The 288,358-nt window shown below is 41.9% G+C and overlaps 2 protein-coding genes across 3 annotated transcripts; one reads left to right on the top strand and one right to left on the bottom strand.

Annotated features, from left to right (window-relative positions):
- Window positions 1-69,093: 69,093 nt before the first annotated feature.
- Window positions 69,094-163,129, top strand: LOC126336860 (uncharacterized). Its single transcript, XM_050000955.1, has 3 exons — window positions 69,094-69,222; window positions 148,000-148,291; window positions 161,433-163,129. Exons 2-3 carry the CDS (start codon window positions 148,001-148,003, stop codon window positions 161,817-161,819), a joined length of 678 nt encoding a protein of 225 aa, XP_049856912.1. The 5' UTR covers window positions 69,094-69,222; window position 148,000; the 3' UTR covers window positions 161,820-163,129.
- Window positions 163,130-165,677: 2,548 nt separating this feature from the next.
- LOC126336861 (PCI domain-containing protein 2) lies at window positions 165,678-241,514 on the bottom strand. 2 transcript variants are annotated; one of them, XM_050000956.1, is made up of 9 exons: window positions 240,716-240,907; window positions 216,297-216,520; window positions 209,763-209,804; window positions 194,957-195,078; window positions 181,849-182,115; window positions 180,002-180,219; window positions 177,867-177,967; window positions 168,105-168,304; window positions 165,678-165,934 (listed from the first exon to the last, which is right to left on the bottom strand). In XM_050000956.1, the coding sequence occupies exons 2-9, from the start codon at window positions 216,330-216,332 to the stop codon at window positions 165,721-165,723; spliced, it is 1,200 nt and encodes a 399-aa protein (XP_049856913.1). In that variant the 5' UTR covers window positions 216,333-216,520; window positions 240,716-240,907; the 3' UTR covers window positions 165,678-165,720. The 2 variants fall into 2 exon arrangements, with proteins under 2 accessions (XP_049856913.1, XP_049856914.1); XM_050000957.1 differs by lacking the exon at window positions 216,297-216,520 and having other exon boundaries at window positions 240,716-241,514.
- Between the last annotated feature and the right edge of the window lie 46,844 nt (window positions 241,515-288,358).

The raw sequence follows: 288,358 nt of genomic DNA on the forward strand, positions 1-288,358 counted from the left end.
CCGGGCAAAAAATTAGTCAAGCCAGTGCGCATGTATCTAGGAATAGTTTAGCCTTTACAGATGGCGCAGCGATCGAGTCACGTGCTCAGAAGTACGTGCGCTGCCTCTAAGTGAGCACAAAGAAGTATCGACCAGTGAGACAGGTTATGTTCCAAGCGAATATTGTACGTAAACACGGGTAGTTGTAAAGACCTTACAGAGTCAAAAAAAAAAAAAAAAAAAAAAAACGGGAAATCGTGGTAGGCCGTGCCCGTGGCCATACGATGTGTGAAGTTACTGGTTTTGTTGATGTTTCGAGACAGACTGTTCAGCTTGTGTACAAGTATTGCTGTAACACATGTGGCCACGAAACATGACATTACAGTAGTGGTTGAAAATCGGTCCTGACTGGGAGGAACCGGAGACGCGTTTCACGGCTTGTGAATCAAAATCAGTTCCAAACCCGACTGGAATTGCTGCCAGCATTAAATGAAGGTCCATCCCAACCTGTTAGCAAGAGACTATTGCATGCACTGAATATAGTCATTCACCTCGCAAGAGGCCATTGTTCACACAGGCATATAGAGCTACGCGTCTTCAATGGACTAGAAATCATCGAAAGTGAACAGTAGCTGACTGGTGGTACATAATGCGGTCTGATGAATCACGTTTTTGCCGATATTCAAATTACGCATGTCGTCGAGTGCACCAAAGATCAAATTAAGCATTTCATCCTGAATGTGGACAAGGTCAGGTTCCAGGTACATGCGGTGTCTACGATGTTTTGGGAATGTTTTTGCCATCTTGAATTGGACCCGCTCAATGAGGTGCCCGCTAGCATTAATCTGGATGTTTATTTTGAATGGTCAGACGTTGCCGTTCAGTTAACATCTGCACATGAGTATGCTATTGATACCCCTATTTTTCAAGACAAGAGCAGAGTTCAACGAGATGGAAGAATATGTGACTAGTTTTCTTAACACTCCCTACCTCTATTACATCTCGACTGCCCTACAAAACCACCTGACTTGAATACATATTGGAATAGCAGGTAGAACCGCGACACCAGCATCCCCATAATTTGATAGAATTGCGCGACAAAATCCTCAGCGTGTGGCTTAACCTAGATTTGATGTATCTGCACAACCTTGTGTACTCACTTCCAAGCCAAATTAAGCCGATTATCAAGCCCAGTGGCGGAATTACGCGGTATTATATAATGCTTGTAACGATTTCTCAAGGGGTGTCTAATTTTTTTCGGGTAAGCATAATTCCAGCCCTCAATTATCGACTCTCCGGGTGATTCGGAACTTTTTTACAGTAACTGTACACTATTTGACGCACCGAAAGTAATAGTGGCAACAATGGACATTGACAATCGTTAAATTTAGATTCACCGACCTGCATACGTTGATCCAGGCATGGTACCAGTTAAAGTTAATAACGAATTGTATACTGCCTCCGTTCCTTGCGAGTGTAAAATGACATTTAAGAGAAAGAAGGTCGTAGTGTCCAGAGACACACAAAGTTAAGATCCGGAGTGACCAAATTTGCCGGCCGGGAACAGTCAGCCAGTGACCGGACGACAACGGACAGAAGCCTTCTCGGAAGGCAGAAGAGCAGTTATCGTCTACTTGTTTATAGATCATCGTCTACTTAGATAGGAAACATCGTTTAGTGAACTCTCAGAAGTGAACAGACAGTTGTAATTGCATTTGCTATGTACTGTGAAGTTCACATACCATTATTTGCACTTAGCCATTGGGGGCCTTTTTTGTGTTATATTACATGCAGTTTTGCAGACTTAATCATTCAACTAGTCACAAAGATAAGTATACCTTTTAATTCATTAGAATTATATATTAATACCTTCAGCTGGTGACGGGCGTTGATATAGGTATATCAACGGGGACAGGTGAAAATATGTGCCCGCTCGGAACTCGAACCCGTGATCTCCTCCTTACATTGCAGACGCTCTATCCATCTGAGCCACTGAGAGCACAGACGATAGTGCGACTGCAGGGACTACCTCGCGCACGCCTCCCGCGAGACCCACATTCTCACCTTGTATGTCCACACAGTACATTCGTAGTGCCCCATCCCAACAAACTGATTACTCGAGGAAGACATTCTTACCAAGTCCCGTAAGAGCTCGGGTAATATGTGTGCATCCGCACCGAAGAGGAAGGTCATGGCCGGTACTGCCAGAACTATACATCTTATGTTAATGGTGTCTGTTCTTTCGGACATGTCCGACATATCCATATAAGTATATTTTAATTCACTTGTGTGACTTTGTTACTAATTCGTTGGAGTGTTGTTAGAACCTTCGCTCTCCTATCCTGTTACCTGACCTGAGGCACAGCTGTGTAATAGTGGCAGGGAGAAGTCTTAGCGGTGTACTGCTCCAGAAGCCGTTTCACGAACTCACAAACTCGGCCTACCGTAACAACAGTGGCAACTCGGCCTCCACAGCAGTAGAGACGAGGCCTTCACAAAACTGGCGATGAGGGTTTGCAAAAAAATGCAATGCCATTTTTGCTGTGTCTTTGAATCCATTTCAATACATCAACTTTCAGCTTTGGCCATTTTGCATTCAGTCCTCTAATAGCACGTTTAGTCTTCCTCATTTTTTTTCAATTCTTCTTTATTAGCCCGCGAGTCGCGAATGGTCGATTTGGTGGAGGGCCGATTTGATACTACGCTGGTCTGTTTCCATGTTCTTCTGCATAAGCTATTACTTTCAATTTATAGCGCACATCATATGAATACCTATTTTTCATTACAGTACTAACTAGTAACAAAAATATTGTACTCTTACCGATAACACAAATCATTTTCAATTCAAGTTCACTGGCGCCGTGGTCTGCAAAGACGCGTCATAGGCCAGACAGTGTTCGGGGTTTGCTATGGCGGGCTTGAAGGAGATAGTGTTAGCAAACTTGTGAATCCGCGCAACTCATCTTCGTCGCATCCCAGCACTCCTGCGGCATCGAATATATGGCCATTCTTAAAAACTGGTGGGAATTTTAAATCAAACACTGGACATTTTATATTTATTTCGAGTACAAGACGCACCTGAATTTTGGAGGCAATTTTTCGAATAAAAATGTACTTTGTAACAGTCGGTAAAATACGAAAGCATAGGATGAGCCGAATAGCTTGCAACGCAGAACACTCAGTGTACAAGTAGTTAGTAGAAGGCCTCCCGGCACAGAGCATACGGCGCCGGACAATGCAAGGTCGCCCGGGGTAGCGAGGGCACCGTTTATGAATGTGTCCGCCGGTGGGAGAGGAGGAGGGAGAGGTGCGAGGGACCGTTTTCGCGGGGGTGGGGGAACTCATGTGGGGCGACGCCAGCGTCGGCCGTGGCGCGCGCGCGATGATTGCAGCGATAGCTGTATAACAATTGATACTTGTGTCCACAGCCCACCCGCCGACAATGGGATGGGGCCGACAATGGCCGCGTATTAGCCAATCAAAACAAAAGGAACGACGTCACAAAAGCGAAAACTAATGAGCTCGCGGCGAGTGGCCCGTGGCGCGCGCGTGCCGGCATTAAAACTGCACCACGGCTTGTTTGCCCAGCGCCGTCATCGGCCGCTGTTTGATTTTAAAATTGGGCTCCCGGGTGAAATTACGCAAGCAGAAGCGACCGCGAACGTCCATCGGCAAAAAGGGAAAAGGAGAAAAAAAAGAAAAAAACGTTTCCAGTCGTGATTAACAATGGCACAGGTACGGAAAGCTTGCACAATAAAATGGACAGACGTCATTCACTAACCGCGCATTCGGACAACCGTGTTCGAAAAGTTATATGTATCTCGCTGACACGTATGGCTCGTTGCGTATAAAACTGTTGATTCAATCGCCAAAGCGTGCTTAAGTGGAATCAATGGCGATCCCGTTTTTATTGCGTATCTCGAATGAACAGTCGCAGTCAATAGCGAACATACAGCATTGCGAGATTCATCACGGCAACGAGCTATAGTAACTTCAAATATGAACGTTTTGATGCTACTGCTTTGCGAACGTAAACAGCGAGAAACAATTACCGGGCATGACATTAATGAGAACTGTCGTGGCGCATTGTGTCCATACGAACATACAACTCCCGCGAGGATGACACACGCATAGCGCACAGTTGCTTTTTATTTCAATTTATGCAAGTAGCAAAAAGTACAGCAGTTACATGTGCCTCTCTCTCAGACATATAAATTTCTTTTCATTGCTGCAGTATTTACTTAATGATCCACACAAATAATTATTGATGATCACAACATATAAGCTTTCATGGCCGGCGTCTGCATTAATTAAAACTTCCGGTCTGGATTGCCGTGGTCCATATATAAAACTTCTCCTTCCTGACGTTTCGTTGCCTGCTGCGGGCAACATCTTCTGAGGTGAGTCGGCGACTGGCGAGCGCTTAGATGGCACCACCACTCGTCACGTGCTTTCGACATTAAAACTATCTCTGTCTAGTGCCATCTCTCTCGATTACAGGTAATCGATTGTCACTTCGTTGGTGCAAAGTAGGCCGCCATATCTTGTCTAGTTTTAATCCTTCTTCTTTTCTATTAAAATTATTTCCGTGCTTGTAGGTCTCTATAGCTTCTCTATACATGCGAGTATAATAATGTGAAGTCCTAGCTATCACGTTTGTCTCACTAAATTTTATTTCGTGATCACCGTCTTTGAAAACGTGTTCCGCTACAGCTGATTTGTCAATCTGTCCCAATTTAAAGTTCCTTTTAGTTGTTCCAATATAAAACATGCCGATCTGAAAATCGGCGAAAGCCGCGCGACACCCCTTAGCTACCCCAGGTGTGTATAAAATTCCGTGTAGCTGTGGCATGATTTATATAGGAACAACTAAAAGGAGTGTTGATACCCTCCTAACGGAACCCAAAAGGAACTGTAGATTGGGACAGATGGACAAATCAGCTGTAGCGGAACACGTTTTCAAAGACGGTGATCACGAAATAAAATTTAGTGAGACAAACTCGATAGCTAGGACCTCACATTATTATACTCGCATGTATAGAGAAGCTATAGAGAACTACAAGCACGGAAATAATTTTAATAGAAAAGAAGAAGGATTAAAACTAGAGAAGATATGGCGGTCGACTTTGTACCAACTAAGTGACAATCGATTACCCGTAATCGAGAGAGAAGGCAATAGCCAGAGATAGTTTTAAAGTCGGAAACACGTGACGAGTGGTGGCGCCGTCTAAGCGCTCTATTACGCGGCACCACCAGCGCCTAGCAGCCAGTCGCCGACTCACCTAGGAAGATGTTGCCCGCAGCAGGCAACGAAACGTCAGGAAGGAGAAGTTTTATCTATGGAGCAAGGCAATTCAGCCCGAAAGTTTTAATTAATGAATTACTGCTGACTTTTATAAACTTCCATATCTTATAAAATCTGAACAAACCTCCGATAGGTGCTCTTGCACTAAACAGCCAAAGAAACTGGTAAACCCGCCTAATATCGTATAGGGCCCCCGCCGTAACCAACGAAGTGACTGCGGACCTTTGGTGCAGAGCCGGGTGGAGGGTCTGAATCAGAGACTCAGACGCTTTTGCGACCATATTGGCTGCAGATTCCTTGACTTGCGCCAAAGGGTGGTGGGGTTTAGGGTTCCGCTGAATAGGTCAGGAGTTCACTACACTCAGCTGGCGGCTACACGGGTAGCGGAGGCTGTGTGGCGTGGACTGGGCGGTTTTTTAGGTTAGAAGGCCTCGGGAAAGTGCGGGATGGGCTGCAATGTCAAAGGGTGCTTGGCAATTACAGGACGTACTTGGATCAAGGAACAGTCGGAATTATAGTTGTAAATTGTTGTAGTTGCACAGAAGCTGATATCGTTATAGGTACAGAAAGCTGGCTAAAGCCTGAAATAAGTTCTGCAGAAATTTTTACGAAGTCTCAGACGGTGTTCAGGAAAGATAGATTAGGCAGAACTGGTGGTGGAGTGTTGGTGTCTGTCAGTAGTGGTTTATCTTGTAGTGAAGTCGAAGTAGATACTCCGTGCGAATTGGTAAGGGGGGAGGTTATACTTAACAGCCGAATTAAGTTAATAATTGGCTCCTTCTACCGACCCCCAGACTCTGATGATACAGTTGCGGAACAGTTCAGAGAAAGTTTGAGTCTCGTAACAAATAAATACCCCAGGGGGACTTCAACCTACCCTCGATATGTTGGCAAAAATACTTGTTCAAAACCGGTGGTAGGCGGAGAACATCTTCCGAGATTGTCCTAAATGCTTTCTCCGAAAATTATTTCGAGCAGTTAGTCCACGAACCCACGCGAATCATAAATAGTTGCGAAAACACACTTGACCTCTTAGCCACTAACAATCCAGAGCTGATAGAGAGCATCATGACTGATACAGGGATTAGTGATCACAAGGTCATTGTAGCTAGGCTCAATACCATTTCTTCCAAATCCATCAGAAACAAACGCAAAATAATTTTATTTAAAAAAGCGGATAAAGTGTCACTAGAAGCCTTCCTAAAAGACAATTTCCATCCCTTCCGAACTGACTACGCGAATGTAGACGAGATGTGCCTCAAATTCAAAGATATAGTAGCAACAGCAATTGAGATATTCATACCTCATAAATTGGTAAGAGATGGAACGGATCCCCCGTGGTACACAAAAAGGTCCGAACGCTGTTGCAGAGGCAACGGAAAAAGCATGCGAAGTTCAGAAGAACGCGAAATCCCGAAGATGGGCTAAAATTTACCGACGCGCGAAATTTGGCACGTACTTCTATGCGAGATGTCTTTAATAGGTTCCACAACGAAACATTGTCTCGAAATTTGGTAGAAAATCCGAAGAAATTCTGGTCGTATGTCAAATACACAAGCGACAAGACGCAGTCAATACCTTCGCTGCGCAGTGCCGATTGTACTGTTATCGACGACTGTGCCGCTAAAGCGGAGTTATTGAACGCAGTTTTCCGAAATTCCTTCACCAGGGAAGACGAATGGAATATTCCAGAATTTGAAACACGAACATCTGCTAGCATGAGTTTCTTAGAAGTGGATACCTTAGGGGTTGCGAAGCAACTCAAATCGCTTGACACGGGCAAGTCTTCAGGTCCAGATTGTATACCGATTAGGTTCCTTTCAGATTACGCTGATACTATAGCTCCCTACTTAGCACTCATATACAACCGCTCGCTCACCGATAGATCTGTACCTACAGATTGGAAAATTGCGCAGGTCGCACCAGTGTTCAAGAAGGGTAGTAGGAGTAATCCATTTAACTACAGACCTATATCATTGACGTCGGTTTGCAGTAGGGTTTTGGAGCATATACTGTATTCAAACATTATGAATCACCTCGAAGGGAACGATCTATTGACACGTAATCAGCATGGCTTCAGAAAACATCGCTCTTGTGCAACGCAGCTAGCTCTTTATTCGCACGAAGTAATGGCCGCTATCGACAGGGGATCTCAAGTTGATTCGGTATTTCTAGATTTCCGGAAAGCTTTTGACATCGTTCCTCACAAGCGACTTCTAATCAAGCTGCGGAGCTATGGGGTATCGTCTCAGTTGTGCGACTGGATTCGTGATTTCCTGTCAGGAAGGTCGCAGTTCGTAGTAATAGACGGCAAATCATCGAGTAAAACTGAAGAGATATCAGGTGTTCCCCAGGGAAGCGTCCTGGGACCTCTGCTGTTCCTGATCTATATAAATGACCTAGGTGACAATTTGAGCAGTTCTCTTAGATTGTTCGCAGATGATGCTGTAATTTACCGTCTAGTAAGGTCATTCGAAGACCAGTATCAGTTGCAAAGCGATTTAGAAAAGATTTCTGTATGGTGTGTCAGGTGGCAGTTGACGCTAAATAACGAAAAGTGTGAGATGATCCACATGAGTTCCAAAAGAAATCCGTTGGAATTCGATTACTCGATAAATAGTACAATTCTCAAGGCTGTCAATTCAACTAAGTACCTGGGTGTTAAAATTACGAACAACTTCAGTTGGAAGGACCACATAGATAATATTGTCGGGAAGGCGAGCCAAAGGTTGCGTTTCATTGGCAGGACACTTAGAAGATGCAAAAAGTCCACTAAAGACACAGCTTACACTACACTCGTTCGTCCTCTGTTAGAATATTGCTGCGCGGTGTGGGATCCTTACCAGGTGGGATTGACGGAGGACATCGAAAGGGTGCAAAAAAGGGCAGCTCGTTTTGTATTATCACGTTATAGGGGAGAGAGTGTGGCAGATATGATACACGAGTTGGGATGGAAGTCATTACAGCATAGACGTTTTTCGTCGCGGCGAGGCCTTTTTACGAAATTTCAGTCACCAACTTTCTCTTCCGAATGCGAAAATATTTTGTTGAGCCCAACCTACATAGGTAGGAATGATCATCAAAATAAAATAAGAGAAATCAGAGCTCGAACAGAAAGGTTTAGGTGTTCGTTTTTCCCGCTCGCTGTTCGGGAGTGGAATATTAGAGAGATAGTATGATTGTGGTTCGATGAACCCTCTGCCAAGCACTTAAATGTGAATTGCAGAGTAGTCATGTAGACATGTAGATGTAGACTTGGCATGGACTGAACTAATGTCTGAGGTAGTGCTGCAGGGAACTGATATCATGAATCCTGTAGGGCTGTCCCTAAATCCGTAAGAGTACGAGAATGTGGAGACCTCTTCTGAACAGCACGGTGCAAGGCATCCGATATATTCTCAGTAATGCTTATGTCTGGGGAGTTTATGGCCAGCGGAAGTGTATAAACTCGGAAGAGTGTTCCTGATGCAACTCTGCAGCAATTTTGGATGTGTCGGGTGTCGCAGTGTCCTGTTGGAAAGAACAAGACCGTCTTAACGCACAATGAACGTGAATGGATGCAGGAAATCAGACAAGATGTTTGCGTACGTGTCACCTGTTAGAGTAGTAGAAGACGTTTTAGGAGTCCTGTATCACTCCAACTGCACACATGCCACATCCTTACAGAGCCTCCACTAGCTTGAACAGCCCTCTGCTGACATGCAGGGTCCATAGATTCATGAGGTTGTCTCTGTACCCATACACTTACATCCGCTCGTTACAATCTGAAATGAGACTCGTCCGAACAGGCAACACGTTTCCAATCATCAGCAGTCCAATGTCGGCATCGACGGGCCAAGGCGAAGCGTAAAGCTTTCTGTCGTGCAGTCATCAAGAGTACACGAGTGAGCCTTCGTCTCTGAAAGCCCATATCGATTATGTTTCATTAAATGGTTCGCACGCTGACACTTGTTGATGGCCCGGCACTGAAATCTACAGGAATATGCGGAAGGGCTGCACTTCTATCATGTTGAACGATTCTCTTCAGTCTTCGTTGGCCTCGTTCTTGCAGGGTTTTTTTCGGGCCGCAGCGACTTCGGGAATTTGATATTTTACTGGATTCCTGATATGAAATGGTAGTACAGGAAAATCCCTACTTCATCGCTACGTCGGAGATGCTGTGTCCCATTGCTCGTGCGCCGACTATAACACCACGTTCAGACTCACTTAAATCTTGATGACTTGCCATTGTAGCAGTAGTAACCGATCTAACAACTGCGCCAGACATTTGTTGTCTTATACAGGCGTCGTCGGCCGCAGCGTCGTATTCTACCTGTTTACATATCTCTGTATTTGAATACGTATGCCTATACCAGTTTTTTGGCGCTTCAATGTATCTGAGACTTAAGCAATGCAGCTAACTGAGAATTAGGAAGTTACGCGGCAAGTTGAGACTCAAGTCTTAACTCTACAACTACAGAACAACTTACTACGATTCAAAAGCAAAGAAATTAAGAGAAAGAAGTCTGTTATAGACTATGAAGTATTAGCAATTTTTTTCAGTTTACATGCGGCCAGTCTTGCAATATTTTATAAATGACAACGTTTTGCCCCTGGACTGTTATTAGATTTATTTATTCACCATCGCGGTTTCGGCTTATTGTGACCTAGGAAACGACCTACAGAGTGTCTCTGCGAACATGTGACTTTGGCTAAATGGTGGAGTGACACGATTAGAAGAACTCAGTAACAGAGCTCTCTTTGCCTCTCCCGTTCCTTTCCACATTTGGTGCCCCTGTTACGCCAAACAACCCAGTAGAAAGCTTTGGCATCCAACCCCAGCGGGAAACTGGGCCGCTGAGCGGAAAGGAATGAAGGGTCAGCGGAAGGCAACGGGAAGCCACCAGTATTATTTTCCGATGACAAGCTCATGGCTTTATTCAATCTTAAATTATTAGCTTGGTGCATATGTTCGTGGCGTTTTTGTTTTGCATGTTGGTATTCTGGTTGCTATGGGTTTATTTATCGATTGTCATTTTTTTATTTGTAGTTCACTGTTGCTATTTGAGTTTAATGTTGTCTTTTGTTATTTGGAGGTAGTGAGTAGGATTGTCGACGCTAGAAAGTGCAGTACCAAAAGGAGTAATGGGAAAATTTCTGTTTGAGTTCAGTGGGGGGTGGGGGGGACAGCCACCAGTGAAGGCAGCCCGAAACATATTTGAATCTTGTTGTAGGGGGATAATACCATTAACAGAACACGGCAAGACAATGTTTTTATCGCTTTAAGAAGGATCGTTTTGACATTAACGTCTCTTGACGTTCAGGAAGACATCCAGGGTTTGATGAAGATCGTTTAAATGCATTAATCCCAAAATCATCCACTTAATTGTTCTTGACAATTGGCAAATGTGATGAACTGTGATCATTCCACCTACATGGGACATTTGCATGGAATGGGTAACGTTCGAAAATCAGGAGTACATATACAGTATGCTCAAAGCCAAAATCACAAAAATCAGCAGGTGGCCATATATGCACCTCTGCTTGCTCATCAACAATTAGCTCCTGAACAAAACTGGCCATTCCTATCCTGTATCGTTACTGATGACAAAGAAAGTACCAACTCCCCGTACCAAGACCTGCGCGCATCCACAAAAGATTATGTTCTTCATCTGGTGGAACAGCGACGGTGTGGTGTACTAATAATTGCTTCCCCTATGTGTAACCATCGCTATTGACATTTATTGTCAACAGCTGAGACGTATTGCAGACGCAATCCAGGAAAAGCGACCAGGAAAGTTAAGCTACTCCACTATAAAGCCCGCCTATATTCTGCTAGACTGACAAAAAACACTGCGCAGGAGTTGGCTTGGGAAGTCATTTGGCATCCCCCCTTTTTCACCTGATTTGCACCCTCGGATTTTCATCTTTTCCGCTCTCTTTCGAACAACCTTCAAGAAACTTCCTTTCCGGGCGAAAATGCGCTTCGAACATGGCTCGACGAGCTCTTCGCCTCAAAATCACGTGATTCCTATAGTCGCAGAATCGAAACGTAATCCCACCGTTGGCAGAATGATGTGAAAATAGTGAAGGAGAGATGACTAACGTGTTGTATTTATTAAACTTATGGAAAGAGGATACGAACTTAGCATGAAACCAATAGATTTGGGAGTAAGTATCCCAGTCGGATCTCATAGGGGGCACAGGAAAGGACAAGTTGAGAGGAGTCTCGGAATGCGAATCCTTAAAGGGTTAGCAATCTAGAATACACGAGAACTCTTGCAGACAGGAAAGCTTGTTGTCGTGGAGAAAGAAATGGACATTCATGAACACACGTACTCAATTCAGCTTAATAGGTCATAGAAATCAATGAATTTTATGAGCTGATAGAACATAGCACCAGAAAGAATATAACAAGGAAATATTAGTCAGCTAGAGTGATTTTAATGCGAAGATAGGTGAGACAATCGACGATGGGCCCATGAGATTTGTGGTCTTAGACTTGAGGAATGATTTTGGGGACCAGTTACGGGAATTTTTGTGAATAACAGTACACATATCTGTAATATCCTGTCCTAACATCACCCAAGACGCCGCGACACATCGATTTCTTCTTGAGATAGGGTTAGAAATCAGACGGATTCCAATTCGATGAGGCAACGTAGGCGTACTTCAGTCCTCGACTGCAGAACCTATTCCGGCCCAAACTGTGGCAATGACTATACCATGATACCCATAAAATGATAAAACTAAAACTGATTAAGAATTTGATATTAAGATAGCTTCATATTACAGAAAAATATAGTCAAAAACAGTTTGGAGAGAGAATAAGACCCTAAATCCAGGAAGTAACGGAGACAGGAGTGGCACCTAAACCTCTAGCAGGCTGAAGGAAGTAATCAGTTCGTCTCTACCGGAACAGGTGAATAAGGGCCCTAGAGTGATTCGTAGCTAGCTTTCGATAACTATTCTACTACTGATCGAAGAGAGGAGCACACTGAAGAAAGTGCCATACAAATTTCTCAAGATGGAGATGCATACAAGGTACTTCGCCGCAAAATACAGTGCAGCTGCCAAACTGATAAGATACAGTACCACACCATTATTGGTAATGAAACGGACCAGCATAAAAAGAAATCACACACATGACTTTTTCAACATATAAACAGTATTATCCCAGAGCTCAAACGACGTACGTGGGTGATAGAAGACGTACGTGGTAGTCTTTTCTCTGACAAGAAAGACGAAGTTAGGTGGAAACAACACTGCGAATCGCGTATTGCAAAGAAAATAACATCGAAGCGGAGAACGTTTGCATGGAATCAAACAGGAAACTTGACACCTACTGGCTTAGACTAGGGATGCCATCAAGCATTTTAAAAACAACAAAATCACAAGTACAGACTATATTTACAGAAAAATACTGACTGTAATTGGAGAGGAAGACATCCATGCGTTACGTTGCTTTACGGAGTGGAAAACAAAGTGGCGAATGGTGTAAAGATTGGACTACATTTTTTCTAATTCCTCTTCACAGAAAAGGGTTAATAGGGACTGTTCCAGTTACAGGACTATAGCCTTAACATCTTACACTAGCAAAGTCCTCCTGTACATAATCAACCGATAAACAAATTCCTTCAAGCTCAGATTTCTGTTGTTGCAGGTTACGTGACAGGTGAAGGTACTCGAGAGGCAACCATGAATTTGAGACAGCTAACTGAATAATGTAAGGACGCGTGTTCTAGGGGTGGCAACTTTGACTAGTAATCACAAACGTCCTGGGTCCGAATCGAGCCACTGCTTAAATTTTGAAAAAAAAATCTCAACAATGGCGGCTGGAGACTCCCGGTATAAGAAGTCATCCATGTTCTACTAACGATTTCGTCAATAAAGGCGAGGGACGGGACAGTTTCCGGGCACTCTTGCCCTCGAAGTGGGAAACTGTCCGTAAAAGACGTAGGAATCAGCAATGATCAACGGTATGATGATTCAGAAGGCAATGGGAACCGCTGTCTTAAAGACACATAAGGTGGATACACAAGACATGTGGCCTGTAACTGAAAAGTGACATCATGATCTCTCCAATTGAAAAATATCTCGGATTAGTCCCCCATTCAGATCTCCGGGAGGGACTGCCAACGGTGAGGTGACCATGCGAAAAAGATGGAACCACCAAGGACGGGATAAGAGTCAGAGCATGGAATGTAGTAGGAAAGTTATAAAATCTGAAAAGGGAAATGCTTAAGCACAATCTAGATATGCTGGCGCTCAGTGAAGTGAAATGGCAAGAAGAGAAGAATGTGCGTAAGACGAATATCGAGTAATATCAATAACAACAGAAAATGGTATAACTGATGTAGGATTGGTTATATATAGGAAAGTAGTGCAAAGACTGAACTACTGTGGACACTGAGTGACAGGGTTGTTCTCAACAGATATGACACGAAACCAACGCCGATAACGACAGTTCAGGCATACATGCCAACGTCGCAAGCAAAAGATGAAGATATGAAGCTTATAAGGATACTGAACGGCTTGTTCTGTACGTACAGCGAGAATAAAATATAAGCGGTTGTAGAGGACGGAACGGAAGTAAGAGTTACGGGAGAATATTGGCTTAGCAGTAAGAATGAGAGAAAAGAAAGACTAATTGAGTTCTACATTAAATCTCGGATAGTAACAGCGAATACTCTGTTCAAGACTTACAGGATGATCAGGCACACTTGGAAAAGACCTGAAGACACGGGTACATGCCAGTTGGATTACATCGTGGTCAGAGATTCCGGAATCATATATTAGATTGTCAGGAGAGCCAAGTGCGTATATAGACTCAGATCACAATTTAGTAAAGATGAAGAGTAGAATGAAGTTTAAGACAATCGTCTAGAAGAATCAGTGTGAAAGGAAGTGGGATAATGAGATACCGAGAAATGATGTGACGCGTTTGAAGTCCACTAAGGATGCGCATACTGTGAGGAGGAATATTATAGTAGGCAGTTCAGTTGGAAGAGAAGTCGACATCTCTAAAAAGGACAATCACAGATGATGGATAGAAGGAAAGTAGCTGCAAAAAACCTTGGGTAAAAATACTTCCAACTGATCGACGAAAAAAGGAAGTATAAAAGTGTTCAGGGAAAGATAGGAAAACGGCAATACAAATCCATTAGGAACGGGATAAATAGGCGGTATGCGACAGCCGAAGTGAAACGGCTGCAGGGAAGATGTGAAGAAATCGAAAAAGAAATGATCGTCGGGAGGACTGACTGAATATACAGAAAAGCCAGAACAGCCTTCTGTGAACTTAAATGCAAGGGTGGTAACACTAAGGGTGCAATGGGAAATTCATTGCTAAAAGCAGAGGAGAGAGCGGATAGGCACAAAGAGTATATTAAAGGCCTCTGTGAGGGGGAAGACTTGTCTGATGACATGATAGAAGAAGGAATTGGAGTAAATAGGGAAGAGATAGAAGATCCTGTATTAGACACAGAATTTAAAAGGGCTTTGGAAGATGAGATTAAATAAGGCAGCAGGGATGGATAACATACCATCGGAATTTCTAAATTCATTGGGGGATGTAGCAATCAGCATAGAAAGGGATGGAAGACACTGACAAGAAGAATGGGCAGGGTGGTAGGATATGAGTTAGGACATTACTGAAAAACCTTCGTAGTACTAGAGAGAGTTGAAGGGTACACAAACTTTTGGGGGAGACGAGTTGGAATACATCTGACAAATAATTGTGGACTAAAGGTGCAACTGCCACTCGGCACAGCAGAATTCTTGGCGGGCTGTGTCAAACTAGTCAGAAGACTGATAACTTAAAAAACAATTAACAATGTCATGAGTTCTGGTCCCTGTCTTCATTTGTTTCCTATATTATAATAAAGCCTTTGAATGTTTCGTGTGGGACAAGTTTTAGCATGTGCTCAATGCCTTGTGGCATCTGCTCAGTGCCTTTGAGGTCCCAGATTATTCCTTAAAGCTGCAACCATGAAGGTGGACGGTGAACACACTGAGTTCGGTGTGGCGAATGGAGCCAGTCAAGGTTGTATACTGTCACCTCAGCTCTGTATCATCTATGTAGAGTACGTCGTCAGGGGAGTACTAGATGCCTGAGATGGTGGATTTCAATTGGCGATAGCAAAATCAGCAGGCTACACTTTGCTGAAAAATATTACCCTCATTGCAGGAAGTGTGCAATTGAGTGATCCCCAGAATGAAGACTATATGTTTATTAATCAACAAGATCAAATCCAACTTACAGATTACTTAAAGGATTTGGAGATAGTGAATGATTGTGTATATCTAGGATCTATGATCAATGATACAAGCAACTGCGATAAGAAGATAATAGGACTAGTTGTCCTTGGCCTAACTGCAATGGTTAAACTCACGAAGAACTGACAGACCCGTGCAATATCGAAAGCAACGAGATGAGCTCGGTGAAGTCAATGGTGTTCCCTGTGCTCTTGCACGGCTGCGAGACCTGGACCGTGAAATATAGCGACAATAGCCGAATTGATGCTTTTGAGATGTGGTGTTGGAGGAAGAAGTTATGTATACCATGGACGGAAAGAACAACCAATGCTTCCATTATAGAAGAACTTAGCATCGTAAGAAGTTTGTCTTCTCGTGTCAGCTAAAGCTACTTCCACTACCAAGGGGAAATTTTGACAAGGGGATAAGTTAGGAAATATCATCTTACAAGGTAGAAGACCATGAGAAAGAGTAGCAGGTAGATGAGTGGATCAAGCGAACAAGGTTATCGGCTACCTCTTCACATTATACAGGGTGGAGCAAATAAATGTGGCCTGGATGAGTGGATAATATTGGACGTGAATGTATACATACAATCACAGCCTGCGACGCGCACACCACGTGTACGCCCGCCATGTGATCTACACCACTTCAGGTCGTAATGCGGGCTGTGGCAGTGTGAGCGAATCCGTGTAAAGGGTGAAACGTCCCCTTGGAAAAATTAATGAATTACTGTGCCGATAAACCTGTACGTTATTTGATTTTCAAATAGCTCAACAAAACTGAACGTACTCAGACATTACTCTCTTTACTTATTACGATCAACACTAAATTGACACACAATATTTTTAGCGCAACGTAATCTGACAAAAGAATGACCCTGACTAACAATAACACATACCTTTCATGAATCACTTACCTCATAAAAATCTTCGTTACTCGAACTACTGCAATACAGCGAGCGCAACTACTGCCAGCTAAATAAAAGATTCAAACTACTGAAGGCACTAACTACTGACAGGCATAGTTAGCAAATGAAATATATTCTGCCATCTCTCTCCCCTCATCCACCACTGCTGGCCGCTCACCTCCAACTGCGCAACGCTATGCGTTGTTCACATCCAACTGCCCAACACTTTTTTTTTTTGTCATCAGTCTACTGACTGGTTTGATGCGGCCCGCCACGAATTCCTTTCCTGTGCTAACCTCTTCATCTCAGAGTAGCACTTGCAACCTACGTCCTCAATTATTTGCTTGACATATTCCAATCTCTGTCTTCCTCTACAGTTTTTGCCCTCTACAGCTCCCTCTAATACCATGGAAGTCATTCCCTCATGTCTCAGCAGATGTCCTATCATCCTGGCCCTTCTCCTTATCAGTGTTTTCCACATATTCCTTTCCTCTCGGATTCTGCGTAGAACCTCCTCATTCCTTACCTTATCAGTCCACCTAATTTTCAACATTCGTCTACAACCCAACATTACAATAGCGAATATTTCGACAATACCAACCAGCCACAGACTGCACACAGCACAGTCAGTGATTTTCATACAGAGCGCTACGTGGCGTTACCAACATAAAAAGCTAAACAGGCTACTTACATAGTTCCCATGCAATCCATACAAAATTTTACAAATTGTTTTAGGCAGTGGCCAATACAGATTAGAAGAAATTTTTTATAATTACAATAACAAAGAAATCAAATGCACACACTTATTGATACAATGGTTGTCGTAAAGACAGTCCTGATCATTTATCACAGTAGTACAGTAGTAATTGCAGGTTTTTTTTCAAAGTCTGATCACTAAAAGAAAATGCACACGGAAGTAGTGGATTTCCATGCAGTCATGAAGAAGTAGTGTTGTCCTTCCAACGGAAAGACAGTGCTAACTCTTGATATGCAGACAGGTAATGGGCCACAACAGAGCAAACCCACAGTAGAGTTAGTCGAAGTTGAAGAATATTGGTAGGTAGGTCATCACAGAGCAGACCCACTGTAGTCCTGGTAGAGACAGCCAGCACTCATCTGTTGCGACTGTACAGGTGGACAATCGCCATCGAAGAGTCTTGCGGACAATATAGCAAGTCCATAAACCACCACTTGTGCATTCACAAAGTTTTTGGAATTGTCCTTAGAACCTGTCCCTTGCTAAATTATCAACACACGAGCAAATGCTAACAGTCCCTTTTTTTCTCGCATATTCTAGAAGATCCAGGTTTGAATCCTGGCAGGGTCGCCATATGAAACGTCCCCTTGGAAAAATTAATGAATTACTGTGCTGATAAAACTCTACGTTATTTGATTTTCAAACAGCTGAGCAAAACTGAATGTACTCAGATATTACTCTCTTTACTTATTACGATCAACAATAAACTGACACACAATATTTTTAGCACAATGTAGTCTGACAAAAGAATGGCCCTGACTAACATTAACCTATATATTTCATGAATTACTTACCTCACACAAATCTTCGTTATTCGAACTACTGCAATACAGCGAGCGCCACTACTGCCAGCTAAATAAAAGATTCTAACTACTGAAGGCACCAGCTACTGATAGGCATAGTTAGCAAATGAAAGATTTTGATAGAGAACAAACAATGTATTTATTTTAATAGTGTTCAAAAGTCATTATATATATATATATATATATATATATATATATATATATATATATATATATATATATATATATCAGTTCATGATATCCATTATTACAAATTTACTCTCTGCACACAGCACCGTCAGTGATTTTCATACAGAGCGCTACGTGGCGTTACCAACATAAAAACCTAAACAGCCTACTTACAAGGGGACGATGGTACTCACAGTGGAACAGCGGGTGGTCTTTGTGGAAAGCTACGGGACAACAAGGTCGCGGAAACGTTGTGGTCAGTTGTATGCTGGGAAGCTAAATGTTGTCAATATGCCAGCAAAGAGTGCCATGCAACGCTTAGTCCTAAAAGGATCAGTTTTGATCAGTCAAAAAGCATTCCGAAACGGGCACGCACAAGAGACAATGTGGCTGCAGTTCACCAGGAAATGCTTCAGAGTCCTACCAAATCAACCCGACGTCTGTCGCAAGAGACCGGGATATCACGTCGATCATGCGGACGAATACTCCGCCTGGATCTGCACATGCATACCTACCAAGTGTCTGTTGTTCATGTATTAAAACCAGCAGGTGCCCCTCAGCGCCTTCAGTTTTGTGAGAAGCTGTTCACTGAGATAAGAATGACTGGCCTGGACATGGATTTGGATCTGCTCTTTATGTCTGATAAAGCCTGTTTTCATCTGAGTGGTTATGTCAACTCACAGAATCGAAAACTCTGGGCAGCGGAGAATCCTTTTAATTTCCATTGCTCGATCAGAAGGAAAGGGTTTGGTGTGCAGTGTCTACACGACGCATTATTGGTCCCATCGTATGTCATCAGAGGCTGACTTCGCCACGTTATGTTGCCAACATTTTGAAATCATTTGTGGCAGCGTTAACGGAGAAGGAAAAATACTTACAGTTACTTCCAACAGGATGGAGCAACTGCCCATACAGCCGATCAAACGTTGGAGTACATTTACACAATCTTCAACGCTTCACAGAGTTCTTAGTAGAGTTCAGTCTGGTCGCGGCTCTACCTGGCCATCCAGGTCACCTGATCTATCAATGTTCTATTACTTTGTGTGGGGAGCCCTCAGGCCTAAGGTACATCAAAACAACTCACATAGTATTTAAGAGCTGCAGCAGAACATTTCGGTCGAGACTGCACCAATTCCAGCAGTCCAGCTTCGATTCGGCTTCAGCAACTTGTTGATTAGGGTCCAAAAATGCCAAGATATGAATGGTGGTCACTTTGAACATCCGCTGTAGTCAGGTTAGTACTGTATTTCCTTCCCTTTGCCGTGTTTCTTTGTACCCTGGAACTCCTCCAGGCCACTTTTATTTGCGCCAAACTGTATTAAGAGGAGTTGGAGATTGCTGCGGATGGAGACCGGATGAAGACTCAGTCACTTAAAAAATGAATTTAAAAAAATAGGTCACGACGATCAACCATGAGTAAACCGATTATGATGATGATGTCATTATCAAGTGATTGGTCTATCTTTGGTAACAGCATCCAAAACGTTTATAGAACTCTAGTTGTCAAAAGAGACACTTGGGGGACGCACAACGAAATTAAGAATGCGGATGACTCTGAGTCGATAATAATTATCACGTGAAGTGCTATGAAAAGACGTGTTTTGTTATGCACATGAAATGTTTAAACATGGATGAGACCAGGAGAATAACTTCTTAAAATAAACAGTTATGCACTGACGCACTTCATAATGAGCTCTCATTTGATAATGGCGTAATGACCCGAAATTGCGATTTGAATGAGTACGTCTGATAACAGTCCGGAGGGAAAATGCTGTAATTTCTGAAATAAAAAAAATTTATTTATTGTTTTGTTAGGGGTGGGGTAGGGCAGTTGCCAGCACTCACCCTGGAAAAAAAACAACAACATCGGAAATAAAATTCGCACCCTCACCCTCGACACGATATTTGTGAAGTTGTGAAATGGGTTCGATGAGCCCTCTGCCAGACACTTAAATGTCGTTTTGCAGAGTATCCCTGTAGATGTAGATGTAGACGTAAATTTTATATCTCTCTCTTTTTCTCTCTCTCTCTCTCTCTCTCTCTCTCTCTCTATCACACACACACACACACACACACACACACACACACACTTTTAAACTCCCAGTCACAGCCCAGAATTTTACTGATTTGATTTTCTCTTATTGAGAAATTAGAGAGAACGGTCTATTTTGCTTGGTAACAAAGTTTCTATAGCCGAGATCTCGTAAATACTTCCTTATTTTCGACGGTCGGTTTCGACAGACGTTGCTGTCATCTTCTGCTCTTCAAAAGACCAGAAGATGACACCAAAGTCTGTCGAAACCGATTGCCGAAAATAAGGAAGTATTAACGAGATCTCGGCTACGGAATTATTTTTTAATAGTATTTTACCTACTATTAAAACGAAATAGACAGTGAAGTGCGTAAACTGGCGCCATGTTCAAAAGTATCTGAACGATCTGAATTCGAGACACAAAACAGCCACTCAGTAAGCAGTCCCATAGAAATCATCTCAGTAATTAGATTAGATTAGATGAGATTACGTTAGATTAGATTATTACTTGTTCCATAGATTATGAATACGACACTTTGCAGTGATGCGAAACGTGTCAGATTAATAAAAGGTGTCTATACAAGATATTACATTACACAAAATATTACATGACACTTAATTTCTTTTTGTGTGTGTCTTGGGGAAATTACCCATTCACTGTATCCAAAAATTCATATAATGAGTAGAAGGAGTTGCCATTAAGAAATTCTTTTAATTTCCTTTTAAATTCTATATGGCTATCTGTCAGACTTTTGATGCTATTAGGTAAGTGATCAAAGACTTTTGTGGCAGCAAAATTTAGCCCCTTCTGAGCCAAAGTTAGATTTAACCTTGAGTAGTGTTCAAAAGTGTCTGAAATATGAGAATTGCATAAATTGGCATCCTGTTCAATTATATCCAAATAACATGAATTTCATAAATTGGACCCCTGTTAATAAGTATGCAAACGACCTGAATTATTTATCAACAATACATCAAGATAGTGAAAGCAATGGAGTAACTTAGTGTTTCCAAATCTAAAATGTTTGTACCATTTATCAAAATACATCAGTTACTACTGATTTAACTTGGAGATTGAGCTGTAATTGGCAAAAAAACAACGTTTAATCTTTCTACCACAAGTGCAAGGCGCCATGGAGCCGAAAGTTAAATTCTTCTACGCCTAAATTCTTTTAGCCTGTTGCTTTTCTCAATATTGTGCATTGTAACAGACTAAAAGGAAAAGCAATAAAAAAACAAGATAACAACGATGAGCAGCTTAGACAAAGAAATTAGCAAAGATACAGATGATGATTTTAAGTGTGGAAGACAGGATGTCGCTTACTCCAAGATTAAACCGTTGCAACACAAACAGAGAACCAAGAGTAACTGGTGTTTGACATAGAAGATATAACTAGAAAGTCGAAAGAGTATAGTGAAGACCTGCACAGTGGTTCTGAGTCTATTGAAGATGAAAAACTAATTGATGAAAACAACAAGGAACCAACGATAGTAAAAGAAGAGTGCTTCCTAAATAGGTTAAAATCAAATAAAGCAATGGGTGTAGATGACATTCCTGCAGAAATCTTACAAAACAGTAGTAAGAACATCAAAAGTTATTTATCTGCTGTGGTATGCAAATGTTATGAAGAGTATATCATACCACGTGACTTTACAAAAGTAGAACTATTGCATTACCCAAGAAGGCAAATGCAAAGGACTACACAAACCATAGAACACTAGCCCTACTGTCACATGCATCAAATTTGTTACTGTCATTAGTTAAAGAGGGGATATAAAATACAGTGGATCTTAGCCAATGATCAATTTGGCATCAGAACAGGAAAGGAACGAGAGAAGCAATATCAACACTACGTCAAATGCTTGGAGCGTGAATAGAAAAACGCGTATGTTATTTAGTGATCTAGAAGAAGCATTTGATATGTTGATTGTAAGTTATTGTTTAAACAAATGAGCTAAGCAGGGCTGGACTGGAAGGACGGCCGATTAATTTTGAGTATATATAGAAAAGATGAAGTATTGAAGTGGATATTAATAGTAGAAAGAAAGAAGCAGAAATCAGAAGAGGAGTCACCTTATTTATTTGGTATGTTCATCGAAGAGGTAATAACAACAGTGAAAGAAAAGATGACTAGAAAATCAACTCAGTTGTACTCTTATTCACTGCATAAGATTTCCCGTTGACATTACAATAGTGGCAGGCTCAAGGAACCAAATGTTTCAAGTTTTACATCAAGATATACCAAAACTAAAACTAAAAATATATACCAAGAAGACAAAAGTCACGGACATAGACAAGAGAGGAAGCGGAAGCAAGACTGACATAAAAATAGATAGTGAGCATTGTGGAAGAAAACAATAGATGCATCAAGGAAATCAAGAGAAGAAAAACACTGGTCAAGAGTTACTTTCAAATTAAGAAGAATCTTCTATTTAACAGGCACATTAGCTTCCACACTAAGAAAAGATTTGCAAAGATCTTTGTTTGGGATATCCTGACATACCGATGTGAAATCTAGACTTTAGCCAAGCAGGAGAAAGCTCGCCTCCAAGCTGCGGAAATGTGGTTCTGGAGCAAAATTACAAGAACTAGGTGGACTGACAGAAAAATGAAAGACACGGCGTTACACAGGAAATAGGAGAGAAGAAAGAACCGCACAAAATTGAACGTTAACATAAAGAGAAACTTTATGGACACTGAAGCAGATATGATATTTTCTAAGGCAAGATCATAGGGGCAAAAAAAAAAAAAAAACGAGGGGACGACCGAGCACACCCTATTAAAAAAGTATGATCAGTAAGGTAGGATGTTCTTCATACATTGAGATGAAGAGGATTGCTGAGCAGAGGAAGCTGTGGCTTCAAGGACGAAACTCAGCCGTTTGAAAGAAGAAAAAGACGTTCGAATTATTTGTATTATTTTTATATATCTGTAAAAAACACGATAGGCAAAATTATATGCTAAGCAGGCAAGGTAGTGATAGTTGACACTTGCAAACAAAGAGGCAGTCTGTATTGTAAAAAAAAAAACACTTGTTTACTAAAATAATATGCTAAGCAGGAAACGTAGTGACAGTTGACAGTTCCTAACAAACAAGTAAGCATTCAGAACTAAAATAGTATTCTTACACCAGAAGGTGACAGTGCGCGAGTTTGTGTGTGTGTGTGTGTGTGTGTGTGTGTGTGTGTGTGTGTGTGTGTGTCATAACCTGAGAGTGGGTGCCAGCCGCTGAAAGAGTCCAGTTATTGTGTAACTTACAGGTTAAGATACACTTGAACCGTAAAGTGTAACTGTAGTGTTTGATTTCTCTGCCTCGTGATGACTGGGTGTTGTGTGATGTCCTTAGGTTAATTAGGTTTAAGTAGTTCTGAGTTCTAGGGGACTGATGACCATAGCTGTTAAGTCCCATAGTGCTCAGAGCCATTTGTAGAGTTTGAAATTAAGTGACACAACGCTATTCTACGTCTACGTCTACACATGTGACTAAAATGACATGCTAATCGGACAATACAATAATAGTCGACAGTTCCCCTTAGACTATATTACTGGTAGAGCAAAGACGAACTTTCATTATCTGACCTAGCTCTATTTTACGGGGAGAGGGAGAAGAAGAATGTGTCATGTCCTATGCTCTCTCCCTCCCTCCTCGCCACATGCGTGTGACACAGAGGAACTATACTGAAATGTGTACCTATCCTGATTGAGCAAGGGCTCTGACAATTTGAGCTTCGTTTTGTCAGCCCCTGGTGTTAGAATGCTATTTCAGATACAGTCGGTGACACATACTGTTACATTGCGCTCTCCCTCTCCTCTCCCCTCCCCCCCCCCCCGCACCCCCCCACCCATTCCACACACACACACACACACACACACACACACACACACACACACACACACACACACACACACACCACTCTGTCATCTTCTGGTGTTTACTTGAGATCCACTATCTGACATCCACTGTCGGGTTACGGTACAAACATTGTCAGCTTCTGTTGTTAGAATTTGGATTCAAAAATCGAATTTTCGTACGTCACACTTTCTTCTGTGTGGAACTTTGTTCATGATTGTTTTTGAGATAAGCAGACTGGGCAGCCATCAAGTTTATCCAATAGTTTATGAAGTTAATGAATCATATTTGGTGCTTTTCGAAGTTGTATCTGTGTATATAATGTTTTCACTTGATAAGTACTTTAGAAAATGCATTTTAACCATCAGCTGTTTTATTTAACTTACACCACATCTACCGTTTTTGGTCGTAGACCACGAGCACTGGGTGTAATGTAAAACATATCAGTTAAAAAGACATATCCCGTTTTCCTTTCAAGCTGACAACATCAAGGTTGTCACAATGAAACAACTGTCGTAAGCCTCCTTGAAATACTAACGAACATGTCTTACAGTGCTTCAAGTCAGATAGACAATGTATCGTAGAAGAACGAAACGAACATAACACTAGCAAAGTTCCAGATTTTTCCGTTTTCCAATGCTGTGCTGTAGGGCTCCTCTCATCAGCTGCGTTTCTGTTGAAAGCCACACATAGAAATGATTAGGTAATTCTGAACATTCCGGAGACCTGATTGGTCGTCTACCTCGATCAGACAGTGTTATCATACATGTTGGGGGAATCGAAATGGGTGACTTCAGAGGTCTTCTTCCCGTATCTGACAGACCGATGAAGAATGCCACCCTCCTCGCTGTGAGTTCCTTTATCCCGGGGATCGGCCCCTTATTACAGAGCGCGCCTTTTCACGTCCGCGGTCTGGCGGAGGCCGGCGTGTGCCGGGCTGGTCCCTCATTAGCTGCGCAAACACCGGCCCGCGCGCCTGTCAAAACACCCGCCGACGTCACCCCGTCCCAACCAGCGGCGTGGTGGGAAACACCCTCCACCCTGGCGATCGCCAGATACTTCCACAAAATTTCTCACGTTACCGAGTCCTAATTCGGAACACCTTGAATCCGAATTCTGCCGACATGGTATCGGAGGTGGGGAAGCGCAGAGAGCACAGCAAGTGCCATACCCGGATACTCCAAAAGCTTCGCTCAGTGGAAGAGGAGCCAAAATAAGCAAAGACGTATCTCGCATTATCCGTAGGGACTCGACCGTTACTGAGGAAATCATCGTCAAAGCCATCGCCGTAGTTTATACGCCTTTTAGCGCGAGAGCAGCGCTGGTGACTTAGTGACTAGTGTCGGAACCTCTCACTTCTGCGTCCCGTGTTTGAACACCCGATTATTATTTTTATTTATTTTATTTTTTTTCACTTATTTACGCGTGTCCGTAGAAGTTCACTGCAAGGATGTTTCTTATCAAGCCAGGGGATACAAGGGCGTTATATTAATGGTGAAATTACCACTCGGTTTCACAATAAGACTGATACATTTATTATGTAATATATGTGTACGACATTTTCCTGGTTCCAGTCTTTTTAAATTGTCGTATTCTTATATTTCATTCTTATAACAATTCTTAAGTCTAGTATTTTACTAAGCATAATATTTCTGGAAGATCTAGTGTATTCCCTTGGACGAATCGATCGTAGAAACATTCGAAACACAGAAATTCCGAACACCATGAGCATCGCGTGAACGCAGGTTTGCCACTGCGATATTTCTTCTTATGAATATGGCTCGGGAAAGAAACTTCGTCAACATTCCTGAAGATTTCACGCGTTGGCAATAATTTCAGGGCAAATCACGCATAACGGATCACTTTTCCAAACCTGGTGCTTGTAATTGATTATAAGTCAAGAATTTCATCGAAAATAATTTCAAATAATTTTGTCATTCATTTATTGTTTCCTTTCCTTTCTTTTTAATTCATTTACCAGACATACAATCAGCAGACGAATAAGGACAACTTTATTTCAGTACACACTGAAAGCCGGCCGCGGTGGTCTCGCGGTTCTAGGCGCGCAGTCCGGAACCGTGCGACTGCTACAGTCGCAGGTTCGAATCCTGCCTTGGGCATGGATGTGTGTGCTGTCCCTAGGTTAGTTAGGTTTAAGTAGTTCTAAGTTCTAGGGGACTAATGACCACAGCAGTTGAGTCCCATAGTGCTCAGAGCCATTTGAACCAACACACTGCAAAACATTCGTGAAGTTCTGCTCTATGGACATGAGTAGATAAATGAAAATCAAAAACAATTTTTTAAAAAAGATTAGTCCTGTTTCGAAGAGTAAAGTACATAAATTACTTCGAAAAGTTTGACCGCTGTCTTCTTAGAAACGGTCGAGCGGAGACGCCTGTTCGCTTATCGCTTATTTTGACCCATCTTCCATTGAGCGGAGATCCTGACAAAGCGGGTTGTGGCACTTGACGTCTTCTCTTACGGAGTGTTTTATGAAACTGTTGGTTTCCACTGATCATGCCTTTTTCATCGCTATGCTTGGTCGCTAACAACAACAGTTCCGTCGGTAAAAATTCTTGTCTGTTTACATGGTCATCAGAATGCCGTATAAAAGAACTTATAACATAGTTGTGTGTCACATGAAATCATTCTTAGTATAGGTGCTCAACTGAATGTTAAGATATAGTACCACACACTGCAACACCCAGAAGGAATGGTATCACTGTAAAATCCGGAGTAGTGTAGAACAGTGGAACCATAAAAAACGATTAAGATATCAGAGAGATGGCGTGCACTGAACCCCAGCTGCGAACTGCTCTGTGTGACAGGATAGGCCAGTGCTACTCCACGCTCAGTCCGGGCAGGCCTTAGTAGTAACGTGCAATAAAGTGTCGGTATGCCTCATTGACGTCATGGGAGCAATACCAGCATTTGTGTGAGTTCGAACGGAGCAGAATTATTGGTCTCTGGGAAATGGGTTTATCGTAGCGTTTGTCGTACAGGGATCGCTGCTACGACAGTAATGCGTAGGGTGTACGGAGATGTCCACACTCTGCTTTTAACCTGCCCATGCTTTCCTGTTAGGCAGGCAGGCAAGCTGCCGCACAGGGTGGGCAGGCTACTTTGCTCCCACCCAAGCCAAGCTACGACCAAACCAAGAAGGCTGAGGGAATCTTGATTGCCTACCCTTCTTCAGCTGTGTTACACTACTCAGCTGTTTATTCTCTACGTTTTCACTGTAATATTATGAGGGTTTCGAAGTTGATGAGCCGGACGGTGTGGCCTTGCGGTTCTAGGCGCTTCAGTCAGGAACCGCGTGACCGCTACGGTCGCAGGTTCGAATCCTGTCTCGGGCATGGATGTGTTTGATGTCCTTAGGTTAGTTACGTTTAAGTAGTTCTAAGTTTTAGATGACTGATGACCTCAGAAGTTAAGTCCCATAGTGCTCAGAGCCATTTTTGAAGTTGATCAAAACTCTTTTTTACCGAGTACCACGAGACGAGCCTCAATGAAATACATATTCCTTTTGGCCCATTGTAGGCCAGTAAGCGGTGGATTTTATTTGACCTTTTTTCCCTTTTCAGCGTATTTCGCACTTATTTTTTTTTATTTCGATATGAACTGTTTTCTCTACAACTTTACACTCTTTGAACTAATACTGGCTATTCTCATTTCGAATCGTCATCAGGTGACCTCTAATTCATGTTTTCTGTGATAATGAGAACCATCTCGGAAAGTCGAGAGTCTTTGCACCTGTTGTTGTTGTTGTCTTCAGTCCTGAGACTGGTTTGATGCAGCTCTCCATGCTACTCTATCCTGTGCAAGCTGCTTCATCTCCCAGTACCTACTGCAACCTACATCCTTCTGAATCTGCTTAGTGTACTCATCTCTCGGTCTCCCTCTACGATTTTTACCCTCCACGCTGCCCTCCAATGCTAAATTTGTGATCCCTTGATGCCTCAAAACATGTCCTACCAACCGATCCCTTCTTCTAGTCAAGTTGTGCCACAAACTTCTCTTCTCCCCAATCCTATTCAATACCTCCTCATTAGTTACGTGATCTATCCACCTTATCTTCAGTATTCTTCTGTAGCACCACATTTCGAAAGCTTCTATTCTCTTCTTGTCCAAACTAGTTATCGTCCATGTTTCACTTCCATACATGGCTACATTCCAAACAAATACTTTCAGAAACGACTTCCTGATACATAAATCTATATTCGATGTTAACAAATTTCTCTTCTTCAGAAACGCTTTCCTTGCCATTGCCAGTCTACATTTTATATCCTCTCTACTTCGACCATCATCAGTTATTTTACTTCCTAAATAGCAAAACTCCTTTACTACTTTAAGTGTCTCATTTCCTAATTTAATTCCCTCAGCATCACCCGATTTAATTTGACTACATTCCATTATCCTCGTTTTGCTTTTGTTAATGTTCATCTTATATCCTCCTTTCAAGACACTGTCCATTCCGTTCAACTGCTCTTCCAAGTCCTTTGCCGTCTCTGACAGAATTACAATGTCATCGGCGAACCTCAAAGTTTTTACTTCGTCTCCATGAATTTTAATACGTACTCCAAATTTTTCTTTTGTTTCCTTTACTGCTTGCTCAATATACAGATTGAATAACATCGGGGAGAGGCTACAACCCTGTCTCACTCCTTTCCCAACCACTGCTTCCCTTTCATGCCCCTCGACTCTTATTACTGCCATCTGGTTTCTGTACAAATTATAAATAGCCTTTCGCTCCCTGTATTTTACCCCTGCCACCTTTAGAATTTGAAAAAGAGTATTCCAGTCAACATTGTCAAAAGCTTTCTCTAAGTCTACAAATGCTAGAAACGTAGGTTTGCCTTTTCTTAATCTTTCTTCTAAGATAAGTCGTAAGGTCAGTATTGCCTCACGTGTTCCAACATTTCGACGGAATCCAAACTGATCCTCCCCGAGGTCTGCATCTACCAGTTTTTCCATTCGTCTGTAAATAATTCGCGTTAGTATTTTGCAGCCGTGGCTTATTAAACTGATAGTTCGGTAATTTTCACATCTGTCAGCACCTGCTTTCTTTGGGATTGGAATTATTATATTCTTCTTGAAGTCTGAGGGTATTTCGCCTGTCTCATACATCTTGCTCACCAGCTGGTAGAGTTTTGTCATGACTGGCTCTCCCAAGGCCGTCAGTAGTTCTAATGGAATGTTGTCTACTCCGGGGGCCTTGTTCGACTCAGGTCTTTCAGTGCTCTGTCAAACTCTTCACGCAGTATCGTATCTCCCATTTCGTCTTCATCTACATCCTCTTCTATTTCCATAATATTGTCCTCAAGTACATCGCCCTTGTATAAGCCTTCTATATACTCCTTCCACCTTTCTGCCTTCCCTTCTTTGCTTAGAACTGGGCTGCCATCTGAGTTCTTGATATTCATACACGTGGTTCTCTTCTCTCCAAAGGTCTCTCTAATTTTCCTGTAGGCAGTATCTATCTTACCCCTAGTGAGATAAGCTTCTACATCCTTACATTTGTCCTCTAGCCATCCCTGTTTAGCCATTTTGCACTTCCTGTCGATCTCATTTTTGAGACGTTTGTATTCCTTTTTGCCTGCTTCATTTACTGCATTTTTATATTTTCTCCTTTCATCAATTAAATTCAATATTTCTTCTGTTACCCAAGGATTTCTAGCAGCCCTCGTTTTTTTACCTACTTTATCCTCTGCTGCCTTCACTACTACATCCCTCAGAGCTACCCATTCTTCTTCTACTGTATTTCTTTCCCCTATTCCTGTCAATTGTTCCCTTATGCTCTCTCTGAAACTCTGTACAACCTCTGGTTCTTTCAGTTTATCCAGGTCCCATCTCCTTAATTTCTCACATTTTTGCAGTTTCTTCAGTTTTAATCTACAGGTCATAACCAATAGATTGTGGTCAGAGTCCACATCTGCCCCTGGAAATGTCTTACAACTTAAAACCTGGTTCCTAAATCTCTGTCTTACCATTATATAATCTATCTGATACCTTTTAGTATCTCCAGGGTTCTTCCACGTATACAACCTTCTTTCATGATTCTTAAACCAAGTGTTAGCTATGATCAAGTTGTGCTCTGTCCTTTGCACCTAAGCATTTTAAAATATATATTATACTGTAACGGCAACCAAAGTAACGTTTGGAAGCTTAGTGCTTGTAACCTTAGTGTGTTCCAACTCAATATGGCTCCAGTTATACCAATTTTAATTACTTTTGTAGCATGTGTATTTTGGGTTTGCTGAATTCATTCTAAGTAGCCGAAATAGTTAATTCTAAATTTCCAACGGCATTTCAGCAATCACGAAATTAATTTATCTTATTATCGTAATCTAAAACGTCTGAAAGAAGAAGCTTTTCTTCCACACTAAGCTTTCTTCGCATTACGTAGTTCACCACCAGACGGCAGCTTTTAATATCCATTGAGTCATATTTATTCACATTTCAACCAGTGTTGGATCTAAATTTAGAAAGCCTATATGCTGCTAAATTTCGGCCACGAAACCTGACAACGGCCGAGAAAGCACAGGTCCCTCCATATTTTCAAAATGGTTCAAATGGCCCTGAACACTATGGGACTTACCTGCTGAGGTCATCAGTCCCCTAGAACTTAGAACTACTTAAACCTAACTAACCTAAGGACATCACATACATCCATGCCCGAGGCACGATTCGATCCTGTGACCGTAGCGGGCGCGCGGTTCCAGACTGAAGCGCCTAGAACCGCTCGGCCACACAGGCCGGCCCATATTTGCACATCCGCATCCAGTGGCGTCTATCGACTGAGAATGACACGACGGTCGATGGGCGTCACTGGATGCGGATGTGCAAATATGGAGGGACCTGTGCTCAATCGGCCGTTGTCAGGTTTCGTGACCGGAACTGACCAATATATAGGCATTCTAAATTTAGGGCCAACATTGTTATGTACCGAGCGAGGTGGCGCAGTGGTAGTACACTGGACTCGCATTCGGGAGGACGACGGTTCAAAGCCTCGGCCGGCAATCCTGATATAGGTTTCCTGTGATTTCCCAAATCGCTTCAAGAAAATGCCGGGATGGTTCCTTTGAAAGGACACGGTCTATTTCCTTCCCCATCCTTTCCTAACCCGATGGGACCCAGGACCTTGCTGTTTGGTCCCCTCCCCCGAAACAACCAACCAACCATTGATATGTATTGCTACACACTTGGCAGCCACTAAGTCTGCCCTCTTTCAAAATATTTACGGTGTGAGGAAACTACTGATCACATTTACAACATGTCGTAACATACTCTAGGTTGTCGAATGAGTGTTTAGTAAATTTTTAAACAAGTTGCATAGCGAGACACCTTCCGACATATTTAAAGGTGTCTCGTAAACACACGAAAACTTTTCCCGTGCTAGTCTTGGTCTCTGTTTTCTGACTGGTATACATCCCCAATTATAATTCACCCTCAATCTCATATAAATTTGGTTTGTTAATCTTGTTGCTCCCACCGTTATGATAAGTGAGCAGCAGCGAATCTACCTACGCAGACATATAGCTGGCTAGTCACGTTGGACTGACAGCGCAACCTGTCGTCAGATGCAAATGGCTGAACGGATCCCGTGAAACTCACCACGCCTGCGGAAACCCAAGCTGATCTGCCTTAACCACTGTGCTTCGGTAACCATGTTCCCTTGTGTCCTCGTTGCGGCAGGTTGAGCTGCTGTAATGGCTGCGGCGGATATAGGGGCAGGCAGGAGAATCTGTACACCTCTGGTGTGGAACCAGTAGATAAGAGGTCGCACACAGCGACGACTGCGTACTGGCCACACAATCTGACCACAGTATCGGAGGAACAGCATCTTGCCCGCGTGGAAGTAACCGACACAACAGCTACGTCCACAGTGGTGGCGCGACGTTGGAGCAGTGCAGTGAGTGTGGACATTTCTGCGTCGACAGTTCGACGCCGTCTGCTGAGGGCCGGGCTGATGGCGCATATGCCATTGCCTTGGCTTCCATCGACCAGTGACCACTAAAGTTTAAGGCTGCATTGAGCACGCGAACGCCGTCACTGGCGTGCTCAGTAGCAAAATGTAGTGTTGTCGGAAAAAAAGCACTTCAGCTGCACGTACAGTGACGGCCGCGTGCGTGTTTCTGACTCTACCGTGGTGGACGCAGTCGGGCAGTCTGCATTTTTGGGCGGTGTAGCTACCAAATACCACGTGTGATGGTTTGCGCGCCATTCGTTATTACACGCGATCCCGCCTACTCCGTACTAAGCAACCTTTACATCAAGGGGATTTTAGGAAACGAGGAACTGACTGTTCTGCAGGCAGCTCCACATGTCGTATTTCAGCAGAACAGTTCCTGGTCGAGTGTGATGAGGAATAAGCAAGCCTTCAAAATTCAACAGGTACCATTGCTACCCTGGCCTGCGCGTTTGTCTTACCTGTCGCCCATCGAACACGTCTGGGACGTAGTTGGTCGGTAACTGGTTCTTCTACAACCACTGTGTAACCTTTGTGGACGCGCCTACAAACGGCATCACAGTGTGTGTCCCCTTCACTGATTATATCTCTCTATTTCTAGAGCCTCCGATTGAAGCACGTTGCAGCTTCACTCCGTGCTGAAACCTCAAAGGAAGACGAGAGTACAATAATGTAATTCTCGTCATTTGTGTATTTTCATGACCCTAAACTGTGTAACAAATTTCATTGTAAACACATGTCTCCTTCTTGGAGTTGCAATTTTCACAAACAGTAGTGTATGTATTAAGTTCTTTTTATATGATGGAACGACTAAAATTTTTAACAGATCACTATAGTTATTGGCTATCAAACAAAGAAACGAAAAAAAGACGTGTCCAGTATTCACATAATAGTCTCGGGGCTCCTGCGCGACTGTATGTCGCACTTTAAGCGTTAGTTTTTAAGCCCGCTCGGTTGGCCGTCTGTCCGGTGAACCGGCCAGTCTGTGGATGGTTTTTAGGCGGTTTTCCATCTGTCTCGGCGAACGCGGGCTGAACCCCTTATTTCACCTCAATTACACTATGTCGACGATTGATGTGCAAACAAGTTCTCCAAGTACGCGTACACCACCATTACTCTACGACGCAAACATAGGGGTTACACTCGTCTGGTGTGAGACGTTCCCTGGGGGGAGTGGGGGGGGGGGGGGGGGGGGGGTATACCGGGGGCCGAACCGTACAATAACCTTGGGTTCGGTGTAGGGCGGCGGAGGGGTGAAGTGGACAGCGGTAGTCGTCGTGGGGTTGTGGACCACTGCGGCTGCGGCGGGGACGGAGCCTCTCCGTCTTTTCTAGGTCCCGGTTAACATACAATACAATACATACAAGCGTTAGTTTCCAGACCTTCGTTATACTCGGTGTTTCGAAAAGATTCGTATCTTCCACGTGAACGAAGACAGAAGTTTTAAGTGAATTGTAACTAATGAATCGAAAGTAAAAGCTTACCTTGGCTACTTCATTGATCGTAACAATATATTTAGCAGTTCTTATTAAAGAAGCGAGGTCAGCTGCCCAAGATAAAGCACTAGCTTCAAACTAAATTTCTCCAATCCTTAGCATTATAAAAATATAAACAAAATGTGTGGAAATAATATACTTTGTTACGAGGATAAAGTAAAATTTTCGTGTTGCTATCATTTATTAACTCTGGCAGCGTAATACATTTCGCAGTCTATAATACGGCAGAGAACTTGAAAGCCTATTGTTGTCATAAGCAGCTTAAACTGATCATCTAGAATGCTCAACAGTAGAAGAAGTAACCGTTATTTGCTTGGAAAACATCGTTTTTACAAGGAAACATCTAAGCTGCAAGACATACACCAGAATTCTGAAGCTGTTCTTGTTAACGCAGTTTAAAAGAAATTAGCTAAAACTACTTACTAGTACAGAAACCATGCTTCTTTCGCTACATGCTCCACTTAAGAGATCAGATTTAAAAAATTCTCGTCTAAAGTTTCTTATTTTAGTGCTTGTGAAAGCTCTCATTTATACGGGGATTGAATCACAGGGATAATAACCATGCAATAAACAGTATCTTCTGCACAGATGTACACCCACGCATGAATCATTCACAGCATTCTTTCTTAATATTCATAAGTCATATACCTAGATTCTGAATTTTATGCAAAAACATACAACGAACATTGTTTGACGTACATATTGTACCCAGAATTTGCGTTTGAAATTGTTTAGTCTATCGTGGAAATTATTGTAAAATACCGATGATGAAGAAAATCAGCTGTAACATTCCCATTACATTTGTTTGTCTTTCTGCTGTATGTAGGCAGTTTAGGTTTTTATGTTGGTAACGCCACGTAGCGCTCTGAATGAAAATCGCTGACTGCGCTGTGTGCAGTCTGTGACTGGTTGGACTCATTGTGGAATATTCGCTTGTGTAGTGTTGGGCAGTTGGATGTGAACAGCGCGTAGCGTTGGGCAGGTAGAGGTGAGCCGTCAGCAGTGGTGGATGTGGGGAGAGAGATGCCAGAGATTTGAAAGCGGACGATCTGGACGTGTGTCCGTCAGAAAAAGGAAATTTTTAAGACTGGATGTCATGAACTGATATTATGACTTTTGAACACTATTAAGGTAAATACATTGTTTGTTCTCTATCAATATCTTTCATTTGCTAACTATGCTTATCAGTAGTTAGTGCCTTCAGTAGTTAGAATCTTTTATTTAGCTGGCAGTATTGGCGCTCTTTGTATTGCAGTAGTTCGAGTAACAAAGATTTTTGTGAGATAAGTGATACATGAAAGGTATAGGTTATTATTAGTCAGGGCCATTCTTTTGTATGTTTATAGAAATTCAGATTGCGTTGCGCTAAAAAAAATATTGTGTGTCAGTTTAGTGATGATCAGAATAAGTAAAGAGAGAACTGTCTGTGTACGTTCAGTTTTGCTCAGCTGTTTGAAAATCAAATAACGTAGAAGTTTACTAGCACAGTCAAAAGCTAATTTTTGAAGGGGAAGTTTCAATGCTCTCCTTCCATTTTATTTCTTTGTTTACTGTAACAGTACACTAAATGCAAGAAGACCAGTGAGAAAAAGCAGCAGACATCAAGCATTTAATATTAACTAAATGAAATGCCCCAGCTATTTGCATGTCCCCGTGGTATCACATATTGATACCACACTATGGGCGTTATACAGCTGACAATAGAACTGCAACTTTCGCTTGGGATCTGGTGGACACAATGGTGTGCGCCCACTAAGCAACGCCTCCAGCGACTCTGTACTACGAGCGCTCTTCTCCACCGCGATGTAGTTCGGCCGGCGGCAGCGCCACAGCCCTCTCGTACCTGGAGCCACTTTGCAGTGTGACGCTACGCAGACGCCGCCTATTCGGTGCTCTAACTCCATCGTTAGTGCTTTTGTTCAGTTGGAGAGTTATACTGAAAAGCCAAAGGAACTGGTACGACTGCCTAAAGTCATGTACGGCTCCCGCGAGCACGCACAAGTGCAACAACACGACGTGTCATGGAATCGACTAATGTCTGAAGTAGGCTCCATGAATCCTGCAGGTCTGTCCGCAAATCCGTAAGAGTACGAGGGGGTGGAGAACAGCACGTTGCAAGGAATCCCAGATAAGCTCAATAACGTTAATGTCTCTGGAGTCTGGTGGCCAGCGGAAGTGTTTAAATTCAGAGGATTGTCCCTGGAGCCGCTCTATAGCAATTCTGGAGGTGTGGGATGTCGCACTGTCCTGCTGGAATTGTCCAAGTCCGTCGGAATGCGCAATGGGCAAGACTGGATGCGGGTGATCAGAGAGGATGATTACGTACGTGTCACCTGTCAGAGTCGTATCAGAGGTCCCATGTCACTACAAATACACGCGACCCACACCATTACAGAACGTCCACCAACTTGAACGGTCCCCTGCTGACATGCAAGGTCACTGGAGTCATGAGCTTGTGTCCATACCCGTACACGTCCATCCATTCGATTCAATTTAAAACGAGACTCGTCCGTCTATACAACATGTTTCCAGTGAGCAACAGTCCAATATCAGTGTTGACGGACGCAGGCGTGGTGTAAAGCTTTGCGTCGTGCACTCATCAAGGGTACACGAGTGGGCCTTCGGTCCCAAAAGCCCATATCGATGACGTTTCGTTGAATGGTTCGCACTCTGGCACATGTTTATGGCCCAGCATTGAAATATGCAGCAATTTGCGGAAGGGTTGCACTTCTGTCACGTTAAACGATTCTCTTCAGTCGTCGTTAGTCCTGCAAGAATCTTTTTCCCGCCGCAGCGATGTCGGAGATTTGATGTTTTACCGGATTCCTGAGATTCACGGTACACTCGTAAAATGGTTGCACGGGAAAATCCCCACTTCATCGTTGTGTCGGAGATGCTGAGTCCTATGGCTCGTGCGCCGACTATAACACCATGTTCAAACTCACTTAAATCTTGATGACCTGTCATTGTAGCGGCAGTAAACGATCTAACAACAGCGAAAGACACTTGTTGCCGACTGCAGCGCCGTATTCTGCCTGTTAACAAATCTCTGCATTTGAATACGCATGCCTACACCAGTTTCTTTGGCACTTCAGTATATAATAAAGAAGTAAACATTCAGTCTGTGTTACCTGTTCACTGATCATTTCTGCTCCTACAGTTGCCACATCATTCTACAGCCCACCTTTCCTTACCATTGTGCACGAAGTAGTACGCAACAATTCCAAACATCTGTAGTCAAATAAAAAGAATCGACATAATTTATCTTCACATTATTACGCAGCATCTTCAATCATGAATTTGTTCATGTTACAACACTGCAGTTCTTTGTGGCATGTCATACACCCCGGCATCAGTTAAACCTTAAAATAATCCATGAAAATTCTTTATGTCGCATATCACCCTTTAGCAGGAGTTCTTTTTCTGGCACCAAAATGTGCAGTCCGGAGCGCAGCACTGTGGAATTATTTCAATGCAAACTTCTGAAAATACATAACACGTTCTATGCTTCAAGCGCAACAACAGTGCCCAATTTGGCCGGAATGCCGCACGACACGTCTTGAGTCAATCGCGAACTGCAGACGACGGCAAGCGAAGGGGACAAAGTATGGCCACTAAGTATTTAGCTGGCGTGTTTGCTCGCTCGTTCACTACACAGTTTGCGTCGAATTGCGAGGGCGATAATACGGGAATAAAAGGCGTTTTACCTTTTCTGCTTTAGTCAGGGCCGGTTTAAGGTCAAATGGTTCAAATGGCTCTGAGCACTATGGTACTTAACTTCTGAGGTCATCAGTCCCCTATAACTTAGAACTACTTAAACCTAACTAACGTAAGGACATCACACACATCCATGCCCGAGGTAGGAATCGAACCTGCGACCGTAGCGGTCGCGCGGTTCCAGACTATAGCGCCTAGAAACGCTCGGCCACCTCGGCCGGCGGCCGGTTTAAGGTCCAAGTGCCACAAAGCCCCGCTTGGGGCGCGAGAGGTGCCACAACTGTAAGACTTCTATACAGGGCTTATCATAGTTCGTAGCAGCCACCTGGGACACCAAGTTGAGAGTAACACCCAAGTACAATATTTGTATACTGTGCGTTTCACTGTATAGTAGCATATGTGCCACCAGCCGGGCCCTCGGCAGACGGCGTCGAACTGGCGACACAGAAATGTCCACACCCGTTGCACTGCTCCAACGTTGCGCCGCCACTGTGGAATGGGTAGGAGGTAAAAGGGAGGGGTGGGGGGGGGCAAGAGAGAGGGTGCCAAATGACAAGTCGTTTGTGCGCAAAAATATTCCCGAACCGGCTCTTGTTCCAGTAAGTACTATTGAGTTAAAACCATGTAGCTAGATTGTCGTCGAGAGTGCAGCTTTGCACCTCTTATTGTCTAAAAAGAGTACAGGTCTCGCGTTGTACCACTGGCCTCCAATATTTCCCGACATCGGTTTAGAATTTTTCGTGGGGATTAATAAAAAAACTGCGTCTATGCGCCTTCCCTTCCAGTAACATTGGCTGGAATGAGAAGGACTCTTACCTGGATACCAAATAGCATTGCCTTTGTTATTAAGTAGAACGATGCAATGTTGCTTCGGACATGCACGCATGTCCAAAGGAACACGCTCTGTACCGACTACGGCCGTCGAGAAGTACATGAGATGTATATGAACCACCTTCGGACGTTTATTGGAATGACGAAAAAAAAAAACCAATTGTGCAGGACTGGGACCTTAACCCGGATTTCCCGCTTTATGTAAGGCGTCGCCTTAACCGCTTCGGCCGTCCGAGCACGAATTACGTCCAGACCCAAACTTCCAATGTCGTCTTCCGTGTGTGTCACAACGTGCACATGTGTGTTCCGTACATTCCCGTCCAGGAAGCACATATTTATTGAGAGTCGAGAGCCTGGTACTGGCGAATAAATACGAAATAACATTGCCTGTCTCTGTATGTCCATATTTTTAGAGATGGTAGCGGAACTCGATTGTTCTATAGAGGATGTCAAATTAAACACCTTTCAGCCGTCAAATTTGCAGTTTTTTTTCTGGCAACCAGTATCATCGTTTTACTTAGGAAATAAAATGCAGTGTTCCTTTGGAGATGCGCGTGGGCGACGGCATATGGAAGTTTGTTTGTTTCTGACCGTGTTTCGCACTCGGATGGCCGAAGCGGTTAAGGCGACCGCTGGCGTAAGCGAGAAATCCAAGTTCGAGTCCCGATCCAGCACAAATCTTTATTGTTTTCCTTCCAATATACAGCTGAAGGTGGTTCATATTCGTTAGTGCGAATATATTTCCTGTACACCCTATATCGTTTCGATGTTTGTAATGCCTCCAACGGAGGGAACATTTAACCTTCATGAAAAGTAAATCGAAAGCTCGATGTTAAACGTAACTGTAAAAAATACCCTTTGGTTGTACGTGAATGTATGTAGAAGATACACCCTTGCAAAACAGAATGGTTCTATTCCAAATGAAGACTTTGTAGTCTTAGGCATAAGTTAAAATTCATCTCAAGTTTTCATTCGTGTTGAAGATACAGTCTTCGGTAATCGGATGAATCTTTTGGAAATATCTTGTAGAGAGTAGCTCGGTTTATCATCCCCATGCCCTTCATCACTACATAGAATAGGAAACCCTTATGGAGGTTGGCAGCCATTCTCAGCACTTACACACAAGATTTGTTTTCTAGAGTTACAGTAATGTATACGCTGAAAATATCTAGTGAAGCAAGATGTACACCTACTGGGAGTACAATATACTCAATATCTGACTCAAACTCATAACTGTTTTCTATGTCAAAGGGCCCTGCGTATACATAAACTTCCTTGCGCCGCCTACTGAACTCTCTATTAATGTTGTAGTTGGAAGAGGTTAGGTTGTTCACCATAGGTCCTAGAAGCTAGTCTGTCTTATGTAATTTAATATTTGATCTCAATTTTGGCAGTCATCTCATCCTCAAAGAAAAACTTACTCCCCGCAAACATTATTCTGAGATTCCGCCTGAAAGTGCTGGACATAGTTCTTTTTACTTCTGTTACATCCTTGTTTTCAAAAAAACTTTTCGGTTTGACATATACCAGCACTGTCATAAATTAATATAATGGAATACCTTTCGTACATCTCAGTAGCCGATGTACTGTTTTCCTGTAATTTATCATTGCCAAACTGCCAAACGACATTTAGGTTTGTGTAAGATGTGCATGCTTCGTGTTCTCGTCTGTGTAGGGATGTAGGCAGTACTGTCATTTCCACCTGTTGCAATGCTGACTGTTCAGAATAGTCGCAAGCACTTTTAACTTCAGCTATATTAAATTTAGGAAGGTTAATTTTTCCAGTTTAGACCCAAAGCAGTACCACGAGGTCAGAAAAGTTTTTTACCCTTGTTGGGATCCACTACATCTTTCTGTTGTTTCAACAAATAAAGAATTTCACGTCTCTGTCTATCCTCTCCAGTCCCGAATTATCGTATGAGATAACTACAGATTTTATTCATTTCTCGGGTGCGTAAGCAGCTGAACCATTTCTGAGCTGTGGTATCATGTACGATACGCATTTTGGTTGCCACAGGTCGCCCTTCTGTTGAGCGCCATGAGGTGGCAGCACTGCTTGCAAATATTGGATTCTGCAACTGCACAACATGGTCCGGCGAATTAAAGGTAAAGACAAATCTTTTTTCTAATTACAAGTGTTTTCATGTGCACAAATAAGTTATTAGCCCTGAATAGACAATCTGCAGTTAACAGCTAAACATAAATTAGTACTGTAACGGATTTATGAGCTTTAAAATTTTGGGTATCACATATGATACCAATGGACTCAATGCCGACTTTGTTTACATCAGTGGAACGGTGGCAGTGAAGTTATTTTTTTCGCTTAATCCCCAGGCTTGACTGCCATATTGAGATGAGCAGGACAAAATGTTGGACAGAAGGCTGCAGAGGCTTTACCTTTGAACAGTGTGAGCAGTGAAAAGTATTCCTTTGTTTCACTACTGTCAGATATTGTTTTAGTACATTCGACAAAAAATAAAATTAAATTAGGACAAATAATGCTAATTTAATGTTGGTCCATGTAGTAATATAAAAAAAAGCAACAGTATATTTAAAAAATTTGCTTTGATAATTTTATTTCAACATTTTGAATTGTTTACTTACAAGTGTTGGAATTGTGATTCCAAGCGTGTATTTTTTCCTACCTTGAAATTTACACCAAATATGAGGTCTATGTGCAATGTATATGACTCTTTGATTATGTAATAAAGCTACGTGAAACTACAACGTTGTGTTATAATTCTCTTGGCTAAGTCAAGGGATATGATACCAACTACAAAAAATTCAATGTGGTTTCAAAAAATTTTTCACGGTCTTTCATTGCTAACTAGCATTACCACAAAGCAGTTTACCCCACAATAACTAATTTGTACTTTCAATATGTGATCATGAGTGAAGAGGCTATTAAAAAATCTAGCAGCATTTCAATGTTTTGCATCACACAACGAAAATTGGAGCAGCATCAGCAAAGGGTTTAATTGCATTTGTCCACCTGTAAAATGGAATGTGCAACTAAGCAGCAATATAAACTGAAGTTAAGGGAGAAGAAATAAAAACTTCGAGGTTTTCCGATGACATTTTAATCCTGCAGAGTTGGCCGAACACGAGAAGGGAATCTACAGTGTCTAGAAGAGAAATTATAGGATGAAAATTTACAACAGCCACCAAATAATAATTTGTTAAGACGCAGAATTTGGCAGTTACTACATGATAATAAACTAGGTTATATAGAGACGCCACTGTACACGCCCATAATTTTATCCAGAAAGAGGAAGGTGTGAAGCTTTAGTGATACCCGGTGTAAGTAGGCTGTTTAGGTTCTGTCTCTATATGAAAATCACTGACTGAGCTGTGTGAAGTCTGTGGCTGGTTTGCATTGTTCGAATATTTGCTATTGTAGTGTTGGGCAGTTGGATGTGAACAGCGCGTAGCGTTGCGCAGTTGGAGGTGAGCCGCCAGCAGTGGTGGATGTGGGGAGAGAGATGGCGGAGTTTTGCGACCGGACGATCTGGACGTGTGTCAATCAGAGACAGTAAATTTATAAGACTGGATGTCATAAACTGATACATATATCATGACTTTTGAACACTATTAAAGTAAATACACTCCTGGAAATGGAAAAAAGAACACATTGACACCGGTGTGTCAGACCCACCATACTTCCTCCGGACACTGCGAGAGGGCTGTACAAGCAATGATCACACGCACGGCACAGCGGACACACCAGGAACCGCGGTGTTGGCCGTCGAATGGCGCTAGCTGCGCAGCATTTGTGCACCGCCGCCGTCAGTGTCAGCCAGTTTGCCGTGGCATACGGAGCTCCATCGCAGTCTTTAACACTGGTAGCATGCCGCGACAGCGTGGACGTGAACCGTATGTGCAGTTGACGGACTTTGAGCGAGGGCGTATAGTGGGCATGCGGGAGGCCGGGTGGACGTACCGCCGAATTGCTCAACACGTGGGGCGTGAGGTCTCCACAGTACATCGATGTTGTCGCCAGTGGTCGGCGGAAGGTGCACGTGCCCGTCGACCTGGGACCGGACCGCAGCGACGCACGGATGCACGCCAAGACCGTAGGACCTTACGCAGTGCCGTAGGGGACCGCACCGCCACTTCCCAGCAAATTAGGGACACTGTTGCTCCTGGGGTATCGGCGAGGACCATTCGCAACCGTCTCCATGAAGCTGGGCTACGGTCCCGCACACCGTTAGGCCGTCTTCCGCTCACGCCCCAACATCGTGCAGCCCGCCTCCAGTGGTGTCGCGACAGGCGTGAATGGAGGGACGAATGGAGACGTGTCGTCTTCAGCGATGAGAGTCGCTTCTGCCTTGGTGCCAATGATGGTCGTATGCGTGTTTGGCGCCGTGCAGGTGAGCGCCACAATCAGGACTGCATACGACCGAGGCACACAGGGCCAACACCCGGCATCATGGTGTGGGGTGCGATCTCCTACACTGGCCGTACACTTCTGGTGATCGTCGAGGGGACACTGAACAGTGCACGGTACATCCAAACCGTCATCGAACCCATCGTTCTACCATTCCTAGACCGGCAAGGGAATTTGCTGTTCCAACAGGACAATGCACGTCCGCATGTATCCCGTGCCACCCAACGTGCTCTAGAAGGTGTAAGTCAACTACCCTGGCCAGCAAGATCTCCGGATCTGTCCCCCACTGAGCATGTTTGGGACTGGATGAAGCGTCGTCTCACGCGGTCTGCACGTTCAGCACGAACGCTAGTCCAACTGAGGCGCCAGGTGGAAATGGCATGGCACGCCGTTCCACAGGACTACATCCAGCGTCTCTACGATCGTCTCCATGGGAGAATAGCAGCCTGCATTGCTGCGAAAGGTGGATATACACTGTACTAGGGCCGACATTGTGCATGCTCTGTTGCCTGTGTCTATGTGCCTGTGGTTCTGTCAGTGTGATCATGTGATGTATCTGACCCCAGGAATGTGTCAATAAAGTTTCCCCTTCCTGGGACAATGAACTCACGGTGTTCTTATTTCAATTTCCAGGAGTGTACATTGTTTGTTCTCTATCAAAATCTTTCATTTGCTAATTATGCCTATCATTCAGTGACTTCAATATTTAGAATCTTTTATTTAGCTGGCAGTATTGGCGCTCGCTGTATTACAGTAGTTCGAATAACTAAGATTTTTGTGAGGTAAGTGATTCATGAAAGGTATAGGTTATTGTTAGTCAGGGCCATTCTTTCGTACGGATTATTGAAAGTCAGATTGCGTTCCGCTAAAAATATTGTGTGTCACTTTAGCTATGATTAGAATAAGTAAAGAGAGAAATGTCTGAGTACGTTCAGTTTTGCTCAGCTGTCTTTGTATCAAATAACGTAGAAGTTTACTAGCACAGTCATTCATAATTTTTCAAGGGGATGTTTCACGGGTTCTTATTTATCAAGAGTAGGTGCACTATTAACTTCAGACAGTAGTGAGCCACTGTGTGAATCTGGCATACATTCGAGACACGATCCCTCCTGAAGATGTCCTCTTCAGACGAGAAACGTTGGGCTTCTCGAAAAGAATCCATAGGACCATCGCCTGGAGAATTTTGATTACTAAAATATTCTCATAATACGAGAGGCGTTCAATAAGTAATGCAACAATTTTTTCTTCTCAATTAGTAATGCAACTTTTTTTTGGCCAATTTCGATTGAAAAATGTGGAAGTTGTTGTGGGTCATGGTGGAATATTGCCGCTTCAGGCTCTATAGTTTCATGAAGTTCGGACAGGTGACGGAGCTATACGTAGCCTGCAAAATGGCGTCTTAACGGTGGTGTGTTCCAAGTAGAGAGCTGTCACTGAGTTTCTTTTGGCGGACGCTTCAAGAATATCTACGGACGCCTTCCGTTATATAACCGTTCTATTTTTTTTATTCCTTCCACATATCAGCTTTCTCTTCTTTGCTTAGAACTCACTTATCATCTGAGTTCTTAATATCCATAGAGGTGGTTCTCATTTCTCCAATCACAAACAAAGAAAAATTTTATGACGCCAGACTACTCAAATTACATGTTGGTTCCACAGATTCCTGAGTACTGTTCATTAATTTTCTACCCTTACCGGGTTGCATTAACAGAAAAGACAAAGAATATCCAATGAAAAATGGAGCGTTTCGTCATGGAATCGTTTGCTCGGCGCAAAAGCTTTACCGAGAGGATCGACAGTCTTAAGAGGCAGATACCACAAGGGAGGCGTTGTGCATCGCTGCGAAGCACATTTCGGGTGAATAGTTTCCAAGATATGTCAAGCAACATATTACTTTCACACATGTCTCGCGAAAATCAGAGAAATTAGACACAACACGGAGCTTTATCGCAGTCGTTCTTCCCATGCTGCGTATGTGATTGAAACAGGAAAAAGGGACAAGAACAGTGGTACTAGACGTACCTCCCACCAAATGCTGTACGGTGGGCATGCATAGTAGTATATGTAGACGTGGCTACTTCAAAAAGTGATAAAACTGGCATTTGACACTGATTGCACAGCTGGTACCGACATAACAAAAACAATGTGATGTTTCGAGATTTCCCGATGCGTATGTTGCAATTGCTCTTCTCGGGTTTGCCATCGTATCATATTGTGCAAATCCCACACAATATTTCATCGACACAACTGATCGACACCTTCAGTTGGTGCTAGTGGACACTGTCAGCGCTCAAGACACGACTGATAATCGCGCGGCCGAGCAGAAATTTATCAGGCCAGGGGCAGACAATATGCATGCGCGGGTAGATGCTCGTAGTCGAAGGAAAGCGGTATTCATAGTGTCCCCTTTCCCATGGCGCATAAAGGCCTTTCACGATTGCGCAGTGGGCAATGACGGTGCTGCCGTACGTTCCTGAATCTACATGTGCATCTACATGACACTCTGCAAATCACATTTAAGTGCCTGGCAGAGGGTTCATCGAACCACCTTCACAATTCGTGGCGATCGTTCCTCCCTCTGTAGGTCGATGTCAACAAAATATTTTCGCATTCGGAAGAGAAAGTTGGTGATTGGAATTTCGTGAGAGGATTCCGTCGCAACGAAAGACGCCTTTCATTTAATGACGTCCAGCCCAAATCTTGTATCATTTCTGTGACACTCTCTCCCATATTTCGTGATAACACAATACGTGCTGGCTTTCTTTGAACTTTTTCGATGTACTCCGTCAGTCCTATCTGGTAAGGATCCCACACCGCGCAGCAGTATTTTAAAAGCGGACGGACAAGCGTAGTGTAGGCAGCCTCTTTAGTAGGTCTGTTACATTTTCTAAGTGTCCTGCCAATAAAACGCAGCCTTTGGTTAGCCTTCCCCACAACATTGGCTATGTGGTCCTTCCAATTTAAGTTGTTCGTAGTTGTAATACCTAGGTATTTAGTTGAATTTAAGGCTTTTAGATTAGACTGATTTATCGTGTAACCGAAGTTTAACGAGTTCCTTTTAGCACTCCTGTGGATGACCTCACACTTTTCGTTATTTAGGGTCAACTGACACTTTTAGCACCATTCAGATATTTTTTATAAATCGTTTTGCAGTTTGTTTTGATTTTCTGATGATTTGATTAGTCGATAAACGACAGCGTCATCTGCAAACAACCGAAGACGGTTGCTCAGATTGTCTCCCAAATCGTTTATATACACAAGGAACAGCAAAGGGCCTATAACACTACATTGGGGAACGCCAGAAATCACTTCTGTTTTACTCGATGACTTCCCGTCAGTTACTATGAACTGTGACGTCTCTGACAGGAAATCACAAATCCAGTCGCATAACTGAGACGATATCCATAACCACGGAAATTCACTACGAGCCGCTTGTGTGGTACAGTGTCAAAGCCTTCTGAAAATCCAGAAATACGGAATAGCTCTGAAGTCCCTTGTCAATAGCACTCAACACTTCATGTGACTGCGCATGACAATCGTGTATAAAAGGAGCTGTAATAAGAGAGAGAATCAGATGCGCCAGGAGTCGCAGTATGTTGACGTTACCTGAAAAGGCGCTTTTACTGAAGCTGTATTATCACAATGGGGAATGTTCAGCGTTACGATCCTGTCGCCATAGGAAGGGGATTCGAACGGGTAAAGGTCCGTTGACAAATGCAGCTGTGGCGAGAATGATTTCGAATTTCGAAGCAACGGGTTGTTTACACGATAGACCCCGTAGTGGCCTACTGAACACAAGGCGTAATGCTGCTAAGAAAGTTCAGGAAGAAATGGAAACTGTAGCGGGTTCGTCTATGCACGGGGAAGTAAGCGCTCGTGCAGTCGCACGTCGCACCGGCATTCCATACACTGCTGTTTGGTTGGCACTTAGGAGTACCCTCCGATGTATCCGTACAAAACCCATCGGCATCATGAACTGTTATTTGGCGATTTATTGAAGCGGAGGGCATTTGCGGTGTGGGCGTTTCAAAAGATGGCGGAAGATAACGACTGGTTGAGTAACGTGTTGTGGACCGATGAAACTCATTTCACGCTCCGAGGGTCTGTCAGCGCCCTCAACTGCAGAATTTGAACTACCGAAAAACCTAGAACTGACGTGGAAACTCCACTGCACGACGAGAAAGTCACGGTATGGATTGGATTTACCACATCTACGGTTATCGGGCCTATTTTCTTAGAGGAAATGCGTGATTCTGGTTTTGTAACTGCTACCGTGACGGGTGAGAGGTACACCGATATGTTACAGAATCGCATCATCCCCAGCCTGGCTGATAAACACCTGCTGGAACGTACGTTTTCTATGCAGGATGGCGCTCCACCCCATATTACTAGACGCGTGAAAGATCTCTTGCGCGCGTCGTTTGGTGATGATCGTGTGCTCAGCCGCCACTTTCGTTATGCTTGGCGTCCCAGGTCCCAGGTCCCAGGTCCGTGCGATTATTGGCTTCGGGGTTACCTGAAGTCTCAAGTGCATCATGATCGACCGACATCTCTAGGGATGCTGAAAGACAACATCCGACGCCAATGCCTCACCATAACTCCGGACATGCTTTACAGTGCTGTTCACAACATTGTTCCTCGACTACAGCTATTGTTGAGGAATGATGGTGGACATATTGAGCATTTCCTGTAAAGAACATCATCTTGGCTTTGTCTTACTTTGTTATGCTAATTATTGCTATTCTGATCAGATGAAGTGCCATCTGTCGGACGTTTTTTGAACTTTTGTATTTTTTTGGTTCTAATAAAACCCCATGTCATTCCAAGCATGTGTGTCAATTTGTACCTCTCTATCTACATTATTCCGTGATTTATCCAGTTTTCAAATATATGCTGACTTTTTGATCACCCGGTACATCGCCGAAAAAAAAGTAGTACACCTGCAAAGACGAGGTCAGTTTTGATCCGATGCCGCCGTGCGCCACCTGTGGAATAGAAGATGATGTTCTGATAATGGTTTCATCGTCGTCCACCAACAGATACCGTAATGCCATAGCTACACTGCGCCGTCAGTGTCTACCCTCTAGTAGGGAATGCTCACAGCCAGAAGACGCAATGTGGCGGAAACTTGTGAAGCAAGCAGGTAACCCACGGAGAAGCACGCATGCCTTCCACAACCAACTGAGCGAGATTAGAGGGACCTTCCGAGTGGCGAGATAGTCCTTTCGAGAACTGTCACACAGTTTGGACGTGCTGCCTCGGTTTTGCAAAGACGACGATATCAGCGATCACGTGAACATTTTCACACACGTAGACGACGTTCTGGACGTCCAGGCAGCACAGACGGCCACCAGGTCCGTCGTGTTGTAAGGGTAGCAGTGGCAGACCGTACAGCTGCCACAGCACAGACAAGAGGGCTTGTGAGCCGTGTCACCACGCACTATTGCGAACCGGTTATTAGCAGTCTAACTACGTGCACGCATATATCTAGCCCGTCCTCCACCCAAGCCACAGCATCGAATTGCACGGCTCGAGTGTTGCAGTCAGTGGATCATTTGGACGATGGAATCGCTCGCCGTGGCCTTCAGCGATTAAATCATATTAAACCTGCACCCATATCATGGTTGTTTGCACGTACGACTTAGACTTGGTGTGCGCTGTCTCGTACCTTTAAGATCTGGGATGCGAAAAGCACAACTCTCGTTCACCTTTGGTCTTCCAGGAGGGGACGCCAACCAACGCACGGAACGTGCAGAATGTTGTTAGACCCGTTCTTGCAGCAGGAAGATGATGTGTTTTTCCAACAAGATAATGCTCATGCACACACTGTCCGTGGAACTCAACGTGTATGCAAGACATGCAGAAACTCCTCTGGCCAACACAATCTCCTAGCTTGTCTCCCACAGAGCGCATGCGTATTATGATGGGACGAGAAGTGACTTGTGCGACTTGTCAACCAGTAACTCTTACAGAACTACGTTACCAAGTCGAGCAGGTGTGGCACAAGTATCGTCTGCATGATCGACTGGACGGCAGAGCCAGCACCCGCAATTCCGCCCGTAGAGGTCACACCACTTATAGTCCGATTAAATAGACTTCACGGGCTGGAGCTGGTTTCCTCCAATCAGAGCGCTGAATGTCACGCCCGAACCGTTAGCCGTTGCCAGACTGCCACAACAGTTGATCAGTTCAACTTGTCCAGCTTCTTTTCTTATAGTGTTTGGATCCCGAATGCTAGATCTGGCCCTTTAATTTCGTATTCAATCTCTCTCTCTCTCTCTCTCTCTCTCTCTCTCTCTCTCTCTCTCTCTCTCTCACACACACACACACACACACACACACACACACACACACACACACACACACAAACAAACACACACACACACACACACACACACACACACACACACACACACACACACCGTGTGAGACAGAGAGAATATCAGTCATCAATTTAAGTATGTGAGGCATCATAGGATCGTAACGAAGTAAAGAACGTCATAAGCCCAAAACTCGTGATACACAAGGATATTTTTTTAATTCCTGAAACTGATCAAAAGACTTTCATTATTATTGTTATTGGATTATTTCATTTAAATGTAATTTTTTTGAAATTTCTAATACTTCGCCGCGTCATTTTCATTGACTTTTCTTCGCCGGCCGCGGTGGACGAGCTGTTATAGGCGCTTCAGTCCGGAACAGCGCGACTGCTACTGTCGCAGGTTGGAATCCTGCCTCGGGCATGGATGTGTGTGATGTCCTTAGGTTAGTTAGGTTTAAGTAGTTCTAAGTTCTAGGGGACTGATGACCTCAGATGTTAAAGCCCATAGTGCTTAGAGTCATTTGAACCATTTTTTTACTTTTCTTCCTATCATTCTGTGTTTCATTTCGAATGTGCCAATGTCGTGTATATTCTACAAACAAGAGTCAACCAGGACTGCTCATCGGTTGGTAAAGCGGAAGGAAGTTCGTGTATGCAGTGTGAGGGTACTTTCAGACAATCAATGAATGATAGCGAGAAGTTAGAATTTCTGTTTTAGCGCTGAAATCGAACTTTTTATCTCTTGAATTTGCTCGTAGAGGTTAGGTTTAGTCGCCGCGAACAAAGCGATAGTGATTTTAGTTCAAATGGTTCAAATGGCTCTGAGCACTATGGGACTTAACTTCTGAGGTCATCAGTCCCCTACAACTTAGAACTACTTCAACCTAACTAACCGAAGGACATCACACACATCCATGCCCGAGGCAGGATTCGAACCTGCGACCGTAGCGGTAGCGCGGTTCCAGACTTTAGCGCCTAGAACCGCTCGGCCATCCCGGACGGCTCCGCGTTACACATTAACAGAATCTGTGAAATAACCAGCTGTTTTTGTGTCACGCCTATAACTGTGGCAAGAGAAGTCTACTAATATCAAACATAGGCCTTAAACTGAGGAAGAAGTACGTTTGGAGAACACCATTTTATGGTAGTGAAACATGCACTGTGGGAGAATCGGAACAGAAGAGAATCGAAGCATTTGAGTTGTGGCGCCACGGACGAATGTTGAAAACTAGATGGACCGATAAAGTAGGAAGTGAGAAGGTTTTGCGCAGAATAGGAGAGAAAACACCGACAAAGAGAAGGGACAGGATGATAGGACATCTATTAGGATATCAAGGAATGACTTCCATGGTACTAGGGCTGTAGAAGGTAAAAACTTTAGACGCAGACAGAGTACATCCAGCAAATAATTGAGGACGTAGGTTGCAAGTGCTGCTCTGAGATAAAGACGTTGGCAGAGGAGAAGAATTAGAGGCAGGCCGCATCAAACCAGTCAGAAGAATGATGACTCAAATAAAAGAAAAAGAAATCCGGCAGCCGATGTGGCAATGTTTTAGCGGCAAGTGACAGATGTAAACTACCAGGTAATTTTAACCGGACTATAGTAATGTGTGTGTTGCAGCGTAGGTTGATACCTGGTACCTCAGATCCTCTAATGCTGCTGAGCTCTGTAGTATACAGAGAAGTTGCAGCATTAGAAAATTGCAGCGAAATGCAGGAAGATCTGCAGCGAATAGGCACTTGGTGCAGGGAGTGGCAACTGACCCTTAACATAGACAAATGTAATGTATTGCGAATACATAGAAAGAAGGATCCTTTATTGCATGATTATATGATAGCGGAACAAACACTGGTAACAGTTACTTCTGTAAAATATCTGGGAGTATGCGCGCGGAACGAAGTGGAATTATCCTATAAAATTAATTGTTGGTAAGACGGGTGCCAGGTTGAGATTCATTGGGAGAGTCCTTAGAAAATGTAGTCTATCAACAAAGGAGGTGGCTTATAAAACACTCGTTCGACCTCTACTTGACTATTGCTCATCAGTGTGGGACCCGTACCAGGTCAGGTTGACAGAGGAGATAGAGAAGATCCAAAGCAGAACGGCGCATTTCGTCACAGGGTTATTTGGTAAGCGTGATAGGGTTACGGAGATGTTTAGCAAACTCAAGTGGCAGACTCTGCAAGAGAGGCGCTCTGCATCGCGGTGTAGCTTGCTGTCCAGGTTTCGAGAGGGTGCGTTTCTGGATGAGGTATCGAATATATTGCTTCCCCCTACTTATACCTCCCGAGGAGATCACGAATGTAAAATTAGAGGGATTAAAGCGCGCATGGAGGCTTTCAGACAGTCGTTCTTCCCTCGAACCATACGCGACTTGAACAGGAAAGGGAGGTAATGACAGTGGCATGTAAAGTGCTCTCCGCCACACATCGTTGGGTGACTTGCGGAGTATAAATGTAGATGTAGAATATGAACCTCTAAGAGAGGAGCTGGAAGTGATACAGGAATTTACTTACCTGGGAAGCAAAATCACAAGAGATGGTAGAAGCCAGAAGTAAATTGCGACCAGGATACAAAAGGCCAAAATTGCATTTACTCGGAGAAGGAACTTACTCACCAGCAACGACATCAGTCTGAAAATAAGGAAACGTATCACGAAACGTTTCGTTTGGAGTGTGGCCCTATACGGATGTGAAACTTGGACAATTGGAAGAGAAGAGAGAAGACGGCTAGAGGCGCTGGGGATGTGGTGATACAGAAGAATGATGAAGATCAACTGGAGAGACAAAGTAACAAATGAAGAGGTGCTTAGAAGAGTACAGGAAACCAGATCTCTGTGGAGGCACATCCAAACAAGAAGAGACAAACGTGTAGGGCACATCCTACGGCACAACAACATCACTGGAACAATAGCAGAAGGAGCTATTTGTGGTGTGTGTACTGTAAGACCTTCGGTACCCATACCATCAGATTATTTGACTTGTCGCTCTAACGAAGTAGGCGAGTGTCAGCAATATGTCTCGTGGTCTTATCGTGGCGTGTTTATCTTCTGCCGTTAGGTCAGATGATAGAAATGCCACTAGCACGCTTAGAATAGCAGATTGACGGTGACCAACTTTAAACAGAACTTGATTAATTTTCACACACATTTATTAAAATAATAAAAAGCATAAACATTACGTAACTTGGTTCTGGATGCTTTTTACGATTGACAATCTGAAGTTCCTTTGGTCTTGGTACGTTAATCTTATTCTCACATATCTCTGATACTTGACAAAAGTGTCTATACATTTATCTTCATGGCTATGTACAGGAATGTGGTAATCTTTTCAGGCACAGACTGAAACTTGACTACAGACTAATGCAGGCTGACTAATCGGAGGTCTGTACACTCGTTACAATACCTCGAGCGTTCAGGTATCACTGCGCGAGTGTGATCCGCGAGGAGAAAAGGTTCTACGTTAGCAGCAATCTCATTGGCTGCGTTACACATTAATAAGCGGATCGGCGGAAGCAGAATTTGGTCCTTCTTTATGGCAGCGCCATCTCGTAGAGCGGAGACGGACGAGCGCTGCGCCTGCGCTGTTGTGCTTAGCGGGGCGCGTTCTAGTGGGAAAGTTGTGTACGCGCTGACTACGCGGAACTATGTACACAACACTATAGAAGGAAGGAATCGGCGGGGGCGACCAAGGATATCATACATGCAACAGATCATGAATGACGTTGTATGTGACACATGCGCGGAAATGAAGAGGAAGGCACACAGAAGAGAGGAATGACGCTCTGCTGCGAACCAGCCTCAGAAAGTAATATGTGTGCTGCAGAATGGGTTGATACCTGGTACCTCAGAACCTCTTGTGCTGCTGATCTGTAAATGCAGTCATTTCGTGTACTTCATATGCGCTGTTGTAACAATATGTCTTGAGTGAATTGCAAACTTCTAAGAGGGTGAACTAATTTTTTCCCGGCAGTGTATCATCAGTGACCTCGATTTTTAATGTGCCGCTGTCACGCAGAAGAGCGTGGTCGTGCGAGTGGCAGGAAGACGAGCTGGACAGAGGAAAAGAGAGAGCCGGCACAGTGATAGCGGCAGGTATCGGCTCTCGGCTGCTGCGGCTAGTCGGCTGGCCCGGCTACCCGGCGGCCCAGCTGGATCACAGCGGCGGAGCCGACGTCAGGCAATTACAGAGCCGCTTCATTAGGCGGCAGCGCGTGTGAAACAGGCGCGGCGCCACCCACCCCTGGCCCCACAAAGCGGCGAGCCGCGGGTCGCCGGGCCAGCCGTATCATTAGCAGGCGTTTATGTCAGTCTGGCCGCCCGTGACCCACTTTCGGCGCTCGCCCCCACACGCTGATGTTTGCTCAGTTGCCGCCGCACCTGGATAGACAGCTCAACCCTAACGTGTGGGAGCCCCGCGTCTGGAGTGTGACGTGTGATGTGTGAGGTGTTTCGTCACGCGATGGTCGCTCTATTTGTCCTCAATTAGGGAGGGTCGGGGTGTCTCGTCGATAGCAGGTGTCTAGAGAGGTGTTGACCCTGGCTATTGGCGTATAAGGTCATTGAAAAGTGTAAAAAAGAAGAACGTTGGCCCTACAGCGTTACACCTGGAAAACAGAGTGCCAATGCAATGTCTTGTGGCGTTTTTACTCCGAAACCGATATACAGCTTTCGGCGCAGTATCTTCCTATAGGTTTTTAGAGCAGTGGTCGCCAGGTTGCATCCTGAGGGCCTCCTGAGGACCGGATGAAGTATCCGTGCGACCCTTGGTTCTCAACAGCATTTCATATTATGATGCAGCAACTAACAGCCCAACCCAAAGAACTTAAGAGTGTAGTTTTCTTGCTGAGTATCAAATACGAGTAGTTTACCGATGTATTAATATTTTTACGTGTTATTAATACTTTACTTGACGTCGAGGAAAACAGCCGTGAATTAACGAGAGAATACGGGAAGTTCAATGACCCGATTTCCCAGATACTTCGCTCAGTGGGAGAGGAGTCAAAATAAGCGAACACTACAGAAATTTCACTGAGTGGAAGAGGGTTCAAAATAAGCAAATACTTGTCTCGGCTTTCCATAGATACCCTACTGTTTTTGAGAAAACGACGATCAAAATTTTCGACGTAATTTAGATACCTTTTAGCGCGTGATAAGCGCTACGACCTTTTTTTGCGTCCCTTGTTCGAAACCCGGTTAGTGTTTAAATTTGTTTTAATTTATTATATTTTCTTTTTTATCTATCCATGTCCACAGGTCACTACACGAATATTTCTTATCGAGATAGGGGATATAAGGACGTTTCATTAATTTTAAATTACAACTGGGTTCATACATTATAACATATGTGTGTTTGGTATTCTCAGGGGGTTCAATCCTTTTTAAATTTTCATATTCCTATATTTCATTCTATCATTTCTTATTAATTATTCTTACGCTATTGTAAGGAAGATGTGTTGCATTTCTTTGGATGATATCGGTTGTAGAAACATTCGAAACATAAAAATTCCGAACGCCACAAGCATCGCGCGAAGGTAGGTATGCCAGAGTGACATGTTTTCGTAGCAGTCGTGAAGGAAACATCGTTAATATTGCTGAAGACTTCAGGTGTTGGGAATAATTTCGCTGCAATTTACGCATAACAGATCGTTTTACCGAAAACTGTGACTTTCAGTTGATTATGACTCAAGATCCACTAAAGGGCTTTTACCGAAAACAGTTTCAAATAATTTTCTCATTCATTTATCTTTTTTTTCTTTTTGTTTAAATTCATTCACCAGACATATAGTTAGTAGACGAGTAAGTACAACGTCATTTCAATATAAAATGGAAAACATTTGTGGAGTAATCTTCTATGGACATGGATGTATAAATGAAAAACAAAAATATAAAGAATCATCGGGTTTCAAACATGGGACGCCAAAGCATGAAAGCAAGACACTAGTCTTCAGCTGAGTTTACCTCGCTAAAAGTCAGATAAAGTACCTTGAAAACTTTAATCGTCGTTTTCTCAGAAACGTACGAGTATCTACAGATAAGCCGAGACAAGCGTTCGCTTATTTTGAACCCTCTTCCACTGAGCGAAGTTTCTGGGCAATCTGGTTATAGTACCGCACTTGCCGTGGTCTCCTCGAAAGTAAAGTTTGGGCACTTACCTCAAGGGCAGTAAGGCAAGTAGCGCGACGAATGCATGGTTAGAGGATGAGACTTCCGACTTTTAACGATCAGTGCTTGAGGACCAGCAGCCAGTTTATGGTGCCTTTGCTGTAGCTGATCTATTAGGGACTCGTAACATACTAATTTATGCACATTACCGATTAATAAACTGTTCGGTACATATGAGGCCCAAGGTGCCACTGCCCAATGTCAGTGTTGTCTCTTGAGCAAATCTATTTGACTAACAATGGCTTAATAATAAATAAAAAAAGTAGGAGTGCGGATAAGCTACCACGAACAGCATAGTGAACGCATTATTGCAACCAAGATTTACACAAAACTCACGCCTACCATAATAGTACAAGTTTATATGCCTACTAGCTCATCATATGACGAAGAAATTGATGAAATGTATGACGAGATAAAAGAAATTATTCAGACAGTGAAGGGAGACGAAAATTTAATAATCATGGGTGATTGGAATTCGGTTGTAGGAAAAGGAAGAGAAGGAAAAGTAGTATGTGAATATGGAATGAGGGAAAGGAATGAAAGAGGAAGCCGCCTGGTAGAATTTTGCACAGAGCATAACTTAACCATACCTAACACTTGGTTCAAGAATCATGAAAGAAGGCTGTATACATGGAAGAGGCCTGCAAACACTGAAAGGTTTCAGATAGATTATATACTGGTAATACAGAGATTTAGGAACCAGGTTTTAAATTGTAAGGCATTTCCAGGGGCAGATATAGGCTCTGACCACAATTTATTGGTTATGAACTGTAGATTAAAACTGAAGAAACTGCAAAAAGGTGGGAATTTAAGGAGATGGGACCTAAATAAACTGACAGAAGCAGAGGTTGTAGAGAGTTTCAGAGAGACCATTAGAGAAAAACTGATAAGAATGTGGGAAAGAAATACAGTAGAAGAAGACTGTTTGGCTTTGAGAGATGAAATAGTGAAGGTAGCAGAGGATCAAGTAGGTAAAAAGGCGAGGGCTAATAGAAATTCTTGGGTAACAGAAGAAATATTGATGAAAGGAGACAATATAAAAATGCAGTAAATGAAGTAGGCAAAAAGGAATACAAATTTCTCTAAAATGAGATCGACATGAAGTGCAAAATGACTAAGCAGGAATGGCTCGAGGACAAATGTAAGGTTGTAGAGGCATATATCACTAGAGGTAAGACACGTACTGCCTACAGGAAAATTAAAAAGACCTTTGGAAAAAAGATAACCACTTGTATGAATATCAAGAGCTCATATGGAAACCCAGTTCTAAGCAAAGAAGGGAAAGCAGAAAGGTGGAAGGAGTATATAGAGGGTCTATACAAGGGCGATGTACTTGAGGACAATATCATGGAAATAGAAGAGGATGTAGATAAAGATGAAATGGGAGATATGATACTGCGTGAAGCGTTTAACAGCACTGAAAGACCAATGTCGAAACAAGGCCCCGAGAGTAGACAACATTCCATTAGAACTACTGATAGCCTTGGCAGAGCCAGCCCCGACAAAACTCTACCATATGGTGAGCAAGATGTATGAGACAGGCGAAATACTCTCAGACTTCAAGAACAATATAATAATTCCAATCCCAAAGAAAGCAAGTGTTGACAGATGTGAAAATTACCGAACTATCAGTTTAATAAGTCACAGCTGCAAAACACTAACAGGAATTCTTTTCAGATGATTGGAAAAACTTGTTGAAGCCGATCTAGGGGAAGATCAGTTTGGATTCCGTAGAAATGTTGGAACACTTGAGGCAATACTGACCCTCTGACTTATCATACAAGATAGATAGGTTTGCCGGTGATATTGCAATTCTGTCAGAGACAGCAAAAGACCTGGAAGAGCAGTTGAACGGAATAGACAGTGTCTTGAAAGGAGGATATAAGGTGGACATCAACAAAATCAAAACTAGGATAATGGAATGTAGTCGAATTAAATCGAGTGAAGCTATAGAAATTAGATTAGGAAATGAGACGCTTAAAGTAGTAGATGAGTTTCGCTATTTGGGGAGCAAAATAACTGATGATGGCCGAAATAGAGAGGATATAAAATGTAGACTGGCAATGACAAGGAAAGCGTTTCTGAAGAAGAGAAATTTGTTAACATCGAGTATAGATTTAAGTGCCAGGAATTCGTTTCTGAAAGTATTTGTATGGAGTGTAGCCATGTATGTAAGTGAAACAAGGATGATAAATAGTTTAGCCAAGAAGAGAATAGAAGCTTTCGAAATGTGGTGCTACAGAAGAGTGCTGAAGATTAAATGGGTAGATCACATAAATAATGAGGAGGTATTGAATAGGATTGGGGAGAAGAAGAGTTTGTGGCACAACGTGACTAGAAGAAGAGATCGTTTAGTAGGATATGTTCTGAGGCATCAAGGGATCATTAGCATTGGAGAGCAGTGTGGAGGGTAAAAATCGTAGGGGGAGACCGAGAGGTGAATACACTAAGCATATTCCGAAGGATGTAGATTGCAGTAGGCACTGGGAGATGAAGAAGCATTGTACAGGAGAGAGTAGCATGGAGAGCTGCTTCAAACCAGTCTCTGGACTGAAGACCACATCAACAACAACAATGATTTAGCGTCATTTGGCGTCGATTCATCGGAGGCAGAACACAAGCTGGACTGGAAACATCTACATCTACGTAACTACTCTGCAATTCACATTTAAGTGCTTGGCAGAGGGTTCATCGAACCACAATCATACTATCTCTCTACCATTCCACTCCCGAACAGCGCGCGTGAAAAACGAACACCTAAACCTTTCTGTTCGAGCTCTGATTTCTCTTACTTTATTTAGATGATCATTCCTATCTATGTAGGTTGGGCTCAACAAAATATTTTCGCATTCGGAAGCGAAAGTTTTTGACTGAAATTTCGTAAATAAGATCTCGCCGCGACGAAAAACGTCTTTGCTTTAATGACTTCCATCCCAACTCGCGTATCATATCTGCCACACTCTCTGCCCTATTACGAGATAATACAAAACGAGCTGCCCTTTTTTGCACCCTTTCGATGTCCTCCGTCAATCCCACCTGGTAAGGATCCCACACCGCGCAGCAATATTCTAACAGAGGACGAACGACTGTAGTGTAAACTGTCTCTTTAGTGGACTTGTTGCATCTTCTAAGTGTCCTGCCAATGAAACGCAACCTTTGGCTCGCCTTGCGCCCACAATATTATCTATGTGGTCTTTTCAACTGAAGTTGTTCGTAATTTTTACACCCAGGTACTTAGTTGAATTGACAGCCTTGAGAATTGTACTATTTATCGAGTGATCGAATTCCAACAGATTTCTGTGGATCACCTCACACTTTTCGTTATTTAGTGTCAAATGCCACCTGCCACACCATACAGCAATCTTTTCTAAATCGCTTTGCAACTGATACTGGTCCTCGGATCACCTTACTAGACGGTAAATTACAGCATCATCTGCGAACAACCTAAGAGAACTGCTCAGATTGTCACCCAGGTCATTTATATAGATCAGGAACAGTAGAGGTCCCAGGACGCTTCCCTGGGGAACACCTGATATCACTTCAGTTTTACTCGATGATTTGCCGTCTATTACTACGAACTGCGACCTTCCTGACAGGAAATCACGAATCAGTCGCACAACTGAGACGATACCCCATAGGCCCGCAACTTGATTAGAAGTCGCTTGTGAGGAACGGTGTGAAAAGCTTTCCGGAAATCTAGAAATACGGAATCAACTTGAGATCCCCTGTCGATAGCGGCCATTACTTCGTGCGAATAAAGAGCTGGCTGCGTTGCACAAGAACGATGCTTTCTGAAACCATGCTGATTACTTTTCAATAGATCATTCCCTTCGAGGTGATTCATAATGTTTGAATACAGTATATGCTCCAAAACCCTACTGCAAACCGACGTCAATGATATAGGTCTGTAGTTCGATGGATTACTCCTACTAGCCTTCTTTAGCACTGGTGCGACCTGCGCAATTTTCCAATCTGCAGGTACAGATCTATCGGTGAGCGAGCGGTTGTATATGAGTGCTAAGTAGGGAGCTATTGTATCAACGTAATCTGAAAGGAACCTAATCGATAAACAATCTGGACCTGAAGACTTGCCCGTATCAAGCGATTTGAGTTGCTTCGCAACCCCTAAGGTATCTACTTCTAAGAAACTCATGCTAGCAGCTTTTCGTGTTTCAAATTCTAAAATATTCCATGTGCAATTTTGTAAAGCCTCGTCATCAGTTTTGTTAATGCTTCGTCGCTACTGTTGTGCAGCCCGAGTTCCCACTGTTGCTACGATAGGCCGAGTTTCTAAGTTCGTGAAACTGTTTCTGGAGCAGTACACCTCTAAAGCAATTTCTCCCTCCCACTCTTATAGACCTGTGTCCCGGATTCAGGTAACAGGATAGGAGAACGAACGTTCTACAACATTCCAACAAATTAGTTACTAAGTCACACAAATGAGTTAAAAGGTTTACTTATCTTTATGACTTGTTGAATAAAGAAGTCTGCAACACTGCATGTGATATAACACAAAAAAGGTCCTCCGTGGCTAAATGCAAATAATCTTACGTAAATTTCACAGTACATAGCTAATGCAATTTACAACCACTGTGTGTTCACTTCTAAGAGTTCACTAATGGACGTTCCCTGTCTGTCAGCTCTGGAAGATTATCTATGAACAAGTGAGCGAGAGCTGCTCCTCTGTCTTCCGAGTAGGCTTCAGTCCGTTGTCATCCGGTCATTGGCGGATTGTAGCCGGCCGGCAGTTGGCCGAGGCGAAGTCGATATCTTGATCCTCAGCGCCGCCCGTGGCGCTGGTGGAACTCGCGTAAGTGGCGATTCTCTATGACACTGGCACCAGCTTGCGTCTTTGAACTTGTGTTGCTTTAGCCTCGGCTGTCTGTTGTTCGGACGAAACAGCGTGCAAGGAGGGCGATCCTCGTCTTACCTGAGCACTCTTCCCGCCATTTGCTCAAGTAGTTCCAGCAAACCACGTAAACGTAAATCTGGATGACCGAGAATTGAAACCCCGTACACTATACTTGTTCGTCCTCTTCTGGGATACTGCTGCACGATATGGAATTCATATAAGATAAAACTGGGGAGTAACATCGAGAAAGTTCAAAATAGCGCAGCTCGTCGTGTATGGTCGCGAAATAGGAGAGAGAGAGAGAGTGTAACGGATATGATGAGGGCGTTGGGGTGGCAATCACTAAAATAAGGCGTTTTTCGTTGCACTGAGGTTGGGTTGGGTTGTTTGGGGAAAGAGACCAGACGGCGAGGTAATCGGTCTCTCCGGATTATGGAAGAACGGGGAAGGAAGTAGGCCGTGCCCTTTGAAAGGAACCATCCCTGCATTTGCCTGGAGCGATTTTAGGGAAATCACGGAAAACCTAAATCAGGATGCTGCCTCGTGATGACTGGGTGTTGTGTGATGTCCTTAGGTTAGTTAGGTTTAAGTAGTTCTACGTTCTAGGGGACTGATGACCATAGATGTTAAGTCTCATAGTGCTCAGAGCCATTTGAACCATTTGAACCTAAATCAGGATGCCCGGACGCGGGATTGAACCGTCGTCCTCCCGAATGCGAGTCCAGTGTCTAACCACTGCGCCTCCTCGCTCGGTACAGCGAGGTCTTTTCTCAAAATTTCAATCACCAACTTCGTCCCTCTACATAGGGAGAAATGATCATTGCACCAAAATAAAAGAAATAACCGCTCGTACGGAAAGATCTAAGTGTTGGCTTTCCCCCGCGTTATTCGAGAGTGCAACGGTAGAGAAATGGTCTGAAGGTGGTTCGGTGGATCCTCTGCCAGGTACATAAGTGATTTGGCTGGTTCAAATGGCTCTGAGAAGTATGGGACTTAACTGCTAAGGTTATCAGTCCCCTAGAACCTTGAACTGCTTAAACCTAACTAACCTAAGGACATCACACACATCCATGCCCGAGGGAGGATTCGAACCTGCGACCGTAGCGGTCGCGCGGTTCCAGACTGTAGCGCCTAGAACCGCTCGGCCACCCAGGCCGACACATAAGTGATTCACTTATAGAGCAGGTATGTAGATGCACCCATACTGAACACGAGTCCACAGTTTTAATTGTATCGTTGTTTTGCTCAGATTTCTTCCAGGACCACTAGTGCTACAAAGCAAAGTTTTTATGAAAAGTTCTGCGCACTTGAGGCAGGAGAATGGCAATGGTAGTTTAATTTTTTGAGTTTAACCTTAGAAGAAACAAATAGTAAGTTTAGACTCTGGGAATACCGAGTAATTGCAGTCGCTCAAGAAGTTTCAATCGGACACACATTTCGTGCAGTCTGATTAAATTATTCTTTTTTGGTGTAGTAGTCTTCTTTTAGAACATCTTTTGTTTGCCAAGATCGCAAGGAAGGATACATCAGTTACTATTCTCGATAAGTTAAAGGTTAACCCTCAGATATGAACGTATACAGAAGGTACATAATAGAAAACATTGTCTACAGGGGTTATTAATTTCTTGCGATCTCGGGCAATAGAAATTTCTTCCAAAAGAAAACTACAACACTGTACTTAAGGATTATATTTATTTGTGATTTACAATCAAGCCAAGGAGATGAGCTGGCCGGAGTGGCCGTGCAGTTCTAGGCGCTACAGTCTCGAACCGAGCGACTGCTACGATCGCAGGTTCGATTCCTGCCTCGGGCATGGATGTGTATGATGTCCTTAAGTTAGTAAGGTTTAATTAGTTGTAAGTTCTAGGAGACTGATGACCTCAGAAGTTAAGTCGCATAGTGCTCAGAGCCATTTGAAGCAGCCAAGGGGATGAGCCAGATCGTGATAGAATCTGTGAGGAGTATTAACGAACGTTGGTCTGGTGCAGCGACCAGCCACAATATGGTTTTTAGCACGTTTACCACCGTTGTTCAGGCAAGCGCCAGAGTGGTACGCCGTTGATCATTGATGAGTCTTCCGCCGTTTAGGGGCAGTTTCACATCCTCTTTAAAAAGACCGTTGGCAGCACAACGCCGAAAAAATTTGCCCGCCATTGATGATGATTTTTATTTTAAATTTTAGTCAGTGGCGAGATTCGAATCCGAGGCCCAGGACGTTGGGGTTGGTAGTCAAAGACGCCTTGAACATGAGTGCATGTAATCTGTTTTTCAAGGTTTAAATGGAAGCAGTTTGCGATGAAACAGCATAAATTGGCACACAACAAACACACATTACACACAACACACCGTTAAAGGGACAACATTCCGCCATGCATTAAGCAATGGTTAATACCCTTACATTGCTTAGCACTTTCTAGTCCTGGAGTTGAAAAATGTGTGTATGATCTACGACACAAAGGAATTGCAGACAATAGCTGCGAACGGAGGTTCAGTGAAATCGATGGGGAAAGTTGAAATTTTGTGCCGGACCAGGATTCGAAACCGGGTCTCCTGCTTACTAGACAGGTGCTCCTACCATTTTTTTTATTTTTTTATTTTTTTGTTTATCTCATTTTGTTCTAGATTGTTCGTTGAATTTGTTCGTGGCGGACGTCCGATGACGCCTGTTCAGGTTAATCGTTGATTCGTTCACTCAGTTTTTTTGTTACAGAAGGTAGCTAAGCCCTCTGACCGAACACGCTGAGCTACCGTGCCGGCCACCATTGAGCCATCTGGACACAGTGGTGGTGAGACCGCCAATGATTTCTTCAGTGCAGCTGCAGAACAGGCTCGAACTATTACGGGAAACGTCGAAATGCCAAGAGTAATGAGGATAATGGGCAAGGAGCACTACATTAGTAGTGGATGGAAAAGTTGTCAATTTGAGTCTGACGGGAGGGGTACTACGGTTCAAATGGCTCAAATGTCTCTGAGCACTATGGGACTTAACATCTGAGATCATCAGTCCCCTAGCACTTAGAACTACTTAAACCTAACTAACCTAAGGACATCACACACATCCATGCCCGAGGCAGGATTCGAACCTACGACCGAAGCATTCGCGCGGTTCCAGACGGAAGCGCCTAGAAGCGCTCGGCCACAGCGGCCGGCGCGTGCTACGGTAGTCCGTGCAGTAGCAACGACCATTGTATGCAGTAGCCCAGTGGTCAGAGCAACTACCTAGTTAGCAGGAGACCCGGTTTCGAATACTGGTCCAGCATAAATTTTCAACTTTCCCCACTGATTCCAATTAATGCCCGCTCGCGATCATTGTCTGTAATTCCCTTGCGTCTTAATTCATAATGGCTGCTGGATCAAAGCGTAAGGAGTGACTCACCCTTTGAAGTATGTCTGGTTGTTGCACATGCTGGCACGCAATGAAGACAGTGTCCGCACATGGTTGAGTGGCGTGGCGTAGACCAATTCCTTCAATTGAGCCCACAACCAAAAGTCTAGGGGATTGACGTCAGGGGAACGAGCAAGCCATGGTATGCCCCCTCCCCGTGACCAATCCAGCGGTCCTGAAATGTCTGCGTCAGGTGTTCGCGCACATTGTGACGAAAGTGTGCTGGTGCGCGATCATGCATGAACCATATTTGTATTCGTTGCTGCAGTGGCACAGCCTCCAGCAAGGTAGACAATATATTAATTACGAAGTCCAGATAATGCGCCCCAGTTGTCCATTGTGGTAGCACGTACGGCCATATTAATCTATCGCCAAGTACGCCTGATCATACGTTGATTGATAATCGGTGTTGATGCCCTCTTTCCTGAATTGCTTGAGGATTTACATCTGGCTATACATGCTGGTTATGGAAATTCACAACACCATCTCTTGTAAACCATTCCTCATCAGTAAATAAACTCTTGGATGTGAACAGTGGACCAGCGACGCACTTCTACAACAGCTATTGACAGAACCGCCGTCTGCCATGATGATCCTGTGGGGTGGGCTTAAGGCCAGAAGGCGCTGTAGATAATATGTGTACAGCAGTACTCCCCCCCAGATAAGAGAGTGAAACACGACTTCTGTTGCTACTAATCGTCGCTCACTGATCCCAGGGGTTTTCTCGACCGAACGTAGCACACGCTCCTCCACGTCATGCATACGGACTGTGTCGGGACTTCCACTGCCAGTCTTCCGAGATGCAAGGATACCTGCGTCCTTCAAACGCTGGAAAAGTCTGTCGAACAGCTTATCAGAGAGCACTCTGCACTGTGGATATTTTTCAGCGTAGAGGACACGGGATCACAGGCTACGTCCATCTGCTAAACCGTAGCAGAATATCATATCTGCCATTCACTTGTGGAGTAGTAGGCTTCCATTTCTAAAAAGCGGTGGAAGGTACAAAATGTAAATGTACTACACCATTTGTACCTACAAACAGCGCAGCGATCGTTCGACAATCGTGTTATCGTGTAATCATACAATCGTGTAATCATACAATTACTCGTTAGTAAATCCGAGTTTGGAAGAAGTTAAACACCAGGGTACGTACCCAAGGTTGACAGTTCAGTACAATAAGGTAGACAAACACGACGAAAACTAACGTAGCCTACAACAAGAATTCGAACCACACAACTGACTGCAGACCACTTGACGGTAGGTAGAGTACTGTAAGACATCATAACACCCTGCCGACCGACACATTTGACGACGCCCCAATGCAACGACCGTACCGCAACCACGCGTCGCTCAGCCCTTCCCATAAACACGTGTTTATCTCGGAAAATATGCAATTCCGGGCCCATGTATACTACGCACTTTTTTGAACATCCTTTATATGTATATGATCTGTCAGCTAGCTGCATGACAAAGCAATAAAAATTAGGCGCTAATCCTCACCGATGGAAAGAGAACATGTGGTTGCTTGGGAACTAGGTGGCCACATTACTGTCGTGTATGCCACGTTAACTAGTATCGTGGCTCATCACAGCCTAAGCACATTGCCGTGTAAAACATTAGTAATTAGTTGCAAAAGCACTGTTCCATTGTTTTTAATTAAATTATTTGTGCATCTATTTTCCTTGCCAAAATTAACGCCTCTAGCCCCTTATATGTAACCAGACCTGTTTAGCGAGTTACTGCATCAACATCTATACACCACCTTATGTTGCATGGAAGAGAGTCCTTTGTACTCTGCTGTCACTTCCCCCTTTGCTATTCCAGTCGCAAATCGTCTGCGGGAACGAGATTGTTGCTAGCCTCCGAATGAGCTCCAATCTCTCTATTCTTGCCTTCAGTATTTCTGTGAGATATACGTACGACGTAGCAAAATATTGGTTGACTTTCAAGGAAAGTAATTTCTCGGAATCTTAACAATACACCACACCGTGATGCACAACGACTCTCTTGCAGCCTCTTTTGCGTTACTTGATTGAACATCTTCGTGACGCTTTCGCGCTTACTTAACGGACCTGTGGCGAAACACGCTGCCACTCTTTAGACCTTCTCTATTTCATCTATTTTCTGGGTGCACTCAGCCTCGTGATGCCAATTGAGGAGCTACTCGACCGAATAGTAACGGCTCCGGTCAAAGAAAACCATCATAACGACCGGGAGAGCGGTATGTTGACCACATGCCTCTCCTATGCGCATGCTCAATTGAGGATGACACGGCCTGAAGACGGCCTGAAGACGGAGTGCTATTTCATCTATCAATCCTATTCGGTGGAAGTCTCAGACTAAGAAGCAGCACCCAGGTACTGGTAGAACGAGGCTTTCGTAAGCTACCTCTTTCGAGCGTGGACTACATAGTCTGGGGATTCATCCAATCAATCTTAGTGTGCGAACCTCCAACTGCGAAAGTAGCACGAACCGTGGCAAGGCGCCGAAGACCGCGTTGCTACCCCCGCAGCCGCATATTTTATGGATGGGATTGCTTCCAGCGATCTTTCGAAAATCGTGTAATCATGCAATAATTGGTGTTTCTGCTTTCTTATGCACAATATGTCGCAATTTTTATAATAAGTGTCAACTGCCAATTCCTGCACCAAACGTCGATCTTCTGCACGTCTTCTTGCATTTTGCTAACGTTTTCTAGCGTTGCGACTCTTCTCAATACAATAGCACCAACCATGAAAGCCTCATGGAAGTTCCGATATTATACACCGGTTCACTTACGTACAATATTCGGAAACTCCCGTTACAAACTTCTAGGACTCGTAGAGGGGAATGAGTAGTTAATATTTTGAATTTGAACCCAAGTCCGGAAACGCACCGTTTCCGTGCTACAACCATTTGAAAATATTTTGATAAGTAATTGCTCAGGCGTTTTATAGTGCCACTCATTAGTAGCCATAGACATTACTCCTGCGTGCTTGAAAGGTTCTCTTCAACGTGATGCAGTACGGTCTCTTCCAGTTCGGGTGTGCGGTGTCTCCTTAGAGGACCACAGTCACTCCTGCTGATGGTGAAGGTTGCGTAATTATGGCGAAAGGGGTATGCGATGGAGTCGGACATTGTGGAGAAGGATCTTGATAAATGCGAGGAGAGCTCTTTCATTACGGTGAGCTTGCCGTTCAGAAGGATCATGACGGTGTGTTCTGAAAACACGAACTCAGCAGTGTTGCTGTAACACTCAGACACGTGAATGACGCTCGAAACAGGTCAGAGAGGTAAGATACATGTCAAATGACATCAGCCAATCCATCGTAACTACCCACCACCGTGAATACCCTGTTGCATACGTACCTAGCAAACACGTTTTCAAACAGCTGATGCACGGAAACGGTACGTTTCAGGACATGGGTTCCTGTTCAAAACATTGTGTACTCACTCCCCTCTACATGTCCCAGTTTGTAACGGGAATTTCCGAACACCATCTATATTGTGAAAAATATTTGTCCTATAACGCTCCCTTCCGGTTCAAAATGGTTCAATTGGCTCTAAGCACTATGAGACTTAACATCTGAGGTCATCAGTCGCCTAGACTTAGAACTAAGGAAACCTAACTAACCTAAGGACATCACACACAGGACTCGAACCTGCGACTATAGCAGCCGCGTGGTTCCGGACTGAAGCGCCTAGAACCGCTCGGCCACAGCGGCCGGTTCCTTTGGTTTCACCCGAAGTTACTTTTACATATGATGGTTTCTCTCCGTTGAGAATGATATACAGTATTCTCTTTGCTAGAAACTCTTCAATCTGATCACACAGTTGGTCTGATATTTCGTGCCCTCGTATTTTGTTTATTGGGTGGAAGTGCAGAACTTTGTCGAACGAGTTCCGGAAGTCAAAGAACCGGATGCCAAGCTGCGTGCTGGTATCTACTGCTTTCAGGATTTCACACGATCGTTGTTTTCGGAAACAATGTTGATTCCTGCAGGGGAGATTATCAGTCTCCAGAGATGTGATAATACGCAGGCATTACACATTTTCCGAAATTCTACAACAGACCGACGTCAGAGATACAGGCCAGTTATACTTTTGTACTCATGTTCGACGGCCATTCTTGAAACTGGGAACGGACTGCACGTTTCTCCAATTACTTAAAACACTTCATTTCTCCAGCGACGGCTGCTACAAGAGGCCTAGCTTCCTTCGCATTCTCTACGCATAGTCATACAGGTGTCCTATCAGGCCCAGTCACCTTTCCTTTGTTAAGCGATTTCTGTTGATTTTCTGTACCCTAGTCACTTACCTCGATATCTGTCATTTTGGCGTTAGCTCGACAATTCTCTTCTAGTGTGTATTGTTTATCACTCAAGTTGCACATCGATATTTTTTGTCTATAACAGTTTTTCACGTCTTATTCATGTCGTATTCCGCTCCTTGACTGTTTAATCACATTCGTGACATAGCATTTCCAGTTACCGCTGTTCTTGTAGAATTTATCTTGTTTTGTGGAAACCATTCTAAAAGATGTCAAGCCATGGGATACCCCCTATATCGTGTCTGACCTTTCGTTCGGCGTAGCGCAGCAGCTCGACGAGGCATGAACCCAACAAGCCGTTGGAAGTCCCCTGCAGAAGTATTGAGCCTTGCTGCCTCTAGAGCCGTCCATAAGTGCGAAAGTGTTGCCGGAGTAGTATTTTATGCACGCACTGACCTCTCGATTATGTCTCATAAATGTTCGATTGGATCCATGTCGGGCGATCTCGATAGACAATTCATTCGCTGAAATTGTCCAGAATTTTCTTCAAGCCAATCGCGGATAACTGTGGTTCAGTGACATGGTGCATCGTTACCCAGAAAAGTTCCATCGTTATTTGAGAACATGAAGTCCATGGATGGCTGCAAAATGTCTCCAAGTAGCTGAACATAACCGTTTCCAGACAACGATGCGTTCAGTAGGACCAGAGGATCGATTCCATTCCACATAAACACAGTGCACACCATCATGGAGCCACCACCAACATGCACTTTGCCTTGTTGACAACTTGGGGTCTTCGTCACACTCGAACCCAACCATCAACCAACTAAACCGTGACACATCTGACCAGGCCAAGGATTTCCAGTCGTCTAGCGTCCAACCGATATGATCACGAACCCAGAAGAAATGGTTCAAATGGTTCAAATGGCACTGAGCACTATGGGATTTAACATCTGAGATCATCAGTCCCCTAGAACTTAGACCTACTTAAACCTAACTAACCTAAGGACTTCGCACACAGCCATGCCCGAGGCAGGATTCGAACCTGCGACCGTAGTGGTCGCGCGGTTCCAGACTGAAGTGCCTAGAACCCAGAAGAGATGGTGCAAGTGGTGCCGTGCTTAGCACAGGCACTCGCGTCGGCCGTCTGCCCATTAACGCCAAATTTCGCCCCAGTGTTCTAATGGATTTATGAGGCTATTTCACTCAGTGTTGCTTGTCTGTTAGCACTGACAACTCTACGCAAATGCCGCTGCTCTTGGTCGTTATGTGAAGGCTGTCGGCCATTGCGTTGTCCGTGGTGAGAGGTAGTGCCCTAAATTTAGTCCGCGTTCAAAGTCTGTTAATCCACGTCGTGCAGTCATAATCATGTCGGAAACCTTTCCGCGTGAATCACCTGAAAACAAATGATAGTTCCTCCAGTGCACTGCCCTTTTATACGGTGTGTACAGGATACTACCGCCATCTGTATATCATCTATATAAGTGCTTATCGCTATCACCTCAGTGTAACTATATCTTTGACATTTGGTGAAAATGTATCTTTGTACTGACTCAGTAACTTCCTAAGCGCCAGACAGTGACTGAGGGGAGAGGTCTTTATCGGCGATAAGCGTTCAACAGAAAGCGATAAGATTATGAGAAAGGAGGTGATCGTGCAAGGCTTATTTACTTCAGACAGCCACGCTGGTGCCTGTCATCTGGATGGGAAAGTGTGTCAAGAGAACAGACGCGAGTGGGTTCTTAGCACCTGTATTAGCAGGGCTGACTGCGTCCGTCCTACGAAGCCGCCACAGTTTATCTGCGTAAAGTAAGTAATCGTCTGACTCACCTCCAGCATATGTGCTACTACGTATAGTTTTCGGGTCACCCGACGTAGAATGCAGTTGTGCATCTGTTGCTTTTATGACTATGTTGCTTCAGAAAAAGGCGCAAAGATTTGACACTCTTCATTGCATGTAGAGCGTACTAATGATTACCACTGATTACTAATGTTACTACTAGGCAGTTTTCACAAACTGCTATACAGCATTTTCTGAAAGAGTTATCCGCCATTTGATTTTGCGTTATTATTATTATTATTATTATTATTATTATAACTAGGCTAACACGAGTCTTTAAGATGTAACTGTTAAAGCCTTGCCTTTGATAATTACATCTTAAAGACGTGATGCCTTAAAAGAGATGACTTAATAACGGTCTCAGAACTTTTAGTACTGTACTTGATAATGGCATAAAAGCCGAATCGAGATAGTACGAAAGATAAATATAATAACACAGAGTCAAATGGCGGTTTACTCTTTTAGAAAGTATTCATGACTGCGGTTCAACTGCATCGAAAACTTTCTGCAGTTTTTAGCTTTGATACATGTGACAGCATCCAAAACGTTTCTGAGATTCTCTGCGGCATCTTGCTTCGCAGCAAGTACCAAGTTTTCAAGTACACACGTTGAAAGAAAATTTGATCGGGAAGTGTTTATACACACTCCACACGTATTTTCAACAGCATATGAATTCTACAGAGTGTTACAAAAAGGTACGGCCAAACTTTCAGGAAACATTCCTCACATACAAATAAAGAAAAGATGTTATGTGGACATGTGTCCGGAAACGCTTAATTTCCATGTTAGAGCTCATTTTAGTTTCGTCAGTATGTACTGTACTTCCTCGATTGACCGCCAGTTGGCCCAATTGAAGGAAGGTAATGTTGACTTCGGTGCTTGTGTTGACATGCGACTCATTGCTCTACAGTACTAGCATCAAGCACATCAATACGTAGCATCAACAGGTTAGTGTTCATCACGAACGTGGTTTTGCAGTCAGTGCAATGTTTACAAATGAGGAGTTGGAAGATGCCCATTTGATGTATGGATTAGCACGGGGCAATAGCCGTGGCGCGGTACGTTTGTATCGAGACATATTTCCAGAACGAAGGTGTCCCGACAGGAAGACGATCGAAGCAATTGATCGGCGTCTTAGGGAGCACGGAACATTCCAGCCTATGACTCGCTACTGGGAAAGAGCTAGAACGACGAGGACACCTGCAATGGACGAGGCAATTCTTCGTGCAGTTGGCGATAACCCTAATGTCAGCATTAGAGAAGTTGCTGCTGTACAAGGTAACGTTGACCACGTCACTGTATGGAGAGTGCTACGGGAGAACCAGTTGTTTCCGTACCATGTACAGCGTGTGCAGGCACTATCAGCAGCTGATTGACCTCCACCGGTACACTTCAACATGTGTGGGCTGACGAGAATTCGCACGGAATTGTGCAATCACGTCATCAACACAGATTTTCTGTGAACGTTTGGGCAGGCATTGTTGGTGACGTCTTGATTGGGCCCCATGTTCTTCCACCTATGCTCAATGGAGCACGTTATCATGATTTCATAAGGGGTCCTCTACCTATGCTGCTTGAACAAGTGCCTTTACAAGTACGACACAACCTGTGGTTCATGCACGATGGAGCTCCTGCACATTTCAGTCGAAGTGTTCGTACGCTTCTCAACAACAGATTCGGTGACCGATGGATTGGTAGAGGCGGACTAATTCCGTAGCCTCCACGCTCTCCTGACCTCAACCCTCTTGACTTTCATTTATGGGGGCATTTGAAAGCTCTTGTCTACGCAACCCCGGTACCAAATGTAGAGACTCTTCGTGTTCGTATTGTGGACGGCTGTGATACAATACGCCATTCTCCAGGGCTGCATCAGCGCATCAGGGATTCCATGCGACGGAGGGTGGAGCATGTATCCTCGCTAACGGAGGACATTTTGAACATTTCCTGTAACAAAGTGTTTAAGTCACGCTGGTACGTTCTGTTGCTGTGTGTTTCAATTCCATGATTAATGTGATTTGAAGAGAAGTAATAAAACATGGAAAGTAAGCGTTTCCGGACTCATGTCCACATATTTTCTTTCTTTGTATGTGAGAAATGTTTCCTGAAAGTTTGGACGTACCTTTTTGTAACACCCTGTATATGAAACAAGGGAGGACCGCATTATGCTACGTGCCATATGTGAAATCAGTGCGTGTTATAGGAATATTTCGCCACTATTGTAATTCTACAAGAGTCTACCGCCTAGCTACGTGAAATTGAAGCTTTCTATATACACATCTACATCCACACGATTACTCTGCACTTCACAATTAAGTGCCTCGGAGAGGGTCATCGAAACACTGTCATGATATTTCTCTGTCATTTAACTTTCGGCGCACGGGAAAAACGAGCACTTAAATCTTACTGTGCGAGTTCCCATTTCTCTTATTTTATTACAACGATCATTTCCCTCTATGTAGGTGGTCATCTACAAAATATTTTCAGATTTGGGGGAGAAAATCCGAGGCCGAAATTTCGTGAAAAGTTCTCGCCGCAGTGAACAACGTCTTTGCTTTAATGATTGCCACCCAACTCACATAACATAGCCGTTACATTCTTCCCTATTTCGTGAATGTACAAAACGAGCTGTCCTTCTTTGAATTTTTTCGATGCCCTTCGCCAGTCCCATCTCATATGTATCCCACATCGCACTGCAATACTCCAGATGAGGGCGGACAAGCATGGTGCAAGCAGTCTATTTAGTGTAAGCCGTCAATAGTAGAATTGTTGAACTTTCTGAGTGTTCTGCCCATGAATCGCAGTCTTTGGTTTGCTCTATCCACAACATTATCTATGCGATCGTTCCAATTTAGGTTATTTGTAGTTGTAATCCGTAAGTACTTAGTTGAATTTACAGCCTTCAAGTTTCAGAAGAACCATTCAAGGCCTGTGCTTCTTGAATTGACATTACGCAGAGTCCTGAGGTACCAAGATTAATTTCTGAAAGAAGCAACAGTTACAATGCTGCCCTTTAGAAAGTCTTTTATCTTTGTCTTTCCTATTTGTACGCTTTTCCGTAAATTTTCGTCTGCTCATTCTACAAGATAAAGTAACGAATATACGGAGAATGGCATGATATCAATCGAAGGACATAATGTATTTCTCGATATGTGATGTAATGACTTGCTGAAAATTTAAGCAGTCTGTTGCAGCCCATTGCTATGATGTGAACCACAGTGTTGTGTAATACTGCCGCTGTCTAAAGGAACATTGCTTCATTCTCTTTAATCACACAGGCATTGCAATATCATATTTATCCGCCGATATCGGGCAAAGACTTTCAATTAAAATGTCCTCCCTTGTACGGGAATTATAATGTGTGTACGAGTACAGGTTGTACCGCAGTAACAACCACATCTGGAAGTTTGGATCTGGCCGTGAGTCGCACACGGACAGTCAAACCGTTTAAAGCAAGCGCTCGAGCAGAGCAGAAAATTCAGGTTCGAGTACCAACCCGGCATAAATTTTCATCTACATCTACGTGATTGCTGTGCTACTCACAATAAAGTGCGTGGCACAGGGTTCAAGGAACCACCTTCAAGCTGTCTCTCTACCGATCCACTCGCGAATGGCGCGCAGGAAAAGCGAACACTTAAATTTTTCTGTGCAAGCCCTGATTTCCCTTATTTTATCGTGATAATCAATTCTCCCTGTGTAAGTTGGTGCTAAGAGAATGTTTTCGCAATCGGAGGAGAAAACTGGTGATTGAAATTTCATGAAAAGATCAACGACTGTGTTTTAATGATTTCCATTCCAATTCACACGTCATATCTGTGGCACTATCTCCCCTATTTCACGATAATACAAAACGAGCTGCCCTTCGATGTTATCCGTCAGAACCACCTGATACGGGTCCCACTCCGCACAGCAATACTCCAGAGCAGGATTGACGAGCGGGCTGAGAGCTGTCTCTTTAGGAGATCTGTTGCACCTTCTAATGTTCTGCCAATGAATCGCAGTCTTTGGTTTGCTCTACCCACAACATATCTGTGTGATCTTTCAAATTTCGGTTATTTGTAATTGTAATGCCTAAGTATTTAGTTGCATCTACAGCTTTCAAGTTTGTGTGAGTTATCAAGTAATCGAAATTTAGCGGATTTCTTTTAGTACTCTTGTGAATAACTTCACACTTTTCTTATTCAGGGTTAACTGCGACTTTTCGCACTACACAGATATCTTATCTAAACCATTTTGCTATTCGTTTTGGTCGTCTGATGAGTTTACAAGACGGTAAATGACAGCATCTTCTGCAAATAATCTACGAGGGCTGCTCAGATTGTCTATGTCGTTAATATAGATCAGGAACAATAGAGGGCCTACAACACATCGTGGGGAACGCCGTATATTCTTTTACTCGATGACTTTTCGTCTATTACTACAGACTGTGACCTTTCTGACAGGAAACCACGAATTCAGTAGCACAATTGACGCGATATTCCATAGGCACGCAGTTTGGTTAGAAGACATTTGTGACGAACGTTGTCGAAAGCCTTCTGGAAATCTAAAAATATGGAATCAATTTAACACCCCCTGTCGACATCAGTCATTACTTCATGAGTATAAAGAGCTAGTTGTGTTCCGCAAGAACGAAATTTCCTGAAACCTTACTGACTATGTGTCGATAAATCGTTTTCTTCGAGGTACTTCATAATGTTCGAATACAGTATATGTTCCAAAACCCTACTGCACATCAACGTTAGTGATATGGCCCAGTAATTCAACGGATTACTCCTATTTCCCTTTTTGGGTATTGGTGTGACTTCAGCAATTTTCCAGTCTTTAGGTACGGATCTTTCTGTGAGCGAGCGCTTGTATGTAACTGCTATACGTGGAGCTATTGTACCAGTGCACTCTGAAAGGAACCTAACTGGTATACAGTCTGGACCGGAGGCCTTGCCTTTATTAAGTGATTTAAGCTGCTTTGCTACACCGAACATATCTACTTCTATGTTTCTCATCTTGGCAGTTGTTCTTGGCTGGAATTCAGGAATATTTACTTCGTCTTCTTTGGTGAAGGAGTTTCGGAAAAACGTGTTTGATAACTCTGCTTTACTGGCACTGTCATCAGTGAATTCACCGTTGTTATCACGCAGTGAAGGTACTGATTGCGCCTTGCGACTGGTGTGCTTTATGTATGAATCTCTTTGAGTTTTCTGTCAGATTTCCAGACAGATTTTCGTTGTGGAAATTATTGAAAGCATCTCGCACTGAACTGCGCACTAATTTCGAACTTCTGCAAAACTTTTCCAATCTTGGGGATTTTGCGTTCTTTTAAATTTGGCATTTTTTTTTTTTTGTTGCTCCTGCAACAGCGATTTCAAGGTCGTCATTACCTTATACAGCTCATGGTTGTTCGTATTCGCAACTTTGAATACAATTCATGTCTCTCATAACGCCTGAAATCGCCGTAGTACCTGCTCCTTCGCACATACATGCATGTCGGAGAGAGCGACGCATTGTTCTTCGTAACGACACAGGCGCTACTCTATTCTGTCGTGTCTAATATTATCGTCAATATTAGATCCTTGTAGTGTTGATCTTTCTCGCGCTTTATGTCTACCACACTGAAGTTCATCAATGTGAGTACTCCATTTTCTTCGCTGTAAAGGTTGTTTTTTTAGGGAAACGGCCGATTTCCTTCCCCACCCTTCCTAAATACGAACTTGTGTTCCGTCTTTAATGACTACCATGTCGACGGGACGTTAAACTCAGATCTCCCTTCCTTCTTCGATTACCCTCTACAGCATCATGTTTCAAATCCTACCAGTGCATTCTAAATTACTCTCACTCTCTCCATATTCGACGTCTTTGTAATGCTTTGTTCACGACGTACAGTTTCAGAAGCGTGCAATAGATTGGATCGCAGGTTGGGTGCAATATGGGATGGGGATCAGCTTTCTTCACTTGCGACATTCTGCTTCAAGTATTTTCCATCTCGAGTAACGTTAACAGCATATTCTTACACATCCAAGGGAAATAACTTCTTAATCATTACATTCTATAAAACAAAGCCGATTAGTTTTCTGTGTGCATTTGGAAGAAATTTCGCAGTTTGTGAGTTGATGCCGGAAATTCTTAAACAATCAACGCTCCAGCCTCAGTACACTTTTACCATTCTTTATTCGCATAATTGGTTACAAAAGTAGTCGTGTCATTATGAAGTGTCATATGTAAAGAACAGTTCATACGCAACAAAGCGCTCCAGTCCAGCGAAGATGTGGACGAAACGTTGCAAAAAACAAGAGAGGTGGTGCAGTGATCAGATCCTCACAGGACATATTAATTGAGAAAAGAGTGAAATTACCCGTCTGGCAATTCAGTTCAGGTTGTCCATAATTAGTTCGCTCAAGGCATGTGGCATTATGGTTTTTTTGAAAGGGACGCAATCCACAATGGGACCACTGCCTGTCCAAGGGACGTTAAAAGCAAAATCGCCACAAATATTTAATAGTTATGCGGCTGTTATAGAATGTCAGACGTCAGCAGCTGTTTCCTAAAGGTTGTTTCCTTGTAATAATATGGATGACAGCAGAAAGAGAAATATGTTTACAGAACCAGCACGGGTTACATGCAGTGTAACTGAGTGATTCCATGCAGGAAATCGGTAGTCTTCTAGGGGAGGGGTATCTGTTGAGAAACCAGACAAACTTGTGGTTCCTGAAGAGGTGCAGTAGCTTTTTCAGTAGTTTCAGAAACAACAGTCTGGATGATTGACTCATCTGGCCTTGTAACACAAACCAAAACGGCCTTGCTGTGCAGGTACTGCCAACGACTGAAAACAAGGGGAAACTACAGCCGTAATTTTTCCGGAGGACATGCAGCTTTACTGTATGATTAAATGATGATGGCATCCTTTTGGGTAAAATATTCCGGAGATAAAATAGTCCCCCATTCGGATCTCCGGGCGGGGGCTACTCAGGAGGATGTCGTTAAAAGCAGAAACAAAAATCGCGTTCTGCGGACAGGAGTATAGAATGTCAGATCTCTTAATCGGACAGGTAGGTTAAGAAATTTAAAATGGGAAATGGATAGGTTAAAGTTATATATAGCGGGAATTAGTGAAGTTCGCTGGCAGGAGAAACAACATTTCTGGTCAGGTGAATACAGGATTACAAATAGAAAATTAAATAAGGGTTATGCAGGAGTAGGTTTAATACTGAATAAAACAACAGGGATGCGAGTAAACTACTATGAACAGCATAGTGAACGCATTATTGTAGCCAAGATAAACACGAAGCTCAAAATGGCTCTGAGCACTATGGGACTTAACTTCTAAGGTCATTAGTCCCCTAGAACTTAGAACTACTTAAACCTAACTAACCTAAGGAAATGACACACATACATGCCCAAGGCAGGATTCGAACCTGCGACCATAGCGGTCGTGCGGTTTCAGACTGTAGCGCCTAGAACCGCACGGCCACCTCGGCCGGCTACACGAAGTCCATGCCTACTACAATAGTATGCGTTTATATGCCAACTAGCTCCGCCGATGATGAAGAGATTGAAAAAATGTATGAATTATTCAGATAGTTAAGGGAGACGAAAATTTTGTAGTCATGGGGGATTGGGATTCGATAGCAGGAAAAGGAAGAGAGGGAAAAGTAGTCGGTGAACATGGACTGCAGGTAAGGAATGAAAGAGGAAGCCGCCTGATAGAATTTTGCACAACTTAATCGTATCTAACACTTGGTTTAAGAATCATAAAAGAAGGCTGTTTTCATGGAAAAGGCCTGCAGACACTGGAAGGTTTCAGAAAGATTATAAAATGGTAAGACAGAGATTTAGGAGCCAGGTTTTAAATTCTAAGACATTTCCAGGGGCAGATGTGGACTCTGACTACAATTTACTGGTTATGAACGCAAAAAGGTAGGAATTTAAGGAGATGGGACATGGATAAAATGAAAGAACTAGAGGTTATAGGGAGTTCCAGCGAGAGCATTAGGGAACGATTGACAAAAACCGGTGAAAGAGATACAGTAGAAGAAGAATGGGTGGCTTTGACAGATGAAATAGTGACGGCAGCAGAGGATCAAGTAGGTAGCAAGACGACAGCTAGTTGAAATCCATGGGTAACAGAAGGAATATTGAATTTAATTGATGAAAGGAGAAAATATAAAAATGCAGTAAATGAAACAGTTGAAAAGGAATACAAAAGTCTCAAAAACGAGATCGATAGGAAGTGCAAAATGGCTAAGCAGGGATGGATAGAGGACAAATGTAAGGATGTAGGAGCATGTATTACTGGAAGTAATATAGATACTGCCTACGGGAAAATTAAAGAGACCTTTGGAGATAAGGGTATGAATACTAAGAGCTCAGATGGAAACCCAGTCCTAAGCAAAGAAGGGAAAACGGAAAGATGGAAGGAGTATATAGAGGATTTATACAAGGACGATGTACTTGAGGGCAATATATTAAGGAAATGGACGTAGATGAAGATGAAATGGGAAATATGATACAGCGTGAAGGATTTGACAGAGTACTCAAAGACCTAAGTCGAAATAAGGCCTCGGAAGTAGACAACATTCTTCTAGAACTACTGATAGCCTTGGGAGAGCCAGCCATGACAACTCTTCCATTTGGTAAGCAAGATGTATGAGACAGGCGAAATATTTTCACACTTCAAGAAGAATATAATAATTCCAATCCCAAAGAAAGCAGTTGCTGACAGGTGTGAAAATTACCAAACTATCAGTTTAATAAGTCATAGTTGCAAACTAATTATACAAATGATTTGCAAACAAATGGAAAAACTGGTAGAAGCCGACCTCGGGGAAGATCAGTTTGGATTCCGTAGAAATGTTGGAACACGCAAGGCAATACTGACCCTACGACTTATCTTATGAGATATGTTAAGGAAAGGCTAACCTACGTTTCTAGCATTTGTAGACTTTGAGAAAGCTTTTGACAATGTCGACTGGAATGCTCTGTTTCAAATTCTGAAGGTGGCAGGGGTAAAATACAGGGAGCAACTACATGGCAGTTATAGGAGTCGAGGGACACAAAAAGGAAGCAGTGGTCGAGAAGGGAGTGAGACAGGGTTATAGCCTCTCCCCGATGTTCTGAACATTCATGGTGGTGTCTGTTTGTACTATATCGTGTCTCCCTCCCACTTTCGCGCAACGACGCTCTGAGCGTATTTTTTAGGGAATTAACTAGTTTGAACCTGGGACCTGTTGCTGGTAAGGAGACGCCAGACCACACACGACATGTAGAATTCAGAAGAGTTCAGTGAGACTAGCGATGATATAACCAAATACTTAATTATCTCAGCGTCAGCTCCACTGCACTCCCTGTAAAAGAATCTTAATACTAACTAAATTTAGTGGAAAGGGTTCAAGGCTTTCCTATTTTTAGTTAGCTGGTAAAATAGCGTCGAAAAAGCAGTTAAGTTTACCATTGGAAATTTTATTCTACTCACAAAACATCGTTATAAATTGCTCTATTGATAAAAGGAAATGTTTTAATACAGGATGGTAAAAACCAACTGCGTTCAACAAAAATGTGAACGAATATTCCCTTAATGGGTTTCCAAGTTCTACAATCGATCGAAGGATGACCTATGCCATATCACATCTATAATCTCGGTTTAATTTAAGTTTCACAAAAGAGAAAACTATCAAAATGGTCTACAACTATCAAAATGGTCTACAGTGACCCTCAATTATCTTTAATTACTTATTTAACTTGTCGTAAATTACAGTGGCTGATGTGGCTTCTCTATAACTATATAAAAGAAAAATCATCGCGTTTCAGATCTGTTCTTCAAGTGGCAAATGTGAACACCATGAGTTTTAATTAACGATCGACACTAGTATTACGCAAAAAGGGGTGTAACAGATGAGTCTTCTGCAGTTCTGAGTGAAGCGTTATGCGCTCAAAAATGCGGCATCGCGTGCGTTCATTACCTTGTCGATGTTTAGGCAGCGTCAGGGCGACAGCGGCCGGCGCACCAGCCATCCAGCTCGCCGTCTCGGAACTAACTCTCTTGACTTCTCCTTACTACAATTTACCGAAGTTGGTTAAAAAAACTATCTGGCTGTGTTTTCATCTGACCAATCAGGGTCTCAATGATAACCTTAAGCTCCGCCTACAAAAATTCTGTCTATCCAATGAGAAACGTTATACTTTTCGTGGTGGGGCAATGTTTTTAAAGTTTGCAACGTAACAGAGACGCTAAAAAGTCTCACGCTAAAACCTGCAGCTGGTGTGGTCCTTTTAGCGTTATCGTAAGATCTATACTGTTCTTCTGGAGGGCTCTATCTTTTAACATGGGCTGGGGGGGGGGGGGGGGGGTGGTCCTTGACGTACCTGAGACACGAAAAAGTCTCACGCTAAAACTTGCGGGTGGTAGTGGCGCTTTTTGTGTTATCGTAAGATCTATACTGTTTTTCTGGAGGGCTCTAGCTTTTAACATGGGCTGGGGGGTGGTCCTTGACGTACCTGAGACGCAAAAACATGCGGGTTGTGTGGCCCTACTGGTTAGCTGGCGCCGTAGGTGTCCAGACCTTCCCTTATCGTAGGGCCTTCTAGCTTAACACGGTTCTGCTCTCGGCTTCTGTCCTCGTTTCTCCCCTCGGAACTGCGTCTGCCTCACGGTGGGAAGGTACGACATGCATTTAGGCATTCTTGTGTTAGTCTGTGGTTTTCCATTTGCTTACTCGTTACTCGTATTACTTTGGTTAATTTAATGTCACGATTTATTCGGAGCTATGTGACATATTACTGGATTTGCTTATCATGTCAGGGTTTTCATGGAAGGTGTTGGATTTGCCTGACACCTTACAATGTTATTCAATCTGTATATGTGCAAGCAGTAAAGGAAACTAAGGAAAATTCGGAGTAGGAATTAAAATCCATGGACAAAAAATAAAAACTTTGAGGTTTGCCGACGACATTGTAATTCTGTCGGAGACAGCAAATAACATGGAAGAGCAGGTGATCGGAATGGACAGTGTCTTGAAAGGAGGATGTAAGATGAATATCAACAAAAGCAAAACGAGGATAATGGAATGTAGTCGAATGAAATCAGCCGATGCTGAGGGAATTAGACTAGGAAATGAGACACTAAAAGTAGTAAAGGAGTTTTGCTCTTTGGGGAGCAAAAAAACTGATGATGGTCGAAGTAGAGAGGATATAAAATGTAGACGGGCAATGGCAAGGAAAGCGTTTCTGAAGAAGAGAAATTTGTTAACATCGAGTATAGATTTGAGTGTCAGGAAGTCGTTTCTGAAAGTATTTGTATGGAGTGCAGCCATGTATGGAACTGAAATATGGACAATAAACAGTTTAGACAAGAAGAGAACAGAAGCTTTCGAAATGTGGTGCTACAGAAGCACGTTCAAGATTAGATAGGTAGATCTTGTAACTAATGAGGAGGTACTGAATAGAATTGGGGAGTGGCACAACTTGACGAGAAGAGGGGATCGGTTGGTTAGTCACGTTCTGAGGCATCAAGGGGTCACCAATTTACCAATTTAATACTGAAGAGAAGCGTGGAGGGTAAAAATCGTAGAGGAAGACCAAGAGATGAATACGCTAAGCAGATTCAGAAGGATGTAGGTTGCAGTCCGTTATACGGAGATGAAGAGGCTTGCACAGGATAGTGTGGAGAGCTGCATCAAATCAGTCTCAGGACTGAAGGCCACAACAACAACAACAACAACAGGTGACTTGTCATCAGAGTTCCAGAAAAGCAATTCGTAAATTAAGATAATCTCGTAAGCCCTCATAACTACTGGAAAACATACAAACAGGATAGACAAGCAAAAATAGCTTCCTAAAGGGCAAAAATATGACTGTTGGTAAGTTCAGAAATTGCACTTGGTATTTCATGACACTTCAAAAGAGCCATTCTAGAAGTATAGGTCTTGGAAATTTCCTATGATAACGATATAGGTTACATAACGGGTTAGCGTTGCAGTACACATCTCTTGATACTCCTCGGCGACGTTAATTATTTTTATGTTACATGCTTCTCAGTCTCAAAGATCCGAAACAGAAAAAGGTTGAATGTTAGACAATTAAATATGCGGATATGTTCAAATTCTTTCGTAAAGGTTATTTCTGAAGAAACCAGGAACAATAATGACTTATCCCTCTACCGCTAACCATAAACGAAGCGTCTCTAGACACGCTGATAAGCTGTAGCCATAGTGTTCTTGAAACTCTTATCAGCACCGTACAAACTTGTAGTGCACTTATACCAGAATAAAGTGCTCCGACAAATGAAGATAGTGAGAAACATGCTACCTGCATTAACCCAACAGATATGAGCAGATATGAGAAAGATAGAGGTAACTGTTTGTTGTGCTGTGATCTGAATACTGTGTGTGGTCTTAGTTACGTGTGCTCATGTTAGTTAAACCTAATACAGCTTTTGTTGGAAACACAATGTCACGTTCTTTTCCGCTCGCTGGGTAAACCAAGGATTTCACTGTCGTAATTTACCTTCTTAAAGTTTCATTTTTTTCACAAAAATCATATTACCTGTTACCAGTGACGATCTTCATTTATATAACTTATCAAACGCACGCAAGTTTCAGAAAGTAGTCGCCATTATCAAGCGTGTGTAATCCTAAACGTGATATTTTCTTGCGTGGACTGTTGCGTCGTTTTGGTAGCTTCGGCGCAACACGAAAACGAGAAAATTAATCGATTCTGAAGTTTCTTCTCCCGTAAATACTTAGAAATTAGAAAGTAATTCTCACTATTCCTTCAACTATGGCCTGAGCTGCGATTGTAAGCATGTATACATGTGACGCAAGTGGAAAATGAAACACTTCTCAGCCCAATAATACAACGCCTACAGTATTACTAAAGAAGGTTTCCAACACAGTATATGATTTTTCGTTAATATGTATTTGGTGGTATCAAATATTGAAATCGATCGAAATATACTGTACAGTGAGGCCTTATGCTTGCTTATTGATAAGAATTTTAGTCTAAACTAACTTTTCATGGTTAATATGCAGGTACTAGATTTATCGTGTAAATGAATCACTGAACAGGACAGTTTATAATATAAAATCTCACGGCAGATATATCGTGGGCTGGACCATTGTCATTTTCGTAACTTCATATTATACAGTATCATTTATATTATTTACTTGTACAACAAAGAGACAGTTATTTATTTTTACATTCCACGGTCTTATTTTGTTGTGTTAAGAACCTACAAAGAAATTTACTGACTCATTTTCACAGCCTCAGTAAGATTTTATCTTCAATGTCAAACTTTCTTCAGTTCTTCCAACAAATCTCCTTTATTACTTTAATTTAATAGATGAAGAACTTAAACATTTTGTTCTCCTACCCAGTAGCTGTGTTGTGTTTAGTGCTAATCTGTAATGTGTAGTAATTGTCTGAATAACTTACGCATAAAAACCGGACCGTTGGTCTTCGGTAAAATGTGAAACATTCCACCAGGTTTGTTTCTAGATTCCGGGATGTGAAAACGGGCGATGACCACGGTTTACATTGTATATTGGTTTCTATCGCCGATTGTTGCATCAGAGAATATTGTTTCTACCTTGTATTTTCAAGAGGTTTACAGCCTTTTCTAACATTTATTTCTAATTTCTGCTACCAGTCACTTTTTTATTTTATGTTTAATCTAGCATAATACAACGCGTTTCGAACATGTTCCGTTCATCTTCAGTAGTTTACACATATATACAGAGAAATGTTACTTAAACAGTCGTAAACTAGATTAATCTAGAACTCCTTGTCCATTGGGGGGGCAGTTATGGCAAGAAATCGAAATCAGTGATGTCTTCTGCTGGTTTTCTTCCTTGTAGTTGACTATGTGTGATATCATAGCCTGTATAGGACGCATATAGATTTGCATCAGTTATGTGTTGCGAAAATAGTGAGAAAGGCTTTTATGACAGTTGATCAAGTACGATTTCATCATCTTGCTGCTTCACTTGCATCACTGGTGTAATGACCCGCGCGGCCATACACAGTCACGGTTCACGAAACATAGCCACTATGGCTGAAAATACTTTTGTAACATACTACAGCTGTATGGAATGCTACTTTGGCATCAAATATTGTAAAAAAAATGGTCTGCTGACATTGTTACTTGTTTTTAGTAATGGGGTCCGCTACGTTCCCTTTTTTGAAAACCTTAAGCGTGGTTTTTGGTTTGTCAGTTATACCCTTTAGTTTTCTGTATTTTGTTTATTATAAATAACCATAGACGCGAGAAAGTCGCAGGCTACTGTAATATGTGGCAATGTGGTTCTTTCTTCTTTTTTGGTATGCTCCTTGTTCAACAGTATCTTGTCTCTTTTGTGAATCCCGCTGTTTATTATTTAATTTTATAGCGACATGATACCTTGACGTTTACGGCATTGATCATTTCTTTCAATTTTGAATATATGAATTCTGTTGTGTGTTATGATACGTAAGTCAAAGCAGTTAATTCCTCTTTCATCCACGTTCAGATGTGAACACAACAGTCGTATCTCATATGTACGTCAGATACTCAATTGTTCACCAGGCAGTAACCTTAAGAGAAAAAATTTTTGTTGTCGGCAGAAGTGGCCGAGCGGTTCTAGGCGCTTCAGTCTGGAACCGCGCTACCGCTACGGTCGCAGGTTCGAATCCTGCCTCGGGCATGGATGTGTGTGATGTCCTTAGTTTAGTTAGGTTTAAGTAGTTCTAAGTTCTAGGGGACTGATGACCTCAGAAGTTAAGTCCCATAGTGCTCAGACCCATTTTTGAACAGATAGCTGCTAGTCAAAGACAAAATGCTAAAGCAAAAAGTCTACTGTGTAACTTACCCGAGATGTATCAACAGTGTTCTAAAACAAAACAAAATTTAAACAACTGCATCTAGAAACGAACAACAATGTAGACGCAGTATAAGTCCGTCATGTTACTACAGATAATTCCAGTCCCATGCCGATAAGAAAATTTTGTTGACAGTGTCTGACACTATACCTCTTTGTCTGTTTGTTTATATTTCTGTTTTTGCAGTGTGCTCATGGACAGAAATAAAAACTCTGCGAGTGATAATTGCCATCACTGACATTCTGCATAGCACACTTGAAATTCGTCAAGTCCAGTTAATTTAGTGCCTCCTGATATCAAATAAGAGCATAAACGTCACTAATGAAAAGTGTCCCGTTTATGTTACAGTAATTTTACAATAACGATGCAGCTGACCCACACAAAGCGACCACGCTGCTTAAAATGTTTGAATGCGGCATCTACATACATATCCCACAATACACCGTACTGCTCATGGTGGAGGATAGAATGTATCACTACTAGTCATTTCTTTTCCTATTCCACTCGCAAATCAAGCGAGGTAAAAACGACTGTCTACATGGCTGCCTACGTGCCTCATATTCTCTTATGTTCTCGGTACTTAAACGAAACATACGTTTGTGGCAGTAGAATCCATCTGCAATCAGCCACAAATGCTGGTTCTTCAAATTTCCACAACAGTGTCTCGCGAAAAGAGCGTCGTCCTCCCTTCAGGAATTCCCATTTCGGTTCACGAAGCTTTTCCGCAACTCTTTAAAGTTAGTACCGCCATTAGATTGTTGTGTATTTACAGTGTTACATGTACACTTACACAATCATGATTTCGGCTTCAAAGTGCCATTATCAAGTGTTGTACGTGTTATAAATTGCCTAAGATGGCATATTGTCCTATTGAAATACACTATTAGACACATTGTCTAAGAGTCGATATTTTTGGCAGAGCCTACTGCTTTGTTTCATTCAGTCAAGATGGTGTACTCAGTAATGAAAAAAAGCAGTAGACTCGGTCAGAAATATCGACTCTTAGACAATGTGTCTAACAGTGTATTTTAATACGACAGAATGCCATCTTAGGCAATTTAAAATACGTACAACACTTGATAATGGCACTTTGAAGACGAAATCATGATTGTGTAAGACCAAATGTAACACTGTAAACAAAACAACAGTCTTACAGCGGTATTGACTTTAAAGAAATATGACTGTGGCCCCGCAATATGAAAAATTATTTTCCGTAACTCTTGTGTTTTGATCGAAACTACCACTAACAAATCCAGCAGCATGCCTCTGAATTGCCTCAATGTCTTCGTTTAATCCGACCTAGTGGCCGTCCAAACAAAAGAATAGTACTCAAGAATTGGCCATACTAGCGCCGTCTCCTTTGTAGGTGAGCTACACTTTCCCAAAATTCTTCCAATAAAAAGAAGTCGAGCATTCGCCTACCCGACTACCAACCAGAAGCGCTCATCCCATTTAATACAGACTTGCAACCTGACGCGTAGAGCTTTACCCGAAGTGACTGCATCAAGCAGCACACGACTAATGCTGTATTGGAACGTTACAGGATTGTTTTTCCTACTCATCCGCATAACTTACAATTTTTCTACATTTAGAGCAAGCTGCAATCCATCACACCAACTGGAAATTATATGTTACTTTGTATCCTCCTAAAGTCACTCAACGATGACACCTTTCAGTACACCAAAGCATCATCAGCAACCAGCCGTAAATTGATGTTCACCCTGTCTGCCGGATCATTTGTGTATAGAAAAAGTAACAGCGATCCTCTCTCACTCCCCTGGGATATTCCTGACAAGAACTTGGTCTCTGTTGAACACTCTCCATCGTAGACAACCTATTGGAATATATTACTTAAATAGTCTTCGAGCCACTCATATATATGTGAACCTAACTCGTAAGCTCGGACCTTCGTCGACAGTCTGCAGTGAAGCGCCGCCTCAAACGCTTTCTGGTAATCTAGGATGTGGACTGTGCTTGTCGCCCTAAATCAATGGCTTTTGTGATATCATGTGAGGGCGAGCTTACTTTCGGACGAGCGTTGTTTTTAAAATCCGTGCTCTGAAGGAAATTTATTTCATTGGAACTCAGAATGTGTTGAAGAATTCTGTAGCGAACTGTTGTTATGAGGGTCCATTCTTGTACCTTTCTTATACACAGGAGTCGCCTGTGCTTTTTCCAAGCCCTTGGGTCTTGGACATGGGTGACAGATTCGCGATAAATGCGAGCTAAGCAAGGAGCCAATGCTCCTTAAAACCGAATGTGTATTTCATCTGGACCCTTCTTCTGTGCCCGTGCGGGGGTCTGTGCGACAGACTATCGTCCTGCGTGAATGATTTCTTAAACGTGAAGTTTAAAATTTCAGCTTTCTTTTGGCTATCGTCTATTGCCACCCGAGGCTAGTCCACGAGTGACTCGACAGGAGCTTTCGACTCGCTTAGTGATTTTACGTATGATCAGTATATTTCTGGGTTCTACGGAAGATCTTTCACTAAGATATGTCGGTGGTAGTTGATTTGTTACGGACGCACCATTTTCTACTAACTTTTGCCTATCTTCATTTGCACGTTCTTTCTTGAACAGAGAGTGCAACAAGTTCTTTTCCCTCAGCAGTTTCCGAATTTTGCTGTTAAACCACGGAAGATCTTTTCCATCCTTAATCCTGTTATTTGGAACATACGTCTCCAGAGCACAATTTACAGTCAGTTTAAACTTTGCCCATAATTCCCCTACGTCCGTCGTATTTGAACTAAATAATGTCCATTCACTGTGTAAGAGGGATGCCAACAACTACTTACCTGCTTTTTCTAGTATAAAAACTCTGATAGCCTTCTTGATGGGCTTATTAAGTTCAGTAACCATCGTCGCTGTGAGAATATCATGGTCACGAATCCCTGTCTCTATACTGACGCTGCCGATAAAGTCAGGCCTGTTTGTAGTTAGTCGGTCTAAAATATCTACACTGCGTGTGGGCTATCGACTATTTGTTCAAGTAAGTTTTCGGAAAACGCCATCAAAAGTACTTCTCAAGACTGTCTGTCCGTACCCCCTGCAACGAATACTTATACGCCCTAGTCTGTACAAGATATGCTGAAGTCGCCTCCAACTAATTTTGCACGCAACAGAGCAACAGAGCGCAGACTTCCCTTAAATGATTCTACAACTGTTGCGGCGGAATCAGGTGACCCAAACCCGAAAATTAATTTTAGTTCACGTAGGCCTACTACTCGTTTCCAGATAATTTCACAGCCGTACCCAGTTTCGACCTCGATAGACACAACATTTTTGTCGACAACAATGAACATCCCCCTCCTACGGCGTCTAATCTGTCTTTTCCACATACGTTGCATTCCTCGCTAAATATATAGCACAATAAATAAATAAAATCTTGACTAGAAACAGCAAATATTTTGATGTTAAAAAGGAAACAATTTTTTTAAAAAATGGTTCAAATGGCTCTGAGCACTATGGGACTTAACATCCGAGGTCATCGGTTCCCTAAAACTTAGAACTACTTAAACCTAACTAACCTAAGGACATCACACACATCCATGCCCGAGGCAGGATTCGATCCTGCGACCGTAGCATTCGCGCGGTTCCGTACTGCCGCCTAGAACCGCTAGACCACCGCGACCGATCAATTTTTTTTTTTTACACCAATATGTTTTCAACAACAACGTAATAGTGGATACTAAAATAAGACATTCTTTAGGCTGTTGCTGCTGCACGTATGGTTAATGAAAACTATGAAATTGCTTCGTCTCGAACTAGCATGATACTGATGTGTCTTGTTAACCTTTGGGGTGCCTAATGCACCTTTAAGCCTATGTTTTCTAATACTCCTTAGAGTTTTACTCAAAGTTTGCTCGTATGACGTATAGTTGTTTTACCTGCCTAATAAATTTGACTCTGATCCGATTATAATTTACAGTTATCTATCAAAACATTTATGAAAAAACTGAACTTAGAGATCAATACTAATGTGTTACGCAACAATAGAAGCTAATCACTGTTTTTTCGTCAGCCCAAGACGTAAATGAAGAACAATGTCGGTCAAGCAAAGAGCTAGCGCATTGGTCTCCTGGCTCTTAATCTTTGTTTTCATACCGCGGCTGCCTCTTCTCCCCCAATTAGCTCCTCATTTGTGCTCATGAGGCTTAGTGGTTTACAGTTCAGTAGCCCCTACTCCACAAAAACCTTTAAATATACTACAGATCGAACCCGGTTTTGCCCAATGGTAGCCTTGCACGTAGACTGTTCAGTTGAGGACGCTAATCCTAATACTTTAATAGTTCGATTAAAGTTTAAGCCAATATTGCATCATCAGTTCGAAATTTATTCACAGTTGGCTTATAATTTACTTCAGTTACTTTCCAGAGACTATTATTTAATATTAAGGCAAGTGTTAGGTTTAATTAGGAGTTGGCTTATAATTTACTTCAGTTACTTTTCGTACACTAGACTGTTATCTAATATTAAGGTGAGTGTTAGTTTTAATTAGGAGCGTGTATAGTTCAAAAGTCGTGACATAATTACTCGCTTCATTACGTTAACTCCTAAGAGAATTAAAATGGAAAGAAATTTGTACACTCCTGGAAATGGAAAAAAGAACACATTGACACCGGTGTGTCAGACCCACCATACTTGCTCCGGACACTGCGAGAGGGCTGTACAAGCAATGATCACACGCACGGCACAGCGGACACTCCAGGAACCGCGGTGTTGGCCGTCGAATGGCGCTAGCTGCGCAGCATTTGTGCACCGCCGCCGTCAGTGTCAGCCAGTTTGCCGTAGCATACGGAGCTCCATCGCAGTCCTTAACACTGGTAGCATGCCGCGACAGCATGGACGTGAACCGTATGTGCAGTTGACGGACTTTGAGCGAGGGCGTGTAGTGGGCATGCGGGAGGCCGGGTGGACGTACCGCCGAATTGCTCAACACGTGGGCCGTGAGGTCTCCACAGTACATCGATGTTGTCGCCAGTGGTCGGCGGAAGGTGCACGTGCCCGTCGACCTGGGACCGGACCGCAGCTCCGCATGGATGCACGCCAAGACCGTAGGATCCTACGCAGTGCCGTAGGGGACCGCACCGCCACTTCCCAGCAAATTAGGGACACAGTTGCTCTTGGGGTATGGGCGAGGACCATTCGCAACCGTCTCCATGAAGCTGGGCTACGGTCCCGCACACCGTTAGGCCGTCTTCCGCTCACGCCCCAACATCGTGCAGCCCGCCTCCAGTGGTGTCGCGACAGGCGTGAATTGAGGGACGAATGGAGACGTGTCGTCTTCAGCGATGAGAGTCGCTTCTGTCTTGGTGCCAATGATGGTCGTATGCATGTTTGGCGCCGTGCAGGTGAGCGCCACAATCAGGACTACATACGACCGAGGCACACAGGGCCAACACCCGGCATCATGGTGTGGGGAGCGATCTCCTACACTGGCCGTACACCTCTGGTGATCGTCGAGGGGACACTGAATAGTGCACGGTAGATCCAAACCGTCATCGAACCCATTGTTCTACCATTCTTAGACCGGCAAGGGAACTTGCTGTTCCAACAGGACAATGCACGTCCGCATGTATCCCGTGCCACCCAACGTGCTCTAGAAGGTGTAAGTTAACTACCCTGGCCAGCAAGATCTCCGGATCTGTCCCCCATTGAGCATGTTTGGGACTGGATGAAGCGTCGTCTCACGCGGTCTGCACGTCCAGCACGAACGCTGGTCCAACTGAGGCGCCAGGTGGAAATGGCATGGCAAGCCGTTCCACAGGACTACATCAGGCATCTCTACGAATGTCTCCATGGGAGAATAGCAGCCTGCATTGCTGCGAAAGGTGGATATACACTGTACTAGTGCCGACATTGTGCATGCTCTGTTGCCTGTGTCTATGTGCCTGTGGTTCAGTCAGTGTGATCATGTGATGTATCTGACCCCAGGAATGCGTCAATAAAGTTTCCCCTTCCTGGGACAATGAATTCACGGTGTTCTTATTTCAATTTCCAGGAGTATATTTTGAGTCATCATTTCTCCAGTAATTATCTTAGGTTTCGTATTTTCTACAACATGAAGAGCTTATCTGCCTGTCAATCTGCGCGTCAATTTTATCTCGCCATCGTGTTATATACTGGTGTGCAAAACTCAACGGCGAAAGTAACTTCCACATAATGTGTCACTGTCAAGTAGCATAGCTTGACAAAACTTGGACCGTGCATAGAAAGAGCTGCTACAGTATAGTACAGAAGGTAACTGAAAGAGTTACGCAATGAGACCAACAGAAATGACACATTAATTCAAAGGCAGTAATAACACTGAAGTCACCGCTATTTATGATGGTCCCCTGGACATAACAAAAGGTAGGACATGATTTTTAATAGGGTGTCTGAGCCAGCCAGTGTGGCCGAGCGGTTCTAGGCGCTTCAGTCTGGAACCGCGCGACCGCTACGGTCGCAGGTTCGAATCCTGCCTCGGGCATGGATGTGTGTGATGCCCTTAGGTTAGTTAGGTTTAAATAGTTCTAAGTTCTCGGGGACTGATGACCTCAGATGTTAAGTTCCATAGTGCTCAGAGCCATTTGAACCATTTTTTAGGGTGTCTGATCACCACAGACGGAATCGTATGCTCTGCAACGTGCTCCGATTCTGGCCACAAGGTTGATAAGCAGTTCTTGTGATACAGCGTTCCATTCCTCCACCAGTCGGGGGAATGGGCGGTCCAGTCAGTTAGCGGAATACCCTCTCGTTCCAACAGTGCCTACACCTGCGCTGTTCGATGCGGCCGTGTATGGTCATCACGCAACATTATGCCTGTCCACACCAAACACCTGGACCTGGACCACAAACGATCATGAACGACAAAGGGGTCCACTAGGGGCCAAACCGCATAATAACCCTGGGTTCGGTGTATAGCGGTGGTGGGGTGAGTGAACTGCTGTAGCCTGTTGTGGGTTGTGTACCACTGTAGACGGAGGGGACGAAGCCTCTCTGTCGTTTCTAGGTCCCCAGTTCAATACAATACATTTAATAATTAAAATATTGATCTTAACTGAAGCTAATAGTAAAGAAAAAAGGGTCTATTTAGCGTGTGGGAATTTAAGGCATTACGACATGGTAGTCCTTCATACATTTTTCAGCATCTTGGATAATACTGGGGTGGTCGACTTGTGACGGCAGTAAGATGAGGCATTTGGTGGACATACGGCAATAAGGGAAAACGTGTTGGCATGTAGCAAAAAAGTCTGTACGTACGATGCTTGATGAATTGACGAACATATTCATACTTCAACATCTGTATCTCAAGGTGTTTTCCATTTTTCTCTTTAATTCTGATTTGAGTGAGAAACACGCTGCTGGTACAACCAAAAGTAACTCCTCTCCAGCGCCACACGTCCAAACACACACACACACACACACACACACACACACACACACACACGCACACACACACACACACACACACACACACACACACAAGGGAAGCACGGGAGGAAATCGATGGTTTTTTAATTTGTTGGCTTTAGGGACGTGCCCATTCAGCCATCTCATCTCTATACCAGAATGTCAATTACGACGATACGAACATAAGGAAAACACAACACTACGTTCCCGAGCGGAGAAGATCTACGACCTGGCCGGGAATCGAACATGCACTCTTTCATTCAATAATCCGCCGCGCTGATCGTGCAGCTACCGAGGCGGACTTCAGAATAGAGGTTCATGGGCTATATGGCGATCCTGATTTAGATCTTGGGTGGTTTCCCCAAATCGCTTAAGATAACTGTCGAGCTTGTTGTTATGAAACGGTCACGCGCAATTTCCAGCCTTAACCTTTCCCAGGAACCGAAGAGGGGATAAAATAAATTTATGGAACAATTTGACTAAAATATGTGAGTTGTTGATTGTGCATAGGCATCCAGGAAACTCAATTTGGTAGAAAACGGCAAAAGTTATGAGGAAGACTAACGCCTGAGTACGATGAGAAGGTTTAAATCAATGTAGAATGCAGTAGTTTTGCGCAGAAATCAAGAGGCTAGCATATGACAGACAAGCATGGACAGCTGTATCAAACCAGTCTTGAGACTGGAGACCACGAAACGACATCCTTCCCCAATTCGTACTGCGTTTCTAATAACCTCAATGTCGATGGGACCTTTAACGCTTCCAGTGGCACGTTAAATTTTATAATTCTGCACTTATTCCTTGAATTTGTTGACAGAATTGAATAAACGATTCCAATGCTTACTGAAGCAGTTTTCTGCTATTTTTTTAAGACTCTGTCATCGAAACACTATGTCTGTATGACTGTATGATGGCTGATGTATTGTCGAATATGATTTCATGTCAGTCTGTCAGTCTTCTACAGCGTTTTTTTTTTTTTAATGCTGATATCTGGAAACTTAGTAATCTCAAAACATCTGCCGTGCGTCTTCCGTTGTTGATCTATAATACGCATTGCTTGCCAGGCCGAGCGGATTTCACAGGCGCACGAATTTTAAGCAGAATTTTTTGTATCTGCGGAAATATGGATATACAAGTTCGTTTTTTAGTTAATACTGAAGGTGAAAGCTTATACACTAACGGTAAAAGTTCGCAGTACTAAATACATTTGTGTAGATAACAAATTTAACTTTGCAACATCACACCTTAATGTAAGCGCGAGATACGTCACTGCAAATGCCAAATGCTATTACACTAATGATTCGCGTAACCACCAGAATTTTGAATGCAAGAATGCAAACGTGGATGCACTGTGTCGTAATACGCTGGATGTCAATTTGTGGGAAGGAGTTCCGTGCCAGTTGTACTTGGTCGGTCAATACAGGGGCGGTTAATGCTGGTTCTGAATGACGCTGGAGTTTTCTTGCGATCATATCTCGCATGTACTCGATTGGGGACAGACTTGGTGATCGACCAGGCCAAGGTAACACGTAGAGCATGTTGCGTTACAACAGAAGTACGTGCGCGAGCGTTATCCGGTTGGAAAACACTCCCAGGTCAAATTACCAGATTGATTAATAATTGTGCAGTAACGGTGCATGGAATAACTGCATTCCAACCCATTTCACAAGGTGTTGGTCCGGTGCGTCTAGCATGCAGACAGATTGGTCACAGGCCTCAATTGGCCACCTCCTAACCAACATATCTGCATCACTGTCACCGAGGCAGAACCAGCTTTCATGAGAAAACACAATAGGCCTCTACCCTGCCCTCATGGGCGCACCCAGCGAGGGGCAGGGGGGGGGGCAGTAGTTTTTCACTAGTTTACTGTTTTATTTAATAAGAAATGCTGCATGTTTTCTCGGATTGTACAAGTACATTCTTGTATTTAAAATGTTTATTAAATGCAGTTTTTCACTGGTTTACTGCTTTATTTAATAAGAAGTGCTGTATGTTGTCTCAAGTCCTTGTTTCCTGCGACTAGTATGAACTGCCCCCACCCTACTTCAGATCCTGGGTACGCCCTTGCCTGGCCTTCAATGAGTTCTCGCAAATGGCGATGGTCTGGGATCAGTGGAATACACGCTACAGGGCTCTGGCTCGGACCTGTCCTTGAAGAAACCGATTTGTAACAGTTCGTTGTGTCACTGCACAAGTTGCTGCCGCAGATGCACTAAGATGAGCCAGATCCACACAACGAAGACGACGATCTTCCCTCACGTGGCTGCCACGTGGCCGGCCTGAGCCGGTGTTCTTGCGCCCGTACATTCACGTGACTACCGCTGCTAGCAGTCATATACAGTGGCTATATCTCTGACAAGTCTTCCTGCAATATCGCAGAAGGAAAAATCAGCTTCTCGAAGCCCGATTATACGGCCTCGTTCAAGCTCAGTGAAGTGCTGATAATGGCGTCTTCGTCTCTTTAAAGTCATTCTTAACTAACATCAACTCACCACGTCCAGTGTCAGAGGTAACTAACACTCATGATCGTTACCGCATGTATGTAAAACAAACCGTTTATCATCTTCGTAACAGAGCTACTAGCGCAACTCTTATACGACCTGGATGAAATATGAAGACATCGTCTTTAAAAATAGAAACACGCCTAAAAACTTTCGCTTATGTCGTATAACTCCTTCTTGGTGTTGCGATTTTTGTTTTCCCTCAGTGTATATCCACACTGAATTTTTGCGCCTACATGATCTGTTACGCCTGGAAGCAATGCGCACTGTTGACCCATAATGAACGAAACGCGACAGAAGTTTTACGCTAACTTTGTTCTCAGAAATCATTGACGGCAAAAAAATGTTGCGGGAGACGGACAAATTACATCAGACAATACGTCAGTGTTCACATAGACAAAACATTTGGTGACAGGGCCGTAAAAGAAGTTACTGAAATTAAAACATCAGAAAATCGCGTCAGTAAAAAGGTGGAATCGTTTGCTCATTTTTGCTAGTAACTTCGGGGATTAAGTGTAAGGGTAGAGAATGAAAATGTATGCATTAGGAGAATAACGAGCTATTGCTGATCACTGTTGCCGTCCAGAGAACTAAAAAAATTTAAAAAGTAGCTCGTTCAGTTTGCCTAGAAGAAATTATTCTGTGGACTATTAAAGAAGATCTAGACAACTGGCTCTCGTTGTGCCACGTGAGATCCAATCCACAAGGAGCACCTGGATCGTATCATGTTTCGTGAGCAGGGTGCTTCGCTGTTAAAGAGCTTAGACGGGAAAATTTTCTCCAATTATTTTCTGCCTAAGTTGCCAGTCTGTTGTGTCTATGTACAACATTAGACTAGACGACATCGTAAATTTACAGGAGGACAAGTTCCAATTAAAGATCAGTGTGTAGGCTAGAGTTGCAGATGACAGTCCTGCTGGTGCAGTTATTTGTTGTTGCGACAGATACACCTGTAATAGATTTGCTAACTAAAATAGAGGTTCACGAGCTGCTACAGGAAAGCCCGTGATGCAGGGAAATAAAAAGGATGGGAACGTCATCTTGTGCAACAAGTCACACAAGTAAACTCGTATGTAACGCTCCGAGGAATAATTTACTGGTGGGTGTCGAGTATATTCAGTAGGGCCACCAAAGCATAAATAATTATATCGTAAAATAAAAGTTATTAATAACATGTTAAAAAAGCTATTGCCTCACGATATGTTCGATGGAGTCGAATCCAACTCATTAACTTTCCGTTCAATTCGCTGCGAGTCGCTATAGCGTGCACACTGTTTTCCTTGTGCGTTCGTAACACTTCCTCGTACAGAGTAGAGTGAATTGTGAGGCAGGACAGTGTGGTTTAAAATATTAGTGATATCAAAACAGTGAGTATATTAACTCTTATCAGGAGGTTCACTTCCTCCAAAATCGCATGATGTCTGTTGACAATTACTGGGAGACAGCTTGTGGAAAAAGCGGGGAAGCGGCAAGTATCTCCTCTACAAACAGAATCCACGTATCACGAAGGCCGAGATGCTCTGTCGTAAACACTGCAATGAATACTGTAGTCGGAATAAGTCGCCGATGGAGGAAAACGATTATGAAGTGGAGCTCGATCCCGACAAATGACAATCGATCAAAATTAGTTTCTCTTATCCTAAAACTGTCGTCAGATTATCGTCTTCCGTGAGTAGTCAACGCCTAAAGATCTGTTTAAAACATAATCTGAAGATAGTCACCAGTGACTGAAATATGTAGTGTGACGACAGTCTTCGTGATCATAGACATGAAGAAAAGAAACAAATTCTACACATTCTGCAGCACTGTTCTTATTCGCGATTACACCATCTGAGCCAACGGCTTTGCCGCAGTGGGAACACCTGTTTCCGTTAGATCACCGAAGTTAAGCGCTGACGGGCTGGGCTAGCACCTGGATGGATGATCATCCGATCTGCCGAGCGCTGTTGGCAAGCAGGCTGCACTCAGCCCCTGTGAGGCAAACTGAGGAGCTTGATTGGGAAGTAGCGGCTCCAGTCTCGGAAACTGACGTACGGCCGGGAGAGCGGAGTGCTGACCACATGCCCCTCCATATCCGCATCCAGTGACGCCTATGGGTTGAGGATGACACGGCGGCCGGTCGGTACCGCTGGGTCCACCAGGGCCTGTGGACGGAGTTTACGTTTACAGTATTTGAGCAAAAGTATCCCGACAGTTGTTAGTGTATTAATACGAGTAGTCTGCACCCTTCGTCCTTATAGCGGCTTGAACTGCCGGAAACACTTTCAATGATGTGTCTGTGAAGTCTGTGGGCAAGTCAGCCCATTTTTCCTCAAGAGCCAAAACCAGAGAAGGTAGTGGTGTCGGAGGCTGCGGTCTGGAGCGGAGTCGACATTCTAACTCATCCCAAAGCTATTCTAGTTGTTGCACCGTGTTAAGGTCGGATTATGGGGAGGCCAATCCATATTAGGACAGCTATTATTCACAAACCATTGTCTGACAGAGGCCGCTTTATGTCAAGGTGCATCGTCATGCTGATACAAGCAATCATTGTGTCCGAACTCTTCCTCTACCGTACGCAGTATACAACGCTGAAAAATGAGTTAAAATTCTTCCACATTTAGTGTTTTATTAACCGCAATAAGTGAACTACACCCTAACCACGAAAAACAGCCACATGCCGTAACACTATCTGCTACGCACTTCACTGCTGGGCAACAAGGCTTTCGAGACCATTCCTCAAAAGCGTCTTCTAACCAAACTGCGTGTCTGTGGAATATCGCCTCAGTTATGCGACTGGATTCGTGATTTCCTGTCAGAAAGGTAACAGTTCGTAGTAATAGACGGAAAGTCATCGAGTAAAACAGAAGACAGAAGTAATATCCGGCATTCCCCAACGATGTGTCGTAGGCCCTCTATTGTTCCTGATCTATATTAACGACATAGGAGACAATCTGAGTAGCCCTCTTAGATTGTTTCAGATGATGCTGTCATTTACCGTCTTGTAAAGTCATCAGATGACCAAAACAAATTGCAAAATGATTTAGATACGATATCTGTATGGTGCGAAAAGTGGCAATTGGCCCTGAATAAAGAAAAATGTGAAGTTATTCATATGAGTACTAGAAGAAATTCGCTAAATTTCGATTACACGATAAGTCACACAAACCTGAAGTTTGTAAATGCTACTAAATACTTAGGGATTACAATTACAAATAACGAAAACTGGAACGATCACATAGATAGTGTTGCGGGTAGAGCAAAGCAAAGACTGCGGTTCATTGGCAGAACACTTTAAAGGTACAACAGGTCTACTAAAGAGACTGCTTACACTACGCTTGCCCGCCCTATTCTGGAGTATTGCTGTGCGGAGTGGGATCCGCATCAGATGGAACTGACGGATGACATCGAAAAAGTTCAAAGAAGGGCAGCTCGTTTTGTTTTATCGCGAAATAAGGGAGATAGTGCCACAGACATGATACGTGAATTGGAGTGGCAATCATTAAAACAAAGGCGTTTGTCGTTGCGACGTGACCTTCTCATGAAATTTCAATCACCAGTTTTCTCCTACAAAAACATTCTGTTGGCACCCACCTACATAGGGAGAAATTATCATCTCAATAAAATAAGAGAAATCAGGGCTCGCGCAGAAAAATTTAAGTGTTCGTTTTTCCCGCGCGCCGTTCGAGAGTGGAACAGTAGAGAAACAGCTTGAAGGTGGTTCATTGAACCCTCTCCGAGGCATTTTATTGTGAATAGTAGAGTAATAACGTAGATGTAGATGTACAATAAAGCAGCTAACGTTCTCCAAGTATTCGCCAAACCAAAGCCCTTCCATCGGATTGCCAGAGTGTATAACGTGACTCATCACTGCAAATGACTCGTTTCCAGTCACCCACTGTCCACTCTTTACATCACCCCCAATTGACTACAAAAATGTGTGCCTTGTAAAGAGCTGCTCGACCACTGTACCCCATTAACTCCCTACGCACAGTCATAGGCTGGACGGCCGGTAGCACTTTGGAACTCACGAGTGATTTATTTCGTTGATTTTATGCAATTTCTTACAACCACACTCTTCCATGCTCGACTGTCCGCCTAGTGTTGGTTTAGCTGCGGTTGTCTCACCGCGTTTCCACTTCAGTCACATCACCAACAGTTGACTAGGGCAGCTCCAAAAAATGGTTCAAATGACTCTGAGCACTATGGGACTTAACTTCTGAGGTCATCAGTCCCCTAGAACTTAGATCTACTTAAACCTAACTAACCTAAGGACATCACACACATCGATGCCCGAGGTAGGATTCGAACCTGCGACCGTAGGTGTCGCGCGGTTCCAGACTGTACCGCCTAGAACCGCTCGGCCATCCGGCCGGCCGGGCAGCTCCAGAAGGGTTGAAATGCCTCTGATGGATTCGTTACTCCGGTGACATCTAATGACTAGTCCACGTTCGAAGTCACTAAACGCGTGTGACCAACCCAATCTGCTGTTATTTCTTCTCTGCTGACAACAGAATACTCACCGCCTCCTTTTGTACTGCTGGATCCACCTCTCGTGATATCTAGCGGCCAGTTACGTATCACACAAGGTCGTCGGGACATTTTTGATCAGACAGTATATGTCGTAAGTTGAGACCTGCTGAAGAATCTACGTAAGGATACAAATGAAGATTTCAGGGAAAATTTGAGAAGAGATAAATGCAGGGAAGTCTCTACAGCTTACAACAAGTCATAGCTGGATGTGAAACAAGAAAGCAGTACAGAAGCTATCCTCAGTACAGATAACACAGTTAAGGGAAATATTTGGAATGATACTTTGTGTACGTTGAAAACTTCGACAGAAATATTGGACAACACAACCAAATGGTCGTATTTAAATGACGCAAAATTACCAATTCTGAGGACTGATATTGTGAATCTTCTGCCACTGGTAACAATCGTATTAGATGGAGCTCGAGAAATAAAGCGTCAAATCAGTTAGTGTAGGAAAATGCCCTTCGATACTTAAATAGTTGTGATTTGTAGATTCCCCAGAAATGGTGCGTAAATAAGGTGAACGTCAGAAATGTTGCAGTACCAGTAGATAAATGGGAAATTGTGGATCTAATTTGAAAGGGACAAGAAGTTACTAAGATAAGGACGTTTATCGAAGGGGTCATACAGAACGGAGTGCACACTGTTTAGAAGTTTCTTACTTTGTTTGATAACATTTGATGTACATGCTTAACCGACATTTGGCCGCGCGGGATTAGCCGAGCGGTCTTGGGCGCTGCAGTCATGGACTATGCACCTGATAGCGGCGGAGGCTCGAGTTCTCCCTCGTGCATGGGTGTGTGTGTTTGTCCTTAGGATAATTTAGGTTAAGTAGTGTGTAAGCTTAGGGACTAATGACTTGGGTTGGGTTGTTTGGGGGAAGAGACTAAACAGCGAGGTCATCGGTCTCATCGGATTAGGGTTGGAGGTTGGCCGTGTCCTTTCAAAGGAACCATCCCAGCATTTACCTGGAGCGATTTAGGGAAATCACGGAAAACCTAAATCAGGATGGCTGGACGCGGGATTGAACCGTCGTCCTCCCGAATGCGAGTCCCGTGGGCTATAAGGATTGATGACCTTAGCAGTTAAGTCCCATAAGATTTCACACACATTTGAACATTTTTACCGACATTTATGTACACTAACGGAATAAAATGCTCCTTAGAGCCATGTCTACGAGGTGTGTTAAAAAAATTCTGCAATTTTGTCCACAAAATTCTTCTACGCTTATCTTCTACTTATTGTGCATGGTCTCCTTCGAAATACTCTCCTCCACAATTGACACACCGCTCCCAACGCCGTTCCCACTTCCGGAAGCAGTCTCAGTACGCCTCTTGCTGGATCGCGCGAAGCGCCGCCTGAGAATTTTCTTTTATTTCTTCTATTGTTGCAAATCTTGCCATTTCATCGGTGCTTTCAACACTGGAAATAAAAAAAAGTGCGGAGGGGCCAGGTCTGAAGAGTAGGGAGGAAGAGGCACAACAGTGGCTTCGTTTTTTGTGCAGTAGTCACTCACCAACAGTAACGAATGTGCGGATGCGCTATCGTAATGCAAGAGCCCTGAATTGTCTCGCCACATTTCAGGCCGTTTCCTTCTCACAGTTTCTCGCGGGCGTCGCAACGTGTCCCAGTAGCACCATGCCGCAGCTTGTCCCTGTGGCACGAATTCATGATGAACTAATTCTTCAAAGTCAAAGAAAACTATCAGCGTGGCTTTGACATTTGACCTGCCCTAACGAACTTTGTTTGGTCTTGGAGAACCTATCCCGACCCACCGTGAAGACTGAACCTTGGTCTCAATATCACGACCGTAAACCCATGTCTCATCACCAGTTATGATTCTCTTAAGGAACATTTTAGAGAAAGTTTTTGACAATGTTGACTGGAATACTCACTTTCAAATTCTGAAGGTGGCAGGGGTAAAATACAGGGAGCGAAAGACTATTTACAATTTGTAGAGAAACCAGATGGGAGTTATAAGAGTCGAGGGGCATGAAAGGGAAGCAGTATTTGGGAAGGGGGTGAGACAGTGTTGTAGCTTATCCCCGATGTTATTCAAGCTGTATATTGAGCAAGCAGTAAAGGAAACAAAAGAAAAATTCGGAGTAGGAATTAAAATCATGGAGAAGAAATAAAAACTTCGAGGTTCGCCGACGACATTGTAATTTTGTAAGGGACAGCTAAGGACCTGGAAGAGCAGCTGAACAGAATGGAAAATGTCTTGAAAGAAGGATATAAGATGAACATCAACAGAAGCAAAACGAGGTTCACGGAATGTAGTCGAATTAAATCGGGTGATGCTGAGGAAATTAGACTAGGAAATGAGACACTTAAAGTAGTAAAGGACCTTTGCTATTTGGGGAGCAAAATAACTGATGATGGTCGAAGTAGAGAGGATATAAAATGTAGACTGGCAATGGCAAGGAAAGCGTTTCTGAAGAAGAAAAATTTGTTAACATCGAGTATAGATTTAAGTGTCACGAAGTCGTTTCTGAAAGTATTTGTATGAAGTGTAGCCATGTATGGAAGTGAAAGGTGGACGATAAATAGTTTGGACAAGAAGAGAATAGAAGCTTTCGAAATGTGGTGCTACAGAAGAACGCTGAAGATTAGATGGGTAGATCACATAACTAATGAATAGAATCGAAAAGAAGAGAAATTTGTGGCACAACTTGACTGGAAGAAGGGATCGGTTGGTAGGGCATATTCTGAGGCATCAATGGATCACCAATTTAGTATTGGAGCGCAGCGTCGAGGGTAAAAATCGTAGAGGGAGACCAAGAGATGATACACTAAACCGATTCAGAAGGATGTAGGTTGCCGTAGGTACTGGGAGATGATGCTTGCACAGGATAGAATAGCATGGAGAGCTGTATCAAACCAGTCTCTAGACTGAAGACAACAACAACAACAAGGAACATCTCGTTCTCATTTGGGCGATCCAAAAGCTCTTCACATATTGCGAGACGAAGATCTTTCTGGTCTTAACTCATGAGCCGTGGGACGAACTCGACGGCAACAAGATGCATTACAACGTGTTATGTTAGGTTTCATGACGTGACCCAACTGAAATGTTACATTCTTCTGCACTCTCTCGGACAGTCGGTCTTCGAAATGGACGCAAAGTCTCGTTGACGTTCCTGACTTGAGTATCATCGGTAGACGTCCAAGGGCGTCCTTAACGAAACTCATCTTTAACTTCCATCAGGTCATTTTTAAAGCGTCTGAAATATTTGTACCACAGAGTACGGCTTAAGCACTCATCACAGTAGGCTTTCTGCTTCATTTGGTGTGTCTCTGTAAAGATTTTCCTGAGTTTCATGCAAAATTTAATGCAGACGCGTTGCTCCTCTACCTCTGCCATCTCGAAATTCGCAAACTGTGCGACACAACTTTCTACTCAATACAGTACTGAACTATAACAAACAGACATACAACAGTGAAACTTCCGACAGTTACACATTAAACACAGGCGTGTGCAGGGATGCCAACTGCATTTCGCTCCAACACACCATTGGCACGAAATTTCGAATGTTCCGGAATTTTCTGAACAGACCTCGTACACCCAGTGAGACAACATTTCAAATGTCTGTGCTACCTGGATATTAAAAACCAAAGCATTTTACAAGCAAAACTCGAAAGGTGCCGCTACCAACAAACGTGTCCGTTTCATTCCATTACATGTGTGTACCCCCAAGAAAATCATTTAGCGACAGATACAAGCTGCCGTGAATATACCTAGATGAAATAAATGCAAGAAAGAGCTAGATATAACAAAATATCACAAAAAGAACATGTAAAATTCAAATATTCGTAAACATCTTTTCATCACTGCAGCACATCAGAGCGATCTGAATTATCCGAACAACATGACGAGTTGCAAAGTCACGAAAATACGGGGAAAAGTTTCCTCCGTTGATACGAACGGCGGACACGCTCCGTGACAAACGTCAGTAGATAATCATACACCAGTAGACTCAGAAATGGACATGTTATGGCGACGCCTATTACTGAAAGGTACAGTAACGGATAATAAACTCGGAACTGCGTCTACACACACAGTCTGTTAAGTAAGAGCGTGGTTGGCATTACAAAAAAATAGTAAGAGACATCGTCTTAGTTCTTTCACGTTCCAACAGAGAGAACCTTTTTCCTTCCTGCAATGTCCACAAATACTTAGTTTACTTTGAATTCTGGACTGAGACACACAAAAGGGACATTTCTCTCTTTCATTTCATTTTACTGAACGTTATTCTTCAAAATATTTGACATTTTTCTTAACACCCTTTATGCCCCGAATGCCAATGCACGGTATTCTGTGCAATATACATTGAACCAATATTACCGACTTTCTTTCCTAGCCCGTTTGCGTATTGAGTGAGGGAAAAAATTATTGTCTATATTCCTCAGTACGCGCTCTAATCCCTGTTATCTTATATTCATGATCCCTAGGCTAGATATTCGTTAGTGGTAATATAATGGTCGTACATTCTCGGAATACAAGTTCTCTAACTTGAATTTGACCGATGTCTGTTGTCACACCTACTTGATAAGCACACAAAACAATGGAACAATGGAAAGTCTTCCACTCGCCTTCCTTAATTTGGATTCGATGTGGAAATTTTGGCCAACTCTTCCTGTAATCCCTTACGACAGTTCAACGACGACACATTTCTGCACACAACAGCAAAGTTACCGAACAATCTCACAGTGATGCCGATCCTGTCTGATAAATCGTTTAAGTATATTGAAAACACTGAAGGTCCTATTACACTTCCTTGGGGCACACCCTACCTAACATTCTTTTCTGTGGAACGTCCACCACCTAGTATAGCTTACTGGGTTATCGAGATCATGTGATTCCTGCTTTCGAGGAGGGCAACTGTGTGGAAACCGTTGGTTTCATGCAAGATGGGACAACACCTTACGTCACCCTCCCAGTGAAAGATCTGCATGATGCAACCTGCCGCGAAACAGTTATCTCTAGAGGTTTTCCAAATGCATTACCTGCAAGATCACTTGATCTGAAAACATGGCGTTGCGGATATCTAGCTGGGACGTGTTCGGTTTCTGCTTGATCTGAAAGTCAGAATAGAGGAATACGTTGTTCAGATTCCACTGGAACTGCTGCGAGTAACTACTGATCACGTCGTTTTACGGATTCAGCATCTCTTCGATGTTTCCGCTGCTCAAACTGAAGAAATTGTGCAAGAGGCAGTTAATAATAAAATCAATATTATGCCTTCCTCACTTTTTTGACCTTTTCTGCCCACGTCCCGTTCCCAATCCATTACTTATGGAAACATTGCTATACATCTTTCTTGGATTCACAACGCAAGATTTGCACCTGGTGGCCAAAATTTAACTAACTTTTTATAGCGTAAATCAGTTCCGCATTAATGCGTACTTTCGCTGTCATACGATAATTACAGCCCACATTTGACGACTGTGAGTAGCTGCACTTTAATTTTAACCACCCAGTGGATTTCTCGAGCCAATCCCACATTTGCGTAGGTATGTATGACTGCATCTTGGTCCATAGTCGACGATGTGGTATGGTGACGTACCCCTTTCTGAAATCTATCCGTTCGGTCTACTGTTTTCAAGATATCATGTACGAATAAACCAAGCTGTGTTTCAAGTTTCCATATCTACATGCACATCTGCATCTACATCCATACTCCACAAGCTACCTGACGGTGTGTGGCGGAGGGTACCTTGAGTACCTCTATCGGTTTTCCCTTCTATTTCAGTCTCGTATTGTTCGTGGGAAAAAAGACAGTCGGTATGCCTCTGTGTGAGCTCTAATCTCTCTGATTTTATCCTCATGGTCTGATCGCGATATATACGTAGGAGGGAGCAACATATTGCTTGACTCCTCGGTGAAGGTGTGTTCTCGAAACTTCAACAAAAGTGCAGAGCGAGCTACTGAGCGTCTCTCTTGCAGAGTCTTCCACTGGAGTTTATCTATCATCCCCGTAACGCTTTCGCGATTACTAAATGATCCTGAAACGAAGCGCGCTGCTCTCCGTTGGATCTTCTCTATCTCTTCTATCAACCCTATCTGATACGGATCCCACACCGGTAAGCAGTATTCAAGCAGTGAGCGAACAAGTGCACTGTAACCTACTACCTTTGTTTTCGGACTGAATTTCCTTAGGATTCTTCCAATGAATCTCAGTCCGGCATCTGCTTTACCGACGATTAATTTTATACGGTCATTCCATTTTAAAGCACTCCTAATGCCTACTCCCAGATAATTTATGGAATTAACTGCTTCCAGTTGCTGACCTGCTACATTGTAGCTAAATGATAAAGGCTCTTTCTTTCTATGTATTCTCAGCATATCACACTTGTCTACATTGAGATTCAATTATCATTCCCTGCACCATGCGTCAATTCGTTGCAGGTCCTCCTGCATTTCAGTACAATTTTCCATTGTTACAAACTCTCGATATACTACAGCATCATCCGCAAAAAGTCTCAGTGAACTTCCGATGTTATCCACAAGGTCATTTACACTACTGGCCATTAAAATTGCTACACCACGAAGATGACGTGCTACAGACGCGAAACTTATTCGACAGGAAGAAGATGCTGTGATATGCAAATGATTAGCTTTAAACAAGGTTGGCGCCGGTGGCGACACCTACAACGTGCTGACATGAGGAAAGTTTCCAACCGATTTCTTATAGACAAACAGCAAATGACCGGCGTTGCCTGGTGAAACGTTGTAGTGATGCCTCGTGTAAGGAGGAGAAATGCGTACCATCACGTTTCCGAATTTGATAAAAAAAAAAGCGGATTGTAGCCTATCGCGATTGCGGTTTATCGTATCGCGACATTGCTGATCGAGTTGGTATAGATCCAATGACTGTTAGCAGAATATGGAAACGGTGGGTTCAGGAGGGTAATACGGAACGCCGTGCTGGATCTCTACGGCCTCGTATCAATAGCAGTCGAGATGACAGGCATCTTATCCGCATGGCTGTAACGGATCGTGCAGCCACGCCTCGATCCCTGAGTCAACAGATGGGGACGTTTGCAAGACAATAACCATCTGCACGAACAGTTCGACGACGTTTGCAGCAGCCTGGACTATCAGCTCAGAGACCATGGCTGCGGTTACCCTTGACGCTGCATCACAGACAGGAGCGCCTGCGATGGTGTGCTCAACGCCGATCCTGAGTGCACAAATGGCAAAACGTCATTTTTTCGGATGAATCCAGGTTCTGTTTACAGCATCATGATGGTCGCATCCGTGTTTGGCGACATCGCGGTGAACGCACATTGGAAGCGCGTATTCGTCATCGCCATACTGGCGTATCAGCCGGCGTGATTGTATGGGGTGCCATTGGTTACACTTCTCGGTCACCTCTTGTTAGCATTGATGGCACTTTGAACAGCAGACGTTACATTTCAGATGTGTTACAACCCGTGGCTCTACCCTTCATTCGATCCCTGTGAAACCCTACATTTCAGCAGGATAATGCACGACCGCGTGTTGCAGGTCCTGTACGGGCCTTTCTGGATGCAGAAAATGTTTGACTGCTGCCCTGGCCAGCACATTCTCCAGATCTCTCACCAACTGAAAACGTCTGGTCAATGGTGGCCGAGCAACTGGCTCGTCACAATATGCCAGTCACTACTCTTGCTGAACTGTGGTATCGTATTGAAGCTGCATGAGCAGCTGTACCTGTACACGCCATCCAAGCTCTGTTTGTGACTCAATGCCTAGGCGTAACAAGGCCGTTATTACGGCCAGAGGTGGTTGTTGTGGGTACTGATTTATCAGGACCAATGCACCCAAATTGCATGAAAATGTAATCACATGTCAGTTCTAGTGTAATATATTTGTCCAATGAATACCCGTTTATCATCTGCATTTCTTTTTGGTGTAGCAATTTTAAAGGCCAATAGTGTATATATATTGTAAACAGCAACTGTCCCACGACATTCCCCTGCGGCACACCCGAAATCACTCTTACTTCGGAAGACTTATCTCCACTGAGAATGACATGCTGCGTTCTGTTATCTAGGAACTCTTCAATCCAATAACACAATTGGTCTGATAGTCCATATGCTCTTACTTTGCTCATCTAACGACTGTGGGGAACAGTATCAAACGCCTTGCGGAAGTCAAGAAACACGGCATCTACCTGAGAACCCGTGTCTATACCCCTCTGAGTCTCGTGGACAAATAGCGCGAGCTGGGTTTCACACGATCGTCTTCTTCGATACCCATGCTGATTCCTACAGAGTAGATTTCTAGTCTCCAGAAAAGTCATTATACTCGAACATAAAACGTGTCCCAAAATTCTACAACTGATCGACGTGAGGGATATAAGTCATCTGTTCGACGTCCCTTCGCCATAACTGGCGAACAATAAGAACTGCAGTCCACACCGTTCAGCTCAAGTACCTACTCCGATACCAGCATAGCCAATACCTTCAGTTCTCTTTTATAAACAAGGTGGATCAAATTATACAACTTTTCACTTTTTTTATTTCGGCAATGGAGAGAGGATGGCCATTAGCCCTCTGACTGGTTTGATGCGTCCCGCCACGAAAACTCTCCTTAGCCAACGTCTTCATCTCACAGTACCTTTGACCCCAACGTCCTTAGTTATTTGTTGGGTGTATTCCGCTCTGTACCTTCTCCCAAAGTGTTTACTTCTGCAGGTTCCTCAAGCATAATGGGAGTTATTCCCCGATACATTAACTGATGTCCTATCATCCCGCTCCTTCTTCCTGTCAGTCTTTCTACATTTTCTTTTCCTTGTTCATTCTGCGGAAAACCTCATCATTTCTTATCAGTTAACCTAATTTTCAACATCCTTTGGCAGGATGTTCGGAAATTCCCCTGCCAAACTTCTAGGACTTCTAGAGGAAAGTATGTACATAACATTTTGATTAGGAACCTATGTTCGGAAACTTACCGTCTCCGTTCTACGGCCGTTTGAGTTCAGATGTCTAATTCATCCACTTCTGCTTACGAAAATGTACAATTACGAGAACAGTTTCAAAGGAAACATTACGAAACATCCATTTATCACTTAAGCACATTTGTTTGTATTAACACTTAAACATTACGTGTTTACTGTATTCCAAACCAAAAAATCAGCGTATTATACGTACAGGACAGTACTAATGCATTACAACAGCGGCTCGATGTGGCGACCACCAATGTTATTACAGACACTGTACCTACGGAGCATGTTCTGTTTTACATTCTCCATCCCACCTGGAGACTCTGCAGTTTTTCGTACGGCAACCACATCTCGTGCTACCTGATATTCCTCAGTCTCTACAGCTGTCTCGTAAATTAAGCTCTCACAGCAGGGCAGACGTTAAGTGACATCAGGTGACCGTCACCCTGTCTGCCCTCTTGCATACCAGGACAAGCAACTCGGAGGCTTTTTTCTTTCCCTGCGCATACGCAGACGCGATACATATCCGAAATGAAGCCATGGGTTACTACTCAAAATAATATGTACTCAGTCCCTTCTACAAGCCCTAGAAGTTTGTAACAGGCATTTCCGAACACCCTATATAGCTTCGAGTATCTCTTATGGTTTTCCGGATACAAATGGTAGAATATCATAAACTTAGCTTCAATAATTGTATATTTATTTTTTTGTCGACGTAGGTAGTAGGGGTAAAATACAGGGAGCGAAAGGCTATTTGCAGTTTGTACATAAACCAGATGGCAGTTATAAGAATCGAAGGGCATGAGAGGGAAGCAGTGGTTGGTAGGCGAGTGAGACAGGGTCGTAGCCTATCCCCGATGTTATTCAATCTGTATATTGTACAAGCAGTAAAGGAAACAAAAGAAAAATTCGGAGTAGGAATTAAAATCATGGAGAAGAAATAAAAACTTCGAGGTTCGCCGACGACATTGTAATTCTGCCAGGGACAGCTAAGGACCTGGAAGAGCAGCTGAACAGAATGGACAATGTCTTGAAAGGAGGATATAAGGTAAACATCAACAGAAGCAAAACGAGGTTCACGGAATGTAGTCGAATTAAATCGGGTGATGCTGAGGAAATTAGACTAGGAAATGAGACACTTAAAGTAGTAAAGGACTTTTGCTATTTGGGGACCAAAATAACTGATGATGGTCGAAGTAGAGAGGATATAAAATGTAGACTGGCAATGGCAAGGAAAGCGTTTCTGAAGAAGAAAAATTTGTTAACATCGAGTATAGATTTAAGTGTCACGAAGTCGTTTCTGAAAGTATTTGTATGAAGTGTAGCCATGTATGGAAGTGAAAGGTGGACGATAAATAGTTTGGACAAGAAGAGAATAGAAGCTTTCGAAATGTAGTGCTACAGAAGAACGCTGAAGATTAGATGGGTAGATCACATAACTAATGAGGAGGTACTGAATACAATCGAAGAGAAGAGAAATTTGTGGCACAACTTGACTGGAAGAAGGGATCGGTTGGTAGGGCATATTCTGAGGCATCAATGGATCACCAATTTAGTATTGGAGCGCAGCGTCGAGAGTAAAAATCGTAGAGGGAGACAAAGAGATGAATACATTAAAGAGATTCAGAAAGATTTAGGCTGCATAAGGTACTAGGAGATGAAGAAACTTGCACAGGATAGAGTAGCGTGGAGAGCTGCATCAAATTAGTTTCTGGAATTAAGACCACAACAACAACAACAACAATACCATAAATGATTGCCATTGTCGGAACAGGTCCTGCGACAAAACCCATTTTCAGAACTGAGCTATGGGTTTAACATCATTTCTTAGAGATCACTTAGAGATCGGTGTTCTGCCAGTACGCTCTACATAGAACCTCCAAAGTGTGCACTTCACAGACTCGTTGCTGATTAATCTTACCCACACGACTCAGCAACATTTCCCCAGATTCGTCTATGGAAAATATTCTTTCTCGCAAACGTCGGTCACTTCCCTATGGCATGATGATTCCACTTTCTCGTAAATTTCACTTCACAGCCAAATGATAGTTCCAATTGTTATGCCACCTGTTCGAACCTTTTCTCTGAACATTCGCTGTTCCCGCTGGACGCGACATTCCACTTCGCCATACATCAAACGCACGTCTGTAAGTTTCTGTAACAAGTAATACTCCATCTTCGACAGCCATTCACGAACTGTAAATAGTGGCAAGCTCCACCGTGGATAGACGAGTGTTCATTGTCTTTTTAATTAGCGCCCTGAACGGGGATGCAGCAAGCAGTCGATTGTTATGAACCGTAAACAATTTTTAAATGCGAACCTCACACTTACTGCTCCTTCGAGGTGTCATAAGAAGTTAAATATTCCTTCCCAACTATTATCTCCAATTACTGAGTTCATAATTCTCTACTCTTATCGGAACCTAAATACATTAATATAGGTTTTCCTCAAGGTAGCATATTAGGAATAATACCGTTACTGATTTACATCAATGACTTCTCCAATGTGGTAGTCACGTGAAAAAAATTTCTTTTCACTGGTGACAACAACATTATAGTCAGTGATTAAACAAGGGAGCCGTTCGCAGAGACAGCAAATGAAACCCTCAAGGAAGTTTACAGTTGGGTCATGAGTGATAAAGTGACACTGAGCATAAAGGAAACAAATACCATGAATATCATTTCAACATGGGAAATGACACGTTAAATGTAGGTAACAACTCAGCAAACCGTATAACTAACACAAATTTCTAGGAATGAATTTTTTTTGCCTTCAGTTGTCACTCTCTTTATTTTATGTACGATTGTACAATTTCGGCCTTAGGCCATTTTCAAGTACTTTATTGATGATTTTTAGTAGTAAATCATGCCTTGTATGTCGTTGCTCCTGTGACTCCACGTTATGCCCATAAAATAAATCCGAGATGTTTTACGCTATTTTAGCAGCGCTTTACATTCGAGAAGTTGTTGCAAAGCTGTTATATATAAGGCTACTAAAATAGAGTACATCACGGATTGATTTCATGAGCATAACATGGAATCACAGGAGCAACAACATACAAGGCATAGTTTACTACTAAAAATCATACATAAACTGTTTGTAAGTGCCCTAAGGCCGAAATTGTACAACCGTACGTAAAATAAAGAGAATGACAGCTGACGACGTCATGAAATCTTTCAAATGGTTCAAATGGCTCTGAGCACTATGGGACTCAACTGCTGTGGTCATCAGTCCCCTAGAACTTAGAACTACTTAAACCTAAATAACCTAAGGGCATCACACACATCCATGCCCGAGGCAGGAATCGAACCTGCGACCGTAGCAGTCGCACGGTTCCGGACTGCGCGCCTAGAACCGCGAGACCACCGCGGCCGGCTGAAATCCTTCAAAACATTCATTGCAGCTGCAGACCCTGTTGTTGTTGTTGTTGTTGTTGTGGTCTTCAGTCCTGAGACTGGTTTGATGCAGCTCTCCATGCTAATCTATCCTGTGCAAGCTCCTTCATCTCCCAGTATCTACTGCAACCTACATCCTTCTGAATCTGCTAAGTGTATTCATCTCTTAGTCTCCCTCTACGATTTTTACCCTCCACGCGCCCTCCAATGCTAAATTTGTGATCCCTTCATGCGTCAGGACATGTCCTACCAGCCGATCCCTTCTTCTGGTCAAGTTGTGCCACAAACTTCTCTTCTCCCCAAACCTATTCAATACCTCCTCATTAGTTACGTGATCTACCCACCCTACCGCACTGAAAATTCTTAGAATGAGTGTTGATAGTCGAAGCAGTGGGAACACACGAAAATGCTTCAAAACACAACACCAATATAGCGTCATACCCTTCGAGTCCTGTCGTCAGTGTGTAACAGTGCCTTTTAGTTACATACTTTACATATGTATACTCAATTCTTAGCTATTGAATTCTTTTCGAGGAACAAATGCAAAACGTACGAACACAGTTTTCAGCCTACGACAAAGGGCCATCACAAAGATCTGTTCAAAATATTGGGGATTTCAACTAAATCGTATGAGTACATTTACCAATCACCTGTACACATCAAAATAAACATTGATAAGTACTGCACAAACAGCTCTGTCCACAACCATTAAGCAAGATCTAGAGCGAACTTAAATTTACCAAGAAAGAGGAGACATAAAACTCGAAACAGCATTTTTACGGAGGAATATAACTGTGAAATAAATTGCGTAAGGAGATTAAAGATTTTACTAAAGGCACTTAAAAAGCAGCTCTTGAGCAATATATTCCGAAGACTAAGGGATTATTTACATAACGCAAATTAGGGATTTGGCAAAAAATATAACACAAATAAATGATAATAACGATAATGAAACGTCCGTCGTTCTAGATAACAGTTTCACTTTACGTTTTTACCTTCTTTTTAATGAAGAATAAAAACAGCCAACCGCTTGCACGAATTAGTTACCCATTAAAAATTTTAATCAACATAGGAGCATAACAAACATTTCTAAAGCCTATAGTAGCACAAGATGTATTAAAAACAGAACAGGTTTTACTTACATAGCTTCACATTGCATGGAGAGATAATAAAACCACATCAGCTAAAGTGCTCAAGACAAGTAAGTAAAAGTAATATTGTAATGATAAGCATAGCAAGCCGCTAGGGCTGACGTAAGACTGAAAAGTTTGTCAACTGATTACGCCGTTACGTTGAAACAGCGCAATCCGCGCCACTCACGGGGAGCAAATAGCATAGAGCGGCACAAATTAAGAAAACACTTATATTATAAATGAAAACTGTTACTACAAGAGACCAAGCTTAATAATAGATCTATAAATATACGTAGATAATGAATGAAATATACAGTAAATGCTTCAAATTGAAACAGCAGTTGATGCGCGCCACCTGTCAGTTGCAGAAAGCTTTAGTGTGCGCAAAATAGAAAATGGAAATGAGCGTTTTGCGTCACTGGCCGGGAGGCCCCTTACGGGGCAGGTCCGGCCGCCTTGGCGCAAAACGAACAGAAGTAACGTAATAGGAATAACAGCTGTGGAATACAACAACCATTCCTTATTTTTCTAGAAAAACTTACCTCCAATGCTGTGCAACATGTAACAGTAACACATCATCCTCTTTCTGATCTGAACATCTCATTCATTATAGAGGGAAGCTGACTCAGTTTTTCAGGTTAGCAAATGGGAATTCACACACAAAACGGAAACCAAATGTCGTCACTATGATCCTGATATCAGCTAATAGTGTGTGTAGTGTTACATTGTGAAACAATGAGTGTAGCGTGTGTACTGTTGGCTATGGCTGGGAATGAATTCTGAATAAACATTGTAACAATAGCCCCTTGCAATAACTCGCTGCAAAACAGTGTTGTACAATAGGAATGGACCGTATGCGGTAGCACCGTCTGCTTTAAACAGTGTTCTTGTATTCAGGTCGTCCTGGTTTAGGTTTTCCCTGGTTTTCCTAAATCACTTATTCAAATGCCGATATGTTTCCTACTATATCTACTGTATAAACTCACGTCCTACTACCTGTTTCGTCCTTGTGAAACTAGACCTCCAGGTACGTAAATGCACTGTCGGTGTAATTCTGACCCTAAAAATTTGGGACACCCTACGTATAGCGTGTCAGCTCTTTCAGTAAATAACTTGTTTCAATCTGACTGTAAGTTATGGAGACTGTTTTACGAAATTCTGTACTAAATTGCGATTCAGACATTGATTTATAAAGGAGCCTGAACATCAGTGACCCTGTAATACCGTAGTTTCCTGTAGATAAGTGCTGCGTTCTGACCGCCAAGAAGTCCTCAACCTAGTCGAAAGTCATCCCGGATATTCGAAATGATAGCTTTCTGCGCAATTGGTGACGGTGTGGTGTTGATAGCAAGTTTTTAGAAGAAACAGAATTTCTAGTTATCTGGAGCCCCAAGTGCCATCATGCTAAGTGTTTTTTTTTTGTGGTTTTAGGGCGCACAACTACAGTGGTCATTAGCGCCCACACTAAATTATGAATGCACTGCGAGCCACAATGTTAAACCAGCAATTAGAAAGGACAACACTATAAAAGGCACTAACAGCAAGGGATTAAAAGAAAACAGCATAATCAAATGTCCTTAGACAGGGTTGTCAAGTGGATGAAACGAAGAACGCGAGCAGCAGCTCCTGGGTCATCCGCGAAAATTTCATCCAGAGTACATGGCAGGCCAAGATCAATGCGCAGTGTATTAAAATTCAGACAGGACGTTAAAATGTGGCGTATGTGCAAAGTGTGTAAAGAATTAGTCGAGGCTTCACGATTGATGTTTTCGGCACAGCGCTAATTGCTAATGGAGAAGCCTCTTTAATCTACTTGCATTCTTTCTGTGCAGTAGCGGTCACCGTCCAGATTCGTAGGCAACAACTTTAAAGATCTAGAACCGCGCTGGTTTCTGCGGCGACATCAAAATGAGACAATATACGACCGTCTCGTCTCGACAAGTTTTGGGTGCGGTCGTTTTACACATGTTTTGTGTGTCTGATAACCATTTATCTTATCCGACCTGTCATTTCGCGACAGCGAAACAAAAACGATTGTCGCAGAAGAAGACAGACAAAGAACTTTGATTTAAAACGCCACAAGATATATTTTTTGCACGCAGCGTCTCCGGGGGACAGACGTTCGTCTAATGGATAGGACGAGGTAAAGTTCCTCAGACATTCGGGTGCCGCGGCGATTTACGGAGACAAATGCTGGCTAGCGAGGATGGCTAGGTGCTTTGCTCACACTAAGAAATCTGTCTATTTGAATGTCAGTCTGCACAGTTGCCAGATGTGATCCCGGGTGATCCTAAGAGTTTTTGCCGGTCCTATCGCCTCCTACACCCAACTACTTGTGTATGCGACAAATGCTAATCACTGAAATATAGATTCTACCCTCTAGCTACGGAGCAAGTTATTTCGCAGGTCCCTATGAAGACTATGACATACAGTCTCCACTATGTCCCTGTCTCTTTCAAGGTCTGTGAGGTTCAAACCAAAGCTGGAGTCAAGGAAGCCTTTGTCTTTTCTAGCAGCACGTTTCGCGAACGTCGCGGAATGAGCACTCTGGCAAATATAACACTCGTGCAAACAAAGTTGACATTCGGATCGGTGGCTGATGGGAGCGATTGTAAATGTGTAATGTCTTTGCGGTCGCTCCCATCAGCCACCGGGCCGAGTGTCAAATTTGTCTGCGCATGTAGTACAGGATGTATCATAACTAATGGGGTGAAATGAAATGAGCGTTTAGCGTCATTGGCCGAGAGGCCCGTGGCGGGCAGGTCCGGCCGCCTGGGTGCTGGTCTTACTACATTCGACGCCACATTGGGCGACCTGCGCGCCGGATGGGGATGAAATGATGATGAAGACAGCACAACACCCAGTCGCTGAGCGGAGAAAATCCCCGACCCAGCCGGGAACCGAACCCGGGCCCGTAGGACGGCAATCCGTCACGCTGACCACTTTTTTTTTTCATTTTGTTATATATAGTTCTTTGCACAAACAACCTACTAGACGAATACTAATCGGGTTTCCGTAAACATCGTAGCACAAGTTCTGCAGCAATACAGGCAACGGCTGGCCTGAAACTTGCCATGGATGCACAAGAGGCGAAAATTATGTGCGTCTTAGATTTCAGCAACGCGTTTGACAATGTCGAGCTCGACATTTTACTTGCCAGACATAGCAGCCTAAGTTTGAGCTGTCAATTATGTGCCTTGTCCGCTTCCGTAGGTGGGAGGTCAGCGCAGCTGACTGACTCGATAGGGGGCGGCTTCGATTCTCGACCGGGTCGGAGATTTTATGCGCTCGAGAACTACAGGTGTTGTGTTGTCCTCATATCATTTCATCGTCATCGAAGTGCAGCTCGCAGAAGTAGCGTCAAATAAAAACACTTGCCCTACGCGGTGGAACAACCCCAGATGACCTCTCCCAACCAATAGTGCCTTATGATCATTTCATTTCAACAGAGTGCCTTTACGCCATTAATTATGATAGACCCAGTATAGCGTAGAAAATCGTGAATTATGTAATTTTCTCTTTCAGAACACAAGATATTCGTCACTATAAATTACCGCAAATGATCATTCAGTTTCAAACTCTGAAGCTAGTAAGTCAATCACTACGTTCTTCGCTACAGAGCACTAAAAACAGATGAAAATCAGCTCCACACTCACACGAGAGTTGAGATATAACGTCTTATTTTACGCAATATCAACATTTTGTTGATGTATGATCAGCAACACTTTTATTTCGTGAAGAGTTGATTACAAATGTCGCAGTTGCAGTACACCTCTTTGTTGGCAACTAGTTTGGAACCGACTTGTTCGTTCTCAAGCTTGACCTACTGAGGCAGCACTGAAAGTGCCTAATCGTAATGACAACCATATAAAATTGACAATACGTGCACCACACAGTGATAGTAGACAAATGTCACAATAAACGCAACCTGAAACTTTAGTTTTCTGACTTGTATACTAATCATATGTATATTATGACATTTATCCATCATCACAATGAGATATACGTATTGCCAGTTTTAGTCGGATGTCATTGAGATTGTAGGTGAGGATTGAGAACGAATCAGTCGGTACGAAACTAGTCTCCAAAAAATATATGTACTCCAGCTGTGTCAGATTTGTAATAAGCTCTTCATTAAGTCTTCTTATCCTCAGCATGGTCCTGCTAGAGCCCTCCTACCACGGCATTATTCCTCCTACGCATCCATAATGAGTTTACGAATGAGTTTATAAGTAGTTCGGACATAACATTGGTCAACGCTGGGCTTCTAGCCATGATAATGTCATCAACTCCACAAGATCAAAAGTCTCTCCAGATACTCGATATTCATCAGAAACTACTCCTTGATAATTAGATTCTGTAGAGATAACAGATTTAGTGAAAATCAGCTCCACACTCACACGAGAGTTGAGATATAACGTCTTATTTTACGCAATATCAGCATTTTGTTGATGTATGATCAGCAACACTTTTATTTTTCCAGATAATCGCAGACGATTTCCATGAGATTAAGATCGGGTGATTTAGTGTACCAGTCGAATTGCAATCGGGTGCCCAAGTGTTCGTCAAACCACGAACGTAGAGCCGTCGGCACACGCACCGTACTTCCGAACACCAATGTTGAGCGTGCCGAGATTAACGAGCTACTGAACGATCAAAAACGATGCGACAGGTAATCCGGTACGTGTGCTTCAACGTGGTATAAGCGACCGCAGCGCGCTCCAGCAGCAGTTGTCGTCTGTATCTGGCTCGCAACTCACACTGTGTACGAAATGGTCGGACGTAACATTTCTATGTTGCCCCTATCAAAACGCACATTTCCTCTCTACACACATTGATCTCTGCCGGCCGCTGTGGCCGAGCTGTTCTAGGCGCTTCAGTCCTGAACCGCGCTGCTGCTACGGTCGCAGGTTCGAATCCTGCGTCGGGCATGGATGTGGGTGATGTCCTTAGGTTAGTTAGGTTTAAGTAGTCTAGGGGACTGATAACCTCAGATGTTAAGTCCCATAGTGCTCAGAGCCATTTGAACCATTGTTCTCTCTGTACCATATATATCTGAACACGTTATAAGGCAAAAAGGAAAGCACAATAGAATCTCCAGTCAATAAGGATATCGCCTTATAAAAGTTTCATTATATGTAATGCGATAGAAATTTACAGTAGTTCTTCACATGGATACACACATTAAAAAAGTTTTGCATCACCTCAGTTCCGAGAGTTTCAGAACCTGTACAGAAAATTGGAATAGAGATCAACTATCAACATAAACATGACTTGATCATGAAAACCACACATTGCATGTTGTAGCACCATACAGCGACACCTTCAGAGGTGCTGGTCCAGACTGCTGTGCACACCGGTACCCACTCTACCACGTCCTCTTGCGTTGATGCATGCCTGTATTCGTCGTGGCATACTATCCACAGGTTCATCAAGGCACTGTTGGTCCAGATTGTCCCACTCCTCAACGGCTAGTCGGCGTAGATCCCTCAGGGTGGTTGGTGGGTCACGTCGTCCATAAACAGCCCTTTTCGATCTATCCTAGGCATGTGCGATAGGGTTCTTGTCTGGAGGACATGATGGCCTCTCTAGTCGAGCGATATCGTTATCCTGAAGGAAGTAGGTTGGGTTGGGTTGTTTTGAGGGAGGATACCAGACAGCGAAGTCATCGGTCTCATCGGATCAGGGAAAGACGGGGAAGGAAGTCGGCCGTGCCCTTTCAAAGGAACCATCCCGGCATTTGCCTGGAGCGATTTAGGAAGATCACGGAAAAACTAAATCAGGATGGTCGGTCGCGGAACTGAACCGTCGTCCTCCCCAATGCATGTCCAGTGTACTAACCACTGCGCCACCTCTCTCGGTCCTGAAGGAAGTCATCAAAAGAAGTGCACGGTGGGGGCGCGAATTGTTGTCCATGAAGACCAATGCCTCGCCAGTATGCTGCCGATATGGTTGCACTACCGTTCGGAGTATGGCATTCACGTATCGTAACACCCGTTGCGGCGCCTTCCTTGGCCACCAGCGGCATACGTCGGACCCCCAAAATGACACCCCAAAACAGCAGGCAACGTCCACCTTGCTGCACTCGCTGGACATTGTCTCTAAGGCGTTCGTCCTGACCGGGTGGCCTCCAAACACGTCTCCGACGATTGTTTGGTTGAAGGCAAATGTGAGACTCGTCGGTGAAGAGAACGTGATACCAATAATGAGCGGTCCACTCGGCATGTTGCAGGGCCCATCTGTACCTCGCTGCACGGTGTCGTGGTTGCAAAGATGGACCTCGCCTTGGGCGTCGGGAGTGGAGTTGCACATCATGCTGCCTATTGCCACAGTTTGAGCCGTAACACTATGTCCTGTGGCTACACGAATAGCATTATTCAACATGGTGGCGTTGCTGTCAGGGTTCCTCCGAGCCACTGTCAGGGTTCCTCCGAGCCATAATGCGTAGGTAGCGGTCATCCACTGCAGTAGTAGCCCTTGGCAGGCCTGAGCGAGGCATGTCATCGACAGTTGCTGTCTCTCTATGTCCGAACAATATAGCTTGGGTTCACTCCGAGACGCCTGGACACTTCCCTTGTTGAGAGCCCTTCCTGGCACAGAGTAACAATGCGGACGCAATCGAACCGCGGTATTGTTATCGTCTAGGCATGGTTGAACTACAGACAACACGAGCCGTGTACCTCCTTCCTGGTGGAGTGACTGGAACTTATCGGCTGTCGGATCCCCTCCGTCTAATAGGCGCTGCTCATACGTGGTTGTTTACATCTTTGGGCGGGTTTGGTTCAAATGGCTCTGAGCACTATGGGACTTAACATCTATGGTCATCAGTCCCCTAGACCTTAGAACTACTTAAACCTAACTAACCTAAGGACATCACACAACACCCAGCCATCACGAGGCAGAGAAAATCCCTGACCCCACCGGGAATCGAACCCGAGAACCCGGGCGTGGGAAGCGAGAACGCTACCGCACTATTTGGGCGGGTTTAGTGACATCTCTGAACAGCGAAAGGGCCTGTGTCTGTGATACAATATCCACAGTCAACGTCTATCTTCAGGAGTTCTGGGAACTAGGATGATGCAAAACTTTTTTTGATATGTGTAAAAATTATTAATAGAACCCTAAGGTCATTCTTACTTGATCACTATTCCTATTCAATAGCAAAATGTTTACTTAAAAGAAGAAAATGCAAAATCTCTTACTGCAAGCTGTGGAAGCTGCCTTGTAGATTAAGCCAATCGAACAAACTCACTCCTCAGATAGAGAGCACTTATATTTCCATAACTTCGAGTATTATAGAATACAATTTTACTAAATTAATAAGAAAGTATCATTACCTATTAGAAAACGAGAAGGATAGTAAAAACATATTTGGATCCAGCGAGGTGGGAACCAGCAACAGAACAATCTTTACCTTACATCTCTATGACACTACTTTTTTTTTTCTTCAAAAGATCTTTATTGGTACAAACTTAAATACAAGAAAAATGCCATCCTTCCGGCGAAAATAACACAAGACATGATACTCGTACAAGGTGAGCAAGTTTTTTAGTATGAACAAGGTGTAGGAAAAAAATAATAATACTGATGGAAGCTAAGAGGTGTAAAGCAATATACAGTGGAGTGAGGGAAAAACCAGTGTTTATCTGGTGTAGTGCATAAAAGAAAGAAGGCGCGTCTCCATGCACCTACTCCACTATGGGTTACAATGTAGAAAGCAGCAAGAGGGGTCTCAGACGTCAGCAGGGGGGCGGGAGTGCTGTCGGCGTGTGGCACCATCCAACTGAGCGGGGGTGACGTAAAGATCGCGTGTAGGTAATTAGCGAAGAAGGCGCGGTAGCGTGGTCGCTGTTCGACTTCACTGTGGGCGGTTTGTAAGTACTGCCAGAAATCAAGGCGTGATTTGTCGCCATCATTATACATGTAGGTGATGGTCCATCCCTTGACCCATACAATCGCATGATTTTTGGTGGCGGGGAAATAAGTATTGTCAGGATGGATAAAAGTCCATGGGTCAATCGAGTCCGGCGCAACACGGAGGTAGCAGGCAACGAACTGTCGGGCAAGTTTCCAGACGTCACTGGTGGCAGCACAAGTCAGTTGATGGACATCGTCATCCATGAGGTGGCAAATGGAGCAGAGTGGAGAGTCCTTTAGTCCGATGGCGTGAAGACGATGATTTGTGGCGAATTTTTCATTTGCGACCTGGTACCATGTTGCCCGAACGTTGGAGGGAAGAAAAGGCTGTTGGATGTGACGCCAAACCGTGGGCCATCGCGTGGACGGATGTCGCAGTTCTATATTGTTGCTGGATATGGAACGAAGGAGTGGGGTGTAAAAATCTTTAGGTCGAGGAGAACGCGTGGTCGGTAAGTGTGTGTGAGCGTAACTGAAGTCGACGATGAAATCAGAAATGTGCGTCAGATGGTGCTTGATGTGTCCGACTGGTACTGGTGGTGTTATGGTCGTGGGCACAAGAATTTCCAGCAAGCTGCGCGTAAGGGAGGTGCCCCCGTGCCACTGCTTGTGCATGGTGGACATGTACAAGGATGCCGCGCGGAGTCGCACATTGACAAGACCGAGGCCACCCGCTCGCGGGGGAAGGGTGAGGGCGTCGTAGCGGACCTTGAAGAGCGTACCGGCCGTAAGGAAGTATCCGAAGGCAGCCTGAAGGCTGCGTCCAATAGTTGATGGCAGCGGGAGGACCTGTGCAATGTGGACCATTCTGGACGCCACATGTTGATTGAGGTATTGGACACGTTGTAAAGAATCGAGTCGTCGGAGAAGATTTTGTCGCACCGTCGTGCGGATGGTTTGGAGAGCACGCCGAAAATTGATGGCAGCGGAGCGGCGCACGGTGGAGGTGAAAATGATACCAAGGTATCGTAGTTTCTGTACACACGGGAGAGGTGCTAAGTCGTCGTATGAAAGGCCGCGTCCAATGGGCATCGCCGCGGATTTAGTCACATTCATGTTACTGCCCGCTGCAGTGCCTTACGTTGATATCAAATCAAGTACCGTGTGTGTTTCACTCCGTGAGCGGATCAAGAGAAGGAGGTCGTCCGCATACGCACGACATCGAAAACTGTGCTGTCGCAAAGTGAGACCAGAAAGGTGGCTCGTCAGATTCCCGATGAGTGGCTCCAGGCTGATGGCATAGAGTAGGGTCGAAAGTGGGCAGCCTTGCCGTACGGAACGTCGGATCGCCACTGGTCCCGCCACACGGCCATTAACCTGAATCAGCGATTCGGCGGTGCCGTACAGGCGCCGGATTACGTCGATAAAGGCTGGTGGAAAACCCATTCGGTTCATCACGGAGAACAGAAAAGGATGCCGCACTTTGTCGAATGCGCTGTCAAAATCAATGCCAACCACTGCGGCGCGGAGTCTGCACGCCGCTGCCACTGCAATTAAATCGCGACATTCTCCTGTGGCCGTTTGTATATTAACTGAGCCGCCCGGAGTTGTCTGTTCCGGGGACAGAATGCTAGACAGGACCTTGCGGCATCGCGTTGCCAGGAGGCGTGTAAAAATTTTACAGTCTGCGTTAAGCAGAGTCAGGGGACGGTAATGTGCTGTCGTCACACCTGGTGTCGGTTTGTGGATGGGTATAATAATTCCCGTGACGAAGGACGGCGGTACAGCGTTCCCCATCGTCAGCAGTTCATGAAACATCGTTGTCCACCGTGACAGTGAAGAAAGTGTGAAGAAAGCGCGATAAAATTCTATCGGCAATCCGTCGACACCAGGTGACTTATTCAGAGCACCTTTTTTTATTGCGTCGCGGATTTCGTCACGCGTAATGGGCTCCATCAGCTAATCCGCTTCGTCGCTGGTGAGGGTGCGAGTTACGTGTGGTAACACAGACTCCTCAGCGTGGTTGTTGGTAGTCTCCTCCTGGTACATTGTGCGGTAGTGGTCGACAAAGGCACTGACGATTTCGGCCTGGCAAGTGACGTGCTGGCCGCGACAGGTTGTGATCTCGGTGATGAGTTGCTGTCGCCGATGTTTCCTATCGGAGGCGATATGATGCATGGTCGGATGTTCCTGTTCCGCCGAATCTTGATATCGAGTTCGCACCATAGCCCCCTGCAGTCGACGGCGTGTCAAAGTTACAATTTGGGCCTTATTCCTGCTGCGTTCCCTCTGGGTGTCGGGTGTGGGCGGTTGGGCGTCCAGGTCGCGGAGAACGGCGTAGAAATAGTCGGTAGTGTGCCGGCGCTACATAGCAACTTCCTTTCCATACTGAATCAAAGTACGTCGAATGGCAGGTTTGGCACATTCCAGCCACCAGGTCAAGGTCGTGCAGTATTTAGGTAAGCGACGTTCACAGGTGGCCCATGTCTCGGTAACACGTTGAAGACATTCGGGATCATGAAGATGGGAGGTGTTTAGCTTCCACGTTGCACGACTGCACCAGACCACTTGATTGGGGAAGAGAATGTTGCAGATGTAGGCACAGTGGTCCGAAAACGCCAGGGGCCAAAGTTCTGCACCTTGGACTGCAGGTGTGAGTTCCTGAGAGACGTAAATTCTGTCCAGGCGGCTCGCGGAGTGACTCCTCTGGTAAGTATGCCCAGGGGCGTCGCCGTGTTGAACTTCCCAAGTGTCGCGGAGCAACAGATCTCGGACGACAAGATGCAGTTCTTGACAGGTGCTGTAGTGGGGCACTTGATCTTTAGGGTGCAAGACACAATTAAAATCACCCCCAAACAAGTAATGGTCGCAGCGTCCAAGAAACAAAGGAGCGATTTCTTCTGAATAGAAGAGGGCCCTGTCGCGTCTGCGGGTGGAGCCTGGCGGAGCGTAAATGTTGACGATACGCGTCCCCATGACGGTGACGGCCATGCCTCTGGCAGATGGAAGGTATGTGATATCGGTCACTGGAATGCCTTCTCTGGCGTAGATGGCTACGCCGCGTCCCAGGTGGTCACCAGGAGAAGGATAAGTGTTATATCCCGCGACGTCTGGAAGTGTGGGCAAGTGTACTTCCTGTAGTAGTGCTATATCGACGTCCGACGCCCGTATCATCTCTCGCAGCAGTTGAAGTTTCACGGGTGAGCTGATGGTGTTAGTGTTGATCGTCGCTATTCGGTAGGTTTGGAGCCGTCCCCCGCCGTGAAGGGGAACTCCACCGGCGGAGGATGAAGAGGGGCGAGGCAACGGCGAGTCGTGCCGTGCGCCACCTGACGGCGTTATCAGCGGCGTAACGATGCTTCCGTCTGGGGTAACTCTGTCCCCAGCGTGTGGTCCGGGTCCTCATCGACGTCCTCACTCCACACCATTGAGGGCGCTGTCGTTGTGATGGTCGTACGTTCCACTTCGGTCGTAGGGGCGGAGGACGTCTCGGCGGCAGTCGCATCGGTGGAGTCCATTGGTTCAGGAGCACCTGAGCGAGCCAGTAGAGTTGGCATCGAAACATCCACAGTCGGCGTCATGTTGTCGTCATTCGTATCGTCGTGTAGGTTCTCTGAGGCCTCGTCGTGTCGGACGGCCTCTGGAGCATCAGGGGGAGGTGATCCGTCTCGTTCCGAGACCGTAAGGCGCCTCCTCTTTCGCCTCTTAGGGGAACGTTGTTTGCAGGTTCGTCCCTCTGTGTCGGAAGACGGAAGGGAATCGCGTCGCTCTGAGAGGAAGGCCGTCGCGGGAACGTGTCCATATGTTCAGGCGGGTGGGTGTCGGAAGTCGTCGCTGTTGGTAGTGGCGCCGTAGTAGCGTCTGGCTTTGAGCGCGACGTGTCGGCCCCGGCGGTATCCATAGCAGCTGGAAGGGTCACCGGTACGTGGTCCGATGAGCGGCGGCCGGTGGGAGGAGAAGAGAGCGCCGATGCGTAGGTGATCGGTAAAATCGTCGTCGGAGCCGGAGGTGCCACGGTAGCGCCTGGCAATTGGGTGATCCGTCGCTGAAGACCCTCAGATCTCAGGTGGCCTTCTTTTCCGCACCCGGAACAGGTCTTGGGTTGGCCGTCGTATATGACAACCGCTCGGCACCCGCTAATTTGCAGGTAAGATGGCACGTGGCGATGGAGGTCGATGGTGATCTGCCATACCCCGTTAAGAACGGGGTACGTTTGGAATTGCGCCCAGCGTTCGGCAGTGTGGCCATGTACAGTGCCGTAGGGGCGGAAAGCCGCGATAACGTCTTCCGCCGGTAGCTCGAACGGAAGTTCGAAAACTCGTATGGTGCGCATTCCTAAGCCGGCATGGTCGACAGTGACCGCTCCGACATTGCCGTCGGCGTGGCAAAAGCGTAATCCATGGTTGGTGTCACGAAGTATTCTTTCACACACCGCGTCATTGACGACTTTCACGTACACAGTACTGCTTAATATGGACAAATGGATGCCCAAGATGTCGGAAGCTGGGATCTTAGCAACGTCGCGTAGGAAGCGTTCCACTTCCAAGGCCTTTGGTCGTGCGTATTCGTTGTAGAAGTTGAATCGTAAAGTTGATTTTCTAAAACGATTGGCCATGGCTCTAGTGCACGTAAGCGACACGTAAGTGACGGCCGCTGAAATGTAAACAACAGCGAGCGCGCGCGCTCCGCAGGCGGAAACAACACGTCCGCACTGCACGTCGGCGAAAGCCGGACTGATGCTCATTGCGCTACATTGACCACGAGTAATTCAGCTTCTCCCTTTACATGTTACTATCTTCTGAAAGCTTGAATCGTAAATATGTTAGTAACTGACATTTAAGTATAACAAATTGTACCAAAAATGAAGCGTTTTTGATGGATCGTCAATGTGCCATTTCTTTAAAACGGCATATACTCATAATACAGAAGTTATTATAATTAACAACGACTTTGACGCTTCCCATCATTTTATTACAATGTATCATACAAATAACGACAGATTTTTAGAGAGACCCTCAATTTGCTGGTGCTCAGAAACGGCACATATACAAATGGGCTTCAGCCTGTAGCCCATAGGGCGCCTCACGCTTCTCTGCTGAAGAGATATGGTGTGCATGTGACATAGCTTGCGTTCTTCCTCTCAATGGTCTATTTTCAAACGCACGTTCAGAATATCTAAAGTGCTAGATATTGATCCGCACGTTCGGAAAGACCCCCCCAACGTGCTATTCCACGCTGTGGCGTCAGAGACTCGCCACGTTCAAACGCTCAGCGTTGGAATGTACAGGACCAAACAGCGAGGTCATCGGACCCATCGAATTAGGGAAGCAAGTTGGCCTCGTCCTTACAAAGGAACCATCCCAGCATTTGCCTAAGGCGCTTTAGGGAAATCACAAAAAAACTGAATCAGGATGGCCGGACGCGGGTTTGAACCGTCGTCCTCCCGAATGCGAGTCCAGGGTGCTAACCACACGGTCCGTCTGCCGACGGCTTAAGCATACACCCTCGTGAACGCGGCTGTGATCATCTCGGAAGACAAGACTATCTACAGCATTCTCAATATGAAGATTAGGAGAAAATCCAACATTAAGTCAACGAAAATGCTGAAATAAACAACCTAATTCATGTTCACGGTAATCTGAATGAGCGGAGCTGCTACAGAAATAATTAAATGAAATCTCCAGGACGTCAAAGAACCACTTCGGACCAGATGTACACTTTCCACAGATTTCGGTTGAACGCCTGATTGGACCGTCAGTGCACGCGACACCTTGATTGATTGACTGATTTTAGCAGGGAAGCTAAAACAGCTTTGGTCTAACCAGCCACTGTCCGCACCGAAACCGAGTTTATTGTGCAGTATCGCTCCCTGTATATCTAGTAAAGCCAACCAATGCCCTTAAATAGTGCAAGGAGTCCCTTTAACAGTTCTTTGTTAGATACAGTTTCTTCAGGTCTAGTTGTCTCGAAAATTCTGTGTCTCTTGCTCTCCAATGCCGTGCATTCGAAGATTAGGTGTGATGCAGTTTCTTCACGCTCATCACAAATCCTACATTTAGGGTCTTCTACCGTTATATCCATTGTATGTAGGTGTTTTTTGAAATTTCCATGGCCGGTCATCAGCCCAACCATGAGTTTAATCTCTTTCCTGTTGAAGTCCAGGATTACAGAGCTTCTTTTAAAACACAGCTTTGACATAATTACCTTTCCATGTTTTTGTTTATAGACCTTGGTCCAGTGTTCTACATGCTGTCTTCTGAGCCAGTTCCGTAGTTCTAGTTTGATCATAGCCTTGGTGATTGGCAGGACAGGTTTTGGTCCAATGAATCGAGTTTTTGCCCCCATCCTGGCCAATCTGTCGACTTGTTCATTGCCACCGGAACAAAACTAGGTTTACCCTACTGCTTCCCCCTAGCTCCACCAGAAACCTGTGACATTCTGGAAAAATGTTAGATCTCGTTGCAGGAGCTGCCAACGATTTCAGGGCTTCCTGGCTCTCTGAATATATGCAGATGCTATGGTCCTGTAACACCGACGCACATTCTCCTCCATACACTCCCTGATTGCAGTGATTTCGGCTTGGAATACCAAGGCCAGTTTTCCTAGAGAGATGATGCCGTCCAGTCTTGGCTGAACCCCGTACACCCCAGCCCCAGTGCGAGGTCTGATTTCGAATGCTCCCTGCTTCCAATTATTATATTGTAAGGCTTGTTGAAACAGTTGGGAGTTTTTATATAGTCGGCCAACATTTCCTCAACCATTCCTGTATTTACCTCACTCTCGATATCCCAATGAGATCCAGTTTTCATCAGTTTTGAGTCTGTATGCAGCAGCTGCTGCCTTCATCATGACCCAAAGGTGTAGTGGAGGCATGTCCAACATGGTTTCCATCCTAGCGGTAGGTGTGTCGCTCATTCCGTCTGTTATGGCTAAGCAGGCCAGCCTCTGCACCTTAGCAAGTTCCTCAGCTGCAACCTGCTGTTCCACCTTCTTCCATCAAACTACGGTCCCGTAGGAGATCCTAGGTCTAACCACTGTGGTGTATATCCATTGCATACATCTGGGACTTAGGCCCCAGATTTTGCCACAAGCTCTTCTGGTACTCAATGCAGTACCTTTCGCCTTGGAGCAGATGCTCTTAATGTCAGAGGTCCATGTCAGCTTCTCATCTAAGACTACCCCTAGATATTTCACTATCCCCTTTACAGGTAGAGTTTCATCGAAAAGCTTTCGATTCCATCTTGAGTGTTGGATATGTTTCTTCGTGAATGGTGCCACACCAGTCTTCTTAGGATTGACCATTAGATCTTGTTTCCTGCTCCAATCTTGCACAATGTCCAGCGCACCTTGTGCCATATTCATGACTGTGTCAGTAAATTTGACAAGGTCATCTGCATATCCTTGGCTAAAGCATTGTCTGGAATTTAGTTTCTCAATGAGTTCGTTCACCACTAGATTCCACAATAAAGGGGACAAAACTTGTGGAGAACCTCTAGTGGTATTAATTACCATCTTTTCATTCATTGTGGTGGCCTCTACCTTCCTTCCATTAAGCATGGCCCTAGTCCACCTACATATAGTGGTCCCTAGGCCATGCACCTCTGCTGCCCTAACCATGGAATCGAAGGTTGTGTTACTAAAAGCCTCCTCGATGTCCAGGAAAATGCAGAGGGCTATTTCCTGAAAGCGAAGTGCTTTCTCCGCCTTCCCAACAAGTTGGTGGAGAGCTGTCTCACATGATTTACCTAGTTGATATGCAAGTTGGTTTGAATGTGTAGGAGCCCTAGTCAGCCTCCTCTCCCAACATGTACATTAACAGTTTTTCTAATGTTTTAAGAATGAAAGAGGACAGACTGATTGATCTCATATCCTTGACCTTGGTATGATCAGTTCTCCCTGCCTTTGGAATAAAGACAATCTTCAATGCCCTCCAGGCATTGGGAATGATTCCTGCTGCTAAGCTAACCCTGAATAACCTGCACAGAACTGTTATAAGATTCTCTCCTGCTTGTTTCAGGATAGCTGGACAGATTCCATCCAAGCTAGTTGACTTGAACAGTTGGAATGATCCCACCACCCATTAGATTTTACTGAAGTCGACACACTCCTTGGCCAATTCCCAGTCCTCTATCTGAATGCCTGAGAACCATTGTTTTGAGGAACAGTTCCAGCATCTCATATGCTGTCTTTGTATGTTCCCCATCCTCCTTCCTCAACATACCCACTGGATTGGTTGTACTCTAGTGAGGATTCTGTGAAGTCTGGCTTGAGCGGCTGTGCTCTCCACTTCCTCACAGAATTCCTTCCAGGATGCCTCACCATATTTTGCCTATTGTCCTTTACGTCTTGCAAGGTTGAACAGTCTCCATACTTGTTTTCTTTGCGTTTCCAAGTTGTTGTTCCACCAATGTACACTCCTATTTGTGCACCTCTTTGTGACTGAGCAGTTGTCCTGATATTAGGTCACTATGGCAGAGGTCACAGCCTCTGCTACTTCCTCAAACTCTTCTGGATTCCTTATTGAGGTTTTAATTTCTGATAAGCTTAAGTCAAGGTCTCTCCTTTGTGTTTCCCAGTCTGTTTTCCCAGGATTCCTATAGGCCATGGTCTGTCTGATTCCCATTTCAGCCTTGAATTTAATATACATGTGGTCTTATGAGGATAGCTCTAAAGCCACATGCCACTGTTCGAGATAGCTGCCCATCATCATGGAACCTAAGGTTATGCCAATTACTTCCTCCCTTCCGCTGTTCCTGAATATAGGTTTGTCACCTCTATTCAAGACATTTAAGTTGTTGGACAAAACAAATTCAAGAAGGTACTCACCTCTACTGTTGGTGTCCTTGCTGCCCCACACTAGGTTGTGGGCACTAGCATCACATCCAACCAACAGTTGGTCGCCTTGCTGATGGCAAGTTTCTGTCAGTCTCCTCACCTCCAAAGGAGGAGAGCTGTCTCTGTAAGGAAAGTATGATGAGGCCAAAACAATTTCCCTCATGATATCTTCCTCATGTTGCTGCATCCTAATGGTCACCAGTCTCTGGAACAGAAACCCATCATTGGCATGAAAGAAATTCCATTTCCACATAAATGCATGTTCTGGAGTTTCTTAGATTTCTAGCATAAATCAGCTCACCTTCTGTACCACTGAGGTCTGATACATACTCTTTATATAAGTAGGGTTCTTGTATCAGAGCCACGTCCACTTCCTGTCTCCCCAGGTAACGACTCAGGACAGTAGTGGCCCCTTTACTATGTTGTAGATTCTGCAGCACCTCAAGTCTCCATCTTGCTGCCATCATTACCCTGACAGCCACCTGCGAGAACTCTAAAAACAATTTCAGGTCTTGCTCTTGCATTGCCTTCAGGGACTTCTCTCTGACCTCCACCTCTAGCGTTCATCCTTCCGGTACAACCCTGTGGTTGATTACTCTCCAATCTTCTGTCGAGACTTCTGGGTTATGGACCCTTATTTTCTCGAACAGAGTCTTTGGAGAGACATCCTTAAGGATCTTTGGTACCCATATTGATACCTTCGCGGTCTTAAGAAGCTCAGATGCTGTCTTGACCAGCAGCTTCGCATCCTCCCACGGGGATATCACGAGCACCTTGTCCTTGAGCCATTCCACCATATGCACCCCCTCACAGACAAAAATAAGGGCACCGCAAGCTAGACAGACCTTTCTGAAATTTGGTCCTGGACCAGTGTCCCTCCCCCCAATCTTTTCAAAGAGGGCCATCTGTTCCCTGAGAAGTTTCCTCGTCTGCGCCCCAGACAAGGCTTTAATCTTGATCTGGTGTAACTTCTCAGTTACTGTTCCCACTTCTTGCTCAAGTCTAGACCCTGATTCAGTAGTGGGAGTGCATTCCATCGGTCGTGACCCCGATGTTTGGGTGTATGAGGCCTCAGTTTGCCCCTCAGTTTGTTTTAAATTATTTTCATCAGTCGTGTCCATCTTGGTCCCACGAGATTTGGGGATCACAGGGTCTACACCACGGAAACCCCACACAGGAATGTCGTCTGGTGTCCCTGAGGTTCTGTTTGCGACACATCTTCCCATGTGCCACACACCCCTCAGCATGATTGCATGACACCTTGGGTTGGGTAAGGACTAGGAGTGGATAAAAAAGGCAGGACGCTGTGGGGCACTCTTAGTCTGATCCATCAGCTAAGGGCTATCTGGCAGTAGGTCCTCTACCTTCAGCACAGCCCTCACCTTCACACAGATACACAAGCCTCTCCACCCACATGGACAGTGCTTTGCCAAGGTGGTGTCCCCCAGAGAGGACCCGACAACTTGCATCATTTCCAAGGAGGTAAACTTGCGGTTCATCGGACCACATCACACTCCTTAAGTCAGCTGCCGTCCATTTTGTATTTTTGGCACTATTGAAGACGTGAAGCTTTGTGTGCCTTTATTGGCAGTGGCCTTTCCTGAGGTACTCGAAATGTCCACTGCATGGAGTGCCCTTAGTAATGTTCGCTCCTAAACTAATTGAGAAGGTCCCAGATTCACTGACTGCAGTTACTCTCTGGTTTGAAACCGATCGTCACCAACAAGGTGGGACTCCAGCCTCCGGCCCCTGTCGGTACGGAATTTTTTGCAACTGCTGATCTTACGCTGTGTTACATTGTTGCAAGTGATACAGCATTCCTTTTAAACATATTGGACAGTCTGCATTGATACACCTACTAATTGGGCAACCACATTCACAATGCGGTATGTGGTCTAGACTGTTTTCAATACCATAGCTCCTTTCTGACATTTAGCCACGTCTCCACACTGACCCATTCTACTGTGGTGATACCATGCATAAGACTGGACTATACATACCACGTCACTGCCTTGCCTGGTACCAGCTCCTTTAGTTACATATTCAATAGATCATCTAAAAGATTTTTTCGTCGAAATAATGTGGAACAAATCAGTGTACAGGATGTGTATACATGGGCAATTTTAACATATTTTATTGTCCTATTCGTGCAGTTACACTTAAGAACTAGATTTTCTCTACAGGTTACCAGTCTTTAAATAAAAATTCGTCTGTGGAACCGAAAGCATTGTCCAGAATAAATGATTTTGGTTTAGATTTAGAACTTTCTTTGATACCTGTCAGACATTTAATATTCTTGGCCAAAGGATAAAAAATATTTGCTGGTGCATGTCATCTCCTTTCTGAGCCTCTGACACCTTTAACAATATTACCTTTTTCTTCTAGTGTTGTAGGTATGAACACATTATTCTTCTCACATTGTGTTGGATTATTTATGACGAATTTCACTAGCGAATATAAACAGTGACTGACAAAAAAAAGTGAAGAACTCAGAAGGGAAGAAACAAAATAAAACTTCGTGGGTTGAGAGAGTATGCGATGTTATTTATGCGATTACAAAATACAGTCAGATTTACAGAGAACTTCGCAGATTGAGCCCAATTAACAGTATGACGTTGGAACCCCTCTGGCCTGGAAGCATGCACTGATTCGGTTGGGAAGGGTCTCATTAAGCCATGGTTACCCGAGGCAAGCTGGCCACAAACTGTTGCATCTGTTCCTTGACATCATGGATGCTGGCACTGGGAAAGAGTGGGCACGTGAACTATCGGGGCAGACCAGAAGACCCTGCTGGTAGGACAGTACCTCGACATTTCGTAGACAGTTCGATTGGAATCTTGAAAATGATTATGTCTGTCCTCCTCACCTTCCCACCCAGTTCAATAGTGCGCCACCGTCACATCCGAATATACCCCCCCCCCCCCCCCTCAAACGTGAACATTGCATGATTCTATTGGAGAGCAACAACTAAGCCCCTTTGAAAATGTGTCAGGCGCCGATAAAACCGTCTCCCACGTTTTCGCGCCGTCTCCGTGCCCTTCACAGTAATCACTCTCACACTGTTCACGCCCCTTATACAATAAGGTGACAAAAGTCACGGGATACACCCTAATATCGCGTCGTATCTCCTTTTGCCTGGCGTTGTGCAGCAGCTCGGCGTGCCGTGGGCTCAACAAGTCGTTGGAAGTCCCCCGAACAAATATTGAGCGACGCTGCCTCTATATGCGTCCATAGTTGTGAAAGTCTTTCCGGTGCAGGATTTTGTACATGAACTGACTTGTCGATTATGTCCCGTAAATGTTCGATCGGATTCATGCCGGGTGATCTGGGTGGCTTAATCATTTTTTCGAACTGTGCAGCACGTTCTTCAAACAAATCACACACAGTTGTGGCCAGGTGATATGGCGCCTCGTCATCCATAAAAATTCCGTAGTTGTTTGGGAACACGAAATCCATTAATGGCTGCAAGTGGTCTCCAACTAGCCGAACATAACCATTTCCAGTCAATGATCGGTTCAGTTAGACCATAGGACCCAGTCCAGTCCATGTAAACACAGTCCACACCATTATGGAGCCACTACCAGCTTGTAGAGTGCCTTGTTGACAACTTGGCTCCATGGCTTCGTGGGATCTGTGCCACACTCGAACCCTACTACCAGTTCTTACCAAATAACGTCGGGACTCATCTGACCAGGTCACGGTTTCCCAGTCGTCTAGGGTCCAATCATTATGGTGATGAGCCCAGCTGAGGCGCTGCAGCCGATGTCGTGCTCTTAACAAAGGCACTCGCGTCGGTCGTCTGCTGCCATAGCCCATTGACGCCAAATTTCGCCGCATTGTCCTAATGGATACATTCGTCGTACGTCCCACATTGATTTCTGGAGGTATTTCACATCTTGTTGCGTGTCCGTTAGCACTGACAACTCAACGCAAACGCCACTGCTCTCTGTCGTTAAGTGAACGCCGTCGGCTACTGCGTTGTCCGTGGTGAGAGGTAATGCCTAGAATTTGCTATTCTCGGCACACTCTTGACACTGTGGATTTCGGAATACTGAATTCCCTAACGATTTCCGAAATGAACTGTCCGATGCTTGTAGCTAGCCGGCCGCGGTGGTCTAGCGGTTCTAGGCGCGCAGTCCGGAACCGCCCGACTGCTACGGTCGCAGGTTCGAATCCTGCATCGGGCATGGATGTGTGTGATGTCCTTAGATTAGTTAGGTTTAAGTAGTTCTAAGTTCTAGGGGACTGATGACCACAGTAGTTAAGTCCCATAGTGCTCAAAACCATTTGAACCATTTGATGCTTGTAGCTGCAACTACGATTCCGCGTAGGAAACCTGTTAAGTCCCGTCATGCGGCCTAAATCAAGTCGGTAATCTTTTCACTTGAATCACCTGAGTTCAAATGACGGTACCGCCAATGCATTGCCCTTTTATACCTCATGTACGCGATGTTACCGCCACCTGTTTGTGTACGTATCGCTATCCCATGAACTTCTCACCTCAAGGTATACCTCACCAGGCGTGGCAACAACGCTTAACACGAATAACAATAATGCAATTTGCTAGCCGTTCTACTGTTCACAGAATATTTCAACTCTAATCATTTACATACCCGCCAACGGTGTGAATGCGTACGAAGTTACAGTAACTTGTGACCATGTCTTCCGAGTGCCTCACTTTTTTTGTCAGGCTGCTTATCTTATGAAGATACAGTTAAAATGCCTAACTCCTTGAAGAGATACCTACCAGATATCTGAGAATGAACATTTAAAGTTGTTCTTACTGCCCACTTCTCTGCAATCAGTACTTCCTTTCCAAGTAATGACTTACCCGAGAAAATTATTTCACAAGGCATTGAAACAGGAAAAATGAGTCAGGAGTTTGAATTTTTTATTTCCAAGACTAGCAGTTACATGAAGAGCAAAAGTATCTGAACTTAACTGTCTGAGAAGTTCAGTAGCATGCTTCTCCCGGTTCAAGCTTACATCAATGTGTACGCCAAAAAATTTTGAGAACTCTAACTCCTGTAACAGTGGGAGAAGTAATGAAGACCGATATAAAAAAAATGCCTTTGGGACGCCTAAAGTAACTCAGACAAACTGGGCACACATGTTACCCACTGTCTGCGACAAGTTACGTAAGTAACTGCTCATCGCCGGGTAATTTATGAATACAGGGCGAGTCCGAACTCTACCGACAAACTGTTAGGTGTCAATTTGTTACCCTCGCCACCTTTGTGAACATGCTCCTCTGAGAGAATGCATTCACCAACACAGATTCGTACAGTAGTTTTAGTAAAGAAAATATATTGATAGATATACTAATGCGTTAATGCGGAAACGATTTACGCTGAAAAAAAATAGTTACGATTTTGGCCACCTGATGCAAATCGGGCGTTGTGAATGCAAGAAAGATGTACAAAAATGTTTCCATAAATAATGGATTAGTAACGGGACGTGGGCAGAAAACGTTAAACAAGTGAGAAATGAATAATACTGATTTTATTATTAACTTCCGCTTACACAATTTGTTCAGTATGAGCAGCGGAGATGTCGACGAGATGCTGCATACGTAAACGACGTGATCAACAGTTGCCCTTAGCGGTTCCTATGGAATCTGATCAACATGCTCCTGTATACTGGCCTTAAAATGAGGCAGAGACCGAACGTGTTCCTGCTAGATAACCGCAGAGCCATGGATTCAGATCGAATGATCTTGCAGATCATGCATCTGGAAACTCTTTAGAGATAACACTTTCGTGGAAGGTAGCATGACGCAGATCTTTCTGAAAGCAGGAATCACATGCTCTCGATAATGTGCAGACGTCACGGTACACCTGATTGGCCCATTGGCTGTGTTCTCTTCACAGAAGAATACTGACCGAGAATGAAAGTGCTTATGAATCCACACCATACAGTCAACATACGGGGACTGCAATGGCTGTTCGTGCTCAACATGCGGTTTAACAGCACCCCAAATTCGGCATTTCTGTGTATTCATTGCACCTTGCAGTGTAAAATGTGACTCGTCACTCCACAGAATATATCCCGGCCACATTTCAACTTGGATCAGAAGAGCAAATTCAGAACGTTGCTGCGGATCGTAAGGTTCAGTTGCTGCACCATCTGGATCTTGTACGGGTAGCAGTCTAACATAGATCGCAAAACTTACCGTGCTGTTGACCTGTGATGGACAATCCTCGTGGCATGTACCAGCATTAGCACCATCCCGGACACGTGCTGCATGGTCAGTTACAGCAACAGACACGTCGTCAATATCTTCCACCGGGATAGGACATCTTCCTCTTCAGGTCCCACAACAAGCTTACTTGTGTTTTCAAATTTCATTATCATCTTCTTTAAACCATTTAATGACATAGAGCCTCTCCTCAGACCTTTTAGTAGGCGAGACTCTCTCAGCGCATCACTGCAATTGCTGTCGTCCACAAAAACCTGTTTCACTTACAGCGCACAGACTCTCTTCTCGATAACCATACTGTTCACTCACGTTATTGTTTGTCAAATAGCAGCGTGGATGTCATACCGTCACACAAACGGTGTACAGCTCCAGATCTGCCACTGGTGATCAAAATTGGAACCAGTTCTTTTCCAGGGTAAATTGGTTCCGCCTTAACGCATTAGAATATCTATCAAGTTTCGCTGCCATACGATAATTACAGCCCACAATGGACACTTATGGGTAGCTCCACTTTAATTATAACCACCCCGTATCAGGTGCTTCACTGTTCAGAAACCTCTCGGTTTCGTAATTTTCTGAGAGAACAGACAAAAAGAAATATTCCATAGCGAGCCACTGTCGGCCACATACACTGAACTTATAGTTTCGCCTTCTCGATTCATGTACTTTGGTCTCATCAAACACATTTGAAGGTTCTCCTTAACCCTGGGATCTATGAGAACTGATTTCTGACCGAGTGAACCAGTAGCCCATCGCCCATCGCCCCTTGCTGAAGGATGTGGGGGCAGGACATTCTGACCAGATCACAGGACACGTACGTAAATGTCATGCTGTGAATGGAACATGTACAGAACATTTAACAAATTTACTGCGTAAAATGTTGACAGTTTCCACTTCTTATTACCAGTATTTTTTGTGGATTACAATGCTTTTATAGTGGCACTTAATACATGATATCCGCATAAAATGCGAAATACTTGCCATAATGCTGTAAGACGCAAATGTGGGATTGACAGAGTAAAGCAACATTTCTTAGTGGCTTATTCGACAGCACGGTAGTTTCATTCTTTAATACAATCTACAACGCTGTCCATCAGTAAATGAACTAATTTACAACGTGAGAAATGTCGTGATGTGACCTTTCAACATTGGTCATCGTGTCGGACAGAATTTCGTGCTGAAGTGAGTATGTACATATCAGTCTGAAAGGTTCCTCACTTCAACTTACCACTTATCTGAAGGCGTGGTCGCTTTATTCCTTCACAATACAGAATCGGTAATGAGCCATAATTCCTGTTTCTACAGGTGTTCTGCAAATGTAACTACCTGCATTAGCTACTAAAGATAAACTAACCAGAACAATCAACAGATCACCCGAGATGTGATAGCGCCATGTTAACAAGACAATGCTGTGTCTACGGCGGCTTGGTGCATAGCCGTTCAGAACTACTATGGACGACGGTGGAGGCTGTTCCACTTACCTAGACTAGGACTGACGATATTTTTAAAAATATCGGTATTCCGATTTATCGATATTTAAAAATGCATATTTATCGGTACTCGATATATCTAAAAATATTATCAAAAACTCGAAATATCGACAGGAAAGGCATAGACATACTGGCCTATAAAAGTATCGGATGCACATGGTAAATGTACTTCCAGTTTTAGAGCTGTATATTTAAGTACTGATTTACACACATCAAAAAAATTTGCATCACCTAGGTTCCTAGAGATCCGGAGCCTGTACAGGAAACTGGAATTAGAGATCAGCATAAAAATCATTTCCGCCCTTTTTATTGCTCATGAAAACCACACTTGCATGTTGTAACATCAAACAGCGAGACCTTGAAAGGTGGTGGTCTAGATTGCTGTACACACCGGTATCTCTAATTCCCAATAGCGTGTTCTCTTGAATTGATGCATGCCTGTATTCGTCGTGGCATACTATCCACAAGTTCATCAAGGCATTGTTGGTCCAGATTGTCCCACTCCTCAACGGCGATTCAGCGTAGATCCCTCAGAGTCGTTGGTGGATCGTGTCGTCCATAAACATCGCTTTTTAATCTACCCTAGGCATGTTCGATAGGTTCAAATGCTTCAAATGACTCTGAGCACTATGGGACTTAACTGCTGAGGTCATCAGTCCCCTAGAACTTAGAACTACTTAGACCTAACTAACCTAAGGACATCACACTCATCCATGCCCGAGGCAGGATTCGAACTTGCGACCGTAGCGGTCGTGCGGTTCCAGACTGTAGCGCCTAGAACCGCTCGGTCACCCCGGCCGGCTGTTCGATAGGGTTCATGTCTGAAGAACATGATGGCCACTCTAGTCGAGCGACGCCGTTATCCTGAAGGAAGTCATTCATAAGATGTGCACAATGGGTGAGCGAATTGTCGTCCATGAAGACGAATGCCTCGCCTATATGCTCCCGATATGATTGCACTATTGGTCGGAGGATGGCATTCACGTATCGTACAGCCGTTACGGCGCCTTCTATGACCATCAGCGGCGTACGTCGGCCCCCCATAATGCCTCCCCAAAACAGCAGGGAACCTCCACCTTGCTGCAGTCGCTGGACAGTGTGTCTAAGGCATTCGACCTGACCGGGCTGCCTCCAAACACGTCTCCGACGACTGTTTGATTGAAGGCATATGCGACTCTCATCGGTGAAGAGAACGTGATCCCAATCCTGAGCGGTCCATTCGGCATGTTGTTGGGCCCATCTGTACCTCGCTGCATGGTGTCGCGGTTGCAAAGGTGGGCCTCGCCATGGACGTCGGGAGTGAAGTTGCGCGTCATGCAGCTTATTGCGCACAGTTTGAGTCGTAACACGACGTCCTGTGGCTGCACAAAAAGCATTATTCAACATGGCGACGTTGCTGCCAAGGTTCCTCCAAGCCACAATCCGTAGGTAGTGGTCATCCACTGCAGTAGTAGTCCTTGGGAAGCCAGAGCGAGGCAAGTCATCGACAGTTCCTGTGTCTCTGTATCTTCTCTATGTCCGACCAACATCGCTTTAATTCACTCCGAGACGCCTGCATACTTCCCTTGTTGAGAGCCCTCCCTGGCATAAAGTAACAATGCGGACGCGATCGAACCGCAGTATTGACCGTCTAGGCATGGTTGAACTACAGACAACACGAGCTGTGTACCCCCTTCCTGGTGGAATGACTGGAACTGATCGGCTTTCGGACCCCTCCGTCTAACAGGCGCTGCTCCTGCATGGTTGTTTACATCTTTGGGCGGGTTTAGTGACATCTCTGAACAGTCAAAGGGACTGTGGCTGTGATATAATATCCACAGGCAACATCTGTCCTCAGGAGTTCTGGGAACCGGGGTGATGCAAAACTTTGTTTGATGTGTGTATTATCAGATATTCTGCACATCAATAGGCTAGTAGCGTGCTTAGAGCAAGAATTGAAAGGAAAATGATGCACGTTCATACTTGGCGATAACCACTTTCCTAAATGCTAACTGCATGCAAGGGGCACAATAAAATGTGTCCGATGGGTCCGTCTCTCGGTTTCGTCACTTATCGGATTTGTCTGGAACACCTCATGTAGACTTTCCTGTTTTTTTTTTTCATTTCTACAAACGCCAGCGAACTAGCTGTCGTAGTGTCAAAATTGCATGGTGATGTTAAGCGTTGCAGTTTATGTTTGTAGCGCCGAGTGCCTATTACGTCAGCATTTTCCCTCACGCGTCTCTGCCCACCGCAAAGACCAATCTCGTCATGTAGATTTTTGTTCATCAGTTTCAGCAACTGTTTTTGAACAATGCCGATGGGAAGAAACAGCACATTAGTTGCGTTAAAAATTGTTTTTTAACGCAAATGTGCTGTTTCACCATATCGGAAGTCTTGTTATTCCATTCACATCGCCAACCCCCTCCCTCCACCCCCAAGTGCAATTGGAGTTGTTCTTTGTGCCACATAAGTTTGCTTCACACACTCAAAAAGAAAGACTGGACCCGATGAAAGGCTCAAAAAGTAGTAAGACCGCTTCAGAAAGTGACACTACAGTTTCAAAAGAACGATTTTAAATACTGACTGAAAATTTCGAAAGAATGTAATAAAAATATCTTCACTCGATACTAACGTTCCGACATCGATATACCGATGAAAGAAGTATGGTTTATACATATAATGATACACCTTGGTAAAGACATCAACCTATCGATATTTCATCCACAGCCCTAACATAGACATGTGAACTAGGTAGGTAACGTAACATACAAGCGGACCGTCAGAACTGTGAACCACATATTTTGATGAATCTTAGTTACGCTGTAGAGGGACCTGTCCTGTGTAACAGGCTAACGCATTTACATGCAACGGCCCGCAGTATCCCAGGAAATCAATATCATAGTTGTATGCGTGTCTTCTACAATGGATCGCCGAAGAAACTAGTATCAGCATATGTATTCAAATACAGAGATACGTAAACAGACAGAATACGGCGCTCCGGTCGGCAACGCCTACATAAGACAAGTGCCTGGCACAGTTGTTAGATCGGTTACTGCTGCTACAATGGCAGGTTATCAAGATTTAAGTCAGTTTGAACGTGGTGTTATAGTCGGCGCACGAGAGATACGACACAGCATCTCCGAGCTAGCGATGAAGTGGGGATTTTCCTGTACGACCATTTCACGGGTGTACCGTGAATATCAGAAGTCGGGTAAAATATCAAATCTCCGACATCACTGTGGCCGGAGAAAGATCCTGCAAGAACGGGACCAACGATGAATGAAGAGAATCTTGCAACATGACAAAAGTGCAACCCTTCCGCCAATAACTGCAGATTTCAATGCTGGCCATCAACGTGTGTCAGCGCGCGAACCATTCAATGAAACATCATCGATATGGGCTTTCGGAGCCGAAGGCCCACCCATGTACACTTGATGACTGAACGACACAAAGTTTTACGCCTCGCCTGGGCTCGTCGACATCGACATTAGACTGTTGATGACTGGAAACACGTTGCCTTGTCGTACGAGTCTCGTTCCAAATTGTATCGAGCGGATAGACATGTACGGGTATGGAGACAACCTCAAGAATCCACAGACCGTGCAACTCAGCAGGGGACTGTTCAATCTGGTGGAGTCCCTGTGATGGTGTGGGGCGTGTGCAGTCGGAGTGATATGGCATCCTTGATACGTCTAGATACGACTCTGACAGGTGACACGTATGTAAGCATCCTGTCTGATCACTTACAACCATTCATGTGCATTGTGCATTCCGACAGAGTTGGGCAATTCCAGCAGGACAATGCGACACCCCACACTTCCAGAATTGCTACAGGGTGGCTCCAAAAACACTCTTCTGAGTTTAAACAGTTCCACTGGCCACCAAACTTCCCAGACACGAACATTATTGAGCATATCCAACGTGCTGATCAGAAGAGATCTCCACCACCTTGTACTCTTGCGGATTTACGGACAGCCTTGCAGGATTCACGGTGTCAGTTCCCTCTAGCACTACTTCAGACATTAGTTGAGTCCATGCCACGACGTGTTGCGGCACTTCATACTCGATGGATCCCTACACGATTTTAGGCAGTTATACCAGTTTCTTTGGCTCTTTAGTGCATATCCGTAGCGTCGGTACTGTTTCGACCAAGCAAACGTAGCACAGCGGCTGAAGTTAACGGCTACCAAGGGTACAAATCTTGCCTGTGTACTTTTTAATTTCTTCGACTGAAAATGCTATAAAATGCATTATTTAAGTCTGCATATATTTAGTGCGCCTGATTTCACAGGAATGATCAAATATGCGTGCCGCGTATCGGAGAAAGGACAATCTTTTTGAATCCAAACCATCTGTGTTTTCCGGTATCGCTTCTGAAAAATCAGTGTGCCTGCAAGGCAGTAGCTTTACTTAAAAGTGCGTGGAGACCACGAATTTGTGTTTCGGTTGCTTGTACGACAAATACCATCCGTAACTCTGTTGTGGCGAAGTAAGTAAGAATAAAATGATTCTTTAACAAAGTTTGCTACAATGAGTGATATATTAATGCAATTACTAACCCGGAAATGACTATTTTTGCTTAATTATGCGTGATATATCCGTTTTAATGATTTTATGTGCAATGAACTTGAAGAAGAAAGAGCACACGGGAAGGATTTGAACCCCCGTGGCAAGCGTTAGCCGGGAATTTTAGCCCCTGCACTACGCTCGCATGGTGGAATCTTGAGTAACGCTGTAGGTGCAGGCCGTACAAATAGAATTTTTTGGATACTAGGGGCCGTCGCAGAGAAAACCATTAACCAAGTACTCAGGAGAGGTTCCCCTACAACATACACAAGACTCATCAAAATACGTTATCAAAAGGTTTGAGGGCCCTCTTGTATGACATTTTCCAAGTACTGAAGTTACAGGTGTCGCCGGTGATCGGTGAGGCGACACTAAAACGGGTTACATGGTGCCATATCTCGTTGTGGCTGTTATTGCGGTGATCAGTAAATTTGGTTTGTTGCTGCTCTTAGTCCTGTGTGATCTTCTTCATCTTTGCACAATTATTGCAACCTGCATCCGTCTCGACTTGTTTATTGTATCAAGCCTTAGTCTCACTCTACAAATTTTTCATCCCACTTCCCTCCATAGTCCTATCGTTGATGCCCCAGCATGTGTTTTATCAATCGATCCCTTCTTTTAGCCGTCTCATAAATTTCTTTTCTCGCAAACTCGATTCAGTACCGCTTAGTTAGTCATACGACCTAATCGTCTAATCTTCAGCAGCATTCTGTAGCATCACATTTCTAAAAGTTCTGTTTTCTTGTCTGGCATATTTATGGTTAGAGTTTTATTTTCGTGAAAGGCTGTGCTCTAGACAAATATTTTACATAATGAACGACTTACTAACAATCAAATTTACATTCGATATTAATAAACTTACATTCGATATTATTACTGCCAATCTGCATGTAATTCCTCTGTATTTTGGGCACCGTCGGTAATTTGGCTGCCCGAATAGCAGAACACGCCTACTACCTCTAGTTTCTCATTTCTCAATCTAATTCCTTGTGTATCGCCTGATTCGATTCGACTACATTCCTAAGTTCCATCACCTTCGTTTTACCTTTATTGATGTTCACCTTATAATCTCTTTTCGAGACATTACAGTCCGCTCATCTAATTTTCCAAGTGCTCTGCCATCTCTGACAGAATTACAATGTCTCCTGCTAACATAGTTTGTATTTATTTGAAATGCGGTAGGGAACTGGTGTCGCGTGACAGGATAATGGTCATAATTTTATTAGTAGATTTAATATAAAATAAACCACGTTATTGCCACATCAAAAATATCTAAAATAGCAACGACTACTGCCAGAATTTAATTTAATTTACTAGTGATTTTTCTTTGGAAGCAAGGCAACTTCTTGTAATTTTAGCAAAACCTCTAAAATAACATTTTAGAAAAACTTTAAGAAAAGAATCTTAAGAAAAAATTTTCTGAAGACTTGACCTTAAATCCAAGCCTTAACACAGACGGTTAGTAAGATCAACAGTGTGACGTTTAACAGTACATTCCAAATTTAAGGAAGTAAGCCATCCAAGTAAATAAGCTGATGACAAGCTTACATAAAACACAATCAGTTGTCATGCGGACAAGGTGCTTGTGTACGGCGAAAACTACACTCAACACGGTTGGCCAACGGAGTTTCTAGGCTCGCTTTAGTACGGCTAACAGAGAGAGCGACCACTTCAGGACTAACCATTTCTTTTACTCAATGCCATTTTGGCGGAACTCACAATACAAACCACATGTGGACTCTAGCTGTTGTGTAACATATAAGCCGGCCGGGGTGGCCGAGCGGTCCTAGGCGCTACAGTCTGGAACCGCGCGACCTCTACGATCGCACGTTCGAATCCTGCCTCGGGCATGGATGTGTGTGATGTTCTTAGGTTAGTTAGGTTTAAGTAGTTCTAAGTTCTAGGGGACTGATGACCTCAGAAGTTAAGTCCCATAATGCTCAGAGCCATTTGAACCATTTTTTGTAACATATAAATTACTAGTTAACAAGTTTGGAAAAAAATTATAACACGAAAATACACTGGAAAAAATTTGGAAAAAGCGATTCGTGCTCTGAAATCACGTTATGTACCGCTTAATTTAGATAACGCCAGTTAGCAGGTATTGAACAGAATTGGGAAGAAGAAGAGTTTGTGGCATAACTTGGCTAGAAGAAGGGATCGGTTGGTAGGACATGTTCTGAGGCATCAAGAGATCACCAATTTAGTATTGGAGGGCAGTGTGTAGGGTAAAGATCGTAGAGGGATACCAAGAGATGAATACACTAAGCAGATTCAGAAGGATGTAGGTTGCAGTAGGTACTGGGAGATAAATAAACTTGCACAGGATAGAGTAGCATGGAAAGCTGCATCAAACCAGTCTCAGGAGTGAGGACCACAACAACAACAACAGCCAGCAAAAACCTGGCAAGAGGCTTCCGGACCGTCAGCTTAAGTGTTAAAAATACGCAGTAAAATGACTTGAATGAGATCACTTGAAAAGTTCACAAAAACTGTTTTACAGAGGGCGATGCAAAACCAGTATGGTAAATAAGAGAATAGCCTTTTCACACATAAATTATGACATTGGGACTGTAACTGAATGCTCACCGTAGTTCGCAGGATGCAAGAACATAATAACCGTCCAATCAATAGCTGTGATAGATTGAGCATATTCACCAATCGCCCTCGTGTTCAATCCTTTGGAACTGGGTGACAGGAAAGCAACCCGGCACCACAGTGATCACAAACTTCTTTGGGATAATCCAAAGTCAAGTTGGTGTCCAAGCAACACACCGAAACAACGTCTACACTGATCTGGCCGACGCATCCCAAATGCAGCTGCAAACCAAAGACCTTATCGGGCACGACGTCACGGCACTACGTACCCACTGTCGCCACACAGACAGCTAGACACCGATCACAGAGAGTACAACCGTCCCCATGGTCGCGCTTAAATCGACCTAATTGTCACTGCGCTTCCTCTGGGGCTGGATAATCGCACTGACTATACCACCGCCAATTATGCTACCAACCAGGGGGATACTGAATCGCGCTACGATAAACCTGCATGACATTATTCTCCCTCAACTTTATTTGCCTTTCCAAATTTCTTTTTGCTTTCCACTAGTTCTCATTACTGCAGTCTCAGTGTACAGACTTAACATCTGAGATCATCAGTCCCCTAGAACTTAGAACTACTTAAACCTAACTAACCTAAGGACATCACACACATCCATGCCCGAGGCAGGATTCGAACCTGCGATCGTAGCGGTCGCGCGGTTCCTAACTGAAGCGCCTAGAACCACTCGGCCACAGCAACCGACACTACTGCTTCCTTTCCACGTCTTTCCCCTCTTATAACTGCAGCCTTGGTTATATACAAATTGTAGATAACATTTCTTTCCCTGTGTTTTATCCATGCTACCTTAAGAATTTCTAATATGTATTCCAGTCAACATTGTAGAAAGCTTTCTCCGAATATAGAAATGCTGTGAACATACGTTTGCCTTTCTCTATTCTTTCTTCTGAAATAAGTCGTAGGGTCAGTACTGCAGTGATTAACCCCTTATTTCTCCAGAACCCAAATTGGTGGTGGTGGTGGTGGTTAGTGTTTAACGTCCCGTCGACAACGAGGTCATTAGAGACGGAGCGCAAGTTCGGGTTAGGGAAGGACTGGGAAGGAAATCGGCCGTGCCCTTTCAAAGGAACCATCCCGGCTTTTTCCTGAAACGATTTAGGGAAATCACGGAAAACGTAAATCAGGATGGCTGGAGACGGGATTGAACCGTCGTCCTCCCGAATGCGAACCCAAATTGGTGCTCATCGAGGTAAGCCTCCACCAGTCTTCTGTGTAGCATGATTTACCAGAATCTGTGAAATGACGAGCCACAGATAACATTCACGGCATGAGGTACAAATATACAGACGAAAAAAGTTCCCAAAACCAAGAAGGAGTTGTGCAACATATACGAAAGTTGGCAGTCGTATGTCTACATTTGGAAGTTGATGTCTATTCAACTTTCAATTCAGTCACATAAAATTGGCGCTAATAGCGACCTATGAGGATGCAATCAGGTTTACTTTAAACACACGCTGCAACGGTCGTGAGTTTTAGTTACCTTTGAGATTGGACGTGGTGAGTTAATGTTAGTCAAGAATGTCTTTAAGACGACAAAGACGCAATTTCAGCACTTCACTGAGTTTGAACGAGGTCGTGTAATCTCGCTACGAGGAGCTAGTTTTTCCTTCTGCGATATCGCAGGAAGACTTGGCAGGAATGTAGCCACTGTACGTGATTTCTGGCAGCGATAGTCGCGAGAATGTACGCTCTGGACGGCCACCTGGCACGACCGTGAGGGAAGACCATCGTGTTCGATGTATGGGTCTGGACCGTCGTACTGGATCTGCAGCAGCAATTTGAGCAGCAGTTGGTAACATAGTGACACAATGGACCGTTGCAAATCAGTTACTTCAAGGACAGCTCCGAGCCAGAAGCCCTGTAGCTGACCTCAGACCACCGTCATTTGCGACTTCAATGGTGTTCATTGAAGGGCAGGAAGAGGCCTGTTGTGTTTCCTGATGAATGTCGATTCTGCCTCAGTGTCAGTGATGGCCATGTGTTGGTTAGTAGGAAGCTGGTTGAAGGCCTGCAATCAACCTGTCTACGTGCTAGACCCACTGGACCTACACTCGGAATTATGGCTATGGGTGCGATTTCGTATGACAGCAGGAGTATTCTCGCGGCTATCCCACGACCCTGACTGCAAGTTTGTACGTCAGTCTGGTCTTTCGCCCTTTTGATGTCATTCATGAAGAGTATTCCAAGGGGTGTTTTACAGCAGAATAATGGTCGCCCACATACCGCTCTGTAACCCAACATGCTCTACAGAGTGTCGACATGTTGCCATGGCTTGTTCGATAACCAGATCTGTCTCCAATTGAGCACCTATGGGACATCAGTGGACGGTAACTCCAGCGTCATCCACAAACAGCGTTAATCGTTCCTATGTTGACCAACCAAGTGTAACAGGCATGGAACTCCATTGCAGAAACTGACATCCGGAATCTGCACAACACAATGAACGCAGTTTTGCATACTTGTATTCAACTTTCTAGCGATTACGCCGGATATTAATGTTCCAGCATTTCAAATTTTCAATGGCTTTTCTCGCAATGTTAATCGCTCAAGTAAGTTACCTAGATAAATTTATTCCAGGAACTTCATTACTCTAGATTCATTATTTTTTGATGTTGCGTTTTTTCCGTGAGTGCATAAGCCTACTGATACTAGCGAAAACTTGTACCATGTACCCATCTAGACACGCCAGCAGGAAGATGAAAGAACTGATCATTGTGCCTTTTCTTTGTCAAAGCTTGCCCAGCTTTTGATATTTCGGTACATCTTCTACCCGTAGAGTCTCTGGATATAATTCTTCAGGATTCCCCAGCGATCTGTTGACATCTCGACGTGTGTGGTGTTCTTCCGGGTATGGCGTTATCCATGCACAATATCCACTTTATTAATGGTCTGCTCGCTTTAGTTTTGGCTTACCTAGCGGCGCGCTACGATACTTTGGTGCGATGATTTCAGTTTGTATCAGAACTGACGACATATGCCTGCGAAAAACAAAAATTGCCAACATAACTTCATTTTTTAGTGGTGATAAGCCTTGGCAGAGCCAGTCCTAACAAAACTCTACCATCTGGTGATCAAGATGTATTTCGTCATACTTCAGACGAAGAAGAATATAATACCGTCAGACTTCAAGAAGAATATAATAATTCCAATCCCAAAGAAATCAGGTGTTGACAGATGGGAAAATTACCTAACTAACAGTTTAATACGTCACAGGTGCAAAATATTAACGCGAATTCTTTACAGACGAATGGAAAAACTGTAGAAGCCGACGTCGAGGAAGATCAATTTGGATTCCGTAGAAATGTTTGAACACGTGTGGCAATACTGCCCTTCGACTTATGTTAGAAAATAGATTAAGGAAAGGCAAACCTACGTTTCTAGCATTTGTAGACTTAGAGAAAGCTTTTGACAATGGAATACTCTCTTTCAAATTCTGAAGGTGGCAGGGGTAAAATACAGGGAGCGAAAGGCTATTTACAATTTGTACAGCAACCAGATGGCAGTTATAGGAATCGAGGGACACAAAAAGGAAGCAGTGGTTGAGAAGGGAGTGAGACAGGGTTATAGCCTCTCCCCAATGTTATTCAATCTCTATATGTGCAAGCAGTAAAGGAAACAAAAGAAAAATTCGGGGTAGGTATTAAAATCCACGGAGAATAAATAAAAACTTTGAGGTTCGCCGATGACATTGTAATTCTGTCAGAGACAGCAAAGGACTTGCAAGAGCAGTTGAACGGAATGGACAGTGTCTTGAAAGGAGGGTATAAGATGAAAATCAACAAAAGGAAAACAAGGATAATGGAATGTAGTCGAATTAAGTCTGGTGATGCTGAGGGAATTAGATTAGGAAATGAGACACTTAAAGTAGTAAAGGAGTTTTGCTATTTGGGGAGCAAAATAACTGATGATGGTCGAAGTAGAGAGGATATAAAATGTAGACTGGCAATGGCAAGGAAAGAGTTTCTGAAGAAGAGGAATTTGTTAACATCGAATATAGATTTAAGTGTCAGGAAGTCGTTTCTGGAAGTATTTGTACGGAGTGTAGCCATGTACGGAGGTGAAACGTGGACGATAAATTGTTTGGACAAGAAGAGAATAGAAGCTTTCGAAATGTGGTGCTACAGAAGAATGCTGAAGATTAGATGGGTAGATCACGTAACTAATGAGGAGGTATTGAATAGGATTGGGGAGAAGAGGAGTTTGTGGCACAACTTGACTAGAAGAAGGGATCGGTTGGTAGGACATGTTCTGAGGCATCAAGGGATCACCAATTTAGTATTGGAGGGCAGTGTGGAGGGTAAAGATCGTAGAGGGAGACCAAGAGATGAATACTCTAAGCAGATTCAGAAGGATGTAGGCTGCAGTAGGTACTGGGAGATGAAGAAGCTTGCACAGGATAGAGTAGCATGGAGAGCTGCATCAAACCAGTCTCAGGACTGAAGACAACAACAACAATTAAAGCTACACGGTTGCTCCTCGCATTATGCTGTTCCAGGATGTTCGAGCCTCGGGCAACGTGCGAGTGCTCGGAGGCGCAAATGGAGCTGATACAGGCTCTGGAGCGGCGGGACCTGTCCGCCTTCCGCGAGCTACTGGCCCGGCCTGACGTCGACCCAGACCACTGGTACGGCCGGCCCTACAAGGGCACCTGCCTCATGATCGCCTGCTCCGAGCCGGGCGCGGAGCCCTTCGTCGTCGAGCTCATCAAGGCCGGCGCCAGCCGCCACTGCTACCCCCGCCACAGCACCGCGTCGGCGCCGCGGCCGTCAACCTTGTCCCTGCATTCGGTGAGCGCGCAGCTCCGTTCAGAAGTCAATGAAGTTCGTCGCAAACAGCCTTATTGTTCCAGCCTCCGGTTCCTTCCGTGAAAATTATTTTCCCCCAAAAGAAACTGATCTGATACACCTCTATCAGTGTTTGAGGAAATAACTTCCACAGCTGGAAATGCCGCGCTAATTAAAATAGTTCGGGATATTATAGGTTATCGGCGCTAAGGAATGTCTTGCGAAATAATACTGGAAACTTTGTCTGATAATTGCCTCGAACAATTAGTCCAAATATCCATACGTGAAAGAAATATTCCAGACCTGTGGTCGTCAAACTTTTTTGCTTACTAGCCAATATTGACCATTGTAGAGCGAAATCTCGGGCCGCATAGGGAGGAGGGGAAGGCGAGGGTGCGGAAGTGACCACTCAGAGAGACAATCAATTTTCACCAAACTATAGTTACTGATGGAAGCTTACACGTTTTAAATCTACGTGCTATAAGGTATCCTAGCAAATATTTCCAAGTGCCAAATAAAAAATATATTCATTTCTATTTCTTCAGTTAAAATGTGATATACACTTTCAGATGAAATATGGCAAGCGCGAGCAATTTCATGCACTTTCAATAGGTGATCCTCGAAGACCATTTTGTAAACTTTTACAATGATTTCTCGAGTAGCCGACCACTGCGCGAATCATTATCTAATCTCTCCCGACCAAATTTAAATGTCAACTTGGCAACATGGCTTGAGCCCAGTATCAAGGAGCAGAGTCCCCCAGTTTATTCTGGAAATCGGCACGAACGTCCTTTGCTTTCATTCCTTTCTTCGCGAAGTACTTAATCACTGCTCAAATCTCGTTTTTTTTTTCATCTTCGCAAATCACTACGTGGGAACAACAGCAGAGCCTCGTCACCGCCACAGCTCTCTTCCAAGAGCACTGACGTGGCATGTGTTTCCAGGCAACAGTCTAATGAATATCACGCGAACAACTCGTTGTGCTGACCTCTAGTGGTGATTCCGAGAACTTTTCAAACCACCCTCGTATTAGCCTGCTGAAGGTACTAGTACAGCATATATTTATCCCAGAGAGATCTCAGTCAGTGTTTTCTGCATTCGAGACATAAAAAACTGGACTAGCACTTCGTATGTTTGTCACGAAGGAACCAGTAGATACTTTCACTGACAGATTCTGGACGTTCCAAACTTTTTCAGCAGTATGTTCCAGTGAGAGGACACAGCTTGTGATCGTGACTCTGATATCACTTCGGATAAGTTTCGACAGAATATTCACTGTTCATCAAACAACACAGCACATTCTACGAAGCAGTACAAAATCAGGAAAATTTATAGTTGTAGATGTTGACACATCAGACATTCTGGACTTTAGAGGTTGGTGGACAAAATATTGTAAGAAGACGACAGTTTCTGAAGAAACAAGGTACAAGTTAAGATGTGCCAGATGTTAACTTTGCACTCACCAGTTCCTTTCACTTTGTTTCGTCGAGTGACGGAGTTGGGTTCATAAAACGCTCGACATGTATCAACGAATTAGTGAGCCAAGATTCATCATGGCCCATCAGCGAGAACCTGTACCTCCTCCAACAAACCCCGCCTACCCAGCAGGATCGGTGCCAATTAGAGTGCAAAAAATTCAAGGCGCAGAAAAGATGTAGCTGTATGTTCCAAGTGAGCGTACGCAATTCTACGAGGAACTTTTGAGCTGGACTACTGACAGTAGTACAGCACAAGACGATGACTGAGAAACAGTTCATCACAAGTGGAAAGGATTGAGTTTTATGTACCTTTCTAATATTTCTAAATGTTTCTTTTACCTGTTTAAAGGTATTATGTACATTCTCTGTGGCTTAGAATCGTTTTTGTAACATTTAATTCACTAACGTGGCCAAATATCAACATTTTGTTCTGTCTGCTTCCTATGAGACCATTTTTTTAAAGGGCAGATGTTTTCACATTTTAAATATACATAACATTGTATGTATTTGTATTCACTTAACAGTTAATATATATACGAATCAAGGGGCACCTATACTACTGTCTCATACGAGCAAACTTTCTTATTTCCTGGAATTTTTCTTACAAAACAGTTTTTTTAGTTTCCCACTAAGTTGGTTTTCTTGACTTACGCCCTTTTTAAAAAGACCGATTCATTTTCGCATTTGTAAACATTTAAAGAAAACTGCCAAGCTTTCGAAGTTTCAAATTTTATCAAGATCCGGTTGAATATTCGTGTAACTTTTTTCTAGACTGTACTTCATTATAGATAATTGCTTCATCCGTAAAAATAACAACATGAACAGCAAGGGTAACTCAAGTCCCTGAGGCACATCCGAAGTTACTTCGACATCTGCTGATGAGTCTGCATCTATGAAAATATCCTGCATACTACCTACCAAGAAATCCTCAATCCAGTCACAAATTTCGCTTGATGCCCCATACTGTGGCACTTTTTGTTACAAGTGCAGGTGTGGTACTGAGTCAAATGCTTTTCGGAAATCGAGAAATACGGCAGGCATCTATCTGACTGCCTTGATCCATGGCTTTAGAATGTTATGTGAGAAACGTGTGAGTTAGGTTTCACATGATCGACGTTTTTGGAATATGTGCTGCGTGGTATGTAAGTTATTCTGTTCAAGATAGCTGATCATATTTGAGCTCAGAATGAGTTACACGACTCTACAACAAATGAATGAAAAGGGTATTGGGTGGCAGTTTCGTGTATCACTTTTGATAGCCTTCCTGCATATGACTGTGACTCGTACTTTCTTCCAAGTACTTGGTACAGTTTCTTGTTGAGAGATCTACAGTAGATTACGCCTAAAAAAGAGGGGCTAACTCAGCCGCAAATTCAGTATATAATCAATGTTCTGAAGATTACATCGAGTCCTAGAGCTTTATTCAATCTTCAAGATTTTTGGTGTTTCTCAACAACACTGACACCAACATCTGTGTCACTCATCTCTGCAGTGGTGCGCAATACCCTTGTTTTTTAATTTGTAAAGGAACATTTGAAAATGGACTTCAGAGTTTCTGCTTTTGTTTTTCTACACTCAGTTTCAGTCCCTGCCTCGTCCATGAGTGTCTGGACACTAACTTTGGTACCTCTAACAGCCTTTACATGTTACCAGAAATTCTTTGGGTTTTCATGAGAAATATTTCGATAATATTCTTGTGCTGTAGTCGTTCAAGGCTTCACACATTGTCCTCTTGACAGCCAAAGGCGTTTCATTCAGCATCTATGTATAATCCCATACTTCATTTTAGACTTAAAATGCAGTAGTCTCCGTTTATTTCGAAGTTTCTTTGCAGCAACTGTATACCACGGCGGTTCCCTACCGTTATGAACTGTTCTACTAGGTACTTAGGTGCATGGTCAATTACTCTTCTAAATCTGAGCCACAGTTCTTCTACTTGTCTCTCTTCAGAGCTAAATGTTTAAAGAGTTTATTACTGATATATGACAAGCAAGTGGACTGCAAAGTATGTATGTACATGCAGATATTACGCGATAGTCGAATGAATTTCTTGGAGAATCCCAGTGTTTCGTCCCAACTTAGAAAGGAAATCTTCAAAGAGGTTGTAGCTTCCATGTACGTCCGATTCACACCCTGGCTCACTACTCACTGCAATAAAATTTCGTTACCGCGTGTTCCCGTGAAGAGGAGTGATGTTACATATTTTCAAAACTCGAGCGCAATTCGCCATTGTTAGCTGCTGTCATATTCTATTCCTATCGCCGAATACTGGAAAGAGCTGTACAAATTTTCTTCGCCACAGGAATACAAATATCATGTAATTTCACATCATAGGCCTTACGACTGGATTTGTTGGCATGTTTAATAACATCAAAATCCGAAAACAACTCAGAAATTGAAAAGCTATAAGAGATATATGTAGGGCAAGCTGATAACTAAAAAATGATGAGGTTGCCACTCTGGAATAAATAAAAACATCTACCCTAAAAGATTGGCAAGAAGCTCACACAAAACAAAACATATTGTTGAACTTTCGACTGTTATATCATATGGCATCATCATCTTTAAGTGACAACGTCAGCTTTTGATGACTGATAACAACAGGGCACTAATTACACTTCCTGACAAAAAAAGTGAAGCACCCAAAGACATGGTCAGATGTCAATCTAACTTCGTACACATACACGCCATCGGCGGGTATGTAAATGATTCAAATTGCAATTCTTTCTGACAGGTAGAACGGCCACTGGCATAGGCTCACCATACTTTTTTTTTTATTCAACCGTGGACAAATTACCATATTTTATCTAAGTCCAACCCATGACGTACTTTTGAAATTAGAGCAGTTTACGGAAACGCCATTGTTGCTGTCATTACACAATTTCAAAACTTTGTTTTCCTGTTGCAGGTTAACATTAAACACAGACTCTCTTTTGCCCACAGCTAAATGATGAGAGAAAATACGAGCAGGGGTAAAAATGATCAAAAACTTGTAAATGAGTTACTTCACACACGAAAACAACATAAACCCACTTTCTCTGGTTTGTTGTAAATGACTAAGCGAAAGTTACGGAACCTTAGCCACGCCCTCCCGTTAACGTCAGCACTTGCTCCAAGATTGGCTGAGAGTCATGACCGTAAAAGAATCTTTCAAAACGCAATGTCAAACATACACGTCTAAAATTAAAAAAAAATACTTGTCAGTCATAAAATTCTCAGACAATAGGCATTTTTGCAACCCTGGACAGCACTAAAAAAAACCAGGACTGTCCAGGCTTACACTAGACGTGTAGTCAGCCTTCACTAGAGTGCACTAGTGTTAGCATTGTTACCTGGCCTGCTGGAGCATATACGGGGCGTGAACAGCGTCAGATCCTGAGTGATCACTGGTAAGGACATGCGGATGCCACGTATCGTGTGAGATAATGTTACCAGCACCCGACAAGGTTTGTAAGGAGCCGCATTATGGATCTCGATTTGGCCGGCTAGTCGAACACTAGGGACATTCGGATATCACACTGGCCCGATATTGGACTGCTTGAGAACTTGAGAGCAAGCACACTTGTCAAGGTTCCGGTCAATCGCATCTGACTACCACAATGGAGTATCAGTGTATTGTGCACCAAGCACATCATAATCCCTTCATATCTGCACCTGCCAACCGAGAACAAGTACTGTGTTGGACGCTCTGCAACATTCTGTCATGCTACACCATCGGTCAGAGACTAGCAACAGCTGGACGTGGGAATCCCATGCACTGGCTGCCATTTAGACCACAAAGAAAAAGGGTGCACTTGGATTATTACCTTGACTGGGAAGGATGGACTGTTGATCAATGACATCGCACTGTGTTCAGTTATAAATCGTGTTTCTGCTCTATCCCAAATGACCAGCATCAGTGAGTAAGGTGGTGGCCTAAGGAGAGATCCCACTCTTCCGATGCTTTAGTGACGTGAGCACTAGCACTGACAGCTTCACGAGCAGCAGTGATTGAGCAATGCCACTCTTATCTGTCACTTCAGTGCATGGATGTAACAGTCTTCTTTGTTAAGGCGGTCTCCAAACACATAGACCCACAGTGTGTGTCTCATAATAATAGGACGATAGTGTAACTGTAATACAGTGCGTAAAAAGCAGTTGCAGGTCCTAAATTTCTCATTTAAATCAGCCCTATAAGCGCAATTTTTAGAAAAACTGATATTATTTCTGAAATAAATGGAGTATTTTCTGTATTTGTCTATCTGACAGTGTCCCTACGTTAAATTTATTACACGTCCTGCGTACATTCTACTGGAATATGGAAACTGAACATGTCTAAAAATTTTATGTAAATACATATCTGCTTAAAAGACAATAAAGTAGTGAAAGGAATGATTTAACGTTTCATCCTTTTGGGCAGATTCGGAACCACATCAAACGAATGCGAACTCTGAACTTATGACAATATACGGTGTGAATCACCTAAAACTTGCACTGTAAACATTGCGGAAATGGAAAGTACTATTGATGCGCAGTTTTCACTGAATGGATTGGTAGTCGGGGTCTCGTACTGTTAACCAATCAAGAGCTTGAAATAATACTTAGAAAGTCTATTTTTGTGGGAACATACACTTTTTTAAATGGAACAATATCTATTGATATGAACAAAGTAAAAGTAGGACAAATCAGAATGTTAGTGATGTTTGTTGCAGGATTACAGTGCGAGTCACTTACGAGCTATCGCACTTCGAAAAGTTCCCATACCGACATTTATACTATATCTGTGGTAGCACATACTGTAGAACAACATAAATGCATAAACTAGTGATGTGGATTATGATCAGTAAGGAGAAAACTGACCATCACAATTTGTGTTCAAAAAGACCACCGGCAGCGGCAATACACGCTTCTAGTCTGGTATGGAACGACTACTGCATATGTGTTAGCATTTCAGCAGATATGTCCAAGCAGGTTGCAATAATATGTCGTTACATACCATTGGGTGTAGTTGGTACGTCCTCGTAGAAACCCCCCCCCCCCCCCCCCCAGGGTGCTCACGGTTCTTTCGTGAGTTGGTGCATGGTACAAACTGGGCCCTGAGCTATTGCAGCCCATTCTTCCTTCCCAGGCTTCATTTCCTTACCCTGCCCTTCCCTCCCGATCCTCCCTCCTTTGCTGCCCCTCCTTCCCCTTCCTCGGTGTTCTTATTTATCTCGTCCATGCTATGCACCTGGTTCCCTTTTTTGTTTACAATTTTGTTCCTCCTGCCTATTCTTTTTCATCCTTTTTAGGGTTTAGGTTCCCGCTTGTTACACAAGACCTCAACTTCTAAATTTTCTGTTTTTAGTGTGACCCATTTGTGGAAGAACTCCCTCCCTAGCGTCTCCGGTGTGGATTCCCTCCCTCCCCCCCCCCCCCCCACTTTCCTCTCTTCCTTCTCACGCCGTAGCCCCCCTTCATCCCGCTACCAGCACATGCATCCAGTCCGTGTAGTGGGGTTGTTACGTACCCATCTTGCTGAGCCTCCTGACAACACAGAGATCACACTTATGATGCCTGAGCTGTTCCTTCCTCATGTATACCAAGGAATGGTTGCTTGTCTTTTGGGAGCACCGGAACTCTTGCACTGGCCGATGTGCCAGGTGGCCCTTGCTGCGGCTGGGTGGCGCCAATGGGGAGAGCCCCTAACCGGAATGAGCGGTATCAGGGCAGATGCTTGGCCCACGAAGTGTATCCAGCTGCAAAAATCTGGCCTTTCTCAAGTGGCTGTCTCTTTGAATGATGATCTCTGAATGATACTTCATATGACCCGGCAGCCTTCCCTTCCCTTCAAAATGGTTCAAGTGGCTCTGAGCACTATGGGACACGACATCTGAGATCATCAGTCCCCTAGAACTTAGAACTACTTAAACCTAACTAACCTATGGACATCACACACATCCATGCCCGAGGCAGGATTCGAACCTGCGACCGTGGCGTCCCTTCCCTTGCTCCACAATGGGAGGAGGCCCAAGCTTGGGATTTGGGATGAAACACTTTCCTCATTACCTTGTTTGTACTAGGACAGACGGGGACACATTCACCACCACAATGCTATTGTCTAATGTGGAGAATATTGAGGACAAGTTTGGTGCAGTGGAGTCTCTCAGTAAGATGTGGTCGGGCTCCCTTTTGATCAAAGCCACTTCTGCTGTCCAATCTTCAGCTCTTCGTGCTTGTGATCATCTTGGCAATGTTCCAGTGCCTATTACCCCTCACCAGTCTCTGAATATCGTCCAGAGAGTGATTTTTCATAGAGATCTCATCCTGCAAACTGGTGAAGAATTCCAGGCTTATCTGGAGTGACACGGTGTTCATTTTTGTTGATGTGTGCAACAAAGTCATAAAGACAACTGCACCGTTACTGGCACCTTTATTCTGGCTTTTGAGGGCTTGAGCAAGTGAGAAGGGCAAGGTTATGTGCCACAGATGTGAAGTGAAGCCATATACCCCGACCCACCACCCATGAGGTGCTTTCAGTGCTTGTGTTTTGGGCATATGCCTTATGCTGTATGGCAGAACCTCTGTGTGGCAGTGTGGACACCCGATCTATGAGTGAAGCCCCTGTTTTTCACCACCTGTGAATGTCAATTGTCATGACCGCCACTCTCCTCGCTTGCCAGATTGTCCAGCGTAAAAGAGAGAAAAGAATATCCAAGAGGACAAGTCTGTGCATCACTTGTCTTATGCAGAGACTAACCAAAAATGTGACAGACTCCACCCATTATCACTTTCTTCATCCTTTTCCTCTGTTACATCCTTTCCCCCTCCTACTTCTTCCTCACTCTAGCCCCATCTCCCCTCCTCTCCCCTGCAATTCCCAGTATCTTTCCTCTGGGAGAAGCTCCCCCTACCTGGCTGAAGAAGTGCCTACGTTCTTTGGCAGCTGCCAGTGATGGGGCCCCTCCACGGACACATCTCCGCTGACACTGCGTCTCTCAGGCCAGAAGCCTACTACAACTACCACAACTCAACCACAAGATCCACCATCTGTGTGCCCCAAGGACCCCATTCTCTTTTGGTTCCAGATCTTGCAGAAGCCTGTACTTCCTTAGTGCCATGCTCACCTCCACTTCTGAAAGAGAAGAAGAAGAAACGAAAGTCCCATGACAAGGCCCCTCCAGGCGCCCTCAGAGGTGCCATCTCCCCCCCCCCCCCCTCACAACCTGAGTCTGACATCTTATTTACGGATGTCACCCCATCCTTGTTGGTGACGACCACTGACCAAATGACATGATCTGCCTTCTGCTTCTTTACGTCTAACGTGGACTATTGCCACATGATAATCCAGTGGAATTGCAACAGATACTATCGTCACCTGCTGGAAATACAACACCTTGTTTCCTCCTATTCTGCATTTCTTGATCTTCAAGAAACGCATTCCATGATGACCATTCTCCAATGTTTCATGGTCATCGGTTGAAGGGGGTCTGCATTTTGGTTCACTCAGATGTCATTAGTGACTGGATCCCCCTTTGTACCAACCTGGAAGCAATAGCAGTTAAAGTGCAAACGACACTGACAACCAACATTTGCAAAGGCCTACCTCCCTCTAGGTAGGCCACTTCCTTATGTTGAACTGTCTACCTTCGTACAGCAATTCCCGCCCCCATGTCTCCTCCTCACGGACTTCATTGCACATAATGTGGCAGAGTGCCACTTCAGCAGGTATGGGTCTTCTAATTGACCAACTTATTACAAACTTCGATTTGTGCCTGGTTCCTCTACCCACTTCAGTGCCACTCATGGCACCTTTACTGCTATCGATCTCACAATCTTCTCCCCTCCTCTCATGGCTACCCTACATTGATACCTTTGTGACACTGATTCTATCATTCAGCTGCTGCCGCCAGACAGGCCCCCTCGTTGGGCATTCTGCAGGGCCAGTTGGCCTTTCCATATGCCTGCTGCACACTTCAACACCTCTCTCTCGAATTGCCTTGACACGGTTGTGTAGGGTGTCTCTGCCACTATTCTACACTATTCTGGTGGCTCTGCTGTCCCCCTATCCACAGGTACCCCTCCTTGTTGACCAGTACCGTGGTGGAACAAGGACATAGCAATTGCTTTCCAGGACTGCCAGTGGGCATTGCACTGATTTAAATGACACCCTTCACAGACCAAACTCCTCACTTTTAAATGTATCCATGTTAAGGCTCTTTACTTTATTAAGCAGAGTAAAAAGGAATGCTGGGAGCACTATGTTTCCTCCCTGGGAACATATGCCTCTTCATCACAGGTTTGGTCCAAGCCCTGTGGCCTTCTGGGCTGCCAAGGACAGTCAACTGAGCAGGGTCTTATCCTCCAAGGTGCTCTGTGTACTGATCCATTGGTCCTTCCAGAACACCTCGTGACACTCTTTGCAATGGCATCGGCGTCCTCTTCCTATCCTGCTACTTTTCTCTGGCAGAAACACCAAGTTGAACAGACCCCCATCTGTTTCAACCTCCATCAAAGTGAACTCTACAGGGTGAAAAGTATTTAAACCGACAAACTCTGGGAGGTTGTAGGGTACATCAAAACAAATATTTTTCGCTAATGTCATTTTTTCCTATGAGGAGTATTTAAACCGGTAGAGGAAGATTTCTCTGGCGGTAAATTAATTAAACCAACAAACACTTTTCCATTTTTTTATGACCAAGAGACAACATATTAACACAACCCAATTTCAATTACAGTAGATTTTCAAAAATGCCTCCATTGACATGTAAACAAAGGTTACACCGTCGGATCATGTTCTGTCTGACACGGGCAAAAACCCCAGGAGTATCCTGAATTGTTCCTGCTTCTGCTATTATCTGGGCAACCAGATCCTCTTCTGATGCAACTGGAGTTACGTAAACAAGGTTGCGCATCTCTCTCCACACAAAAAAGTCCAGAAGGGACATATCTGGAGTATCGAGTCTTAATGCCCATGTACGGAAGTTGACATGATCCTCATAATTATTTACATGCATCTCTTGAGGAAGAGAAATTTGATAGGGCCCAAGAGCTAACATGTGGATCAACTGCAACTGCAGCAAGAACATTAGTTTCCCCCTCTACTGTTGTCACTTGTTTCCTTATGTTACTTTGTCTAGCCTTTAAGCTACTACTTCATATACCTGGTTGAACAGGTTGATAAAAATTGCCAAGATGGTTGACATCTACTGGGATATCTTGCCACATACATTGTACAAAATCGAACTGGAGTCTTCCTACACTCTCCATACACCACGAGCATGTCAGGATTTACCAATGCAGGAAAAGCCATCGTCCATTCACGACCTACTGCTTGAACTGTTACATACTAACTGACTAGCAAGTTGCAATGCACTCAAGGAACCCACAAACACACTGTAAGCAAACATAACAACATTTTACCTAACAACTATGCAGGTTGCAAGCCCAACGAGTGTTGGTGTCGGAACTTTTCAAAATATACCTTGTAAACAACCAGCACTACAATCCTAGAACAAACACCATTGACATTCTAATTTACCCTACTTTCAGTTTGTTAATGTCAATAGGCATTGTTCCATTTAAAAAATGTATGTTTGCACAAAACAACTCTTTGTAAGTAGTCAAATAAATGGCTCTGAGCACTATGGAACTTAACATCTATGGTCATCAGTCCCCTATAACTTAGGACTACTTAAACCTAACTAACCTAAGGACATCACACAACACCCAGTCATCACGAATCAGAGAAATCCCTGACCCTGCCGGGAATCGAACCCGGGAACCCGGGCGTGGGAAGCGAGAACGCTACCGCACGACCACGAGCTGCGGACTGTAAGTAGTCATTCAATTTGTTTGTTGGTTAACAATACGAGCCTCTGACTACTGATCAATTCTGTAAAAACCGCACATCAAGAGCACTTTCCATTTCCACAATATTTATGGTGAATTGCTGGTCCGGTGTTTCAGAGCACAATCAGTAGACATGTGAAAATATGTGGAGTAAACTGAATTTCAGATGTCATATTGTTGATCATCAGGAGCCTGGATGGCCCTTCCAAACAATTGCCCAGCATCCTGGAAATGAGGAGTCAACTATAATAATGTTGGTGCCAGTAGTGACACGAAGGAGTACACACTCACTGCCATGGTTCTGGATGGCAGAGACATGCATATTCAGCAACTGTTGACTACACAGTTATCATAGTAGAAATTAGGAATAAGATTGTACACAGAGCGTCATCCAGTTATGATTTGCTGGAAGCTGGAATATCAACAATGACTACTCATCAAGCTTCCCCTCACACCTGACAACCATGCGCCCTTCCTCTGATTGTGAAATGAAAGACACAACTGGAGGGCTAAACAGAACAAATTGATATATAGTGAAGAAAACAGATTTTGTTTTGACTTCTGTTGCTGAAGACTTCAGTCAAATGTTTATTTCTTTATAACCCCACACAAGCAATAGATCGAATCGATCTGTCACTTGTGTGACCGGCCACTTCGTAAAGCACTTGTGTGTGGGCAAATTGTAGCAGTCAGTCACTAATCGCATGGAAATTCTGGGCAATCTGATGGATCGAATGTGGCCTGTACATGCAGTATGGCTGTTAAGTAGTGATGTGTGGCAATAAGGATGGGACTTGGTTCTCTACTTATTAAGTGTAGTTGTGCAGTTTTGTTTTGTTTCCCTTTGCCCAAATTGAGTAAGGTCTTTACATTAGAATTACTAGTTATTCAGGGCCCACAAACCACTCTGAGATGTGAAGTGGGGGCTGAAGTTGCAGCAATACAAAATACACCTTCTAGCTTTGCAGTGACGAGCATTCTGAAGCTTGTGGTGTGGAAGTAGAACGGATGAGTAGTTCACAGCAATAGTCACAAAACACTAGGGTACATATGCTGATTTTGAATTATTTATGAAACAATTACACATATTATTGAAGTTTAGGTGGGCAACCAGTTGCATGTTATATCATGACATAGATCGCGGATATCTGTTGCTCGTGTGTGGAGCCCTTTGATTTTCATTGATTAGCCGTGGTGTCAGTGAAGGCCACTTGTGAGCACAACAGCCAGGAATGTAACACTTATAAACACGACCAACTCTGGCCGTCATTGTGTGACAATGCACAGCTTGCAATGCCTATACAACTCTAAAGAGTGTTAGGAAAATACTGAACATAATTTATAACATAATCTAGCTTATTCTGTGGATGTTCCTGTATGTCAGCAAATCTACTCTCCCAATGGTTGATACCCAGTGTAAAGTTATCATGTTATCCTATGCCATCTGGCCATCAACAACTGTGGCTAAAACAATCATCAAACCTGTTTTCCCATTGAGCATGTGGTGAGACAGCATCTGGTCCTGTCTGGTAACTGTCAGCAATGATGCCTAACCAACTCAAACAGCACATGGTAACAGTATACAATACTATTTCCCAAGATGACATATAACACTTCTCTAATCAGCTCTATGGAGTCATATGACAGGTAACTCAAAACACTGAAATTGTTGTCCATGAGAATCTGCTCAAAAGTGCATCACCTCTTATAATAGTCATATACCCTACTAAAATGTGTACATTACAGAAATTTAACCTCATCTTTTTCCACTACTGTAATATTTTTGACAATTACTTAAAAATAAAGTACATATTTAAGAATGTAACCAGTCTTACAATTTTTTTCTTGTGTTGCAGCATAATGGAAACTACAGCCATACAGAGAGAGGTTTTCTCTCTCCTGACAGCCCACACAGAGCATTTCCATATGACACGGAACACGTATTTCACCAAAGACTACGCAACCTTTCATCAGAGATTGACAATGTAAGATATCAAAATGAGAAAATTCTTCAGGAGCAAGAAAATCTGGGAAGCAGGCAAAACTTATTGAGAGAGAGTGTGGAAAAAGCTATCACCAACACAAAAGAAGAACTTCAAAAAAATGAAACTCATTTTGATGTCTTTCAACAGAAACTAAATGAATTTGCAGATCTTTTGAGTAAACTTGAAGAGACTGAGCACCAAAATAACATGTTGCTAAATCAAATACTAGAAACTCTAAAGAAGAACATACCTGAATGATGTCATCAAAGTTTCTCCATAAGCATGTACAAAATTTAAATATATATTCAGTTCAACTGAAAATGTAATATCAAAAGCTTTCAGCAGCAGGGTGAGGATTACACAGCAGCAACAGATTGTACTCCAGTGAGGATTGCTTTGAACCACTTAGAGCAAAGCTTTTCTCACAAATGAATTTGGAGTAACCTGGTAACTTTCTTTCAATATGAGTGAGATTTAGAGAACAAGTGTCAAATATGCAGCACTAAAATGATATCTTATATTGACCAACATGAGAATATGTGCAAAACAATGCCTAGGTTTACAAGTGTACTTACCTGCCATCATACCACAAAATGTTTTATAACACTTCAGATTATTTTCAGAAAATAATCCACACATTCTGCACAGCAACTAGTCACAAAAATTTGCAAGTTGCAATAACAGCAAAATTTCTGCCTAAAATATTTTTTTCCCCAATTTTGTTCCATAAACTTGTGAGTGAGCATATTCAAACCTATCTCAATGCTTATTTTGGCCACATTATTGATACATTACAACAACAGAAAATGAGTGAATATCTCTCGTTCATTGAAACCTTTAAATTAGCCACCATCTCAACGCAAAACATGCACGTACAGACAAACAAACTGTATACAATGAAATTTCCTGACATATTAAAATTGCCCATTAGGTCAGAACCTGAACCTAGAACTTTAATGGACAATTTCCTTACTAAAAGAGTCATTCATGCATATCTCAGAGCTTCAATTTGCCACTGCCTCTCTTCAGGAAATTATGTGGGGGAGCTTTTGGTGAGTATTAATGAAGGACAGAGGTACTGGCAAACTGAGACTGAGAAATGTATGAAGAGGTGCACTTTGATTACATATTCATTATGTAAGGCATTATTTTGGGTTTGAGTCCCAGTTGAGAACACAGTTTTAATCAGTCAGTGAGATTCAGGAACACGTACACTGAACTTCATAGTAACTGATTCATTATGGGTGAACACAATATGTACTGCACACAATTAGTAAATCAAATTGTATCACTATTTCATAGACCTGTTTGTTTTTTAGCAAACGTGGTCCTGAAGATATTACAAAAATTTAATATGTAATAATATGGCCTCTTTGTGTGAGGTGATTATATCACTGAATTGACTATGTTAAAAGTGATGCTGGGCCATGTTATCAAAGAAACTAAAATGATTTCATTTTGTTAAGGACGCAAACTAAGACATGCTTCAATGTGTCTACACCAAAAATAGATTCTAATCATGGACTATAAATATGATACTTTGTTAATAAAATTTGTGTTTTCATTAATTTGTTTATGATTACTGTTGATTTAACATATTCCCACATCCACTTTTTGTTTCTGTTTCTTCTAGTAGCTCTCTCCTACTTCTCATTCTCCATGGGGTGCCAACAAGGTACTCAGGAGCACCTCTATGCATTCTGGGAGGTAGGAGAGAGGCAATAAGATCCAATTTAAGACACAAGCTACACAAGGCATTGCTTGTGGCACAACAAATATAAGATTTATATAAGGGTAGTAGCAGCCACTTACAGTGCCAAGCTGAGGGGCACCAGGGGTAAACACATGCAACATTCAACTGGGCTTTAAGACTTGTTTGGGTAGGTTAGTTAGTGAGGGTATAGTCTGTGAAAGGATGAATGAATGAATGAAAATAGCCTGTGTTGTCCCATTGAGGGCAAAGGCCTCCTACAAGTAAGGGTAGCTGCTTTTAAAGACTCATGCGGTGAGCTAGTCCTGGTAAGAGGTTACTGCACTTAATGCACAATACACTATGAATTACACTTGGTCACTTAGTTGTAGTTCTAGTTCTTTCCACTCCTTTCTGTTTCTGGCTATACTGGTCCACTGTCTTCCTTCTTGTTTTCTGAATAAGTCCAACCATTTATGTCTTGATCTTCCTGGGAGTCTCTTGCCGATTTAGGGGTCCCATGTGGTAGCTCGTGCTGTCCATCTGTCGTCTTGCAGTCTTGCCTTGTGGCTGCCCCTTTTCCCTTTGGTTTTCGTAGACTGTTGTGCTATGTCTATTGTTGCTGACATCTTGTGTATCACGGTGTTTGATATTCTGTCTTTCAGAGCAATGCCAAGGATCTTCCTCTGCATCTTCCTTTGGCATACCTGTAGTGTTCCGTCTTTGGCTTTGAGAGTCCATGTCTGACTTCCATATAATAACCTTGGAAAAACTAGGCTTGCTAGCAATATGAACCTTAAGGACCAGAAAGCTTTACAAGCTAAGGAAACTCTTCATTTTATTTCTTTTTCCATTTTGTTGTTGCAGGAAATTATTTGACCTAGGTATATGTATTGTGATGCATACATTAGTTGCATTCCTTCAAGATATTTGGGGTTTCTAATCCATTTGTCATTACTTGCGTTTTAGATCTGTTCATTGTGAGTCCTGCCATCTTGCTTTGTGTGTTAAGCTCCTGGAGCATTGATTGCATTTCCCTTGCAGTTTTGGCAAAGAGGACTGTTGTCAGCAAACCTCAGATTTGTTAGTCTCTTGCCGTTGGGGCATATTCTGCCTTTCTTATTCCATTTTAGTTTCCTGAATATGTTCTCCAGTATGCAGGTAAATAGTTTTGGGGTGATGGGATCCCCTTGTCTAACTCGTCTTTCCACGCAGAAAGGTTGGCCTGTCTTTTCAGTTTTAACTCTAGCGAAGCTGTTGTGTCGAATGTTTCTTAGTTTATCAATTATATAATTGGATGTATTTTGCTTCTACTCCTTGATTTCTTTGTGCTTGAAGTATGTTCGGGTGTTCGATGGTATCGAATGCTTTGCTGTAATCGACAAAAGCAAGGTAAATTTCGAGGCGGCGCTCTGATTTTTCTATTATCTGATTAATGATTTGAATATGCTTCATTGTGCTAAATCTATTAAGGAATCCTGCTTGTTCTGAGGGTTAGTTCTCATCTAGTGTTTTTGTTTATCATCTTGTTAGTATTTTTGTTAACAGTTTATAAAGGTTAGGCCAGTGAAAGACCGGAATTTAAATTCTAGTTTCAATTGAACACAGTCAGGAAATTTCAGTGGTATGTATACATTGCTGCACATTCCAGTAAAAAAAAGAAAAAAAACATAACAGCCATCAGCAACAATAACTCCTTAAATACTTGTGCAACCATCAATTTCTCCAAGATGATCGTGAGCAACGCTAACATTGGATCTTATAAAATCCAGTCTGTTTCTGAGGCAATGTGATTCTGTCTAAGCAATTCATCAAGTCATCATTTACTCTAACACAAGCTCACTCAAGGAGCCTAACTTTCCTGCAAATAAATTCACATCCAGATATATGAAACAAAAACTCCACAATTAATATAGGAACACATGTGAACAATACCAAACACAAATTTCCCATTCACATATCCCCCCCCCCCTCTCTCTCCCCTCCCCCCTCCCTCCCTCTCTCATCAAGCTTAACATACTAACTTCACAACCCAGTTATATACAAAGTAGCTTTTTCTTTTGCAGTAAAAAAGAGAAGAAGAAAAACATTTGGTACAAAAACTTTTGTATTTTCTTCTTAAAAGTGTACAAAATGGAAAATTCATAACAATATTAATGTGAATTATCCACATCACGTTTACATGAATCACACCAAACAATTTATTTTACATTTTGTGAAACATAAAATTACCTTCACAATGACACTGTACAAAACATCATCTCCAACATAATACTCTCACATCTAAAAAGAAAAGTGAATATCTCTCTCTCTCTCTCTCTCTCTCTCTCTCTCTCTCTCTCTCTCTCTCTCTCTCTCTCTCTCTCTCTCTCTCTCCCCCCCCCCCCCCTTTTTCACACACACACACACACACACACACACACACACACACACACACACACACACACAGATATATATTGCCCTTTTGTATCAGACTATTGAGCTCAGTGCCGGAAAGGGCATGTGCTTACTTACAACTAACTTTTTATGGCTATAAGACAGATAGCCCTTTATTTTCTTTTCAGCTATTAAGTTTGCAACAATACACTGAATTTCTTCTAAATCAATATCATCTGTGCCCATTATCTTAAGGGCTATGAGAAGTGCTTCCAAGGGAATCTGATGAGTGTCCAGCATATAGTGCCTGAAAAACAACAACTTCATAATGGCAAGTACATTGTGGGTGAAACCATAAGTTAAACATCTACTACAGAAAACTGAACTGCATTAGAAACTATTGCCAATGCATAAAACCATCAAAAATGATAATGATAATAACTGCTGAAATGTAAAAAAGTGCTTAAAAACTGTCACAGATAAACAAAACTGCCTAGACACCAAATATTTAGATTTTACAACTTACTGAACAATTCTTTGTAAAGAGTGATTACACATATGAAATAACAGATTACACAAATTTCTTAGAGTTTAACATCTTACTGATAACACGGTCATTAGAGGTGGATCACTGACTTAGGTCAAGAAAAGATAAGATGAGAATCACTTTCAAACTGAAGCAGGATTCATCTGAGAAAAATAGATTCCTCTGAAGAGAACCTGGTAGCTAATACAACCCAGGAACATCAAAGAAAGTGCCAGTTTGGTGGTAAGGCATCAGGGTATGGGGGGAATCACACTGAATGGGTGTACAGGGCTGCACACCTTCAATGGTGGTTGGAGGAATACTGTAAACGCTCAGAGATACAGGGATGAGATACTGCTAACACATGTTCACCTTTCAGAGGTGCAGTTGCTCCTGACTGCATTTTTATGAACAATACTGCCTGTCCACTATGAGCTCTTCTGGTGGATGAATTTCTTGAAGAAGAAGATAACCGTCACATCAACTGGCCAGCAGATCCCTGGATCTGAATCCTATGGGACATGTCAGGGATGCATTAACGAAGTGAATGTCAATCCTTCAGCCTCCATGAAGGATACTTCCAGACCTCTGGACTGCTACTGCTGGGGAATGGGATCAAATGCCGAGAGAGCTCTCAAACTATCTTGTAGAGAGCACATCAAGACACTGTATAGCATGTGGGGCTATTAGGGGTAACCATATTCCCTGTTAACAGCTTCTTTTGATGGGGAAGAGATTTCCAAGTTGTGCTATTTTCTTACAAATGTGTATCTTAGCTATCAGAACTTTTTTAACATGATGTTTCGGGCACTGTTGTACACCAAATGTTTCTTGATTAAGCTGCAGTTTGTACAGTAATCCCTCCAAAATCCTGGTAGAGTAATCTACCCTGTTTGTGATTATGCTTAACTTTTGCACAATAGTCATTAACTGCTTTGAAAACTGTTGTTCGAAAAAAACTGACCTATCTAAGTAAACTGAATGCTCACAGATCCTGGGCAACAGATGCCACCAGGTTAGCACGCAACGCTAACTGAAGTCTTTCCTTTCTCCTGAAATGAGATAAAAACTATTTGGAATACAGAAAAATCAGACAAGAAAACAAATTAGGAAAAATGGGTACATTTCCTTAACATAAATGATGAGCTAATCAGAGGTAACCCCAAACAGTACACTTTCGATATCTATGCTTCTGCCCATCCACTTCTCAAACTGGGAAATACGACAACAGTAAAGAAGGATGACTTTCCTCATCACTGACAGCACTCTCAGAAATTTACGTATCACGGAATTTATAACTTGTAAAAGGGATTGAAAATTGAAGAAACTAGAGTGTAAACTGAACTTGGAGGAATAATATTCCACATGGTGTTAGTTACACAACTTCAACTGTTTTAAGATTTGTGCAGAAAGAAAAATGAGTTGGGTATACATGTATTAAACAACTTCCTATAGCATATTTAATTGATTCGGTGTAATGTAGTAGAATTTATGGGTGAATTATAGAACTTTCTATTAGGCAACTCCTCTTCACAAGAACTCTTAAAATTAATGTATTGGACAGAATATAATTAATATAAGCATTGTGGTACTATACTATGTTTTGTGTGTTGTATATTTTGAGCTACTGATTGACAATTCCTATATCATTTTGAGATGATACTTGGATAAAGAAAGATAAAGAAGTAAATCAAGTCATTTCATTGTATTGCACTTAAATGTACATCCTTGACTACTTTCCACATTCCCAACAATGCTCTCCACATGAGCAATGAAATATAACTCCTGTAATGTAAAAGACTGAAACCAGGTTCAAGAGCATGAAGTAACAGGACAATTTGTGTATCAGACATTTGAAGTTGTAAAAATGCCAAATGTGTATTTCATTGGTGAGCATAGATTAAAAAAATTATAAATATTTAAATACGTGATATAAAATGCATGAACTTACACTCTTTTGAACAAATTCCTGTATGCAATTACTTTCAGTTTCTCAAGAATTAAATATATACCACATTTTATGAAGAAGAATTGGTGCTGCTGTATCACTTTATTGGCTTGCCTGATATTTCCACTTCTAATAGCCTCTACAAGCTCCCAAAACTGAAGAAGATCATATTTAGCAAGGACCTTTTTCTTTGGCATGTAACCCTGAAAATAATGGCCGGTTTATAAATTACAATTATGGAAAAACTGTTCATGATATTTTTAATTTTCAGGACTTCAGATTGTGAATAACATCAAAATTCAAATTTATCTTTTACCAATGTTTCAGGCCAGTGAAGAGCCAATTTAGTGGAATTAGGACTAGTTTAAGACTATAAGTTCCTTTACTAAGGTAGAAGTTGCTAGATCAACTGTTATACCTTTTTAGGGTACAACACAATACTACAACATTAAGATACAACAATAACATGTTAACACAATAAATTTCTCTGAGATACCACACCAAATGAACAAATTTGCACAGCTAAGTTCAACTTTCAGTTTCTCTGTTTCAAAAATACAAGTAATATGACGAGGACAGATTACTGCTCACCACAAAGAGGAAGCATTAAGTGGCAGAAAGGTCAATTGGAAAGAATTTTCATTAAACACCTCCTCTATGTGCTGAGTAGCAATCAATGTCTCTCATACTTTTGTTATTCCAATCCAGATTTTCCAGTCTTTGAAATACAAGTAATCTTTAAATAAGGGACATAAAAGAATACACAACACCCCCCCCCCCCCCTCACACCTACGATATGTTAGAATGCACAGCCAGCATTCTCAATTTTTCATACTTGTTCTGTTATAAACCTGTACTGGTATCTTGATTTCTTGAGGAATGCCAAATGCCAAGTTGTTACAACTGCTGTTTTAAGAATCAACCCTTGAGACATATTTTTACAGACTGACATTAAAACAATCACTTCATATCTTTAAACAATCTTGTTTTAGTGCTGTCTTTATGCTCCCAATGGTGGTTGCCTGCAAATGTGTAAGACGTGACAATATTTCTCATTAAGAACTTTATTAACACAAATATCAATCTGCAGAAACGATCTTGTCTAGAAGTATTTTAAAGGAGAAATGTGAAGAACTGAAAGGGGAAAAAAAACTTAATAAACATATCATGGTGAAACATATGATAGATTATAGCAATTGCAGAAAAAGAGGCAACTTTGATCAACAACCATGATGAATCAGGAACCAAGTTCTCATCAACATGCTTGTTACAAAAAGCTGGAAACAGTACATAGACATAACATTGTATTCCTTCTTAATTGTCTTGCAAAGTAAATATGAATTATAGTTGGTGAGATGTAGCACGAGTTATGACATCAGCAAGCACAATAGCCACATGCCATTTTTGTGTGGTGGGTGAAGGAGCTGACTCAAGTCTGTAGTGACTGGCTCTGCGCTCCCATCAAGTGAATTGTGTGTACAAGTTCACCAATTACGAGTCTGATTTAAAACAGCCAATTCATCTGAAAATTGTTCAATCACAGGTTGGTGGTGCTACACTTGTATACACATATACCTTGAAACACAATGTAAGGGCAGGCCACAGAGTTGACAAGAGATGGATCAGTTAAAAATTTGAAATGTTCGAAGATGCAACAAGTGCCTATATTTATAGATAAGTTATTTTCTCAAAATGCATGGTGAACACCCATTATTGACAAGAATGTGTACACTTTAGAAACAAGAATTTTTTGTGTAGGCTGCTGAGTACCTTGGAAGATTAGCAATGATTTAAAATGTAGACAGAGAAAATGGCCAAAAAGCAGAAATTATTAATGGCTGCAATATTTCTGATCTATGTGAAGTACTGTAATCATGGGAGGTCTATCACATATATTAATAAGACTTACGTGCACTTGCGTTACACTAATCGTCATTTTTGGAGCAGTAGTAAAAGCAATGCCTTTTTGCACTAATTTCAGAGTGCAAAAAAAAAAAAAAAAAAAAAAAAAAATAATGTTGTGCATGCTGTTGGTGAAAATGATTTGTGGCAAACATACAATTAATAATTAAGTCTGGTAAGAACTGTTGCAATAATGCTTTTCATAATATTTAATATTTAAGTATGGGACAAAATACTGTGACTAAGCTTACCACAATATTAAAGTTATTCCATCACCTAACGACTAGGAGACTTTTGTAGCTCTCACACATGTGGAGGAATTTCAATGACCATTCTGCTCCCCCCCCCCCCCCCCCCCTCCCTTCCGATTAAATGTATTTAGTTAATATTGAATTCCAGCATAGATTCAAACTGTACAAGATACCATGAAGCAAACAATCACAGTCAGTGTTTATTGTGTGCATATTTAATGAGCTGGTGGGATTTGATAGGAAATTTTCCTTCTCAAAAGTAATTTTCCCTGTGATTCCAAACCGACCATCGTGTTGCCAAGGAAACGTGACCACAGGATAAGAGTGTCTGCATAATTTATGGATGTCTGGAAATTAACTTAGTAAAATAGCCTCAAGATGCTGTGTTCATTAAATAGGAAGAGAGAAGCTGTTGCTTTGAAACTTGCTCTGCCACCACATTTTGGTAGAAAGAGACCTTTCATTCACAGTGGCATTGGTCAGAGGTGTTCGGCCAGCACCACTGCAAAATGACCAACCTAATAGCCAGGGAGTCACCCGTGTCATTCTGCCTGAAACATCACAGGAGGGATCATTGTTGCTGTCCTGGTCAAGTTGGCTGCTAGGAACTACGTTTTACCAGTGTAGTCACTCCACGGTGTCTTCACCGAGGGAATAAAACTGATGGAGAGATTTTCCCAAGACCACTCCAGAACAGTCTAGCTCTGGTCAGTTGGCCTCAGCACAATGAGAAGATTGAATGCCAGTCTGCCACTATCTTAGTTGCAACACATGCCGGACTACATTACATTAAAGTCAGGCGGGCACATTCTTAGAAGATGCTCACTATTCTTTTATCACAGTAACAACATGTTCTCACATGCAGTGTACCACCAACATGTCAGTGTATCAGTGGAAATCAACACACTTTTGTCTTCATTACTTTCATGTCTCAGTACTGCTTACTTATTTACATCCGACTGATTCTCTCTAGATATATGTACTAATTTTATATGGGCTGGAAATAATTCTACCATTATTTTCATGTAGTTTTATGTATTAATTTCCCATGGATAACTTGCATGTGCCAACAGTAGTTCAAAACTGTAGACTCATTGCCAATCCCGCACTTTGATGGCTGCCTCGACGCTGTCTAATGCAGCACCTCTGTTACTCATCTGTATTACTTCCCCGAGTCCCTACAAATACAAAAACCACTATTGAAACACCTGCTCTATGTTGCAAGCTCCGATGCTGAATGGTCACGGGGACAACCAGTTTTTGCAAGTAAGCTCTAATTTACCAGTAAAATTACAGGAAAGAATAACAATGCTGAAGGTGTGCCTCTTATCATCAACAGCAATCAATCATCCTATTTCCAGATCATATTACATTCGCCTTATGTAATAACTGTATCCCACTTTTTCCATTTATGAATCTCTTAATGAGCAGCGATGAAGCAAAGCCTTAAATTTCTCCAGGCCTTCACAGACATAGAAAATTTAATAGTTCAAGAGGTTCTACAACCTGTATTTTCTTTTTGGAATGTTGAAATAACTAACTTCGTTTCAGGAAATGTATTTTATTTCATGAAGTTATATAAAAAGCAGACCTGAGCTGCTTTTTAAAAAATCAACAAAAACAGATTCAAAATAATTATAAAAGTGATATCCTACAAGGGTTGTCCATAAATTAAGGTTTCCAATGCTCTTCCAAATAGGAAGCTCATTTTATTGCAAAACCAATGACAGATTCTGAAAGCTTGGACTTTTAGCTATTTTTCAACGCAGTCCCTATCATGATCTATGCATTTTTGGAGATGCTCCAGAAGCTTTTTCATACCTAAGTTGTACCATTCTCCCACCAACTTGTGCAGGAAGGAATGGACAGCTGCCGTCAGCTCTTCCTCACTTGAAAATTTCAGTCTCCTCGATTGTTGCTTCAAGTTGAGGAACAAATAGTAGTCACTAGGAGCCACATCAGGGCTGTATGAAGGGTGGTCAATGATTTCTCACCCGAATTTGGCAATGAAATTTATCGTGGTGCTGGCAACATGAGGGCAGACGTTGTCATGGTGCAAACAAACTCCCTTTGTCAGCCAACCCCTCCTTTTGTTAGGTATAGCCCAGTGTAGTTTTGTTAGTGGCTCGCAGTACCTTGCTACGTTGATTGTTGTACCTCTTTCCAGGTATTTGACCAGTAAAACACCTTCCTTACCTCAGAATACTAAAGCCATCACCTTCCCACTGACGGTGTTTGCTTGAACTTCTTGAGATTAGGAGAACCGTAATGCCGCCTTTGTTTTGATTGTTCCTTACTATTTGGCATGAAGTAGTGGACCCAAGTCTTGTCCCCAGTTACAACTGAATCCACAGATTCCTCACCCTCTTCATGGTAATGGTGCAGAAACTAGCAGGCACTTTCAATGTGCTTCTTTTTGTGTTCATCAGTGAGCATCTACAGCACCCACCTGGCACACACCTTGTCAAACATCCAAATGTCTGTCAAAATCTTGTCTGCTGTAGTCTTAGAGGTGTCCCCTGTCAGTTCGGGACTCTCTCGCACAGTCACATGCCGATCCACAACCAAAACTTCTCCGACTTTCGTCACTGTCTCGTCCAAAACTGATGGATGCCAGTGACTGGCCTACACCACTTACGCACATTTTTTACACCCATACACTGTTCTCTGAACACATTGGTCAACTGGCAATGGATCCCTTCAACCACAGAAATCTACTCACAGAACAAATTCACATTTGGCGGGAATGTCGCTTGTCCCTTCCATCGTTAACTAATGCTACGCCAAGAATTAGCATTGCAGAGACGTGGGAACTGGCAAGAATAGTGGTGTGGGAAGCAAGGAACACGGCACTATTGTCAGATCTAAGCTAGCTTGCTTGATCCCAACGGGAGCTCATTGGAGACTTTACTTTATGGACAACCCTTGTAGCAATACATGAGCAACAAGTTCTCATATTATCTGCTTACTCAATCTTAATTAAATGCAGTTGGTCTAATTTTCACTACAGTCAAACAACATTTATGAAAGAAGAATGTTACATCCACATCTGATGTGCACTTGAAAAGTAAACGAACAGTTTTGTATCATAAAGTCAATTAGGCTTCTCGTTACAGTCATGATCATAAATTTGAAGAGGAATAAACATTGACACAATGACAGTAAAATTCATCGTCAACTTACAAACCACCAATACCACTGGCAAGGATATTAAAAATATAAATAGCAATCATGTCTCGTAGGGCAGAAGCAGCAGCTATAACAGCAGCATAACACACACACACACACACATGAATGGCCTTATTTTCATTTCACAGGTGAGTGTCATTTGATGTCCTACTATTTTCAAGCTGGATAGTATCCCTATTGTGGTTGCCCCAGTCACGGCTGCATTCTTTCCCTAAAGTGCAGCTCACAGCTCATGCCACACCTTGGCAACTGTATCTTTTGGCCCTTAATAAACCTCTTGTATACAAGTACAAACATTCTGGTTTCTCTTGAGTCACAAGGATACAAATGCATTGTAAATATTTGACCAGTAGTATGAGCAGACAACTGAATACGTACTGTAGCTACATTTTAATAATCAAGCACTCGTCGGACAGGCCAACAGTTCTGGGGTGAAATGTGACTTTAAAACTTTTGCAACTAGTTATGACTGAGTGCCAATGACTTAAATGCAGAAGCCTTGTCTTTGATAGGCACTGTGGGACCTTTTTCATTAATAATGCTATGTAAAAATAAAATAAATAAATAATAAATACAGAAGAACTTTGACAAAAATGTGGTATACACTTTGAAATAATGTCAGGACCATGTAATGAGACATTAAAGTTACATATTTTGTCAGAATTACTCTCTCAAAGAAGGCCAGAGATGGAAAGCTGCTACTCACCCTACAGCTGAGATGCTGAGTCGCAATAGGCACAATAAAAAGATACACACAATTAAAGCTTTCGGCCATTAAAGCCTTTGTCAGCAGTACACACACACACACACACACACACACACACACACACACACACACACACTGCGAACAGCAGCACCAGTGTGCATGATGAGAGTGGCAACTGGGTGGGGTTAATGAGGAGGCTGTGGCAGGGAGGGGCAGAGATAGTATGGTGGGAGTGGCGGACAGTCAAGTGTTGCAGTTTAGACGGAAGGAAGGAGAGAAGATGCGGAGGGGGTGGGGTGGGGGGGGGGGGGGAGGGTGGGAGTAAGTAGCGGAAATGAGAGAAAATAAAAGACTGGGTGCGCCGGTGAAATGACGGCTGTGTAGCGATGTAATGGTAACAGGGATGGGGATGGATGGGTGAGGACAGTGATTAATGAAGGTTGAGGCCAGGAGGGTTACGGGAAAGTTCCCATCTGCGCAATTCAGAAAAGCTGGTGTTGGTGGGAAGGATCCATATGGCACAGGCTGTGAAGCAGTCATTAAGATGAGGGATATCATGTTTGGCAGCATGTTCAGCAATAGGGAGGTCCACTTGTTTCTTGGCCACAGTTTGTCAGTGGTCGTTCGTGCGGACAGACAGCTTGTTGGTTGTCATGCCTGTATGGTGAGTAGCAACTTTCCTTCTCTGGTATTGTTACATTCCATCCTCGATTTTCCATTGTTTGATCTCTCAAACAAGGGTCTTTCATAGATTTCTTTCCTCAACTATAATTTTTAGAACACATTAGTGGTGTTGTAACTGATCAGTTTCATAATATTTCATGCTTGACTTCTGGTTAGAAATAAATTCATTGTGACATTTGCATCACAAAACAATGTCTTTTGTAGAACCCACACCACACTTTGGTAGCTTGAATGTATTGCACAAGCTACTCTACACATACTACTTGATGGAACATTAGCTACTTGTTCCAAAACTTCTTCCTCACACATGGCTGTACTTATATTTTAACTTTACATGTGCTTGGTGTCCATTATAACGCCTGTCTTTGCACATGTATATATATTCATAGACCTGGATTGGATCAGTTTGGAAAAGTCTGCTCAAATCAAATCTGTGCTGCTCTTACTTCCCTGTCACAGAATTATAGATGTGCATACTGGTATAACTGTATCTATCCACATTTCAAATCAACAGTGTAACACTATTCTATCACACATAATACTGGAACTCATGCGCAGGTGTTTATATTATTGTCTCCTCAGTAGTGTGACATCTCCTCCTGAATATCCAAATTGTGGTTAAGATAAATATTTAACAGAACTTCTCCTTTATGCTGTGTAGGTTTTCACTTATACCTATTTGAAATACCATTTAGTCAGCTCTATGGTGACTACTATATGCAACAATAAATGTTTTTCTTCCATTTTTCTTGGTGAATGAAATAACTGGGTTTGTAGTTCTAGGTCACCCTGCACGCAAAACATCATGCCTCTGGGTAGCTGCCTAGTTGCGTATAAATAATTTATAAAGTACCTCCAGGTTCGAATTAGGGGTAGACCCAGTTAAAGCAATCAAATAAAGGCAATTTTAATGCACTTATTACAAGATCAATTTTAGAATGCCAATGCAGAACTTCCTTTGGGTTCTTAGTTTGTTGAAATCATGTATACATCAGGCCTTACATTATCTTCCAATGTTTCACATACAATTCCACTAGATTTCTCTCTCACCTTCCCTTCTTGAAAAGGTCATCTTCCACTCCCACTAAAATTTTAATCCTCGCTCTAGATTTCTTCTTATAACTGTTACTGTGGCCAACTATCCACCATACTAGAATCGGAATAAGAAGCAAACAATGCACAGCAAAAACAAACACTTAAATCTTTCCTTGCAAACTCCGATTGCTCTTATTTTATTACGATGATCATTTCTCCTCATTACATCAAGAAACCATTTTTGCATTTGGAAGAGAAAGTTGCTTACTAGACATAGTTCTATCAGAGGTGGTATACTATTGCCTTGAATTGACCATCAGGCAATGTCACCATTAAATGGTGGTGTATTCACACTTGATGGACCATCAATCCAACATCACTTCACTTAAACCAGTAGTGAATTGTGAAAGTGAGGTTATGAAATACCATCTATGATACAAAAAGTAAGCAAACACCAAAATTAAGAAACTAGCAAAGAGAAAGTTTATTAATAGCCAAAGCAAACTTCATACTGGATGATCTTGACAAAGTTCATATGGTAAACTGCTCGGAAATAGAACAGCTGGAAAAGTCCCGTCTGAATACTTCTAAGTATCAACATTTATTTGCTAGTGAAAATATATACATATTACACATCAACAAATATTTAAAGGCAATACACAGAGCGTGTTTAACTGCCCAGACAGAAATGTGCATTAAAGTGCTGCCTCCAGGACAGGGAGATGCGCTCATCCCAGATTGATTAATGATTAAGGTCAGTGTGTCAGCCAAGCTGGATGTGGTTTTTAGGTAGTTACTGACAACCAACTAGGTGAATAATTGGCTGGTACCCAAGTCCTGCCTCAGTTACATGACTCACAAACATTTAGTAAACTTTCGCTCTCATTCACATAGGATAACATTGAACGGCAGACAGTTGGGGAGCAACCATTCCGACAGGAAGGGTCTCCAGCCATCCCTTGAAACTAACCACAACAAATCCATTCCCATCCCTTGAAACTAACCACAACAAATCCATTCCTAACCACACCAATCCTGCACAAGTGGAAATAAATGTACAAGAAGAAGAAGAAGAAGAAGAAGAAGAAGAAGAAAACACTGGGTCTGTTTATCTTCTTAGTGCATTCCCCCACACACAATTTTATGTACCAAACAATATAAAAAACAACACTATTTTTCTCATTTGATACAGCTGACTTTTTCACTGTTAAAAGGTTTACTTACTGAATGATGCTTCATCAATTTATGTTCTTTTTTATATACAGTTTAGGCTTTTTCTATGTCCAGGTATAAAAACCTATATCATTTTTCACTTTCAGATACAGGCATATGGTCTCTGGCCTCTCTTATAGAAAAACAGTCAGCTAAAAAAGAATATCAATTCATCTTGGAACATTTGCAATGTGTAACAGATACAAAGCAAAATAATCAAATTGTCCAAGAAGATGCAAAAACATTAAGTCCACTATTATATGTGAGCATCGTGAAAACTCTGACATTAGCAGACCACAACATTGTCCACCCCACCAACAAATAAGTAAAAACTTTCTTACTGACAAATGTTGAAACTGATGTCCTGTTATGTTTGTCCCATTCTTCTGACAGAATGTGTGAATGTCGTCATTTGAAATGTGTTGTCGAATGTTAGACATTCCATTCCACTATATTCCATTCCATGAAGTGTAAATCAACCTTTATAGAGTCTGTAATACGTAGACCCATGGTTTAATGTGAACTCTGTACCTCACATTAATACACACTGACGGAGCTGAAAGAAGTGGTAAGTGAAAGATAAAAATCCTACAACCAAGCGGGGACCAAATGCGAGACCTTTGGGTATGTAGTCCGGCACTTCACAACTGAGCCAGTGTAATGATATGAAATAGCGAATGATTCATTACAATAACAAAGTAAGTGTCAAACTAATTTACGAATGTGCTTGTGATACTAACCACATGTGTCATGCAGATACAATACCTTTTATTACTATGTACTTACAAGTAACATCTTCACAGGAACCAGATATATTAGAATCAAGCGTTTATTTCTCACACATTTCTTGTGGCATTTTTCAAATGCGAAGGACAAATAGGTATCAGCTGAGAAAAAAAAAAAAAGCTTTAGAAAACAAGAATTCAATTTTACAAACTTTTAATTTAGGAATGCAATGTTCAAAATGCAAAACTGAGAGTCCACATTTACACTAACATGAGTAAAAGCAAAGAAAGAAAGACTCTCAAAGCTGTAACAAGATGCTCTTGGCAAATTTGAATTTAAAAAATCAGAAAGTCAGAGAACTGAATACTTCTGTGCATGACATATTTTCACAATACTGGAAAATCCTTGCTGAATTACAAACAATATGGATGTGGAAAGATCATCCTTCACCACACAATGGAGGAAATTGACAGTGGCAGTCACATATACAAGAACTCACATGCAAATCTTAGTCTGTGAACTTGTGTTCTTCAAAACCCATATAAATGCACAACTAAATTATTCCAGCATTTTGTGTCTAGGCAGGGGAGCATGAAGAAGCATGCAAGTCCATAAGCTGACTACCAGGTTCATGTTTTTGTTTAGACGGTTGGCTACCCCTTCGCTCATTTCACAATTTAATATTTCGACCTTTTTCCTTCAACAAAACAAAAAACAATTATTTTTTCATAGAATGAAAGTAAAAAGAACAGCATGTATGGCAAAGAGATATTTCATCCTACTGAACTTGAAACAAACCCAAACCATTTGAAACTTACATGACTGACAATGACACACAATTGTGGTCAACAATCTTTTCAGGCGCATTTACTTAAATAATCTTAGGATTCCTGAAGATACAGCCAAAATTTGACTAGAATGAAATTTTTAATCTCAGTTGAGTGTGTTGAACATTTGTACCCACATATGAACAGTCTTGTACCAGAAGTTTGATCTACACATTTTTCTTTTGTGGGCAGTATTCTTATTGGGTGATCCAGTTACTCATTACAAACAAAATGACAATTAGAACTAGCTGTATGCCCTTCCCTTCTGAGATGCTCTTTTGTCAATACTGCACAATTATCTTCTGTGGAGCAAAGAAACAGTTCAGTAACTACCTTCAATAAACTATATTTGCAAAGGAACAAGTTAATTTTTTTTCATTCAGTAGTTCAAATGGCTCTGAGCACTATTGGACTTAACGTCTGAGGTCATCAGTCCCCTAGAATTTAGAACTACTTAAACTTAACTAACCTAAGGGCATCACACACATCCATGCCTGAGGCAGGATTCGAACCTGCGACCGTAGCGGACGCGCGGTTCCAGACTGAAGCGCCTAGACCACTCAGCCTTCAGCACCTCTGTGTCTCTCTGTGAGGAGAACTTTATTAGTTCAACTGGAAGAGCACTATCCACAAGAGGTAGGTATTTTTACCCAGTTCCTACTCTGTATTGTTTGAACTCTGTATAACTTTTTTGAGCTGACCTACTAGCGCAAAACATTCATTTGTCTTTGACTACACACACACACACAGATATCTTTTTCAGACATGTAACGCAAAGTTTGCTGTATAATAAGGTGTATAAAAATATGCCACTTAAGATTTAATTTCAGGCATGGGAGTTTTAAATAACACTTAATAGTCCAGCAATAATGACAGGTCAGCTCTTTTTAAAAAAGTATTTTCTGATCAGGCATTTGTTCTGTGACCAAGAAGTATGTACTGCCCGTTTTAGTAAGACATTTCTCACAGAAAACTGTGTTCCTTCATGTTTGATCATATTTTCTACTGAATATTGAACTTCATGAAGTACTTTCAATTCTTTACATTTTCAGTAGTTATTTTTCACTTGTACCCGAGTCAGTTTTCTTCATTTCAACTAAATATGCTGAGAGATTCATCTATATGTGTTATCCAGATAATCAAACTGAGGAGCTGCGGTTTTTCTGCCTTACATAAATATAGTATCCCTCCAGATCCATGTACATGTTGACACACAATACCAACAGCACTTTCGTACGAAGTACCTTCTGTGAAGCTGTATGTGTGTCCACGAACATAACATTTAGTCTATAAGATTACTAATTTCTATCAAACATTTTTTCAAGTTATAACAGTTTTGAAAAAGAGATGAAAGCAAAACAAATTTACCTGATTTGAAATCACTGTCAAACATTGCCTTCCTTCCAACATAATACTTATATGTTATCTGCTGACTAAGAGAAAAATTGTCTTTCAAAGGGGATGATTCAATTGCTCTGATAAGAGGCTTGCACAAATGGAGTTTGTTTATTCGGAAATACACTTTAAACAATTGGTTTACAAGTGGAAGCATTCCCCATCTCTTGGTAGATATTTCTGTCGATCGGCTGAAAAATAATAGTGCTTCAAGAGTCACCATCATGCATAGTTCCACAGTACTCATTCACAAAATTATGTTCATCATATTTTTCTAATTAAAAAAGTCTCAGTTTTACTGAAACCGCAGTTAATACACACAAATATTATCTTTTCATATTATAGCCACAACAACAAGCAATGTCATTACAGTTTAAAATTCAATGCTGGACTGAGACTTATAATATCATAGAATATGCTACAACAAAGTGATAACTTATTGAAAGTATACAAAATATAATAATGAAACTTTTATCTGTGAAATTTAATAATGAAAATAACACTGGAAATACTATAACAACAATAATAGTTTAATTAATAACGAAAATTCATCACAAATTAAAACTGTCTGTCTGAATAGGGATCAAATACTAAAGGTGACAGGAGAGGTCTGGGACACAGTTTTAATCTGTCAGCAAGTTATTCAATCATATATGTATTCCTGAATAAATTTAAATTTTATTAAACACATTAAGATCAGTAAAGCTGTACAGAAAGGTTGTTATTTCTGCTGATATTAACATAAAAGTTAATGACAAGGTTGCAATAAATGTGATGGATCTCGTGTCTACAGATGATTTGAAACTGAATGGTGAAAACTTCATGAGAATGACTGCCCATTTAGCTCTATTTTGTTTCACTACCTTAGCTGAACAGAATCTGTAATGTAATGATAATAATAAATTTTGTGTAATATTATGTGGATTAATTTAATAGAAAAAATGCCATAGTCCGTTAGCAAAATAAGTTCAGTAAATTTATTCAATCAATACTTTCCATACATAACAGAATGACAGTTCATACACAGTCACTCCTGCTTAACGAAAGAGATTAAAATGTCTAAATTGATCCAAAGTTCCAAACACTTTTAACAAGGTGTACAAGATCATTTAACAGCATAGTAGAGCAAAAATGTCTGGACAAATTGCAATTAGAAAGTTTCATTTCAGATACCAGAAACAAATCAAAAGCTGTGGTCCATTAAGAAAGTTGAAGTAGGAACTATCAAAAATTATTTTCAAAAAATCTAACTGAAGATAAGGAAATCTGTACAGCATTCAATAAACACTTCACTGATTCCCAAGAAATGGATACTACTTTCCTCCTTACATTTATCCTGACTGCACTCATACTAACTCTAATGAAGTCAGATTTGATCCTGTGTTGTGTTGTAATGTGGCTAATATTCAAAAGTCTTTAAAACTCTAAACCCAGTAAGATGGGATGAAATAGCAACATAAATAATAAAGGCAGTATATCTTAGTACAGCATACCACCCCATTTCATTATCAATTAATCATTTCAAGAAGTTAACATTTCTGATAGATAGAAAAATGACCAGCTGATGAAAGAGGCAGCCACAGTGAGATAGGTAACTATCCGTCAATTTGTCTAATGGCAATATTTTCCAAAATATTTGAAAAGCCAGCACATAACTAAACAGAAAGACATATAAAACATAAAATTATTTCTGAAGACGAGAATGGCGTAATGCAAGGCCTGTATTTAACTAGTTAAACGAAAGCAAGTATCTTGACTAAAGGACGTATATAACAGATACATTCTATGACATGACAAAAGCTTTCCTCTCTCCAACTTACTTGTCAGCAGCACATATCCTAAAGCAACCCATTAGACATTCAGCAGTTTTCTCAAAAATTTCCATGGGGCTCTCCACAGAGCGATGTGTAACTTGTTTATCTGCTTGTACGGCAATCATTCGCAAGTCTAAACAAGCAGCACACATTACTGGTAGGGCCCAATTCTGGTCCCTCTGAGACTGAAGCAATTTTGTCACAGCTTGTACCATCCCAGTCTGATAGTTATATGCAGGCATAAATTCTTGGTTATTGACAGCAGTAACACATCTGAAAAAAGTAAAAAGTAGAAAGTCATCTAGGGAACTAATTTATGTAAACATAAAAACAATTGAGAATACATTTTCAAAAACAACAAACACAAAAAATCTTTCCCACCAATAATTCCAGTATGGTCAACAATGAATGATTATAATGGTATTTAGGTTTAATTTGAACATACTGCTAAATTCTGTAGAATAAAACCTCCCATACTTTTTGACATTGTTTCATGCAGTTAACTGTATTTGATTTAATTATTATAAGAGCAAAAGAACACAGGAAAAGTATTACTGTCCTTAATATTCACAAAAGGTGATGACTCCATTAGAGGATGAGCACAAGCTCAGACTGAACAAGAAAATCAGCTGCATCCTTTTAAAGGAACTGTCTCGACATTTTCCATAAGCAATTTATGTGATCTATGGAAAATCTAAATTTGAATGTTCTGCTCCTCTAAAGCACATGCCTTGTGCATTAACACTGCAGCACCATGAAGACACATATGTTTGACAAAAACGATTACAGTTGAAAGATATGGGAGGAAAATCAGTAATACCTGAAATTAGTTGAAGACAAACTAGACTCACTCTCAGTGTTTGGAGGACAATCTATCAAGTAATCCAGCAGGAAAGTAAAATTTAGAATGATCAAATTTTTAGTAAAAACTAGGATTCTGAGATGCACAAAAGAGTAGGAAGTTACATTCAAAAATTTGTCAGTTCCAAACATGCATTACGATGTATTGATTATGTCATCTATTACAGAAACACACAACTGTCACAACTGCTTTTTTATAAAGGCAATTAAAATTTATTAATGGGTCATAAACTTTATCAGAATGGAAAAAAACACTAAATGTAGATGTTAAAAGTGTACTGTCATTATCTCAAACTTCTGTTAAGTCACAAAAATCAAATGATAATACAACTAAAGTTAAAAGTCTAAATATGTATCAATAAAAAATCCTGCCACCACAATGGCCTAGTGTGTTAAATAATGTCAACTATGATGGCAACTGACTATTCTTTGGAAACACTAGTCTCTGATGCTTGCAATATAGAAGGCAGTAGTGTATATAAACATGAACCTAAAAGGCAAAAACTTTTACTTTGATGACTTTTGCAGTAGTGCGACATGTTTTTCCACCTCTTCCTCACAATCAGATGACAGCTCTTCATATAAAACCACTGTTTAGGTACTTAGCATGTAGGTAATTTCCACTGTGCCAACACACAACACAACTGTTTTAGTCTGTGCAGAGACCACACATGAGTAATGAGCACAGGACATCAGCAAGGTGCAATGTTGTCAAGCAGTCTCTACCTGCTCTGGAGGTTGCATTTATACTCTGGTGTCATGGCTTGGTGGTGTTTTGGAAGGCACCTCTACTGACACTGTACACACCCAGAAACAACCAATAGAAGTTGTGAAGAATGTCTTAAGCTTATGTGCTGTTTTGAGATTCACTTCAGATATGTTGTTCTGAATAAAAAGACATTTGTCACCAAGCATAGTAAACGTTGGACAGGAGAACAACCAAATACAGAAAGGTTCTCTAATAAGTCAGTTACATCATTTCCTAGTGAGTTGGTGTAGATGTGAGCTCTCTTCTAGTCCTCAACCCTCGCCAGCTGGAAACCAAGCCCCACAACAGTATTAGTCGCACTGTATAGCAGCTCCACTGCATCAAGAAGACACAAGAAGGCGACGGTAAATCTTCAATAAAGCAAAAGTGTTCACGAAGGACACTGAAGTGACAGATCAATCAAGAAGTGAGAACTTAGTTACAATCTGTAACCAGAGACCTTTCTACTTCACTTCATTTTGTGCCCAATATGAAAGACACAGATAATAAGTGCTGAAATACGTAAGCTTTTGACATACAAAACGGAATTTTTAAGAAATAATGGAGAAATACATGGTATCGCATAGAACAAATGAAGTAAAAATGAAGGAGATATAGGTAAACACACACTGTAGTGTCCTCCAGTATAACTGTTACACTTAAGAAGAAGTTACTTGGTGTCTTGAAAATAAACCAAACAAGCCTGAAAGTATAAATGAGATTACTTAAGCATAGAAACCAGGTAAAAAACAACCAATATTTATGTTCTGAAATAACTATCTACATGGGAGTAGAGAAACTGTACATCTAGAAAATGTAAGATTTTAGCGTCCTGCTTTCATGCCTACGTGTGCATCAGTGATCTACAAGATCGTATTTGCAGCAGCTGAGCAACACGATAGCAGTTCAGCCTCACATCTTAGGGCAGTGGTCAATCAGCTGAATGTGTGACCACTGCAAAGCAGCTACCTGAGACATCGTGTCACCCGCACACGGTATAGCGGCAGTGTACTGCATGCCCGATTCGGTGATCTTTTATCAGCCCCAAGCTTTCTTTTTAATGGCAAACAATTTGTTAAGAGTGGGTGATACATGTTTTATTGATTCTTTACACTGATGTCCAAGCAAAGAAAATAGGCTTCCAGTGTTTGTAAGGCAAATATTACTGTTAGTTTTATTGTATGCCGGTAAACACTCAAAACATGTGTAACAAAATGTCAGAAAATTTGAAAAAAATGGATGAGTTATCAAACAGCAGTAAAGCTCAACCAAAGTGATTAAATAAAACATATGAAATGCAAAATAGTATAAAAGATTTAGAAACACAAGGGGAGGAGGTACCGGTAACCTTTATAAAAAATTACCAGAGAGTTACAGGCTGAAATTGAAAACCAAGGTGATTTAGTGAGGAAGGAGGCTCGAGTAGAATGTAAAGAGGCAGATTATAAAACAAAACATACAGAGAAATTTTGTTCCATCATCTTTCGGGAGTGCACTCAGGACAGCGACAATTCTTCTTGCGATATTTCGGCTAGAAACCTCCCAGCCATCTTCAAGGCGAGTCGGACACTGAGTTCATAGCGTTTGTGCGTGCCTATTTATACGGAGAGTCACGTGATACAAAGCTGCTGAGGATTGAAGGCACATGCGTCAAAGATATCAAAGTCGCCACTACTGCGCTAGTCATAGATAAGATGTATATAGCAAAGATAAACATATAAGCACGGAGTGCAAACAAAATAGTGCTGCTGCGAATCCACAGTGCTTATAAATAAATAATTAGTCTTTAAAAGTGGTAACATCTGTCGGAAGTGAAGATGCAGAAATTCTTTCCAAACGAAGGTGTGAAATAAGCGGTTTCCAAGCCTAGAAAATGGCTGGGAGGTTTCTAGCCGAAATATCGCAAGAAGAATTGTCGCTATCCCGAGTGCACGCCCGAAAGATGATGGAACATTATGTTCGCCGGGAAAACTTCAAGAATCATACAGAGAAACTTTTACCCGATCAGAATATTTAGATAACATCAGATGAATCACATCTTATCAAGGTATTGGTACAAAGATTGGCACACTATGTAAGGAAGGAAATATGGAACAGAGGGTTGGATGCTTCAAATAGAGAACACAGTGAAGAGATCAGTAGGAGAACAGGGGTAATAATAACATGGAAAGTAAACATTTTCCCAACCACTTTGCAAGAAAAAAGGAATTTCACACATGTCATGTTAGTAAACAAGATAACCATCAAAGTTGTTCACAAGAACATAGAAGAAACAACACACAATCACAGGTGTTTGTATCAAACACAAAACAACAATGTTGTGAGTAATACAATACCTATAAACACAAACAATGGGTTACTGGATAGGGCCAATATCCAAGATGTGACAATACAATCATAGACCAATATAAAAAAACTTATTTCATTTACCCATAAAATATCTACACAAGGGTGACTGCTAGACAAAAATGAGCAAATTGAGGGAAACTAACCACTGCCCCTAACCACTGGAGGGGGGCTAATGGAAAGAAAGTAGACATTTATATAGACTCAGGTAGTGAGATTTTCTTGATCTCACGAGAAGTTTTACACGCAATGAGAAAGGCAAACTAATATCCTATTCTACGTGTTACAGGTGTATATATCATAGGGATAATTGGGACTAAAGGTAAGTTAATTAAACAAGGAACACGAACAATGTAAGGAAAAGATAGACTGCTACTTACCACAAAGATGACACATTAAGTTGCAGACAGGCACAATTAAACGACATTTACACTTTAGCTTTCAGCATGGCCTTTGTCAGAAAAAGAAAGAGAAACACACACACACACACACACACACACACACACACACACACACACACACACACACACAAGCAAGCAAGCATACTCCCGTCCTCTATGGCAAATTATGCCAGAATTCACATCCAAGCAGCTAGAGACCACAGTCATGTATCCATCCATGTGTGTGCTTGCTTGTGTGAATGAGAGAGAGAGAGAGAGAGAGAGAGAGAGAGAGAGAGAGAGAGAGAGTTTCTTCTTCTTTTTCTTATGGAGGCTGTGGTCAAAAGCTTATGAGTAAATGCCTTTTAATTGTGCCTGTCTGCAATTTCTAGTGTCATCCTTATGATAAGTAGCAATATATTTTTCCTTACATTGTTGATGTTCCAACCTGAAGTTTACATTGTTTAAATAAGAAACATTTAGACCTATAAGAATAGGGAGTTGTCAATTTATGCAAATCTCGCTGATAGTACTTAACACTAATAAGAAGAACCTCCAACTGATTTGCAGATTGATGACACTGATAACTAAAGCTTATGAATCTATCCTTTTAGGTGAGGAGCAAAAAAATGAATTATGCAATATTCTATGGAAATAAAAATCAATATTCTCGATAAAATGGGAGTAATAGGTGATTATGTTTGTCAATTTAAGGTATGACATGACGGTTCTTTCTTGTGTAACTCCTATCCTGTAGCTTTAAGTTTACAAAATGTGATACAAGAAAAAATAAATAGAATTATAGAAAATCAAGTGTCAACAACAATTCATTGTTAGTGGTGAAAGCCACAGGCAGGGTGCACCTGGTCTTAGATAAGCATATTCTAAAAAAGCACGTAGGAACCAAAACAGTTAGAGCCATGTGTACAGATGAATTGATTGCCAACTATGAAGAAGCTAAATATTTCAGCCTGATGAATCTGATAGCTGGCAAGTAAAGTTACATGCAGCTATCTTGTTTGATGGAAGGTCATAAAAAAATTTTGTGCAAAAAATTATTACAGGAACCAATTATTTATGTAGACTCCATGATGTATCAGTTCAGAGGAGAAAGTGCAGCTCCGTAGCTGTTGGCATAATGAATGGTACCAGCGACAAAAGCACAAAAAATGAGAATGAACACAATGCAGAGTGACAGAAAACAATCTTTGAGAGCTGCAGAAAGTGCAAGAAATAAGTAATTGTTTGTGAAATCTGCAATGTTACAAACCCAATCAAACAGATTCCAACTGTTGATGCAAACAGTTGGAAATTCTATCATGGTGTTGAGCAATATCCTGACTGAGCAGTAGCTTTTCATAATCTGGCTTTTGAACATAAAAAGATAACACAGCTGGGAAGAAATGCATCTCAGTGTCACCAATATCTCCCATTTTTTACATCCTCTCCTCTTCAGTTCACAGAGTCACCTTCCTGATATTTACCTCCACTTCTGCTCAATTTAAACCCACAAACCATTAACTATATCCACTCCAACGGTTCCACACCAATATCTCCACCTTCAGACATGGTTGCTACAGCTCTGCAGTGACAAGCAATCTCTATCTTAGTATGCTGAACTTCACTCCTTAATGATATGAAGATTTGGATACAGTGCTAGAACGAATGACCCCTTTCCCTGGCAGGAATACTGAAGTATGCAAAGGACACACAAATCACCAAAGTAGCATCCAAGTGAAAAGTTATTCTTTGATATTTTCAATGGGGAGATACAAATTCTGTTGATTTAAAATGTGAGGCTAAAAATCCTATGCCAAGATTGCAAATTTTCTTTATTGATTACTGGCCTCAGCTCACTGCCAAGCCGTCTTCAGATCAATCTAAAATGATGTTGAGTGTGTAATAATTACACATAGCCACATTCTTAGAGCTAAGTAGCTCTAAAATAAAAAATCATAGTTGGTGTCAATTTACACTGTCATACACTGAGCAACATTTTCGACTGACCTGAAAATGACTTGGCAATGATCCAAAACCTATAAAGAAAAATTGTGATCTTAACATAGGATTTTTATCCACACATTTTATCCAATTGAAACACTTGCACTAACCCGTACAGTCACCATGAATTATTACAATTACAGTAAAAACTAGATTAACCGTCACTCTTTAAACTGTCAGTTTCTGTTAACTGTCACTGCTGTAACAGCATAATAATACTGTAATAACAGAATGCTCTAAGGTGCAGTGACGTGATTGCTTTGTTTATTTACTCTATTTTAGTGAGAAGTGAATGTACCTGCCCGCCGTAGAATGGTACATAAAATACGACCTTCTGTTGACATGCTAACACATCTCCCCCTTTTCTTGTCTTTGTCTCAGTTGGGAGTCAACAATCACCACTGGATCAGTTTCCAGTTGTGGCAAGAAGACTGTAATTGTCACAGTGTATCTAGCGGGCTGTGCCGTGTTACGTGTTTTCCACTTGAATAAGCTTTATTGACTAATATTTTACACTACCGTATTTAGTGCAGGTGTGTGTGATACAGTGACTTGATAAAATATCTGAAAAACGTAAATGTGTTGTTTTAGGACTTAATCAAAAACTTGAAATTATAAAATGCTTAAGAAAGGGCGAAACTGCGACAAGTGTAGCACTGATTTATGGTTTTGGAAGAACAACAGTTAACGATATAAAATGTGGTGCTGATAAAATACAGTGTTTCTGTTATCCGTCTATTCGCTCAACTGTCACGACCACGGTCCCGAAGATGACGGTTAATCGAGTTTCCACTGTATGTAGTATGCTGAAGTTACTATCAAAGCACATTGACAGTATTTTTGTCAGCATGTCCATACCATAGCCACCTATACACCTCCAATACGAACATGCCTAGTAAAGCACTGTGACGTTCAAATCAACCTTTGAGCTGATGACAAGTTCACATCAATATAAAATTGACAGTTCTAATGTACTGGTAAAGTAACAAATACTGCCAACTGTAGATAACTATTACCTTCCCTTGTTTCTTTCCCTTTACCTTGCCATGTAGAGACCAGCCACTACTGTTTCCTCTACAAGTTCCACATTTGTAAGATCTTTTCTAACAACCTGCCTTGATTTTACTGAAAATAAAATAGTCACAGTTGAAAAAATGTACGCATTTTGCTGTGGTTAGGCATAATCAGATTATGTAAAACTGACAAATGCAATTCACTGCACCAGCTATCAAACTTCTATGTTAACCACTTGCACATATAGTCTGTCGGTAAACTGAAGAGCGATCGCGTGAGTCCCCACTCTGCCTACCCTGCAACGTCACAGGGGGCTTCTACAGGCTGTTTCACAACATAGTACCCACCCTGCCGCGGCCTGCGCTTTAAATCTGTGGCAGCGCCGCGTACAGATACGTCTCGGCTGCATTCATTTTTAGACAAATGCGTTAAGAGTATAAGGAAAACAAAAGACGATAGCTTCTTCGAAACAAAACATTATAGAGTAAATAATATTAACATAACAACGGAAGTCAGGCTTCTACTACAAACATAAAACCGAATGCCTATTCATATGAATGTATGTTCCTCTATTCGTAAGACAAACCAGATATAGTGCAATCAGCCTGTAGAACTTAAGGCTTGTTCTTAATTTGTGTTTCTACTAAAAGGTAGAAGTTTTCTTTGAAGGACTGCATTAAAACTTAACAATTCTTGCAACATGAAGAGTGTTTAAAAAGTAACCAAAAATTTATAATTACTTGTGTTGTATTAGTTCGATTCGCATTGCTTTTTTTCTCATTGTCTTCATAAGCATGTCTGGAAAGTATTTCCAGGTAAATCCCATTTCACGCAATGTCTTGTGTAAAACATCTTTCTGCAACGAAAATGTATTTTTTGTTTCACGCCAGTGAGTAATTTCCTTAATGTGGACATTATTTTTTGGTTTATGTACAAGTTCTCCATCGCTTCTCGAATGATTGATTTTGTGAAACTGTCTATAACGTTGGGTTTCCTCCCTAAATTATTAGCTTTTCTTTGCGGCGATTCCAGTAAACCATGCACCTTGTTTTTGCGTTCCTTCCTTATGCATCCTGCCTTATTTTTTGGTTTATGTACAAGTTCTCCATCGCTTCTCGAATGATTGATTTTGTGAAACTGTCTATAACGTTGGGATTCCTCCCTAAATTATTAGCTTTTCTTTGCGGCGATTCCAGTAAACCATGCACCTTGTTTTTGCGTTCCTTCCTTATGCGTCCTGTTTTGGTGAGGCTGACGTTTGCATAAACTGCAGCCCTTTGATTGGGACTGGTAATACTAGCCAACAGTTCTTTTTGTGTAGCCTGCTTAACACAAGCTGCAATAACGTTAGAGACGACCGAACACTCATTCTGCGCAAATATCTCCTTCGTATTCTGCACATTTTCTTGCAATGCAGGGCGATTATCCATCACTTCCGGATACTGAAGTATATCAGTAAGTACAGAGAGTCAACTGACTGAGATCGGCAACTAGGATCCACAAACAGAAACGACATATATCACTGCACACCGAACTACACCGCTAGATAGGTAACGGGCAAGTGGCAACTGATTGTGGGTGGCCCTTTAGGCCAGTGGCAGAGTTCTTCCGGGAAAAGCCACTTCCCCCCACCAAAAGCGCTGCTCGCTCTTGAGTTTACAGACAGACTATAAAACTGTATGGATGAAAATTACGTCATCAGTAAAACTAAAAGGAACTATGGGAACCTGTGCTTCTTTCATGACCCATAACAACCATGCCACCTGACATTACTACCTACCTCAGTAAAAATGTCAGGGGTGTGACACTCTTTCCTGTACTCCCCCCCTCCCCCCCCCCCCCCCCCCTCTCTCTCTCTCTCTCTCTCTCTCTCTCTCTCTCTCTCTCTCTCTCTCTCTCTCTCTCTCTGTGTGTGTGTGTGTGTGTGTGTGTGTGTGTGTGTGTGTGTGTGTGTGTGTCTATTTTTGACAAAGGCTTTGTTGGCTGAAAGCTCTTTTTGTGGCAACCTTTTTACTGTGCATATCTGTGACTCAGCATCTCCGTTATATGGTGAGTAGCAACTATTCTTCTCATAATATTGATAACAAGCAGTCACAAAGTTACAAATTGTGCAGTCCATTTGGCATGGCTTCACAATCATTTCTCAAAGTGAAGGAAAAATGACTGACACAGTTCAATTTTTGACTCCTTAAAAGTCTTTTCTTTGGGGCACTTTGAGGATAGTATTGAGAATTTCCGCATATTTGTCTATTAGATGCTGGCCTTCGGTTACAGTTTAGCCAAACTGTACAAAAAAAATGATGCTTTCAAAACTCATTCTGTTCAATTTTAACTATAGAGTGTTTCTATGTGAAAATGAGGATGACATTCTTTTTAATTAATTTTATGTCATAGTATTCTCAATCTACAGAAGTTAAATTTCACTGTCCTGAAAAAAAAAATCAAAGTTACTAAATTATTTGAAGAAATGTAGTTAAGTAAAGCTGACACTTCTGTACATAAGGATTTTATACTGGCAGCTATTTCAAATTTACGTTGCAACCGTTGTTGTTGTTTCAACACTTAAGGTTCAACAGCAGAAAAGTTTACTCTATAACTCACTAATTATAGTAATTCCATTTATTTTAAGTCAGGAATGAGAAAACCCAATAAAAGTACCTAGTGAACCATAAAGTGGCATTTAATATGTGAATGACCACATGTAAGTGTTGAAAGTAATTGTGTCCCATACATGAAAGTTTTTTCAATTATTACGAAAATATAAACCATTAACCCTTATCATTTTTTAAGTTATGTTGGTTGGTATAACTACCACCTTAATGGTTTACTATTTATTCAGAAAATGGGGGAAACAATGTCATCAAAGCATATGAGAAAACTTTGAGAAATGTTGCAGAAAGGTGCCAGCAAATACAACACCCATAAAGAAAAAAAGAAGATTATAGGGCAGAAGAAGACAGGAAAACATGAAGATAAAGTCATCTTCTTGTGAAAAAGTTTTGATTGAACATCTTAATAAGGAAGCTGAAAGGAAAAAGAAAATACAGGCTTCAAATAAAATCTGTACCAACTGAAGATGAGTTTCAGACCTGTACTTCCCAGACAGGATAAAAGCCTTCAGTCACTTCGCATAGCTGTTTTCTGGGTAAAGAAGCGGTTTCCTTCCAGCCCCTCAAAAAAATCAGCAGCTATAAACAAAAAATGTTTGTATAGGAAAGCCTGCCTAAAGCAATAGTAAAGCAGATTTTCTTAGCAGACTTGAAATCTTCACCTTCTATACTTACAGGTGATAATCTGCTCACAATACAGAACTTTTTCATGAGACACAATCTGCTTTCAATTGCCTGGTATGAATATCAAGTCTATTGTACACCCAACAACTGGGAAAAGAGTTAGCTTGCAGAAATGTTACATGAATATGACAATAAAGGAAGCTTCTTACAGATTCTGAGATGAGTGATGAACAATCACATCTCGAAGAAGTTACACTGTCAGAAACAGCTGTGGAAAAGAACATGCCAAGAACATTTATTTTGTTGGCATTTCAAACTGCAAGAAGGAAATCAGTCAGATACAGGAGTGCTGCAATTACCTAAAGGGCTGTTGAAAAAAACTGAGAAATACACCTTATGTGTAAGAGATCTGTAGGGGACTCAGCAAAGATTTTTAAAGGTGATGAGGAGGATGAACATCAAGTCTGAACCAAGTTTTTGCTATTCTTCCGAATCCAGATATCAAACATGTTAGGAACACCTCATATTATGAATTTAAACATTTTGAAAGTGGATTAGAAGTCATCCGTTTTTTAGTAGTGGATTTTTCAAATTAAAATAATTAGATACTCAGGACTTTAAAGTACTACTGTACTGAAATTTATCTTATTTTTAGGTAACAAAATTTACTTACAAGGTTATCTAAACAGGAAATGATGTCTTAATATGGTAACTACTGATTCATTTAATATAATGCAATTAATTTTAAATATAAAAACAGGTCTTTGATTACAGTTTTTATACGTAAGTATCAGCAATGCACCTATTATGACAAGAATAAAGTGCTACTCACCATATAGAGGACATGATGAGCCGTAGACAGGCACAACAAAAATACTGCTACACACTTAAGCTTTCATCCAAAGCTCTCTCTAAAGTAGAAAACACACACACATTCACACAAGCACAACTCACATCCACAGGACCACTGTCTCTGGCTGCTGCAGCCACGACTGCACACATGCTTCAGTTCAATGACTGCTTCACAGCCTGCACCATCTGGATCCTTTCCACCAACACCAGCTTTTCTGAACTGCATAGGTGGGAACTCTCCCTGCAATATATCCTACATTTCCAAACACCCCTGGCCTCAACCTCTGCTAGTCCCTGTCCTTTACCTACCTATCCCCTGCCACAAATGCAGCACTATACAACCTTCTATTCCATAAATACACTCGCTTGTCTTTTTCCCTTGTCTCGTCTACTCCTCCCCTCCCCTCCCCTCCCCTCCCCCATCAAACCGATGTACTGCACCTAGCAGCCGCAGCCCTACCCTGCCCAACCACTCCCTGAATCTTCCCACTAGAAACACTAAACCCCTGCTCTGCTATCCTGCCCCTCCCTGCCCTGGCCTCCTCCTTACCTCCACCAAGCCTAAATTGCTTCTCCCTTGGGGAGCAGTTGCTCTGCACAGTGGCCAGAAACAGTGGTGATGTGGGTGTGAGCTGTTCTTGTGTGGGTGCCTTTTGACTGAAAGCTTAAATGTATAGCAGTCTTTTTGTTTTATTATTTATTCGCAGAGTTCTTGTAAAGTGTTGGTGGGGATTCAATGTTATGACTATTTCCTGTCCCACCTGTGACAGAGTTTTACAGATGATTAACAGCACGCTTTATAAACATCTGATATTCAGATTTAAAGGGAAGGTAAACCAACTGTTCATATGATCACCAGTCAATCTTAAGTTATTTCTATTTACACTTTCTGTTATAATAGCTTCTGATGGTGAAAAATGTAGTGCAACTGTCCCATCCACTACAATGAAATTCCCCTATACCTGTCAGCATTAAATAATAGAAGACAAGGTGAAAAATACTGCAATAAAGCCATTATCATGGGCAAATGTTATGTTTTGTAAGCAAAAAAAGTGTTATAGATGGCACCATAGCTGAATACATATTTTTAATGTTTACTTCCTGTTTCTCCACTTTGAGGAGTAATAACATAGCATTTTTTGGCCCTTTACATTTGTCACTATACATCAGAATTTTCTCAATCATTCTTTTTTTTCTATTTTAGATTTTTGTCAACCTAACATTACTGGTATAAAGCAATTTTTATGTGAATAGCTCTTTTGTTATAATTTGGATTTAATCATAAGAAGGATGTAACTTCAGAATGTTGAATTAAGAAGGTGGCTTTCATATGAATATTGGTAGTATAAAAAGATTTACTTTGCACTCAGTAATGAAATATGCTTACCAGTTAAGTATCAAAATAATTTACAACATTGGCTGAGTACCTATTGGCACTGAGATGCACTTAGTTTTATATACTTCCTCTCAAAATAGGTTATTGGCGCACAATACATTCTCAAACTCAATGAATCAGGTTTAACAAAAACAGTAGAGTCAGAATCTTTCCCTCTCTTTTCTCAGATGTTCGTGAAAGTTTCACGTGTCCTTTACAGCTCACAACCGTTTTTTTATATACTGAACCAAACACAAATAAAATGAGGAAGTGTTCCAGGCACACAATTTGTTCAACTGCTTACCTCAAATGTGCTGAAACTATTTCATCCAGTGGTGGCTCAACGATTTTTTCAACAGCTGCCTCTGGATTTGATACTTGGAGTTTGCTGCTGGCAACATGAGGATGTCGAAACGACAAGTACTCCTGAAAATGAAATTGCCAGACATTCATAAAATTCTTCAGTCCAGTCTTTATTTCCTCATTTTGGGTGGAACAATTTGTAGATCAAATAAAACTTTATGTACACAGTACATCCTTAGACAATTCACATGAAAAGGAATCTGGGCAACTTGCAGTAGAATAAGAGCTACACTACTGGACATTAAAATTGCTACACCACGAAGATGACGTGCTACAGACGTGAAATTTAATAGACAGGAACAAGATGCTGTGATATGCAAATGATTAGCTTTTCAGAGCATTCACACAAGGTTGGCGCCAGTGGCGACACCTGCAACATGCTGACATGAGGAAAGTTTCCAACCGATATCTCATCCACAAACAGCAGTTGACTGGTGTTGCCTGGTGAAACGTTGTCGTGATGCCTTGTGTAAGGAGGAGAAATGCGTACCATCATGAAGCTCGGATTGTAGCCTATCTCGATTGCGGTTTATTGTATTGTGACATCGCTGCTCGCGTTGGTCAAGATCCACTGACTGTTAGCAGAATAGGGAATCAGTGGGTTCAGGAGGGTAATACGGAACGCCTTGCTGGATCCCAACGGCCTCGTATCACTAGCAGTCGAGATGACAGGCATCTTATCCGCATGGCTGTAATGGATCGTGCAGCCACGTCTCGATCCCTGAGTCAACAGATGGGGACGTTTGCAAGACAACAACCATCTGCACGAACAGTTTGACAATGTTTGCAGCAGCATGGACTATCAGCTCAGAGACCATAGCTGCGGTTACCCTTGACACTGCATCACAGACAGGAAAGCCTGCGGTGGTGTACTCAACAATGAACCTGGGTGCATGAATGGCAAAATGTCATTTTTTCAGATGAATCCAGGTTCTGTTTACAGCTTCATGATGGTCACATCCGTGTTTGGTGACATCGCGGTGAATGCACATTGGAAGCATGTATTCATCATCGCCACACTGGCGTATCACCTGGCGTGATGGTATGGGGTGTCATTGGTTACACTTCTCGGTCACCTCTTGTTAGCATTGATGGCACTTTGAACAGCAGACATTACATTTCAGATGTGTTACAACCTGTGGCTCTACCCTTCATTCGATCCCTGTGAAACCCTACATTTCAGCAGGATAATGCACGGCCGCATGTTGCAGGTCCTGTACGGGCCTTTCTGGATACAGAAAATGTTTGACTGCTGCCCTGGCCAGCACGTTCTCCAGATCTCTCACCAACTGAAAATGTCTGATCAATGGTGGCCGAGCAACTGGCTCATCACCATACGCCAGTCACTACTCTTGATGAACTGTGGTATCGTGTTGAAGCTGCATGGGCAGCTGTACCTGTACACGCCATCCAAGCTCTGTTTGACTCAATGCCTAGGCGTATCAAGGCCGTTATTACGGCCAGAGGTGGTTGTTCTGGGTACTGATTTCTCAGGACCTATGCACCCAAATTGTGTGAAAATGTAATCAATTGTCAGTTCTAGTATAATATATTTGACCAATGAATACCCATCATCTGCATTTCTTCTTGGTGTAGCAATTTTAATGGCCAGTAGTGTATAAGCAGGTAAAAACTGAAAAGAATGAAAGAAATTAAAGGCTTGTGTTAGCCATGAAACATTAATAGCAAAATAATCTAGTATGTATGCATTGGAAGGCTGGGTGGTGGCCAAAAGGAGGAAGGTTGATTATTGAGGTGGGAAAGGAGCATTTTGAGAAAGTATTTAGGATGATGAGAGAGGAAGGAAGCTTGAGAATAAGGACAAATGCAGAACTACAGACTGTTTCTGGGCAGATGAATTGGAGAAAAAAAGTGAAGTACAGAGAAGAATGAAGGCAGGTAACAAAGGAGGCCAACCAACTCCTAATTTAATGCATTTATAGACGGGTTTCTATCAATCTTCAAAAAACACTTCACCAGAAAAACAACAAAGTATGGTACTAATGAGACTGCAAAAAAGCCCTGGATTACAAAAGAAATCAAAACATCAAGTGAAAGGAAAAGAATTTTGATAGGATAAATAGAGAAGTACGACTGATTATGTATTTTGAGAAAGGCTGTGTTGCCTTAATGAAGATAAAAAAAAAAAAACCTCTCTTTACGTGTCCTACATGAATAATTCAGTTAGTAAAATTAAATCTATATGAGCAATAATTAAAAGAAAAACCAGGAAATAGATAAAAGAATGTGAGAAATTTGTTATTAAAGAAACTGTCCAAATAATATATGACAGTAGTCAAGTAGCCAACATATCAGATAATCACTTTCTTGAAATAGTTCAGAAGATTGTGTGCGTTGATTCCACAACACAGTTAAAGTTCCACCCCTGTTCAGCATGTGGTGTCAAAGCTGCAGGAGTTTTCTAACTGTGACAAGAGGGTGTAAGGATCAAAGGAGCCCACTGCTAACACTACTGGTGCAGGTGATTGAGCGACTTGCATGATAGTATGAGGCCTGGTCAGGAGGATCTGAACACAGACACTTGGAGCAAGTGCCAAAGAAGATGACTAGTGGCTGAGTGGGAGGATAACAGGCAGACAGCGACACCAATTGCAAAGAAGACTGACCAGCCAGTGTTGTCAAGGCACCCAAGAAGTCCGTGCTTGGAGGGCACGGGCAGTGAGTGCACCTCGTGCTGTGTGCCCCAATATACTGGACTCTAAAAGTGAAACTCTCATATTGACACACCTATGCCTTGATGTCAAGACAGTAAATTGCCTGAATATGCCACCCAGAAATACTTGTTTTCACAAGTGAATTCTCTGTTCAAGTTACTGGGCAGGTGTTTCTCCATTATTCTTCTTCTTGAGGATTTCAAGAGACTGAGCTAGAGTTCAGTTATTTCATGGAATTTTTATAATGTATGTTTGAAGTGTGATTTAACTCTGCTGCTAATTAAATTACAGAAAGTGATTCTTTAGTCACAGAAGACTTTTGCTCAACTGATCTAGGGATTTAATTAAAAGGGAACCAGCTAAGGCTTTTACAATGACTGAGTTCATTTTGATTTTAATCTTTTTGTTTGCTTTTCTTGATAGTTGGTATCTGTGACCCAATAAAAAAGGAGTTTAATGATAAATTGTGTGACTACTTAAATATATTTGGTCCCCAACAGCCCCTCCCCTTTCATTTATCATCATACTGCTGCTGCTGCTAAATTATCCTATCAATGGTAGTAGTTCGTTGTTACTCAATGTGACAGTGTTGCAGCTATGTTGTAGAATAAAGTAGTGACAATTTATGCATTTCCACTGTGTGATCTTGCAGGTATGGCTGTTAGAGATGTTCCCAGGATGGGTAGCTACAGAAGGAAGAACTAGTCTATGACATCATCATTTGTTGACAGGCCCTGCAGCTACAGTGCCCAAGCTGACTCAAAAGCTTTGCCAGTTATTACGAGAACCAGTTCAGTTAACTTAATATGGAGAACGTGGAATAAGTACTGGTGGTACAGTGGTTTCAATTAGCTTTGGTCAAGATTGATTCATTTATTAAATTTCTGGATGGGGAAGTGCCTTTTCCATATTGAATTGAGAAGGTTGCAGGCCAGGGTAGCACATTACGCAAACTGTTTGTGTGACTTGAAGCTCCTATGCAAGGAAGGAGAGAACAGTAATGTGGTGGAATGTCTCGAGCAAAGGCTGCACAGATAGAGTTAACAGTAAACAACATGTATCTGCAGCAGAACTAGCCCAGACACAGAAATCATCCAAATACAGAGCATGTGTGACTAATAGTCCAAAGGATGCAAGGATTCCCATAATGACAATGAGGAAAAGATATGCACTTAATTTGGTACCCTGAGGAATGCCATTCTGCATGTTTCACAAAAAGCTAAGATCAGTGCCAACACAAACTTGAAATGACCTGTGGTACAGGAACTGGTGAACAAAAATCAGAGGGGGCCCTGAAGACCCCACTCAATGAGTGTAAGTAAGATGTGATAGTGCCAATCCGTATTGTAGGCTTTAAAATGATTTAAGAAAACTGCAACAAGATGGAAGGACTGCGAAAAGGCCTGCCGAACTGCAGTCTGCACCAAACTAGATGATCGATCAGAGACTGATCCTCCCGAAAGCCCCACTGGTAAGGCGACAAAAGGTCTCGAGGTTCAAGGATCCAACAGAGCCAATGGGCCATCATCCATTCAAATAACTTGCAAGACACTTTGGAGGACTGAGATGTTGAAACAATTGGTTATGGATAGAATCAGGACCAGAGGATGATTCGTGGGAAGACGAGAGGGCCAGAAGCAGATCCCATTCAGTAAGATCATCTTAATAAGATTCTGCCTGACGACGGATAAAATATAAGCAGGAAGCTTTGGTCTGCTTTTGTCAGAGGAGGAAGGTGGCTGACACCGATGCTGTCACAAAATAGGTTGCAGATCGTAAAAAAGGCACCCACATCGGCAAGGTCTGGAATGGAAGATGGCCACTGGCAACGTTGGAGGGTGCGGAGCGTAGCCCTTACTCGTGATGAAGGAACAGAAGAACCTAGGGAGAAGACAACCATTCCCAACATATCCACTAGCTCTCTTTGATTAAGTAACAGACTTTGGCACAAAGGCATCTGAAGGTAAAAAGACTGGCGGAGTGTATGTGTTGCAAGGCTTGATGGCAATCACAGATGGCAATTGCAATGGCTGTGCCCCACCACGGAACCAGCCGGCGGCAAGAGGGTCCCATCGAGTGGGGAATGGCATTGCCATTGCCACAAATAATCATATAGTGCACATCGTGGATGACGTCATCAGTACAACCTGAGAAAGAAGAGGTAAACACACCTGGGAGGTACATAGAGGCCAATCAACATGGGGGAAAGTCCAGCATGGTCTGCAAGAAACTGTTCTATGAGGAGACCCCGAATAGATGAAAAATCACTGCTTCACAAGGGGTGATGGGCATTAAAATCTTCAAGCAGGATGAAGGGAAGGAGGAATTGCAGAAGGAGGGCAATTAAGCAGTGGGCATAGGTGGCCTGTCAGGACGTCAACTGCTTCCAATGTGGTATAAAGGGAGATCCATGTACTAACAACATCCATACGAAGCAACATGCAAACACCACTGGAATCCCTCAAAGGACCGATCTGGTTCCAACAGAAAGCACGGAACTCACAAAACATCAGTGAGTGAGCATCAGTAAAATGAGATTCCTGTAGAACAACACATGCTGCATAATAAAAAGAAACAAGGGATTGCAACTTCGATAGGTGACAGTAGTATCCATCACAATTCCATTGATAAGCAAATTGGGATCCAAATAGGAGGTATATTGGTCAAAGCTAGACATACTGCTGCATCACCGTACATCACCAACAAGGGTGAAGGGCCATCCGTAAACAAGAGGTCTTACTCAGGATGTGAGGGGAGGGCACCAGAGGGGCCTTGGGCCTTGCCTCGGACTTATGTTTTTTCTTCTTCCCTTTCATAGGTCGAGGTGGGCATAGCCCAGAGACAGGGCAGGCTTCAGTGAGATCCAGAAATGAGAATGAGTGGGCAACCTTGGGGCACTCAGACTATGGTTCCCACAGTTGATGTGTGGCAGTAGACCTCCGGTCTGGGAGACAATGGGGAAGGGGTCCCAAAAGGGGTGCCCATCACCAGCAGATGTCGAAGAAGGGGGTCACTTCCTGGCTGGGTAGGATCAGTAGCACCCAGAGGGGAGAGTGTGGGAACTGCTGGAGAGAGGGAGAGGAGAAGGGGTGAGGGTGCGGGACTGGGATAAGAAGGACGAAAGGACATAACAGAAGCAACAGTAGATGTCATAAACACATGGTAAAGATGTCATATTTCTGATGAGCCTCAGTGTAGGATAAATAATCAAGGGACTTAATATTTGCCCGCATCTTGTGGTCGTGCGGTAGCGTTCTCGCTTCCCACGCCCGGGTTCGATTCCCAGCGGGGTCAGGGATTTTCTTTGCCTCGTGATGGCTGGGTGTTGTGTGATGTCCTTAGGTTAGTTAGTTCTACGTTCTAGGGGACTGATGACCACAGTAGTTAAGTCCCATAGTGCTCAGAGCCATTTGAACTTAATATTTCTGTATCTTCTTTTCCTTCATATAAACTGCCCTATCTGGTGAGCATGGAGAGATATGGTCATGACAATTAAAATAAAGGCAGTGTAACACAGGAGATCCCCTCATGGAGTGGGTGTCCACATTCACTGCATAGAGGGTCCGCTGTACAGCGGGAAGACTTGCTCGAAATGCAAACACCAAAAACGCCTGATGGGTGGTGGGAAGTATGGCTTCATTTCACAACGATAAACTATAACCTTGACCTTCTCCAGGATGGTATCCTGCTCAAAGACCAGAATAAAGGTACTGGTATAGATGCAATTGTCCTTAAGGCCTTTTTGAACACAGCAGAAAAAATTAACACCCTGTCGTTCCAGATTGACAAGGCATTCCTTATCAGTTTGAAGAATGAGGTCTCTATGAAAAATGACATCCTGAGCCACATTCAAAGACTGATGAGGAGTAATGGATGCCAGGATGATTGCCAAGATGGTAAGGCACAAAGAGACGCAGATTGGGCACCAGGAGAAGTTGTGATCAAGAGTGAACCTGACTACATCTTACTGAGAGAGTCCACTTCACCAAATACTTCTTTGATTGTTTGCACAAAATTAACAGCTTGGTGGGGTTGAAAGTGTCCCCATCAATTCTGGTGCAGACCAAGGAGTGAGGAAAGAGGCAGTAAGGTTACACACCGAAGATACTAAGGTGTTCTTCCAGGAGGTTCATAATATGGAGACAAAATTTAGAAGGGGTGGTCAAACCCCAACAGGGGTCCAAAAATGCTTAAAAGAAAAAGTGAAAAAAATACAAGAGGAATAAAGTCGTAAGGGATAGCAGAAACCAGGAGCATAGCTGGTCTGTCGTAAGCAAGGACCCTGAGAGAGGGGAAGAAGGCTGCACACGGGAAGAAGGGGTAAGAAGGGAAGAGGGGAAGAAAGGGGAAGAGGGGAAGAAAGGGGAAGAGGGGAAGAAAGGGGAAGAGGGGAAGAAAGGGGGAAAGGGGAAGAGGGGAAGAAGGGGGAAGAGGGCAAGAAGGGGGAAGAGGGCAAGAAGGGGGAAGAGGGCAAGAAGGGGGAAGAGGGCAAGAAGGGGGAAGAGGGCAAGAAGGGGGAAGAGGGCAAGAAGGGGGAAGAGGGCAAGAAGGGGGAAGAGGGCAAGAAGGGGGAAGAGGGGAAGGAAAGAAGGGAAAAGAGGGGAAGAAGCGAGAAGAGGGGATGAATGGGTCAGAGGGGAAGCAGGGGGTAGAGGGAAAGGAGTGAGGACAGGGAGGGAGGGGCACGCCAAAGGGATTGCTGCCATGAAGAAAGAAAGGGTCACAAAATGTCAGGACCTTTGTGTGCCACACACGAACTCAAAGAAAGAGTCGTGAGACACCTAGTGGGCTGACGGACTAAGTAGGATCCTGGAACATTCTGAGGGAGATGGTACTGAGAGAATAGGGGGAGAGCTCTCGAACTCTGATGTAGTTAATCGAATTTTAGGGGAATTTCCATCATTGTTTAAGGGTAAAGAAAGATATCTGGGGAGGATGAAACCCTAAGATACACAAAAAGAAAGACTGACAAGAAATGAAGAGCCTAAGCTGTATTTTTTGCATATTATTATTTTGTATCGTGAAGCCGGAAATGACTTTAGTAAGGTATGTTGGCATTACAAGCAGTGCAGCAAAAATTAGAAAAGATATTTGTGGATTTTGTTTGGCTTTTTCCTCACTCATGTTAGGGGAACAAGTATGCACTTATTTGCTTGGAGGCCTTTTTGAGGTTTTCTTAGCGTTTTACCACCTGTGCAACCAATGTGGAGGCAGCTATAAGTTTTTTGAAAGGATTGTCTGAAATAGGGGTGAGACACTCTACCACCACTCCGTATCATCCAAAACCCTCCTTTGCTGGAAGGGTCAATCAGAATCTTCATGTTGCACTAATCACATACCAACACCACGACCATACCCTTTGGGATGAGACACTGGGTTTGCTGACATATGTCTTCACCACTGCCAAAGGTGAGGCACATAAGGACACTATAGGGAGGCTTATTTTTGCCTTGCCGCTAAATTCACTCCTAATTTATGTCTATTGACAAACTACCATCTAATAAGACATTTCCCGAAAATATTCAGGAGAGCTGGATTCAGGTAAAAAAACATTCAAGCAACCTGTAAATAGGAAGTTATACACTATAATAACAGAAATGGTCTAATAGACTCAGGATAGAAGATCAGCTTTACCTCAGAAATTTTGTCAGTGTTGGTAAGGTTGAAGTAAAACTCTTACCACAGTTTCAGGGGCCCTACCAAATTCTTAAATTTATAACTCCAGTAACCGCTCTTTCAAAGGAAGTTGCAACATTGGAGATGTATCGAGCTTCTATTTTCCAGCTCAACCCTTCATATGGCTCGAACAGAATACAGAATGTGGTCTAAGATTATACTGTCATGTCATAACCACACTCAAGTCCAAATCTGAAAGCAGAATCGTCAGTACACCATGTAACACTGAGAGCACATTTATTGCAAACACCAACATATAGCCACAACAGAAATGAATTCCTGCATGGAGATTGCTGGTATTTATAAACATCAAATATTTCAGAGTATACAAGGTGTACAACTTGGCTTCTACCATTTTTCCCCAACATTTGAGGCTTTAATGAAACTAATTGGTTACACATGTTTCATTCAAAGTATTTTCCATCGCTGGCCACTACTTTCTCCCATCTTTCGGGCAGTGTATGAATCATGCATCGAGATAATTGTTCATCTTTTAAAGCGATCCACAAATCGATCCAATTTGTGACTTATTCATGAGATAAGAAGTGTTGGTCAGCCAGGCCATGTACCATTGAACTAAACAGGTGATTGTCATAGGGAGCAATGTCTGGAGAATACGGTAGGTGCAGTAGGACTTCCCATTTTAACATTTCCAGAGACGTTTTGAGCTCTTTTGCAACGTGGGGTCAAGTGTTGTTGTGCTGTGAAATCACTTTATTGTGCCTTCGCTGTATTGCAGCCATTTGCCCTTTAATGCTTTGCTTAAATACATTAACCGCATTTGATAACAAGCACCTGTGATTGTTTCACTTGGTTTTAACACCTCGTAATAGGAGACACCAAGCTGGCCCCACCAAATGCAGAGCACGATCTTGGAGCCGCGAATATTCGGTTGGGCCATCGACGTGGAATCATGGCTGGGATATTCCCATGATTTTTTGCGTTTAGGGTTATTGTAATGAACACATTTTTCGTCCCTGGCCACAATGTGATATATGCCTTCCATTTTTGCTCTGAAGCAACTGTTCACAAACACACAAATGCCTTTCAATGTCTCTTGCTTTCAGCTCACATGGGACATATGTTCCTTCCTTCTGAATCATGCCCATAGCCTTGAGACGTTTTGAAATGGCTTGCTGGGTTACTCCCACTAATCGTGCCAATTCTTCTTGAGTTTGACGCGAGTCTTCACTCAGCAATGTCTCCAATTCTGCATCTTCGAAAACATGCTCTCTTCCACCACTGTGCTGGTCTATGCCATTAAAATCACCGTTCTTGAAGAGTTGAAACCACTCACGAAACGTTCTTTCACTAATAATGTCCTTACCATATGTACTTGAGAGCATTCAATGAGACTAAGCCGTTGTTTTCTTCTTATTGAAACAAAACTGTAACACCTCCCGGAAATGACAAGAATTAGGCTCGTAAACTGACATTTTCAATCAAGAACAACTTTATGATGCAGACACAAATCGAGTAATGTTTGAATGAGGTTATGTTGACTGAGGTCCAAGCTAACTCCCTGACATCTGCAATCTGTTTCTTTTGACCTCTACTTACCATTGTTGCCACCTATTGGCAAACAGCGGAAGCAAAGTTGTACAACTTGTACAAGAATAATAAACACAATAAATTTTTAGAATCTTGCATAAATGGAAATACTGAATAACGAATAGTAGCCAGTAGTCATGTTTGAAATGGCGACTTGCAGTGCACCAGCCAGTGACACACACAATCACGCCACACTGGATGCACCATAGTTTGGCAATAAGTACACTCAATGGAGTCATTGTTATAAACTTCTTGCATTTCTATTCTGGACGTACAGGACAGACATATGAACCAGAAATCTGACATGTTTGTGTTACAGCAAAATGACCCTCTCTCTTTTTTTTCCCTTTTTTTTAAAAAAAAAGTAACAAAAGTGGGGGAGGCTTATAGGTAACTAGTTTTGATGGGGGAGACTGTGCAGTGATTTTGTGGCACAGTTGAAGCTCCTCCCCACTCAGCAAGTGGTGTCACAACTGCAGAAGCTTTCTTGTTGCAGTGAGAGAGTGCAGGGAGTGACTGACTGAGGTAACCATTCATAGTCAAGGCTGGATGGAAATGTACACACAGACAGTTGGAGCAAAGGCCAAAGAATACAACTGGGAGCTGAATGGGAAGACAACAGCCAGATGGCATCATTTACTGCACAGAGGACTGACCAGCCAGTGACGTCCTGACGCCCGAGAATTCTGTGCTGGCAGTAACCAGGCAGCGACTATCCATTGCAGTCTGTGCCCCGAACTCCAAACTCCCCAAGTGAAACTCATATTTGACAGCCCTCTCCCTTGCAGTTTAAACAGCAGTTAAACAGTGAGCTTCCTGACTGTGTCACCTGCTAATGTTATGTTTACATTTCACAAGTGTAATATATGTTTGAAGCATAATGTAATTCTACTGTTAACTGAATTATAGGAACTGGTTTTGATATGATGATGGCAGAAGTAAAGCTAACTTACCTAATAAATAAAGAAATATTTTGTCTTAAGTTACAAATACATAAAGAAATGTATTGCCTTAAGTTACAAATCACAGCAAACTTTGAGTCAGTGCTCAAGGCATGCCTAGATGGCTTAATCAGTAGTACACTATTTGTGAAATTCAAGGATCTAGGTTCCAAGCCTGGTGTGAGACATGGTTTTAACTTAGGTCTTGCTGAAGTTTTTTGCAACTGCATCCTTGTATAAAACCTTCTCAGTGTTCAGAGCATGTCATATCAGAATTAAAACGCAAGCTTTTAAGCATTAACACCAGCTTCATTCTCAGGAGATTTACTGTCAATAATGGTGGTGTTAATCTTCGAAAGCTCGAGTTTTAACTCTGATTTATTCTGAACAGTTGTATGATTTTATACATGGTTTTACATATATTCAATGGAGCCTATATTCCGCACAGAACAAAATATATCTTCCTCATTCTAATTTCTTGAGTAAACATCTTCAAAAGCTTGAATTTCAACTCCGACTTGTTCTGAACGCTGGCATGATTTTATACATGGTTTTACATATATTCAATGGAGCCTATATTACAAACAGAGCAGAATATGTCTTTCTCATTCTAATTACTTGACCAAACAATGCATTAAAAGAAACCTAAATATTGCTGAAACAAAGGACTAACAGCCACTGGAGATGAACATGCACTGAGTGGCACTAATCATTTACTGTGATTCAACAATGCATACAAACTTTTACAACATGAGAATTAACATTATTATTTATTTAAAAAGGTGTACAATTTCAGAATAACACAAACTCAACAGCAAGATTAGGATGCGTGAACAAAGTCCATTATTGGCCACAGAGACTAACTATTCTTTCTACTGTACAACTATCTACACCAGTGCAATATTAAAGATTCAACCCCTGCCACAAACCCTGGCCCCCATCCCTATAAAAATGTGCCCAGGAAACATTATTTTAAATGCAACATGGCACTCCACAGTAGTAAAAATTGTAACATTTGATTATGTCTGTTAGATTTTAAAACACATTTGTTTTCACTGAAGAACGTCACCATCATGTTTTACAATGGCAGTATGACTCCTGGGCCTCAAGTTCGGCAGGAAGATTTAATTGAGGAATCTAAATGATAGCTGCTGACTCTAATCATCTGTAAACAACATTACAGTCAGAGACCATAATGAAGGATGAAGGTAACAAATTTTGGTTATTACACTGTCATAAAGACTATACGTCATCCCATTAAGCTTTCACAAGTCTTTTGTAAACTGTACAATAAGCTTTGTACTTCAGAAAACTAAAGTAGTCTTGAAGAAACAAATTTGGAAGGAAGGATACATGATGCCAAGACAAAATTTCTAATTGGTACGATAAATGACAACTAGGTCTTAATGTAGAATAATGTAAGTTAATGCAGACAAATAGGAAAAACAAATATATAATGTTCGAGTACAGCATTAGTAGTACGCTGCATGACAAAGTCATCTTGAATAAATATCTAGGCGTAATGTTGCAAAGAAATATGAAAGGGGATTAGCAAATACAGATTATAATAGTGAAGGCAAAATGTTGACTTCGGTTTATAGGGAGAATTTTATGAAAGTGTGCTTCATCTATAAAGGAGACAACACATTGGACACTAGAATGACCCATTCTTGAGTAATGTTCAAGTATTTGGGATTCATATGAGGTTGGATTGAAAGAAGACATCAAAGAAATTCCGAGACGAGCTGCTAGATTTGTTACTGGTAGTTTTGAACAACATGCAAATATTACAGAGATGCTTCGGGAACTCAAATGGGAATCACTGGAGGTAAAGTGACATCCTTTTCGAGGAGCACAACCGAGAAAAACTTGGATAACCAGCATTTGAGGCTGACTGCACAACAATTCTACTGCTGGCAGTTTATAATTTGCTTAAGTACCATGAAGATAAGATCAGAGAGATTAGTGCTCATACTGAGGCATATAGACAGTAGTTTTCCCCTGCTCTATTTGCAAGTGAAACACAAAAGGAAATGACTAGTATTGGTACACGGTACCCTGCTTCACGCACCATAGAGTGGCTTGCGGAATATGTGCGTAAATGTAGATGTATTTGGAAATAATGGCAGCCCTGCAGCATGGCACTAATTTCCACTGGTCTAGTGGTCCTTCAAAGTTTAGTCATTTCTTTGTTTCAGTAGTATTGCTAACCTACCCATGACAAGCAAATATGTAATGCAGCAATTCACTAGTAATAGGACCATCTACATCCAGAAAGCAACGACTTCTTTTTAAAATCTCTCTGTGGTAGATATGATCTGAGTGATACCCTTTCTACAGTACTCATGCTGATCAACCTGTTTCAAAACCAAGGTAATTTAGAAAAGAATTTGTCACTCTTGATTACATACTTTGCATTTATGTTGTACAGAATTTTAGCAAAAGATAAATTTTTAGAAATATGTATACTGAAGTCCTAATCCCAGATACTAAGTAAACTCCCCACATTTGGTAACTGATCCTATACACATTTAGAGGTTGGAGCAAGTAACATTTGGAAAAGGCATGAAACTGCCTATTACTTTGCAGTCTCTCAGTAAACAGAATATCGAAATAATCACATTCTGAACTGTTACCAAGAGGATAATTTTTTCTAGTCATTTAGGCACTACATAAGGGGCTACACATTCAACAGCCATTCCACGGAAAACTTTTCACTTGAGTACTGGAGAAGATTGAATTATTTACTAATTTCCTTTTCTCATTCAAAAACACAGTGAGAGTTACACAAGCAGTTATCTATGCAAGTATATATACAAAGTCATAATGCACATCATCAGCTGCTATGAAGTGGCTGAGAGAATAAAATATCCAAGAAACTGACTAAGCAGAGTTGCAACTGTATGCACTGGTATTGTACATGCTACAGCACATTTTCAGTGTGGTACACAATTAAACACATCTTGAGAGTGAACGGCTGGTTTTGACAAGATGCTAAGGTAATTTATTCTTCTGCAGCAGTACAGGGAAAACCTCATGGTGTTTACAGAAAAAAATTCCCTTTAGAGGAAATTATACCAGATCATTTATATTTTGATGTCGTTCCTCAAAATATGCAAGAAATTGTCTCCACTGAGATTGAAGTGAGTGTGAAGAATGTATATGGAAAATTTATTTAGTAATACAGTTATCTGATGCTTATCAATGTTTATCTTGGAACAGAGAACTATTTATATTCTGCCATGGAGAGTTGTGTTCTAAAGATCTCTGCATGGATATCTTGCTGACTGTTCTGCATTGCTAATACTTACACATTATTATTACTTATTACCTACAATTGTTAAGAATCTTTTATATACTGCTATTGACTGCTAATTAATGAAATAACTCAGCAGTGTAGGACAGTGTCAGCCTAATGATTAAATAATAATGTAAATGGTTGCCTATCAGAAAGCAACAAGTATGAGCTGTGTGTGTGTGTGTGTGTGTGTGGGGGGGGGGGGGGGGGGGGGGAGGGAGGTCTTGATGTAACATTCAATTAGTTCCAGTTATCACAAACATTAATGAATGAATGTAAGTGACCCCATAATTGGCAATAGAAATGTTTCAAGTGTATTTATGTAGTCTTGATTTTAATTTTTCTTCCCTGTTTTGTGAGTTACATTTAGTTTTGTGTAAGGGGATATGGGTGGGAAGGGATGAGGTGGGGTATGGGGTGGCATGTGGGATGAGGGCTGGGGGTAGGATAGTGTTTTACACTAGCTTTCGAAAGTTAGGTTATACAGTGGGCAGCCAATTTAATGTTGCAACATATACAAACATAAAATACTTTTGTCCATTACTCAAAGTTTAAATGTGAGCGCAATTAACAATGTAGACATTCAGAGAATACATAAAAACTTACTGATAATGTTGTACCATCCCTGTTCTGCCAAGCATCTTCCACCTGCACATAAAAGAAAAGAATGTTATCCAAACAGAATGTTTTAATAGAAACAAATTAAAATTTCTTTAAAACATGATGTATACACAACTGCAATGCTCTGAGCTGAGTTTATCTTTGTTAATAAATAAAATAACTGCCGTATACTTTTTAAATAACAGCAGTTGCAAAACTGAAATTTGATGGCTTTACAGGAATGTAGTAGCAATTGAATCTCCTTCCCCTACCCCCCCCCCCCCCCCCCCCCCGCACGCACGCATGCACGCACGCGCACACACACACACACACACACACACACACACACACACACACACACACACACACACACACACACACACAGGGGGTCAAACAGTCTCGAAGAACAGTACACCAAAGAAGCAATACAGATAACATTTAGTGAAATAAAAACTGATCACACACCTCTCTCTGAAACAAGAAAAATCATTAGGACTCTCAAAAGAAAAAGTTCAAACTGAGTCAATAATATCTCTAATAAGACACTGTACCAAGCACAATAGCTAGAGGACTGCGCGAATGCATCCGCAGTATATGTTATTTGGCGGATAAAATCGCGACTGGCGCGGATATCTGCAAGTCATCTGTGGATAATGAGCGTGGCATCTGCCCAGTATGTATGTTGCAATGTTAGTTGAAAACTTCAAGTATGATGACATTCTTGGAATCTTGCAGGGCCCGGGTAGAGCGACCGACGCAGCTGTTCCCCAAGAAACCTGCGCCTAATCCGTTTTTGCGACCGTGTCTTTCGTGTGGCCTGTGAAGTGCTCTCTGGGTGGCAAACCTGCCCACTGTCTACCAGGCAGGTGCCCGTTGCAATTTTCCGCTGCCTTCAGTTAGCGCTTTATAGTGACCGAGTGACAACGTGCAAAAATACTGTCGGTAAATGATGCAATATACTAGTAACAGTTTAAAACCATCGTCATTTTCAGCTGCCTTGGCACAAGAATGGCTTTTCAAATGGCTCTGAGCACTATAGGACTTAACATCTGGTGTCATCAGTCCCCTAGAACTTGGAACTATTTAGACCTCCGCGCGGTCCGGACTGATGTGCCTAGAACCGCTTTCCCACCGCGGCCTTGGCACAAGAGCAGCGAAAGATAATTGTTTCTATACACGTATTGTCATAATTTAATACTATTACATTGAATTTAATTTTTTTAAATAGCGTTTCCAATCACACGAGTTCCGAGCTGCTACTGTGTGTGCTCCGAAGCGCCAATGCATTCCTGTTTGGAATGGTCTGCTTTAGAGTAGGTATAGAGCATTTCCTGTGATTTAAGAAGTCAAAAGTAGTTAAGTTGTCACAAAAACAGCACCCTGACAATAACTATGTCATTACATATAATAATTCTAAGTACTACTGTCTATTACTGTTAATTACTCATTTAAACCTTAAATATATGCAGATGCGGATAAGGAACTTGCGGATGCGGTTTGCACTTTTTTTTATCCGCGCAGACCTCTAACAATAGCCTACTAAAACAGTTATGTTTTGGTAGAATATGTAGTTCAGCACATGCCTGGACTAGTTCTCATTTAAGAAACGGAATGCAGAAAGTTATCCTATGCCGTATGAGTAATACAAAGAGAGATGCCACATCACCCTTATAATGAGAGACCCTCAGCATTCAATCACTGGCTATCCTTGCTATATGTTAGTGATCCTCCTCCCCCCCCTCCCCCCCATGGACCATGGACCTTGCCGTTGGTGGGGAGGCTTGCGTGCCTCAGCAATACAGATAGCCGTACCGTAGGTGCAACCACAACGGAGGGGTATCTGTTGAGAGGCCAGACAAACATGTGGTTCCTGAAGAGGGGCAGCAGCCTTTTCAGTAGTTGCAGGGGCAACGGTCTGGATGATTGACTGATCTGGTCTTGTAACACTAACCAAAACGGCCTTGCTGTGCTGGTACTGCGAACGGCTGAAAGCAAGGGGAAACTATGGCCGTAATTTTTCCCGAGGGCATGCAGCTTTACTGTATGATTAAATGATGATGGCGTCCTCATGGGTAAAATATTCCGGAGGTAAAATAGTCCCCCAATCGGATCTCCGGGTGGGGGCTACTCAAGAGGATGTCGTTATCAGGAGAAAGAAAACTGGCATTCTACGGATCGGAGCGTGGAATGTCAGATCCCTTAATTGGGCAGGTAGGTCAGAAAATTTAAAAAGGGAAATGGATAGGGTAAAGTTAGATATAATGGGAATTAGTGAAGTTCGGTGGCAGGAGGAACAAGACTTCTGGTCAGGTGAATAAAGGGTTACAAACACAAAACCAAATAGGGGTAATGCAGGAGTAGGTTTAATAATGAATAGGAAATAGGAATGTGGGTAAGTTACTACAAACAGCATAGTGAACGCATTATTGTGGCCAAGATAGACACGAAGCCCATGCCTACTACAGTAGTACAACTTTATATGCCAACTAGCTCTGCAGATGATGAAGAAATTGAAGAATTGTATGATGAAATAAAAGAAATTATTCAGATAGTGAAGGGTGACGAAAATTTAATAGTCATGGGTGACTGGAATTCGGTAGTAGGAAAAGGGAGAGAAGGAAACATAGTAGGTGAATATGGATTGGGGGTAAGAAACAAAAGAGGAAGAAGCCTAGTAGAATTTTGCACAGAGCACAACTTAATCATATCTAACACTTGGTTCAAGAATCATGAAAGAAGGCTGTATACATGGAAGAAGCCTGAAGATACTGACAGGTTTCAGATAGATTATATAATGGTAAGACAGAGATTTAGGAACCAGGTTTTAAATTGTAAGACTTTTCCAGGGGCAGATGTGGACTCTGACCATAATCTATTGGTTATGACCTGTAGATTAAAACTGAAGAAACTGCAAAAAGGTGGGAATTTAAGTAGATGGGACCTGGATAACTAAAAGAACCAGAGGTTGTACAGAGTTTCAGGGAGACCATAAGGGAGCAATTGACAGGAATGGGGGAAAGAAGTACAGTAGAAGAAGAATGGGTAGCTTTGAGGGATGAAGTAGTGAAGGCAGCAGAGGATCAAGTAGGTAAAAAGACGAGGGCTAGTAGAAATCCTTGGGTGACAGAAGAAATATTGAATTTAATTGATGAAAGGAGAAAATATAAAAATGCAGTAAATGAAGCAGGCAAAAAGGAATACAGACATCTCAAAAATGAGATCAACAGGAAGTGCAAAATGGATAAGCAGGGATGGCTAGAGGAGAAATGTAAGGATGTAGAGGCTTATCTCACTAGGGGTAAGGTAGATACTGCCTACAGGAAAATTAAAGAGACCTTTGGAGATAAGAGAACCACTTGTATGAACATCAAGAGCTCAGATGGAAACCAAGTTCTAAGCAAAGAAGGGAAAGCAGAAAGGTGGAGGGAGTATACATAGGGTCTATACAAGGGTGATGTACTTGAGGACAATATTATGGATATGGAAGAGGATGTAGATGAAGATGAAATGGGAGATACGATACTGCGTGAAGAGTTTGACAGAGCACTGAAAGACCTGAGTTGAAACAAGGACCCCGGAGTAGACAACATTCCATGAGAACTACTGGTAGCCTTGGGAGAGCCAGTCATGACAAAACTCTACCATCTGGTGAGCAAGATGTATGAAACAGGCGAAATACCCTCAGACTTCAAGAAGAATATAATAATTCCAATCCCAAAGATAGCACGTGTTGACAGATGTGAAAATTACCAAACTATCAGTTTCATAAGTCACAGCTGCAAAATACTAATGCGAATTCTTAACAGACGAATGGAAAAACTAGTAGAAGCCGACCTCGGGGAAGATCAGTTTGGATTCCGTAGAAATGTTGCAACATGTGAGGCAATACTGACCATATGACTTATCTTAGAAGCTAGATTAAGAAAAGGAAAACATACGTTTCTAGCATTGTAGACTTAGAGACAGCTTTTGACAAAGTTGACTGGAATACTCTCTTTCAAATTCTAAAGGTGGCAGGGGTGAAATACAGGGAGCGAAAGGCTATTTACAATTTGTACAGAAACCAGATGGCAGTTGTAAGAGTCGAGGGACATGAAAGGGAAGCAGTGGATGGGAAGGGAATGAGACAGGGTTTTAGCCTCTCCCCGATGTTATTCAATCTGTATATTGAGCAAGCAGTAAAGGAAACAAAAGAAAAATTCAGAGTAGGTATTAAAATCCATGGAGAAGAAATCAAAACTTTGAGGTTCGCCGATGACATTGTAATTCTGTCAGAGACAGCAAAGGACTTGGAAGAGCAGTTGAACAGATTGGATAGTGTCTTGAAAGGAGGATATAAGATGAACATCAACAAAAGCAAAACGAGGATAATGGAATGTAGTCAAATTAAGTCGAGTGATGCTGAGGAAATTAGACTAGGAAATGAGACACTTAAAGTACTAAATGAGTTTTGCTATTTGGGGAGCAAAATAACTGATGATGGTTGAAGTACAGAGGATATAAAATGTAGACTGGCAATGGCAAGGAAAGCGTTTCTGAAGGAGAGAAATTTGTTAACATCGAGTATAGATTTAAGAGTCAGGAAGTCATTTCTGAAAGTATTTGTATGGAGTGTAGCCATGTATGGAAGTGAAACATGGACAATAAATAGTTTGGACAAGAAGAGAATAGAAGAATGCTGAAGATTAGATGGGTAGATCACATAACTAATGAGGAAGTATTGAATAGGATTGGGGAGAGGAGAAGTTTGTGGCACAACTTGACCAGAAGAAGGGATCGGTTGGTAGGACATGTTCTGAGGCATCAAGGGATCAGCAATTTAGTATTGGAGGGCAGCGTGGAGGGTAAATACCACAGAAGGGGACCAAGAGATGACTACACTAAGCAGATTCAGAAGGCTGTAGGTTGCAGTAGGTACTGGGAGATGAAGAAGTTTGCACAGGATACAGTAGCATGGAGAGCTGCATCAAACCAGTCTCAGGAAAGAAGACCACAACAACAACAACAACGTTAGTGATCTACTGCTTTACTTGAATCGGAAGTCATAATTAGTCCCGTCTGTAAATACCACAAGCATCAATGTAAAGCCAAGCCATGAAACATCAACAGAGAAAGTAGTAAATGAAGTTTTTGTGAAAATTACTGATGGTTTTACACAGGTAGGTTAGCTTCAAACATTGAAAACAAACAGCACATCAAATTTTTTACTGTTAGAAATGGTACACCACCTATTAATCTAGTAAACCAACAAGGAAAACACAGTAAAAAGTCCTTAGGCATGCATATTGATGAAAACTAAAAGTGGAAGAACCATACCGTAAACTGCTAAAACATTTAAGCTCAGTTACTTAGCCATAAGAATAACTGCCAACCTTATGCCTATAGCAGTCAGTAAGCTAAAATATACAATATATTTTCATGCACTGATGTTGTGTGGGATAATATTCTGGGACAGCTCCCCAATTAGGCAAAAGAAAATAATTAGAATTATGTGTACCACTCACCCACATGCAACCTCTAGGCATCTATTTAAGCAGCTAGGAATATTAACCACGCCCTCACAATACATTACTTAACTTATGAAATTTTTTATCAACAATTTATCTGGGTTTTAGAGTAACAGAGATATTCACAAGTACAATACTAGAAAAGAAGACTATCTGGATCATCCTTTGGTGAATCTAACTTTGGAAAAGAAAGTTGTAAAATGTGCAGCCATAAACTCGTTGACAATTTATCCCTTCAAATAAAATATCTGACCCACAGCAGAAGTGTTTTCAATTCAGATTAAAGATGATTCTCTTTAATAGCTGCTTCTTCACAAGAGAGAAATTCTTGAACAGAGATAATTAATCATTTATACAGAAAAGAACTATAAATGGTTAGATTATAGCCTAAAAAAGATTTTTGTAATTTTTTAAGTATGTGTTCAATGTTTGTTCAGTTGATACTTTACACGTCAAAATGTTTATCATGACTAAGATCTATGGATCATGTAATGAACGAAATAACCAACAAGCAATGGAGCCACAAAGACAGAAAAATGTTGATCATTACACCCAAATTTACAGTTAATTACTTTGTACAATTGTGATCAATGAAATTTAAAAAAATTACTATTCATACAATCATGTATGTAGTCTGTAACACTATATAATAAACATAACAAAGCATTATGATCAGTATCTTCAGAAAAGTAAACTGAAAACAATGCATCTAAAATTTGGTAAATACTAAAAGGAATTCACGACAGACAGAAATTCTACTTGCCTTGCAGTAACGAACATAGACACACCACAAAAACTGTCACAACAAAGATAAAGCAGTATTCAGGGGTGGATGGAGTAATGGGAAGATATTAACAGGAAGAAGGTTATATGAGGGGGAATTTTGATAAATGATGATTGCCACTCTTCACTTCTCTTCAGCCTAACACCATTTTATTAGCAGTTACTGCTATGGTATGGGAGCCATATATGGCAACAGTACAGTTCCTTCACTACAACTTTCCAATGAATGTTTAAACCTTAGGGCTCTCACCGAAGTTAATGCACGGCTACTCCAACTGTTCATCATTTGTGGACGTTCTGATGCACATTATGAACTACTGGTTCTACCTCCACATACTTCATAAAGTCTTCAGAATGATAATGTCTTCCGAATATATGCCGCAGCATGCAAGTCAACACTTTTTCACCACCCATCTCTTGAAATACTTTGTAGCCATCACCAACACTGCTTGGCAATTTGCACTATCGTGACTTCTGTAGAGTGACACACAAAAGAAAGTCAATGAAATGGATATTCAACAAAGCACCTTAATGCTGCAAAGCAAAATGTATTTAAACATCTAGGCAGCATACAAGAACAGGTGAAATCACAATATGAACTTATCCACAACACTGCTGATGCACACATCCACAAGTCTTCAAGACATGTATGAAGTGAATTTGGGGGGGGGGGGGGGAGACTGCTACTCAGCAATAAGGAACAGGTGTGCTGATCATTATAGGATTAAAAGCTGATCAACTGCTGAGTGAAATGTTGAAGAACTATTACAGAACATAAGTAGAGATCCTGGTGCAAGTTACCAAATATCAAATCTACAATAGTATGTGAGATCATTAGTAGAATTGATGGGTGAAGGGAGGAGATGCTTTGCTGCAGCAATAAAGAAGGGTAGCTGCCTCCTGATCACAGCAGAAGTCCTTACATGGCTTGAATATTTCAGCAGATTAACAGGTTCTAAAAGCCATAGTCCAGCATTTTGTTACCATTGTGCAATAATGGAGAAGACTATCTGAAATTTCAATTCCAGAAATGACTATAGCAATCCCTTCCTAATAAGAGAGGTGAATCAGCCTTGTCTGTGGAATATGACATACCACTCAATCATGATAAAATTCACAACCACACATTACAGCAGTTCACGCAAACAGTTACAGAAATCTTCACGTGTTCAACCCTATCTGGGAGACAAGACTACTTCCCTGCTCCAAGAGGGAACTATTCTTAATCCCCCTGCCAAAACCATCAAAGAAATGATTGAGTGATGGTGACTTCACAAGCTGTGCGGAAGCTACTTCGAAGCAGATGGTCAACCACCACCTCATCCAATATCAGTAAGTTTGGTGATATTTTGTACATTTTTAAATTCTTAACTGCCATTTGCCAGTTGTAACTTACCACCACAATGTGGCAGGGGTGGATGGTGTGATTATGCTTGAAATTCTATGTTCAGAAGCCAGTCTGTGTCCATTTCCACCACTCAAGATGCATTTGCCATTCACCTGTGTTGCAAATGAAGCACACAGCCACGAACGATTCTGTGAAATTTATAGGTGTTCTACTCAAGAAGAGACACCTGGTTACCACCCCCCCCCCCCCCTCCACAAATTCCTCTCGTGTGTCAATCCCTTCCTCACTGAGTAACATGTACACCCCACATCCTCAGTTATTTGTTGGATATATTCCAATCTCTGTGTTATCCTGCAGTTTTTATCCTCCATAGCTCCCTCTAATACCATGGCAGCCATTACGAGATGTCTGAACACAATGCTGGCCATTCTTCTTAACAGTGTTTTCCATATGTTCCTTTCCATGCTGATTCTGTGGGGAAACTACTCATTATTTTCCTAGAAGCACAACAAATTTTCATAATTCTTCTGTAACATCCCACTTCAAATACTTCAATTCTCTTCTTCTTTTTTTTTTTCCAGAGCCCTTGTTTCACTATCATACAATTCTGTGCTCCAAAACACACATTCTCCGAAATTTCTTGCTTGAATTGTATTCTAGGTTTGATATTAGCAAACTACCTTAAGTGAGGGACACTCTCATTGCCCGTACAAGACTGCATTTTGTGTCCTCCTTGCCAGGTCATTCCAAAATAGCAAGATTCCATACCTTGAGGCCCCCAATTTTAATGCTAAGTTTAGCTCTAATCTCATTCCTGCTAATTCCCGTTACTTTTGTCTTTCTTTGCTTTAATCTTGATACGTATTCTATACTCATTAGACAGTTCATTTCATTCCACATATACTGCAATTCTTCTTCATTTCCACTCAGGACATCAATGTCATCAACTAATCTTATTATTGATAATCTTTCACCCTGAATTTTAATCACAGTTGTGGATCTTTCTTTTATTTCCATGTATGGATTGAACAGTGGGGGGCAAAAGACCACACCTCTGTCTTACCCCCTTTCTAACCTGTGCACTTTTCTCTCAGTCTTCAATTATTACTGCTTCCTCCTCACTCTTGGACATATTGTGTATGTTGCCTGTATTTTACCCATAAATTACTCCTATTTTTGTGAGAATTTTTAACATTGTGCAGCATTTTACAGTGTCAAATGCTTATTCTAGGTCAACAAATCATATGAGCAGGTCTTGATTATTTGTAAGTCTTGCTTCCATAATCAAGCACACAGTAAGCACTGCCTCCCCGGTGCCTTTACTTTTCAGAAAGCTACACTGACTGTCATCTAGACAATCCTCCATTTTCTTTTCCTCCCTTCTACATATTATTCCAGTCAGCAGCTGAGATGCATGAGCTTTTGGGCAGACTACAAAAGTTCTCCTACTCATCTGCCCTTACTACCATTAGGGTTCTGTGGGTGGTAGTTTTCTGAAAGTCTGATGGGATGTCTCCCGATCACTGGTTACACACATCCACCTGAAAAGACATTTGGTTTGCATTTTCCCCCAGTGGTTTTAGAAATTCCAAAGGAATGTCATCCATCCCTTCTGCCTTATTTGATCACAAGTCTTGCAAAGTTCTGTTAAACTCTAATATTGGATCCCCAATGTCCTACAAATCAACTTCCATGCCTCCTATGACATCATCAGCCAAGTCCTACCCCTGGAAGAGGTCTTCAATGTATTGTATGGACCACTAGAGGGATTAAAGTATCTTGTGAAAGGAAAAATAAACTCTATGTGTTGGCAAGAAAAAGTTACAATCCTGTAGTGTGGCACACTGCAAAAACTGCTCAAAATTATTAAAAATAATTATTAATGATCAAGGTACATGCTCATTACTTCGGAAATCAGTAATTCCAACACCAGACTTAAAGCTACATGGAATGTAGTAAAATGGGAGGCTGGGCAAGAAGCCACAGAACTGGATAACATCACTATTGATGTAAATGGAAGGGTTTATAAATGATCAGTCACAAGTAGCAGATAAGTTTAACTATCATTTCTTAAATGTACATTACTATAAAATGTAGGCATGAAAAGTTCAAGAAAAAAATCACTGGAGAATGTTGAACAAGCAACTTACATGAAAACTAGGTGTAATCAAGTTAATTATCAGATATTTTTACCAGCAGACGATTCTGCCGTAACAGTTTTAGTATAATTCAAATGAAGTCTACACGCAGTAGATAGGAAACACCTGATCATGGAATAATAGGTGGAAGTAAATTTAAACTACTGAGTATAGATCGGGATGTCTATGGATTCACTGCAGGTGGTATGGACAGGCAGTCTTGTGAAGTACTTTGAAACATATTTCTGAAAGATCCACAGTCCACAAGCAATGGAAATATTTCAAACCTTTTGGCTAAAAATAGGCCTGCACTTATTGACAGTGTCAGTATACAAACAGGGATTAGTGATCATGTTGTCATCATAGCAATGATGGTTAATAAACTTAAAAAATCCATCAAGAAGCCTGGGAGAGTATTTTTGCTAGATCAGGCAGATAAACAGTTGTTCAAATATAAAAATTTCCTTGAGATGGAAAAGCACCTGTCCAGAAATCAGCATTGCTCCTGCAATACTCATCTTGCCCTTTTCTTGCATTATATCCTGCAAATCTTGGATGAAGGTCAACAGGTAAATTCCATACTCCTAGATTTCCAGAAAGTGTTTGACACGGTGTCCCACTGCTGACTATTAATGAAGGTATGAGTATATGGATTAGATACCCAGATATGTGAGCGGCTCAAAGACTTCTTCAGTAACAGAACCCAGCACACTGTCCTCGATGACAAGTGTTTATCACAGACAATGGTATCATCAGGTGCAGTTAGAAAACACAAAGGAGGAACTAGATAGATTGAGGAGGGTGAAGGGTGCTGGGAAATGGGAACTGGCAGCTGGTAAGAAGGCGGCTAGGAGGAGGAGATATTCAGACAGCTATACTTAGTGTACAACCATTATATTTGAGAAACTGTCAGAGTTTAGTGGAGAGGAGCCTGTTGTAGCTGTAGGTGTAGGAAACACACAGCAGTCCTCAGCAATTAGGGAGCCTCAGTCAATTGCAAATTCTAACAGAAAGAAGAAGGTTCAACTGCTTGGTAGTTCACATGGCAGAGGTGTGGGCCAGCAGTCACAGGAAGTGTTGGGAAATGAGTACCAGATCACCAGCATTGTGAAGCCTAGTACAGGATTGGCTGAAGTGCTTGTTAACCTATGGGAGTTACATAGGAATTTTAAGAACGAGGGTCAGGTAGAAATTGTGGGTGGAGTCTTGATAGAGATGGGAACTATTATGTAGGTGGCGACCTGGTTAAGATAGATACTCAAACTGGTGGCACTAATGTGCACTTTGCGCAACTGTTTCAGCGTCATGATCTGCCTCACCTTAATGAAGCTGTTAGGCATGTTAACAGGGGCCTAGACAAGGCACTGATGGCAGAAGGCCTGGCTCACATTGCAGTGGTGCTAAATGAGTCTATCAGTAGATCAGGTTTCAGTAGACATGGCCTGCTCCTCTACAGGTATGGGAAGAGGAGGTTGGCTAAGCTTATGGCTGACAATGTAGTGGTGGTGGTATCACTCATGGGAAAATTCCTGTAGCAGTTGGTGTTAGAGCTGCACCTGTTTTAGATTGAAGTCAGCCCTGCTTAAAGGAAGTCCCTCTAACAAAGGAATTGCCTTCAAAGGAGATCAGGTACCCAGGTAGTGAAGGAATTTGCATATTTCATCAAAATATAAGAGGTATTAGAGATAAAATTATTCAACTACTTATAGATGTTGACTCTTGACATTATTGGCATTTCGGAGCACCACTTAAATAATTTCACAGTTCAGAGGCTTTATTTACCAGGATACAGATTAGCTGGCTGTTTTCCAAGGTGTTCTTTGCAAAGTGGGGGAGTGGCCTTGTACATAAAAAACATATTCCATTTGAGTCCTCAGGCGTATTACGGCAATGCACTGACAAGGTAATTTCTATGTTATGCAGGGGAAGTTGAATTTAGTGAAACTGAACTTCTAATTGTTGTTATTTATAGGTCCCCTAAATCTGACTTCAGAGCATTTCTTCTCATGCTAGAGACGGTTCTTTGTTCACTTTACAAGAAGTATCAAGAATTAGTTATATGTGCTGACTTCAATATTAATTTTGTAAGTGATTGTGCAAGAAAAAGGAAGGAAGACCTCCTAAATTCATATGATCTGATGCAGGCTAAGACATTTTTTCCCCCAACCAGTGTGCAGGGGAACAGTAGCACAGCCATACACAATATTTTTATTCATTATTTGTTACTAGATGGGCACTCGGACCATGATGCACAAGTTTAAACACAAAAAGCTTTTTGTACTCAAACAAAGGTTATATATAATTACAAACTATGTAGAAAAGGTAACTGAACAGCAATAGTGTTTTTTTTTAAACCTCGTTAAGGAATAAGCGTGGCAGGATGTTTATAGTGCCGATAACATAGATAACAAATATAATGCTTTTCTTAACAAATTTCTCATGATCTTTGAAAGCTGCTTGCCATTTGAACATTCTAAACAGGGTACTAGCAGTAAAAGGCAGCCCACGTGGCTGACTGGTGTAATGAGGAGATCATGTAGAACAAAGTGGAAATTATACCAAAGTGTTAGAAGTAGTCTCAATCGATCTACAGTAGCCCATTACAAACAGTATTATATGGTGCTTAAAATTGTTATTAGGAAGGCAAGGAGTATGTGGTACACAAATAGGATAGTTAACGTACACAATAAAATTAAAACCATATGGTCAATTGTGAAGCAAGTGTCTAAGTCAGCAGCACAAGGTTAGTTCAAAGTAAAAATATTTCTGTTACTGACAATTCAAATATATGTACAGTATTTAACAATCACTTTCTGATCACTGCAGGTGAATTAAATAAAAACTTAATTGCCACAGGGTCTCATACAGCTCTCTTGGAAAATGTCTTTCCAAGACTGACGTCTGAAATACTCTTCTGTGATACTGACAAGGGGGAGACTGAGTCAATAATTATCCAAAGTGCTCCAAAGGTCACTTAAGATACATTTGTGACAACTGTGACGTGAGGTTAGCTGACGAAATCTCAGAAGACATTAATACAGCAAAGCATGAACAAATCTTGTACTCTAAGCAGCAATGCAGTGTTTAGCTAGTTGCATCAGTGAATAATATTACGCAAATTGTGAAAAAACTTACCAGTGATAACAAACGAATAAAAGAAAAACTAGATACTGTGATTGCCACAAATTCTAAGCTAGAAATATTGGCACCACAAAGTGAAGAAGCATCTCAATCATCAAGAAACACAGCAAGACAGTGTGTAGAGAATGTAGAAAACAACATGCCATTTATTATAGCCGGAAATAAAGAGGTAAACATCGCTAATCTGAGGCAAAGTTCAAATACTGGTCTGGAGTGTGTCAGAGAAGCAGCACCTACAACCATCACCAATCACAACAGCAGCAAAAAGCCTGCAAATTCATCACATGGTATTTTCCAACAAGAAATAAGATTGAAGACACAAACACTGCTAGAGTGGCATCTAGTACAAACGTAAACAATAAGTGTGTCAGTGAAACTCAACGCCACATTAAAAACAAACCAAATACAGATGTAAACAATCTGATGGATGAAAACTCTTCGGAAGGCATCAATACAGACTGGCAAGAAGTGAAAAACAAGCGAGGAGGCAGAAGAAATTCAACTGTAGCGAAACAAGAAAATGAACTGGCCAAAACCACTGAAGACACAGAAAATAAAAAAAAAAAAACATCTTACAAGACTGTGCTACAAAATGGAAAATCTGGTGAACAGTGTTTGAGGCCCACTATACAAACATTTGTGAATGCCAGTACTAAAAACAGAAATAAAGGCGTAATAGGTATTGGCGATGAGAAAGGAATGCTGTATGGTGACAAAAAAGCCTGGTTCCACCTGGGAAAATTCAGAGGTGGCACCACAGCTGAAACTGTAACTAACTTCTTACAGAACACTTTCCCAAATCACAACAAATTTACAGTTGAAAAACTGGAAACAAAGGGAATAAACAATAGCTTCAAAATTGGTGTTGATTTTGACCTAAAACATAAAATAATGGACAACAGTATATGGCCAAAGAACCTTGTGATAAAACGTTTCTTATTCTGGAGGATGCCCAGTGCACCAGTGTGATAAACTCCCAAGACCAAGAACATTCCAGTGAAAAAGGAAATTATATCACTGAAGAAAATGCTGTCTTAGTTATAGCGACTGTAAATGTGCAGTGCCTCAGAACAAAACTCGATACATTATCACTGTTTGTTGACAAAGTGATACCTGATGTATTATGAATATGTGAACAATGGCTAACCCAACCACAAACAGAATACTACAGAAAGATTGAATATTTAGAAATGATGAATGCATGGTGTAGAGAAACTACTATCCATAGTAGTGTGGCTGTATATGTAAATAGTAAACTCAGTGCCAATAAAATTGACTTACGTAAATTTTGTGTACATCTAGACCTAGAATTAGCTGCTTTGGGGCAGTCAGATGCCAACTTAATTGCTTTATGTGGAGACTTCAACATTCATATTGGAGAAGGTAATGTCAAAAGAAACCAAAAACCACATTCTGAAATAGTGTTTTGTTTCTCCACTAGACAGTGCCACAAATTCCTCCATAAAATCATAACACAACACACACACAAATTTCATACTGACAAATGTAAATCCACCTGATGATGGAGGCTTAAACCTTTGAAACGCGTCATGGAGATAAATACACAGTAAACTTGTTGTTTCATTTAATGATTAGCCTAATTGTACAAATGGTCAATGGAACAGGAAACTAGCTAACTAACCACCTATCCAGTCTCTCCCATGCATTCAACAACGGAATTTCTCTTGCACTGTTAATGTTGACACCTGTTCTTAATTTCGTCAAAGGTGAAGAATGGATCAGACCTTTTAACGATCACTTCCTTTTAGCAATATTATGAAAAGGAAAGTTGCTGCTCACCATATAGAGGAGATGCTGAGACGCACATAGGCACAACAAAATGACTGTCACAAATAGTCTTTTTCTTCTGCTTATCTGCGACACAGCATCTTTGCTATATTGTAACAACTTTCCGTTTCATAATACTGTTACATTCCATCCTGGATTTTCCATTGTTTCATTTCTTTTTAGATTTCTTCACATTTTTCCTGCGGCCATTTCAACTTGGCTTTACTGCACTTCATATTTATTTCAGACCTAAGACACTTCTACTGCTGTAGTCCTAGACATTTTTGTACTTCATTTTTTCACCGATCAACTGAATCACTTCTTCCATTACCCAACATTTCTTTGCTGTTGCATTAGTTGTACCTATGTTTACCTGTCCAACTTTTGTGACTGCTCTTTTCAGAGCTGTCCATCCTCCTCAACTGAACTGTCTACTGTTGCATTCCTTATCACAATATCTATCAACTCAGAGAACATACCTCATCATACCTCAGTACTTAGAACAGTATCCCACTTCTTTCCAAATTCAGTCTTCCTGATGACTTTCTTAAACTTCAGTTTCTCTTTATCGCATTACTAATCTGTGCTCTGAATCTATATCTGTTCCTGAGTACATCTTACAACCCTGTACCTGATTTTGGAATCTCTGTCTGATAATGATGTAATCCTCCAACTGTAGCTTCCTGTGTTTCTGGGTCTTTTTCAAGTATATCTTCTCCTCTTGTGATTTTGAACTGTTCACTACCTATCACTAGCTGAAATTTATTCAGTAACTCACTTAATCTTTCTCCTCTTTCATTTGTACCATAAATCCTATATCTTCCTGTAACTGCAACTTCTTATTCTTTTTCTACTATCACGATACAATCCCCCCAAGATTACTATGAGGGGTATTTAAAAGAACACATATGAAACAGCACTGTGGGTGTAACTTAAGTCTTTATTCAAAACTAATCACCAGAGGCCTAAGCACAACTCTCCCACTGTTTTGCGAACTGAAGAATTTCCTATTCCCCGAACAGGTAATCCTACTCCCTGCGACAGGAGCCAGTCCTCCACTGAGGCATTCAGTTCATCATCTGAATTTAAGCACTTCCCTTTGAGATGATTTCTTAGCAGACCAAACACATGGAAGTCAGAGAGTGACATGTTTGGGCTGTAGGGCAAATAACCACATTGCTCCCACTTTAACTTAGCCATTACAATACGTGTGACATTGGAGATGTCTAGACGCGTGTTATTGTGGAAAAGGATCACTACCTCTGTGAGCAGCCCAGGCTGTTTGCTCTTGATGGACTTGCATAGCACGGTGAGCATCACCTTGCCTTCTAAGGACACAGCTTTGCTGTCCCACTTTGTCTCTGGCTCGAAATTATGGCACCAGCCCTCATCACCAGCGACAATCCACTCCAGGAAGGCAGAGACTTCACCTTGCCAACGAGTTCTGCCATGATTACCGTTTCGCCTGACCTGGTCTCAGGTCATCACTCAAACACTCCTGGCCTTCACAAAAAAGGGCACTCCACTTCCTATTGACTAGTCAGACACAGTCTCCTCCACATACAGCCCACCTCCAGCAATGAATAACAGCTGGTGTAAGCCCTTCCACAGTAATAATTTTTATAACACTTCGCTGCTCCTCAATCATCGCATTTTGTGATGTGAACACCAGGATGCCCCAAACGTACTGCCGCATCAAATGGATGGAACACACAACTGTCTGCTTGTTTACTGTGTCATGTGCCTGTGCTTACTCACATGCACACCACACAGTACATTCAAATCCCTTGGTGTCTCACTACATTATCCCCATAGCTGTTTACACAAATTTCAACCTATTTGGTTGGTATGAGATTTTTTACCTTTTCATTAGTTAGTTAGTTAGTTACATGTTCCACTGATCAATCTCACAGTAACTGTTATGATGTGGACTGTGTCAAGTGCCTGTGAAATGCACACTTGAATCAAGGTTAAAAAAAAAAACTTAAAATTTTTATTACCTACCCCATTCCCTTTATGGCCACAAAATGCATATATTATACCTACAGCTTAATTTATATCTAATCAAGAATTCATCTAAATAAAATAGAAAGAAACTTCCACATGGGAAAAATATATAAAAAACAAAGATTCCAAGACTTACCAGGCGGGAAAGCGCCGGCAGACAGGCACATGAACAAAACACACAAACACACACACAGAATTACGAGCTTTCGCAACTGGCAGTTGCTTCGTCAGGAAAGAGGGAAGGAGAGGGAAAAATGAAAGGATGTGGGTTTTAAGGGAGAGGGTAAGGAGTCATTCCAATCCCGGGAGCGGAAAGACTTCCCTTAGGGGAAAAAAAGGACAGGTGTACACTCGCACACACACACCCACACACATATCCATCCGCACATACACAGAATTCATCTAAGGTATAGAAGGAGTTGTCAAGGAGATGTGATTTCAATTTATTTTTGAACCTATTACTGCCGTCTGGCAGACATTTTATTTCATATGGTAATCTACTGAAAAGTTTAACAGCAGCATATTTTACCCCTTTCTAAGTCAATGATAGCTTAAGTACAGGCTGGTGCAAGTCTTTCTTTCTTCTGGTATTATAACATGAATGTCACTGTTGTTTTTAAACTGGTCCATGTTGTTGAGAACAAATTTCATTACTGGGTAAATGTACTGTGAGGCTGTTGTAAGAATTCCTGATGTTTTAAACAGATGCCTACAAGATGTGCGACTATGAGCCCCACACATTATTCTAACCACTTTCTATTGAGCAGTGAATACTTTTTGCCTAAATGTTGAGTTACCCCAAAATATTATTCCGTATGACATCAGAGAGTGAAAGTATGCAAAGTATGTTAGCTGACTAATTTCTACATCCTCAAAATTGGCAATTCTTCTGATCACGAAAGATGCTGAAACTAGTCGCTTTAGGAGATTCAAAATATGAATTTTCTGATTAAGATTCTCATCTATATGTACGCACAAAAACTTAGTATGCTCTACCCTGGCTACTGACTTCTGTTGATGTGTTATATCTGTTGAAGGAACTGTACTCCTTGCAGCAGCAAATTGGATGGACTGTGTTTTATCAAAGTTCAGAGCAAGCCCATTCACAGAAAACCAATTAATAACTTTTCAAAAGACATTATTTGTATCATTTTCTATTGGAGTTTCTTTTACTAGATTAATAATGATGCTTGTATCATCAGCAAACAGTGTCAGTTTAGCTTCTTGTTTCGGATAAGAAGGGAGGTCATTCACAAATATCAAGAAGAGAAGGGGACCCATGATCAAACCCTGCAGAACACATAATGCAATCCCTCCCGTTAGATGAAGTGGCAAACCTCCTTAAATCACTTAAGCCAGATGAAGAAACTTTTTGCTTCCTGTTCTGTAGATATGCCTTAAACCACTAATATGCTGTTCCATTTGTACAATAGAATTGTAATTTCTTTAACATCATGTCATGGTTCACACAATCAAATTCTCTGGATCATCATCATTACTCATTTTACTCATTGCTGAGTGTCATGACCTCATTTCCTCATTCAATCTTACATAGTTGAAACTTCAGGCAGATGTCTCTATCCACAGTGATCTTCGGCATTTCTTAATATGACGTGAAGTGGCAGGCTGGTAATCTTCTTTGCTTGATCCATCCATCTGTTTGTTGCTCTCCCACATGGTCTTCTGCCCCCAATTTTTCCCCACATGATGGTCTTCTCTAAATTATCTCCTTTCCTTCTCAAGATGTGCCCAAGGAATTGAAGGTATCTTTGGCTGACACGAGAAGATAACTTTTTCGTGATTTTAAGTCCTTCTATTATTGAAATATTTGTTCTTTTTTGTGTCCAAGGCACACGTAGCATCCTCCGCCAACACCACATCTCGAAGACAGCAATGCAGCTCTTACCACTACCTTTCACGATCCAGGTCTCGCATCCATATAAGAATACAAGAAATGCCAATACTTCTACCAAGCGCATCTTTGCTGTCTTGGATATTGCCAGATTCTGCCATATTTTAGTGAGTTTGACCATTTCGGCTCGGCCAAGAATGATTCGTCGTCTTATCTCTCTTTCTCACTTTCCTTTGTAATTGATCAGAGAGCTTAGATAATATACATAATCACTCACTATCTCCAGATTCCTTAAGCATCCTGTACCTTGGTTTTGATCAATGCCTTGGTGATTTATAGCTATTAGTTTGGTTTTTTCCATGTTTATCTCTAGGCCAAGATTTAGACTAATATCTTTTAATCTTGAGAACAGATTACCAAGTTCTTCCTTACTTCCTGCTATGAGTATAGCATCATCTGTGAAGCGTAAATTGTTAATTTTCCTGCCACCAGTTGAAATCCCACCATCCCATCCAGCCAGTTCTTTCCTGATTACACACTCTGCATACATATTGTAGAACTTAGGTGACAGTATGCAACCTTGTCTGACGCCATTTGTCACATCGAAAAATGGTTAAGTCACAGAAAATTCCTACTGGTGACATTTTACTATTTAAAGACTCTATTATGTGGACACTAAACTGCATATTGCTGTCTCAGTGGAACAGCATTTTTTTAAATTCAAACTGTGATTGACTAAGTATCCTATTACTGTTTAGATGGCCAACCACTCTTGAGTAGATTACTTCCTTGGCCAGTTTTGAAAATGCTATAAGCAAGGATACTGGCCAGTAAATATTGAAATCTGTGGTGTCCCCATTGTTGTAGAGAGGCTTGACAATGACATATTTTAACATGTCTGGGAAAATACCTTGATTTAGTGATGCATTACACGTGTGACAGCTGTAACTGCTCCAAATAGTTTTAATATCTTGTTAGCAATGTCATCTACTCCAACAGAATATTTATTTTTCAAAGATTTAATGCTTTTCCTTACCGTTCTCACCAATTTTTTCATCTACACTTAAGAAATGGTTGTTAAATACAATAGGCTGCTTGTGTACCATTGGTTAAGATTGTTCATTCTCTTTACTAGTAATATTATCTACCACAGTGGTTACTTTCCCTGTGTACTTCTAGGAAGATTCCATATTGATTCGATTTTATGGCCTGAGTTGTTAATTTCATCTCTAACATACATATTTCTTGATTTCCTGACAACTTTTTTTCAGAATGTTACAATTATTTTTATAGTGTAAAATCACTTCTGGTCAGTCGGTGTGGCCGAGCAGTTCTAGGTGCTCCACTCTGAAACCGCATGACTGCTATGGTCGCAGGTTCGAATCCTGCCTTGGGCATGGATGTGTGTGATGTCCTTAGGTTAGTTAGGTTTAAATAGTTGTAAGTTCTTGGGGACTGATGATCTCAGATCTTAAATCGCATAGTGCTCAGAGCCATTTGAACCATTACTTATGGGTCTTTACTAATTCTTACTGCCTTATACAGCTTTCTCTTTCTTTCTGAAGATGCTTTAATACATGTAGTAATCCAAGGTTTCTTTGAAAATTGTTAGTTGTTATATTTTGTAATTTTTTAGTGCAACACTGTTCAAAAAGTAAGAAATATGTTGCATTTATCATCAGCATTTGGCTCATTATTCACATCTCCCCAATTAACATTTCTTAAACTTCCTCTGAAGTGCTCTATATCTACCGGGTTGAGCAACCTTGCACTTTTGCTTAATGGTTTCTGAACTGTACACTCTGCTAGGTTTTGTAAGTTAATCAATAGTGCATCATGGTCTGATAATCCATTTATCACAGGGTAAGCAAGTGTTAAGTTTTACATCCTTTAGCTGTACAAGTACATTACCTATTCAGTGCTACTGTCTTGAGCTATATGTGCAGGGAACTGATCACTGATTCTAAGTTATATGACATTGATAACACTTCTAGTTCACTTCTGTTGATGTGTTATATTTATTGAAGGAACTGTACTTCTTGCAGCAGAAAATTGAATGCACTTTTTTTTTAAAAAAAAAAAAAAAAAAGTTCAGTAAGCCCATTCGAATAAAACCAATGATTAATAACGTTTCCAAAGAGGTTATATGTGTCATTTTCTATTGGATAGACAGCATAATTCAGAGTCAAACTTTTTTATGGATAGCTGCCAACTTCTAATCGGAACCTGTACACTGGTGCTAACATCAACACTACATTATCTAGCTGTAGTTCACATTCACAAACTTAAAGCGCTGGTCGACACAAAATTTGCTTACTTCTACAGTTTTTTATTTATGCCCTTGTTTTGTGAAAATGGCAACTCCTCCTTTACCCACACTTAAGATGCTAAATTATACCCATTTTCACTGGCACTATCCATCCCCGCAGTTACATGGTGTTCAAAGACACAAAATATATCAATCTCATTCTTATTTATGAAATCATCTAAACAAACTAACAGATCATCTACTCTGTTTTTTATTCCCCTAGTATTTTGGTGATGTAAGTTGATACTACCTTTAGCTTTGTCCCTATTTCCTGTACATGAAGCTTCTTTTATTCTAATTTTCTTTGTTGTTGTCTGTCTGGACTTTGGCTTTAACCTAAAAAAAACTTGTCTGCCTGGTCCCATTAACCACAGGGATCATATCTTGTGTGACTGTGGCCCACCTTCCAGTATCTGCTAATAGAGAGGCTAACTTATCTTTCCCCTCCCGATTTAGATGCAAGTCATGTGCAGTGTATATCCACCTACCAATAGCATCAACTGGAACACCACTTATGTGAGATTTTTGCTGGTGTCTGGGGTGTCCTGTTCAGCTCAGTGTTAACATGCCTTACAGCAGCACCTACCCAGGGCCGGTCATGGTGCTGAAAGACCTCCACAAACTCCACATTTGTGTGCCCAGTTTCTGCTGCTGTTTTATCCAGGTCACTCCTAATACTATATCTTGGATTCATAGCCAGGCTGTTTCCTGCTCTCCCAACTATAATTACCTGATCTCCCTTCTCAAAGTCCCTACACAGCTGACCGAAGTTTTCGGTCACCTGTATTAGGCTAGATCTTGATTTCACAAAACTACACCCTTCCCATGACTGCTACCTAGAAGCATAATTCCTCTTTTCTTATTCCGATTTGATACTGACCTGTCTTTTTTCTTTAAGCTAATATTCTGCTTCAATCTACATTCAACTACATCTGGATGAGGCCCTTTTTCCACTACTTCATAGAGCAAGCCAAACTGGTTTACTAACTGAATTTTGAAAGTTTTTTCAACGGTTTCCCTTTTTCGCATCAGGATGAGGCCCTTTTTCCACTACTTCATAGAGCAAGCCAAACTGGTTTACTAACTGAATTTTGAAAGTTTTTTCAACGGTTTCCCTTTTTCGCAGTCTGCTTGCTACCTTCTCCCAGTGCCCTGTCTCCTTTCCCTCCCTTAGCATATAAAATTCCAAATTCACGTATTTTAATTCAGCCTTAAGGGTGCAAATTTTTGCTCCTCTTCAGCGATTTTACGGTCCTTTCTACATAACCTACATTGCCATTGAGATTATCTTCATTTACACACAGAACTACAAGTTCAATAACCTCATGTACTTTCTCTACATCTTCATCTGCTATGATACTGACATTTATACCTCAACTACTTTTGCTGTCGATTATGACAAAAACCACCCTGTCACTGTAATTTACAGAGTAACTCACTCTTTGTTCTACCTTCCTAAACACAATGAATCCTACTCCTGTCAATATTACCCTATAATTGTCTGACCACAAATCTTTACCTTCTTTCCACTTCACTAACCGCTCACTACATCTAGACTGGAGCTTTGCAGTTTCCTTTACAGGTTATCTAGCTTTCCTACAACATTCAAACTTATGACATTTTATGCTCCATCTCTTGCATTACCCTTTCAATGGTTACACAATCTTTTTCTCATGGTTACCCACCCCTTGGCAGTTCCCTTTCCGAGTTCTGAATGAGGGCCTCATCTGGGATCTTTTGCTAATGGAGAGATCATTGTAATATTTTATCAGTTACAAATCACGCATCCTGTCGGTGTAAATTACATGTCTTTAATTCAGTTTCCCACCCAAAGGGCAAGAGAGATGCCTCTGTCTCCTCACCTGCCCTCTTTGCGAAGACTGCTGGCTGTACGAGGATGTCTCCTTGTAGAGGAAGTCTTCAGCCATTGCTGAATGTTTATTTTCTTTAATTTTTGCAGTAGCTAGTATCGAACCCAGAACTGAAGGTTACCACTAGACCACATCAAAGGCAATGAAAACCTGGTTTACCAAAGCATTTGTTATCTGAAATGTCTCAGCCACACGTCATGGAGCAGCAGGCAAATTGGGTTTGTTTGATTTCCACAAAGTTTTCATATGGTCCTGGCTGGATTAACAGAGTGAGGTCCATGGATCAGCAATACCTAGGTTTGAAGACTGACAATGCTATTCACCAAGGGAAAGCTAACCACAGGTGGTTACAGAAACAGTTTCGTAGCCTGCTTCCAAGCTGGTAGCCAGCCACTATTAATCATTTGAAAGTTAACTCCCTATGGTATGACAACCATGCAGGTGTTTGTCTGTTCCAAAGTCACCAACAGTTCATCTGACTGATCATCCTCTATTGCAAATGGCACATGCAAACTATCCCAGAGGTTCATGCCGACCCAGAACTCATAGAATTTGCTACATCAAACCAGTCTTCAGACTGAAGACCGCAAAAACAACAGCATTTGTTCTGGGCTAAATGTTCATCGCTACCCATGGTTGGAATCATCTTCCGTCCTGGTTGCTAACATGGCCCAACACTATTTGAATTTAATGAAGTGCTAGAGATATTATACTCCAAATTATGTCTTTAGATAAACATTCCACTTCTTTAAAACTCACAATCATCATTATAGACCTGCCTACACTACAGTGTCTTAACAGGCAGTCAGCCTTAGTTATGCTGTAATTTGCCTAGATAGTGTCTTTGAAATCTCCAACCAAAGAAATCTAGTATCTGTGATTATAAATCATGATATCCTTACAGCACTGAAGCATTGTTGTTGTTGTCTTCAGTCCTGAGACTGGTTTGATGCAGCTCTCCACGCTACTCTATCCGGTGCAAGCTTCATCATCTCCCAGTACGTACTGCAGCCCACATCCTTCTGAATCTGCTTAGTTTATTCATCTCTTGGTCTCCCTCTATGATTTTTACCCTCCACGCTGCCCTCAAATACTAAATTTGTGATCCCGTGATGCCTCAACACATGCCCTACCAACCGATTCCTTCTTCTAGTCAAGTTGTGCCACAAACTCCTCTTCTCCCCAATCCTACTCAATACTTCATCATTAGTTATATGATCTACCCATCTAATCTTCAGCATTCTTCTGTAGCACCACATCTAGAAAGCTTCTATTCTCTTCTTGTCCGAACTAGTTATAGTCTATGTTTCATTTCCGTACATGGCTACACTCCATACAAATACTTTCAGAAAAGACTTACTAACACTTAAATCTATACTCGATGTTAACAAATTTCTCTTCTTCAGAAACGATTTCCTTCCCATGGCCAATCTACATTTTATATCCTCTCTACTTTGACCATCATCAGTTATTTTGCTACCCAGATAGCAAAATTCCTTTACTACTTTAATTGTCTCATTTCCTAGTCTAATTCCCTCAGCATCACCAGACTTAATTCGACTACATTCCATTATCCTCGTTTTGCTTTTGTTGATGTTCATCTTATATCCTCCCTTGAAGACACTGTCCATTCCGTTCAACTGCTCTTCCAAGTCCTTTGCTGTCTCTGACACAATTACAATGTCTTTGGCGAACCTCAAAGTTTTTATTTCTTCTCGATGGATTTTAATACCTATTCCGAATTTTTCTCTTGTTTCTTTTACTGCTTGCTCAATATATAGATTGAACAACATTGGGGAGAAGCTACAACCGTGTCTCACTCCCTTCCCAACCACTGCTTCCTTTTCATGCCCCTCGACTCTTTATAACTGCCATCTGATTTCTGTACAAATTGTAAATAGCCTTTCGCTCCCTGCATTTTACTCCTGCCACCTTCAGAATTTAAAAAAGAGTATTCCACTCCACTTTGTCAAAAGCTTTCTCTAAGTCTACAAATGCTAGAAACGTATGTTTGCCTTTTCTTAATCTAGCTTCTAAAACAAGTCGTAGGGCCAGTATTGCCTCACATGTTCCCATATTTCTACAGAATCCAATCTGATCTTCCCCAAGGTCAGCTTCTACCAGTTTTTCCATTCGTCTGTAAAGAATTCGCATTAGTATTTTGCAGCCGTGACTTATTAAACTGATAGTTTGGTAATTTTCACATCTGTCAACACGTGCTATCTTTGGGATTGGAATTATTATATTCTTCTTGAAGTCTGAGGGTATATCGCCTGTTTCATACATCTTGCTCACCAGATGGTAGAGTTTTGTCAGGACTGGCTCTCCCAAGGCCGTCAGTAGTTCCAATGGAATGTTATCTACTCCGGGGGCCTTGTTTCGAATCAGGTCTTTCAGTGTTCTGTCAAACTCTTCACGCAGTATCGTATCTCCCATTTCATCTTCATCTACATCCTCTTCCATATCCATAATATTGTCCTCAAGTACATCGCCCTTGTATAGACCCTCTCTATACTCCCTCCACCTTTCTGCTTTCCCTTCTTTGCTTGGAACTTGCTTTCCATCTGAGCTCTTGACGTTCATACAAGTGGTTCTCTTATCTCCAAAGGTCTCTTTAATTTTTCTGTAGGCAGTATATATCTTACCCCTAGTGAGATAAGCCTCTACATCCTTACATTTGTCCTCCAGCCATCCCTGCTTAGCCATTTTGCACTTCCTGTTGATCTCATTTTTGAGATGTCTGTATTCCTTTTTGCCTGCTTCATTTACTGCATTTTTGTATTTTCTCCTTTCATCAATTAAATTCAATATTTCTTCTATCACCCAAGGATTTCTACTAGCCCTCGTCTTTTTACCTACTTGATCCTCTGCTGCCTTCACTACTTCATCCCTTAAAGGTACCCGTTCTTCTTCTACTGTATTTCTTTCCCCCATTATTGTCAATTGTTCCCTTATCCTCTCTCTGAAACTCTCTACAACCTCTGGTTCTATCAGTTTATTCAGGTCCCATCTCCTTAAACTCCCACCTTTTTGCAGTTTCTTCAGTTTTAATCTACAGTCCATAACCAATAGATTATGGTCAGAGTCCACATCTGCCCCTGGAAAAGTCTTACAATTTAAAACCTGGTTCCTAAATCTCTGTCTTACCATTATACACTCCTGGAAATGGAAAAGAGAACACATTGACACCGGTGTGTCAGACCCACCATACTTGCTCCGGACACTGCGCGAGGGCTGTACAAGCAATGATCACACGTACAGCACAGCGGACACACCAGAAACCGCGGTGTTGGCCGTCGAATGGCACTAGCTGCGCAGCATTTGTGCACCGCCGCCGTCAGTGTCAGCCAGTTTGCCGTGGCATACGGAGCTCCATCGCAGTCTTTAACACTGGTAGCATGCCGCGACAGCGTGGACGTGAACCGTATGTGCAGTTGACGGACTTTGAGCGAGGGCGTATAGTGGGTATGCGGGAGGCCGGGTGGACGTACCGCCGAATTGCTCAACACGTGGGGCGTGAGGTCTCCACAGTACATCGATGTTGTCGCCAGTGGTCGGCGGAAGGTGCACGTGCCCGTCGACCTGGGACCGGACCGCAGCTCCGCATGGATGCACGCCAACACCGTAGGATCCTACGCAGTGCCGTAGGGGACCGCACCGCCACTTCCCAGCAAATTAGGGACACTGTTGCTCCTGGGGTATCGGCGAGGACCATTCGCAACCGTCTACATGAAGCTAGGCTACGGTCCCGCACACCGTTAGGCCGTCTTCCGCTCACGCCCCAACATCGTGCAGCCCGCCTCCAGTGGTGTCGCGACAGGCGTGAATGGAGGGACGAATGGAGACGTGTCGTCTTCAGCGATGAGTCGCTTCTGCCTTGGTGCCAATGATGGTCGTATGCGTGTTTGGCGCCGTGCAGGTGAGCGCCACAATCAGGACTGCATACGACCGAGGCACACAGGGCCAACACCAGGCATCATGGTGTGGGGAGCGATCTCCTACACTGGCCGTACACCTCTGGTGATCGTCGAAGGGACACTGAATAGTGCATGGTACATCCAAACCATCATCGAACCCATCGTTCTACCATTCCTAGACCGGCAAGGGAACTTGCTGTTCCAACAGGACAATGCACGTCCGCATGTATCCCGTGCCACCCAAAGTGCTCTAGAAGGTGTAAGTCAACTACCCTGGCCAGCAAGATCTCCGGATCTGTCCCCCTTTGAGCTTGTTTGGGACTGGATGAAGCGTCGTTTCACGCGGTCTGCACGTCCAGCATGAACGCTGGTCCAACTGAGGCGCCAGGTGGAAATCGCATGGCAAGCCGTTCCACAGGACTACATCCAGCATATCTACGATCGTCTCCATGGGAGAATAGCAGCCTGCATTGCTGCAAAAGGTGGATATACACTGTACCAGTGCCGACATTGTGCATATTCTATTGCCTGTGGTTCTGTCAGTGTGATCATGTGATGTATCTGACCCCAGGAATGTGTCTATAAAGATTCCCCTTCCTGGGACAATGAATTCACGGTGTTCTTATTTCAATTTCCAGGAGCGTACAATCTATCTGATACCTTTCAGTATCCCCGGGATTCTTCCATGTATACAACCTGCTTTTATGATTCTTGAACCAAGTGTTAGCTATGATTAAGTTATGGTCTGTGCAAAATTCCACCAGGCGGCTTTCTCTTTTATTTCTTTCCCCCAATCCATATTCACCTACTATGTTTCCTTCTCTCCCTTTTCCTACTACCAAATTCCAGTCATCCATGACTATTAAATTTTCATCTCCCTTCACTACCTGAATAATTTGTTTTATCTCATCATACATTTCATCATCATCTGCAGAGCTAGTTGGCATACAAACTTGTACTACTGTGGTAGGTGTGGGCTTCATGTCTATCTTGGCCACAATAATGCGTTCACTATGCTATTTGTAGTAGCTTACCCGCACTCCTATTTTTTTTTATTCATTATTTAACTTACCCCTCTTTGATTTTGTATTTATAACCCTGTATTAACCTGAACAAAAGTCTTGTTCCTCCTGCCACCGAACTTCACTAATTCCCACAATATCCAACTTTAACCTATCCATTTCCCTTTTTCAATTTTCTAACCTACCAGCACGATTAAGCGATCTGACATTCCACACTCTGGTCCTTAGAAAGCCAGTTTTCTTTCTCCTGATAACGACGTCCTCCTGAGTAGTCCCCGCCCGGAGATCCAAATGGGGGACTATTTTACCTCTGGAATATTTTACCCAAGAGGACACCATCATCATTTATCCATACAGTAAACCTGCATGCCCTCGGAAAAAATTACGGCTGTAGTTTCCCCTTGCTTTCAGCCATTCGCAGCACCAGCACAGCAAGGCTGTTTTGGTTAGTGTTACAAGGCCAGATCAGTCAATTACCCAGACTGTTGCCTATGCAACTACTGAACAGGCTGCTGCCCCTCTTCAGGAACCATACGTTTGTCTGGCCTCTCAACAGATATCCCTCCGTTGTGGTTGCACCTACAGTACGGCTATCTGTATCGCTGAGGCACGCAAGCCTCCACACCAACGGCAAGTTCTATGGTTAAGAGGGGGTGGGGGGCACTGAAGCATATGAGATGCATTCTAGCCGTCAATTTCAGACAATCTGAGGGCTGTTCAAGCCACCCGTACTCAGACAAGAAACTCATCATCTTTTTCCTGTGCCTTTGTCCTGCATTGGCAGAGCATTAGCATGGTTATTAACTGATTTGGCATGGTTAGTTTAACGGATGGCTGGGTGTCCTTCATGTTGCCACCCCATTTCCCCATGCTAAATGTTTGTGAATAGTGTAACTGAGGCTGCACTTGGGTGCCAGCACAGTATCCATCCAGTAGGATGTGGCAAATTGTCTAAAAACCACATCCAAGCTGACCAGCACACCAATCTTTATCATTAATCCATCGGGTGGATTCAATCTGGGGCAGGTGAACCTCCCCATCCTTGAAGTGGCATTTCAACACACACACCTATCTGGATTGGCCTACTCAGAAAAGAAAATTGCAGTGAAAATCCACAATTTCCTTGTTCCCTTAAAGAGAAAGAGGAGGAAGGTTTTATTCTGTTGGCTATCAGAACAATTTATAATGTAGGGCAGGAAACTCGTGGATGCACTAGCCACAGTGGCATGCAATATTCTCATTCTTGATTTACAGGATTACTAACCATTGGAAAGACTAGTGTTTGGTTTTGAATCTTACCAATATGCAGTACACAAATGTGTGTACATAGATTTATCCATGAAATGAAATGATCTTGTGGTACTACTGGCTGGAACTCTCCATCTGGGGTTGTTTGGCTGCTTGGTGCAAGCCTTCCTATTTGATGCCACTTTGGCAACTTGCATGTCTTTGTAATGATCAGACGAAATGATTAGGACAACACGAACAGCCAATCTCCAAATGAATGGGACGACAATTTACATGTAGTCACAGTAACCACCAGACCATGAGTTGTCGACAAATCTACCCATCATCAGTTGTAATAAGTGTAATGAAGGTCTGCTCATGTTCTTTGTTGCTTCTTTAGTTATGAAAAGTCTCATGTCTTACACCACAGTATAGAGTCCCTGTATATCAAATGTATGGATATTTGATCTATTGATACCAGGTGTTGACTATGGCATAATGGTTATGTGGCATTTGACATGATGTGGTACAAACAGGGATAGGACAAAACAATAATAATATTTATTTCACTAGTATACTCTCTTTTAAATGTAGTTTTTTGGTAACAAACTGATCTGCAGCATAGCCCATTGTCAAAACGAGACTGAAAGACGAAAGGCTGGGAGTTCGCGAAGCCTACAAATTTTATATTATCAGAATAACTCCAATTCTTCTTACAGTGTGTAATTTACACATTTCAGATTTCAGTAAGTGGTTTACATCCACCGCTTCAATGGTGTTATAGGTCAAAGCTGAGAGGAGGTATCAGTAGGTTGAAAAATTCCAACTATGATATAATAAGAAGTTCCAGACAAATACATACAAATAGAGGTTTCCATTCTATTTTGTTTCCTCAATAACAAGAATCATTTTTAATTCTACAAATTTTCATAACTGCATTTATACAATCTGCAACAACTCCATATATAAAAAAATTGGGCAGGTATAAATGTTAAAGTAGTTCAGCATGGAATCTATGCACAGTGCAGTTCAATATGATTCACACACACAAAGGACATCGAGGTTTGGAAGTCATGTTACTGCAGGAGGATGGAGTTATGGTAGGAGGGACAGCAGAAAGGGGGGGGGGGGCACATAGATCCATCTTGGGACTTAACACTGAAACTTTCAACTTACAGAAAGCCAAACTACAAGTCAAGTACCTTACCTCACTGCTCAAAGTGTATAAGATATGCAACTTCCATCTTAACAGTCCCAGCAACATTACTTACAACAAAAAACGCATGAACATACAAATCACAAAGAATACGTTTAACGTTAATCAGAGACGGCTATCAGCAATAGTTTTTCTGTCAGCCCTACATATTGTAACAGTTAGAACACTGAAATTCTGCACCTACAAACTTAGTAACTAAAGCTGGCTGGGAAAACATCTTTTTCAGTCAAACATTTCGGCGACTTACTTAAAAATACATCACTGAATTCACGCCAAGGGCTATAAAATACACAAATACTGAAAACAGCTATAAACATTGGCTGGAGAGAGAAAGTCTGAACTGAAGATTTCTTCCATGCTTTGAGTTTACATGGACAGCTCAGCTGGATGAACAATAGATATATTGTTTGGCTGGAAGGTGCTACTGTACCCCCTCTCCAATGACCCTCGTTGCTGATATTAATTTGCAGCGTACCTGGATGTCTACGTTACGATCAATTGTGATAATTCGCTTTAGTGCTGATGAAGCCAACAAATATGAGTGTCAAATACTGAATGTGGTAACCGACTGCCTTTCAGGATCACCTAATGTTTCCACGACAGCTAAATGCCCGTGACAATATTGCATTATTGATATTATAACATCTATGCAAGTCTATATTTGCTAACATAATGTGGATTGGTTTCTATAAGAAGCATAATCTATAAAAAAAGTCAAACAAAATTAAAATGGATGCGGAGGTGAAAGATAAGCTTACTATTATTTTAAAACTAAGCGAAAACACCATTCACTCACGCATGTGAGACATCGATGTCAAAATTATTTTCACTCACCCTTTGCAAGTACTGGTTGAGGCTCAGATGTGCCATCCTTAATTGGATAACCCACGGTTATCCCTAAAAATACTATATTTCTGCAATGTTTACATAACAAGTTTAAACAACAGACTGCAAAATAACATTTCAAACACACCACCCAGCACCGTGGTTTTCACAGATACTGCAACTAGTAGTAAACAATAAACATCTGAAGTTCGGCTTCCATAGACATTGAAAACTTGCACAGGTGTAACGCACTACCGGTCGTGCAAGCAAGTTTGCATGGCTCACGGTAAAGTCAGCTAGTCATTGGCATGACCAAAGAGATAGAATACAGCCATGACGGAACGGAAAATTTACATTCTAAGTCAAAAAACAATGCTCTAAAAAATATACTGCATAACAATGACAAAGGAAAGAAGAAGATGAATTCGAAATATTTCTTGATGTAAAGTTGATTCACGTTTCACAGAACGAGAATGTTCCGAAGAGAGCGTCAAACATTTCTACGGTGTATTTCAAATGACGGCATTAGACATAGGGATCAAAGAGCGGCGTTCACCCAGGTCAACAGAACGGGACGGAGTGGAACGCAAGTGTCAAAGTTCGTCGAGAAGAAGTAGACATTGGTGGGAGGAACGATGTAGTCGTCTGCTAAGATCGGAAGTTAACCTATCTCACTTGCTTACTCATGCTATATTAGCAGATAATGGCAGAGAGGTTTGTGCGTTCCTATTCCCAAGCGCAGGTTGATTTCGCTTCCCAGTGAAACTTCTAGTTTCTCAGTAGAAGCTATAGCTGTACTCGCAGCTTTACATTGCGTCCAGAACATCCCAATTAAAAACATTTTGATTTCGATGGATTGCAGAGGTTTACTCAAAGATATGTTCTTGCTGTAAGACGAAATAAATAACTTTTTATGTTACATCATAACCTACAATCATAATTTTTGCTGCTCACAAGTAACGTGCAATATAAAGTGTATTAAGGGACTTAATTCTAATTTTAAAAGTGTAATTTGTACTGCAATGCATGATAAATGTTAATGTTGCTGTAGGATAGTCAAAGAGGGAGTGGTACGTATCGACTGTGAATCGGTATTTCCCCGGTCTGACTGTAGTGGGGAACTGAATGGGGAATTCAACCAAGATCTCCCATAAAACTATAGCCTTTGCAAAAAAAAAAAAAAAAAAAAAAAAAAAAAGACAAGACAATCGCTGAGCAGGACACAAAAATTTGTACCCTTCAGCTGAATTAGATCACTCGGAATTTGAAATAGATGGGTTGAAGAGGGAAAAAGATCTTGGGAAATAGATAAAGGTAACAATCAATTGGCGAAAGGAGAACAGCTCTTCAACTTCTTATAAATTTGCGCTAACAGTATCGAATAACTTTGAATTGTTACCTAAAGTAGGAGGGAACAGCCTTCCTTATCCAGCTATAGGTCACAGTAGGCTGCAACATACTTCTAGCAAAGAAACGCAGTATAGGTTGGTACCAAAAGATAATAGGAAGGAAAGAGTCTTCCAGCTAGATAGTAGTCATGGGAAGTGTCTAGGACAGACGGTACAGGCAAATTAGATACACAGTAGCATGTCACAAGTATTATGTAGTCAAGTACTACCCTTAGCCAGATGGTAGAGGACATAGAGAATTTGTGCAAAGGTTTTTGAAAAAGAGGGTCAGGTTATTGTAGTTGGTGGATGGGGAACAGCTGGCTATGAACAGTTATTACAGCATTAGAGGGGTGACATGGATGAAATACGAGTAGCAACTCCACAGAAAAATGTGAGCTTTGTGGAGGTCCTGCAGCGCCATGCCCAGCCTTGGGTGAACGCTGCTGTGGTTTAGGTGAACACCAGGTTGAACAGGCTCCTGCTAGCTGAAATGAAATCTCATACGAGTGCAATGCTAGCTGCTGTAATTGGGAGGTCGGAATATACTAGACATGACCTACACCTGAATAGGAGAGGGAAGGATAGGTTGACTGAGCTATTTGCAAATTATATACAAGTGGGGACATGGGGGAGGATAATTATCTTTCACTGAGCCAAAAAGGGCCCTAGTCTTGGCCATCGGAGTAAAAACACTTTTAATATTACATTTTCTTGAAATTCTTGAAATTTTGAATGATAAACCTCCTGCAAAGGGTAAATAAGCAACAGCTTCAAAAGTATCCTCTATGGGCTCACGTGATGGACCAAACTGAAGAGCACGGCATATTGTTGTTCCGTATATCCATTCTGTTTAAAAACAATCTTCAAATGATCAAGTTCTTCTTTCAAATGTTCATCGTTAAAAATTGCGTAAGCTCTTTTGACCAGAGTTCGCAAAACTCCATTACGTTGGTGTGGTAGATGACAGCTGGTCGCATGAAGATAGTGGTCAGTATGAGTGGGTTTCCGATACACACTATGTCCCAAAGTCCCATAATCCTTTCTTTGCACTAAAACATCAAGAAATGGAAGTTTACCATGACTTTCAATTTCCATAGTAAATTAAAATGATCTAAGAAGTGATTCAAAGCATCAATTCCATGTGGCCAAACCATAAAAACGTCATCAGCGTATCTCAAAAAACACTTTGGTTTAAGAAACGAAGTTCTGAGCGCCATGTCTTCAAAGTCTTCCATAAAAAGGTTGGCTACCATGGGGGAGAGTAGACTCCCCATGGCTACCCCGTCAGTTTGCTCAAAATATACATCATTAAAAAGAAAATACGTTGAAGTCAACACATGACGAAATAACTTGGTAGTTTCTTTATCTAATATATCACTGATAAGTAACAAGGTCTCTTCAAGAGGAACCTGAGCAAAGAAAGAAATAACATCAAAGCTAACGAGCAAGTCAGAACGACCACAGTACAAACATTTTAATCGTCGAATAAAGTCGGACGAACTTGATATGTGGTGTCCTCACCTGAAGGTGGCGGCCAGCTGGTCCGCCGAAATATTGTGTTTGGACGACGATATGATCCGGCTGCAAATCCATGAAGAATAGGTACAAATACTTCAAGAGCAAACTCACAGCAATATTCTTTCATAAAATTTGATCATATGAATTTATCAAAAACTTCTGCTTCTGAAATTAAGAAAATCATACATTCTTTCAAAAATAAAAGCTCATCTGGTTTTAATAGTGTTTCCAGTAGAGTACTAAAGATTTCTTCCCATGTAAGAAGCCCAATCTTATCCGAAATACGTCATGCTTCCCTAACACAAAGCATTTTTCCAGAGAGACTAAAATTTTACGTTGTTAAATCCGTCTTTAAGGAAGGTGGCAAGAGATATGTCAATACCTACCAACCACTGTTGACGTCAATCTCGAACATTTTTGAGATGGTGACGTACTCTAGAATACTATCTCACCTTAGCAACAATAGTATCCTAAGCATACACATTTCGGATATCAGAAGGGTTGCTCTACTGAGAGTGCCATTTACATCTACATCTACTACATCTACATTTATACTCCACAAGCCACCCAACGGTGTGTGGCGGAGGGTACGTTTCATGCCACTGTCAGTACCTCTCTTTCCTGCTCCAGTCGTGTATGGTTCGTGGGAAGAACGACTGCCAGAAATCCTCCATGAGTGCTCGGATCTCTCTAATTTTATATTCGTGATTTCCTTGGGAGGTATAAGTAGGGGGAAGCAACATATTCGATACCCCATCCGGAAACGCATCCTCTCAAAACCTGAACAGTAAGCTACACCGCGATGCAGAGCGCCTCTCTTGCGGAGTTTAGACACGAGATTTTACAAGCACTAAATAGTAAAATTGTGCCAGACATTTTCTATGACTCCTCTAAGGTATCTGACTGTGTGAATCATAGTATTTCCTAGATAAATTTTATGAGATTGATGGTATAGTCAACCATTGGATAATGTATCATTGAACCAAAAGAATGCAGGAAGTTACACTTAGTAATTCAACCAATATTTTCCAGGGAGATAATTCTGACAGGGGGAAATCACGTATGGAGTTCCCCAAGGTTCAATTTTAGGTCAACTACTGTTCCTCATAAATGTAAATGATCTTCCATCCAGTATACCTCAAGCAGAATTGGTTATTTTTACAGATGGCACTACTATTGTCATCAACTAAGCATTAGTACGAAAAAGAAGAAATGATAAACAAAACTCTTAAAAGTACCATTGACTGTTTTTCTGTGAATGGTATCACCCTTAATTTTAAATGACACAACACATTCAGTTCTGCACACCTAAAATAATGTCACCTTCGTGTTTTTATATGCCTATTTTGTAGAATTTTCACACTTCTCTTTGAAATTAAACATGTACTGTTTATATTTCCAATAATTAAATTCCATCCTTCTGTCATTGATAACATATCACCGAATAGCGAGTTTTGCAACCGATTGTTTGTTTCGTAATTCGCTCGATACATTTTCATAACCTGCTAACTGAATAAATTGGATCATAAAACCGCTAAGTCAATATTCACTTAATATTTTAATGTGTAAAACATAATCGCAGGTTTCATCCATTAACGCCAAATAATTAATTTTTTTGCCTTTCTTTGAAAAGGAAATGAGGTCTTTAAGTTCAATAGTTTGGATTATATGAGTTTTTGAGATTATCCCAGCTTCGCTTATCATGCAGTTAACGGCTTTTGCATAGTGGCATTGCATAGTTAGTTAGTTAGTTATATGTTCCATGAATCATTTTGCATACTAGATCTTAATAATGTGGAACGTGTCATTTTACGTTCATCTCACAAACTAATCTGTGCATACAATTATATTCTGAATATTTCTATGTTTTTTTAAATAGCTATCAAGGAAACTAATCCACTGGCAATGGACATCCTGAAAGCTACCAACAAAACGAATATCTCAGAAAGAAGATAAAGGACATGCTAACATTAAATATAATGAAATGGTTTATGACTTTGCAGAAAACACTGCTCAAAATGACAATCTTAAATCTGACTACTGCCGTCATCATACCTGAAGACTACACTACATGCTCGAATAAGACATCAGTGGGAAAAAGAATATCAGTTACAAATACACATCAATGGGAAATAATATGGTCAAATACAGATGAACATTCCCTCGAAGCTGTGGTTCCACACAATTAGGGAGGATGACAAATTACTTGTTCCATAATTCGCATAAGATTTAATCATGAATAATTCCCTAGGCAACTTTAGCAAATACACATTCAAGTAACACTTACTGTGAATGTGATGGAATCTCGGTAGTAGATATCAATAACAATTTTTAAAATGTAAACTGTATGTAAACAAACAAATCGATTTCATACAATAAGTTATCAAATGACATCAACCTTCACTAACGACTATAAGAACTCTCTTTCATCAAAACAATACCTTAGTTTTAAAATGAACTATACAAATTTTTGATAACTACAACCTTACTCTGTAAAATAACAAAGCGCTGAGAGATGCTGTATGGCCTTCTGACCAAACGTGACAATAAATAAATAAAATACGATAGTGGCAGATTCGCTCTATTCTTCTTAGTCTTTATTTCATTGTTTTATTCTGCTTTTGTGAGATATTCTGAATGTTCCATGATGAGCTGGATATTATTTCTACATCAAGATCAATGCTTCACAAGCCACCTAATGGTATGTGGCGGAGGGTACTAACTGATCTCACCTTCCCTGTTCCACTAATGACTGATGTGTGAGAAGAGTGATTGTCAACAAGCCTCTGATTAGTTCTAATTTCTCTCATTTTCTCATTGTTGTCATTCTGCAAGATGTATGTGGGAGGAAGTAAAACATTTTCTGACTCTTCCTGGAAAGTGCTCTCTCGAAAATTCAATAGTAAACCTTTCCATGAAGCACAATGCCTCTTTTTTAGCGTCTGCTCAATCTGTTCAAACACTATTCATGTGAGTTAATTTCTATGAGAAGTTATCTGTGTTATAATCTCTTATCAGTGAAACATTTCCAGACAGGCTAAAATACACTGAAGTTAAGCCTCTTTACAAGAAGAGCGATAAAGAGATACCAGAAGACTATCGATAGTTTTCACTTTTGCCTGTTTTTCAAGAACATTTCAAAAGGTTGTGTTCAGGTCTTCTTAAGCACCTGACTGCAAATAATATATTGCCCTAGTTACTATTTAGGCCCCATAAGGGCTCTAGTATAGTGAAGGCTATTTACACATAGTCATAATGTACTTAATTCAAAAGAAAACAAATTAGAGGCTACTGGCATTTTCTATGATCTGCCAAGAGCCTTTGACTGCATGAATCGCAGCATTCTCTTAAGTAAATTAGACTATTATGGTGTCACTGGCAGTACTGCAAAATGGTTCAAGTCTATCTAATTAAAAGAAAACAAAGGGTGTGGTTGCAAAACGTCTGTGGAATAAGCAATCAGTCGTCATCTGATGGGGAATGTGGTGTTCCTCAAGGTTCCATCTTGGATTTATTGCTTTTTCTGTGTAAATTAATCACGTCTTGTCTGTTACTTCCCAAAGTTAAGTTTGTTTTGTTTCCATATGATACAAACATTGCAATAAATAGCAAGTCAAGTACAGATTTAGAAATTGCTGCTAATCAAATTTTCGATGATATTAACAAATCGTTTATAGCTAATTCATTGTCATTAAACTTTGAAAACTATATGGACATTAGAACATGTAAGAGATTTCCTTCCAGCACGAAAATACATATGAACACATGCAGATAGAAGAGGACAACAGTGTTAAATTTCTGGGATTACAGCTCAATAATAAATCCAGTTGGGAAAGGCATAACACAGAACTGCTGAAGCGCCTAAACAAGTCTGCATATGGAATGCAAATGACGTCAGATGTAAGAGATATAAAAAAACTTGCATACTTAGCTTACTTTCATTCTATAATGTCATATGGGATCAAAATTTGGGGGTAAACTGAGAAAAATTTTTAGAGTGCAAGACGATGTAATAAGTCATTTGTGGTGTAAATTCAAGAACACCTTGTAGAAACCTGTTCAAGGAACTGGGTATTCTAACCACTGCTTCTCAAAGTACTTATTCCTTAATGAAATTTGTTGGAAATAATATGTCTCTGTCTCCAACCAAAAACTCAAACACATAGTACCAATACTATGAACAAGAACAATCTACACAAAGGCCTAAAATCACTTACCTTGCTCTGAAAAGGGGTTCAACACTGAGGAACACATGACTTCAATAAACTACCAGCAACCATTAAAAAAAATTGATTTAAGGTAAAGCACAGTTTAAAAAAGTTAGAAAGATTTTATGGTAGGCAACTCCTACTCTATAGACAAATATCTGAACAGGGGCTTTTACACCAGCTTAAGTAGAAATAACTGTTAGATTTCAGTTTTAACAGCATTTAGTCAAGATTAGGTACTTTGTGTATGATAAATTTATTAACAGTGCATAACTGTGTTTCATTCTGATAATGTACTAATTCTTAAATATTAGTAGTTCTATTTATTGCAATTGTAATTAACATATATTGACACTCTCTTGACAAATGATCAGGGAAATGAGTATTATATTCAAATGTTCAATGTTTTTTTATGTTATACTTTCTGACATGTCCCATAGCCATGAGTCTCTCATTTTTCGCTCTATAGATAGAAAACTGAATCTAATCTAATATAACTGGCCTCTGTAAAGCTCTCACACTGACTAAACGATTCTGTGATCAGATTTTTCAATCTCCATCAGATCATCTCTATCTCTGGTAATGGTCCCAAATAGATGAACAAAAATCAAGAATATGTAGAACAAGATACTTGTAAGTCGCTTCCTTCTTGGATAAGTTACATTTCCTTAAAATTCTTCCTATGAATCTCAGTCTGACATCTGCTTTTCCTACCATTTGTTTTATGTGGTGATTCCTCTTAAGTTCACACTGGCTAGTTGCTCCTAGACATATTAGAGCATACAGGACCTAATGTTTCCAGTAACATTTCATCAATTGTGCAGTTGGAAAGCGTCGGATTTCTTATCTTATGTGTGCATAATATGTTACTTTTATGTATGTTCAGGGTCAACTGCTAGAGCCTGTACCATTCATTATTCCTCTGTAGGTCATTCTGCGAATTGATACTGTCTTCTGTCTTTGCTATTTTCTTACAGTCAACCACATCATCTGTAAACAGTCTTAAAGAGATTCCAAAGTTTTCTACTAGATTATTTACGTATATATTGTAAACAGTGACGGTCCTATCACACTTCCATCAGGTATTCCGGAAATTACCTTTACATCCGTCATTTTTGTTCTGTTAAACGCAACGTGTTAAGTTCTGTCTGCAAGGAAGTCCTGAAGCCAGTCATAAATCTGGTCCCCAAACTCAGAAAGCTCGCATTTTTCCCACTAAAAGGCATTGTGGGATGGTGTCAAATACCTTCCTGAAGACAAGAAACATGGCATCAACCTCAGCGCCGTTGTCTACAGCACTATGGAATTCACTTAGGAACAGAGTGATCACAGTTCTGCAAGATTTCTGTTTGCAGAATCTATGTTGATTTTTACAGAGGAGATTTACTTTCTACATCAACATCATCTTTCTTGAGCACTAACATGTTCCGTGACTCTACGACAATATTGACCTATAACTATGGGTGTCTCACCTATGACTCTTCTCGTAAATGTGAGTGACCTGCACTTTTTCCAGTCTCTAGGTACCCTTTTTTTGCATCAGAAATCTGCAATAAACTGTTACTAGACTGGGATCAAATTTTGCTGACATGATCTTTGTGAAATTTTACAGGTACCTTCCCTGGTCCTGATTCCTCTCCCCCTACCAAGAGACTTAAGTTGATTTTCTGTCCTATAAGCAGTTATCTGAATACAAGCCATTTCGACATTCGAGAGATGATTGAAAGGAGGACTGTATTACGATCTTCTGCAGTGAAACAATTTCAGTAATCAGCCTTCTCTCTGTTATCTTCTATTTCGATTCCTGTCTGATCACTGAGTGAATGAATAGTTGATTTCGAACCACTTACTGATTTTATGTAAGACCACAACCGCCTAAGGTTTTTAGTCAGAGCGGTTGACAAAATTTTACTTTCAAAGCTATTACATGCTTCTCTGATTGCTTTCCTTACACTCATTTTCGCTCTAGCCAGCTTTTATTTGTCTGTCGCCTGTCAGGTAGGTTTGGACTTGTCTTGAATCTACGATGCAGCTCTCTTTTTTAGTTATCAGTCTTCCAACATTGCTATTAAACCATGGTGGCTGGTTCCCATCCCTTGAATTTAGAATCACTGTTGTTCTGCAAGAGAGGGCAGGTATCTGAAAGTGAAAAATTATTTAGATTTAATAAAAAACTGGACAGACAAAATAGTCTGCATTGTATATAAAAAAGACTACAAAAAACAACACTTTTTAGCAGTGAACAGTCGAGTCTATTGAAAGAGAAGAGTAAGTGTTGCCTTTGAAGTTATTTATTACTTGGAAATTGTAAATACAATGTACTGGGTGAACAGGCTATGTGTATTATCTTATAAATATTGTTTGTTGTGTTTATATATACATATATTTTGTCGATATTTTGAAATATTTTGACGATACATTCCTCTTGTTTCACTTCTCAGCGGTTTACCATACAAACGTTATCTAGAGCATCCATTATGAAGTTTGCTCTGGTCAGTATTAAACTTTGACTTTACTATTGGTAGTTTCTTAATTCTGATACTAGCCTATATTCCAGATGTTTATATCACAACGGTATCTTATAGCTTTACCTTCACCATTCGGTGCTGGCCGAAGTGGCCGAACCATTCTAGGCGCTTCAGTTTGGAACCACGCGACCGCTACAGTCGCAGGTTCGAATCCTGCCACGGGCAAGGTTGTGTGTGATGTTCTTAGGTTAGTTATATTTAAGTAGTTCTAAGTTCTAGGGGACTGATGACCTCAGATGTTAAGTCCCATAGCGCTCAGAGCCATTTTTTTCTCCATCGGTACTGGGCTGACTGAAGTGACATAAGTGTTCTCTTTCCATCTAATGTGAGAATTCCATTATCTTGAGGTGTCATTGCCTGAGGTTACATTATGTTCCATTGATGCATAGTGTAAATCAGCCTTTACACAATCTAAATAACTGTATCTTTTGGTACAATACTCATAAGATAATGAATATATTTAGTTGTGTTCAATAAAGAGTAGAACTGTTTAAAATTTTTGATGGAGACTTTTACATTGTCTCAGTAAAACAAGAGTAAATGTTGGTTTGCGTTAAAAACAGACTTGTCGAAACAGTATAGCCACATAAAAGGGAAATATAGTAACTGATGTATTTCAAGGCACTCTAACGTTTAGGTTCCCACAGGCATCGAAACCTCGCACGTGCCTCATCCCAGACATCACCACAGGGAGCTAGTTTATCACCCAGCACTGATTGTTCTCTTCAGTCGAACCATATATGAGCGACTTATCAAGCAATCTCAAATACTATTCCAAAGATACCTGTGTCAATTAGCATTTCTGTAGAAAATGATATGCTCTGTTTAGCAGCATGGCATTTTGCAGAGGTTATCAGACCCATTGAAGCCATTTCAAATGCTTGGGCTTGACATTTATCGAATATTTATTTATTTATTTTTATTTATTTATTTATTATTCGTCCCACAGATCAGGTTAATACAAACGATATGGGATAAGTCAATACAAAAATACGTGTTACATGGGATTAGACAATACAAAAAACACATTACAACATATACAAAATGAATAAAACACCGTATTTTCAGATAATTTTTACAAAAGGCGCTTTATAAACATCAGGCAGGAATATTTAATATGGACAGTGTTATTTTCACCTGTATAGCACAGGTGCTAATAGCAACAACTTCATATGGTGTATTATCTTATTTGTTATGTGCAGTGTGAGTGGACAAGGTGACTTCTATACTCAAACAGAGATATTTTTTTAATTAATTTCCTTTTTCTACAAATAGCGTAAGATGTGGATGAATATGGCTCAAGTAATGACTGTTTTGATACACTTTTGTTTATTAGGACAGCTCAGACACCAAAAATTCCTGGATGGTGTAAAGAAAGCATTTCATTAAAGGAGATTCTACATTCATTTTAAATTTATTTCCATCCTCAGATTCTCTTATTGATGCTCAAAAGTTATTGTATAATTTTGTTCCCATACATTTAATACCATTAATGCACTAGTTTGTTGAGCGAGAATTAGTCTTAAAAAGGCTTTCATGATCTTGTGTCTTGGTGGTGGCAATCCATATTTCTGTCACGTTTGTAAATGCTCTTCTTAGTCAAATATTTCTACTATGTATTGGTTGGAAGGGGTAACATATTCAAGTTTTTAAAGCAGTAGATGTTTCTCTTTGCTGTTTATATGAAATTGTTCAGACTACTTTTTTTTAAGTTTAAATAATTTCGAAGACTGAAAATTTTGACCCTCCCCCCAAAAAAATTATAACTAAATATTGAGTGGAACAGAGCTTAATACAATGTTATGAGTGTGCGCATGCTTATAACATTCCGTATTGACCTGATCATAAAACACACTTTACTGAATTTTGTGGTAGTTAAATCAATGTGATCTTCTCAAGTAATGAAGTCAGGTATGGAAATCCACAAGAATTTAGTTTTGTTGCCAATTGAGCATTAATATTGTCCAGTAATGTGCTTGGTACCAGGGGTTTCTAACTCAAGCAATGTGAAAAGTTAGTCTAAGTGTATTTTTTGCATTAAGAAGGAGCCTGTTATCTTTAAGATAGAAGTTCAATTGATCTTTGGTTTCATTTAGAGTAGACTGGAGAGTTTCTTCTGTAGCAGATATGAGAACAGTGGAGTTATTAGCGAACTGAAGGATTTTGGTGTCTGATAGGCTATGTGGAAGGTCATTTATGTAAAGTAAAAACAACAAGGAATCTAACACTGAGCCTTGGGGAACACCTTGTTTTGGGGTTTATGTGGAAGAATGTACACTGCTGGCTGTCCCTGGCTGTTCGTTTAATTCAACATGCTTCTGTTGATCTTTTAGACAACTTTAAACCTGTCATGGTCAGTTCCTCTTATTCCACAGGAGTACATCTTTTGCAGCAGTATGCTATGGTTCACCATGTTGAAGTCCTTTATGTGTTCTATAATATTACCTACGGCTGGAAGTTTTTTGTCAAGGAGCTCCAGAGTAAGATCTAGTTACACATGTATTGCATCAGCAGTAGTTTTCTTTCCTTGGAGGCCAAACCAAGCAAGTAACAAGATTTTTGCTTTGTTTAGAAGTGGGTTAAGTCTGATGCTCATTATATATACTAAATATTGAGACCACTGCAATAGGTCGATAGTTGCTAAGATCTTCTGTACCTCTCTTCTTACGAACAGGTATGATTTTTGAGATTATTAGGAAATGTGTAACTCAGAAATGAAGAGATTATTTTGTGAGCTGATTGTTCACTGATAAGGTTACTGTAATTATGAATGAGAAAGCATGGGATCTGGTCTTGTCCAGCAGATGACTTTTTCTCTATTTTGCCATGAATTATATTTTCTATCTCTGTTTTTGACATTGGCATTAAGAATAGTGTATCAGGGCATAAATTTGGTTCCAATTCTGGGAGACGTTTATTCTTGAAGTGATCGGTTAGGTTTCCAACTATTTATTGAAGTAGTAGTTGAATTTACATGCTGTTTGTTTTTTTACTGAGGAATGATTTTCCATTTACTTTTAGATCTATACCACTTGGTTGTTGTTTTCCTCTACAGATGTTCATATTAATGATTTGCCACATATATTTGCTTTTATTTGACGATTGATTGAGGAGATTACCATTTTGTAGCTTTTTGGCTGCACCAACGATATTCCTCAATATCTTTTTATATGAAGTGAACTAGTACTTAAATTCTTCACTATTGCCTAGTTCAGTTTTGCTAATCTGATGATTCCTGAGGTGATCCACTTGGAGGGTGTTTATACTGTTTGTTTGTAAGGGGAAGTGACAGTAAGGGCAATAGCAGGAAATATATTAAGAATGCCATATATTTGCTGTCTATGGTTTAAGCACCATAATCGTTTTGCCAGATTTTTTCCTCCATATCGAGACAGAAGTGTGCATATTGTTTTTATTAAACTTTCTCCTCTGTACAACAATTTTTTTGGGTTGAGGCTTCTTCATTGACAACTTAACCTGTATAATTAATGCTTTGTGGTCTGAGAATTCTAAATTTACAGAGGATTCTGTGCAAATGATGTTTCTAGCTACTTGGTCCAAGTAAATAATACTATGGTTTGTTACCTTACATGGAAATTTGACTGCCAGGTTAAGGTTGTAGTTTTTCATAAAATTATTGAAGATTAAATGCTTACTGTCTTTTGAGAGAAAATTTATGTTAAAATATCACATTTTAGAATACTATAAGATTCTCGTTTCCTTCATTTTTCTATTACAAACGCTAGATTATTGTAGCAGGAGCTCATGTTGCCATAGAGTGAGCTGTAAGCTGTTGTAAACATTCAACTCTGTAGGTTTTATGTCAGACATTTTTATTTCTTTTGCAAAGCTGTGGGAAGTGCAGTAATGGTGTGGCATTAATGTTGTCTTCTACAAATATGCATCCCCCTACTCCTCTAAAAAATTTTCTTGAAAAGTGACTCTCAAGTCTAAATTGTGGTAACACAGCACTTTCTGTTTCGAAAGACGTCATGAAATGTTCATTCATATACAACATCTTTGCAGCAGACAGATCACTTATGCTGGTAACTAAAATTTCTAACCTATTTACTTTATTTTTTAGCCCTTGTACATTATGAAAATAAACTTTTAGCTATAGGAATTTTTTGTTAGATTGCATTGCACATTTATGAGATGTATTAGACACAAGTTTGTTAATTATAATTGACTTTTGACGTTCATTAGAAGAATTACAGTGGACCTCAACCTCATTTGTAGCTTCTAACTTCTCTCCTTTCTTGGAGGAGGGTAAAAAATTCTCCTTCTTAGATGTATTCTGCCTTGGTCTTAAATTAACATTTACAGCTGTAGAGGTCCTAGGTGGTACTTCTGAGGTTGGACTTACTGTTGTCCTTAGTGTGTCCCCTGATGTTATTGCTTGTGATTTCTTGGTTGTAATTTATATGTTCTTATGTAGAAGCATCTTTAGGGTGAATCGATATGACTTTGCTGGGACAAATGAAGATGTCCTTGACAGTACTTCTGAGGTCGGATCTGCTGCTGCTGTTGTTACTGATATGATTTCCAGGCCCCAGCTTGGTTGTTATTAAATGTGCTTCTGGGGAGGCATTTCTGTAGGTAGATTGATGGGTCTTTGGTGGCAAAGGTGGAAATGTCCTTGATGCTCCATCTGCTGCTGCTGTTGTCCTCAGTTGGTCCCCTGTTATTACTGCTGGTGGTTTCCATGTCCCATCTTGGTTGTTATTTACATATTATTCTGTACAGGCGTCTTTATGGATGGATTGATGGGCATAGGTATGTGATTACGATCAGTGATCATGTTTCAAGGTTTCTAGCAGTAGCAGCAGTTCCAGATCAACAGGCCAGTACTGTGAAACAGGTATTAGTTAACAGTTGGATACTGAAGTCTGGAGTGCCTGATACCTTAGCGAGATTGATTAATGGAAAACACAAGTAACTAACTACCAAACTAGTCACAGATCAGATAATGAACTTTGTTTCAGAGGCTATGAAACAGCTAAGCCATGTGTTAAAAATTCTGAAGTTATGAATGAGCCCATTCCAGCCTCAGACTAAAGGTAGGACGGAGCTTATCTGTAAGACTATTTCAAAAATGCTAAGTATTGACATGAATGTTAGACATGACTACTGGAATACGATCTTCCAAGTGAAACTCAAAGATTCATTCAGGAACAAGCATACCTATATTTGAGGTAGTGTATGGGACGAAGATGCTGACGCCCTTTGACGTTGTAAGTCCTAATAAAGAACCGCATTGAAAATTGGTGAAGAAGTTTTTGAGAAGAATACGGGAAGTACAGTGAAATGGACACAAGCCGAACATGAAGGCTCTGGAATGCCAAGAAAAGCCAAACAGCCTCATGGGCAAAGTATCATATAGGATAGTGGATATTAGTCACTAATCCCTAGAACCAAAGGAAAAGATGAAGTACTTGAAAAAAATCTCATGGGTCACATCAAGTCTTGGAGATGACCTCATCATTTAATGTAAGGTATAGTTTCCTACTAAAACTTCTGTTGTTCACATCAGCCGAGTAAAACTATTTAAGTATATGGTGGATGCAATACCACAATTAGCTGTGACCAACCTAGGATACAGAGGTGCAGTAGACAGGAAGAAGGAACCTCTAGCACTTAGACAGTGCATGGCACAAGACATTGCTTATGGGTTGAGGTCACATAACTAGTTATGTTGTTAGATTCTTTGCAATGTTATGTTTGTATTAGGTTTTTTCTTAGTATTTATGTTATGGATATGTTTTACATTGTGTTATGTTTGGGTGGATTTAGTGTTTTCCTGTCAGTGTCATGTGTATTTCTCTCTTGTTATCATATGGTTATTGTCAGATTTTCATTGCTGTTGTTTCTGTTTCTATTTGTCCTTAGTCACTCGTCTTGGAAGAAGGGAGGGAATGATGTATGGCTCTTGTCCATTTGTGGCGACTTCATGGGTAATAGGGGAATGGGTACGAATAAGGTTGTAGAAGCTATTGTTGATTTCAGGTGGTAAGGAGGCTCATATGAATATGTCATTAGCAGATTCGGAGTAGTGCATTCAAAGCAGTACAGACTGATAAGCGGACATGTGAGATGAGTATGATTTTAGGGAAAATGAATGAGACGAGTTGTGAAAAGGAAATCTTGCCCACAAGTCTTATTTCCACAAGGTAGGGAGACACAGGCTGGACTCAGTCATCTCGCCAGAAAATGTGTGTGTAAATTGTTATGGAAAAGGGAAACATGAAGGACTGGAGAAATCAGAGTTGCAGGGAAGTGATATTATCATTAATGGTGCAGCTTGGGAGATAGTCGGGGAGGATTTCGGCCTTCCAGCTACATGCACTGGTATGACTGTCATGACATTGACGTGGAATATGTTGCAAAGGCCAGAAGGATCAATAAGGGTACTATCCACTCAGAATTTAACTTACCTTCATGTCACCCTCAGCCCTGAACTTACGCATTCATTGGCAGAATTATCGAAACACAGCAGGGAAAATGTTCAATGGAGCAGATGTTACAGGTCCAAAATTTTCGAGAAAATCTTCAGCACAACATTATATCCACAAGCATTTCAGCTTCCAGTTGTGGCGTGTCTGCTATGTTCCCGAATATTTTATTTCTGTAACAAACATAGACAGGCACAGTCTACAGATCAACTGACATTTTAGTTGCCACTCGAATGGCTAGCTGGCATGGAAGTAGAATCTCTGTATTAATTAGTATAAGCATTCGATTAAGGAGTGTATTGCAATAAGGTTCTTTGAGGATAAGCTCATGTTAGCAGTCGATAAGGGAGATACCCATGTGGGTCAGCTCTTATGGTTGGAGCTGTATGCTGCCATGAGTACAACATGGAGTTTTTTTGTTTTGTTTAAGAGTAATTTTAATGAAAGACTCACCTTGGAATACTTGGGACGAACCTTTGGAAAGTGCTGTGCAGCGAAAAAATTCTGCCTGTTAATTGTGTATTTTTTAAAGTTGTTTTCCTACATGTGGCCAGGCACTAGAGACCAGCACAGCCATGTGCTAACAGAGTAAGTCACTGGATGATGTTTTGACATTATGACAAATCACTTAGGGCAGACTGGAGTTTGTGACATCAGCCAATGGCCGTGTGCAGTAACAGCTAACACAATATAACCTAGGGTGCTCTTACATGCCACTGAGAAAATCACAGGTTGCAAATATTACTGGGCCTAGCAACCCATGCTCAGGGAAGAGCAGACTAGGAAAAGGTGACAGCACAAATACAATGAAACAAACTTCTTTGTCCCCCTCCAGCAGGACTATGTCACAAGCTTAGCTATATGGGTATAAATAATCGAGCTTAGGAGCTCAAAGAATTCAGTCTTGTGGCAATTCTTTCTGTGTTTTGAACTGGAGAGAATGAAATACTTTTGAGTTTCAGAGAAAGAACGACCGACCATTGGTGATGGAAACCAGTTGGCAACTTGTGGCTGGTTATTCACCGAGTTCCAGCACGAGGTGCACCATACCAGTAGGGTAGAGGCTGTGGGACTTGGGAGAAGCTTCGTCGATTTGGTGAGCTGGGGCCAGCCAGCCCCCTCTGAGTGACTTCACCCATTGGACTGCAAGCGGCTATGATCCAGGTAGGGAAGGCGCGCCCTCACAGCCTCATTATATTCGCTCAAGCGCAAGTCAGTTTAAATTCTGGTTGAACACTGTACCACACTATGTGCACATGCATGGTGAATATGGCAGTTGCAACGGTAAGAATTTCCTCTACATAAATCTTGAGTGGAATGGTTCTTGCATGATTTGTATCATGGAAGCCCTCAACGTATTCAGTAGGGGCAATGCAACAACACATCAATATCACAGGAAATAAATGATCATATACACATGCAAAATAATAACATATATTATGTACTGTTCAACATAACTAATTAGGCTTTCACCAATATACTACACATGCATCAGAGTAAGTTCAAGTAGAGGTCTTTTCCACCACTAGCGGATAGCTGACTGAAGTCAGCATGTTCTTAAAAGGTGCACAGAAAGTAAACAGGTCAAGGCATATTTCAGAAAACATGAACACTTTGTGGAATGTGTCATTTGGCGTCGCCCCTTCGACATGTTCGCAAAAGGAAGACACAACTGAAGATGGCAGCCCTAATATTATGCGCAAGGAGGTACTTCTAAAAGAATGTTCATGATTGATACCAGATGCGAAATCTCTTAGCAAAAAGTGGAAAGTGAATATTGTTTGTCATTATTGTCGGTTCTTTTAATACAGTTGTATTATAAGACTGGTGGTCCTGTGTGTGACTTTTAACCAGTACCCTTCTAAGGATTGACTAAAAGTGTGCAAAAGCTCCTACTGTAGCAACTATGACATATCCCTCGTTGCTAAGTTACCAGCCTCGGTATTTATACTTCAGACTCATGTTCTAACACAGAAGCGTTCAAATAGCTGTCCAGCTACCCTGATTTAGTTTGTCTGTGGATTCCAGAAATAATCAGAGGTTAATGCTAGAATGGGATCTTCAACCAGTACTGTTGATTCTGCCTGCTGCTACCCCACTAGTTACGCTAATGTTCCATCTGTAATTGTATGAATTCCAATGTGATACTAAACTTTCCTGTCTACATTTCAATTCCATGAAGTGAATCTACAGGGCGGTGAAGTAAAAATTTCCACAATTCGCTGCATATATTTAAAGAAGCCATTAACGTTTTTTGAAGTATTTGATTAAACTCTACATTTTGCTCAAACTTGTTGTTCAGTTTGCCTGCTATATACTGAATGTGGAATCCACCCTAGATCAGCAGCTTATGATCTGTCTACACGAGCTACAAAAAGTGCACTGGAGTTATAAGTTGTGTTTAATAGATGAGCTGATATGTGAGCAAAATTGATACTGAAACACAATACATAACTAGTTATATGAATGTATGGTGTCTGTTCTTGCGGTCATGTCTGAAAGAACAGCACCACACAGAGCAGCTATGATACATATTATGTAAACTGAAGATGGAGGGGGCAGAAAGGACAGGAAGTTAAGAAAATGGAAGGAACAAATGATATTAGCTGCACAACAATGTTATGCAGGTTCAGTGGTGATGAGTGTATGCCAGACCAGAACTGAAATCCAGGATCTAAGGCCTACTAGGCAGCTGCCTTAGTCACTGCGGCACCCAGACATGGCGTTCATTCCCACTGAGCGGACTATCTCAGCATGCTCCCCAGCTGATGGACACCCCAACCAGTGCCACCTATCTCCAGTCCGCGCCCATGTCCTCCATGCTCGCCAATTTTAAATTCCTGCTGGAGGTCAATAGTAAATATGCATCTGCATTGAATGTTGTGGATTCTTTGCCCATCAAGGAGAATCAGTTACACGAATGTGTGGTGTGTGATATTTTGGACGTGATAGAATGCACAACATTGAGTGCGAATGTACATTTACGTTCTACCTCCAGCAGGAATCTGAAATTAGCGATCACAGAGTGGATGGACAGGAACTGCAGACAAGTGGCGCTAAGTGGGAGTGTGCATTAGCTGGGGAGAATGTTGAAATAGTCCTTGCATTCACGATGAATATTTTGTCTGGGTGATACAGTGGTTAACGCAAATCCCTAGTAAGCATGAGTTCCCAGACTCGATTCCCAGTCTAGCACACATTGTCACTCATTGCCACTGATTCTGCATAATGTCTCGACCCAGCTGATATCATTCATTTTGTCCCTTTCCTTTTCTTTCTCTCCCCCTCCACCTGGTGTCTGTTCTTTCGAAAGAACATACACCATGCTGTATGGAACACCCTTTTCTAATATAAACTCTTTTTTATAGGAGTAGCTGATACTAGGATTAATCCTGAATCTGGTATATGTGTACATTCTTGGCTGTTTCAGTGAAAGAATTTCATATGTTTTTCAATGTGATGTATTATATATCAGATTAAAATGTATAAAAAGAAATTAATGTGTTACAATCGATATCTACTTACAGTTAAATTTACTCTTTTTTTGAAAATAATTTAAATTACGAAATTTCTGGTATACTTAAAATTCCTGTTATTAATTGCACAATCTAAAGCTAATTATTAAATTTATTTCTGCATTCATTCATAAAATAATGTTATAACTTGGTGGTGATTCTCCTTTTGTCAAGAAAGTATCTAAACACTTTCACTTTGTAAACTCTTTGCCACGCGGGATTACCCGAGCGGTCTATGGCGCTGCAGTGATGACCTGTCCAGCTGGTCCCAGTACAGGTTAGAGTCCTCCCTCGGGCATCGGTGTGTGTGTCTGTCCTTAGGATAATTTAGATTAAGTAGTGTGTAAGCTTAGGGACTGATGACCTTAGCAGTTAAGTCCCATAAGATTTCACACACATTTGAAGATTTTTTGTAAACTCTTTTGCTTTGTAAACTCTTTGGAATATTGTGAGTATCACAGAATGTGAGGAGTAGTGGGCATGGCTCTAATGCAAATGCACGTCTTTTATAATTTTGTCTACAATAATGTAATTGATGGCTTTATGAAAATAGAGCTTGTGAAGTCACTGTGATGTAGAAGAACAGGATAAAATAAAAGAAAATCATAACAAAAGATAATACTTCATCAGTTATTTAGTCATCAGGAATCCACATCGCTAAATCAAAATTTCAGCCACAAGATTGTACTCCTAGACCCAAGACCTGAAGCCAACAACAAGAAGAGAAAATGAAAATAAGTAAAAAGTTTTTCTTTTGTATGTCTTACAGCTCTCAAAGCTTTTGAAAATGATGAAGAGACTAAGAGAAATTAAATGGTATGTGTGGGAGGGTAAGACTACACCATGTATTCATATAATTGATGTATCTATATGGGCCTCAATCAACAACATTCACTATGGATGGACATTTAAGTTCGATCTCCAGTGGGAATCTAAAATGAGCAAGCACGGAGGACATGGACGGGAACTGCAGATAGGTGGAGCTAGGTACGAGTGTGGGTCAGTGAGGGAGTGTGCAGAGGTAGTCCACGCATTTGTGCTGAGCATTATGTATTAGTGGTGAAGTGGGTAACAGAACTGCCTCATAAGTAGGAGATACTGGGTTAGAGTCCCAATCCTCCACACTTTTTCACTCATCGGCACTGATTCCACATAAAGCCTGGATGCAGCTGATAACTTTTGTTTCTTCCCATTCCTTTCCTTTCTCCCTTCTCCACCTTCAGTTTACATTATGCGTAAATAATAGTTAATTATCAGATGAGCCATTCCCAATCCTAGCTTTTTTAAGCAACTATCCGTCGAAAACGATAAAAGCCTTAAGTATGTGATACCTACCTCTCAGAAGGACCCATATTATCGCCTCTTAACGTGAGTGTTTGCTGTTCAGTCAAAAACAGATAAACCAAGGTGCACTGAATTCTGTACCATGAAGACCACATAGATATTTTGGGAGCACATTATCTTGTCGAAATTTGGCCTCATCGTGCTGAAGGGTGGAGAGACTTCGTCGTCTACAGGCTCTCTGCGGTAATGGACGCTGTTAGACTGTCCACAATTCGGAGCTCTCATTGTCGACCTCAAGAAAATTGCCTCTGTAGTCACTCCTAATTGTTCGGGACCTACCTCCTAAACTATTGTATGTAGGTCTAAAATATTCAAAAGTCCTCTAAAAGAGCTTTTGCTAACATTTTGCTGCTGCTGTCTCAATAGATATCGAGCATTGTTCTTCTTACAGATACAGGAATTGCTATTAATTTCAGTCTGATTGTTTCATAGTTACTCCATGGGCATCAAGAAATGGTGACTCAAGTTTTAAACTTATTGTTCGCTACTATGATAATGGTGAGCAGGAGGAAGCAAAGATAGGTGCAAAATAAAAAAGGGGGTAATTTATACTGTGCCATCAGTATGTACTCCACAAACATTTTTTTTAAATAGTGGTGCAGATTCATCAGCCCTTGACGTCAGCATGGTATGTTTGTACAAACAACATCCATGACCACTGGCAACGCCCTAACAAGAATCCTGGTCACGTCCATCCTCCGCCTCTTAGCATAGCTGCTTACCTTTTTATCTCAGCGAATACATTTAAGTTTATCTGCTGCAATTCGGAGAGAATTCAACATAAAAGATAGACAAAAGTGGTTAGTGTTTAACGTCCTGTCGACAACGAGGTCATTAGAGACGGAGCACAAGCTCGGTGTAGGGAAGGATTGGGAAGGAAATCGGCTGTGCCCTTTCAAAGGATCCATCCCGGCATTTGCCTAAAACGATTTAGGGAAGTCACGGAAAACCTAAATCAGGACGGCCGGAGACGGGATTGAACCGTAGTCCTCCCGAATGCGAGTCCAGTGTGCTAACCACTGCGCCACCTCGCTCGGTAGAGACAAAAGATTTTACAAGTTATCCACCAGAGGAAATAGCAGAAATTCCAGCAACTTTCTTTAACATACAAAATTCGGTAGCACCTCTCATACAACACACTTACGACAATCATCTGATTGAGTTCTTTTGCACACACCTTCTCCAAAAATAAACGAAAAATATATCTATACAAAAAAGCAGATAAAATTCACTTTACATATTCCTGAGAGACAATCTCCACCCCTTCCAAATTAACAGTGTAAATATAGACCAGATGTGGCTGGAAATCAAAGAAATAATATCAACAGCAATTGTGAGATATGTACCGAATAAATTAACAAACGACGGAGCCGATCCCCCATGGTACACAAAACGGGTCAGAACACCGTTTTAAAAACAACTAAAAAAGCATGCCAAATTCAAACGAAAACAAAATCCCCAAGATTGGCGATCTTATACAAAAACTTGAAATTGAGCGCTGACTTCAAAGCGAGATGCTTATAATAGTTTCCAAAACGTAACTTTGTTTCAAACCTGGCACAAAATTTAAAGAGATTCTGGTCGCATGTTAAGTATGCTGGTGGCAAGATACAACCAATGCCTTTTTTGCGCGATAGCAATGGAAATATTATCGACGACGGTGCTGCTGAAGCAGAGCTACTAAACACAGCCTTCTGAAATTCCTTCACCAAAGAAAACGACATAAATATTCCATAATTCGAATCAAGAACACCTGGCAGCATGAAATCAGTCAAATCTGAAGGCCGCAAATTCAACTAAATGCCTAGGGATTACAATTGCGAAAAACTTAAATTGGAAAGAACACATAGAAAATGTTATGGGGAAGGCAAACCAAAGACGGCGTTCTATTGACAGAAAACTTAGAAAATGTAACAGATCTACTAAAGAGACTGCCTACACTACTATCCGTCCTCTTTTGGAGTACTGCTACTCAGTCAGGGATCCTTACCAGATATGATTAACTTTTCAAAGAAGAGCACCACGTTTTGTATTATTTCGAAATAGGGAAGAAAGTGTCACTGACACGGTGCAGGACTTGAGGTGGACGTCATTTAAACAAAGGCGGTTTTCTTTGTGGCGGAACTTTCTCATGAAACTTCAGTCATCAACTGTCCACCCCCCGGGAGCTGAGCGGTCAGCGCGACAGACTGTAAATCCTAAAGGCCCGGGTTCGATTCCCGGCTGGGTCGGATATTTTCTCCGCTCAGGGACTGAGTGCTGTGTTGTCCTAAACATCATTACTTCATCCCCATCGACACGCAAGTCGCCAAAGTGGCGTCGAATCGAAAGACTTGCACCAGGCGAGCGGTCTACCCGACAGGAGACCCTCGTCACACGCCATTATTTATTATTTAATCACCAGCTTTCTCCTCCGAATGCGAAAATATTTTGTTGAGGCAAACCTCCACAGGGAAAAACGACCCTCATAATAAAATAAGGGAAATCATAGCTCGCACGGAAAGCTATATGCGTTCTTTTTTTTCCGAGCGCTGTTCGAGATTGGAATGATAGAGAATTGTTTTGAAGGAGGTTCGACAAACCCTCTGTCAGGCTTTGGTGTGTTTTGCGGAGTATCCATGTAGACGTACATCTCAGATTTAGAGACAATTTCTGAAATTCCTCACACTAAGGCAATGAAATAAAAGTTCTTGCCTTAGGTTCTGCCTCTCTAGACATCGCACTGGCCGTCATATTTATGTGATCATCCAGATTTTTGTATATAAAGAGAAGGGTTCCAATTAAGAAGGTTTCAAATTCAAATTTTGAAGCCAAAGGCAATATTTCCTCTCTTTTCAAAAATATTTGCAAATGTGCCTTTTTTATATTACAATGTCTAATTGCCTAAAAGCTTTTCGCTATTCCAGTGATAGGGCCCTACCTTTCTCAATGGTAAACACTGTCAGTAATCAGTGGCCGTTTAATAAATCGTCCATGGCGTCATACTGGAGGAGGACACATTGTTGCTGTTGTCGTTTTCAGTCCAGAGACTGGTTTGATGCAGCTCTTCATTCTACTCTATCCTGTGCAAGCTTCTTCATCTCCCAGTACCTACTGCAACCTACATCCTTCTGAATCTGTTTAGTGTATTCATCTCTTGGACTCCCTCTACGATTTTTATCCTCCACGCTACCCTCCAATACTAAATTGCTGTTCCCTTGATGCCTCAACACATGTCCTACCAACCGATCCCTTCTTCTAGTCAAATTGTGCCTCAAATTTCTCTTCTCCCCAATTCCATTCAGTACCTCCTCATTAGTTATGTGATCTACCCATCCAATCTTCAGCATTCTTCTGTATCACCACATTTCAAATGCTTCTATTTTCTTCTTGTGTGAACTACTTATCGTCCATGTTTCACTTCCATGCATGGCTACACACCAAACAAATACTTTCAAAAAAGACTTCCTGACACTTAAATCTATACTAGATGTTAACAAATTTATCTTCTTCAGAAACGCTTTCCTTGCCATTGCCACTCTACATTTTATATCCTCTCTACTTCGACCAACATCAGTTATTTTGCTTCCTGAATAGAAAAACTCATTTACTACTTTAAGAGTCTCAGTTCATAATCTAATTCCCTGAGCATCACTCGATTCAATTCGACTACATTCCATTATCCTCGTTTTGCTTTTGTTGGTGTTTGTCTTATATCCTCGTTACAAGACACAGTACATTCCGTTCAGCTGCTCTTTCAGGTCCTTTGTTGTCTCTGACGGTATTACAATGTCATCGGCAAATCTCAAAGTTTTTATTTCACTCCATGGATTTTAATTCCAACTCCGAATTTTTCTTTTTGTTTCCTTTGCCGGTTGCTAAATATATAGATTGAATAACATCGGGGATCGGCTACAACCCTGTCTCAATATGTTCCCAACCACTGCTTCCCTTTCATGCTCCTCGACTCTTATAACTACTATCTGGTTTCTGTACAAATTGTAAATAGCCTTTCGCTCCCTGAATTTTACCTCGGCCACCTTCAGAATTTGGAAGAGAGTGTTCCAGTCACATTGTCAAAAGCTTTCTCCAAGTCTACAAATGCTAGAAATGTAGGTTTGCATTTCCTTAACATATCTCATAAGATAAGTAGTAGGGTCAGTATTGCCTCACGTGTTCCAATATTTTTACGGAATCCAAACTGATCTTCCCTGTTGTTTGGCTTCTATCAGTTTTTCCATTTGTCTGTAAAGAATTCGTGTTAGTATTTTTCACTCGTGGCTTATTAAATAGTTCAGTAATTTTCACATCTGTTAACACCTGCTTCCTTTGATTTGGAATTATTATATTCTTCTTGAAGTCTGGAGGTATTTTGCCTGTCTCATACATCTTGCTCACCAGATGGTAGCGTTTTGTCAAGGCTGGCTCTCCAGAAGCTATTAGTAGTTGCAATGGAATGTTGTCTACTCCCGGGACCTTGTTTCGTCTTAAGTCTTTCAGTGCTCTGTCAAACTTCTCACGCAGTATCATATCTCCTATTTCATCTTCATCTACATCCTCTTCCATTTCTATAATATTCTCCTCAAGAATATCGCCTTTGTATAGACCCTCTATATACTCCTTCCACGTTTCTGCTTTCACTTCTTTGCTTAGAACGGGGTTTCCATCTGAGCTCATGATATTCATACAAGTAGTTCTCTTTTCTCCAGAGGTCTCTTTAATTTTCCTGTAGGCCTAGTGATATACGCCGCTACATCCTTACATTTGTCCTCTAGCCATCCCTGGTTAGCCATTTTGCACTTCCTGTCGATCTCATTTTTGAGACGTTTGTATTCCTTTTTGCCTGCTTCATTTACTGCATTTGTGTATTTTCTCCTTTCATCAACTAAATTCAATATCTCTTCTGTCAGCCAAGGATTTCTATTAGCCCTCTTCTTTTTATCTACTTGATTCTCTGCTGCCTTCACTATTTCATCCCTCAAAGCTACCCATTCTTCTTCTACTGTATTTCTTTCCCCAATTCTTGTCAATCGTTCCCTAATGCTCTCTCTGAAACTCTCTACAACCTCTGGTTCTATCAGTTTATCCAGGTCCCAACTCCTTAAATTCCCACCTTTTTGCAGTTTCTTTAGTTTTAATCTACAGTTCATAACCAATAGATTGTGGTCAGAGTCCACATCTGCCCCTGGAAATGTCTTACGATTTAAAACCTGGTTCCTAATCAATGTCTTACCATTATATAATTATCTGATACATTCTAGTATCTCCAGGAGTCTTCCATATATACAACCTTCTTTTATGATTCTTGAACCAAGTGTTAGCTATGATTAAGTTAAGCTCTGTGCAAAATTCTACCAGGTGGCTTCCTCTTTCATTCCTTACCCCCATTCCATATTCACCTACTACATTTCCTTCTCTTCCTTTTCCTACTATCGAATTCCAGTCACCAATGAGTATTAAATTTTCGTCTTCCTTCGCTATCTGAATAATTTCTTTTATTTTATCATACATTTCTTCAATCTCTTCGTCATCTGTGGAGCTAGTTGGCATATAAACTTGTACCTCTCGGTATAAGTGGTGAAGCAGGGAAATGGCTTGACTTATATCTGTGAAACAGGAAACAATAAGTTGTAGTAGATAGTCAAGATGGTGTCCCATTATCTTCAGAATGGGGTACCATCACATGGGGAGTGCCGCGGGGCACAGTTCTGGGCCCGCTGGTTTTAATTATATTTATAAATGATCTCCTTCACTGTATGGAATACTGTAGATTCACCATTTTCGCTGATGACACTACACTACTTATTGATAATTCAGTAGATAAACTTGAGGTAACAGTAAATAAGGTTTAAAATAAATGGTGAACTGGTTCAACATTAATGGACTTTCTTTAAATTACTGTAAAACAAACTACATTCAGTTCCACAAAGTATCCAAAGAAGAGGAAATTGTAGTAAAAATAGGTGAGCAGACAATAACTGGGGTAGATTCCTTAAAATACCTATGCTTGCATATTGATAGCAAACTGAATTGGTCAAACCACATTGTGGATCTATCCATAAGACTAAGTTCAGCAACATACACATTGCGCATTGTTTCTTCTTATAGAAATATGGAAACCATGAAGTCAGCGTATTATGGTTACTTACATGCAGTTACGGCATTTGGAATTATAGTCACTGGCTACAAAGTACTATGTGTACAAAAAAGAGCCATAAGGATCATGTATGGAATCCATCCTAGAGCCACATGTACGAATATTTTGAAGAAGCTTGAGTACCTACATCCACTGTGCAATATATATTCTCTTTGATGTGCTTCATAAGGAAAGAAAAATCCATCTTTAAGCTGAATAGAGCATATCACAGTCACAATACTTGCCTATAATAAATCATACAATCGCCGTTGATCTTTATTTTACAATTTCCATGTCTTCCAAGTCAGAATATTAGCATCAGGAAAAGCTTCAAGGCCACCATAATCTGCTTGATTGCCCCACACAACAGCAAGCGTGAGCCAAGTACTACCTCCAAACACTGCTTGTACATCACAGGTAAAGTTCAGATGGAGTCCACGAAATACATTCGGACCTCCAATCAACTGCTGTTTATTAAATTGACCAGCAAGGTCAATATCAATAGCCTTCAAACTGCGATAGACAGGTACACTGCGCCGCCAGCGACGACGCCATGCACGTCGCAGAGGCATTGCTCTGCACTATGGTGCAGAAAGGAGTCCATTTCAGTGGCTGTAAGATTTTTAATGCCGTCCCTTCAAGAATTAAGTGTTTGGTAGATGATGATCTCTTGTTTAAAAAGGCAGTCCCTATTGCAAGGATCATTTTATACAATAGAAGACTTCCTGAACTACAGTGTTTAACATTTCTTGTATTGTAAATTGCAAATGTATGCCCAAATTTGTATTTGTAATACCGAATATTTTTATGGTAAACATATATTTTGCAATATTTATTTCTCTGTTACACTTATTATTTTGTAATCTTTATCTCTCTCTAAAATGTATTTTTTGTAGTGGGACCTAAGTTACTGTTTACTGTTTATGTTTTGTTTTAAGTATTACCATAAATTCTGGCCAAAAGCTTGTAAAATTGACATGCTCCATATCCTGTGATAGTGTCACAACATGGATCACCGGAACAAGAGATAAGTAAATAATTAATAAATAAATAAAAAGGCATGGGCTTCGTGTCTATCTTGGTCACAATGTATTCACTATGCTGTTTGTTGTAGCTTACATGCATTCCTATTTTTTATTCATTATGAAACCTAATCCTGCATTACCCCTATTTGTTTGTATTTATAACCCTGTATTCACCTGACCAGAAATCTTGTTCCTCCTGCCAGCGAACTTCACTAATTCCCACTATATCTAACTTTAAAATATCCATTTCCCTTTTTAAATTATCTAACCTACCTGCTCAATTAAGGGATTTGACATTCCATGCTCCGACTCGTAAACGCCTGTTTTCTTTCTCCTGATAACAATATCCTCCTGAGTAGTCCTCACCCGGAGATCCGAATCAGGGACTATTTTACCTGCGTAATATTTTACACAAGAGAACGCCACCATCATTTAACCATACAGTAACGCTGCATGCCCTCAGGAAAAATTGTGGCTGTAGTTTCCCCTTGCTTTCAGCCGTTCGCAGTACCAGCACAGCAAGGCCGTTTTGGTTAGTGTTACAAGGCCAGATCAGTCAATCATCCAGACTGTTGCCCCTGGAACTACTGAAAAGGCTGCTGCCCCTCTTCAGAAACCACACGTTTGTCTGGCCTCTCAAGAGATACCTCTCCGTTATATTTGTATTGCTATCTGTATTGCTGAGGCACGCAAACCTCCACACCAATGGCAAGTTCCATGGTTCATGGGAGAGGGGGAGAGGACACATTAGCTGTGCCAATAGTGGGAGAGAGATTGAATCTGACAAGCGGACCACACCTACTTGTCATCACCGATTTCGTTCAGATTTATGGTTTATACACTGCTTAATCAGAAATGAAAGTGACTGAAGTGGGATCTCCAGACGACGTTTCGAAAATATAACATTTTTGCCGCTGGTCAAACTGGGTAGTGTAATTTATGTTAATTTCTTTTCCTAGCCTGCAAGCTGTTTACTAGCAGGCGTGAGAGTGTGACTGTATATGCCGGTTGCTTAAGTACCGCAAAATGTCGCTTCTGAAAGTGAGAATGCTAATGCGTGCACATGCCTGAACCACGTAATGCCGATCCTCAACGCACTTTTGGTCTCACGCTGAGCTCGCAGCTGCACTGTTATAATTGTTCTCAATATATTCTGCTAGACAAGGGGCGTTGACTAAGTAATGCAACTTTTTTTTTAAAGCAGATTAGTTATGTTCAGGATTCCAAAACACCATATTATTACCCACTCTTTTGGCTACAAAACATTTTTCAACATAATCTTCTTTCACTGCGATGGCCTTATGCGACCTTACTGGCAGGGCCTGTATTTCTTCGCGGCACCATTCTACTGGTCGACGTGAGACTCAATGACTTGCTGCATCAATAAACTCCCAATCATTCACATACTACTTCTCGCAGAGTGAGCCATACTGAAGGCGCGAGATCCACGCTGTAGGGTAGATGAGGAAGACAGTCCAATGAAGTTTTGTGGATTTCTCTGGGGCGTGCAGACTGCTTGAGTTGTCATGGAGAAGGAGAGAAACTCGTTTGCATTTTTGTGGCGACGAACACGCCAAAGTCGTTTCTTCAGTTTCCTGAGTGTAGCAAATACACTTCAGAGTTGATCGTTGCTCCAGGGGGGGGGGGGGGGGGAGGAGGGAGGGCACATCAAACAGAATAACCCCTTCAAACTCCCAGAATACCGTCACTATGACATCACGGGCTGAGGGTGCAGCTTTGAATTTTTTCTTCAGAGGATAGATGTTGTGGTGCCACTCCATAGATTGTCGTTTTGCTTCCGGGTCGAAGTGATGAACATGTGTTTCATCGCCTGTGACAGGAAATTGTCACGAGTAGAATCATAATGCGCAAGCAACTCTGTACAGGTGGTCCTTCACTGCTTTTTATAGTCCTCTGATAGTCGCCAAGGAACCCACCATTGAGTACCCCATCAGGTGGACGATGTCTCAGCACTACCAACAGACGTCCAGTTGAACAGCAAGGTTCTTTATTGTGATCCATCGATCGCCTGGACTGAGAGTGTCCACAAATTCCAGCGTTGCTGGAGTCACAGCTACGTGCAGCCGGCCAGCACGCAGGGGATCCGACATGTTTGCGCGACCTTGCTGCGATAATGACGTACTCCTCCCTAAACAACTCACCGCGTTTTCGTTCACTGCCACGTCTCAGTAGGTTTGCGATGCTCTGGTTTTCCGCCAAAAGAAATTCAATTAAAGCTCTCTGCTTGGAAACCACCTTCATTACAGATGCCGTATATCGGAACTTCATGAAACTATAGGGGCTATAGTGAGAATATTCCACGATGATGCACAACAGATTCCACTTTTTTTAATGAAACTGGCTAAAAATGAGTTGCATTATTTATTGAACGCCCCTGATACGTAATACACTACTGGCCATTAAAATTGCTACACCACGAAGATGACGTGCTACAGACGAGAAATTTAACCGACAGGAAGAGGATGCTGTGGTATGCAAATTATTAGCTTTTCAGGCCATTCACACAAGGTTGGCGCCGGTGGCGCTACCTACAACTTGCTGGCATGAGGAAAGTTTCCATCCGATTTCTCATACACAAACAGCAGTTGACCGGCGTTGCCTGGTAAAACGTTGTTGTGATGCCTCGTGTAAGGAGGAGAAATATGTACCATCACGTTTCCGACTTTGATAAAGGTCGGATTGTAGCCTATCGCGATTACAGTTTATCGTATCGCGACATTGCTGCTCGCGTTGGTCGAGATCCAAGGACTGTAAGCAGAATATGGAATCGGTGGGTTCACGAGGGTATTACGGAACGCCGCGCTGCATCCCAAGATCCTCGTATCACTAGCAGTCGAGATGACAGGCATCTTATCCGCATGGCTGAAACGGATCGTGCAGCCATGTCTAAATCCCTGAGACAACAGGTGGGCACGTTTACAAGACAACAACCATCTGCACGAACAGTTCGACGCCGTTTACAGCAGCATGGATTATCAGCTCGGAGGCCATGGCTGCGGTTACCCTTGACGCTGCATCACAGACAGAAGCGCCTGCGATGCTGTACTCAATGACGAACCTGAGTGCACGAATGGCAAAACGTCATTTTTTCGGATGAATCCAGGTTCTGTTTACAGCATCATGATGGTCCTATCCGTGTTTGGCGAGAACGCGGTGAGCGCACATTGGAAGCATGTATTCGTCATCGCCATACTGACGTATCACTCGGCGTGATGGTATGGGGTGCCATTGGTTACACTTCTCAGTCGCCTCTTGTTCTCATTTATGGCACTTTGAACGGTGGACGGTTCATTTCAGATGTGTTACATCCCGTGGTTCTACCCTTCAAAAATGGTTCAATTGGCTCTGAGCACTACGGGACCTAACGGCTGAGGTCATCAGTCCCCTAGAACTTAGAACTACGTAAACCTAACTAATCTAAGGACATCACACACATCCATGTCCGAGGCAGAATTCGAACCTGCGACCGTAGCGGTCGCGTGGTTCCAGACTGTAGCGCCTAGAACCGCTCGGTCACACAGGCCGGCGCTCTACCCTTCATTCGATCCTTGCGAAACCCTACATTTCAGCAGGATAATGCACGACCGCATGTTGCAGGTCTGTACGGGCCTTTCTGGATACAGAAAATGTTCGACTGCTGACCTGGCCAGCACATCTCTCACCAATTGAAAACGTCTGGTCAATGGTGGCCGAGCAACTGGCTCGTCACAATACGCCAGTCACTACTCTTGATGAACTGTGGTATCGTGTTGAAGCTGCATGGACAGCTGTACCTGTACACTCCATCCAAGCTCTGTTTGACTCAATACCCAGGCGTATCAAGGCCGTTATTACGGCCAGAGGTGGTAGTTCTGGGTACCGATTTCTCAGGATCTATGCACCCAAATTGCGTGAAAATGTAATCACATGTCAGTTCTAGTATAATATATTTGTCCAATGAATACCCGTTTATCATCTGCATTTCATTTTGGTGTAGCAATTTTAATGGCCAGTAGTGTTACAGGAAGCGTCTTGAAAAATATTAGTCGCGTTTATCCATTGCCGCCACCACCACCACCGTAGAGGGCTTGGTGACATGCACCTATTACTATTCAGAGGACGACTAACTGCGAGTTTATGCAATTGTCTTTTGAAGTACAGTTACATATCTTAAGGGCAGGTGATTTTAGTCGTCTAAGGCGCTGCAGTCATCGACTGTGCAGCTGGTCCCGGCGGAGGTTCGAGTCCTTAGAATAATTTAGGTTAAGTAGTGTGTAAACTTAGGGACTGAAGACCTTAGCAATCCCATAAGATTTCACACACATTTGAACATTCTAGTCGAACTAGATGTCGAAAAGGTGTGTCTGCCATCATCACGATTTTCAGATATGAGTGGAGAGGACTGAACAGTCCCTAAACAGCAGGTTTGTGAAATGTTTTCTAATTCTAAATTGCACGGAATGAACTCATCTGCATTTACAAATGAGTAACACTGAAGTTGTTTTGCGTAAAGAAAAATGTGGAATATCTATATTTATTGTTATAGTTTTTCATTTATTTATTTAGTTGTCAACGTGTAAAATCCTTACTGAGTGTACAACTTTATCCCTAATTTGGTAGCTGCCTGAGGTGTTGAGTCAAATATTGCAGGTTGCATAGAACTGGAAAAATTTCTGCACTGGTCGTTCTATTACTCAAAGCAGGCACACATCTGCTGGTAGACCAGTAACACTGTCAGCATTCAACAAATTTATATCGCACCTGAAAGAGTCACTGTGAGCATATTACTTACAAGTAAGCTAACAGTCCTGTGGGAGGTTATATAATAGTTTATAGAAAGAACCAGTAAGTGTAGCCATGGTAAAGTGAGTCAGATGTAATATCTCAGTGCCATACATTGTTTGTAGCCTGAGCAGGACGAAATGGGCTTCTGAAACAATGCTGTTGCGTTGGTGAAGAAAAAATAACACACTGGGAGGTTAGCATGCGATTCGTCATCCAGATTCAGACAAAAGTTCATTTCTCAAAACCAGATTTGGTACGTTTTGAAAACACTGGAATGAAAACGAGGAGCTGGCAACACTGTCACATAGTGCAGCTCAATGGAATATATAGAGGAACGTGTATCATGTTGCACTATTGTGCAAGCTGTGGTAGCTCACTAAGTAGACTGCTGGGACCTAAAGCCCACAGTGACCATAAAGTTATGGTTCGAGTTCTCGTCAGGTTCCTTTCTAATTTTTTAGACGTTTGTTCCCCAGTTATCATCATTTGTAAGCAGAACATCATTTTGTTACATGAAAATAACCTGTCACATGACAGTGTGATTCATTAAACTGCATGCAAGTGTCTATTAATTGCGCAGTGCACAACCATAATTGGTCCGGTCGACTTCGTGTAGGATGGCTTCCCGCTTAATGTTTAAATAAAGGTAAAAGTAGCGGGAAAAATTACACATGGTGCAGCATTGTGGAGATGTAAATTGGATACAGAATAATGTTTCAACTGAAAAAGATTTATGGCACAAACACGATTTGAACATCAGCGAGTTTGTATATCTATTCCTCATGGCATTGTTTCGTCTCACACAGTTCCACCACAGTGTACAGTTCTTGCTACATGTTCTTGGCCATGCTGCATACAGTTTACAGCATTGCCAGCGCCATGTTTTTTAAACCCCATTTCTATTAAACTTATTGGAGCGACTAGGTTTTGCTTGATACACTTTTGTCATGAATTGGGATGAGGAGCCGCATGCTGACCACCAAGTGTGCACACACAAAATGTTCTACTGACTCAATCAACCTCTGCTGTATATAACAATAGAGCCCCTCGAGTCAGTCACTCGCCGCTTCCAGCAAGTTCATGACATCATTCTCTGATACAGGGGCTCTGCTTACTGATCATAAGCACACAACACATGCCTAAATAACGACAAAATGACTGAATTCCTCCCATCTCTCCATACTGGGTGAGTAACTTCAGCAATCACTCTGGCTCAATAGCTCCTCAGTTCAGAAATATGCAGCAAATATCACTTCCTTTCGACAGGATCCACAACCTGTCTACTACATCCACCCCACTTCTCAGTCCAATTTATTCAGGTCTTTTTTAGCCTCATGAGCAGCAGAAAGCAAGCATTCGAACATGTTCATTACAAAATGACCAACAACAACAGAAAGTCTGGGTTCGTATCAGAGAAAACTGCAGATTGCCTAAATGTGGCTCTGCCTGTGCTTGCTCATAAGATGTGACCATAAAATGCTTGCTGCAACATAGGGCACATTCCAGATGCGCCATCTAAAACATTGGTGAGAAGGAGGCTTTTCATACCAACGAACCCCATAGGAGTTTAACTCAGCTAGCCGAACAGGCAAGTGCGATGTTGTATTTGACCTCATTCCATTGCAGTCATTCTGTCAGTGCATTATGTTGAAGCTGTGTTTCACAAGACAGCATAATGAGGTCTCAGTATATACATAGTTCTCATGTTTATGTCCAGATACTTTATGCATTTTGCATATTGCTGAACTAAAACGAGGTTGTAATTTTTCTCAGCTAGCTCGTGGCAGTCGTGTGTTAGGCATGGGCAGTATGTCGCAACACAGGTACATGACACATTGGCTGATTGGTTGATTCAGGGGAGGGGACCAAACAGCGATGTTAAAAAATGGTTCAAATGGCTCGGAGCACTATGGGACTTAACTTCTGAGGTCATCAGTCCCCAATAACTTAGAACTACTTAAACCTAACTGACCTAAGGACATCACATACATCCTTGCCCGAGGCAGGATTCGAACCTGCGACCGTAACGGTCGCGCGGTTCCAGACTGTAGCACCCAGAACCGATCGTCCACCCTGGCCGGCCAACAGTGAGGTCATCAGTCCCTTTGGGTTAGAGAAGGATGGAGAAGGAAGTCGGCCATGCCCTTTCAAAGTAGTCCCAACATTTGCCTGAAGCAATTTAGGGAAATCACGAAAAACCCAAATCAGGATGGCCAGATGCAGGTTTGAACCGTTGTTCTCCTGAATGCAAATCCCATGTGCTAATCGCTGTGCCACCTTGCTCTGTCCACGACACACTGCTGTCACTGGAATGTGCTCACTATAGTGTTTGTGGCATACTGCTGCTACTGGCACACAGTATCTCTCAGTATATCTAAGTTTATTATTGGTAAGCATTAACATACATTGCTGACATACATGAATGGAGGGCATGTACTATTCCAGGATCTTATATTAATGTGATACAACTACTGAGTCCTAAAAAACTGTGTTGTTGTTATTGTTTTTGTGACTGTTGTACCACCAAAAGCCAGCAGTCACAGGTAAGTATCAAGACCCTGTTGTATTGTCTCTCTCCAGTATGCATAATTTTAATGAGATCTATGATCGTCTTAAGTTATTAACATGTGTGTCATATACCACAATACTTTATTTGGCTCACAAATGATTACCTAATATATACAAGCTGCAATTTATGCACATCAGATGAGCTGTGGTGAGTTAGCTGTTATGCTTGAATTCTTGTGTCACAAACACAGTAACATGTGATGCCTCCAATAGCCATTTGTGATTTTTGAAATGCTAGATCGACATCCACTACAGTGTTAGATATTGTGCTTTTAAATGGTAGAGTTTTAAGTGAATTCGTTAATGCTGAATTATTGTAGTTCAAACACTTTAAGCTAAGTATGTCTGATATGTGACCAAAATGTAGTTTCAGATGCGTATATGTATGGAAGTTGACACATCCTGTATCAACACGATATAGCTATTAAAGATAAGATGTGTACACGTACACACACACACACACACACACACACACACACACACACACACACACACACACACACACACACACACACACACACACACACACACACACACACACACACACACCATCATCATCATCATCATCATCTTCATCGTCTGAATTATATTTATACACACATCACAAACTCTTCTAGGTATTTCTTCTTTCTTTGGTGAGCTAGCTGCTCGTATTCATGATAATCACTGGCCAGGTGGGCAGTCGTTCCACATATTTTGCAAACCATTCATGGTGTATAACGGTTGCACACCAGACCACAGTAGCTGATCAGATCACATTGTGCCTATCTGATGGTACACCGGCCACAATCAACCTCTCTTGTATAACCAGTAAATTCATCTGGACTACTGGAGGCTCCAGTGGCTTTGCTAGCATTGGATCAGGGGTTGTAACAATAACAACAAATCCTAAGTATAAAGCATTAAATATGTATAAAATGAAGTGAATACAAAGGATGCCATGAGGGTTTTACTTCATCACAATAGGTTGATGCACTTGTTTTTAAATAGACATATACTCTATGATGCCACACCCTGCAGAAAAAAATAGTCCTCTAAATCTCGCAATGAAGCAGTTCAACATTAGCTGCTGCCCTCATGCAAACTGAGTCTGTTAATAATAACCTTCTTGTTATAACAAAAAGAACTGATAATTCATTACTTTCAGTTTTCGTCTGCCAGCTTATCGTTACTGACGTTGGCGTTTCATACTGGCCATCTCGCCGTAAAGTGTAGGCATCTATTCGTGGCGCTCACACAGTCGAATTATAAAAAATTAAAGTAAGAGAGCTGAGCGCGCACGTCGTTGGCCAAAACGTCAGTGCCTCAGGTGCCACGGTGACTGGCAGAAAGCAGGATGATGTCAACATGTGTCCACATCACCACTAGCCATGGTGGGAGGGGGAGAAAGATGGTGGGAGTGCAGAACGGAATTCCGTGAAATAAGAACAGAGGGGAGTTCTGGGAATACTTCGATATTCCAGGAAAACTTATGCCAAAAGCGCCGATGAAAGCAAATGCCTGACCAAAACCTGCAGCAATACCCTACTTTTGCAGCTTGAACTATTGAGACAGCATATGTAATTGTTGCTAATGAAGTATTTACCGTGAAAAATATATATTATGAAGCTGTACTCTTTTGGAGGACTACTAATGCAAAATTAACTGTTTAATTACCGGCTCAAGAGAGAAATGAATGTTTCTGTAAACTTTTTTGACTTATATTCACACGTTTTCGAGTATTACGAACCATTGGAACCCCTAAACGTACAAAACTGTCCACACCCACACTTAGGAAGCTCGCAATGAATTCACAGATTACTTTGTTTCATAAGAAGGGCAAGTAGAATGACAATACTAAAGCCTTTAAACTTTAACATAAATACTTTTTAATAAAAGTAATAAATCTTAGCCTCTTTGGAGAATGTGTTTCACTTGTAAAATTATCCTCTGTTCACATGTAAATTTCATGAAATAAAAATACTTCCATTTGCTTCTAGATGAAAAGTGCATATGCGTTTCTAGCAGAAAGCATGTGTAAGTCCTAGTATGGCTGATGGCATTTCTTGCCATTTTAAAACATAAGTGTGCTTCTTGAATTTTTAAATTTCACCGCTGTTATAACTTAGGTCATGCGGCCTGTGATGTCAGAGGTGTGATGCAATGTCACTACAAACAACATAAGTCATCGGATACCTCCTAATATCGTGTCAGATCACCTTTTGCCTGGTGTATTGCAGCAGCTCGACGTGGCGTGGACTCAAAGAGTCATTGAAAGTCTCCTGAAGAAATATTGACGTCCATAACTACGAAATTGTTGTTTGTGCAAAATTTTGTGCACAAACTGACCTCTCGATTATCTCCCAAAAATATTTGATGGGATTCTTCTCAGGCAAACTGAGCGGCCAAACCATTTGCTTGAACTGTCCAGAAGGTTCTTCAAACCAGATGTGAGCAGCTCTGGACCAGTGACATGGTGCATTGTCATCCATAAAAATTCCATAATTATTTGGGAATTTGAAGTCTATGAATGGCTGCAAATGGTCTCCAAGTAGCCAAATATAACCTGTTCCAGTCAATGATGGGTTCAGTTGGACCAGAGGACTCAGTCCATTCCATGTAAACACCACACTGTTATGGAGCCACCACCAGCTTGCAGTGCCTTGATGACAACTTGGGTCCAAGGCTTCGTGAGGTCTGCGCCACACTGTAAACCTATCTTCAATTCCTATCAACTAAAATCGGGGCTCATCTGATCAGGCCCAGGAGAGGCATTGCAGGTGATGTCATGCTATTAGCAAAGGCACTCGCATCGACCACTGCCATAGCCCATTAACACCAAATTTCGCTGCACTGTCATAATGGAAGAACTGGGTCAAAGAGAGCATCGTCCCACTTTGTTAGTGCGGATTGCATAAACTCTTGATGAAGTCATGGATTTTCCCCAGCTGGCATATGGGTCCGTTTCCCCTCCCCTTTTTTGCAGTAAATTAAAAAAAGGCGGGAAATTCAAATTTATTGCCGGGAATATCACATTTTGAGTGTAACACCTTGTAGTCCAGAGACCAAATGACCTAGTTCACAACACCACCATCACCAGAGGGCGGTGTTGGCCCTCCCCACCCCAATCCTCGTACAGCAGATGGTATGATATGTGAGAAATAACTTTAAAAATGCAACACTAGATTGAAGTCATAAGAAATGTACAAAATCCTATGACCAACATTGGCTTCTCAGATCTATAGTGTTACACTTTCTGGTAGAAATTCTGTCAGTGATTTGGGATCAAGTCTCTCCATTCTACCACACACTTGTGTTGGATCCTCTGGAGATGTCATTTAATGATTACAGTCGCTGGTGAATCATATTTGTATCACTCTCATATATCGAGACGAGTCCCCTTTTCTGAACCTATCTACTAAGGATCTCATACAGCAAAACTCCTGTGTGGTTTTAGACAATCTCTCTATATATCTTATAACTGTTCCTCCGACTCTGTCCCACTCTCCCTGCAGCTCTGTCCATTAATCGTTTTAATTTAAGTCGGATATGAGCAGAAGTCAGAGAGCATTATATCTACAACCTTCTGCATGCCTTGGAGAAATAGGGTGAGCTGAGTTAATGCAACAGGACCATGTTTTGACCACTCAGTTGGAAACGTGAACATGTTGTCGTAGCTCCGCCAACTGTGTACAATGTGTAAGGTCAGCGCCAAATGAAACTTTCTCCTGCAATATGATGTAGTAGAAAATACAGTACAAGCAGTTATGGGGTGTTTCTTACAGGGAAAATTAGGGAAATTTCACTTCATACAGGAACTGGAAGAAGGATAAAGATTTTGCTACCACACTGCAGTGCGTTTCCAAATTGTATACAGGTACTGCAGTCTGAAGGAGACCCGCCTCCCTGAGGGTGTATTCATATATGTAGCTCTGAAATGGCTCTGAGCACTATGTGACTTAACTGCTGAGGTCATCAGTCTCATATATGTAGGCAAACATTCTCTTCTCTGTAGTTATTCTGTGCCATCCGACAGAGAAAAACTATGAAAACTTGGCTAACGTCACCCAGTAGAGAACTCGATAAGATATTACTGCATACCCTCGTCCGATATATCAAAAACAAATACCGTCTGCATGCTGACATCGAGCATATGTGGCGATCCTATTAAATGTACAGGTGTGGTCCAATGTAGCATGTGGGCAGTGGTCGCAGTCGCTTGCACAGACTAGTGTAAAGTTTTGTTAAATGTACTGTCGGAAGACCATATCGACTATCAATCGCAAGAGAGGGTCCTCGTGTCGTTCTTTCAAAGGCAGTTTGATACATTGTTTTTCTGGTGTACTGGTGTTGACATTGCTACATCCAGAATTTCTTGAACATAGAATCCATCCTGTAACTGTGAAAGATTTTCCATGATTGTAATGGATTTGTGGGGTTAGTGGGTCCGCTATTTGCTACCAAAGTGTATTTTATAGCGAGTTTTAATGTTTCCAAATCATTTATGCCGAATGCTAGCGTTAGTTGCTTTAGTCTGCTGGATACACATCTATAAGCAGGATTTTTAAGTAATATATTACGGACGCAGGTGAGGTTTCTTCAACAAGTTCATTTGTGTGGGAAGTCTTTTGCTGACGAAGGTCGTGAACGGTTTCAATAGTGAGGATCTGCTGTAACGACTTACATTGCACTCCTCATGATGGATTAGGATTGTCGACAGATCAAGCATGCAAGCGAAGCAGTGCTACAGCATATTCATCCAAGTTCCAGAGGTATCTGGATAACACATTTACACAATTCCTGTAAATTGCAGGTGCAGAGGTGGCGTCCAAAAGCTTTCAGATTCCTTCGGACTGGACGAATTTGGGGGATAAGTCACGAAATGAGTGTTCCTCAGATCAGTGTACCATGATTTGAAAGCTGTATAAAAGAAAATTATAGGAGTGCTCCTATGGAGAGTATTTTGCTGGTCAACTGGCCATTGTGATAATGTAGTTACGTATCTCTATGCAATTTTATCTTTTTGTTGCTCATTTCTTGTTACGTTTGAGGAAAGAACAAGACTGGCTAGCTATGGATGAAAGCGAGTGGGGTGAGTGGTCACATAATGGTTATGATGTGACCTCAGGAGGTTTGTCACGAAGGCTCTGGCGGACGGAGGCCGGCTCGAGGGCACTGCTTTTCACAGAAGCGTCTGTAGAAAGCCCCTGGCCACTGATTTTGGAGTTCTGGACACAAATGCAGTTTTCTCGTTTGACAGGAGTCCCTCCAGAGGACTTCAATGTGCGACAAATTCACCTTCTGCTAGACAGAACACAGAAGAGAACCATATAGCACAGCAAGCATACCATGTGAAAACTCGTTGCCTTACCTCCATAATGTGATTATCCAACCGCATGAATCTTGTCCGACATCGTGCTTTGGCGCAAAGGATTCAACCAATGAGTGACAATGGCTGAAGATCCTCCCCTCCAGACTAAATTTTTTGGAAGTTAGAGTGTCAGGAGGAGATGAGGAATCCATTTCAGGACTTGCCGAGAGGAGGACGTCTGGACCTGTTTCAAAGTCGGTCGTAGCTCTTCTCTTACACCATCTCAACCACTTGCATTCAGTGTTGACCTGTGCATTAGGGCACTTATTCACTGAGTTCTAAGTAAGTTTCAAATCTTGCAGTAAGTGCAGTCCATTATCTGAGCAGCTCACAATTTGCAGGATTTGCAACGCAACTTGGGTTGTTTGATTACGTGTCTTATTTCATGAGTCTTGCACTTGATTACTTTACATTTGTGAGCTGCACAGAATACAAAGCCTGAAGCGTTTCCAAGCAGTCTTCCAGCTAGATTTGAGGTATCCTCCAATGTGTTTGGGGTACATTAAGATAATTAAGCATTTAGTGAGCCACTGTTGGCCATTAATGTTCAGAGAACTGACAATTGAGTGATAGTAACTGCTTAGTAGTAATTTTCTTTTGTTCATGTAGAACGTCGATCAAAATAAATCAGTGTTGTACAATGTACTGCTTTGCAATCATAAGTCCAATTGTCCTACAAGTAATCCTAATTAGGTGATAATTAATTAATAAATCTGGTCAGTTATTCGCATATCTAATGTGTTTTCTCACTGTGACGGTATTTCCATTGCAATAGAGACTTTGATTAATTTATTTAAATTAATGTATAATGAACATTGCACTCGCTCGTCTAGTATTTCAGTGCTGAAGTCGTAAGTGTGGGAGTCAGGTAGCATCCACAACTGCTCAGCCCCACCACGACTTCGACGTAAGCTCCCATTGTGACGCTGACAGTTTAACACCATTAAGTTTAAATTTCACCATGTTGCAGCAAAATTGTAACAAAATACCGCACGTTACAGCAAAAATGTCCAGTGTTACAGTGAAACTGTAATAAAATGGCTTAAGTTAGAGCAAAATTGTAACAGACTATCGTATATTAGAAATAACTTTAGCATAATAACCCTGTCATGGTGAAATTGTAATAAATACGGTGTAATAGTATTAATTCCACTCCGTCGTTGGCTGATTGATATAGCAAACGAGTTTTCACGGTTATATTAAAAATGAAACAGTCACAGTTGCAATGTTATTTTTGCTTAAAAATAACGCATTTCGCAGCGGTTAGGTTTTACCGGAGCATGTAAAAATTGAAATGAAGTTCAATGCTCCGGAGACCAAAGTTCTGCGTCAGAAACATACTCGCACGCATGTAAAAACGGTCTGGATAATAATCCGGTCGTCAGAGTAACTAAAAAGGAACTGTGGGAACATTTGAACTGTTGCAGCAACAAGTAGAGTAAAACGTAGAGCCACATGTGCGTTTTGGCCTGGATGTAAAATAGCTGAGCAGTGTAACAGGCACCGGCAAAATATACGAAAACATAAAAACAAATATTTCAGGTGCACTCACGGTTTCTGTAACTTCTGATTTATAGACCTGCATGCATAATAATGCCAGCTTCCAGTGTTTCACAGCTCATTGGTTGTCTCCTGTATTCCTGTTGGAACACAAATGTTCTTGCCCTTTTTTTCTAGGTCCTCACACTGTAGAAAATACAGCAAGGGAGATTAATGTTATCACAGATCGCTGGGATATTAACCGAAACAAAATACATGTACTCATGATAGTGGTGCTAACATGGACAAAGTTGTTCAAATGGCTGAGTAAGGTTCCGGTAGATTTCCCGCCCATTCGGTTCTGTTCCGACGCTGACAATGTTGAGCGTTTATGGAAAAAGTTCAAGGCAATCGTAAAATGCGTTTTAGACAGGTACGTGCCGAGTAAAACTGTGAGGGACGGGAAAAACCCACCGTGGTTCAACAACAAAGTTAGGAAACTACTGCGAAAGCAAAGAGAGCTTCACTGCAAGTTTAAACGCAGCCAAAACCTCTCAGACAAACAGAAGCTGAACGATGTCAAAGTTAGCGTAAGGAGGGCTATGCGTGAAGCGTTCAGTGAATTCGAAAGTAAAATTCTATGTACCGACTTGACAGAAAATCCTAGGAAGTTCTGGTCTTACGTTAAATGAGTAAGTGGCTCGAAACAGCATATCCAGGCACTCCGGGATGATGATGGCATTGAAACAGAGGATGACACGCGTAAAGCTGAAATACTAAACACCTTTTTCCAAAGCTGTTTCACAGAGGAAGACCGCACTGTAGTTACTTCTCTAAATCCTCGCACAAACGAAAAAATGGCTGACATACAAATAAGTGTCCAAGGAATAGAAAAGCAACTGGAATCACTCAACACAGGAAAGTCCACTGGACCTGACGGGATACCAATTCTATTCTACACAGAGTACGCGAAAGAACTTGCCCCCTTCTAACAGCCATGTACGGCAAGTCTCTAGAGGAACGGAAGGTTCCAAATGATTGGGAAAGAGCACAGGTAGTCCCAGTCTTCAACAAGGGTCGTCGAGCAGATGCGCAAAACTATAGACCAATCTCTCTGACGTCGATCTGTTGTAGAATTTTAGAACATGTTTGCTCGCCTGTCATGTCATTTCTGGAAATCCAGAATCTACTCTGTAGGAATCAACATGGATTCCGGAAACAGCGATCGTGTGAGACCCAACTCACTTTATTTGTTCATGAGACCCAGAAAATATTAGGTACAGGTTCCCAGGTAGATGCCATTTTCCTTGACTTCGGAAGGCGTTCGATACAGTTCCGCACTGTCGCCTGACGAACAAAGAGCCAGCTGTGTGGCTGGATTGAAGTGTTTCTAGCAAACAGAGCATAACACGTTGTTCTCAATGGAGAGACATCTTCAGAAGTTAAAGTAACCTCTGGCGTGCCACAGGGGAGTGTTATGGGACCTTGCTTTTCACAATATAATGACCTAGTAGATAGTGTTGGATGTTACATGCGGCTTTTCGCGGATGATGCTGTAGAATACAGAGAAGTTGCAGCATGAAAATTGCAGCGAAATGCAGGAAGATCTGCAATGGATAGGCACTTGGTGCACGGAATAGCAACTGACCCTTAACGTAGACAAATGTAATGTACTGCGAATACATAGAAAAAAAGGATCCTTTATTGTATGATTATATGATAGCGGGCCAAACACTGGTAGCAGTTACTTCTGTAAAATATCTGGAAGTATGTGTACAGAACGATATGAAGTGGAATGATCATATAAAATTAATTGTTGGTAAGGCGGGTCCCAAGTTGAGATTCATTGGGAAAGTCCTTAGAAAATGTAGTCCATCAACAAAGGAGGTGGCTTACAAAGCACTCGTTCGACCTATACTTGAGTATTGCTCATCAGTGTGGGATCCGCACCGGGTCGGGTTGACAGAGGAGATAGAGAAGATCCAAAGTAGAGCGGCGCGTTTCGTCACAGGGTTATTTGGTAACCGTGATAGCGTTACGGATATGTTTAGCAAACTCAAGTGGCAGGCTCTGCAAGAGAGGCGCACTGCATCGCGGTGTAGCTTGCTGTCCAGGTTTCGAGAGGTTGCGTTTCTGAATGAGGTATTGAATATATTGCTTCCCCCTACTTATACCTCCCGAGGAGATCACGAATGTAAAATTAGAGAGATTTGAGCGCGCGCGGAGGCTTTCCGGCAGTCGTTCTTCCCGCGAACCATACACGACTGGAATAGGAAAGGGAGGTAATGACAGTGGCACATAAAGTTCCCTCCGCCACACACCGTTCGGTGGCTTGCAGAGTGTAGATGTAGATGTAGGGTTGCTACTGAATCATAGAAAGTCCAGCAGGAAGTAGCAGGGAAGAACGCTCCCGGTAGACGTCTGCTAACGCTCTTCAATCATTCGAGCTTAACTCAAGAAAGATTGTTGGCGATTCAAATGTAGCTAGCCTAAATTTACCAGAGAATCACTGGTACAAGATATCAGCACGAGGTGGAATTCCACATTTTATATAGTAGAGCGCCCATGGAAACAAAAACGGATCGTGCCGCTGTATGTATCACAATACGAGTACTAATTTGATTTCCCATTAGTGGCGTTTTATGGAACACAACGTTATTGTTTTGAATCCCTTTGAAGAAATCACAAAAAAAGTCCTTGTCTCTTCTGAGTATCCAAAGTAGTACAACATTTTGTGGCATTAAACTAGTATAGCCGGCAGCTGTGACCGAGCGGTTCTAGGCGCTTCAGTCCGGAACCGCGCTGCTGCTACGGTCGCAGGTTCGAATCCTGCCTCAGGCATGGCTGTGTGTGCTGTCCTTAGGTTAGTTAGGTTTAATTAGTTTTAAGTCTAGAGGACTGATGACCTCAGGTTTTAAGTCCCATAGTGCTCAGAGCCATTTTAAACAAGTACATTGCGCGACATAATTTAAAGGATCACTTTTTCGAAACCCCGTATTTACATCCCGTCACGAAACTGAAGTTTGGACTTTGGCTCAAAGTTACCTAGAGCCTTTCTCTCCGATGCAGCAAAAGCGTGGCACTCTGCGACGTCACCCTTGGGCTCGGCGAAGCTTCTAACAGCAAGGTGTCAACATACGCGGAAACAAGGCCAGAGCTCAAAGTTCATGTGAGATGTAAGATGGATTAAGAATGTCACGTTGGCAGCAAAACCCATCACAATTATGCCCAACGGCACTGCGGACGAGCCACGCTATGGGAAGGTCACCATACTCCCTCTTACCCACATTTCACCCCTCCTTTTGAAACATCTGCGATTGAGGTCAGAGCCGAGACGCCCAGCGCTGAAATCACACGGTTTTCTTATTTGTGGGCGCAGAAAAGAATCTCGTCGAATGGTTTTGAATGGCCCCTAGGGATTCCGCCCTGACACCAGAGCAAAAATTTCGGTCGCACTGCGCACCAAAGGGGTGCTATCACATTCAGGTAGCAGGCACACGATGTTCTTAGAGAAGGACCGAATTGTCCAAGGGAAGTCAGCAGCGTTAAAAGTTGCCAAGAACGTAGTCCTGTTCCTCGTCGTACTGCAACTGTCGTTTTCGACCTCGAAATGTATGGGAATCAAAGCCCCAAGGGAAAGGATGGTTTCACTGATGCCCTTTATGCCACCTCTAATGGTTTTTAGTTTCTGTTCCGAACGGCGGTGAGTATGAAATTTTTTCGCGGGCCAGCCATAACAAAACAGCGTGATTTCAACGCTGGGCATTGCGCGTCTGACCTCAGGCGCAGAGGCCTCAAAAGAAGAGGTGAAATGTAGGTAAGAGGGGGTGTGACAACCTCCCAAAGGGTAACACGTCCACGGTAGCGTTGAGCACGATTGTGGTAACATTTGGTATCAGTGTGACGCCATTAACCCATCTTACACCTCACATGAACTTCTGAGCTGTGGTCTTTCTTTCGCATGTGTTGACGCCCAAGGATGACGAGGCAGGACGCCACACTTTTGCACCATTATCAAAGGGAGATTGTATGCACCTTTGAGCTTTAATTCCAAGCTTACAGTTTGCAAAAGAGAGAACGGGATTTCAAAAAGGTGATCCTTTAATTTTGTTGTGCAGTGTATTGAGATAAGGGTGAGGCAGCACGAAGAATCCCCGACTTACCACATGTGCAAGGCTGGACTGAGATATTTTTTCCATATAAGCGACTAATCATTTGCCCCCCCCCCCCACCTTCCCCTTTTACCCTTGTACACATCACCATTGTCAGTTCTTGCCACTAATTGTGACATACACTATATATAAATCTTGCACTTTGGCACCTTGGCATTCCTCTCAGCTTGGTGCCCAAGACAGCTGCTACTAACCGTGATACGTCCTTACACTGATGAGCCAAAACATTATGACCACCTGAGGAGTACGCATTAGGAGTGATTTAAAACGGAATGATCATATAAAGTTGATCGTCGGTAAAGCAGATGCCAGACTGAGATTCATTGGAAGAATCCTAAGGAAATGCAATCCGACAACAAAGGAAGTAGGTTACAGTTCGCTTCTTCGCCCACTGCTTGAATACTGCTCAGCAGTGTGGGATCCGCACCAGATAGGGTTGATAGAAGAGATAGAGAAGATCCAACAGAGAGCAGCGCGCTTCGTTACAGGATCATTTAGTAATCGCGAAAGCATTACGGAGATGATAGATAAACTCCAGTGGAAGACTCTGCAGGAGAGACGCTCAATAGCTCGGTACGGGCTTTTGTTAAAGCTCCGAGAACATACCTTCACCGAAGAGTCAAGCAGTATATTGCTCCCTCCTACGTATATCTCGCGAAGAGACCATGAGGATAAAATCAGAGAGATTAGACCCCACACAGAAGCATACCGACAATCCTTCTTTCCACGTACAATACGAGACTGGAATAGAAGGGAGAACCGATAGAGGTACTCAGGGTACCCTCCGCCACACACCGTCAGGTGGTTTGCGGAGTATGGATGTAGATGCAGATGTACTTAAAAGCATGTTGGTACACCTCTGGAACACAATTCAGGGGTGATTTTGCGAGCCACGGATTCGACAAGTACTTGAAAGGTTTCCAGAGGTTTGTGGCACCAGATGCTTGTGCATGGGTCACACATAGTAATGGGACAATGGGGGTGGTGAAACAATTTGTTAGTGCGGGTTACATATATTCAGGGGCAAATTTGATTGATTTATGACCCCTCCCCTTAAACTATTGTTCTGTTCATTGATTTATGACTGCCTGGGGTTGGTATGACGCCCTGGTGATAATCTGTCCTCCTCGGAAACCCCATTACCCCTCCCCCACCTCTCTGGAAAACCTCTTTGCCAATACAAGCACAACATTTATATTAAA

The sequence above is a fragment of the Schistocerca gregaria genome, chromosome 2, assembly GCF_023897955.1.
Source record: "Schistocerca gregaria isolate iqSchGreg1 chromosome 2, iqSchGreg1.2, whole genome shotgun sequence".
In the NCBI taxonomy this organism is placed as follows: Eukaryota; Metazoa; Arthropoda; class Insecta; order Orthoptera; family Acrididae; genus Schistocerca; species Schistocerca gregaria.

What these genes read in the sequence shown, in the direction of transcription:
- LOC126336860 (XM_050000955.1), top strand. Translation starts at nt 148,001, where the DNA reads ATGTTCGAGCCTCGGGCAACGTGCGAGTGCTCGGAGGCGCAAATGGAG. An exon ending in CAACCTTGTCCCTGCATTCG is followed by an intron (nt 148,292 to 161,432) that starts GTGAGCGCGCAG and finishes CTTGTGTTGCAG; the next exon opens with CATAATGGAAACTACAGCCA.
- LOC126336861 (XM_050000957.1), bottom strand. Translation starts at nt 240,751, where the DNA reads ATGGCACATCTGAGCCTCAACCAGTACTTGCAAAGG. An exon ending in TCAACCAGTACTTGCAAAGG is followed by an intron (nt 209,805 to 240,715) that starts GTGAGTGAAAAT and finishes TTTTATGTGCAG; the next exon opens with GTGGAAGATGCTTGGCAGAA. An exon ending in ATAGTTTCAGCACATTTGAG is followed by an intron (nt 182,116 to 194,956) that starts GTAAGCAGTTGA and finishes TACTTTTTTCAG; the next exon opens with ATGTGTTACTGCTGTCAATA.